The 288,358-nt window shown below is 39.4% G+C and overlaps 5 protein-coding genes across 8 annotated transcripts; 2 read left to right on the top strand and 3 right to left on the bottom strand.

Moving 5' to 3' along the window:
• Positions 1-5,987: 5,987 nt before the first annotated feature.
• Positions 5,988-18,557, bottom strand: NHLRC3 (NHL repeat containing 3). Its single transcript, XM_054654811.2, is given in 8 exon segments — positions 5,988-11,596; positions 12,080-12,192; positions 14,056-14,147; positions 15,312-15,512; positions 16,018-16,165; positions 17,051-17,200; positions 18,235-18,284; positions 18,287-18,557. Coding segments are annotated over 8 exon segments (1,239 nt in total). The 5' UTR covers positions 18,543-18,557; the 3' UTR covers positions 5,988-11,367.
• PROSER1 (proline and serine rich 1) lies at positions 18,548-39,846 on the top strand. 2 transcript variants are annotated; one of them, XM_077173749.1, is made up of 13 exons: positions 18,548-19,176; positions 22,139-22,204; positions 22,937-23,005; positions 23,462-23,556; positions 25,758-25,851; positions 26,287-26,397; positions 27,132-27,215; positions 28,076-28,154; positions 30,411-30,506; positions 30,628-30,672; positions 32,926-34,687; positions 35,346-35,493; positions 39,523-39,846. In XM_077173749.1, exons 1-13 carry the CDS (start codon positions 19,132-19,134, stop codon positions 39,526-39,528), a joined length of 2,700 nt encoding a protein of 899 aa, XP_077029864.1. In that variant the 5' UTR covers positions 18,548-19,131; the 3' UTR covers positions 39,529-39,846. The 2 variants fall into 2 exon arrangements, with proteins under 2 accessions (XP_077029864.1, XP_054484291.2); XM_054628316.2 differs by lacking the exon at positions 39,523-39,846 and adding an exon at positions 36,780-38,443.
• A 2,360-nt stretch (positions 39,847-42,206) lies between these two features.
• On the top strand, positions 42,207-52,037 carry STOML3 (stomatin like 3). Its single transcript, XM_054628055.2, has 7 exons — positions 42,207-42,951; positions 45,707-45,810; positions 46,432-46,504; positions 47,723-47,805; positions 49,513-49,716; positions 50,696-50,830; positions 51,242-52,037. The coding sequence occupies exons 1-7, from the start codon at positions 42,870-42,872 to the stop codon at positions 51,440-51,442; spliced, it is 882 nt and encodes a 293-aa protein (XP_054484030.2). The 5' UTR covers positions 42,207-42,869; the 3' UTR covers positions 51,443-52,037.
• A 1,222-nt stretch (positions 52,038-53,259) lies between these two features.
• Positions 53,260-106,273, bottom strand: LOC129135010 (complement C4-A-like). Of its 3 annotated transcripts, none has more exons than XM_077173750.1 (43): positions 106,126-106,273; positions 101,819-101,874; positions 94,708-94,790; positions 93,026-93,218; positions 91,833-92,013; positions 91,119-91,189; positions 90,721-90,806; positions 89,957-90,039; positions 88,724-88,811; positions 86,240-86,345; positions 85,923-86,046; positions 85,494-85,609; positions 84,568-84,735; positions 83,621-83,818; positions 81,799-81,990; positions 80,308-80,457; positions 79,763-79,889; positions 79,321-79,392; positions 78,269-78,469; positions 77,389-77,500; positions 77,095-77,165; positions 76,132-76,271; positions 75,090-75,302; positions 73,764-73,815; positions 73,266-73,346; positions 71,987-72,190; positions 70,410-70,485; positions 69,834-69,990; positions 68,391-68,486; positions 67,898-68,066; positions 66,771-66,937; positions 66,178-66,336; positions 65,533-65,592; positions 64,976-65,069; positions 64,064-64,232; positions 62,332-62,419; positions 61,654-61,728; positions 60,930-61,038; positions 59,874-59,963; positions 59,392-59,484; positions 58,603-58,686; positions 54,721-54,853; positions 53,260-53,597 (listed from the first exon to the last, which is right to left on the bottom strand). In XM_077173750.1, the coding sequence occupies exons 3-43, from the start codon at positions 94,770-94,772 to the stop codon at positions 53,459-53,461; spliced, it is 5,052 nt and encodes a 1,683-aa protein (XP_077029865.1). In that variant the 5' UTR covers positions 94,773-94,790; positions 101,819-101,874; positions 106,126-106,273; the 3' UTR covers positions 53,260-53,458. The 3 variants fall into 3 exon arrangements, with proteins under 3 accessions (XP_077029865.1, XP_054510825.2, XP_077029866.1); XM_054654850.2 differs by having other exon boundaries at positions 101,819-101,878; XM_077173751.1 differs by lacking the exon at positions 101,819-101,874.
• A 5,518-nt stretch (positions 106,274-111,791) lies between these two features.
• On the bottom strand, positions 111,792-232,211 carry FREM2 (FRAS1 related extracellular matrix 2). The gene is made up of 24 exons (XM_054654989.2): positions 227,063-232,211; positions 223,337-223,426; positions 170,527-170,673; positions 168,153-168,383; positions 165,307-165,432; positions 164,170-164,421; positions 150,967-151,116; positions 148,849-149,058; positions 148,464-148,661; positions 146,288-146,452; positions 146,024-146,206; positions 142,519-142,649; positions 141,469-141,627; positions 140,274-140,577; positions 138,300-138,431; positions 137,382-137,713; positions 127,763-127,955; positions 125,397-125,501; positions 124,118-124,245; positions 123,894-124,028; positions 119,549-119,675; positions 119,185-119,372; positions 118,135-118,281; positions 111,792-116,470 (listed from the first exon to the last, which is right to left on the bottom strand). The coding sequence occupies exons 1-24, from the start codon at positions 232,209-232,211 to the stop codon at positions 115,958-115,960; spliced, it is 9,495 nt and encodes a 3,164-aa protein (XP_054510964.2). The 3' UTR covers positions 111,792-115,957.
• Positions 232,212-288,358: the final 56,147 nt, after the last annotated feature.

Here is a 288,358-nt window from a genome sequence, read left to right on the forward strand (position 1 = left end):
TTGTGTGTCAAGGTATTGTCAATTGCAAACAGGTTTACCCGGTCAAAGGCACATTGTCAGAAAACAATACTGTACATGTACATATGCACATTTAATACCTTGTTAAATCTACTAACTCAAGCAGGCAAAAACCTAGCAAGTGTCAGAGTTAATGCCATCTGTGCAACTTTAAATCTGCCCTTTCCCCGCATGCATCATGGCTACAATCTTTAATGACATGATCACCAATTTATTTTCTCCCCAGGGGCTCCTGTCTTATTCAGTGTTCTCTCCTGGGTGGTCTCCTCCAGCTTCCCATTCCTCAGACATCTCCAGGCCCACTGCACAGTCATACATCCACATATTTTCCACAGGAATAACAAGTGGAAATATCTCATGCAGAGGACATGACCTTTGCTTAATTTAAAGCCATATTTAGTAGGAAGGTATTAGAGCTTCTGCCTGCTTTAAAATTCTTCTGAATAAGTGGAAAACAATATACTTTCTTAGAAGTCACTGATTTAAGCCGAAGATAAAGAAATCCATTGCATGGGTGACTTCAGCCTGAATAGTTTAACTTCAGAGGTCAAAAGTAAACAAAACCAATGTCTAATAAAGGTGAATGTTGGAAGGTTTTGGCTGGGTGACATGACTTGCTTTATTGATCATTCAACTCATATTTTGATAAGCTCACTGCAGTCCTGGGAGTTTCCTCAAGAGCCTTGTTGAAGAAGAGGAACAGGACACCAAGGTTGGGGTCTGAGACTGGGCTCGAAGTAAAACATTTGCAGAAAAAACGGGAGAAGTGTCCAGGGCTGGTTCTGTTCTCTCTTCCCTTCTATCCCCTCAGGGTGGTCTGTGGGTGATGCAGAGCACCCCTTGATGGGCACCTGGAGACCTCTCCAGGCTGGAGGAGGAGTGGTCAGATTCCCCTTTTGTTTCATTCCCTTTCTTTGTGGAGCAGGCAGGAAAGCAAAAAAATAAGGGACCAACACAAGGCTTCAGGTTTGCTTTCACCCACTTAAAAAACTAAGGCCAGGCAATTAAACCAACTGCAGTAGCTAAAATAGTCTTACTCCAGAACAGGAATGAAGGAACCCAATCCCATTTGTCCCACAGTTTCTGAGTTGCCAGTATTGCTTCAATTTTACCATTCATCCCTCCCCCACTGCATCTGATTATCTGTATAAAAGGCTAATAAATTCTCTGCTGAATTTCAAAAAGCAGCAGTATTTGCATTTTGAACACCCAGCCACGCAGGATTCAGCCCATTTAATTATTTCACTTCAGAGGATGTACCCGGTTTTGTTACTCACCCTCAGAGAGGAGGCACGGGCTAGCGAGGGATGGGCAGTGGGATTATCAGCCTGTTGATGTGTTTATTTAAATGTTACCAATTGCCACTCCTGATTTGGAGTCTAATTTACACTTGAGATTCGAGACTGCTATCCTAGGGATAGCTCTATCCTGGTGCTAGCTCTTTAAATGTGTGCACCAGGAACCACATCAATTTGACTAGGCTTGCATAAATCTTTGCCTAACAAAAAGGATACATTTCCAGCCTGTGTCATTGATTTGTACTTCCATGAAATGCCACTGTGTTCCACTTAAGTTTTGAATGTTCTGTTTACTTGGATTCACCTCTAACCACATTGCAGTGAAAAAGAAATTCTTCCATGGGCTAAGAGGTATGTTTATAATAAAACTTTTTAGAAGGTGCTCATAATTTCCTCTCTATTAATTTTCCCACTGCTTCATTTTCTGCAGTGTTCTTATGTCATGACCTCTTGGCAACGTGCAGGCTTTTATCTCCTGTATTGTGTAGTGCCAAGTGCTGTTTCTTTTTCTTCTGAAATTACACAGGGTTTGAGATTTTTAGATCAAACTGCAAATGTTTCTTCTCTGATAAAGATTTTGGGTCAAGCAGCTATTATTCTTTTCTTATCCTAGCTAAAATTTCTCTCAAGCAAAGGAGTGAGAACTAAGGATGTAATAAAATCCATTCAAACTCATACACTATAATTACTGCAGTGAGTTAGATTGGCACAATAGCATTCCTTGGGACACCTGAGCTGGTCTAATGGATCCCTCACACCAAACCAGACCTCCTTTTGAAAGGATGGAAGTTTCAGATTGTCTTACTGAATTATATATTGCTTTTCTTTAACACCAGCCCATTTCCTTGGGGAAGACCTCAAGGGCAAGGACTGTCTCTGTTCAGAGCAAGCACAGCAGGGAACCACTGCTGATGCTGGGTGGCTTAGGAAGTTTCATTATAGAAGCATTTGCTACCACTCTCCTCTCCCAGCATGCCTTGGACCCAGACTAGATCAATAAAAATTAAATTAAAATGGCATACATATGTATGAATGTTAGATTATATATACTGCATCTGCTGCACACCTCTCCTGATAGATTATCTGTATACCTGAGTGTGTGTGTGTTTGTGTTAAGGATACATACAATATGCAATCTGTACAATCTGAAATTTGTTACAGCATCTTGAGCAAATTGAAATTTGCTGGGGAAGGTGATATCATTTATTATACCTAGTGAGAAAGTTGATAAAAAAAAAAAGTTACATAAGGCCTTGCATACCCAAAGGCTTTTAAACTGCCACAAATGTGCTAACAAGAGATAATATTTCTCCTTGCAAAAGTTGTGTCTGCAGCTCATTATAGTTTTTACATAGGGAGTGTGATTGCTTCCTGTGTTGGAGAGGGAAGGTGCTGCTCAGAGAGCAGCCATGGTGACTGAAGGGCCCTCTGGTTCCATGTGAGACAGGAAGGGCACAGGCACAAGCATCTGGGACACACCAGACCTTACATGGCTGCTCTGCAGAGCTGCAAGGGTTTCACAGCATCTGGGAACCTTCTGGTGGACTCCTGGTGGCCAGCTCTGCTTTAGAGGTGGACTCTCCTAGAGTGCCAGCAAATCTGCCTTTTTAGGTAAGCTGTGCCTTTCTTTGCAATGCTTGGTTTAAAAAGAGAGAGACTTTTTAAACATAAGCCCCTCCAGGGCTTCCTGGTGTGCAATCCGTCCTCCTCTCCTGTGTACTGCTGGGGAGTTGTGCAGGGAAAAAGATTTGTGCACTGCCAACATCTGTGTGAGGATGGAGGAATTGTGACTGGAAAGCAGCAGACAAAGAGAAGGTAAGTACATTGTGGGAACTGTCTGTGACAGCCCTTTGCAACTGGGTGAGCTCTGGAGGTAGATCATCATGGGTCAGGCCATCACACTTAACTGTAAAGAAAATAGTAAATTGAATCTATTAATAATAATAGTTTAATTTATAAAAGATGTTTGGTAAATATTTTTTGTGGCCTGTATTTCCTCCTGACTCTATGAGAAAGAAGGACATCTATGACAAGGAGATTGGGCAATCAGGAAAATCAGGAGCTGTCTGCTGTACCATGCATCCCTGTTAGAACACTGGCAAGCATTTTAAAATCAATTGCAAGGTACCACCTCTAAAGTCATCCCAAATATTTTTAACTCCTTCAGCTTATTGTCTTAAATATGGTTCAGACTTTCTTTCTGTTTTCATCTGGTAGCATCATCCATCACAAAACCTTGTTAAGGCAACAGCTTGGAGGCTAATCATGGCAATCCTTATTTATAATTAAATCTCCTGCTCTTATAACAATTTTCTAGTTTTCATTAGTAAAAGCTCTGAAATTAGACTGGGCATTAAGTAAAATGGGGCAAGCCTTATTACAGAGTTGGGTGGACTCTGCTAGGGAGAATCCCTCCCCTCTCCTTCCCCCTGACATCCAGGTCTCCTCCTTAATTGATTAAAGACATTTTTCCACTGTAAGATTTATACACATGTTGAAGCACATGCCTAGTATGATTCCTAATATGATTCCTTTCTCTCTTTTACAGCATCTCTGTAGAGACAATTACGGGTATTTGCTTGCAGACCAGTCACCCACTGCCACAAACACTGCAGTGAGAGGCCTCATTTGGGAGCCAAGAGTCATCTTGTGCCTGCTGGTTCCAGCTACACCAATGCATATGAGATAAACCAGCACAACCATCAGCATTGTGTCTTGGCTGGAAATCATTAAAACATTGAAAGAGCACCTTCGTTTGAATGCCAACATTTTTCAAGGGCTCCAATCTTCCGACAAAAATTAGCTTGTGCTACCTTGTGCTTGTGTGTTAGACTGTGGAAGATGTGTTACCAAAAAAATTTTTTTTTATTTTATATTTTAGTACCTGATGCAGAGAGTACAGTCCTTTTTGTCTAGGGGATGATGGACAGGTGGCACAGGCACCCAGCGCATGACCCTTGAGAGGAACATCAAAGGTGATCAGACTGGAATGAGGGCAACGCTGATTCTTTTGACTTTCAGTAAGACAAAGACTTTGTGACTGCATGTTCTATTCACGAAGTACCTTCACCACTAAAAGTTAGATACTTGCAAAGTCTTACCTCCTTTCAGGCTAACTTCTCCTGCATAATAGACACCACATGTGTCACCGCCATATTTTCTGGAAAAATGCCCTTGCCCAGGATTCTTCTCCTGGGAAGCTGAGAAACCTCAGAGAAAAAGGAAAACAATATTATCCCATCTGCTTCTCCTGAGTTTTGCTGCTTTGGAATGTGGTTTGGACATTGTTAACCAACAGGTGCAGGTTTCATTGGTTTCATGTGAATTGTTTTTACTAATTGGCCAATCACAGGCAAACTGTGTCGGAGCTCTGGAGAGAGTCACGCATTTTTCATTAGTATCTTTTAGCCTTCTGTCTGTATTCTTTCTCTACTCTTTAGTATAGTTTAGTGTAGTATTCTTTAACATAATATAGATCATAAAAGAATAAATTAGCCTTCTAAGAACATGGGGTCAGATTCATCATTTCCTCCCTTCGATGGGGGTCTCAGAAAATACCACAGACATGACATGTCCCTGCCCATGTGTATCCCCCACCCCTCCGTGGCATGCCAGCCATCTGTACATCCTCACCAAGCTCTGAAGCCAAACCAGTTCACAGCAGCAGCTATAGGGGCTATAGCAGCTATGTTCATGCAGAGGCCTTTTGTGATGAAATGCTGACAATACCCCACACAGCAGCTGCATACAGCCAAGGGTTTTTAACAGACTTTTCTTCCCCTGCTCTACTATTTCTATTTCTGCTTTAGCTTTCCTGAGATTAGAAGGGGGAAGAAGAGGCAGAATTGCCTGTACTGTTCCAAATGGGCATGCACTAGGAATTCACATAACTGCATTGCAAAGCTTTCTGTTTGATCAGCTGGTACTTTCCTAGTACTGTTCATATTCTCTTTGTTTCCTGACTGCTGCTGAGTTTGGAAGCTGATATTTTCATAGAATCATCTTTTATGAGCTGGAATAATTTCCTGAATGGCAGTATATATTAAAGATATCACAGTGTATAAAACTGGACATCTTTTTACTAATTGTACCTGATTTTATATTTATCAGTGTTATATTTCTTTTTCTATTTTATTGCCCATTCAATCTCATGATATTGTGCAACTCTTTGCAGCTTTTGTCTTTACTCTCAAGCCTGAGTTAGTATTGTTAGTAAATTCTGTCCCTGACTCTCCAAATTAATTTCCAGGACATTTATCAATAGATTGACCAGCACAGAACCAGTTTTTAACTTCATTTATAATATTTTAATTAGTCTTCCACAATTAGCCCTTCTTTTTCATTTCACACAATTGGACACTTGTCATCAGACATTGCTAAAAGCCCTTTTAAGATTTAAGCAAACTTTATTAGCCAGATCATCCTGACATATGTGCTTGGAGATTCTTGCAAAGAGTTGTAATAGATTTCATGGTTGTATATCCAATACAGTACTCATTCATTATGGTTTATGTCAATTGGCAAGGTACAGTCATCAATTCTTTTGAACATCTACAGAAATCTCACACACAGGTGTAGTGGGTTTGTTTTTTTTTCTTTCTTTGTTTGTGTGTGTGGTGGATTTTCTCTTTCTTTGAACCATATTTGCCTTTTTTTTTCTCTCCTGTGATACTAATGCAGTTCTAAGCACAAGTTAGTATCTCAGAAATCTCCTGAAAATACTTAATGACCTTAATGAACTGACCACCTGCTAGTAACTTATCAGATTGTTTCAAGTAGACATTTACTGACACTTAAATTCAGCCACATCTTCTGAATAAGATCCTGTCAAAAAATGTTAACAGCATGAAAATTTTGCTAAGCACTTCAACAGCAAAGAGTGATAAAAAACTCTATATCCATTCTGGTCTATTCTTATTCCTTTACCATGAAGTCACCCAATTCTCTGACAACTGTCAGAGACAGTACTGTACTGAGAGCTAGTAGTAGAAATAAATTCAGCCTCACCAAATCATGTGGGGGATAGCATTACTCCTGTACAGCACACAGATAGGTTTAGTGCTGGCAAGCTAATATTCAGACTTCCTGTAGCACAGAAAACATTCTTCTGCATTTGTTTGTTTTTATTAAAACGTGCTACAAAAACATTTTGAAATTATAGTCTTATCAGTTTTCCATTGCAAGTCAAGTTTTCTGAACTATATGGTTTAGATAAGGAGCAGAGAAAGAAATGACTCAGTCATCATCTGCAAATGATTCCATGGGTGATAAGGAAAAAAAAAGCCATATTAAATCTCTAAGCTACCTGGAAACAGAACACAGGGTGTTGAAAACAAATAAATCCAGATTAAATATAGAGTGTCCCCAATACTTATTGACTGCTAGGAAAAAATTAACTATACAGACTCTTCAAGAGATTAAAGAGATTTCTCAAGTCTTAATTTGTTTGTAAGAGACTCCTCCACAGTTGAGACTGAATTACCAGGCTTATTCCAGTTGTAACTGGGCAGTATTTTTCACCTCTGTTTTGCAGATCCAGTTACACAATTAGATGTGGTTTCCTAAGACTTGAAACATGTGATACTATGATAAAGATGTCTATTCAATATCTCATTTGTATCAGTGTTACTTTGGCTTTAATGCAGTAACAAATCATCCTGTGTGCATGAATTCATATGCTCCTACTTTAAAATTTCATATAAGCAACATGAATTTAATGATTTATGAACACTGAAAGACTGAATGATTCAACAATATTGAATCATTTACCTGAAGAAAAGCCTGTGTTCTAACCTTTTTATGGCAACTACTGGAAAATACAGTTTTTGCAGATGCAATCTCCCAAAGGAGTGGAATAAAATAGTAATACAAAACCAGAGCAAGATTTTTTTAAATCAAAGGCTGAGAAAGGAGGGGTAGAATAAAATTGGTGAATGAGATTAAGTAAATTTAGCTCTAATCTTACTCAGGGTCACCTCTGTAGGGAAATATACTGGAATTGCTCTCCTGGTATAATTATTCTCTACAGTTATACTGTTATAAATAATTATGTTTCCAAAGCAACCTATCACTTTAATTCAATTGAAACCAAGGATGGAAGGACTACAAGAATCAATTCACAATATAATATGTTGTCTCTGGACACTGAATTACTGATTTTTTTTTTCCCTAGGAAAACCATGGAAATAAAAGATGGACATAAATCCAGTATAATAGGGCAAAATTACTATGATTCTATGATCAGCTTATGCTTAAAGCAGTCTATTTTGAAAAGAGAAAGGAAGTCTGGAGCAATTAATTACCTTTGTTGACTTACTGAAAATGTTCAGGAAGCACCAGCTGTTAGGTCTGTCCTCACACGGAGTGCCCCAAGCATCAGCAGGGGTTTGGTGCCCTCTTACGTTGGGTGCAGGCAATTTGAGTGACTGCACACACTGCTGGCTGATGGATCACTTGAGAAGGCTTCTCGGGATACAAACTGTCAGGAAAGTAAGTGCTGACTGAGATAAGTGACAACTGAATGCTTCTAAAAGTTAATAACCACTGTAAGGCAGAGAACTTAGCCACAGAGGCAGTGAACTCCCAGCAATGAACAGACCCACAAACATACTTTTGTACCCTCCCCTTCAGCTTTTATTGAGGTGCTCAGCCTCACTGACCTGATCTTGCATAGCACAAACCTGATTTCCTGTTTTGGCCAAATATGGTAATAAATTTCTGACTGTGAGAACACACAAACAAAAAACGGCTGTTGAGCATCACAAAACAATCATGGGCACTGTCACAGCTTCCCCAGTCAAGTTGTGGATGCCCTATCTCTGGAAGTGCTCAAGGTGTAGTTGGATGATCTGAGCCACCTGATCTAGTGCAAAGTTCCCTGCCCATGGCAGAGGGGTTGGAACCAGACGATCTTGAAGGTCTTTTCCAGCCCAAACCATTCTATGATTCTGTGCAGAGAGAGGACTATGTGATCTGGTCTTTTCCTCCTGGAAGCCCATCCAGTTAACAACCTCGGTACTTACCCAAAAAGGTCTGCAAAATACTCCAGTGATTACTGTTCACATCTAAAAGCTGGTATAGGTTACCTGAAATTAGATTTCTGAACAGTTTTAGCAATCACCTTAGGGTCCTCTCTCATCTAGTTAACACTGCAGTATGTTACTTTTTTTCTTGTGCAAGTATTTCTAATCCATAGAAAATCCTTCTAGGTCTTCTAAAAACAAGACAGATTGCTCAGTAAATTTTTCTGAAAATAAAACCTGATTTGGTATAAGAAGTGTTTTGTTAGTTTCTTTTTCATTTCCCAATTAGCATCATAAGGGTATACAGTTTAAATGCTTTTTTAAACTTGGCACTTATGTAACTCATCATTCCATTTTACTAATTACTCAGAGTGAAACATATGAGAGATATTTATGTCTCTGTGTTGATACATAAATCAGAATGCAAAAGAGATTGGCCACAGAAATAGTGATGTATAAAGATAACATGGAATTTTAGATTACATTTAAATCTTGCTACCAGAAATTATTAAATACCTTATTTAAGTGCCGAGGGCCCTGAATTTGGAAGAGCAATCCATTGCAATGGAGTGTATTTATATTAGTACAGAAATAAAACACCCAAGAGTGTTTTAATGCGAATCTCTCAATTTATTTTATCAAATTCCCCTGCTATGCATTTCTTCAGAAATCAGTTTCAAGGCAATGCATAAGAAAACATTCAGAAAATTAGCAAGTTAGTGCACAAAATCATTTTCTCAGTCTAGTCATAAACAGAGAGATAAAATAGAGTCTAAGCATCTCATAATTATTAATAATAATCATCCCTTGACCCTTCTTATCACTGATACCCAAATGCCTAGTGGCTAGGCACATTTTGGCACCTTGATCTATTTCAGTAAAGCCACACAAAACTGGATGGATGCTCCCCATTTCTTGGAGCCAAAAGCTCATGAAAAACAGCTGAGAGCAGATCCATGCAGCAAGCAGAAACTTGGACAAGTAAGTTATTTGTCAACATCCAAAAGTGCACGACATTGCTTAACTGAACACAAAAAGACGTTCCTAGAGAGCTTGGAGTTCTATTTTCAAATGGATGTGACAAAGGAAAAATAAATAAGGAGAGGATGTAGTGAAGAAAGATGGGTATGCCTGGACCCCCTACACACCAAGATATGCTCAAATCATGATTTTATAGTAAAATTTTATAAAATAAAGCCACCTTGTGTAGACAACAAATAGCTAAATTGCACACAGAGCAGAGATCCCTGAGCTAGTCAAAAACTAGTTAGAAAAGCCACACAACACACTGTGTGGACATACTCACATTGGTCTAGAGGAAGTACTGCTACTTTTTCAGCAAATAAACATTGCTTACTAGCTCCCATTCAAGACCACATGAGTGATGGACCATATTGGCTAGTGTATAACCTTAAAGTTCTGCTTCTAAGGCTTGAGTGAGGGCAGCCCCAGGTAGGATCTGGTCTTATTGTTGTGGATGTAGCCAACAACAAAGCTTTCACATTTAGTGCATTAATCTCACATAGTGCTGAAATCAGGCAGTCAGGCTCCGTAGCTGAGTTACTTTTCAGAGAAAATATGAATCTGAATTTTCTTTTCCATCTGCTGACTCACAAGTTTGGGATCATAGGTTGAAACCTACCAAATTAAGTAGCATTTGCTTTTGACAATATTCACTGAAGTAGGTATTTCCCATCAGTACAATTCCATTTTCATATTCCCTTTCTAAGAAAGTAGAAAAAACAACCTCTCTTAGCTGGTAATTAGCATTAAAATAATCCACACAGTAGAATAAATGTGTGGAAACAGCAAAAATCCTCTCATATTTTTCCAAGAGCTAGAAAATACGGAATGTGGATCCACAGTTTTACCATGGTAATCAGTTATACATGGTTTCATTTCTGCCATGCCATTTTCCCCATCTCATTTTTCCCATACCTGGTTCCCTCTATGCTATAAAGTGAACTTAAAATCTTGTAGCAACATGCAAACAAAGGAGAACCACTTTGTTCTGGGAATGGAGAAGCAGGATTTTTTAGGACAGAGCTTAGAGACATCTGCTATAATATAGTGTAAGAAACTTAACTTTACACATTAATGAAGCTGATGAAGTCTGAGTTCTGGAAATAAATGAAACCAGATGCTTTGCTGTTAACTGACAGAGCTTCAATTAAATCAGAAGAAAATCATATGTCTCCCAGTCCCTACTGCTGATTAAGACTTTCATAGCAAATTGCAATTTGTTTTCTTGAGGAACTTACACAACTTGAACCTCAATATGTTCTACTATGAAATCTTATGGAACTGAAAACTCATGCTGATATAAATCAAATAAGGTTAAGAACTAATTTAGTTAAGAATCAGTACTTGGCTGCTGTGGAGATACTTTTAATTTAGTTTGAAGTGTCTAATATCAATTTAGCTCAAGCTTATTACAGACTTTATGGTTTTAGCTAGAGCTGAAAACAGATTTCAATACTTATGTCATTAACTACCTAAGGCAGATGCCAGTACTGACACCAATATCCAGCAGCATCTAATTTAACATTGTGACACATCCTTATATTCTCTCTTGGACAGTATCAGCACAACCATTCAGAAAACAAAGTGCAGAAACATTGCAATGAAGTGCTCTTCTCTCAGGAAATAATTTATAGAACTTCTTTTAGACATTTCTGACCATTTAACAACAAACACAGTCTAAGCAGAGCCCCAGGTTGGCTCTATACATTTAACATGAACAGTTGTGTTTATAAAGTTTTATATAATAAAATTAAAATGCTTATCATTTTATAATTGGAACATAAGTAAAAGTCACAATACAATTACTTAAACAAGTAACAGCTCAACACCAAGTATTTCTCCAGAACTCCAGAACAGTTAGGCCAGAGTCTTAGTTTGACAGTTCTGGGAGCACTTGTGCAGTTCTGTGCTTGTCTAAGGAAACACAATCCATAACGAACTCAAGGAAATGAGGTCATAGGTCTTAGATGTCACACAGCTTGTGCCACAGCAGTTGTGGGAAACCATCAGCTTAAGGGTACATATTTTTGTACTTGCTGGGCTCCAATCTCTGCAACATAGACTGCTCCACTCCTCATGTCTACATCCACAAGGTGTGGCTTGGTTTCATCAGCCAGCTGGACGCTGTGGACTATGGCACAGTCCCCAATGGAGCCGACTGGAGGTGCTGCCAAGATTGCCAACCGGTTGATATTCAGCTGAGCTACAATCAGGTATTTGTAATCGGCAGTAAACCTGTGAAAGATAAACATATTTTTGAACTATGAACTCCATGTGGCACCTCATTTTAACACAAACAAAATCTCTTTAACAATCACGATTTTGAAGGCTACGACCAAAACAAAATGCAATGTAACATTGGGAATTAAGTTATAAGCCTTGCTCTTCATATGGCTGCTTACTGAGACACATTATGCTACAGAAAACTTGTTCAAGAAAATATTTCTTCCTGTAAAAGCTGCAACAGAGTAAGATTAATAACATAACAACTTTAAAGTGAATCTCCCAATCCTGCACTCAAATCTACAGGGCTTGCTATAAAGCCAGGATTTCCCTGTCAAGATGCAACTGTGCAGATCTTTGCACACGTTAGGAACCCAGCACCTTATTTCACTGGTTAACGCCTTGTCAGCAGGCATAAATATCAACATTTTAATTCACCAGTAAGAGTACACCTTATTTACATAATTGTGTGCTTCTAGAACTGTTCAGCAATACCTGACAGAATAGGGTCCATCTTCTGAAAAACAGCCATTCCAAGACCCAAGCCATTCTCCTGTGACTTTATCAAAAACTTGGATTCTCTTGTTGCCTCTGTCTGCAACCCATACCTATCAAAAAGAAAAATCATGGCTGTCAACAAAGAGAACAAATTAAATGCATTTGTTTCCTATGAGAGCAAAGTTCCCTGTAGTAAAAATGGAAGACTGTATCCTGGAAGAATGCATACCTTCCCATTCAAAACTAAATCAATAGATCAGACTGCCAGATATAAACCAAAACTGATCTACAAGTTAACAAACAGAAATTATTTTATACTACTTTAACAGAGAAATCAGCCCCTTCTCTTCTTTTTTTGTAGCTATATGACATATTTGGTAGGATTTTTATCCCTACAATGAGGACATATTTCCACCTATTAAATTCAGAAGATCTGTCTAAAGGTCTGTCACCTGCATTTTTTTCCAATGGTAGTCTCATTTCATGATCGTGATCTGCAAACACTCCTGACATGCCTAATACTACTACAAATATTTAGCCATTTAAACACTTAGAGCATGTTTAGCTGGTTTTGTCTAACCAGTTTTGTCTCTGTCCCACCCTGTGTTAACTGGGTTCACAAACACTGCAAGCTAGCAATACCACTAGACAGTTCCAATGAAGGCATTTTTTGTACAACAATCATTGAAGTTTTAGCTGTTGACAAGTCATAAGTCTGGTAAGTAAACTTCATGACTTTTCTGGGGTATCACCAAAAAGGAAGCAGTAAACATAAACTTAAACCTTTCATCACTGTTTTTAAATGAAGCACTATGAAAGCATTGTCTTAGATTTCTTATGAATAAACAATTAATTCTCAACTTAAAATGATGGTCCACACTATGTTGGCAGTAAAATCATAGCTTATCCCAGTCACTCTCTTTGAATGAATAAACTCACGGTTATCCTGCAGCATAAAGTGACCATGCTCCTCCTCTTTTTTCTCCCACTCTGCCAGTTTTGGCAGAGAATTGATTTTTATATACACTTCTTATTCTGATTCAGACAGCATCAGCAGAATTAGCTTCAACCAGTGGTGTTTTAGTGAAGCAATCTTATTTTCCCTGAAACAGATTAGGAAGCGACTGCATAACTCCTCTCTAGGACCAGAAGACCAAAAGCCGGACTTACAATTAATGCCTGGCAGAAGCAGACTCTTGGAATGCCTTGAGCTGCATGTAAAAGAGAATAATGTCCACAACCTAGCTAGAGCCTCACTATCACCTAAAGGTTATTTGGAATTTCAAAATATGAAATTAAAGTCCCTTGAAGTGTAGCAACTGAGGGTAATGGACCACCACTTTGTCATCTAGCAGGATTGTCTTTAATAAACACACTTGAGTATTTCTGTGCTTCTTCTGTGAGCAAGTTTTAGGATCAACTACACAGCCAGCCAGCAGGAGAGAGAAAGAAACAACAAAAAACCAAAAAGAGCAGAGCTGATGTTTCTAGCTCTTATCATTCATCCCACACATTCACTGCCCAGTTTTCTTTACATCAAAGCACAGCTATTTATGGCTGGACTTGATCCTTTGGTATGTACTTTCCCATGGGAGAAGAGCTGTTAATCAAGGTCAGGATGGCCTGAGCAGGCTGCTGCTTCTACATGAAGAAACAAAAGTGCTTTTATTTACTACAGAACACACTTCTCCTGTAGTCTCACAATGGCAACCTGCAGGAAGAACACTCTGTTGTTGCATGGACACTGACAGTGTAAGTGGTCAGGATCCTGGTGTTAATGTTGGAGGCAGCTGCTTCCACAGAACCTGCACTATGAAACATCAGCTCAGGACTATCACACCGAAAACTGTAACCCCACAAAGTGACACAGATCACAACAGTGTAAACAAAAAACAAATATGCTTTGTTTTGTTCAAATACATATAAAGAAGTCTGCTGGAAGATGAAATAAAAAAATTTCCTCAATTCTTTACCCGTCCAAAAGCATCCACTGTTACACTGTGAGGAATCTTGAACTGACCAATGCCACTCCCATTTGATCCAGTCAGCCATAACTCTTTGTAGTCTGAACAGTGAGCCCCATGAAAAATAAAAGTAAAAAAAATCACAGTGAGAAAACAACAAATAAACCAGTTTTTAAGTCAATCTCTTGCAAAGTTACTTTGGATAGTTTGTAAAAGGTGAGATTTCTAAACTGTTTAAACACAGTACTCCCAATACATAAATCTCAGAGAAAACATGACTACTACAGTGATGACTGGATTGTTATTAGTGGTTTCATGATTATGGTTACAAAAATGTAGCCAGTAATACACAAGAGCCATAATCCAAGGTTCTGTTAAACACTGAATTAAAAAAAATACAAAAAGGTAAAAAAAGAAGTTGGCCAATTATGCTATTCATTTATTTCCTAAATTGATTTTTAAAACTTGTTACTTGGAAGTTTTCACTTTTAACAATTTACCATTTTGCAAACTAAGTAATAGGAAAGTATCTGCTTTTTGATAGGAAAATGGAGAAACAGTAGCTCCTCCACTTATTCCACCTGTGGACATGTGCAGACTCTTTAGTCACTGCCCTAATGGAGGAGTATGAGCAAGCTAATTAGAATCACAGAACAATTTAATTATAAAAGTCCTCCAGACACTGTCTGGTCCAACCTGCTCCTCAAAGCAGGACTAGCCTTGATAAAAAATCCAACTCTTAAGCTAGATCAAGTTGCCCATAACTCATCAGTTTTTGAGCATCTACAGGAATGGAGAGTGCAAACCATCTTTGGATGACCCTGTCATTCACTATCTGACCACCCTTCCTCTGAATGCTTTCTAACAAAAATCAAACAGAAATTCACCCCTCTTGAATCTTTTGCTCTGTGTTCCTCATTCTTCACTGTATATCTCAAAACAAATGTGCCTCTGTCTTGTCTGTGGCCTCCTTTTAGTGACTAAAGACAGTAAAAAGAATCCCCCTTAGCTTTCTTTCTTGGAGACTGAATGTCCTGGGGTAACCAGGACACTGAACAAAGTCACTCTCTCAGCCTCTTCTCACGAATGACTAGGAGATTTCTCCTGAAGTAGCAAGCAGTAAAACAGGTTCTGATTCAATAAGGTCTTCAAGCTAAAGTTAAATGACAGTTCTGCCTAATACTCGCCTAAAAATATTCCCAAGCCACGTTACTTAAAATCCAGTTTTCAGTGGTCACCTACTGCAAGAGTTCCTTTTTCCATACCATCTGATAGTTTGAGCAATCTGTTGTTCATTCCTCCATCTCCATCAACAACATAGATTTCTCCAGTTTCCTCCACAAAGATATCTGCTGGTTGATCAAATTGCAGGGGAATCAAACTTGAACCAGCATTACCAGGTGTGCCCAAGACCTGCATAAGTTTACCCAAAGGGCTATATTGTTTCACCGTGTGTCCGTATTTCCCTGAATCAAGGAAAAAACAAAGTGCAAAAGCATCTTAACAAAACAAAATGTAAGTATTAAAACTGACTGCAAAGATTGAAGATCTGATACTCAAAAGTAAGTGATATTAATATGTTTTAAATCTAACAGACAAAATTCTATAATAAATTCTAAAAGTCTATTTGATAATGGGTTAGTAAATCCACAGGCTGTGACACTATTCATCCACTATATTAGGATCACTAAAACTAGGTCTAGCCAGGCTAAACTTATGTCTATCAGGATTTTTTTCCCTGATACTTCTGGGTGGTAGGGAGGAGTGCTGACCAAGCTCAGCAGGTCTAAGCAGACACACAGCACCACTCATGAAACTTCAGACTATTTTGTGCAGCACATGAGAAGTTTGTTCATATCAAGTGAAGCACAAATCTATCTCAGAATTGCTTGAGAGACTTAAGTAAGTTTTTTAAAACAATATTACATTTTCTTCCCCTCTGAATATTTCTCATATCACCATGATGCATACCTGTTCCAACATCTGTGATCCATATTGAACTTCCTGTTGCAGTGTTCCATACAAAGATACCATGAGGCATTTCAACTGTATCATTCCAGGAGTGAAGGAAATAGCCTTCTTCTGAGAATACAAGTACCTTTGGCACATTGTCTCCCCGCTGAAAAGGTAAAAAAAGTTCTAAAGAAAACATATTAAGTAAGCAATCTTACAGTTTAAAATTCCTTTCTGTGAAGTTTTTGCAATGTTTCATGAATTGAAAGAATCTCCTGACACGATTGTCTGCTGGAACTCTTTTTCCAGCTAGAAAAGGAAAAAGAGATATGGGTCTAAATTTAGTATGAAAAACCTTCCAGTCAGTCTAGACTGTCACCTTACATCACATTGAGTCCAGCCTTCAGAGCAGCCAAGTGCCTGCAACTATTCTGGTCTTCAGCTTGAATTGTGATTTTGTGTTCCTGCTGAAAAGTGTGCCCAATGTAATGGGCATGAGAAACTGCAACAGTGCTTATCAGCTGCATGGCACTCAAATACTCATACTGTGCTTTACACGACATTCCCACCATATCCCATGGAGACAATGTCTTATCCATGGCCTAGAGATACTCACACATGGACCTGGGTAGAGGAAATAATTTACCTCCAAGTACTGGAGGTTGAAAGAGCTGTGTGGTTTTGATTTCATGGGACAAGGCCTCAAAGAATGGAAGATTCAGTTGCCCCAGAATCACATTTTATCTTACAGCTGAGGGAACAAGCTGCTGTAACTCAGTTAAGTTGGATCATGCATTCATACCACAGAAATGTAATGCTTTAAAAAAAACCCACAAACAAATGTTGTGCCAGAACTGCCAGAAAAATAGATATAGCAGAGACAGCTCTGTTTATATTTTCTCTGAGTTTGATAGAATCATTATTCATACATATATAAATATCTAAATATATGTAAATAAACATACACATATATATCCTAATCTTAACCAGATGCTTTAAAGGCAAAAAGCCACAGAAACAACACAGAGAGAAATATGGTATTTCCACTCACTTGTCCTACATAGACCAAACCATGGAGAGAGTCAACAGCAACACAAAATGTTTGGCCAGTGAAGTATTCTGGAGCTTTAGGCCAGCCTATGTCCAGCTTGTACAACGGTTGCTCTCCCTTCCAATGTGAGGAGTTCTTTGCTTTTAAAACCTGAGAATACAAAATAAATATATAGTAGTTAAATTCCATTGAGGGTGGGATCAAAGGAAACAGCAGCTGAAAGTAAAAGCATCATAAATTCATTTACTCAATTTAAATTAACAAGACAGATAAATAGAAGCAGGCTTGCAGCCAGGGGTTTGGAAAGCTTCAACAATTGGAAAATTAGCTAATCAACTCCTTTGGACTGGGGAACTCTGGAATTAGAAGGCAAAACACACACCCTGAAATTTCTTACACCACAGCTGCTGTTAATATCTGTGAATCACTCTCCAAAATGAGAAAGATAGTACAGAAGGTTCCAAATGCACCAGATTCAGTAGCTACTTCAAGATGCGAAAATAAGAAAAAGAAAAAAATACAGGTTAAGAATGAAAACGACACCTTGGAAATGGAGAAGTGTAAAATGCCAGGAACAGCCAGATTCGGGTCAACGTATACATTTTAAACAATAACGGAAATAAATAATCTTCCACCTTCTTGTTCTATTTTCCAGCAGAACAGGGGAAGTAAGCACTGAAGCAGAGCACTCAGCACAGAGCTAATAAGTAACGCGGCCGACCCTGAAGGCCCAGGGCCACCTGACACTTGTGCCCCTCGCCCTGCCGGGGCCAGGGGACAGACACACTGATGGCACATTGCTGCGGACGGACAGGCCGGGCTAACACGAAGGAAACCCACGAGCCGTCAAGCAAGGAGAACGCCTGCCAGCATCCAGCGGGAAGTGAGTCACCCACAAACCCCCTTCTCCCCGCTGGGGCGCAGCACGCCGCCAGGAACCCCGGGAAGGGGCGGCCCCGCGCAGGCACTACCTCGGCGGTGCTGCGAAGCCGCCCAGTGCCGCAGCCTCCACCCGGAACCCACAAGCCACAGGCGGCGCAGGAGCCACCGAGAGCGGGCGGGTTCCGGGGCGCCGCCCGCACCTCCGCCCCGGGCGCGCCCCTCGCAGCGGCCCCGCCGGGCCCTCCCCGCTGCCCACCCTAACCGGAGGCCCTGGCACGAAGCCCCGGGCGGCCGCCGCGCACCTGGGAGCCGCCGAGCAGGGCCAGCACCGCCAGCAGCGTCCCGGCCATGGCAGCCCCGGCCCCGCCGCCGCTCCCGCCTCCTGGGGGCAGGGCCGGTTGCCATGGCAGCCACGTGGCCGCCGCCCCTCCCACATGGCCCCGGCGGCCGCTGCTTCCCGCGCCGTGCCGGGACCGGGACCGAGACCGGGAGCGGCGACGCGGGGCGGGCGCGGTGATGCCCCGGGGCAGCGCTCAGCGCTCCGGAGCCGCCCCGGGAGCTGGGTGAGGGGCGAGGCCGCCCCGAATTTCCGCAGCTCCTGCGCAGGCATCGCTGTCGTCACCCAGCGTGGAAAAGGGCCTTCGCTCGGCGCTGTGATGCCATAAGGCCGCGACGGCAGGGAGGCGGGACCGGCGGAGGGGGTGCGCAGTCTGTGGGCTCACGCCGCTCCCGGGCCTCCCTAGCCCGCCTGCCCCGGGGGCCGCCCGCGTCCGCCCCGGCTCTGCCCGCCGGGATCGCAGGGCGGCGGTGCCGCCAACGATGCTCTGCGGGGGCGCCCCGGGCCGGCCGGGCCGCGGTGCCGCGTGCTGAGCGGGGCGGCCGCCGCTGCCGCCCTTCCCTTCCCTTCTCTTCCTTTCCCTTCCCGCCGCCGCCGCGACCCCTGTACCCGCCGGAGCGCCCGCGGGGCGCACGGGGAGCGGGAGCACCGGGCGGCTCCCGGAGGGCGCCTTTGTCTCCGTGTCCGCCACTGCAGAAGCGGCAGCGCTCCATCCCCGGGGCCGAGGACAGCCCCGGCCGCCTTCCGTGCCCGGCGTTTTTTATTTATTTATTTTTTTAAATCATTTTTTTCCTGTATGCTCAAAGATATTTTTTATCGCTACTGTTATTTCCTCCACGTTTAAGTGTCGGCAGTAATCAAGATGGATAAGAAATCATTTGAAACCGTGCTGGATGAAATTAGGAAGGTAAATTCTCTTTTTGCATGTTAGTTTACTCATTTGGTGATGGAATATAGGGTAAGGAGTACTGACTACAAATCGAAAGGAGGGGGACATTTAGCTTAGCTATTAACAAGAAATTCTTTACTGTGGAGGTGGTGAGGCAGGGGAACAGGTTGCCCAGGGATGCCCCAATCCTGGCGGTGTTCAAGGCCACGTTAGATAAGGCTTGGGCAACCTGGTCTAGTGGGAGGTGTCCCTGCTCATAGCAGGCGTGGTTGGTTGGATGATCTTGAGGCCTCATTGGAAATAAGCACTTGGATAAAGTTGCTGCAGCATTTTTACTTTCAAGGAAGACGAGGGAGAAAACCAAAAAGCATGTCTTTTTGGGGAGAAGGGCTGCGGTTGCTTGGCCAGTGCGGAGACAGTGTGAAGTACTCTCCTTTGATGCGCTGGTTTAGGAGGTACAATGCACAAATAGGACGTGGAACACTGATTTCTGAGCTGCATTCTTTTTGAGCTGTCCTTTTTGGAAATCACGTCTCCCACAGCTCAGGAGTGACTGTGTGCACACCTTCTTTCTCTGGGATGTCAATCCTGTGTTTTGATGATTGCTCTGAGCTGTGCTTCTTCATCTTCTGTTTAAAAACTCTCTGAACAAAATCCTGCAGGTTGTGGGGAGCAGAGATACAAACCTGGGCTTCCTCGTGTCTGGCAGGCCTCTGGTTTCTCTCTGCACAGGGGACTGATTTTAAGAGGAAAGCTTGAGGTTAGTGCTTGGCACACTTCCCTGAATGCTAGAAGGAGAAAAGGAGAGGAAAAATCAGAACCTTTGAGATTAATGTTTCTTGTTTTGCCTGGGAAGCAGAAATCTCTGACAATGTATTTTGTTGCAGTTAAGCAGAGGTTATTCCAGTGTCACAGTAGAACAGTTTACCTGCTGAAGGTTCTTGGTGTGACAAGTGAAGGGCTTGTTTCAAATGACATTTCCTCGTGGTGCAACACTGATCCCCATAGCATTTTTGTATTAAGTAGAATTTTTTGTTGTGTTGGTTTGTCTAGGAGAGGTAAATTTCCTTTATTGTGACTCAGGTTCTGGAGTTGAGTTTCAGTTCGGTTTCTCTTCGGCATGAGGCAGTGATGGCTGCAATTGCAGTATTATTATTTTGCAACATATCGAGGTATAAAACTGTTCAACAGAAACCCCAGGGGTGTCTTTCTTATCACAACTATGTTTTTGCATACATTTTCGTGGTCCAAAGGTCTCTTTCATAAAACAGCTAAAAACATCAAAGTCTAAGATATTTCAGGGTGTGGACTTTCCTCCCAACTTATGAATTTGTGTGGAAAATCTGGGAACCACAAAAAAAAAGTCAAGGAATGACTAGCACATGAATGCTTTCTCTGATGATTGATGGTGGGAGGGAGTAATGTTTCAGTTATATTACTGCAGTGCAGTCCTTCAGAATACGCTCTGTGATTACTAAAGACTTCAGACAAAAGGGTTTAGGCATGTGATTTTAGGCACTTATGTTTCCTCTATGCTATCTGCTTGGATTCCTGTAGTCCAACTTGCTGTTGATCTAAGGATCAGTGCTGTGCTGTGTTAATAATAGTTGTGCTGTTGTGGTGTAATGTTCATTATCCAAATGCTGGTTTTGTATTTGCTGCTATGTTTTTGTTTAAGCTTCATTTCTAGCTCTGTGGTAGAACCTTCTTTATTATGTGATTTACAAGTTTGTTGTGTTGGCATGTTCATTTTCAGTCCTACAGTTAGCAGGAACAATTATTTAAATGTCTTCATGTGTAGCTTACTTCTCTTTTTCCCTGTGTGTATTTACAAGCACTAACATAATAAACTTTGGGGGGTTTGTTTGCTTGTTCCTTCCATAAATATGTATAGCAGTGCTTTCTGTTTGTACTCTTGTTATAAAGTCATTCAGTTGTTAATTTAAGAAGGGAAAGTAACATTTGTTTCAGTAAAAAAAGTACATACCCTGTTTTTTTCCAAAACACATGAAGAGGAGGAAGGAATAGAGGAAGAAATGAGCATAAAGGCAGAAATTCTTCCTGCCCCTTTGACTTCAGTGTGTCTGGTAGTTTGTCTCTTAATGAGGTACAGAAAGGAAGAGAGTTGTTGGGAGGAAAATAGAAGTGGGTGTGTGGGTAAAGCTAAAGGTGGTTTGAGAATACACGAGATCTGGCATTAGAGGAGGGACTTGGAAACCATGGAAAAAAGGTGTTTTCACCGGCTTGGGGCAGGAATTCAGCTGTTAGCTGTCTTCTTTCCATGTTGTACCTGTCACAGAGGGCTGGGTACAGGGGAGGGAGGAGGTCCTGGCTGTTAGACAGCTCAAGTGGTTATCAACACAGCTGTCTTGCCACAAAGTCAAAAGGCCAGTGCTGCATTAAAGTACTGTGCTTTGTTTGTTTGGTATGACTGCCTGTTAAAATTTGGAATGCATAAGGAGAATGATAAGACAGTATCCATCTTCGGAGCAAGCTTTGTTGTGTATTTAATTCTGTCTGTATAGACTTGTTATCCAATTTCTTCATAAATTCACTGAAGTAAAATACTTTGCCAGTTACTTTACAGGGGCCATGCAATGAAATTGCCTGAATAATCAACTGTTATCAATAATCAACTGTTAATAATCAGCAATTATCTTGTTTAAGTTGATGTAAATCATTGGAGGAAAAAGAAGAATGATGATATTCTCTCAGAACAGTTATAAGCAACAACAAAAAAGCATCAAGTAAATAAAAAAATTAGTATTATTTTGACAGAAGAATTAAATCACATCTTCCTGTTTTTCACTATTCTCAGTTACCTAAGAAGTGCACTGTTACTTCAAAATGCTGCAATGTAATTAATACAAATGTCACTTTGTAGGGGCAGATTTTAGATTAATAGATTAGCAGATGGTTGTGCTATAATTATAATTTTTGAGTCACTAATTATGCATCTTTTTTTTTCTGTATCTTTTAGGCTGTATTGACTGAGTACAAATTAAAAGCTATTGAATATGTTCATGGATATTTTTCCAGTGAACAGGTAAAGTCAACGCTCTTATGGGTTTAATGGGAGCTATTGTTTTTGTGTATTCAGTAATACACTGTGATTGTCTTCAGTCATACTGAGGCTGATCATATTAGCTTTTCATCTTTATTGAGGAGATTTAATTACTTGTTATTATATTAGCATGACACTATTAAAAAGAGTTCCAAGTTTCTTTGTCATCAAAATCACTACATTTTCATTCTTTTTGTGTCTGGAAAGTTGTATAAATTTATCATAATGGAATTTAGGATTGTTTTGTGTGTATTGTCTAAATAGACATAATGTATAATATGATAATATGTAGATTTTCTTTTTCCTCTTCCTTTTTCTGCTGGCTTTTTTTGGTGTATGTTTGGGACTATACTGTTTGGGATCCTGATAGTTGATAAGCTTTTTCAGAGATACTTGATTTAATACTTGATACTTGATTTTTTTAACTTATTCTAATACAGTGGTATTGTTATTCATATATGTAAATATATGCCAAAAAGTAAGTGTTTTAAATATTTCCATGGAAAATCTTCATCTCATAAAATAGAATTTTTAGGTGCTTACTTAGAAATAAATAGAAGATTAGATGCTGGTAGGCACCGACAATCAGCCATCACAGAGAGATGTTTTGTAGCAGTACACCAATGTGCTGCAAAAGTGGAAAGGTCATATTGTTGCTGTTAGCATACATTTTTAATATATCTGAGAGATAAATGGAAGGCCTTACTGTTGCAGGTTGTTGAATTACTGAGATACTTCTCCTGGGCAGAACCACAGCTTAAGGCAATAAAGGCTTTACAACATGTAAGTTCTTGTGACATGATCTTGTGGAATAAATTTGCTCTCTTAATGTCAGTTTAATTTTATGACACCTACTTTTCAACTGATGAGTCAATATACCCTTCAAAATCTTCAAAGTTTCTTCTTCATCTCCTTCAGTGGTACCAAGCTATGAAATTTCATGTTTTTAGGTGGGGTATCTTTTCTGACTAAAGTGACTTTTACTTTCCTGTGTATCACAGAAGGAGATGTAACCCTTTCTAACTCTTGTTAACTCTCCTGATTTCTTTGCTTTTGGTGAGTGCTTTTTGGAGGTGCTTGTTCATAATTTAGCATATAGAGTCTCCTTCCCAATGGGAGGGAGAGCCTATTAAAAGTTTACTGAAATATACCATATGAAGCTGTTACTGAATTGTATTCTGAGTTTAAAATACTGGTACTGTTTTATTTTATACACACTTTTTTTCCTTTCTCTATCAGAAAATAGTGGCAGTTCCAGCATCAAAAATGGTTAATATTCTCAACTGCTTCACCTTCAGTAAGGATAAACTTATTGCCCTTGAAATCTTAGCTTCGTAAGTATCTCTTCTGCTGTGTTCCTTAACTTGTATTGGTTTAGCTCATGTTTGAGGATGTAAAACTTTATATCTCCCAGAAGGAAGCACTGTGCCTGGTTAAGGTAAAGCAGAAATCCATTACTGATGGGGCTGTTTAAAGTAATAATTAGAAGCAGATGTTGTAAAAGTAGACATAAGACTGAGAGAATTGGGTTTGTTCAGCCTGGAATGAGTTAGGGTGACCAAATTGCAGCCTTCTGGTACCTGAAGGGAGCCTGCAAGAGAGCTGGGGTATAGTGACAGGACAAGGGGAATGGCTTCACACTGGAAAAGAGTAGGTTTAAAGTGATATTAGGAAAAAATTCTTTGCTGTGAGGATGGTGAAGCACTAGCACAGGTTGTCTGGAGAGTTTTCTGTCCCTGGGAATGTTCAAGGCCAGGCTGGATGGGGCTCTGAGCAACCTGAGTAAAAGGTCCCTCTGCTCACCTGAAGGGGCTTTGGAGCTAGATGATATTTAAGGTCCTTCCAACCAATGATTCTATGATTGTGGAAAATTCCATAGTTCTTGCTGCTGTGTGACCTGACTGCTGAAAGACTGGCACTTTTGGTGGTGTTTTTACTGTGGTCTTCAAATGTTGTAGAGAACAAAGAGGACCTTAAGCTTGTTTCTCTGCTCACTGAAATCTGGAAGACTTGAGACCAGGAAATTCTGGGAATTGACCCTTTTTTGAAAAGTCCTCTAAGTATTACATATGTAGAGATGAATTAAGGAAATGGTACTCTTAAACTGACAAATCTACTGTATATAAAAAACAGATATTCTAAATTTTTATTTACAGAGAAAGTTGGAATATTCCTAGTGAATAGAGTTGCTTCAAAGGATCTATTACACATATTTAAAATGTAAATCTTCTGCTTGGTTCAGGGGATTTATTTTATAAAGTATTGTTCTTTTTTGATTGTTTAGAGGTTTTTGCTTTAAGCATATCTGTCTTCCCTGTGAATGCTGTACTACCACCTGCTTGATCTTCCTGGGGTATATAAATTCATGGTACAAATATTCATAAAACAGTTAAGACTGAGGGTACAGACACGATTTTGCTTTAGGAGTTGAGCTTAAGGAAGCCATGTCAGTGCTCCTAGTCTATTTCAGACCAAACCAAAACAGAGTAGCCAAAGGAAAGTTAGTTAGTGACACACAAAACTAACATGTTACCTTCTCGTAATGAGACTGGAGCTCTTGGACTGTTCAATTTTTACACTTCAGCTGATGTGGGGCAAAAGCACAATAACTTCTTAGCTGTTGAATTTCTATAGTACTAGAGCAAAGTAAGGGAGTCGTGATTACAAATCCTAACCCAAATCTGTGTGCTGCTTACTTCATTAATCAGAAATATTGAACAAAGCTGAAAGCTCATTCACATTTTAATACTGTTCTTTGAGGTGTTTTTCATGGCTTCATTCAATGTTCTACTGATTTAATTTCTGTCTAATATCCTCCTTTGAGGACTCCTCCTTTTTGGTTCTGTATTTCCAGTAGTTTGGATGGCATGGATAATATTTGACAGAGAAGTGCTGGTAAAAAATCGGTCAGAATTTTGAATAAAGTGGGTAGAAGCAGGCATTGGTCTCCTAGTAGTCACATATTTTGTTCTCTGGTGTGTCTAGTGTTGTTTGGGCAAGAAGAGAGAGGAGGAGTACCTTTTGGAACTATATTAAGGCTTCCACTAGCTCTGCAGAACTTACAGAGATTTACCAGAAATTATCTTTTTAATTCTAAATGAAATTAGATGAGAACTTGTTTTTCCACCAGACTGACAAGAAATTGTGGCAAATTGAGTAGCTTCTGGCTTTCTGCTATGCTAGGAATTGTGTGTTAGTAGCAATTAAAGCTTTCTGGTGAACTGTTGATGCCTTAAGTCTCAAGGCACCACTGTTGTGATGCAAAATTCATTTATTCTACATACTTAGGCTTGAAATAAAGTTTAGCCATCATCATCCATTATTCTGTATTGATATTTAGTTCTAATATATTGTTTTACTTACAGGTATGAAGTCCATATTTAAGCCTAGGCTTTTTAATAATAGTAATATTATGATCTGAACTAGTTATGTTTTTTTAATATGCTTTTGGGTAGTGTTTAACTGTGGGTGACTTTTCAGCATTTTCAGCTTAAGCAGATGGAATGGCAGTAATTGTCTGTCACTATCTTTACAGCAACATTGTTGATGCTCAGAATTATCGCCTGATTGAAGATCTGTTCAGAATTAATATGTCAGAGAAGAAAAGATGTAGACGAATTCTCGAACAGGTAATCAACATAAACTAATATCCTTGGTTCTGTTAAGATTGTGTCATTGTGGGCTCAGGGTTTAGCATCAGGACTTCTGGGAGCTGCTGGTGTAAGACAAGCTGAAACAAGCAATTGCAAAAAGGTAAGAGCATGTGCAACAGAAGAAGTTTTTGTCAGACATTAGGAAAAAGAGACACAGAATTGGAATCAATGCTGGAGGAAACAGTGTATTTTAGAGAGCACCAAGTGCTTAAGTGCAACGTCAGTGTAAGCAGAAGGGGACTTTGACAGAAGTTTACACTATTTGGATTATTTGGAATAAGACTTGAGACACAGACTTCAGTTGTTCCATGTAGGTTGATTCATGCAGTGTAAATGTCATGAAGTAGGAACTAGTTTCTTTAGAGCATTGAATTTGATAGCAAATAATGTTCTTTCTTGATTATTTTGCAGGCTTCGAAAACAGGTTGTAAGGCTCCTCATGCTATGATATCATCCTGTGGCATGATTCCTGGCAATCCTTATCCCAAGGGCAAACCAAGCCGCATAAATGGAATTTTTCCAGTAAGCATGATCCTATGCTTTTGTTTTTCACAAATGAACTTTGATTTAAGATTTATTGTAGTATAACCAAACCCAGAATTCATATATGTGGAAGGAGGAGTGGAATCAAAACCAAAGTGCATTTGTTGGGTGTGTTGGTTTGTTTGTTTTACTCCATTCCACATTTACAGGAAACTTGCATTATTTTTATTTGCTCATTCTTTGTCTGCTGCTTCAGGTAAACATTACCTGAACAATGTCATAAATAAATTGTTCATATCAGGAAAACATTGTAAACTCCAGCAGTATTTGGCAGAATCAGGAGAGGTGTCAAGAGGCTTGCTGGTAGGTTGATAAAGTGACCTAATAAGGTCACTACAGTACTACTGCTAATCTTAGTGTAGGTCTTAAGCATGTTAAGCATTTCCTGTGAACACCTAAGGGACAGCCAAATTAAATTAATGTTATCATATCCACAAGTCAAAATCCAGATTTCTGTCATCAACATGCACTGTTTAAAATGCCTCTCTTTACAAAAGCTCAGTGTTACAAACCAAGCTATTGGAATGCTCTTACTCATTACTTTATAAGCTTAAAACAGTTAGTTGGCTTGATTTTTTTCCCTGACAAACATGGTTACTTTAAGAATGTTCAAGAACTCAAATGTAGTTCAGAAAAAAAAATAAAATATGGCAAAATTATACAGCAAGGTTTGCTTCTAAATTAATGCTTGGTTTAATTTTCTTTTATTTCAGGGAACACCTATCAAAAAGGACACAGAAGAATGTACTAATGAGGGAAAGGGAATAGCAGCCCGTATACTTGGACCATCCAAACCAGTATGTCTAAAAATTAATACATAAATGACACTTTAAAAATCCCCAAAATGCTGTTATGTTGTAAGAAGACTGTAGAGTAGCAATTTAATTGAAACTAAATTCCTGTAATGAATATGACCTAGTATATTTTTATTTAACTTGAAAATGAGCTCTGGTTTTTATCTGTAGGGGGGGAATATTCTCTTCTGGATACAATGTATGTGTACTTGAAGACAGAATTTAAATTACAGTAGCAGAAGAGAAAACTAAAAGCATTTTTGGTAATCCATCATGAGTTTCTCTCTGAGGATTTCTCACATGAGCACAGAAAATGCCTCCATCTTTGAAACTTGAATTACAGCAGTGCCTTAGAGGTTCTTGTTTCTTAACAACAGCTGATCTGTATTTCAAAATTTTTGAGCATGTGGGACAAACTTTCAGTGAACCTGTTACTACTTTGAAGTATTGTCCAAATGTTTTATTATCACTTCTATTATGAGATGTTTCCCACAAAGCTGTATTATTTTAAAAACATAGGTATTTTCAGAAATATTTGCTAGTTTTAAATGTGCTAAACCTCTAAAATGAGAAGTCAGTCCAAGACTGCAGAATATGAGAACTGCAAGGCAGAAAGGAGCTCCCTTTCCCACTTGTGCTCAGTTTTCTATTAAAATCTAAAGGTATACTAGTGATGTTTGTTTCACTCTTTTCAGAAAGAGTGAAATACTTGCAGTCACTATGGATATGATGAAAAAATCTCATATCACCTATATTTGTAGAAAGAATGCCTGTCTGTAGTAGTAGAATGTTAGCTTGTTGTCTGAGAAACATTACCTAATGCTTTCACTCTTGCTTTTTCCATTTGATTTTTGTTTATGTAGGCTCCATCAACGTACAATCCACACAAACCAGTTCCATACCCCATCCCACCATGTCGGCCACATGCAACTATTGCACCAAGTAAGGTTTCTGTGTGTTCTAGCTTGATGCTATTGTTCATGCATTTGCCTTTTAAGCAATGTGCCAAGTGTTGGTTTCTCTGACCAGGGTCATATCTGAAATTGGCTGCTGCTCCCTGAGCATACTCTAGGTACTGGTTTCTACCTTTTCTTTCATGACAGCCGAATTGATAAAAAGAGGAATATATTGACTTCTTTTTCCAACATCCATAAGAACAGTTCACAATCCTGTTCTGATGACAAAATATTTAATTTTATGGGAGGTATTGTGCATGTTAAACAAGGCAAGGGCTTTGGCTTTGTTGTAACATTTGGCCAAGGCTTGGGCTTTGGCTTGACAAGTCTGACTTGTTGCTGTAGAACCCAGCTTGGGATATGGTCAGCCATGGCCCTGAATTAGGTGGAACTATATAGGAACTTGCTGAAGGGCTGTAATCTGTTTCTCACTTGCCTTCAGCTTTACCTTCAGTCCATCATAATGGAGAGTTAACAGTTTCCTAAAAGAAAAGTAGATTTCAGTGTCAGAAGGGAAATAGTGATTGCTTTTTCCTGCCATTGCTCTATTTTTAGCAATGGCACTATTTCTTAGTGCCTTAAGTAAGATTGAGCCTTTATTCATAAGCTCCTCTCTTTGCTCTGCTGCATCAATTGTTAGACTCGAGACATTTTTGGGAGGTGGCAAGGCAATTGCCCTTTCTTGGGAAGAAAGCTTAGAATACTTAAAGTAGTCAGATGCAGGTCTGGCAGGCAGCTGAAAGCATTTTCTAATCTTGAAATTCTGTACTGCAAAACAAGGAGCGCTCTGGTTAGGGCACTTGCTTTTCACTGATGTTGGGGATTTCAGGGAGTTTTTCAGGGAGTTGATAAGAAAGTGAAGCAGAGCTCCTAGCAAGCATGCTGTAAGCTGAGTCATCTAATCAACTTGATGTCTGCAAGTCTTTTTATAGCCATTTTAGAAAAATGGGCACTACTGGTGGCTAAAATAAGAATGATTGATTATTTATGCCCAGGAAATTACTTGTTCTGAAGAAACTGTGTGGGAAACTTGCAGACTAACTCGAATTTATATTGAATAAATCCTATCTAAAGTACCTTAAAGCACAAAATTTGGCCTGTGACTGGATAGAAATATTAGTACAGTTTTAGGATATGAAAGAGCTTTTGAGGTTTCAGGGCCTTAGTAGGCTGCAACATGTGTTTTAAGAAAACTCTTGTGACAACAGAACTCATAAGTGGTGAAATTTGGTATATACGTGTACGTGTGTGTTTAATGAGATTGCAGATGCTGATGTGAAACTGTTCAATGTGATTGTTTTCAGTCAGTGGTGATGAATTGCTTTCTGCCTCTTGAACATTTCCTTGCTGAGTGATGCAGCGATTGTTAGTTGCTTTTCTGATTTTCAGGCAAGAGTTATTGTGCAAGAAATCTTAACATCAGGTGGAATTACTATGAAAGTATGAAATCAGAAAGGACTTCTATATGACAAATTAGTGCAATTTCAGTATTGTTCAAGTGCTACCTTTTCCCATGAAGCCCGAGTTTTTATGCTCTTACACTATTAATTCAGGGCCACTGTGAAATGTGTGGTTACTGCAATTTAAATTCAGATGTGTTTCATCAGAACTCTGTACCACAGCAATACAACAGTTTCAGTTGCTTCAAAAAATAACAGAGGGGAAAAAGGTATATTTAATATATTAATTGCTGTAAGAATTTTATATTAAAATACTTTGCTAACCCACTTGAATTTCTTAACATTTAAAGAAATATTGAAGTATACTAGATTAAGTATTTGAGAAGGATTGTTTTTTTCTCAGAATTTTCTGGCTAATGTTAAAGGGTCATGGTTACTGATCTGTGTTTGGCTCCTTTGTTTGTCCAGCTTTAATGCTGAAGAAGGAGCTGCAACAGCCTTTAATTAAGAATAGGAAAGGAACCAGTGATGCTGCTGACACTGTATCACTCCTCCCCTTTGAGTTTTTTCAGGCAAAATGAAACTGAAAGGAATTGAAACCTGACTTTTTCAGGTTCTCTTAAGAGAACTGCCCTTAGTAAAATTTGGATTACAGTGTATGCCCTTCAGGCAGACATTGGCAAAAGCCAGCATCCAGTCTGGATAGTTAACTGGTCTAGCTTTTTGATGAAGGAATGTCTTACAGTCTTGAAAATATTTTTTAAAAGGTGAAGATGCTTACTGGTTCATCTAGATACAGGTTGTTCTCACAATAGGGATGTGTATTGCCTTTGTTATTTTAGGTGCTTACAACAATGCTGGCTTAGTTCCAATGGCCAATGTCATAGCTCCAGGCTTACCAGCTCCTCCACCATACACTGCTAATCAAGTGGCATCAGGTAAAGCATGCATATCTTTAAAAATATTCATGCTGTTTTTCCTGGCTCATTGCTGGGAGTGGATCATTCACTGCTGGAGTTTCATTTGCCTTTCAATAACAAGCTGCTGTTCTCTGTTTAGAAAATGAGGACCTTTCCAGCCAGGCAAAACCTTCCCAAAATCAAGGTAAATTGCAAATCCACAGGGGGATTTTTGTGTTCATTGTATTTTTGTTACTTGTTCAGAAAATGTTAACAACAAGTTTAGTGGGATCTTCATAACCTTCTAAGTATGCAGCCACTAAGTATGTGCATTAGAACCTCTTGAGAGTGGAGAAAAAAAATCATCAGACATTTGTACTTAAAAGCACTGAAACATTAAAATTCATTCTTTTGTGTTAGCTTATCAAAGCTTTTTGTACTCTTCATTATATAAGTATGTGAGAAATAGTGCTAAAAACTAAATCAAAATACCCTTTGCAATATTCATGCACTTAAATACTTCAGTAAATCTTTGCAATTTTTAAAATTCTGGACATCTGTTGGAAAACTCATTGACATTTTAATTTCATAGATCAGTTGCAATAAGAAGGTAGGAATACAAGAGAGATTTAGAAATTTTTGAAGGTCTTATCCCAGAATGTTAGATCCAACTGTGTCTGCCTGCACTTTTGTCTTACCCTGTAAGATCCTGTTCTTTTTACCAAGACAGTTGTGCATTTTTTATTTGTTTTTGTGTGGTGCTTAATACAAAGCATAATAATAAATCTCATTAGGAACTACTTATAAAAAGGTTTTGATAATGTTATTAGAATTGACAAACTGAGAATTTACTGACCATTGAGTCAGGCATATTAACAAATACTGCAAATAGATAAAATGACTGTGATAAGTTTAGCTACTGTAAATATTCCTAGGGACCAAAAAAAAAAGTTGTGTTTTGTCCTTCCTTCTCTGTGTCCAGGGATGGGTCTACAGAAATGTTTTGAAGAATCACTTAATTCTTGTATACCCCTCTTTAAGTATGCATGTATTTTTACATGTTAGTTTATGCAGCTAAATGAATATGGTGTTAAGGAATGAAATATTCTCTTAGGAAGAAAAGTTCAGCTCTGGCTTCTTGTACAGCTGTATTTCATTTGTGATTACCTTGGCTGTCAGGATTAAATAACTGTAATCTTTATGAGAGTCTTCAGCTTGGAAATAAACAGAGAGAAAAGAACAGAATCCAGGGCTGGGTAGTCTGGGGTTTTTTTTTTTTTGAAAAGAGTATGTAGAAGGAAATAGGTTTTTTTCAGATTTACACATTTTAGAGTTTCAACATACACTAAATTGAAGTTTGTCATATCAACTTAGGTCCAAGATTTAAAGAATAATTTTCTGGATTTGTATGTAGAATTATATGTAGAAATTAGGCAAGAGAGACATGTAGGCTGCTAGAGAGTTTTGGGTGGTGAGTTTGACTGGTTGGATGAGTGTCTTGCTTGCATTTGAACAGATTATTCCAAAAGTAAAATAAAGCACAAGGGTTGTTTGAGAGCAATGATTTATTAACATATTCATGTTCCACAGGAGACTAGAGGCAGGCTTATCGAGAGTCATGACATGCCAGTGTTCATAAATGCAGCTCCTTTCCATTAACCTCCACATTCACAGTGTGCCTGCCTGTTTTCTTGCAGCTTGACTGATGTCTCTAACTTACTTTGTAGGATTGACACAAGCTGGCACTTTTAGTGGCAGGTGGTTGCCTTTATTACAGACACCTGACTAAAGACTCCTAGAAATCCTTGTTGCTAAAGTCAAGTGCCAATATTAGTTTAATACTGTAGTGTGATACATGAATTTCAAAGTGTACCTTCTTAGAATCAAAATCTGAAGGAAGCACAGTGAAGAGAATGACCAGATTTTGAAGGAAAGAAAACTACCAGCACCTGAAATCAGCTTTCTTCAGTTGTTGACTAAACTTCTCTGAAATCATGATACATTGAATTAACTGGTTCTGAAGGAAATTCTGACCTTCAGTGAGAGTGGATACAGAGGAGCCCAGGTGATCTGATGCTGATGGAATATTAGATCTGGTTTGGGTACTGCCAAATGTTAGGGACCAGAGGGAGGGTGTTTACTTGTATCACTTAGATGTTCTTACAAAGTGTATTTGAGTTTCCAACTGTTTTGCATGAGATCATGAAGAGGTAGCAGATGCCACAGAGCATTTTAAAAAGGAGTGTTAGCCCACATGGTGTATGATTTGTGTGACGTGTTTGTGTGTACCTTTTTGGTTTGTTTTCATAGGCCCCGCTGTTCATTGTTTATATGTAGACATTGTGTGTTAGCTATTGCTTGTGTATCATATTTTGAAATGCTGTATAAAATGTTTTTGTGTTGATTTCAAACCTTTCTGACAGTTTCAAGTATTCTTACTGGTTTTGTTTCTTTGCAGCTTTTTCTGCACAAGCGAATCAGCTCTTTACTCCTCATGGTTCTAATCCTTCAACACCTGCTGCTACTCCAGTCCCTACCCCATCACCTGTCAAGGCAATAAGCCATCCATTAGCACCTGCAACTCCACTCATCTCTGGGATGAACGTGTCTACCCCTGTCCTTCCTGTTTTCCCAGGACAGGTCTCCTCTTCCATCCATACATCTCAGCCATCCACCCCAACCCCTACTGTCATCAAATCCCTTTCATTGCCCAGTGTTCCTGTCACATCTGTTCACAGTGCAACCTCTACCCCTATCCCCTCAGTTTTTTCTGGGCTGGCTTCTATCCCTGCTGCTATGCCCGCTCCACAAGGTTCTTCCACTCCATGTGCCACACCTGCACCCAGTGAAGCTTTTGCATCTGCTGCTACACCATTTGCTGGCCTCCCTTTCTCTGCAACCTCTTCAGTTGCTTCTGCTAATAATCCTGCTCCATTGTCATCAGTCTTTGCTGGCCTCCCTTTGTCCTTGCCGCCCAATGCCCAAGGGATTTCTAGTCCTGTTCCATCTACAATTGCTAATTCTCCTGCCACCACCATTCCTGGCTCGCTTAACTTGCCTAACCCAATTTTGTCTGTCTTAAAGGGATTTCTGACATCAAATGACACTTCATTAATCAATTCATCTGCTTTACCTTCTGCTGTGACAAGTGAGCTTGCTTCTTTATCTGCTCTTGCTAATCAAAGCTCTGATCCTCCCACTTCCTCTGTCAACAAATGTTACACTCCATCAGCTACCCCCAACACACAGCGTTCCTCCACACCTGGGCTGGCTATTTTTCCAGGTCTTCCATCCCCATCTGTAGCCAATTCTAGTTCCACTCCTCCCACATTGCCTGCACAGTCACCTTTAACCACTTCGCCATCGATTATGCCAGTCAACTGTGGCTCATCAGCCTCCCTCTTGCATGGCACAAGTCCTACTAATCCCGACCAGCAGCTCTCATCAGCCCCAGCTGCCACAAGTATGCCAGTTCTGGTCAAAACAGAACCCATGAGTCCTACCCTGTCGGCCTTCAAAGGTCCTTCTCATTCAGCCAGCCCTTCTCATGGCACTCTAGGACTCTCAGGGCTCGGGCGTGCATACACCTCAGCAGCTTCAGTGCCCGTCAGCTTGCCCAGTTCCCTGAACCCGGCGCTGTCAGGGCTCTCCTCTTTGAGTGCTCCTCTGAACAACTCCAGTTCTCTGGCTTCCATTTCCCTCGCCCCACACGGCTCCTCTGCTCCCATTGCCCCCGTGTTCAATGGACTTCCTCCTTTCACGTCTCTAACCAGTAACTTTGCCTTTACTGGTAACCCAGCACTGACCCCGCCTGTCACCCTCCCGGGGTCTCTGCTGGCCACTCCGGCTACGAGCACCGCAGCCGTGCCCGCCCCCCACGTGAGTTCCACCGCCGCCGTGCTCTCAGGACTCGCCGCCTCCGCAACAGTCTCCGCTCCACCCTTCTCGCTTAACTTGTCCAGTGCTGTCCCTTCCCTTTTTTCTGTTGCCCAGGGACCTCTGGGATCATCAAACCCATCCTTCCCTGGTTTTCCTGTCTCTAACACACCCTCTGTCACTCCTGCTCTCCCTTCTTTCCCCGGCCTCCAGGCATCTTCTGCAGTAGCAGCAGTTGCACCGTTGCCGGCAGCTGCCACAGCCCCATCTCCAGCTCCGGTCCTGCCAGGGTTTGCCTCGGCCTTTAGCTCAAACTTCAACTCTGCACTTGTGGCACAGGCTGGGTATGTTACTGTTTTTGGAGGAGGTCAGAACTATTTCTTTTTCTCTTCAGCAAACACTGATTTTATTTTAGGAGTGTAGACAATATTTTCACTCATAGTTACTAATTGCAGATAATTTAAAAAAAGTTAGTTCGCTACTAGATTTACACTTGTCATCAGAAGCTGATAGGGTAGTGACTAAATAGGTTGGCCTCAATAGTCCCTGTTATGACAGTCTAATCCAGTGAGGTGCTCAGTGATTTTATTTCCCAGATGAGGATACTTGGCACCTCCTAGGCTTTTACAAGAATGGATTCCACCTGGGCATCCATTAACACACACAGGTAATAGCAGACAATATCTTAGCTATTTTAAGGAAGTCATCAGCATAAATTCTTGTCTTAAAGGGGTTTTCTTTGTGTGCGAACTGTCAACACAGTTGAGGTACAAAACATTTTGAGTGCCCTTAGGTGTGTTCCAGACAATCTTGGTTTGTGTATGTATGAATGATTTTTAGATGGGTAAAGACTGGAATTTAGTTTAGAAATTCTGGCCTTTATGAGATTTAGAAAAAGAACTGCTTCTGTAATTTATGTAGACATAAGCTTATAGAGAGGGAAACAGAATAAAACATGGTGCAGATGTTCCTAATAATAGCCTCATTTTCACATTCTTTCAGCTTGACTTCTGGACTACAGACTCCAGGAAATGCAGTTTTTCCTGGTCTTTTATCTCTCCCTGGTATCCCTGGCTTTCCCCAAAGTGCCGCACAATCTTCCTTACAGGAATTGCAGCACAGTGCAGCTGCACAGTCAGCACTACTACAGGTAATGTGTCTATTTGTTAGTACTGTTCTGCATCGAGTGATCTCTTGAGCACCTACTTGCCTGCTAACTCCTTGGGATTAGTTTAAATCAGTAAATGGTTAAAACCCCTAAATTGTGTAAGAACTGATTTAAAGGATGATGATAAAAAACAACTTGTACTAACTTCTTACTCAAGGCCAGTGTACAATGCTTCATAAATGAGATTAAAACATTATCTAAAACTCTTTGTAAAATGGGGAGAAATAAAAGAAAAGATAATGCAAATTAATTTTTTTTGCTGGGTTTGTGTTAAATCTAATGAGCTGACCGTACCACTGCAAAATTTGTGCTCTGTTCCAGTCTGACATTTGAGTAACTTACAGATTTCTATGGACTGTTTGTTGTGAGTTATGTGCCTCTGCACATGTTATCAGATTGTCTTGAAATTGTGTCTGTTGTGGTTGTGGCTTTCTCTTGATAGTTCCTACAAATAGAATTGTAATTTAAGCTTGAAGTGGCTTTGGATAATGTGTAATTTCATCATCTCTTTTCCATGAAACAGCTTGTTTCACCCACCAACCCACATAAGTTAACTGAAACTGTCAGCAGACTTTGTTCATATGTTTCGTTTGTCTTTTGTTAAAAACAGCCTCTGTACAGACTCTTGTAAGAAAATTGACCTTCTCTACATAATACTAAAAGAGAGAGCTGAGTGTCTTAATGTTTTCTCTCTTCTGTGACACATCAGTTGTTGAAATGGAACATGTGTCTAAGTACTGTTCAGAGTGCAGCATATTGTCAGATATCTTCTGAATATCAGGGGATTGGAAGAAGCAAGTTACTTCATCTAGACCATGCTTTTGCAGCACAGGAGTCTATTTGTTCTGTAGAAATGTATGCAGATTGCATTGAGGGAATGTAATGATTCTTCTTTATAAGATCCAGTCACTAAAATTAACACTTATTTACCTGAGCAATGAAGAGAAGGAAAGTTGAGTCACTAAAATATTACAGCTCCTGATTAAGCTGTGCCTTCCAAATCAGCTGGTGCCATTAACAATTCTTTGTTCTCCCCCTTAATCCAACTGCTTTTTTCATTCTCTGGTATTTCAGAGCAATAGTTGCACTACAGATTAACATCTTTGTATAGATGCCTTGCTCATCTCTATTCTTTGCACACTTCAGAATATAATCCACTTGTTTTAGCTTGAGCAGGACTGGTATTGTGGCTGAAATTTTGCTTAATTTAGATTTTTGTTTCCTTGATTTTATCAGTGCTGTTTCCTAACTTCTTATCTTCCTTAAAGGCGCATTCTGCTTCTGCTCTGGACAACTATACAGCTCAGCCTGAAGGTTTTGCTAACTATCCATCAACACCAGGAGCACCATTTTCATTGCAGACAAGTCTGCCCCAGAGTGGATGGCAGTAAATACCAGGCATTTCTAAAGACTGCAGTGTTTGCTTGACAGAGCCTGATCCTATTCACTTTGAAGGCTGTCTCTGCGATAGTGGGAGCATGGTCTGAGCTGGGGAAAGAAAGCGAAAACATGAGGGTAAAATGTTTCCAGGAGGCTGTGTCAGATGTCAAACTTAATTTGTGAATTGCATTCAATTTGATTCAGGGTCTGATCCTGTGAATTGCTGAGCATCCTTGACTCTCCTTTAATTTTAAGAGTTCACTGTTTGGTGTTTTACAGGATCAGGAACATTCAAACAGGTGTTTGTGTAAATAGGGCAATTGACTGTCAAGCTGAGTAGGGAGACCAAGTATACTTAATAGTGTGAATAAGCACCTATCCTGTTATGTTTTGTATGGTATATGTGGTTAATAGAGACTGAGATCTAGATTGAAACTAGACAATTAAAGCTGTAGACGACCTTTTGTCTAGAAGCACACTTCCTGTGTGTGTACAAATCAAGGTCAGTTTATGGTCTTTTCAGATGTTTTCTTCCTATGTATGAGGATCTCCTGTTAGCATCAGCAGTATGTTAAGGGGAGGGTAGGTCAGAGGTATGTGGGGGTTTTTCTTATGCTTCAAAATACTGTCATGGGCTTGCTGCTGAATTGAGTACTCCTTTGTCTGAACAAGAAAGATAGGAAATGATGCTGTACTGTATTTGGTAGAAGTGGATTATGTTTTACTGGAGTATGGTTTAGCTAGCTGACAATATGTCTTTCCAAAGTACATAAAAACATTTTACTTGCCTCTAAAATAAGGTTCCATAATATTCTCCTTGCCTCCAGCACCCCTCTGAATGAATTAAATAATTGTACTGCGGATAGGCTGCCTATCTGGCACTTTTGACTGCAGACTTATGTGAATGTTTACAGACATGGGGCAAGTTCTTCTCTCCCTTATACTCACAAACTGGTTCTCTATATGCTTTTCTGCTATAAACTACAACTTGATGGTGCTTATCTTATCCTGTGAATATAAGTGGGAGCAGAATTTGGACCATGGATTTTTTTAGTATTTTTCCTTGGAAAACATACATGATTTTAAAGGCATATAGCTAAATTAACTGTTACAATGCAGCATATAGGAAGGTCTTGCTTTGTTAGTGAAATTGAGTTGTGCACTCTTCTAATAACGTTAGTATCTGTGGCAATGTGTAACACATCATTGAATATCTTCTATTTAAGGTATGCTCTTGATCATAGTCTAGAGACAATAGACATGAATGATATTCAATCATGTGACTAAATTAAAATGTAGAGATACTACACTGTAGAAATGTTCTGCACCTAGAGTTTTACTTTTTTAAAGATTGATGATGCTGGGAGATGTTGCTAATGTATTTTCTTTCAAGATGTGAACAAACTTTTTTAGAACATTAATGGAAATTACTGTATTGGTTTTTAACATAATTTTTTAAAATAAAAAGTTTACAGTCATGGCAAAAAGGCTTTGATGACTATTTGAATATTCACCTAAAATATGAATGAATAAACTTCTTTTTATTAAGATACTTCTACTGATCTTGATCTTGCTTTATGCTGTTTCTTTTTGATGCATAATTCTGTCCAAAATTATAAAATATACTTCCTAAGGAGTGACATTAGAAATATTCTATTTAATTCGTAGGTTAAAAACTTTAAAAACTTCAATTCTTTGACATTTTAATAATCAAACTTACATATTACATTAAATCTAAAAAAAAATATTGTGTTCTTACATTTTTTTATTTTGTGAAACCTGTTAAATTCTATTCTGAACTATTCTCCACTCTGAATTGCTCTTAAAATTGATATCTTGGATATTGATATCTTGACTTAAATCTGTGGAAGAGGTCTCTACCATCTTTCATTTTATTCTGCTTGTCATTCTTTCCATAACTTGCTCTTTGTAGATTTGCAGATGAGTTGGAGAAAATAAAGATACAGGTATCTTATCAAGAGCAAATTGGCTTTTCTCCCCAGGATATGAATGTAAACCAGTTCCAAGTCAGTAAGTGTTTTGTAACCTTACTGAGGTGCTGAGTCCAACATCCTATTTTAATCCTAATTTCCCCATCAAGCAATCAACGTTTGAACTGCTTCAAGTCACCTTGTAGTCAAAAGCAAATAATACTGTTTTGTCAGAAAGTAAGCACTTTGTGCCTCTGTTTCTAAAAATATTTGTTGAATGGTCATGGGGTATGGGGTTCCTGTCTGAGCACTGGGCAACTCAGAGATGCTGAAGAGACTCAAGCCTTGTTTCTCCAAATGAAAACAGGTGAGAAGTAGTGAAATCCACTGTGTTAAATGCTCTTCTCCTGAAGCAGTGTAGTTACTGGGTGTTGTCCAGCCACTTTACCAGAGAAGAGTGTTTGATGCTCCCATCAAACATCCATCAGTGTTAGACTGCCATCAGTGTTAGACAAGTGAATAGGTTAAGAAGTGTTTAGCTGTAAAGATCTCATGTCTGGAATGGGACTCTCTGGTTCTTACTGAATCTTACTGAGCTGCATTTTGTAAAGGAACTCTCCACTGGTTAGGATTAAAATTCAATTTTTTAAATATTTCTCTGGATGTAAAATTGGTTTTTATTAATTTTTTTCCTCTTCAGGAATAGAGTCTGTGTTCTGCATTGCAGCAAACTGCTGTGACCCAGCCTTGGAATTTCTGAAGGGAGTGACTTGTCCTGAGTTCCTTCATGCTTACTTGAGCACCGTTTTTAGACAGCCAAGGAAATGTCTGCTCTGAGGCAAAACACCTTAAACCGAGCCTGTGCCAGGAAAGGGCTCTTGCTGTATGACTTTAATTCTGGACTGATTATTTTCACTGTTCAAGTTGCCAATTATCGCTCTATTTTGTGTGTACTGACAGCCTGCATAGATACAGTGTGGTAAAGTGTTCCTTGAAATAAAACCTTTTTTGCAACAACTAAGAACATACCAGGATTGTGTTTGCAAGCAAGTTTCAACGTTCCTTTCAAGTGCTTTAATTGCAGCTGCAGTGAATAGGAGAGAAACAGAATAATTTTCTGTCCTTTTCCTCTGGTTTGCAAATGAGTGTTGGGAGTTTGCCTGGTCCTGAAGGGAAACTTGCCATGAATGTTCTGGCTTTCTTGTGACTTGCCTGCCTTTCTGTATTGATAGAGGAGCAATAGCTTTGTCTCTCTCTCTTATTTACTCTAGTGGCCCAAGGGAGGCCTTCTGTCATCTCCAGACCTTCAGCTGTTAAAAGCTGATGCCATTTTCATGAGGAGGAGTAGCAATATGGGAATGTTCCTACAAGCAAAAGGACAGTACTGTTCATCTGCTCTGTCCTCTCCTGTCTCCTTAATTTTGACCTGGGGAAAGGGACTGCTGAGCCTGAAGCAAGTAGGTAGAACTGGGGCCAGGAAAAGACTGAGCTGAGAAATCTATAGGGACTGGCTAAAGCCCAGTGCATGGGAAAGTAAGTAGTATGGGCCTAAGAAGGTCAGAAAAAGACAAACTTAAACTTACAACTTTGTTTGCAAATCTCATGTGGGGACTGCCGGATTCTTTTTCATACGTTTGGGATTGGCACTGTTTACCAATGGCTGTGGATTAAGTCTCTACAACTGGATTATGAGGTAAGTGAGAGAAAGTTGACATTGTAGAGACATGGTAAAGGACTGGTGCCATTTGTAAATGTAGCTGTTGGTACAGAAGAATGTTGGAGAGTGATGTGCTTACATCACCTGATCATGCCTTTCCTGAGCCCTCAGGCTGCTTTTGGAGTAGAAGTTGAAGGCTTTAGCTATGTCACAAATATAAAACTCTGCAGAAGTAGCTGAATTGCAAGCAGCCCAAAGCAGTCATCTGAGGTGGCTTCTGAGTAAGTTCTGCTGAAGCAGCTTTGAGCTCAGTCTTTGTGGCTGTGCCCTGTATCACAGGAGTGCACCAGGCTGCTCAGCACCAGTGAACTTGCAGCTTGTAACCTGCTTTGCCCCAGAGCTCTTGTGTGTTTTAATCTCTGAGTGGTCTGTAGTAATCTGGGACATGACTTATCCATATGCCCCAGTATAGCCCCAAGGAGAAAGCATTAAAATTGCCCTGACTTTGATTTCAAAATTTTGAAAAGAGGAAAAAAGTGCAGCTTATGTTAAAATGAAAAAAACCCCTAATATTGTGTTGTTCCTGAACACAAACACAAAACACCATCTGGTTTACTCACCTATATTTACAGTCACCTCAGGGAGTTGTCAATAAACAGGGAGCAGTTATGTCTGTTAACTTTTAGCATGTGCTGCTCATTTATCTGATGGTATAAGCAGCTGTTTAAATTGTGGCATTCAAATGGTTCAGAATTAAGCTATTTTCATTAACTTTAGTTCTGCTCTAAAGTTAAAAAAAATTGTTGGGATAGTTTTGCATATTATGTTTTTGCTTCTGAAATAATTGAGCCACATTTCTCTTGTCACTGTTCACACATGCTACCCTGCTAGTAAGTGTCTGTCCTGAAGAGGTGTGATCATGCAGTTCAGTGTTTAGAAGTCAAATAATGATGAAAATGCTACAAATAGCCTAAAATTAATATTGTCACATTTTTGGGAGCATATTGCAATAAGCATGTCAATCCTGATTTTTCAGGCTGTGCTTATGGCTTTCAGTGGGATTTGAAATGTTTTTAGGGATGTAGTTTCCTCTGTGAGACTGAAAAAGGATTCTCTGGGGAACAATCAGCTTTGAATGACCCATCTGTGGCCAAGGTGATTACTGGCAGGAAGGAGGACTTGGGTGAAATGAAGCTGGAGCCAGATCTTCAGAGATATTCTAGATAACAGATGCCCACAAAAACCAGCCCTATAATTAATGCAGCTATATATCAAACTCATAAATTACATATAAAAAAAACCACCTCTCATATTTTATTAAAATAACAAGCAAAGGCCTGGTCCTTTTAGAGGGTTGCCCTCTGCTGCTGCAGCCTTCAGAAATGGCTTAGTCTGAAATGCTGTGCTTAATTTGATTGTCAAAATATTTTGTGAAAAATATTCTTACTTGGGGGACAATTTTAAAGCTTGGGAACTGAAATGCTTCTGCTGTGGTTTTGAGGTTATCCAGATCAACAGGGCTCAGCCTGTACTGATGGACAGTGTGAAGAAGAGTGTGGTGAACTATTCTACACAGTTTGGAGACCTCACCTGGAGTTTTGTTTATTTATTATGCTGGTGTTTGAGATCTGAACAGCAGCTGAGCCCCAAAACAGCAGAGGAGCAGCATGCAATCTGCCTTCTGGTTTTATGGCATCATAGGTTGGAAAAGACCACTTAGGATTGAGTCCAACCATTAAGCCAGCACTGCCAAGTCCACTGCTAAACCACATCCTTAAGTGCCACAGCTATGTGTGCTTTAAATGCCACCAGGGAGGGGGACCCTGCCACTTCTCTGGGTAGCCTGTTCCAGTGTTTGGCAACTCTTTCGGTGAAATAAGTTTTTCCTCATATTTAATCTAAACCCTGTCACACCTTGAGGCCTTTTATTCTTATACTGTTGCTTGTTTCTTAGATAGAAGAGACCAATCCTCACTTTGCTGCAACATCCTTTTCCTTTGAGCCAGGTGTAGAGAGGGTTGAGATCTCCCCTGAGCCTCATTTTTTTAAGGCTGTACCTCAGCTGCTGCTCACAGGAGTCACTTTATCCTCCTGGCTTTTTTGTGGGTGTTTTAATCTCTAGTGATGGATTCATAGAAATTATTTCCAGCTTGTATTTTGTGGGGCCTAAGACCAGCTGGGCCAAGTGCACCCCAGACAGAGGACAGCCACAGAATACCATCCAGCTACATCAGAGACACAAGACTTGTGTTTGGGAACATCCTCTCCTCACCAGGGTAACCAACTCCCAGAAGACTCTCATACAGGGGATTTCTCCTTCTCTCATCCTGCCTCCCTCTTCAGCATCTTGCACGAGCCCTGCAGTTTCAAGGTTTGCTGCTGTCTCATCTATGAGTGGATCAGAGCTTCCCTCTAAGGAGATGGATCCCCAGACAGAGAGACCCAAGAAAATGAACACAGAACATCTAATTGGTAGGTCTTGTTTTATGTGTGTGAGAGTGGGTTTTTTCTCAAAAATATTAAAAAGGAGCAGAATTAATCAAACAAAAAGGTACATTTGATGTACATTTGATGTACAACTTAGACTGGAGATGAAAACTCAGAATGTGCCACTGTAAGTGACAGAGCAAGGTGCCTCATGCTGCCCTGCCAGGATGCATCAGCATCTACCTTCTGCCAACATGACCCCATGCATAAAAAAAACTGATTCAGCTATTGATATGCTTCTGTATGGAGAGATGGACTGGAGAGAGGAAAATAGGATCTAGTTAGGGAAGACAGAAGAATTTTTCAGCCCTTAGGAGAAAGCAGAAAGGTTAAAGTAGAAAGCGTGGTGGTTAAAGAGACTGAATCTACTCCGTCATTTTGTTGCTGTAGGAGGCCTGGGAGATTTTTGCCCACACTGAGTTTTTCATTTGCTTTCCAAGTGTTAAACCCACATATAGAGTTTGTTTACCAAGTCTGTTTGTCATGTACCCTAATGAGTCCATTGAGTAAAAATGAAATGAATCTTATTCCATCACCTTGAAGTTTTTCCACAACTGCTGAGTGACGAGCTCTCACATTTTGTGGTGCATTGCAGCTCCTGATTTGCTCTGGACTAAAGAGTCAAGTGAGGTTTTTGGTGGTTATGAGTATTATAATCCATATACAGGGATGGCAAACCCAGGTCAATGATACATGGGATTGTGACTGGTTCTTAACGATTGTTTTTTTCTAGAGTCTTTAATTTGTTGTGTGGTTAAATGGTTTGAATCTTTGGGGTATTCAGAGAAGATCTGTGGTGGCTTGGGGGGAGCTAGGAGTTTTATTCAAATACATAATTTTGTGTTCTCCTTTTCTAAATGTAACCTACATTATTAGCTGGCATCAGGATCTCTAGGACAGTTCTTGTGGAGAAGGATTCAATTGTACTTTGTCAAGTTTTGGCTGCATGCTTTTTGCCCATGGTGGTTAGGGGTGATATCTTGATCCCTAACTCTTCTCAGCTGCTTGAGCATCAATCTGCTGAGTGCTGGCATTTCTTCCCATCCATTCCCCTGTCTGTGGATTGTGCCACTCTCACCAGGCATCTTCACAGTGGGCTCAGGTGGATGATGGTAGATGATGCTACAAGCCAAAATTGCTTTTGAGGAGGTTATTCATAATCAAATTTGTCACTGGAGAAAAATATCTTCAGATATTTTCTGTAAGCTGGTCATTTATGTGAAATTAGGAGAGCGTTGAACGTTGAGAACGTTGAGTTCTCCTGAACAAAACAGCCCTTCATGATTAATTTGCTCAGATTTCAGATTAAGAATTATGAATGATGCCTATTCTGTGACTTTCCTTATCTCTTTCCACTGATTAAACACACCTGACTGTTGGTATTTTTTGTACCAGTTGTAGCCTGCCACACCACTAGTGTAATGTAATGTGAGGAGAACAGATAACAGTTAAAGGGTTAAAGATTTTCACACTAAATTCTAATAATCCTGTTTTTATACACATGGCCTTAAGGTTTGCACAGTAATTTGCTTAAGGAAGCTCCTCAAATCAGTTTTGCCACTGATTGCAAAGTGCCTGATGATACCTCATAGAACAACCAGGGATTTAAAATTGCTGTTTTTTTGGGAAGAGTGAGGAGGAAAGCTGGGCTCCCGGTGCACCAGTTCTGCGCCCAGCTCTCAGGGACACCTGAACCAGGGCCCTTCTGAATGCAAATGTGTTCACTTGTGAGTAATTCAGTCTGCATCAGGGGCCTCACAAGCAGAATGGGCCAAGCTGTGAGCAGCCAAGGATGAGAAGTCCCATGTCCCATGTCCCACCCAGGAGTGGAGCCACCCCTGCAGCAGGCACAGCCCAGCCATGCGCAGGGACCCAGGAGGGGCAGGGGCTTCAGGAGGGCTGTGCTGTGTGTCCTCCTGCCCCGGGGCTGCTGGGGATGCTCTGACAAACCTGTCAGTCCTGCTCTGCCAGCTCCTGCCTTACAGACCAGGGAGCCTCCTGCTGTTTCAGGGTCCTGACAAGCTGGTTTCTTCTTACAAAGTATAAATTGAATCGTCTCCTATTTCTCATTTCTGTCTGCATGTGAGTTTTATTTGGTATTAGAAATTTCCAGTCCCGTCCTACACCTTTGAAATAACTTACTTTATTACTGCCTTCCCTTCAGGCACTAAAACAATGAAATTCGTTTTATATTTGTTTTATTTCATTAGAATGAAATTTTGGGATGAGATGAGCTGAACATACCAATATAACTGCTTAAAATGCATGGGCATGCATTTTGACAAGAACTAATTTTGAAGTTTATGGTCCAGTGCATAGACTGGTGCATGAATATTCCTCAAAATGTCCATCTAAAGAAAACAGGATTTCCCCTCATTTACCTTGTTACTTGTTTCACACGAACTAAACCCTTTGCCCCACCCAACAGTTTCATACTCATGGTTTCACCCATTCATTTATTTCTCCTTCACAGCCCCCAGCTTTGGTAATATCTTTAATTTTCCTTTTTTTTTCCTGTTGCAAAAAAGTATTTTCTGAGTCTTTTCTAATTTTCTGTGCTGATGGGCCATAAAGCTGAATGTTTAGTTAGGTGTTTTATGGCTCTTTTGGAAAGAGGAAGAGGGAGTGAGTTTCTGTGGACTTTGTGGTCCCATATAATTGCAGCTTGGCTAGATGTACATCCCTGGGATGACTTCTCAAATTTTTCATTCATTGCTCTTCTTCCTTATATTTTTTATAGCTGACAGGCAGGGAGGAATTGGTGTCTGTGGCTGGATCCTGGTTTCACTTTCATTCCTCCTGGTGCTTATTACCTTTCCTATTTCCATCTGGGCATGTATCAAGGTAAGCTATCAGGATTTGAGGCACATGAAGAATGCTCTATTATCATTGCTGTTACTTTTTTACTGATTTAGTTAAGACAAGGCACCTCACATTCACATTTTGGGAATCATAAGGGTTTGTAGCAAAGATGTGCTCTGGAAATGAGATCCACACAGGTTCTTTCACAAATATTCTGTGTTGCCACAACTTCCTCACTTAATTTCTTCCAGTCTCAACATTCATCATCAGTTAAACTTCCAGTTAAACATCAGTTGGATGCCAGGCCTTCAGTAGTCGTGATGCACTAAGTGAAGTGGTTTAGATTAGATTCTCTGAGGTGAGAGCCCCTTTGCCTACAACTCCTCTGAGTGTGCTGCTGATGTTGAGAGAGCTCTGGGGTGTCCTTTTTAGACCACTGTTAATTCTTTCATATGTGATCTGTTTTGTTTCCATGGGCAGGGGCTGAGTTCTTACAGCAAATCATGAGTCAAGTAGAAGACATGAAGAAAGTGATTTGCAGCTTTGTTGCTTCCTATATTATTTGTAACTTTCTTCACATTTAATATGGGTGCTAAAGATTAAAGGACCAGTGAATGAAAATAGAATTAGTTGTAAAATTCTAAATTTCAAGTATTTTCCCAGGTTGTCAGAGAATATGAACGTGCTGTTGTATTTCGTCTGGGCCACATCCTGTCTAAGAAAGCAAAGGGACCAGGTGAGTGCATGCAGTTTTTCTCAGTTAAAGTCCTCTGGGTTTGTTTATGTTATTACAATGCACTCAGACCACATAGAGAATGGCAGAGGTTCCATGAAATCCTTCTTCATAGCATAGAGGGGAATGAGAAGGTCCCCTCTGCTGCAGTTCCTTTACCTGCAGACTGTTTATTTTTCTCAAGAGATGATACAGCCACCCTCCTGTCATAGCACAGAAGTTTGAGAACCTCGATACCAGGTGTGACTTTGCTGCTGAGCAATTTGGACAACAGAAGGATGAGTTCATGCTGCACACACTGTCAGGGGACTGCAGGGAGGTTGAAATGCAGAATACTCAGGTCTGCCATGGTCTTTTTTGAGTGACTGTGGCTTCTTTCCCTGCACCTCACTTCCAACACAGCTTGTTGCTGCCAGCTCCTTAGCTGTCCTCTGCCCTGAAAAGGGTAAATGTGTCAGGGCAGGGACACTCAGCAGCTACACCAAGGCTGTTCCCTAGGACCAGCTTACAAATCACAAACCAAACCCAACCACATGAGGAGTCTGCATTGGTGCAGTTACCACCTCTGGGCAATGAAAAGGGCCAACTGGAAATTGAAATAACAGGAAAAAGTCGTTTTCAGGTACTGTCCTTCCTCTTGAATAGTAGTCATGTGGTCCAAAGAGCAGCTAGGCCTCCTGTGTGGCTCTGTGCACCAAAGCAAGGTGCTGAGGTTACAATAGAAGATTGGAAGTTTTGCCCAGTCTCCCTCTCCAGTGAAGGGGAATGGAGACTCCTTCACAGGATTTGTCACATCTTGGGACAATGTTCCTCATGTGGTGCAGGAATCTGGACTTGGGTGATGTCTTTCCTGAGGACACATAATGAACCATATATGGCTTGTGATTTAAAAAGGGAAAATTAAGGGTATGGAAGGAATTTTTGTCAAAAGTCTCATGGTAGACTTCAGACAAGAGCTTCAAGGTGCCCACTTCCAGACAAGAGTCCTAGGTCATTAAGCTCTAATGAGTTCACATTATTTGCAGATATCTGGACTTCCCTCTGTTATTTGAAAATGCAAAACATCACTGTTGTCCTGTCTTGTAAGCAGAAAGGACAGCTGCAGTGATAAGCAGGGTGTTATTCTGAATTCTGTGGGTATTTCCATCTGTTTATCTGTAGGATACCTGGATCTGGACTTTAGTTTCAGAGGTGTTTCATCTAATAATTTTTATTTTTCAGGAATGATCCTTGTACTTCCATGTACAGATACGTTTATCAAGGTTGATCTGAGGACAGTTGCCTGTAAGATTCCTCCACAAGAGGTAACTTCTCTAGCAGCCATCTAAGACAGGAACAAAAGATGCAGCAGATTCATGGCACAATCAAAAGTAATGCATGTTTTGTAATTTTTCCACACTGAGCTACCATATGGAATTTAGTTACCACATGGAACTTAGCTTTTCAGCTGTATCTTCTGCATTTCAAGCTGCTTACAAGACAACTTCTTGCCCAAAGAAATTATGGGTATGCCATCCCTGGAAGTGTTCAAGGCCAGGTTGGAGGGGGCTCTGAGAATCCTTGTCTGAGGAAAGGTGTCCCTGCCCATGGGAGGCAGGTTGGAACTGAGTGAGGTTTTGGGGTACCTTCCAACCCAAACCATTCTGTGATTCTCCTAATGAAAATCTGCAGGTGCATCATTGCAGGTCAAGCTGGTGTTCAGAACTGTGATGTCAAAAATAAGGGAAGGGAGTTACAAGTGTGAATGTGAGACAGGGAGGACAAGACAGGAGCAGGCTACAAAATTCCCAGTTGCAAATTAATGTCCTAATAAAATTGGATCCGACATGTAGCTCACCATTCAAAAGAGCCATCTGCATGTGTTTGGAAAGGCAAATTACCCAGGGGTAACAAATCCCATTAAATTAGCAGGAATTAGCAGACAACCTTCCACAAAACTCAGGTCCAAGCAGGAATGGATGGAGGAAGCAAGATACATCCAAGTAGGATATATCTTCTGGCATTTTGTTGGCAAATTTTGACTGAAAAATTTAATCTGAAGGATGAGTTGTTGAGCAATCCTGTTCTGATCAAGTTTTGGTTCTGTGTGGCCTCAGTCCCATGGCAGAAATATTCTTCTGCTTATGGAGCTGACACTTCTGTCCCCTTCACTAAACAAAGAGCAGAGGGAGAAGAGACAGCTCCAAGACCCTTTGGGCCCCCAGAATTTCCTACTGTGTTCCCCAGGAGATGTTTTTTGGGCTATTATCTTTTTGTAAACAGAAAGAGCCTTTTCTTAGAGAACGGGGTGCAGGGGTGTGTGGTGTGAAATGAAAAATGGCTCCTGCAAAATGTGAGGCCAGAAAGAAGATGGTTGCAGAGCTTGTAATGTATAAGGCTTAGCAGCTTTTGGCCAGGCTCCTGCAGCATTTGGCAGGGTTTTTGTGAAGCATCCCCTTGCAGGCAAAAGATGCTGATGAGGGAAAGTGATAGTGGAGCATCATCAGTTCTCCACTGAGGCCAGCTGCCTTCTGAGGCACAAGAAGCTTGTCTGGCAAAAAATGACAACTCTTCTGTGAATGCTTAAATATTTCTTTCAGTTTCTTCTCATAATTTCTTGCACCTTTTGTTTTAATGTGTTTCTTACAAACACTGTTTAGGGGAAGTAGCACAGATCTTCCAAGCTGCATGAAATGTATAAGCTCATTAATGGGCCTTTCTACAAGAAAGGAAGAGGATAGCCATCATTTATTATTGCAAAAGAAATTAATTCAAATTATGACATTCATTTACAATTGAAGCAGTTATTTAGAGGATATGTAAAGCATTTTCCTCCAGTTTAAAATTTGTTGATGCTGGACAGCTCTCTTGAAGGAATTTTTTGGGGGAATGACAAAGAAATCAAAAGAAATTCTTAGTTTCTTTGAATTATCAATGCCTTTTACTCACTAAGGGTTAAAAAAAAATTCCCTTGCTAGGCAAAGGACGTGTTGTTGGATCTTTCTGTGACTGTGTGCATTTCTCAAATGCAGATTCTCACGAGGGATGCTGTTACTACCCAGGTGGATGGGGTGGTGCACTACAGGATCCACAGCGCTGTCAGTGCAGTTGCCAATGTCACTGATGTCCACTCTGCCACCTTGCTTCTGGCACAGACAGCCCTGAGAAACGTTCTGGGTACACAGAGCTTGGCTCAGGTGCTGGCAGGTCGTGAGGAGATTGCGCACAGTATCCAGGTAAATCTGGAACTCAAAATTCATAAGCATGGAGACATCTTCTGGGGAGTAGCAAATTAGAAATAATATCTCTTTTTTTCTTCAACAAGGATAACAAACTCTCCCTTTATGGTTTTTTTTTTTGTTTTTTTTTTTTAAATTATACATCTCATTGCTTAGAGTCAGAAAGAGTTGTTCTAAAGGTATTTCCCCAGCCTCTTGCAGCAGAGTTATCTCTATCAAAAAGCAATTAAAATTCTGAAATTATCCAGTGATTTAAAAAAATCAGCTTAGCCCTTGCACAGAGGCAGCTGCAAACATGGAGAAAGATATGCTCAGGGGAAGCTCTGTCTTGAGTAGACCCTTGATTGAGGCAAGACTTGTATCTCCTGTCATTACAACTAAGAGCACAAAATTGAGTTGCTTTTAAATGCCATCTGGTTTCTTTTTTTGATTTGGCAGCCAGGGAGAGAGCAGAGGAAAAATCCAATACCCAATTTACTAATTTCAGTCAGAGACAAGGCATAGTCAGACCAAAGAGAGACTGTACCCTCTGCAGCCAGGAGAGTGACCATGAAGAGACAGGGTCATGGTGGTGGTGTGGATTGCAGGAGTGCCCAGGAGCCAGAGCCCAGATGAGTTTGCCAGTGCTGCAGGGCTGTCTTGTGTCTTACCCATAGTGTGCTTTTACCGTGTTGTGCTGTTTAAGGAACTTGCTGTAGTGTTTCTTTGTAAAAGGGAGAAGTTTAGTAAGTGCCCACCTAAGGAAAGGATGGGGATCATAATTTAGGAGGCACACCAGAGACACTGGTGTTGCCCAGCAGGTGTTTCCTGAGGCTGTGGTACCCACTGTGCACACACCATGCTGGGTGCTGGTGCCCCTGGAGCATCCCTCTTTCTGCTGTGTGGTTTGCCCTGTCCTTCTGTCCAAGCAGGGTACACCACGTGGCTTTCCCTCTGCCAGCACTGTGCTCTTCCTGGTGTGTTGTTTGTCCCCAAGGCTACCCTCAACAGTGCCACGGAGCAGTGGGGAGTCAAAGTGGCTCGTGTGGAGATTAGAGACATCCGGATCCCTGTGGCCATGCAGAGGGCAATGGCAGCTGAAGCAGAGGCTGCTCAAGAGAAGAAAGCTAAGGTGAGACCCATGACAGGTGACACCCACCTCCAGGCTTTCATTTTCATGTCAGAGAACCACAGAATTGTTTAGGATGGACAAGACCTCTCAGATCACCAAATCCAACCCTTAAACCCAGCATTGCTGAATCCACCACTAAACTATGTCCCTAAGCACCACATCTACATACCCTTTAAATGACCCCAGGGTTAGTGACTCCACCACCTCCCTGGGCATCCTCTTCCAATGCTTGACAACCTAATTTTTTTCCTAATATCCAATAAGAACCTCCCTTTAGCAACTTAAAGGCCATTTCATCTTGTCCTCTATTTCCAGGTATCCAAGCTAGTTGGTTTTATCCTCATTATAAAGCTGGATTTTCACCACTATGGGCAGCATTTCCATGCCATTTCCATTTCTGTTCCTTTGCAGGTTGTGGCAGCTGAAGGAGAAATGAATTCTTCCAAAGCTCTCCAGAGGGCCTCCATGGTGCTGTCTGAGTCTCCAGCAGCTCTGCCACTGCGTTACCTGCAAACATTAACAGCTGTGGCAGCACAGAATAATTCCACCATTGTCTTCCCTCTCCCTATGAATATGTTTGGGAGTTTAGGGCAGAAACGTACAGGGGGATAGAGACTGTTCTATGCTAGCTCCTAGGCCAGAGATATTTAAAGGTTTTCCTAGGAAGCAAATTGGCAGAGTTAAAGTAGAAGCATGTTTGGATCCTCTGCCCACAAAATAAGTTTAATAGTCACACAGAGCTCCCACATTGAGACTGCATTTGCAAAGTTCAGACACTAAGCAGTTCCAGCTTAGACTCACCTGCAAGTAAAATGGAAGAAAATATGTAAAATGTAATGTAAGTTAGATCTGATAAAAAGTTTTAAAGATTCTTTCACCACAGTCTTGAGTGTTGCAATTATTTGGTGATTTGTTTGCCAGGCAAGATCCTCTGAGCTGTTGATATACTCCACTCAGCAGAAGGGTCAGACATTGGTTTTTAAGTCAAGCCTTGTTGAGTGGAAAGGAAGAATTTGGCTCCTAACCTTAGAGGTATTCTTTCATAAAGGTTGGCAGAATTACTGGATAATGGGTATGTCAGTGCAGCAGCCTATTCTTTATCTTATATTAATAGAAATTAGTACTTGCTTTACTGACCTCAGCTGTATTTTGCCATATCACTGACATTTATATAAGCTGTGTAATAAAGAGAATGTATGACCAGGTATTATAATCGCATTTCATAAATGTGAAAGCTGGGGTGAACCTCGAGGTCATCTGTCAGTTTAAGTGTCTGTCTTATGCCTTCAGTAGGTTTCCTATCTTCCTTTACATATGTGATGAAGCAGTCATTGGGGTTTTCCTGAAATGAGCCTTCCCTACCCTCCATCCATGCAATGCTTGGCAGCTGAGAGGAAGATGCTGGTGATATCCAGGTCCAGCTGATGCTAAGTTTGAGTTTGCAGCCTTCAAAGACAGCTGTTCAGTTCTGAGTTCAGGCACAAAGCAATGAACTGTCTTCTGTGAATCTGAAATTTCTGGTGATGGAGCTGTTTCGGTAGGTGCTGGTGCAGTGTAATGTCTTGGCCACATGAGCATCACTGTTGCCCTTTCTATCAGTAGCATCATTTGATTCCAAATTAACCACCTCAGCATGGATCTACTAATTATCATATCATTGACACAGGCACTTCTTATTTTTACTGCAGTGTAGCACAAGCAGTCCAGGTGGCAAATATTTGTATTCAGTAGCTGCTGGCACAGATAGTGGTATGAGCATCTGAGGATGGTGACCAACACAGTTTTCTCTGCTTCAGACATGACTGCCAAATGGCATTTTGCTGGCAAGCTAAAGAAGCAAAACCTGTGGCTGAAAGTCATCTGCTTATTAGTGTTACCAAAACATTTTCCACAGACTTTTTCTTATTCCAAGAAAAGAGCAGTTTTGAATTAAATTCAAGAAAAACTTGAAAGACATGTGGCTAGAGAGTGCAATTAAAAGCAATTCTGTGCCCTCAGTGAGCTACCAGCCTAACAAGCCAGTGGAAGACTCCCTGTGGAAGAGTCCAGCACAGGGCAGGTGCAGTGTACCACTCCTAGTTCCAGCTTTAGAAGTGTATGGCAGCCAGCCATGGGGTCAGCAGGACTCACAATTACAGCCAGAAACCAGCTGATGTGTTGAAGCGTGATTTGTATCTCCTTCAGTTTGTTACAGCAGTGTAACACAGGTAAGCCCATGAACACACAGTTTTCTTTTTGACTCATGAAAATGTCTTGGTCTTTTTTAAAATATTTTTTTCCTTGCCCAGGATTGCAGGCATTATTCAGGCAATGCACAGTGTGTTTTTCTTTTGACTCTCTGCAGGATAATTGCACTGTTGTAGAATAGCTCAAGGGGACACAAATTCCTGCTCTCTCTTCCCCAGTGTCAGGTACAATAAGCACAGTAATTAGGAGAGGAACTGCATTTTTATTGTATTACCCACACACCCACCCACAAGAAGATGTTTCACACCCCAATCAGTGAAACAGCAATGGAAGCAGCCCTGCCATGTTTCAGGTACCACTGGGATGCACAGGCTTTGCAGGAAGAATTCTGGCAGAAGGTGAGCTGCAGTCCCAGAGAGATGTGGGGGTCAGAGCCGTTGTTCAGACATGGCACAGGCTGTCAGAGGTGCTCAGGAAGTCCTGCAGGTGAGCACAGCTCTGCCGGCGCAGAGTGCTGCGGCACTCACTGCCCTCCGGGATTTTCTCCACCCAGGCTTGTGCATCAAGTAAGTATTGCATCCTGAGGGAAAATGGGACAGGGTAAAGAAGGTTAGTCATTATTCCTGACATGGAGCAGTGAGAGAGTGTAATCCCTGATCTACTCATCCCTCCAGAGAGGCATCTCTGACATCAAGAGTTATACTAGCCAAGAAACTTGCCTTCACCAGCAGGTTAACTGAGCTTCGGACAAAGTCTGGGATGTGTCAGTGCCAAGCTGGGACAGACCTGGCTGTACTTGTGTTTTGAGTATGTCAGGTAAGTTTGGACTGAGTTGCTGTTAGTTTCCAGAATGACACAAAAGGCCCAAGTGCCCACCAGTGGGACAGAGAGGGGAAGTTTAGTTCCAACAGAGTATATGAGAAGCTGTGTAACTTCCAGTATTCCATGCCTGAACTGGAGAAGATGTTGGAATTTAAACCTCTGCTAGGACACCCCAGTCTCTATCAGGCTTCTTTTGAAGCAGGCCACTGACCTAGGTGGTGTCATAGAGATGGGAATGGGACTTTTTAAGGTGTTAGGAAGTGGTGCTCACAGCTTGATGGAGATCTCCTTCCTAGAAGCTTTCAGAGTCATTACCTTTGTCCAGTTCTGTGCAGGGAAATGAAACATTTACAATGTCTTCCTTCCTGAATACTTGATAGTGTCATACTAAATTCCCACTCAGATAAATTCCCTTTTTTAAAATTAAAGTGTGACAGTGAGAAATGACAAGAATATGCTACCCACATGCATAGTGTAACAGCAACCTTGGGAGCTGCTCTTAGTCATGGTCCCACACATTTCTTCTGCAAACACAGGAGCTGTTTAAGCCATCCGCAGTAGATGGACTGGGTAGCTTTTCCCATTGTCCTTTTCTAGCTGTGAGTTTTTAACCCAGGGGAACCAGGGCCAGATTTGATCCTGAGAAGTCTGGGAACCACAGAGCCATGAGCCAATAGATTTGGGTGGCTCAGCTCTTCCCCAGAGCTCTGCTTTTGCCTATGGAGTGGATCGCTTTGCATTTTAGTAAATCAAGCGGAATCATTCCCTGAGAAATTTGATGCTGCCTTTACTTTCTGGAGGTATTCTAACAGATTGAGTATCCTCTGGGTTTATGGTCCATGATAGCAGCTGCTGCTGCCCAGAGACCATTTTGCACTCACTTGTTGTTGCAATCCACTGTTTGCCCATCTCTCCCCATGAGGAGGTAGCGTTTGCCAGGGACAATGTTTAACTGGCACATGGAGCGTGATAGGAACTGTCGGTGCTCACCCACTTGGATGCTTTCATCCGCAGCTGTGAGGAAAGAAGAGAAAACCCCATGAACTTTTCTAACAGCGAAGAACTGTAGGCCACAGGACACAACCCCCTGTGGTCATTTGCGCCACTGCTAAGCCAAGGTGATATTCCACTTTGGAATTGGGCTTGTCAAGTGTCACAGACATATTTTCTGAAAAATCCTTTTGTTAGGATCTTTTCTCCTGAGAAGCTTCAGCTTCTCCATGTTTTGCTGCTTTAGAATGTGATTTGGAGAATTGTTTACCCAGCATGTGAAATTGTTTTTACTTGATGACCAATGACAGCCACCTGTGTCAAGGCTGTGAGCAGTCACAAGATTTTATTATTATTCCATGCCTTTCCTTTGCAAGCCTTCTGATTAAATCCTTTTCTCGCTATTCTTTTAGTATACTTTTAGTATATCATTTTCTTTTAATATAATATATATCATAAAATAATAAATCAGCCTTCTGAAACATGGAGTCAAGATTCTCATCTCTTCCCTCGTCCTGGGACCCCTGCAAACACCACCACAGTCGAGTGAATAAATGGCCCTGCTATGGTAGGATACATTTCCCTTAGTGTGACCTGATAGAAAGTAAGCCACTTTTGCCTTAGCTGGTTGTCTTGGTGTTTGCTGTAATTATTGAAGGAGATGTTTTCCTATAGACCTTAGGACCTTTCAGACGCTATGAAGTTAACTTCAGTCTCAGAGACTGAAGGAAAAGCCAAGGAAAATAGAACATGCTGTCTTTCCATTTCAGAGTACTCAGGTTCAGGGTGCTCTTAAAAGCTAGCAAACTAAATTCAAACATTTTGAGGCTCAACAACACCGCAGACAGTATTAAAATCTCACTCTCTTTAGTACACCTGACCTGAATTTTGCTAATGCAGCCTTTATGCTCTTCCCTCTGAATCTGATACACAGGACAATCTCCTGGTGATTTCCATGTTAAAGTAGCTTAGAAAATTCTGGTCTGGATTCTGGCCCAGAAGTTTATTAATTGAGAATTGCACTGCCCACTACAGAAGTGGGGATCCAAGGCAGATGAGGTGGCTGCTCAGTTACTGCAATGACATGAGAGCTGAAAAGATGCTTATTCATCTGAGCAGTCTCAGGTCATGAGGACACTATGTTGTTTAACTAGAACAACGGTTTTCAAAGTCCATTAAAAAAAAAAAAGTAAATAGCAGCAATATTCTAATTTCTTACTCTCTTTCTAACTATAATTTAAAATTTCTTGTAAAAATTCAATATTAAACCAGTTTAAATTACATGTAGATGACACTATGGTCTTTTTATCAGTTAACAGAATCTTGTGCATCATCTGCTCTAATATAGAGTATTTTTATAAGTATGGAAAGACTAGTCATCAAAATCCTAAAAGTAGAACAAAACTGAGATAGAATATTCTAACATTAATTAGATTTCAGAGAATTTGGCAGAGACTGCTAATCTGTGAAACCTAGCTTTAAGAACCTTATCTACCACCTATTTAAAACTTCATCAATTTAATATATGTTACCTATACATCTGCATTTTTAGAGAGAATATAAATCCTGTAGATTTTCTCATATAACCCAAGACCTTTTTGCTGTTCTTGTGCTGCATATTGTCCTGAATTTTCATTTTGTTCATGGAATGCAGAGATGGGTCAGAACTACTTGAGAAAATGATGATGTTATGGCTCATTTGGCTTAAATTACCAAGGTGTTTCTCGGTTCATATGTTTCACAAATGGCCTAATACAATTCAGACAGTGGGATCATAAGCATTTGAGTCATTACCTTGAGTGGTTATTATGTAATTTCCAATTTTAAACCTCCAACTAAAAAGAAGTTAAAATTTTATGTTTCAAAGCATCCAAGTGGAATTTAAGGTAAATATTTACTTAGAGTTTTAGAATCTGTAATGGGAAATAATGTTTTAAAAGGGCAGCAGGGGGGGAAGAAGAGGGAAAAGAAAGATTCTGTGCTACTTTTTTGGGCTATACTGTTCCCCTAAAGGACTCCTGGAGGGCTCATAGGACAGCACAAATATTAGCCATCCAAAACATGTTCACTAATTCTGTCAATAACCAAAGTAGTCTGAGAAGCACACACCTGCAATATTCTCTTTTGCTGACTCCCAAACACAAATAAGTGTTTCCATCTGTCCTCTGAACAAACCCTTTACATCAAAGGCTGTTAAGGAAATAATGACAGGGTCCAGAGAATGAGATTTTACCCTACTAATTCTCATCTAAATTTATAATGGCAACAGAGGCCAACCTCACTCAGAAGAGCTGCAGAGAATACAAGAGATAGTAACACTAGTTCAGTCACAGGCTGATTTGGGTGCAACACCTAGCTTTTTCTTCATCCTCATATATCTTTGTGCCTCCTGCCAGCCTTTCCCAAACCTGCTGAAAGCTTTCTGATGCTCAGAAGCTGCATCTGACAGCACAAACCAAAAAGAATTATCAAGTATGTGGGAATACAAGACATCCTTTCCCTTCAACTTCACATTCAAAGGATATTTCTCTCAGCTACCAAAACCCAAAATCTTTCCACTGCTTTCCTGCAAATTGTGAGTACAAATGCATTTGGACCCAGAGCCCTAAAGCCTTTAAATGCTGTAGGTATTCTCAAGAGATTAATAAAACTTTCCATTGGGATACCGTAATCTCCTACAGTCAGTTTTTTGACCACCAGGTACATTATCATTTCCTTCCATATGGAAAGCCCTGGGTATGTCCGATGCTTTCTTTGGATTCAGGAAGCATGGACCTTATTTTACTGAACATTGGGCACAGATCACAAGCTGTGTGCCATAAAGTACTGTGTGACATTACCAGGCCCCTGGACAAAGACTGATGGAGTGAGTTAATTATTCTGTTCCAGAGAGGGAAGATTTCAAAACCTTTGAAGTTCCTTTTTAAAGGCAATCTCTGGCTGCCAAAGTCAAAACTGGTGACCACATGACACCACAGGAACTGAAGTCTGGTGTGTCACCTGACAGCTTCCCCAGAAATTACTCTGAAGAGTATCAGTGCTCTCTGATGCTGCTGATTAAGTTCACATGGGGCAGCTGGGATGGCAGGCTTGCAAAAGGACATTGTCTGAGAGCTGTGCAAACCTTTACACTGCACCTAACAACAAAGAAGCCATTCTGTTTCTTTAGCACAGTTATTAAATTGAAGTTCCAGAAGTTTTCCTGTCTTTATTGACCTCAGGCAAGTCACTGTGGACAACTCTTATCCTGTTCCACAAGAGTTGCAATTGCTTAATAATTAGTTGAGTAATAGGCACTTCAAATCTTCATTTAGTATCAGAAGAGAGGTCAGTGGCTATGTCCACATGAGAAAAATTAAGGATCTGTCAACAGTCTATAAAATGAAATAGTTGATGCAGAAGACGTAATACCCCCACTATGCATGTGTTTGGAGGGGTTTATCTTAGACTAGCTCCAGTTTGTAACCATGGACTCAATGAATCTGGAACGAGTCTTCTTGTTTATTTTCATCTGAAAAGTTTGAAGCTTGTGTGCTCTGGGACTGCACAATGTGAACCAAGAAAACTACCCTGGGGCTTAACTGCACAGTGAGGCAGCTGCACCAAACAAGCCTTGCAGCAAATAAGCCTTCTTGAACGCCTACTGTGGAAATATATCTGACCTCTCTTTCCCATGGCAGAAGAAGGCATCTGCAGGGCTCATGCTGGCCAACATTTAGTCAACCTAGTTTTTCTACAGGTGAATGAAAGGAGTAAAACATTTTGATACTTACATGCTTTAAGGATCTTGTGGATTTTGGCCTCATAGTAATCAAAAACATTCTTCTTTGTACTGCTGAGGATCTCCACCTCGTACGCTGCAACCGACAACAACTCTGTGATGCCAGATGGCAACATGAAATTCCATCCAAAGACTGAGTAACAGATGTGCTTCTACCAAGTGTCTGAACAGAGGCCAGTGTACCATCTACTCACAAACCATGGAATTATTAATCAAGAGACTCTAGGTTTGTATTCCTTTGTATTTTTTCAAGGAATCTCTTCTGTGGTTAGGTTTTCACTCTTTCCTGTCCTCCTGTTAACATCTAACTTACCAATGGTGCAGAACCAGTTTTCCTTCAGAAGTTTATGCAACTTTGTATTCAAAGAAGAGGCCAGAAAGGTGAATTAACAAAGGGAAAAATATTCATCTAGCTCTGCAGAAGGAGCTACTGAACTATGGCATGCCATGGAAACCCTATTCTTTTTTTACATACTGTAACATGAGTTACTGCACCATGGGTTTTTTCTAAACATAATAACATAATGTAACATAATGTAACATAATGTCCACCCCTCCTGCCCCCAGCATCCTGCTGCATCTTTCCAAGACCTTTACTTCCCACATCTCTGCCCTGATGACTACAACTGCACATGCCTTCATTTATTTCTCCTCGGCCTCTTGGCCACATATGGAAACCCTACTCAATTCAGGAGAGGTCTGGGCACAGTTTAAGTTTGATAAGTTTATACTTATTAAAATGAATGATGCATGAAATCAACAGTTGTCTTTCATGCCTTACCGTAATCTGCAGTAGGTTGGTAGCAGACAAAACTAACACGTGTGGTTTGTGTTAATGATTTACTGAAAGTTGATTTTTGTTTTGGGCAGGGACCTGGAAGGAAGAGAATAAGTGATACACCTCTATAGGCATGGATATGTAGACAGATGTAGTTTACACATCCATTGTCACGCAACAATACAACAGAGAATAAAATGGCAGAACAACTTCCTTAGTGGTGTGATAGAGGGTTTTTACAGACACACACATACACGTGTGTGTATATATTTATATACACATATATCGGATTTAGCTATCAAAAAATCCCGGATATCTGAGAAAAAAGTCAACTTGATACTGAACACCCTAGAGGATGAATGTGTCCTGTATTACACATTAGGATAATTCTAATGGTCCTTTCTGGGCTTAACAATTCCCATGTAAATTGTTCCTAGAAGTAACAGCTCTCTTCTGTTAGACCAGCTCATGCAGCCATTCCTTACCTTCTGCGCACTGGCAGACGTCGGCGTGGCACAGCTTTGAAAGCATGGCACTGTGCTTGGGAGCACTGTAGAACACACTGCAGCTCCTGTCTGTGGGCAAGGAACAAAGCAGCTTGTATGGGACAGCTCAGGTAGAAAAGCCTGTACAGCACAAACTATGTTTGCAGCCCAGCTTTTCCCTGGTCCAGAGAAAGCAGAGCGCTGAGGGATCGGATGCACATCAGCAGTTCCCAAAGACCTACAGCTTAGGCACCAGGAGTACAGTGTTGCATTTCAGCTGGGCAGCAGCTTGAGGTTATTTTTGTTCAGTTTGGGTAAATTTTGTTTGGGCATTTTGTTGTTGTTGGGGTTTTTTATTTGTTTGTATTTGTTTTTTTAAGTTGTACTTTTCCCTCCCTGCATACCCCTTTTTTTTTTTTTGTTCCCTCTGGAAACCATCCACCTTAAAAGCCTCTTTAGACCATAGAACAACAGTGAACACTGCACTGTTTCAGAAGAAGAAGACAAGATCAACCAATAGTTAGTTAGTGGTTTAAACCCAGTGTAAACTGTCTTGGATCCCTCTGTTAAGGCAAAGTAGAGATTTGACCTAATTTTCAAACACTGTTTGCATAACTTTGGCAAATGGGGATGATTTGCATTTAACCTTTCTTTGAATGAAGAACAAGACTGCTTTCCCTGGCAAGCACACTACAAAAGTCAAACCTCCAACATGGTCTATCTTAGATGTATAAAGACACAGCCTGTCAAAACAAAATGTGAGTGAAATATGTTTAAAAGCATCATGAGAAGCAGGAACTCAGTAAATCTGATTTAAAAATTCATGAGTGTAAAAGTTCACATTTTCAGTCCCTTAACTAGGCCATTCCTGAGAAGATCTCTGTTTAGATTATCTGAAGTAACTGGAAGACAGTTATGCAAAGCTGTTTTTTTTTCCATCACTAAACAAAATTACGTGGTTTCACACACTACATCAAAATCAACTTTCTATGGACTGGAGGGTTTTTTGAGACACTCTCTTTCAAGCAGTTATGTATCATTTTTCTGTGCCCTTACCAGGGTTGTAAAAATCATAAAGGATGGCATTTGCTGGCTGAACCAAGCCCATGGGATTGATTTGCTTTGCCCCAAATGATACACAATCTGGGTCTGGTCCACTTGGGAGCTGGAGGAAAAAGGAAGAACAGTTTTGATGAGAAAACTCTCTCTCCTCAGTCAATTCCTCAATATTTGTGTCTGTGCTACAGGTGGAACACTTGTTCTGATGGCATAGATGAGTTAATACTGATATCTGCTTTGGCTGAAGCAATTCAGCTGGATGTAGGGTGGAGTCATTATCCAAAATATTGGGAAAAATACAGAGACTAGGGGTCCTGATGTTTACATTTGTTAATCACTATCTGGATTTTGGTCTTGACATGCAAGATGCCCATGCGGAATTTACAGGACCACCAGTTAACACTGTTGTTATCATGTATGAAAAACATTCCTTCTGGCTAGAGAGGGAGAGGATTTCTCTTTTTTCTTGGGCCAAAGACCAAAACTTGAATATTAACTACATCTCTTTGGACATAGAATGGTGGAAGATGAAGGTGTGTGTTTCCCTTCTGCCCTTCCTCTGTTCCTATCCTCCTGTCCTCTCCACTGAGCTGTTCAATAACAATAAATGACAAAAATTACAGAAAGGTAAAGGAGAGTCAAAAATGCAATGATTAGATTTTTTAAAAGTCTATATGCTATCTGAAATGGCAGGGATTAGAAAATCATTGGGTTTGTTTACCTCACCAAAGTAGAGCAAAACCTTCCCTTCCTTGTACTCAAAGTGCTGAATGTACCTGTCTGAAGCTGTCACCAACTGCAGGAAAACAAAGAAAGAAACAAATCAGAACAAACCCCGAGCAGAACAGGAATATTTTTGCTGCCACCTTCCATATTCTAGTTTGCTTTGTTCAGCCCTCTTTCGTCCTCCCTAAAGGAGACTGTCCCTGAAACCACAAAACTGAGCAAACTTCCCTCAACCGAGCTGGCTCCAGAGCCCCAAACTCTGAAGCCACATTTTCAGAGCACTGTGCCCCATCTCCTTGTCACTCTGCCCTACCACCAAGCACCACTGAAAGACTACTTGCCTTCTGCTCTGCAAACACAGGATGCCCTGCCCTGGCATGTCACAGGACAGCAGGACATGATAAGGGCACATTACTGCCCTGCTAAGCCTTGCCCTAATTTCTTTTACAAGGGACTAAGAAATCTGAACTCCCTTCACCACGAACTTTGCAATTCTTTTATATATTCAGCAAATATTTTTATTAGAATGAGAATAGTGAAGATCAATCTATCTATCTATTCTATCTATCTATTCTATTTTTCCATGTCTCTTGTGTAGATTTTTGGAAAGATTTTGAAAGACAAATTTTCTAAAGGCTAAATAAAATGTTGCATAGAAAAGTGTGCTTCTAACCTGTTCGAGCTCCTTTGTGTCAGGCTCCAACCCACTCAGCAGAGTGAGATCAACCAGGGACATCTTTGGTGCTTTGGGACCTGTGGACCTTTACAAGGGACATGGTCAGCAGTGAACAGCTGCACTGAACAGCCAGGTTGCTTTGAAGAGTCTGGCTTTCCAGGCTTGCTAAAGGTGAAGTAAAACCTTCCACTCCATTTAACTTTCCTAAGTGGATTTTAATTTGAAAATTATCTGCCTAATTCATTAAAAGTCAGGAGGTAGAATGAGTCATCTAGTCAAATGGTCATCCAAAACCCAGGTGCCTTGCCTGAGATTTTCATATAGGCTTTCCTTGGAGCTGATAGGCAAAAAAAAATCCCCTGTAAATGACAGTTCATCCCACCTTAAAAGCATTGTTGAAGCCAGGGAGGTAAACAGCACTCATTGACAAAGTATTTGTTCTCTGTTACTTAGAAAGTGGAGATAGGAAATGAATTTATCCAAATTTTTCACAGACTAAGTCAAATTTACATCACCTTTGCTGTCCGAGGCAAAAATCCTCATTGCTGTAATTATTCACTAAATATCTGTATTGGATTTCCAAACTTTCAGCTTTCACTATCTCAAAAATCAGGAAGTGGTGTCATTGCTGGAAATGAAGTGTTTCTGCACTCACACGGGGTGCCTTGACATGAGAGATTTTACATACACTTGGTGGAACTACAGAACTTTTTATTTTTGCACTCTCCCTTTCCCATAAAGGATGCTCCACAGTGTAGGGAGGAAGAATGGTGATGTAAATCTTGCCTTCAGTTTTCTCCTCTGTCTTAACCACAAGGAATTTCACATTATTGTCTAAGCCTCAACCTAGCATTCAGCAGAATAGTGATGCAGAACAGTGGATCTGGTGGCTGATAAATGTTACATAGCAATTAATGGGGAAGATGATGCTTTGGCCAGTAAAAAATTCACTGAATGTGTGTTTAATGAGGGAGAGTGAAAATTGGGAATTAGGGTGACTTCAGTCCTCCCCTGCTATTGTTCATGCCACTATTTAAAAGAGGAGATAAAACCACTGTCTTCAAGGCTTTGACAAAAGTCAGTGGAAAACCAAAATTCTACTGGAGAGAAAAACCTGCTTCTTCCATCCTTCTCCTCTCTAGAATAGATAGGAAAGACACAATTTTGTGCTTCTGAGACCAATGCCAGACTGTAAATGGGAGAAAAGACAGGTGTTTCAGTGTTATGCTGCATAGGAGGGTTTTTTTTCTCCTACTTCTGCCCTTGCCAACTTCTTGTCACAACAGAATATCCCATCTGTCTCCTCTTTTCTCCTAGGTTGTATTAGCCACCCTTTTTTTATGAGGCCAGAGTGTGGCCACAAAGGAAGTAACAGCATCTCTCCAGAAAGTGATGAAACTCTGTAAATATGCTACTGCTGCGTTTCAGCTGTATTTATCTTTTTTAATAAAATATTTATTTCAAATTTTTAGCCTGCCAAGTGTTTTAGAGACTCCCCAGAATTTGATAGGGAAGCATCTGCAGTGGACATTTGAAGTCTATGTAAACTCTGTCAATAAATCTCATCCATTGTTTGGAAACCTTTTCTCCTGCCACGGGAGAGAGAGCACGTGCTTACAGTGTATGCAGACTCACAGGAGATGACTAGGTTGGATGCTGAGTTTGTGGACATGAAGAGGATGACAAAGGAGAATCACAAGCAAATGAGGAGCTGATCTTGCAGACCTACCTGACACAGACTTTGTACTGCAAGGATTCTGTTTTGCTGTGAGTGGTCAGTTCCCTTTTTCTTCTGCTGCGGATATCAAACCAATCCATTTTAGACAGTGTCTCAAGTGTGCTGTTTCCTCCTGTAGTCGAGTCCTCATCATCATAGTCTTCATCAGAGTATTCAGCTTCTGGAGGTGAGAGACAGGGTCAGCCATGAACCTGTTTGCCTGCAGTTTGGCTCCTTTTTGGCTTAATCATAAATTCTGGTGGGCAGTCATATAGTAAACTGTTATAAAACTCTCAGTCACTGAGAGTTTTATAACAGTTTACTGTACACTGTCTCAGTGTTTCCAATTCATTCAGAGTTAGAATTCTAGGGATAACCATAGTAAGAATAATTAACAGGCTAAGAATGGAGTTTAGGCTATGCATAAATATTTAAAGGACAATCCCTCCCTCCAAAAGTTAACAATTCAAACAGAAAAAAACCCAATGCAAACATAGGCAGAGATGATGATGACTACACACTTCAGGAGATGCAAAACACATTCTTGCTTATATGAAAAACCTATGACAGATCTGCCTCTAAGAATTTTAAGCCCACATGGTAGGTCCCTCATTAGCCAGGGAACTGAGCAGGGCTTTCCCCTCTGTGAAGGGAGTTCACTCCCCTTTCTCAAGAAGAGTGTCTAATGGTATCTGTGTAACTGCTAAATACCTGCTGCACCTACAGTCACTCGTAGTTGTTACACTATTTAAGGATAAGAATAAGAAACTAAATGAAACAATGACTGGGTAGAGTTCAGGGACTTCTCTTTTTCCTTGTTTCATTTATTTGTTCCAACTTTCCAAGGCTGGAAAGCCATGAAGTATCATTAGCAGCTGGCCAAACACGTCCCCTTTGAGACCCAGCCCCTGCCCTTTCACTCACCAGAGTACTTAAGGCTCCCTTCCACTTCCACTGTCAAAATCAAATCATTGCAGGTGTTGTTCTTCAGCTCAGGTGACCAGTACATTTTTAATATCTAAGATGAACACACAAACAGCAAGCCACTAAAAATATCATTTAAATGGCAAGGAATTTACCCATCCAGGACTCCAACACATGGTGATGGGACATGGGAACGTGGAGAGAATGGCCAGTCCCCCAGTGGCACAGGCTGGTCACAGAGGAGTGTCACAGATATAAGCAGGTCCCATGTGCAATTCACAATGGGGTGGGACTCCTTTAAGATAACTCTCCATTCCCAAACACAAAGAGTTCTTTCAACTCCAGCCACCTCTATCACCCTTGGCATTTTATGGAGTTAATAAAGTTAAAGAGAGGAAAAATTGACAGTCCATAAGGGCAGGCTTTAGGCCCCACATTTTAGAATTTTGGAGGTAGGAACACAAAGGTTGGGGCCATTTCAAGTAAGTTTTCACTTGGGTTTCAAAAAGAGATTAAAGAAGTCCAGCTGGACCCTGGATTCTGAAATTACAGCTTACACTCATTGTCCCATTTCCTTTGCCGTTCACTGATACTTCAAGTTTTCTCCCAAGTTCAAACTGCAAACCAAGGGAAAAGAAAAGATATTTAGTTTGTGCTCAGAATTTGGTCTATTGTTTTCCTAATATCTTGACAGTATTGTATGCCTTCACCCCCCAAACCTGGGTAGGGAAAACTTTTAGCTATGGAAGGAATTATGAGACCTCATGTCTCAAGATTTTAAATGAACTGAGCTAATGAATCTTACTCTGCTGTTTTAGGCCAGTAGATGTATTTTACCAACTTCAGTATCCTGGATTTCACATTTTCACAGTTCCAGGCACAGTGAAGATCAGATTATTCCCCTTCCTCCTCATTCCCTAGAAGGACTTAGGTTCCTGGTGGCTCTTTACTTTTGGGAGAGATTCATGCCACCAAAATCCTCAGAGGCAGAAAAGCACCTCTAAAGTGTGCTAAGCACCTGATGGGTTTGGGTTTTTTAACTTTAAAAAGATTCTGTTGTTTTACAGATCAAATTATTTAAAGGTATAATAAATCAGCTGCATCATGGTTGTTTAACATGACAAAACCTAGGCCAGAGGATTTGATTTCTCCTTCTTGAGGGGAAAAAAAAACCTTTCTTGAAGCAACCGATGGTTGTATACCTCTAGCTGCTTCTGAAATTCTTCATGGGCATCAGTCAGAACAATGCTGTAGTAATTTCTCCTTCCAGGTGTTCCCAGTCTGACAGTCAGGTCAGTGGAAGTAGTGTCCAGTGTCTGTATGCTGTATGCTGACAGAGCTTCTAAGGCCACCACTGTGTCCTAGGAGAGAAAGAAAAGCAAAAATACTAGCAGTTATGCCAGGTTATTTCAACAACACGCGAGATGACATTGTCAGTCACCTTGAATTCAGTTTTATGCTTTTTTGCTGCTTTGAAGTTCTCCTGCATTTATCGGTTCCTACTTGCACAGATTATTCATTTAATTTCCCAGATTCTTCTTATAGCACTAAATTGTAAACACATTGGAGTCCTGACCTTAGATTATCCTACTGCTTCATGAGGACAAAGAATTTTCTTTGCTGGCTTTTAACTATTTTATTTTGGCCCATTGCTAATTAACGATCCAAAATCTTTACTGCTTCATATACCAAAGAAGTTGAAAATTCCCTGTTCAAATCTAAATTAAAAAGTTCTTAGGAGGCTTTTACTTCCTTCCCTCCCCTTAAGATTGCCCCTGAACTCTTGGTCAGGCACCTGTGTAGAGCAGTATCCTCCACCGTAGTTCCTTCTCTCTGTCAGCCACGTGGCAATAGGCCTTGCATATTCCATGTCATCCAGGAGCAAGGTTTGAAGCAGGGCATAGGCAGTGGTTTCCACTGAGACTGCGTTGTTGCCATTTCCCCAGTAGCGCTGCTGCTTTGCTGCAAGAACAACTCAGTCCTGAATCACCTGGGCAGAAACTTTTGCCAAAAATCACTATTGCTCTACACAGTGGCTACTTCTTGTCATGGCACTGTGGAACCACAAGATACAGATGCTGTTGTGAGAGCAACAAATCAGCTGGTAAGCAAAGATAATGGAAGAGAAAACCCACAATTCTCAATTTTGATTTCTCCAACCCATTGTACAGTGATGTCCATCTGATGGAGTGGTAGCATTGTGTCTGGTGGCCCCTCAGACATAACAGTATTAATTATGGTTGTGAATCCAGCCTTGATTAAGGACAAGCATATTCCCTATGCTTACACTGGGGCTGTTGAACAGGACTGTATTTACCAAATGCATTGGGAGGAATAACCAGCATGGTGGAGCAGCCACACAGCTGACTGACTCAGCAGTCACCACTGCCACACCCCGTGGGCATCAGTGGGGACATCCATGGGGATCTTAGGTTCCAAGGAAAGATAAGCACTCAGAACAGGTGTGGGGCTTTGGAAGCAGGTGAGCTGGAAGAGCCACCTTCCCTCTTGACCACAAATCCAGTCTGGACTACTCCTGTCTGTTACTATTTTTTCATATGAAGTTTCTTCTTTCTCATTTGGCTTGGACTTTTTTTTTTCTTCCCAAGGGAAGCAGAAAACATAAATGAATATTTACTATAGTTTTGTTCCAGTTTCAAAATCAGAGAAGGTTATGATCCAGGCTTCACTAGCTGTCACTTTATAGTGATATAAATTATGAAAATTATGTATTAAAATGTAGAATATTGAAATATCTAATTATGCAATTTAAATAATTAAATATCTTACAGATATACATACATGGTTGCATAAAATTAATGTTTCTTCATTTACTTCAATTTGTTTTGTTCATGTCAGTGTGTTTCCATTAGGAAAAGTGCTTTTTAAAGGGATTTTGTTTTAAAGAATGGTTACCAGTACCTCCATCAAAAGAAGAACAGTCCCTTAATTTGTCTTTCACAGACTGAGCTTCTTCACTATCAGACCGTACAAGTGTCAGAGCATAAGCAGTGATGGCTATAGAATAGCAGTCAGTATTTCTTGAAAATTGATTTTTCATGTAAGCCACTGCTTTTGTAATCACTCGTGCCTGTGGAAACAGAATAGATCCATTTGTAAAGATCTCTGAGACCTGCTATCTGTTACTTCTGGCACTAGGACACTAGTACTTGGAAATTAGAATACTGCCCTGTGGTAATTTTTAAGACAATTATAATATTTGCTTAGCAATTAAAGCCATTGGTGATGGAGCGGGTAGCTGGAAACCCCTTGTTGTATAATGGGCCACAACATCTTTTCCTATCCACCACAGGTGCAAGCAGATTTTAAACCCCATTTGCAGTTCTCCAAGAGATGGTAGGGTGGATATGCCATAGTGCAATAGACTACAGACTTAAAGAGCCAGGCTTCCTACCACATCAGGTGATGGGAAGACACGTAGGGTCTGTTGCAATGCTATGGTTACAAAGGCTGTCATAGCCAAATCCTCTTCTGCCGACCCAATGCCACCCTGAAAAACGAAATATGAAAAGTTAAATGTGCATGCATATGTTTATGATTAAATCTAGAAAACTACTTTCTATAAAGTAAAGGATCTTCTCTGCAAACCCTCTGACCATGTAGCTGTTGCCTTGATTTTTTTTTCAATAATATGTGTCCATCTAAAGTAAAACTCCTGTGGTGGCAGCATTAAAGGTTGCATTGAGCATGTCAGAGATCAGGAACTCACCACGTGGAACCAGCTGATAATCAAATATTTAGTTATTTGTCTTACAGCTAAAAATCTATAATTTCTCATTGAGACATTCATAGTTTCAATTTTCAGTCATTAGGAGGGTGGGGCTGTTTTTTGTTTCTGTACTACTCTCTACACACTAAAGAGCCCTCTACCTTGCAGACAGAACACTCCTGTAAAGGTATTTATACACCAGTACTGGCTCATTTCTTATCCCTCTTCTTGATAAAGTAAGCACTGCGGTCTCATGAACTTTCTTTCCCTGAAAGCTCTTGAAGTATACGGAAGAGAGAAGATAATCTCAGCTTGAACACAGGTCAAAAAACCCCAAAATTCTTTGAGCAGTCCTTGAGCTACGTGTTTCTTTTTCCCCACTAGTGTTACATCAACTATGAAACTAGCTTTGAGGCCAGAGTGTGAAAGCCTCACTAGTTATTTGACACAGATCATTAAAATTATTAATGCATGTTTTTTTGTATATATGGTAATTACATTGCATTTTCAATGAGTTTTGGAAGATGTACATTACTTTCCTAGACTAAATTAATGGACAGTATAACAATTTTGAGTTTCTGGACAGTTATAGAGGATGTGTGGACCAAGATATGCAATTTGAAATTCTGATTAAGTGTTAACATTTTCTTTTTTCATCATGGGCATGGTGAAATACTGAAACAGGTTACCCAGAAAGACTGGGACAAACTTGAGACACAGCTGGACATGGAGTCTGATTTAACTAGAACTGTTCTGAGCATCATTTGGACTAGATGAGCTCTGGATGCCCCTTCAAGACAAAGTTACAATTCTATACTCTATTGCCTTAAGCAATAAAAGGCTTACATTTTTACCAAACATATGACCCCCCCAAAATATTTTTTTTAAGTGCCCCATAGGCATAGTTGAAAAACATATCTAAGACTGTATAAAAAGATAAGGTGGTGAAGTGCTAGCTATGCATCTGACATAACAAACATCTTAACGAATTAATCTTGAATTTTGTACTTACATTACAGATTTATTCTCTTTAGATACATTTCTTGTTATTTAACAACTCACAGCGTTCCTTTCAATCCCTAACAGCCCTAAACACACAACAAATTATTCTAACTATGGATGACCTACCTGCATTTTCCTGTCCATTACAGGGTGGTGGTCATGGAATGAACCATCTGCCTGCTGTTGATTAACCAAGTAGGAAATCGAGTTGCTTATGTGACTGTCTTGTACACCAAAGTATTCTCTGCTCCTTGTGAGCACTTTAACAATGAACGCAGTTAACCTGCACAAAAGAAAATTTTCCAAACTTGTGCTGACAGATATTTATAGTGGACTATATTGACAGGAAGAAAAACAAACTAATTTTATGCACAGACTCATATTCAATACAGTGCACTCACTGCAACATAGTGAGTTATTATTCACCATCAGATTGAATATTTCTACCCTGTAGCAAATGCAAAATATTCAGTGGGCTCAGTATAAATCTCTTTCACCAAGGACTGAATACGCTCAGAGAATTTGGCGGATGATTATTCATGGCAAAAGTACATAGGCAACGACCAGATTTTCAAAATTCATCACCAAAGAAAAACTTCTGATTCATCAAATGATAATAGAGATAATTTGAAAAAAAATCCCAATCAAATGAACAAAAATAAAACCCCAAAAACAAAAGCCCAGCAAAAGAAAATCACTTACCATATACTGCTGGGGGTTGTTTTAAATGCTCCATAGGACCCATCCTCCTTCTGAAACTCAAGCAGTCTAGTATAACCTGCATGAACAGGAGAGCATGTAACTGTTCAGAGAACAGCCATATTTATTGGGCATTTTCCTACATCACTTGTATTATAATGGACATGTTTTGTATTGACTGGTGGAAGAGTTCATGGAGGTGTTCACTGGGGCATTAAGGAGCAAATGACTGGGTCAGGAGAATTTGACACAGAAAAATCACTAGGCTTAGAAGGTCCTCTGTCTTGTTTGACTTAATTGAGCCAAGAAAATAACCTGAAAACTGCAGATACCTATGGTTACAAAACACTGTATGTGTAATGAATACTGGGAAATTATTTTCCATTACTGACAACTTTTCAAGCTATTGATTTTACGGTGCACTGAATCAAAAAGTATACAAAACATCTTCTATTGGGTCAGACACAGTCTTAGAAAAATCACGACTTGTGGCTTCAGATTTTGACTGCTATTATTTTGACCAAGTTTGTATCATAGCCACACAACTGATGAACTTTTTTCCCGGATGAACTTCAATAAGAATAAATAAAAGCATAATGTAGGCACTATATGATGCTGATAATACAAAATACTTATTAGCAGGATCTCATGTCACTTTTGCCAGGCTTGATAAATAGGCAAAGATCTCCATACAGCAACTGCTAGCATGCTTTTAATCTCTATTTATACACTTGCTTATTATTGATGAAGTGTGTTTGTCATATCTGAAGATCACAGTGACAAGTACATCATATTGCCTTGTGCCATAAGCACACCACTGAAAGATCAGCTGTACCTGCTCCAATACTAACAATTCCCTGTGTTAATTCATGTGAGCTGGAAAATTTCCACATACTGTGGTCCTGACTTTGCTGTATGTTTAATACCAGCTTTGGATCACATCTTGGAGTGGAGTCTTCCAGAAGGAGACTTGCAGGTGTCCTCTCCCTAAGGAAACTCCATACCTGGCTTGGCCCAAGTCCTTCTAGCTTGTGCAGTGATGAATACAGGAGTGGGCAAAGGAAGGTGTCAATATCATGATTAGCACTGGGAATTTCCTTTGTTATACTCCTCTTGACAGCCACAGACAGAGATGTCTACATCCCAGCTGGCTATCCTAAGCAGTGTCTGTGAACCATAGGGAGAATAAGCATTTTTAGGATGTGATTTATCTTGGTTGATTTTGAACATTTGGAGGCAATGAATAACTGGCCTTTGCTATCCATTTAGTCTGAAAAGAATTTTCATTGATCAGCTCAGATTTTACTTTCTACTTCTAAATTAGGCAAGAGAGAGAATGGACTGTCAGTGTCAATACCATCCAGCGCCAGATGCTGGTAATTAGTGTCCAAAGCCCTCCTCACATGTTCTGTCCCTCATGTCTGTCTGCAGACTGCCAGGGGCATTTCTGTGAGGCTGTGGTAAGACAGTGGCCACTCCTTCAGGAGGCAGCTGCAGCCAGCATGCAGTGCAAACAGATAACAAGGACCCCATCCTTTGGCCTCTGGTTGGTTTGCCTTGTTTTGTTTTTTCCTGCCTACCTTTTTCAATCATACTGATGGCTTCCTGCTTCCGTTCGGGGTTAAACTTCACCCACTGCTCGCTGGCATCCAGGTACTCAATGGCATAGACTGCAGGGGCCATTTTCACCATTGTTTGCTCTGCACAGCCTGTGGGCACCTGAATCAGCCTCTCAACTCCATTGAGACTCAGACAGTTTTCAACAGACTGATCCATAATGTTCCCTGTTGCAAAAAACGCAAGCTGTAGTATGTATCTTATTTAAAACGGATTGCTGTAGTATGAAGAAAGGTGATCCTAACTATTCCACCATGGCCCAATACTCCTCACTGCTCAGCACTGTTCTTAGCTACCTGAGACTTCATAAAGCTCTTTGAAGAAGGGCAGGGATGAGGTGCCAGGCCCCAGGAAAGCTGGAAAAAGGAGGCTGGCACAGTGAAGGAATATGAAGGGGAATGAGTCCTCAGGCTACTGGAGGGAGGGGAGAAATGGAAGGGGGAAAGACTTGTCTATCAGGTTTGGGCTGGAAAAGTCTTGTCAAACCAGCCCTGATCCTCCCACAGAGGGATAAAAAGATTGTGCATTAATCATGACAAACATTTTATGTGCTTTTTTTTCTCTCTGCAATTTTATAACTTTATGAATTCAATGATCCCTTTATTTTAGATCAGGGATTTGAAATGGAAGCCAATATCCTTTGTGTCACAAAAACATTATTTTACATTTCAGTGTGGGGCAGGGGGGAGTATTTATCACTACTATAAATACTTGCTTATAGATGTTTTAAAATATGTATGCATGAGAGTATATATATATATATATATATATATATATATATATTTATATGCATACAACTCTATTTGATTGAATGAATATATGAACATATCTCCTCTTTGGAAATACAGAACTCTCCAGAACCTATACATCAGAGTCTGGCATCCTTCTTTCTGGAATCCAAAGCAGATTTCTATAGCCCTGCATGAAGTTATTAGAGAAGATGAACTCTTCCCTTCATGTCTGTCTTTCCCATAATGTTAGTCCGAGCACAGTGAGGAAGGATGGATCTCATAAAGCTGTTTCACTCACTACAAGTAAGGAGGAGTAATTAGAAAGAGGAAGAGGTACTGGCTCAACCCTGGGGATGTTTTGTTTTATGACCTGGTCATGTAGCACAGACCATTTGAGTCATAACAGAAAAACCAGGAGAGAATGGAGACTTGCCATGCAGGAATGAGCAGCACAGAGGGGCCTGTCCCTTGTCACCTATGGAGAAGTTGCTAACAAAAAAATTACATTTACCTTTCAGGCTAACCAACACGTGGCTATCAGAACCCGGTACCATATTAGATGGCCTGTTCAGGTCCACTGTATGGGACTTCACTGTAAATAAATAATAAATAGATATCTGCATCCAGACTTTTAAAAAATAAACAACATACTGTAATTTTAGAAAAAACATACTTATCTTTCTTCTAGTAATTTAATTTTCAATCTTTAGCAATATTTTGCACTTAAAAAACCTTGTTTTTAATACCTTTTAAGACCCATTAATGAATTAAATAGATACCTTGTTAATATATAAAGAATGATACCTTTAAAACCAAAAGAAAAATAAATCAATTCTAAAAATTTAGAATTCTTGGGGGTTTTTTTCTTTCACAAGTCTTTGGGATTGAGAGATTTCTGACAAGTTCTGGGTAACTAAAGGAACATCTGTGCATTAAGGAGTATTTAATAAATTCACTGTTCAATCTTACTCCAAACCTCATCTGTATGTAATCCTTTTGGGTAACTTACTGTTACTGTTAATGCAAATGGTCTCTTCCTCTCTCTGTAAAACACCTTCAGCCTGCACAGTTAAAGAAAGAAAAGTCAATAGGTTTGCAAGCACTCACACCTGAAATTAAGCTGCAAGAAACCTGTGAGCTCCACCCAAGCACTAGGCCAGCAGGTGGCACAAATAAGTGGTTTTTGAAGGGAGATTTCTCTCTAGGTAAAACTCAACCTTTAAATCAGAATTTCAGTTTCCCAACTAAAATAGTAATAAACTTTGCTGAATTTTTTGTGTTACTATTGAAACGTTTCCCTGGATGAAATTCCTGTAACAAAAACCAACTCCCAAGAATTAAACTTCAAAGTTTATTCTCAGCTTTGTGACTCATCAAGTCAAGCTCACAGAGGGACTCATTTAAGTAAACCTCTCATGTGTGAAATCCATGAATTTCTGAGTACATATTGGGTGTAAGACTTAAATATGCTTTCCTTCTGATTCCTCACATCGCTGTTTTTACAGTTTCAGTTTTAATAAACATATTTTTATATCTACTTCTAGTGTTTAGGGGTAACACTGAACTCTGAGATTGTGTCAATATCTACAAAATTTATAGCCTTTAACAACAGCAGGTTCCCAGTTTCCTGTGCTTTATCCTTACCTACATGGTAATACTTGGCACCAGGGGTGCAAGGATTCGTATTTTGCACTTTTTGTGTGGATGGAAAAAAGCCCTCCATGGATGACTTAGGTATTGTAATGAGTCTGTGTTGGCACTTGAAAAGTAATTTTTTCTAAAAGGCTCCTCCTTTTTATAATTTTGAAAGAGAGATAAGGTATTGAATAATCAATACAGCATCTCTGTTGGCATGTTTAGCATATGTTTTTACCGATGAAATTGTTAAGATTGAAGATTGATCCACTGACGAGAAGGGATAAAATAGGGTTTAACTTTCTTACTAGCAGAAAGCATTTCCTTCTTAAAAGTTTGCTAGATGGATATCTTCAATCTTGGCTTCACAAGAAAAAAAAGAATTTTCATACATGTTGATGAAGTAGGGAGAAGTTAAGGATTCTAAGATATGCACCTGCTGAAGAATTTGTTGCTGTATCATGGGTAAAGGATGTTTTTTGCCATAGAGAACAAACCTTTCTATATACAATAGACAAAGAGGCTTAATTTTTTCCTCTCAGTCCTTGCTGAAAAATAGATTTCCTGAATTGCTTCCAGCCTTGCGTTTGTACCATTTCACTCCCTCCACGAGAACTCCACACATAGTGAATGTCGTATTTGAGGACAATTTGTGAAGTGCCTGCCCTCAATTAGGGCATACATACTACAGAATACATACCACCACATTGAGATTCTTCCTGATGCTATCACTGTGCCCAGAATCCCGGTCGAAGGCAATAATGGTGATTGGGATTTCTCCCACAGTCAGAGGGACAACGGAGAAGAAGGCTGGTGTTGCTGAGTTCCCCTTGGCCAGCAGTGGCAGCTGCACGGCCTTGGCCGTCGTCTCCGCGGTGCACAGCCCCTCCACTGCCTCCATCTTCACTGTCACCTGTGGGGACAAGGCAATGCCCAGGAGCAGTCCTGGTGCACAGGGAAAATACCTCTGGATGCCCCTTCCAATGTAAATTGTTCTGTGACCCTATGGTCTGTTAATATTCAGCTATATTGATTAGGGCTCTGAAGGTAAATCAGCCAACATTTCTTCATTACACTGAACTTGAAATAGAGTTTTGGCCTATCCCTGAACCACAGTGAAGTAAGAAGGATAGTGCATTTTTATACATCCCAGTTCTACACAATTCAATGCAACTCAGAGGATGCTGGTTGAACAGCTGTTTGGGAGATGGGAAGAATGGAAAAAAAAAAGAGTATCAACTTTAGGATGATGGAGGCCCCTAGCCCAGTGACAACTGTGGCTGTATGCAGGACTGCATAGGAGTCACATGAAGAGAAAAAGTGGCTCTGTGTTGTATGCTCAATGAGTTTTGTGGCCATCATTGGATGGTGCACTCATGCTCATTTACCTCTCTGCCTTGTGTACCTTGTGAAGTGTCAGCAAGTGTCAGTGCCAGCAGCTGGGTATTGCCCAGATCAGCAGGCAGCAAAAAGAGAACAGATTACTTCAATGAAGGGGAAGAAGTACCCAAAACCAAAGGATATGGCTATGTAACATGGTGAAAAAAATCTGCTTTATATGGTAAGTTTGGTTTCCAAGTAGAACTGGATCCTGTGCTTGGGAAAGAGCTCAAGGTAGGAGCATTATGTCTGGGCTGGAGGGAGACACTGAAGGGCAGCCAGGACATTCCCATTAAATTATTACAAAACTATAGATCTAGCTAACTTGGCATGCAAGGTGCAGCAGCTGTTGATAACAATACCTGGAGATCGTTAGGCAGGTAGTTGTAAACCACAGCTTTTATTTCCAGCTGCTCATGTCGTCTGACCGAGTACGGTAATCTCAGGGACACAAAAAAGTCTTTGAAAACTGTAAAGCTGTGGGGGTCAGCCACACAGAACCCTGGGGTGAGAAAAAGAAAATCAGCTAGAATTGAGAATGGCACACATAACATCAGCTGATAGGAAGTTAAATGTCAAAACTAAATTCAGTGCCTGAGCTCTCCTGAGGTCATGAGCAGGAGAAGAAAACAGGCATACTCAGAACTCATTTAAACTCATCTGCACTAGAAACCTACCTGTAGTTTGCCCCTGGAGTCACTTCCATGGTTTTTGATAGCTAAAACTTGGCAGAAGGGTTTGTATGTTTTGTGAGTGAAATGTGGCCCAGTTTTCCCCCCCTTTCAAAGGGGACCCTTTGTCCATCCTGTGTAGTCCTCATCAACTCCTAGGAGCTCCCAAAGGGCAGCACCTGAGAACCTGGGCTCTCTGGCTGGTCCCTTGCTGGTTTCTTGGTGTTCTTTTCTGCCTTAGAGGCCACAGACATTCATGCTTTGAGATGGCCAGAGCCTGGTCCCAGAATTATTCAAAGAAAAGTGATGTTACTACTGCTACCTCTCATGTGGCTTCCTGACCATGTGGAAGGTAAAATCAGGTGGTTTAAAGAGCGGAAAGAATGAAAGACAATTTTGATTGTATGATCCATCATCCTTGAGCCCCTACTCTCTGTTATTTCTATAAATATAAATCTATACCTTAACTTCTAATTGAGTTTTAACATGGCATAAAAGAGAGAAGTAGCTATTACAATCAAAACACTGCATTTTTTCAGTACAAACTGTTATATTCTGTCAACATAATATTGTATCTCTCTTTTAAAAATTACACATTGTCTACTCATCTACATATAAAGAAACAAACAAAGAAAAAATACCCAATACTTATACCTTTTTCAGGAGATATACTTATTGCTTGAACTTCCCAGGTAGTTATAGAGTCAGGAGCAAAGTTTTTTACACTAAAACCACAAAATAAAATGTATTAGAAGGCATGTGTAAAGTGTAAACATCATAATTTGATGAAGTTTGAGTATTTAAAGAGAAAAACATTCCCTCAATTGTAGAGACAAAGTACTTGCAATATTCCAAGGTCCTCTGCATCAGATACTACATAAAGCTGATATTTATATACATTTGAGAGTACAAATTTAAACATATTCAGTTCGTCAGGGAACACAGTACCTGTGCTTTCCAGGGCTTTCCACTTCTTCAAAACTCCACCACCAGCTCTCAGGAAAATAACTGCGCAAGCTGACAGAGGTTTCATCAAAAAATTCTTCCTGGTCACTGTATTCTGCAAAACAGGAGCAAGGTTTCTTTTTGGAAGTCTTCAGCTGCTTACGCTGTCTTGCAGAGAGTCAGCTTGTAAAAGCACAAAAAACGCTCTGAATGAAAAGATTTCATCTGTGTTTCATTTTGTGAACGAAACAAAAATCTTGGAAAAAGAGAAGCAATGACCATAGCTTGTCACTGAACAAAGAGTTTCTCTTCCCATTTTTAATACCTACATGCTACCAAATGAGAAATCAGACCCCTGTAGTAAGGCTAGCAAACATGTTCCCAGTGTCCCATACTTGTGACAGACAGGGGAAATCTGTGAAAAATGGTAGCAGACATTACACTCAGAACGAGATCATTTTAGAGGGAAAGTACTTTTCTTTTTGGTAACATAATAGTAGTACCACTAATTAAGGAGTTGAAATCTGAGACCACTTAGAGCCCTAAATGCAGACATCCCCCCCCCTTCCCTGCTCTGCTGTCTGTGGCCTCTCTGGGCTGTGGGCAGGGGCCATCAGTTCCTTTGTAAGACTGGAGGGGCCGGCAGTGGCCGAAGTGACTCCTGCCTATTCTGACCCAAAGAAGTTATCCCGTTCCACTCCCCCTCCCCAGTGTAGAGGTGTGAAGACACAATGCTGCATGGCTGCTGCTCTGTACCCGGGCTCTCTGAAATGCTGATGTGAAAACCTCCTCCCCAGCCCCACAGCACTAAAATGCCCCTTGACCCTCCCCAGCCACCACGAGATGGGTGAAAGTGGCAGAGCTGTGTGCCACTGCTCCTTACGTCGTGCCAAGCCCACTCTGTTCCTCTGCTTCGCCTGCTTCCTGAGCGCTGTGGCTTTCTCACAGCACTCCTGGAACGCGGCCTTGCACTCCTGGGAGCCAGACACCTTTGCCAGCCTTTTTGCACAAGAAAACCTCATGGGATTTAATTTCATTCCATCTTGGCAGCATTTTAGTAGAGCAGTGTTTTGGTATCTGCTGGCTGCAATAGAATTAAAGCCCAGAATTACTGCTGTGTAAGAAGAAATTAGTGTAAAGGTGTTCATTGTGCTCAATCATGTCATTCTTTGCCATTAACATCAATTTCTATTGCAACAGCCAAGCTTCAGCCTGGGACCCTGAAAACAGTCTGTCCTAAACACAGTCCACAAACACAGGAGGAAAGCATGGGCTCTATGGCATCCTAGACATTCTGTTCTAAGCCCTCTCTTCCCAGTCAGACTGAATTAAAAGTTAAATCCTCTTTGCAGGCTGGAATTCTTAATGGAAATAGCAATATCAATGTTCTCTTTCTTGAACAGAGTTTGATTTCAAAAGAAAGGAAGAATCCGACTCCAACCCTTCCTGTCTTTTGGCAAGAAAATGAGAAAAAGAATTGCACAAATTGACATTTTATACCAAATGCTATACTAACTCTTCTCTTAATTGAAGCACAAAGTATCGAAGTTGGCACAGCTTCAAAGCTGAATGCCAAGAAAAAATGCGATTTATAAAACATCTTTCAACAGTACAAATGATTTTGAAAACCTCAAAGTCGCGACTGATGACATGACATGTTATCTACTAGAACTGCTTTGCATTTGGGATTATAAAGAGGCGAACTAGTTTCCATTTATAGACATTATTTGGTTTTGTTTTTTGAGCTGTGCTGATGAATGGTGCATCATGCATCATAGTACACATATTTGTGCTATGTCACGTAATGCAAGAGCTGGAACCAGGAGTATCTTGGCATCCTTCACTATGCCATCACTTTTTGCCCCCTAGATCCCAGACACATCCCTTTGCCTCCCCCTGCTAAGATTTTCAGGCCACCCAGAGGAGCAGACATACCAATTCCTGACATTTTTTTCTGAAAATCCAAAGATCTCTTCTGCCTTCTGGTGCCCTGGAGGCATTTATATCCTGGGAAGGTAGAACAGAAGTGCTTGGTCATGATGATATGACAAGAACAGCCTGATCAATCACATCATTCATGAAGACCTCTCTTAGGACCCATCTCATTGACAGAAGACCCACAATTTGAGGGAGAGTCCCACAAATCTTCCAGCCTAGCCAACTGCTGCCTACCCAGCTGAGGTGGTCACCAAAGGACCTGCACCCACCATCTGAGATATCTGAGCTGTCAGCATCTGGTGGAAGAGCAGTAGAAAAATCCAAAGGCAAAGGAGATTTTACATCATAAGAGTAAAAATGTTTCTGATTTTTTAAGCAATCAGTCTCCCCAGATCTATGGTGGTCTCACACAAATTTCTGAAGGGCAGGTTGCACGTACCTTCCCGAATGCTGGATTGAATCGTGTCTGATACAAAAGCCAGACCAACATCAGTAAAAACTTGAATGGTGTTTGCGCCACCACCCACAGAACAGCCGAGATCATACGAATTCATAGCATTAAATACCTGCCAAATAAAATGGCACAGATGGACTGTACAGGCTTGTAAAGGATTTATTCATATATCAGAACAATTCTTGTAGCCTTTGATGCACAGAAACAAGAGAAACTGGTGGTGCAAGCTGCATTTAGAAGCAGAATAAAGATGAGGGATGTTTTAGTTAGGGAGTGCTTTCAAGACATGCTTTTTTAAATTTACAAAATTGTTTGCCATAGGATGGAAATCCCCATCTTAAATATACCACTCATCTTAAACATGCAATTCATCTTAAATAGATCTTAAATTGCAAAAGAAAATACATTTTCAAATTTAGCAAAATGTTGTCTAGGCAATTAATAGCCATTAATTATATTTTGATCCTCTCATTAGTCATGGGAAAATGTGCTTGACTAGTAGATGTGATATTTTGTTACAAATATCTTACCTTTTTGGCTGTAAGCTTATTTTTCTTATTCAGAATAAAAACTGCCTTATCAACCACAGCTAAGGCAACTTTTCCTGCATGGTCCGTTTCAATCTGTAAATTGACCTGGTCTGCTGGCTCATATGTGTCTTGTTCTGTTCTCACTTTAATCTAAATAGAAAAGATTGAAACAAAAATATAATATTTTTATATTATAGTGAAGATTCTTTGGGCCAGGAATACTGTCAGCTGTGATTGTCAGCAGTCAGAAGCTGAGAGATTTTCCTGTTTTGTGGAATTTCTGCCTGGCATCCTGTGTTTGGAACACGTAGGTGCAGATATTTTATACTGAAGGAAATCATGGGGAGCTGAAAGATGTGTCCTGCATAATTTTGGATGTTGGCTTTCAATGACACTTAAGGATGAAGGGAAATGAAAAGTTTGTGTTAGGGGTTTGTGGAACTGGGGTCTTCAATATAACTTTGTTATTTTCCAGTGGAAAAAAAATTACCATGAAACACATGAGCACAATATCTTCGTCATTACATGGTAATGTACAAAATCAACCAAATTAAACCAGTCTGTAATAATATTTCCTGCTTTCTATCACTCACTTGAAATTTTTAGCATATGTGAGCAAACACAGATCTGGTTCTGATGTACACACTTCTGTGATTTAAAGAAGAAGTAGCCATGGTGATTACGAAATAATAGAGAATTATTACTATAAAGTCCTGTGAACATTACTGAATTTTGTCCTTGTATAAATTAAGGATTGGTTTGTCTGTTGGAGAGAGATGATTTTTTCTTGAAAACTTCTTTTCCCCCAATGGATGGACTACCATATTCTTTTTCCAAAACAAACATTTTCAGTAGAAAAAATAATTTTAGACAGCTGACAATTTTCAGCAATTGGGTTTCATGCTATTGGTAGAAATTCCTGTGCCTTCGTTTTTTTTCATTTTACCTTATGGTCCAAAAGTGAGGAGGAGGAAGAGGAGAAGGAAGATGAAAGAAAAGATTAGAGGGCCTCCCATTTTGTCTACACTTCATTTTCTAATATAAACTGTTCTTAAAAGCTTTTAAAATACTACCAAAACTCAGAAAATTACTTTTAACAGAAATTTAAAGCTTGAAAAATTACTTCAAATTCATAATTTTTTCCCCAATAAATGGCTTCACTTTCTTTCGTGCAACACACATCACTACAAAAAGAGAAAGTTACAAAGAGATTCCTCCCCCTCAATAACTCTATCAGCATTTTCTTGTGGATTTCTAAAATACAGACACTCACAGGGGGTGATTTTTTTTCTCTAAGAAACTATTTCTCATCTCTTTGAAGCACAACCTGAGAGCCTTTCCAAGTTATACCTTTTGTCATGACTCTTGATGACTCCTTTTCAATAAAAATGACATATCTCACTTTATAATCCCAGGCCTGCACTTGCTCTGCCACTACCCCATTTAAAAAAAATTTTGGAATGCAACAGAAGCCATGGGCTTTGAAAGCACCTTTCCTTCGCAGATATCCATGACATCCACCCAGACAGAATCAGCGATGATCTCTTGCTGGCCCTCGTTCTCAATGAAGTAGTAGGCTAAAAACCGAAAGGCAGGCACCATCTTCTCGGTGATTTTAAGGTTTATTACTTTGTTTGAGGATGGGACCCTTCCCAGAAGCTCAGTTTGTCCCTTTGCCACAACCTGCAAGGCAGAAACAATTGAAATCAAATACTGTGACTATGTCCCAGAAAGGCCATTATGACGCATAATTTTACTGTTTTGTTTTTTTTTTTTTTTTTTTTTTTTCCCCAAGGCAATTTGTGTTTAAAATATGTTTTCTTCTAATGGCATTAACAGTTCTGATTGCCAAACCAGTATACCAGTAGCCTGGAGGAGACCTGCACACTGTGGTGGTGGATCTCTGCTACACTGGTCTTGTGGCCCATGTCTGAACACAAATCTGTCACCCTCCACTCAGTCTTACACTTTAGAAGGGTTACCCAGATAGTAGACTAAATTTTGTCTTCTACAATGACTGGTCACCACACCTGGGAAGATATCAGCATTACTGAATCTGTAATCAGTACTGAATCTTTCAGATGGTGGTAAAGAGTTGGAGCAGGAGGTTTAAGGATAAAGTCCCACAGACTCATCTTGAACTGATTTCAGCCCATCCTTCACTATTTAACTCCTTCCTTCCTACATTATATTAACTATATTCATGGGTGGTCAGAGGAACGAAAAACAGGCAGAGTAGCAGGGTGAGGGTGCTCTTCCCAGAACAAAATACGCGAAGCTTTCCTAAACATACAGGGCTTCAGGAGGAAACAAAGGCATGCTACAGCCTGCTCTGAAATCCCACTGCCTTTGTTAAGATGACCAAAGTTTGGGAGAGACCCTCACTGCTGAGCTCCAACAGTGTCTGCCACTATCCCTCCCACATATCCTTCCTGCCCAGCACTACACCTTCCCAAAGACTGGCAGCACCAGTTCCAGCCCTGTGATACATCATCCATTGAAAACAAGCCCCCAAAGCTAAACTTAACTCCTAGGGATACTATTATTCCAATATATCAGAGTCCTTTTAAAAATAAATGGGAACTGATATCTTGGCACTTATCATCCTGTGAAATTTAGGCTGCCAAGGGAAATTAGGACAAAGAGAGTGAGAAGGGGATTAAACACATTTTTACATTCAACAGATTCACTCCTGGCATGTACCCACAAACACTTTTGTCTCATTCAGCAAAATAAATACTCTGCATTTTACATGCCCTAAAAATATTTGCAAATGTATAAAAACCAGCAGAATCATAGAAATAATTTCTGAAAGGACCTATAGAGATCTCTAGCCCAGCTGCTTGCTCTAAGATGAGACATCACCAGGATAAGACTAGATGAGACTGGGGAGGGTTTCTTTTATTGAGTGTTGAATTTTTCTCAGGCTGGAAAATCTCTCAACTCTCTGGGGAACCTCTTCCAATATTGCACTCATCACTAGTGAATAGATTTTTCCAAAATGAATCTTCCAGGCCATAATTTTTAACCTTGGTCCCTCATTATATTGTGTGGCACCACCTAGGACATCTTGTCTCCACTATGCCTTAATTTCTCTTCAAGTAGTTTAAGGTTGCTATTAACTCATTCTTAGGCTCTACACCCAACAGAACAAGGCCAGTTCCCTCAGCCTGTCTTGGTGTGCCAGAACACCAATCATCCCACTTGCCCTTTGCTGGACCCCCTTGGTCTTCCCTTGTATCAATGACTAGGTAAATGTTCCAGGCTGGATAATTTCTGAAAGAAATTACTGATATGATACTATTCTGTTTACCATATAATAGAAATAGCCAATGTTTCCTCTGCCAGGCTGATGAATACCATTCAAGGTGATGGGTAAGGTATCTCCAGGTGCCACAACAGTGTGTGGGATGCTGATGCTGAGGTAGTTTGGAGAAGCAGACTGGTATCTCTCAGCTCTGATGCTGGTTTCAGGTGTTTCTAACCTTTCTTTACCCTCCTCAGCCTTTACCTGTCAGGGAAGAAAAGGACAGAGTGAGTAAAAGTGTCCCACAGGAGACAGTGTATAGTGTCACCAATAATTCATATTGTGCCAGGTTATTTGGAAAATGCTGTGAAGTGAGAGGAATAATTGCTGAACCCTCATTAGCAGAATGTGGCATCAAACCCCAGGATTTTAATTACTTTATTCTCTTACCCCATTTTGCCTCTTGCTGTATTTGCATTTGGTATTTTCACCCTTGGCTCTTTCTAAATGGGAATCAATAGGTCAAAAATCACAAAGTGATTTTGTACTCAGACAAATTTTTTTTCACCATTTTATATTGTCGACATAATTGAACCCTCTGAGTGGGCAGATGTAGTTGACTTTCTGCATTGCTCAGGACCTTTTCCTTCACTTTCTTCTCATAATTTTTTATCACTTTGTATGGTGATATTCCTTACAGTCCCATTTCTGTCCTTCATTCCAGGCAAATGCACATCCAAAACACAAAAATGCATCACTATAACCAATGCATGTACTCCCAAGCCTCTGATGACACTACAGGAGTGTCCTTCACTTGAGACATCCCTCAGGCCTCTCTGCTCTGTGTAAGAAATCTCACACAATCTGGACAAAGATCTACAGGTCTTGTAAGAAATCATGTTCCACCCTCTGTGCTAATTCAATGAAAAATGATCATCTTCACAGTTTATAATTGTCATATGAGCAATTCTCAGTGGGATACTTTTAAACATGGATGTTTGCATTTTCTTTACCTTTATTTCAAGCACTTGAGCGTCTTTGGGGATGTTGAAAGTAATGGAGACCAGACCCTCTCTATTGCAGGAGGCAGTCTTCTTCACCGGGGGTTTTCCAGGCAAGGTAAGAGTGGCAGTGATAAACAGGAAGGCAGCAGGAGTACCATCAACCAAAGTGGCAGTTACCTATTGAAAAAAAAAAAAAAAAGGTCTGTTATTTAAAGGAAATCCTATGTTTAAAAAATGCACACAAACAAGAAGCAATTTTAATTTATAACTATCATTTTTATGAACTGAGAAAAAATATAAAACTGTACATACCGGAATTCAAATATCTGAGCTTTGAGAAAAGGGGATAGCAATTGACTCAGTCTGGACTTCAGTTTAGGTAAAATGAGTATGAGTACAGATTACAAAATGCCTCAGATTTTCATTTAGCATCTATTTAATCTAAGCAGGTCCCAGAGATATTTGTCATTAACTATTATAAGGTAATATTCTGACTTTAACTCTTCCCAGAAAACTCTGGAGAAACTTGAAGGAGTGAAGTTTCAAGCCACATAAACTTAAATGTATTTATTTAAAAAGGCAATAATACCCCATTTTACTGTTAAGAATTTTAATTTGATGTGGTATTATTTTATTACAATATTCTTGTTTCAATCTTTTGATATGGAAGAGAGGAAGAGACTGCTATGTTTTATAAAACTTTGCAGGGCAACAGTGCACCTTGACTTCTAGAGCAGAAAACCAGCATTTTCTGGCTGTTCAGGTGCTGAGCATACAGAAATGGGACAAGCCAGACACACAAACAGCAGCTCTGTGTTGCACCTATTCTTGAAGGTCTGAGTCCTACAGAGCTCACAGTGGATCAGAAAAGGAAAGAGGGCAGGTGTAAATGCATTGCTGTGGAGGCAGACAGATACAGTCAGAACACTACATACCATAACAGAGAAGGGGGCTCCAGGCACAAAATACTTTTTGGTGTTAGACAGATCAAGAGCATAAGGAGATCTCACAAACTTCACACTGCTGAGTTCCTCTTCTCTCATCTCACCACCTGTTAATATCAAACAGTATGTGTTGCTATGGAGGCACTAACTATGGATCTGCATACCTTGGATATCTAATCTTCTGAAAGATTTTGTTTTAATTTTCAGCTATTGGAGAGAGTTGAAGTGATGTCATCTGCAACTTGGAGCTTGAGCAGCCACTTTCCATCTAAGATTCTTCTAGTTCATTCCCTACATCATGAGCAAGCTTTAAAACAAAGATGGATCCTGTAAGACCAGATTCCCCACATAACAGATTACACCAGAGAAAGATCAGTGTGAATCTTCCAGACTGTATCAGCCAAGCCATACTGTACTCACTTGCAGTTTCTACAGTGGTAACAGCAACATATAAATGAAACCCTTCCAGGGTGGAAATACTCTTTCTCAATTTCTCTTCCAAAAGTGGTGTACTTAAAGTAACTCTTCCTTTTCCATTTTGGATCTAAAACAAAAGAAAGAGGGAAAAAAAAAAGAAACAAAAAAGGAAAGAGAGACAGCGTTACTGGTTTGTGGTCATTAGAAATAAAGAGGTGTTTATATCACAGCTACAGTATTATGGACTTGTAAGTTTCCAGAATTTCTGACAATATTCAGCTTAGGTAGGATAAATCAGAATAGTTCCACTGAATACTTACTGATAGCTGTTGCTCCAGGCCTGGAATAAATATTTTGTTCTCATTTTCATCAATTATGCCAAATCGCACATATGCAGCACCTTGAATCTCTTTCCCATAAGAATGTCTTTGGAAGAAAGAAAAGTGAGGAGAGGGATCATTATTTTAATAAAAAGCAAGCATAAGGCAGACTAATAATTTTGTGCTGAAAAAATATTGGAATATTTGTAGGCATCCCTTTTTTAACCAATAGCTTTAAAACAAAATTTAGTCCCACTCTCTCATAACTCAAACATGAAAACTTTTACTGATCTTTGTGCCAACTGGCGATTTCAAATGCAAAGATATTTATAGCATAAGCCACACCAGCAGAATCACATGAGGAGACATCATCTGATAAAATTTCACTAGAGTAAATTTTTCTTTTTTTTTTTTAACAAATTAATGAGAATTTAAGTTGCACAGAGAGGTCTTACAACCCTCATCCCATTTAGCTTGGATGAACAGCTATTTCCTTTGTATGAGACACCTCATGAACAGAGCATAGAAAATAAAGGATCAGAGAATCATTTCAGGGACTGATAGGAAATATTCGGTACCTCTGAAGATGCACAGCAGGAAGACCCTCCCTACTGATATTCTAACACTTGTATTGGGTAGAGTGGACATCCTCTGCCCCATGGCACTCCTACACATTTAGGCAGTATGGCAGAAAAGTCCTCTTGTGAGTGAAATATTTGCCAGATCAGCATCTGGCCAGAACACCCCTGAGCATTTAATAAAGGTCATGGGGAGAGAGGATAGGGGATGTTGTTGCACCTGGCTCTGTACTCAAGAAAGCCCTGGCAGAGGGCTTCTTTCAGCAGCACAGTGTGCAATGTGCTACATGAGACTTGTCATGGCCATGGTGTTGTCTTTTGCTTGTAGAAATCCTGCTTCACCTCAGTCCTGTAATGGCTTATTTTTGTTTAAACAAGCCTCTTTCAAACTGACCTGATCAGCAGCACTGATCTATACCAATAAAGCCAATGGAGAGACAGCTCTTATGAAAACTGCATTAAATGCCAGAGCTAATAAATGGGAAACAATAGTCAATTACATCAAGTAACTTCATTACATGCATGGCCGGTTTAGAGAAATAAGTTCAATTATCAGGAATTCCATATGCTGATTTTGATGAAAGTCATGCAGGCCTGTGTGGCACCACTAGCACCTTTTCCAATAAGGAAAGGAATGATATCCAGTATTGAAGGTCAATTTTTCTTCTTTAATAATTATGATGTTAATGAGGAGTCAAATATATATGAAGTTCATAAACTCAAAATAGAGTGCTGCAATAGCACAGAGAAAAATTTAGAAAGGATTAAAATACTCAAGCCCATGATTTGAAATCACTTCATATCACAATATGAAGTGATCATGATTAAAGCAAGTAATTATTCAATAGAACCAAATACAAATTTAAGGTGATCAAGAGGAGATAAGAAGAGTTGAGTTTGTTCAGGCAAGCACAAGGAGGTGGATACAGGCTCTGTCTGCTCTCTCAAGGTGTGCTGGGGAATGGAAGGACCAGCACAGTCAAGGACAGCAGGCAGTAGTCTAACAGTCCTCACTCCTTACACTTGCCTATTCTCATTTCATAACATTTATTCCTCTGTAGAAAAAGAAAAAAACCCCAAAAAGTATCAAGTTCTAATTTAGTCATTCTTCTAACAGGCAGTTTCTTAGCAGTTTCATTCCACTCTTATGAAACCTGAAAATTCAACAGCCAAAAAATATTTTGATTGATTAAATTTTCATTGTCTGCCTTCCTAAGTTGCTCGGTGTTTGATGCCATTCCAATTTGGTATGGGACCAGGTGTAATTCATTTGCCTTTGAGGCCTGCCCCATGGTCTGGCCAGTCTGAGAGCTCTGTAGCCATGGAACATCCAGGCCAGAGCACTGCTGTTAAGCAATGGACATGTGATGCTGTAGTGATGCTCATGGAAACTCCCCTGATTATTTGTATTTATCTACCTGGAAGCCTTTCTGCATAAATCATTACTCTCAAACAAGCACTAGCTTATTACTTACAGACTTCACTGTGCTTTGAGAAAATTCCATACCCAAACTTGAATCCAGCTCTACGTGAATTATGTTACATAGCACAGTGGAGGCTTTAGAACATTTCTAAATATTTAAACTAAAATTACACAGAAAACCCGGTGATTTATTTGCCTGGACCCTTGCATAGGAACACAGAGGAGAATCCTAAATAGCCACCTTTGATAGCAAACAGAAATATTCAGAAAATCTTGTTCCAACTTGATCAGCATGACCTGGATCCAGGCAGCACTTGGCACTGATGTCTCAAGTCAGTGGTGGAAACAGAGATTATATAGGATAAGTCAGATCTAAGTCAAGCCAGAAGCTAGTTAACTCTTAATGACAAGAAAAAGGTAAAAGTCACAAAACTAATATCTGCTTATCTGGCCCTTAACTGGCCTGGTTCTGAGCACACCTACTTTGCCTCGATATCAAACACAAAGCTTTCATTCCAGATGTGGTAGTATGGATGAAGTGGGATGAGTTTGACTTCAAAACTTGGAAGTTCTGCATGAAAAAAAAAAAGAAAAAAGGTCATGACATGTGAGTTTCAAACATACCTTAAACTCCTGTCGTGGCAACACACACTGAGACAATGCAGCTGCACCGAGGGATGTTTTATTTTGAATTAGTAATGCTCTTCTGAAGCAAATCTACTGGTCATTTTCAGTTATTCTGCTCTGCTTCACATAGTGGAGCAGTCTTCAAGCACACAAAATCTATTTATTTACAATGAAAACAAGATAAACTCTGCCTGCTCAAGGGCAGGAAGTGCCCTGGACTAGGAGCAGGCTGAGCTAAACCCACCCTGAATTGGGTAGAGAGTGGATATGAGCTCCTCAGCATCAGCTGTGTCACTCTGAATGTGCTCCTACAAAGCCAACCTATTTGTTTCTGCAGGTATATCAGAGTGATTTGCTCCTGCTTGCAGCTGTTTGGGGAGGGGGCAGTAATCTCCACTATTCTGCTACCTCCACTAGCTAAGGCAAAATCAGTTTTGTTAAACAGAGATTTTCAGACAATCTCAAGGTTTTCTTTTGACTTTAAAGGAATAAAAATCAAAACAATGAAACAACAAACCCACATTAATTTTACAAGGAGGTATAATTTCAGTGTAAATAAATCAAACCACTTCTTATCCTAAATTGTTATGTTTTTACATTTTTACTTCATCCAAAGGACCCTTATTTTCAATAAAAAAAAGATTCTTTGAGGACTGGAATAACTCTAATAAACTTCCAGACTGAATTTCACTGAGACAAAATGGGCAGGGTTTTTTTTTCTCTCTTTTCTATCTCAGTCTTCACTGCAAACTTTAGCCAGAATTGAAATGACTTCAAAATGAAGCTCATCTAATTTTTTTTTCCTGTGGTAGGAGAGCCCACCCAATGTTTTGTGACAAAATGTTTAAAAAGTGTTTAAAAAGTTACTAAATCTGTATAAAAACAGAGGTGTTTCTTTCTACAAATATAAGTGGAAGCCACACAAACCCAGAGCTTTTCTCCTGCACATCAGAAACAGCAAGGATGCACTGAAACACCACCAAAGTTGTCCTTAGTGCCTAACTACAGCCAGATTTAACCACTGCAGTGTATTTTTAATGCATTGTGATAACTCCTTATACTTGTAATGCAAATTTTATAATATCTCACCGTATCTTTTAACTTCAAATTCAGTGGAAACATTAGACATTTCATGTTGATGAAACCAGGCTTTGATTTTCCAAGTTCCAGGCCTAAAGTCCAGATTCAGCAGAAAATAGTTAATTACAATTCCTCAGATATTTTCTGATGCAAACACATAAATTATCACTGAATTACAATATATTCCTTGCTTTGATCTCATCCCAACTAATCAATAAATGGTTTTCTTTTTACTGGGAGGAGCCAACAACATATATTTCCAAGTGTCTTAGGAAACACTCAAAACAAGTATGAGGAAGTGCAAGATAACATATTTGCAAACCACTACCTTTGAAAAGTCTGCAGAAACAGAGAACTCATCAAATATTTCCTATAGCTTATCTTCACTGAGATATCAAAATAAACTTAGCATGCCAGAAGACCTTGAATATTAAGTAAAAGCTTGATTGTTTGAAATCAGATCTAATAAGTGACACTTTGCAGACTAGCCCTTTTAGAAGTGCTCCCTTGAATGCAGCCATATGTTTCAGCAGATATTTGAGCAGTTTAATTGTTCTTTACCAGGATACATGTTGCTAATTGCAGTATATTTACAGTAAATTTTGGACTCATCTCTCCAGGATGAGGTGCTTAAAGGTGAAAAGATACTGATCATAAGCTCCACATGTGTCCCATGGTGAAAGAAAGACAATTTTGAAAGGTAATTCAAGAAATTCAGCAGTTAAAAATCTTAATCTACAGGTTTTGATGCAGAAGGCACAGCAGCAACATACTCAGCAATGTCAGGTATAGCAAAGTGTTCGCCAAACACTGCGTTTATTTTCCGGTCTGACTTTTTAACCACCATTCCCTTGGAATTCTGTTGAGACAGAAGAAGCAAACATGAAATTATGCACCAGGTGTCAAATACTTACATCCAAAAACTCAAGGTCATATCCTACTGCTGTGGAAGAGAAAATACTTTGCTTACTTTCCTACTGTATTATCCACATGTCACATATCTTCACGTTTCTGATATCGGCAAAAAATAACTACAGATATCTCACTATGTGCAAATACAGATTTCTGGAGAGGAGTCCCAGTTATTGTTATGCTCTTGGATGTTTTGTAAGACTTTTCCATAGCTCCTGTGCTGAAGAAGCACTCATCAACAGTGTTTTTCCATACTTACTAGCACAGCAACTGTAACCGTGTCATCTGTCGGCCTCATAGCATTGTCCAGAATGAAGATCCTGTATCTGACTGGTTAACAGAAAAATAAATATGTTCACAAATTTCTTTCTGGCCTTTCTATATACATATCATTGCAATCTGTAAACTTAGTTACCAAATTTAAGATAAAACACTTTTAGTGAAAAGAAATGTGAGAAATTTAAAGAAAATAATTGCATTCTTCAGTAGCCTTTGCATGTTACATGACTGGATAAATTTTTGAAGAAAATTCTGAAAATTACTTAGGGAACTTCACTCGCTTTTGTATTCCTTCTGCAGTTGAGGCCTGAAACCAAACTCACACCCTTTTTTTACTTCCCTCTTTTGTTAATTTAATTGGTAAGTAACAAAGCAGTAGGGGTCACAAAGAGCAAAGGTAACTTATCGCTGGTGTTACAAGCAGAAGCAGTAGGAGTTCAGTTTTTGGCAGTTTCTCATGAATTTTTTTCCAAAGGAAAGTCATCATTAACATTTTGAACAAAAGGGAGCAGATTTTGTCTGTCTCCCTTAAAAGTGACTGTCTCTGGAGGCATTTCCACAGGGCTGCTGCAATGTGCAGAGTAGTCCCTGCAGAAGCCCTGGCTGCTGGAAGAACCAGCTCGTTATTACTTTTCTAATCCTGCCCTTGTAACATCCATATTCAACACCCGAAGAGAAGCATTTGTATTTCTACCTTGGGAACTCGGTGTGTATATGGGCTTATCTGTCTGGATAAAAATGTAGCCTTTCTTGGAGGACAGGAGGATGCGAGTGCTCTTGGAAGTCATGGGGAGCTCCTTGCTTTCAGTGACCAGTAGAACATATGGCAGATGACTCTTCTTGAACAGGCTCTGCTGCAGACTCCCTGGCTTGATCTGAAGAGAATAAAAGGGAAAACCCCACAGAGTCAGAGATGAGGCTGGTAACTTTGGGACCACATAGCTGAGGTCCCACAACCGCTGAAGTGCTTAAATAATCTTATTAGCACCATTCGACATAAGATTCACAATTATATCTTTCTTGCTGGGTGTTATATCTTTCTTACTAGATGAATATTTCTTTTCAAGTAAAAATACTCTCTAATCATCCATTTTCCACCACAGAAATACGCTTTCTTCTGCCCAGTCTCAGTAACTCCAGGCAGGAGAATTCAGTCTACATGCCTGTTGATTTCCATTTACCACATATCCTGTAATCGCTCTTTATGCTAAAATCTTGGTTATGAGATTGTTGCTTTACTTCATGCAGTTTAATGTCTTGCTTCTAAACGTCACCCTTGACAGGAACCTGATTTGAAAGCTCTGCTGTTAGCTTTGGGAGTAACCAACCAGAGCCAAACTGAATATTGCCGTGTGCTTTCTTCCCAACCAAATAGCCCAAACTAGTGCTACAGAAATAAATCCTGCCAGACTTCAAAGAATTGTTCCAGGAGCAAATGATGCAACATAGGATGTAAAGAAACAATCAACTTATAAACCTGTAAAAAGAACACAGGCTTTGGTCTGAGAGACTACACGTTTTTAAAGGTTTCTCCTGTATTGTAAAATGGCCAGTAGTAACCCAAAGGCCTGAATGTATAGTTTAAGCGAGGAAGAAAACCCAACTGTGATAAAACAATTAAATTTGTTTAAATTAAATTTAATTTTTCACCATGTGACAAAATATTAAGCTTGTTATATGGGCACAAAAGAATATTCACAATCACCACTGAAATTACATTAGGCATTGTTTTCTTAGCTGATTGGGTGAATAGGGTGCTGCTGTCACTGGAATTGGTTTTGTCAGTGCCTCTTGAGATCAGTGTTGTCTCTGTTCCAGCCTATTCCAAGTAGAGATTATGTGCTTTTTATCACCAAATAAAAAAAATCACTGTGATGTCAGACTCACCATTATTTTTTTCATCTCTTGGTAGCCATTATTTTGGTTAAGGTTAAAGTAGATCTTCTCTGATACGAGCTGATTTTTCGTCTCATCCTTGAAGAATGCAGTAACTTGCACAGGGCTCTGTGCCCCGTGGACTTGAACTGTTATCGTCTCATGTGTGCCCAAACGTACCACATTTGGGGCAGTAATAAGAAATCTAAAACAATAGATAAACAGATTGTCCAGTATGTATGTTCAATGACTGTCCAAACAATATGAATTTTAAAGATAAAACAAGCTCTCACAAAATAGCTGAGCAGGGGACTTGTAGAGATCACCTAATCCATTGTCCTTGTTAGTCAGAGTTGAGGTTAAAAGTAAATAATTTTCTCTGACTGATCTCCAAATTCTGAACTTTCCCATTTAAGTCCTGTAAAACATCAATCACTATACATAGAGGAGAAAAAGCCTGCAATATGTCCCAGGGATTACCAATGCAATTTATAACCTGGTGCGACTCAGAGAAAGCTCTATAAACTCAAATTTCTGAAACAGAATGAGGGCATGCATTGAAAGACAATGAATACATATTAATAAATACACAATTAATGCTACAAAGTTATGTAGCATTAATTGTGTATTTATTAATTTATTAGAAAGTTATGTAGCACCCACATTATGCCAGTTTATGCTTTAATGTGTCAGGAGGAATAGATTCCCTCTATAACCATATGTATGGGGTTACAAGTAGCTGATCTTCCTTGCAATATCACTGTGAAATATTGGAAATGAGAGATCACAGAAGGTAAGACCACATCCCTGGGAAGGGCTGATTTGGAGGCTAAATTGGTTGGGATTTTTTTTTCCTCTTTTTTATTTTCCTTCATTCTTGACCTACTCTGGTGCTTCTTAGTAATTGATTTCATGACCTTTAAAATGTAGATCATTATCCTTGCTCTCATTTTTTTCAAGTCTATTTTACACAAAACAATTTTACAAAAATCAGAGAACTGTGTGAAGAGCCAAGTCCATGATGTCACATAGACAAAGAACAGTTTTGAGCTCAAGACAGGTGCTTTTGGAAAATGATCATTCTGCAGAACATTTCTAAAATGAAAGGTGAATGATTTTCTATTATCAGAATGGGTTGGCTGAACTACATTTTTTATTTTTCAAAAAAAAACCCCTCTTCTTTCTTAAATGCATAAAATGAAAGGTGAGGTATAGAAATCAGGGAATAAAGCTGGTATTTAATTTCATTCACTCAGAGTCTGTTGGCTCTAGCAAAAGGTGGCACAAGGCCTGGGTTATATGTAAATCTCCACTGAAATAGAGGATAAATATAGAATACTGAAGGTCTCCCAGAAGTTAAACCTTTGCTTTCTGCAATATATAAATCAATTACAGAGGGTTTTTTTCCCCCAAGATTTTTCAATCCCATAAATGTCATGAACGATAAACGAGCGAACAGCAACAAAAGAGTGAACAAGCTGTACATTTTTAATTGTTGGTTCCTGAGAGAATATTTCTTCCTTCAAAGGGTAGTTTTAAGCCTTATACTTCTTACCTTTTTAAGGTTACACGAATTTTCAGTGGTCCAAGAACCTGGCTTTTTTTGATTCTCTATTGGGAGAGAGAGACTATTTCCTACCTTCACTTTCAAGGGATTTGTTAGGATTGAAGGATTTGTAATAAAATATACTTACGATGGTGCTTGTTGTGTATTGGACAGCAGCAAACAAAAGCTCACCAACAATACCAGCCTTTCCATTGGAAAACTCTACAACATCTGCAAAACAGAAGCACCAAAGAGCCACCATCAATTCAGGTGCTGGCTGTAGGAAATGGGCTGACAGCACATTGCAGCAAATGATGTTGCCTATCCTGGTTACTTATTAATAACTTGCAAAACTATGCAGGCAATAGTGATGGACATGCTGGTGGTGCACACAGTAATACCCTAGGGAGAAACATTCTGGACTAAGTCACAATTTTATACTTTTTTGTTCATGCATTCTCTTCCCAGTTTCAATGTTTTAACATGACAGCAACTAAAAGTCAAGTGCAGAGAGAAGTTTTCACAAATACTACAAAGGCATCCCAAAATCCAACAAGACACTGTGGCTTGAAGAGAGGCTGTAGAGTATTTCTAAATGGGGACAAATGCAGGTGACATGTTCCTTCTCTAAGCCTTTATTTAACCCCAGGCATCTCTGTGGTCCAGCAAAGGTGAGAGAAAGTTCCTTCTGTTTAGACAGCACCAAACATGCTGTGCTGGAAATCTACCTGTACAACTCAGTCTCATTCTGTGGTGCTTGGAGGAATTCATCTGCCTTTACTTCATTGGAAATGAAATTGACACATCTGTCTGAGCCACTCAGCCCAATTTTCTTTTATGCCCAAGACACTGGGCTTTTCCAGAGGGCAATGAGTCTCATCTTACCATAAACATGTAAGATGAATCGTCAGCTGAAGGCATTCCAGACTGCACATCTTAAAAAGTAGGATACTGATAAGCAGGGGAAAAAAAGCCCATCTGAAGAATAACTGTTTGTACAAGAACCAGTTTTGATCAAAGGTAAATGAAAGAACTGAAACCATCATCAGGTCTCATTTTTGCAAACTTTTACTGGATCGTTGTCTCCCAAACACAATTTCGTTGACCCATGAAAATGGAAACATGCCCATCTGATTTTCAGGCAGTCAAATCCCAGAAATCACATGGCTACTTCCAGGCTCTGGTGATGAACTGCCCTTTAACACACCACAGCTAAGTCTGTGTCTTTAATCATTAGCAATGGACGCCTTAAATCAGCACTCCCTTATTTGCAAGGTGAATTCACGCTCACAGCAAAGGCTCATTGCCCTTTGTCATGGTGCTTTCCCTCACCACGTGCCTAAGTGACATCTCCTGCCTTACTTCAAGACAAGGAGATAGGGAAAGAGAAGAAGCTGACTACGAATCAGTTCACTGTTTTACACTTAGTGTGCTACAAGTTGGTAACTCCCTCTGACACAAAATGAGACAGAAAGTACTCTCTGTTGACTGGTGGTTGCAGAAAGGATGGGCAGCAGCTTCAAACTCATGTGAGGAAAAGCTACATTTTGCCTACTCTAGACATAGTTTCTGGCTTTTTTTGTTCCCCAAGAGACAGTCAGTTTCCTTCACCTCTTCTGGTTTTTTCTCTCACATCAGCTGTCAGGAGAGAGGAAAAACTTGAGGAAAGATACCTGTGGATCCTCAGGGTCAAATCCATGCTCTTTGGGAGATGTTTATAAGATTTCAGACTCGGGAACCATTAAGAACAAAGTTATTTTCTCTCTGCTCTCCTTCCCCACCTGCTAATTACCTCTGCAGTTATGTACTCACAAAACTGATTTATTTCCATGCCAGAATAATTTTCCTTCTGGCCTCCCAAACCCAAGAGAGATGATGAGGAAGAGTAGAGATTTCCACCATAAAGCTGGTCTATGTTCAAGGCAAAAACATGTGGAGAAAAAAAGTCCTTTTGGGAACTGGGCTTGTGCTCTCTCTAGGGAGAAGAAGAGTCTTGTTAAACCTGAAGCTGGTAAAATAAGTATTATCACTCTTGCAGAGATAATGGGGAGAGTTAATAAAGAGCAGCAGTGGTTGTGGAGCACGCTAAGGCTCCTGCCCTTTTCAGAGCCTGTTCTGCTGCTCCATCTTGCACTGCTGCCATCCAGGGTTGGAGCTGATGCAATCACTGAGCAATCCTAGTCACTAAAACAGGACAAGAGACAACTGTGAGTGGGTTCTTTGCTTTTCTCCAGACAAATACAGACTAAGAAAAGAAATAACATCTGCAAGGTCAGTGCCCATTCCTTGAGAAAGACATAAGGGAGTTCTCCCAGCTGAAAAGCCAACAATTTCCCGAAGACAGCAACACAACCAGCAGGGATTTCCTACTCCAGAAGTCACAGGAAAGGCACCTCTGGAGTGTGAGGTCACACCAAAATCCTGCTCTGTGCCTATCTTTGTCAGAGGGGAGGAGATGGGATTTCCATTGTCCAGGCTGGCTTGTTTGTCAGGGACCGAGGTCTGTTTGCACAGCAATGCAAACAGCCATGTATGAACTCACAGCTAGACATTTTCACAGATCACTTTCTAAAGGGAACCTCAGAAAAGATATTATTTTGGTTTCACTTGTCTTTAATTGGATTTGTACACTTTTGCTTCCTTAAGTGAAGTATGAATAAATATATGAGAATACACAACAGCTGTCCATAGCAATATGCAGCATAACTATTTTATACTTGAATTTAAGGAGGTGTTCTGACCCTTAATAAAGCTATTTTGTCACCAAAATATAAACCAGTGACTTCAATTAAATATAATTTTTTCACTGTATCTTGCAAACACAAAAGAACAAGCTTATGCATAACCACCTGTATAATGGGAATTAAAATTCCTTATGCTTAATTGGTCTGTCTCTGGGTTTGTATAAAATAATCATTGCTTTTCTAGTATCACAGATTCTTCACACAGTGATTTGTAGTATAATGTAAAACATTCCAGTCCAAAGCCACACTAAAATGCAACAAAATGAAACTAAATAAAATAAAAATCTTGGTTGAAGGTCTCCAGCACACCCATGAGAGAGAGAACACAGAAAATTCCCTCTAAAATAACTTAAATGTCTTTTCTTTTTCTAAAGGCAAAGTCCTTTCCTGTTTACTCATCAGCCACATTTCACCTATTGATCCTTCAGCTGGCCCATGTGGGCTGTGGAAAGCACAGCCTGGGATTGATGTGTGTGTGAGCCCCAAACCTGGGGAGACAGAATTGCTTTATTTTCAGTATGTGCTGTCTCTCCTTTCAGTACCTTCGTTTGAACTTGGTGGGATTTCAGAGTGTTTTGAGCAGCAGCAGCAGCAGTTTTTGTTCCATGGCATGAAGAGCTTAAGAGCTTCCCAAAGCCTTTTTCCCCTTAATCAGCCTAAATACTAACGAGGCCAAACTCTCCTTTCACTTTTGTCCTGTGCTCTTTCACCTCTGCCGGGCAGAGGGGTACAAAGGGCAGCTTCACAAAACCCATTTCACGAATGAGCCCTGCAGTGACATCCTCTCTGCCAAGTTACAGGGACTTGTGACAAACACAAAAGGCAATATTTCACTTCTGACATTTCAGAAAATTAGATTTTGAAATCCCTTTTTCAGCAGCAGACTATGAAGTGTGGGTCTAATTGGAAAAGTTACTCTTAACAGCAGGGTGGCTTCTCTTTAGTGTCAATACAAATTGGAATTGTAAATTAAATCCATACTTTTTTTTCTTACCATAATCGAAGTAATGAAATGAAAAGGCTGTAGCTGCTTTTGCCACTAAAAATTCTTTAAAAGTTCTGCATTTAGTGCTTCTATGAGTATCTACTGAAAAAAAAATCATATGTTTAGAGGAGGAAAACCAGATTTCCTTGGCATTTTCTGCTTTTACTGATGAGTCTGCATTTCCTGGGGATTAAGCCTTAGTTTTTTCTCATGGGTTTCTTCCTCCCTTCTCTCTCATTCTCTAAATTCTGTGATTTTCTGAATGTTGTGTTGAAAAAATAAAAATAAGGATTTTTGAAAATACACACAAAACCAGCACTGCTTCTGTAAAATTCTTATCTTGTAAAAGTGATCTATGAGAGATTATTTTAGTTCAAGCAATAATTGTGTAACACCACTGTAATAGCATTTCACCATATTGTAAAAATGCATCCTGTTTTCTTGGTAAACCATGTTTTCAAGGATCTCAGTGCTTTTGGCACCTTTAAGAAGCCATTGACCTGGCCAGGAGGAGAGGAGATACCTGAGCATGCAAGTGACTCACCCCAGGTGAAAGCACAGAGCTGCTGGAAATGAAGAATAAAATAATTTGTCCTAAATAATACAGAATATTTGGAGTACTGCCCTAGTACTCAAACATCCTGATACTGTGCCTAGAGGCTTGTTCTCAAATCCATCCTTTGTGGTTTACTTTTTTTTTCTTTCAATTTCATGATAAACCCCAAAGCAACCCAAATTCTTCCCTGTTACCAACTGTAAATTACATAGAAAAATTAATGTATTTCAAATAATTTGGTCTTTCCCAACTTATCCATTCCTCTGGACTGTAATGAGCACAATTGTTTCTCTAGGGAATTCTTCTCTTCTCCTTTTCAAGGGAGTAAAAGGTAAGAATAAGTCTAAAGAAGCAAAAGGTATCTTGAGCATATCAGTGGAAAAAGCTAAAATTTTAAGTAGTTGAGAAGAGTGAAAACAAAGGTTGCAAATCCAGTTCTGTGGATTTGGAGGCATATTGTGAAATCAAGTAAAGCCAGTCTCTTTAGGAAAATTTTAGAGAAGTAACATATAACTGACCCTCATTCCTAGGATTTCCTGACTTGCTGCATGGAGACAGTCTAAGGTTTCAGACAATTGCACAATTTTGCCAGAAAATGTTTTACAGGCACAGCAAAGGAGAAAAAAAATCCCATACCATATACAACCACAGCTATCCTTATGCCTACCTGCCACTGGCAGCCTGCCCTGCTCTGATCTAAAAATTAAATCTAAAACATCCACTTCACCCAGTAACTCAGAGGAACATGGGACACCAGAGAGGAGAAAGCATCTCCTCCCCCAGGCTGGGAGGAGACTCAGCTCCCACCTCCATCACACTCAGGCAAGTTTAGGTCAGCTCCACTGGCAGATGGGAAGCTGCCCTACTTTTTTGATCCCTTGGTTTTAATGATCAAGGATGAAACACAAAGAGAAAGGAGGAAAGGGGACAGGATATTAGGGTCAGGAGAATTTTGTTTTCATTGTAAAAGAGAAGCTGCTCAGTGACAGCAGTTTCAGTGTCAGGAGCTGCAGCACCTCCCCATGTGGCAGGCCTGTCATCTGCTATCCTGATGGAGAGAGGAAAAGTCTGGATGACTTTTGTAGCAGCTCAGTGGGACAGTTGTTCAGGTAATGTATGCTGATCCCTTCTTTCTCAGAAATTTAGCCATGGAGCTCTGGCTCTTTGTGACACTCAGCTTTTTAGGCAACTCTTTGGATGAACAGTGTGCCTCTTTTTCCTGGGAGACACAGACACTGTACCCAGCCTGGACACAGCAATCATAGGAGGAATGTTCCCTCATAAACCCATTTTTACAGAAAAGCACCTCCAGCAAAATAATGCAAAAGAATTCAGCTCTGCTGCCCTCTCAGTGGCTTAGATGCAGAGGGGAATATGGATGCCTTCAAAAGGGGACTGACTGGATGTCCCCAAAGCCCTGCTGGTGGTACTTGGATCAGACACCCTGCCCAGATTATACAGTTGACTTTACATTGTACCCACAGGAAAAAAGGTGAAGCTATAAAAAATGCAAACAAAAAGGACATTTTGATGCATTTAGTCAAGACATCTTGGAAGACACAAGGATCTGCTCTTGCTAATATGTGACTACATGTCTTGCTACTTTGTGCTGGTTTTGGCTGGGTTAGAGTTAATTTTTTCAGAGTAGCTGGTGTGGGGTTGTGTTTTGGCCTTGGCCTGAAAGCAGTGGTGATAACAGGGATGTTTTTATTACTGCTGAGCACTGCTGACACAGAGCCAAGGCCTTTTCTGGTTCTCACCCACAGCAGGCTGTGGGTGCACCAGGAACTCCAAGAGGACACAGCCAGGACAGCTGACACCAACCAACCAGAGGGACATTCCAGATCCTACCATGACAGCTGGGGAAAGAAGGGAGAAAGCCAGGGACATTTGGAATGATGGCCTTTGTGTTCCCACTGGTTTTTTTACTCTTACAATTCTCTCCCCATCCTGATGCAAGGGCAATGAGTGAGGAGTTGTCTGGTGCTTAGTTGGTTTTATGGGGTTAAAACACACATATATATTTTTATGACCTGGGATACTTTTCCAGACTGTTCATTCTTGATTTTTACCTGACCTGTGAATGAGGAAGATGAATTTTCAGTCACACTGGGATGTAGCCTAAAAACACATCTGCACCTCTCTGGTTCAGCTTGTGGTCCCAGCAGGATCCTGCTGCTGCCTCTGACAGCAGGGCAGTCTGCAGCCCTGAAAGCAAGGCTGGGGCTTTACCTCTGCTCTCCCCTCTTCAGGGTGGGGGACAGAGAGGTTTGGCAGCTGGTGCCATCCACATCTGGGCATCTCTCTTAGCTTTCCTTCTTCTCCCTGCACTGGGTGTGTCTGTGGGGTCTGTCTCTGGATCAGTGTAGAAACAAAAGGGCAGCTTTGGAAGAGACAGTGCTTGTGGAACTCTAAGACTCAGGTAGAAGCCCAGATCTGTGATCTAATTCCCTGGCTGTTTATGCTGTTCCTGGGCTTGGACAGCATCTAGCCCTGCACCTGGAGCCCACTGGCCTCTGTCAGCTAAATGGGGAAGCAGGTTTCTCCTCAAGGTTACACCCAGCTGCTTGGGGCTGCCAAGGCTGGCCCTTACCAAGCAGCTCATCCTTGAGCTGCAGTGTTCTGCCTTGCAGGCTTTTCTCATCCCTTGCTGCCAGCAGTGATGCCTTTTTCACTTTTTCATCAATTCCCCCTTCTTTTCTGGAGCCCCCCCCCCCCCCCCCCCCCCCCCGCTTTGGTACTAGCTGTGCTTTGTTGATGAAAATGTGTCTTGAAGAGCTGTTTTTTGGCCTTGGTTCTTGGGAGAACCAAGATAGGATGGGTGCCCTTGGAATGTGTTTTTTCTTTCTGCCTAGAGAAAGGCCATGGAAAATTACCGGGAAAACTAGCCACTAATATAAAAAGCTACAAATATATGTGTGAAAAATTACAGAGAATACACAAAAGAAAAAGGCAAAAATCAGCGTGGCCTTACCAGCAGCAGTTTCTTTATATCTGGGGCTGGCTCCTGTTTCACGGGCTTTTACACTTCTGCCTGTGCAAAGATAGATAAATAAATAAAGATGCAGTCATCAGAGATCATTAAGAATTACACACAATGTAATGGATCCCTAAATTTCCAAACAGCTCCCTTTTCTTTGATGACTTCTTGGAAGACACAAGGATGGAAGACACTTACTGAAGCTTTTTGGCTTCAGTAAGTACATTGCAGATGCACATTTAGGCAGCAAGCCCAGCTCCAGCGGCTCTGGAGAATGGTATTAACTTGTACATTATTCTATAAATATCTGCCATAAGTTTGCTGCATGCATTCTCCTCTGAGGGATCAAAAAGTGTTGACTCACAGTGGCAGCATTAATGCCTCTGACCTGGCTCACATTTGGGATGTCAATACACTTTAGGACATGGAATCTTGCAGCCACAATCTGCACAACCCGCAGCATTTATATACTGCTGTTACTGCAGCCTGAAGCAGCAAGAATGAAGATTTGTAACACCATAGTTGGAAAAAAGGTAGTGTTTTTCCCCCTAGCCTATGGTTAGAGAAGTGTATTCCACACCTGTGATTATTCTTTATGTGATTAGCTGGAAATAGCAGCTTGTTTGGATAGGAGCATAAAGTACTCTGCAGAACATTCCTATCTTGGTTACACACCATAAAAGATCATTTGCCCCTTTAAAATATTAGGCGTGACAGCATCAAGCACAGCTTTCCCATCTGTAATTTCCCCCATCACCTCGCTCCCAGAGTCTTGCTGAGCCTGTTCGCAAAGCATCCCTTATCCCAGCGATGGATGATGGCATGGCTCCGGGAGGCTGGAGGGGAGCCTGCACACTCGCACGGAGTCCTGGTGCCATCCAGTGGCAGCTGTGCTCTGCAATTGCCAGCCCTGCCTTCTGGGACACCAGGTGTCCACCTCCCGGACTGTACTTGGAGTAACGGAGAGTCAGCTCCCGATTACCACATCCTCAGGTGGCTCTCCACAGCGCAGGGTGCTCCTACACGGGCTGTGGATCTGAGCCATGTATGTGACAGTCAACTCAGCTAAGTGGGTTTTAAAAAGCAATTTGAGTTACTGAAAGGAGGGTTTCCATCCTTGTTCATTCCAAGTAGCGCTTAAACATTTGTATGTAAAAAAAAAGAGAAAATAGAATAATACTCCCCAGACAAGTCCCAGGGAACCCACTGGCAGTTCAGAATCAAATGTTATCTTTTGAGACACCTCTGGTGGGATTCACTTTGGAATACTGAGAGTTGCCCCCCCTCTTGACATCACAACCTTTACTCATCTGTCTCCAAAACCACCTTGTCTAGATACAAATCCAGGTTTTTATCCACCTTGCTTGATCTATCATTTTGCAAAGAAATGAACCAGCAAAAGCAGTGCTGCTCAAATCAAATTTTCAGGGTAAGTGTTTCCAAGGTCAGTGCTCTCAGTTGGCAGCACAGTTCAGGGCCAGTCATGAACACCTGGCTCTGCAGGTGCATCAGCCTCATGGCATTAGACTGTGCAAGGCCAGATGAAAAGGTTTGTGCTGACCACCACAGTTTGCTGCCAAGTTCAAGGCTTATCTCATTTGAGTCCTTTCTGGGGTGATTAGTGCACTCAGAAGTTTGACCCCACTGCACACCTTATGGAGTTTCTGATTTACTGCAGCACACTCTTCCCACTCCCTGAGAGTCAAGAGCTTATCTGGGAAAACAGATGCCTTGAAAATGTGGGGCCTCTATTCTCTGTTCCAGCTAAATTCCACTTATAACTAGAAGGGAGGGTAAAAGATTACTTTAAACCATCTTTAAGATGCCCCTATTTCACAGCAGGCAGAGGACTAACTTCACTTCTAATAGGAATTAAAGTGCCTTAAGGTATTGTGATAAAAGACCAGCTGTTTAGGAATGCTAAGACCTTTCTGGCAAAAAGGAATAGGCAGAGAGGGTCTTTGGCTTCTCTGTCATAACATGTATCTCTGAGGTTAAGAAAACAGAAAAAAAATACTTTCTGAGGATATTTATTTTACTGCTTATTCCTCTTTACAGTCTGCAGATAGCCCTTCTGAGGTGGGAGTTACAGTAGAAGTGAAGACTGTGTTAATTATATTTACCATGCTCTTAAAGAATAAATAACCCTATCTGTAACTGAGATATCTGAAAGTGCCCTCTCTAAGGAGTCAGACTGGCAGGATCCACTACATGGAGCAGTGCAGCACTGTATAAAAGCAAGATAATAGGTATAAGGTAGATACAGAAGAATGCAGCTATGCACTTAGGAAAACAGTCCTCATACAAATTTAGATAAAGCAGAAGGCATTCCTCCCTTTTCTGCAGCCTTGGGAGAGGTACTCTGACTCCCTCCCCATCTGCCTGCAAAGGTGGCCCACAAACACCATTTCTGTTGCTGTGTGCATCCCTCTGCCCTCACCCACAGGGGCTACTCTTCACTTCTGCCACCTGACACAGAATTATCTCCTGCTTTTCCACTGCAGAGTCCAGAGTGAAAACCATCTAGGACCTCAGAACACAGCCCTAGATGGTTAGAAAGAAGCAAACTCCTTAGTGATTAGAGAAAAGAAAAGAAAGCATTTCTCATACCTTGGAATCTGGACAGTCAGCCTGGCCTTGCCAAAGTTCAAGTTTATCTTTAGTTATGGAGACTCCTTAAATGGCAATAGAAGAAACATGGGGAGAAAAATCTATACAGAGGAATAATCTGCTCATACCCATAATGCTGAGCTGCATTTGAAATAACAGAAGACTAAGTGAATGGGATAAACTCGTGGAAGAGTTGTGACATAAGAAATTCCCTTGTGGTGTTTTTTGTTGGGGTTTTTTTTAGGTTTTTTTGGGGAAAAGGAATAATCAGCCATACAAAAATTAGTGTTGAAAGTCAAGAAGAACAAAAGCAGAACTGTGGGGCTGGAGGAGTGTTTCCATCCCCTCACACCACTGTTTTTTTGTTGTGGTATGCAAGTGAGGATACCCAGGGTGCTCTTGACAAAGCTCTTCAGCATTCCTGCATCAGTGAAATGAGAGGAGGGAGATTTTCCCAAAGCAGTTCTGAAGGGAAATATGTACATGTGGGTGTATACTTGGAGGTAAAGGAGATCAAATTAGGAATTTAAAAAAGCAGGTAGAGATCTTCATTCATTGCAGTTATTAAAGAGACTGGATGAAGTCTTACTTTCCTCATCTCCCTTTACTTTTCAGTGACAGCGGTCAGAATTGGCCTAATTTCTGGTTTCCTTGAAAACCCTTTAGTGAGCAAATTTATTCTAGCAGCTGGAGTGCAAACCTTGTGACTAAAGAAAAGGCTGTGAGCAAAGAGATTTAGATAGTTCAGAGGGATTTCAGAGAAGTGTGCATATGTAGGTTTACGTGAGTGTGTGTGTGCCTGCCTGTATCTGTGCACAGATGTGCACATGTCTTACACAAGTTTCCAGGGGTTATAGATTTTCTTTGGGCTGTGCAATAGCTGAAAAGAACAGAAGGTGGCATGTTTTCAACATTTTCATCCAGCAAGTAAGTGCAGTAAAGGAAATGAAAGGAGCTACATTAAAGGGAAAAGGATACAGGAGAAAGAAGAAAAGAGAAAGGCAAACCCAGAACACAACCAATTTGATAATTCTCTGCTGTTAATGATTGTATAGATACTGAAGGCTATTTCTGTTCCTCCTTTTAGCAGTGTGATCCATTGGTGCCATAAGGGCTGATCTGACTAGAATTTGGAAAATACCTGGTCAGTTCACTACCGTAATATCTTTTTAAAAATTGCAAAATGCAGGTATGTCTTTTTTTCTGGGTTGTTCTTTTATTTGTTTGGGTTTTTGGCTTTTTTTTTTTTTAGTGATAAAATTCATACAATATGACCAGTTAATCAAGTACCATATAAGGAAGATAAAAGTAGCCCTGACAAAAAGTTTCCCTTTAAAGTGCAGATACATAGGAGATAGTACCAAGAAATTAATTGAGAATTAATTGACATTTGCCAAAAAGTTATGAAGCAAAAACTCCAAAGAAATGAATTATAAATTATAGAACTGTGTGTTCGCAGGTCATTAAATTAAGACCTTTCTGAATATTTAATCAGGCTTTGTGCAACTCTTACCACAAGCAGGTACCTTTTAGTCTGCAGGGGCACCCTCTTGGCCTGCCTGCTTTTCTTTAAAGCACAGATTTCACTTTCTTTTCTGACCCACCACTCTGTGAGAATCAAGAGGTTCCCCATGCCCTGGGAGGCAGCAGCAGGAAAAGCCCCCCGTGTTCAGCTGGTGTTGGGGACTCACCACGTAGGAAGCTCCTCTTCTTGAGCTCTCCTTGCACTCCTTCCACAACTAATAGCCACAGCTCCTTTAATGAGAACCACACTGCTCCAGGGGGGTGGTGAGGGCTGGTCTGAGCAGGACCAAAGTGACCCCTCCTGCCAGGAGCCACCAAGGAGCTGAGGCTCACATCCTGTGGGAATGAAGCTGCACTTTTGTTGCCCCTTTGAGAAATCTTGGACAGCGTCTGACAGCAGACAGCCCTTCTTTGTTCAGCAGCCAAGCGCCCTCCTTCCCTGGGCAGTTGATTTGCTTTTAACTTCATACCTTCACCAGATGAAAAAGACTCCCTTAGAATGTCTGGGGAGCAGGGAGACAGGTCTCAGGTGGCCCAGGGGCTGGCAGCATCCCCTGCCACGGGCTGCTGGAGACACATGCTCACTGAGGGAGCCTGCTGCATTGAGCCTGCTGCATTCCCCCTCTTTGGGAGCCCTTCCAGGCCACTCTGCCAGTGAGGGACCAAAAGCAGCTCACAGCAGTCACAGAAGGGGAGCCCAGAGCCCACAGCTCAGGAGAGGGGCACAAGGGGAAGCTGCTGCCAAGCCTTATAGGTTTCCTGCCCCACACCGCAGGTTCTTGGGATGCAGAAATTCTGGTGCTGCAGCATCTCGACATGAAATAAATAGAGGAAGCATGGACTTTGGAAAACTTCTCTGGTTTAACTTCTGTTTTTCCCAATATATTTACTTGCTGATCTCCAAACATGAAGTATTGTGAGGGAAGGGTTGTGCTTCTCCTTGGCCTCCCTGCAGCAGACCAGGACTTGGAAGCTCAAAAGCTGGGGGTATAGACTGCAGCTGCTGGTCCTAGCTACAACTGCTGGTCCCCATCAGGGAGACAGCCCAGAATGCCACCTGTTTTCCTATTTTGGACTCCAGGAGAGTGTATCAAATCAGTCTCCTTGACCCCAAGGCTTTGGGATGTGCATTCTCAGGTTTTGACTGTGGGTCTGGCTACTGTGATTCCTTCCAGGCAAATACACCCTGAATTCTGCTTCCCACCTTGTAACACTTCATCCTTGTGATCTTATCTGAGGAATTACATGCATACAAAATTTTTTTGTACTATATAATACAAAAACATAGGCATTCTCATAAAATATCTAAAATTTATATATATCAGTATCTATTAGATACTATATAAAATGCACAGATACTACTCTATGTACATGCATGTTTAAAACACATGATAAAATCTATATAAAATTTATATATTAATAAAAACATATTGTGTGTCTGTGTGCTCATGTACAGATGTTGCAATTATGCTCTGTAAACAAACATTTTGCTAGAGAATAGAACTCCCCAGCACTTCTTAAGAAAATTGGGGAAATGTATATTACCACAGCTGACAGTCCCAGATGTGAACTACAGGCAATGCCAAAATGCTGCAAGAATTTTTTTTGAATTGTTGGCCTCAAATTTACCATTCAGAATGATGTTATGGATAACAAATGCATTTCCTGAGGAAACTGAAGTTTCCTGGGGGTGAAATATTTCCCTGGCACCTTCATTTTCAGAGCCAAATTGGAAAGGAAAATCCAAGCAGCAGTGTACCAAGTCAAATAGCTTGGACAGAAGCTGTTATGGGTGGTCCTGTTCTGAGGGTAGGGTCGCAGGGTAGAGAAAGCACCACAGCTGAGGAAAGAGTAATAAATGAGTGCCCCAGCTGTGGCAGGAGGTGTGCCCGCAAACATTTTCAGTCTAATGTCTGATAACAGAATGTGAACTTCTCAGAAAATGTGTCTAAATACCCAACTAGTTCAAGAAAAAACCCTCTACTAGAGAAAGCAGATATTGAACTGCTCACATGTAGCCTGGCTACATACAAAAAAGAAGTGGGTTCTGCCTCTGATACTCACCTTTTTCAAGGTGCCAGCCAGGTTAATAACAATTTAGTAACAAAAGAGCTTCAGGCATGCACCTCTCTGGGTTGCTTCCTGCAGCTGGGTTAGGTCTCAGTGCACAGCGTGCTGTGCTGACAATCACTGCTGACAAACCAAACTTTTTCCATGACCAAGACCCTTAATCAGCAGTAGGAACTGCACTTCTCTGTCACACTTGTGTTCAGAAAATCCTAGGTGACAATGACCAACATGATACTGTTGATAGAGGGGCTTTTCTTGGACCTTGTTACTAAAGTTCACCTGAGTTAGGATCTGAGAGGAGTTCAGGTGAAGTCAACACGCTCTGCTCAGCCTTTTGCTAGTGACATCCTGGAAGATGTGACATACACATCTCCTGTGCAGCATGGCAATGTTGTGTTTGACATTACAATCTGTGATGGAAAAAGTCTCCTTGCAAAGGTGCAAAGGAGCCCCCAGAGTCCCTGTGCTGTACTGCACACTCTGATCCATTAGGGTTGCCTGGGTTATTAAGGGCATCATGTGGCATGTCTGCTAAATCCTGGGCAGATGAAAGTTGCTGAGTGTGTGATGCATGGGCAGGTGCTGATGTCCTTAAAGCCATCACAAGTCTCTCCAGCTCTTTGAGGGTGGATGCAAATCTTTCCTCCTACTGGGAGTGTTTCAAAATCCTGACAACAGGAGACCAAGAATCCCATCTCCAGAAGACTGTGGAAGGCACACCACTGATGAGGTGGTCTGTGTCATGAGATGTGGGCATTGGATGACACCTATGAAGCCAACTTCCTGATACAGCAACATAATTTTGTCCCCAAAGACAGAGGCTTTTTTTATTCTGAACAATTAGCCAGATCATACTCCTGCCTTGGTTTCACAGGCTTGACAATACTGGGGATCAGTCCCTGCAAGGGCACAGTGCAGCTTGCTGCACTGAAATCCAGGTGTCTTGCTAAGAAATGGAAGCAGAGCCCAGCCACATTCCCATGAGCTATTACTTTTAAAGAATTAGGTATTTATGTTTCTTTCTTGTCATGATAATTCTAGTGCCATTAGAAACATTAGAAAAAAATACATCAGTGAAAGAGACACTTGAGAGCCCAAGAAATATTATTTTAACCTTTTGGTACAAACAGCAGAGAATAAATGGAGCATGTTTATAAGGCAAATAAAATCATCAACAGTATCTTTTACCTTGGCCCCCAGGTTCCTCACTCCACATGCTTTACCTCATTCTGCCCAGATCATATGCCTTCACAGGATAAGCACCAGGAAAAGGCTTTTGGATCCTGCTACCATTTCAAGCAGTCCTCAGCAGGAGGTTTAGGCAGATGTCAGGTGCAGGTGAATCAGCTCTTAGAGGCCTAGGGAGCTGAAAAATGAAAACTTTCATTCCTCTTTTACTCCAAGAAAAACAAAATCAGTAAGGCACATTATGGTATTTGTACTTTAAATTACCAATTCCAAGTCTGGGGCTGGTGATCTTTGTACAGCTGTTAGGGTTTAGAGTGGCTCTTCTGGGTCAGTTTGTCTGCCTCTGGCAGTGCCCTGGAGTGGAGTTGTAGGGAACAGAAAGGAAAGAGAAGATGAATAGCTTGATCCTTCTCCTGAAACCTACTGGCTTTTCCTAGTCCAGGCTTTCTGAACCAGCTGTTGATACAAAACAGCTGATTGCAATTGACTTTTCTTCCATGAATTTCCTTTCTGCTTTTTTTGGTATGGTATGCATGTCATCCTTCAGTAATGAGTTTTGCAAGTTTAATTTTAGGTTGTATAGTTAGGTATTGACTACTTTCATTCTTGTAGCCAGCAAATCTTTATTGTGTGGAACGTCTCTAAAATATTACAAGAAACAGTGAATCATTGCTTTCTACTCACAGTCTCTCTAACATTCAGGATTTAATGTACCCCCATCATACTCTCCCTTGGGTAATTCTCTCCAAGGCTGAAGAGTAGGAGAGAGTTTTATCTATTTAATATCTCCTCATGGTGAGGGAGATTCCTTACCTTTTATCATCCTGTTTGTCATTTGCTGCGTCATTTAGTTCCATTGTATGCTTTTTTTTTTTTTTTTAATGGGGGAGGGAATGAAAGGAGGAGAAAAGTGGAAAGTAGTACATTATCAAAGAGGAGGTACAACACACACTTACCCAGACTGCCTCCTCTTGCCTTCCAGGCTGCATAAGAAGTTTTGCTGCAGAAGTGGTCAAAAACACGCTCAAGATGACAATTGTTACGCATGATCTTCTGGTTGCACTGGTTTAACCTGAGCACTTTTACTTGGACAACTACAGATTTATGCTCTACATGTGAACTTACACTCAGGAAAACTTGTATCACAAAACTGCAGGTAACGGGGTAAGAGGAATCCAGCACATTGGATTGGCCAGGAAATGAAACAAGATGTATCATTTAAGAATCTTCCAGTTGTCTGCTCCAGTTACAGTGGAAGTCAGGGGTTACTTACCAAAGCAAAGTGGTACAAGATGAATTCTGAATGAATTACCTCTTCATTAATAAACCCCCCAAACTCAAACAGGCAACCTCAAGAGTAATTTACTGAACGGCTTTCAAAGCTAAAGCACTGCATGGGATGAGCTGAATTCCTTCAGGGAAGAGCTGAGTCATTCTTCCAAAAGACAGTGAGGATACACTAAAAAACCCCAACTCACAGAGATGCTGAAATGGGACTATGCTTGGGCTTGGAAATGAAAGTCATCCAGGACCTGCTGAGACATGCTCAAACACCTCAGGAGTACCAAAATTCTTCCACTAAGTGCCAAAATGAGTGTGATCATGGATGTGTGTGGATGTGACTTGATTGCTGTGGATGATCTGTTAATCTGATCAATTAATGCCCTTTGATTTATTGATAATGCCATACTTCTGGGACCAGACTCTTTATTAATTTATATCATATACAGCTATTTATATTGTGAGCAGGACAGAAACTCTTTCAGTCTGATTATCCCTGGCAGGAACCCCAACCCAGAGCTCACAGATATGGCACAAAGTTTCTCAGCTCACACTAACTGCTGAGAAGGATCCACATAAGCAAGTTCAGATAGCAGAAGGGAATACAGGTAGCAAATCAAGAATCACTGCCTGCAGGCTTGTCCTTCCTTATTGCAAGGTAAATTGATAAGTATATTGTGTCACGCGTGAGTAGCCATGAAATATGGCCTTCCTGACAGTGAAGGAGGTAAGTGATGGCTTAAATTCACACAGAAGTCAGAGGTCAGCTTACAAAGGGTGGGTGAGAAGGGAAAAGTTCAGGGTGGCTTTTTCTTTCTGCATCACAGTTCTTCACGTGTGTCTACATCTATCAGTGATACATTAGCCAATAGAAACAAAAAATAAATCTGATGACCTGGCACAAGAAGCAACACTGGCTTTACAGGAACAAGGGAACTGCTCTCTGCAGAGTCACTTTCTCTTGTTAGTAAAATAAAGCCTGCCAGCAGCACACAGGAACATGGCAATCCTGCCTACCGAGGACCTGGGGGCATCTAGAGATTTCTGATGTTCTGTAATTGAAAGAGAAACCCCTCTCTGAGCCATGGGTGCAACCACAAAGATTAAAGAACAAGCCCTGTGCTGAACCCTTCGTGACCAGAAAACAATCAATTGAGGAACAAAGCAGTGAGATTTACTGCAAACACAGGAACTTTGTGTTCCACTGATGTGACAAATTGAGTTTTTCATAACACTTCATTACTGACCTCTCTCCAGAGCATGATAATTATACACAAACTTTAGAACAGTAACCAAACAGAAGTAATTTTATTTTTTCCTGATACAAATGCCAAATATCACAGCCATAGACATCAGCAAAAAGTTGTTGCAAATAAATATGACAGCTTGATAATAAATTTAAACAGTAATTATTGGATAAATGATTAAACAAATGGTATTATTGCTAGCAGAATAAGCATCGCCAGGGAAAAGAGGATTGAATACATAATCTGGAAATAGATTAAATATATATATATAAAATATACTCAGTTTATTGCTTGGGTAGATAAATATTAAAATATTTGTGCACATCACTGGGAACGAGGCACTTATTCAGGTTAGTATAAACAAGGCCACTTGTTAAGTAAAAGGAAAAATGCTAATAAGCTTCCAAAACATCTTACTGAAATCTGAAACCTTGAAGCCATAATAATAAAAAGAAAAGCATGCTGTTACAGATGTATTTATAGTTCACTGAATTGTAAAAAATCCAATTTCTTAAGAATGGGACAAATCCAGCATGCCTTATTGAAAACATGGCAAATTTTTTCTCAGGAAGAGGACTTTGGTATCTGACTCACAAATCTTATTCATGCTTGTCCAACTTTTCAATGTTTGCTTTGTCCTTTTCTTTGTTATCATCATTTTTCACTATAATTTTATATATTGTTACAAAAACATTAGTCTGATTATCCCCATCAACCTAAATATTTCAAAAAGTTTTAATCAGACATTGTTCAAAGCAGTGATCAAGTTGTTTACTGGGCTAAATATTTGGCATGTAGAACATATGGGTTTTGATACGATTTTATAAAAACAAGTAAGAATTAAAAAAATATTTTTCCTGCAAGCACCTTTAATGATATTTTGGTCTGGTAACATTCAAAAGCAGAAAAATAGCTCTACTGATAAACACCTAATTTCTGTATTTTATATATATTTTTTTTAAAAAGATTATCTCTGCTTATAGAAAACAGATATTTCATAAATATTAGAATGTTCTATTATTTACATGTGTCCCATTCTACTGTCGAATCATTGGCTGATATCAACCAAACATGCAGGTTCTAGGAGAGAAATTCTGCTTTTCTCATAGTGATGTCACACATAGGCACAAAGGCAAATTTGATCTTAGTGTACATTTGCAACTTAGTGGTGAACTTACTAAGTATAAAAGGTATCTGTGGGTGAAGGCTTTGATCAATCTTGCACACTTAAAACATGGAACACAAAACCAGAAACTTCATTACAAGAGCAAATTGATATCAGATGACTGGGGGAAAGGTCTAAAGCATTGGCCATGGCTTATGGATAATTATTTCAGGCTAGAACTTGGATTAATTAAAATAAAAGATGACTGCAAGAGTTTAGTAATGGAGTTTGACCCTTTAGGTGCTGCAAACATCCTTCAATTAAGCTGTCTAATCACCGTCTTCAGAAACCCTAGATAAGGTAGGACAGATCCTGACCTGACTAATTTTGTGAAAAGCTGATGAAATCCTATTAAATTAGTGAAGTCATAACAACACAAATCAGTGCAAGAGATACCAGCATGAGTCTCTCTGTGGGCATATTCACACTGCACCATGAATCACAGCACTGACATCCCTAGGCTAGTAGGGCTTCATGTACCTGAGTCTTTATGGCTTACAGGACAACCATGCACAATTACTTGGTCAGGTCTGTCTGTGCTGACTGACCCCCACAACCAGGCCAGGAAGCCTTCTGGCCTTCTGGATGGATATATATTTTTTTTTAAAGTTCAGAGGCAGAGGCAGCATTGTGTTACAGGCTGCTTTCAAACTGCATCCTGCTCTGCTAACTGATCTCTGCAGCCTGATCCCTGGAACACCAAATGCCAAGTGTGCTGGGGACTGCCTCTACCCACCACCACAAGATGGTGGTGGTGGAAGGGAAGAGATATTTTAGCAAGGTCTCAACATCCTAATTCAGATTTTATGTAGTTCAACTCTATTGAGAACTCCATTGACTCCAGTGCTGTTGGACAATCTCATGGACAGTGGGATGGGGGGCACCTTCAGCAAGATGACACACCCAGCCATGGTGTGGTGTGGTTGACATGCTGGAGGGAAGGGATTGCATCCAGAGGAACCTGGGCAGGCTTGAGAGGTGAGCAAACCTCATGAAGTTCAACAAGGGCAAGTTCCTGCACCTGGGTCAGGGTAATCCCAAGCACAAATACAGGCTGGGCAGAGAATGGATTAGGAGCAGCCCTGCTGAGAAAGACGTGGGAGTGCTGGTGGATGAGAGGCTGGACATGATGGGCAATGTGCATTCCCAGGCCCAAAAGCCAACATATCCTGGGCTGCAGCCAAAGCAGTGGGGCCAGCAGGGTGAAGGAGATGGTTCTGACCTCTACTCTGCTCTTCTGAGATCCCACCTGGAGTGCTGCATCCAGCTCTGGGGTCTCCAACACAGGAAAGACATGGATATGATGGAGCGAGTCCAAGGGAGTGCCACAAAGATGTTTAGAGGTTTGTGGCACCTCCCCTATAAAGACAGGCTGAGAGAGCTGGGGTTGTTTAGTCTGGCCAAGAGAAGGCTCTGGGGAGACTTTAGAGCACCTTCCAGTCCCTGAAAGGGGTTAACAAGAGAGCTGTGGAGGGGCTTTTCCCAAGGGGATATAGCAATAGGACAAGGAGTAATGACTTCCCTCTGAAAGACAGTGGATTTACATATTAGGAGGAAATTTGCTATGAGGGTGTTGAGGCACTGGCACAGGTTGTGAAGGGAAGTTCTGGATGCCTCATTCCTGGAAGTGTTCAAGGTCAGGTTGGATGGGGCTTTGAGTAACCTGATGTGGTGGAAGGTCCCCCTGCCCATGGCTGTGAGGTTGGACCTAGATGATCTTGAAGGTCCCTCCTGACCCAGGCCATTCTACAATTGTATGACTTAAAGGACTTACATAAAATGCTAGTGTGACAAAAGGGACAGTTTCCTGAAGGTTACATAGCTTTCACAGCCAAGGATTTGACAGGGACAGAACAGGTTGTGCCTGGATAAAAACTGACACAGGACACTGCTGATCCAAACTTGTCATATTACCTAAATCAAGAATGTTGAGAGAAAATTAGAATTACTCCTGCAGAAGTAGTCACATGCTAAAAAATGCCCAACAATGACCCAGCATGTTTGTCAAAATGTGCTATGATTACACAGCAATAAATACTACTTGATTCAATCAAAGGCTAATTTTTTCTTCTCTTTTTATTATTTAGTATGACAACTAACTATGATGGATTCAATATCATGGCTCCTAGGCTCAGTTCAGCAGAACCTTGTCCTCTGCATTTTCAATCTAACTATCATCTTCTCTAGGTACTGAAATACTAACGCTTGCATTTCTCAGCAGTGGACATGCACTAAGAAATAAAATTTACCTTACAACACTTCCATGATCCATTATAAACTTAAGAGGACATAAGTGCCCAGTTTTACTGAAAACCAAAATTTTTTTTCTGGATTTGTTGCATTCTTCAGCTTTGTATAAACATAAATAAAAAAATATTCAGATTAAATAGATGAATAGGAATTTGCAGGAAAGAGCATGTATTGGATCCTGTGACATGCAATTGTTTATAATGCTATGTTGTATAATCTAGCTGTCTTTTGAAAAAGTTCAGTCACATATAAGTAAAAAAAAAAAAAAATACTGGTACAGATTAAGTGAAGTCAAAAACTTACAGGACGGAGAATCCATGCCAAAGGCATTCCATCACCTTTCAAACTACTTGTAGACATTGAGTTCTTTGTGAGAAACAGTACAAAATTCTACAGTTGAGTGTGAGGATCCCTCCTCTCAAGTATTATGTGTATCCCTCCTCTCTTATTGCAGACAGGATATATAGCACCTTTGTTCAGCTTCTTTTATTCTTTTGAAATGTCAGAAAATACAAAACCACAACAATAATCTCTCCCTTACAATGAAGTCCCTTGAATTGCTGCTTGAAATTAGTGCATGGTATAGGGACATCAGGGACATTTCCTTTCATGCAAAGTGGGAGGTTTCATTCAACTTCTTTTGTTGTTGATAATGGCAGTAAGAGCTCAGAATAACAAATTTCAAGTACATTTAGAAACATGCTTCTCATGAGTCACCATTATCTGCTGCTAAAAATGTGCAGTTCAAGAGTTTTATGAGGCACTCTGGACACTGGCTTGAATACTGTGGTCTTGGAATCAAACCTCTGAGCTGTCATGGCTGTAATTATGTGGTAGCATCATTGGTTCATTGCTGCCTGACTCATTTGTGCTTTCCTTCTTGTCAGAATTTCGTTTCCATTTTAGCAGCAAAATGATAATTGCAATTAAGCAGATGGCAAGGAAAATGGCAGCAGCTCCACCAATGATTGTGACTAAGCTGATTCCTGCACTTTGGTTATTCAGTTCCCTGGGGAGAACACCATTGAGTGCAACCTCCCTCTGAGGCGCCTGTTTCTTGCTGGTGCGATCCAGGGCTATGTGCTGGATGTTCGTTCCTCGGTTGCTCTCCACTCCAATGTCTCTTGCAAGTTCTGGGGCCTGCTCAACTCCCCTCTTCTGCCTTCTCTGTGTGGATGCTCCTGGGCTCCCAGCACTGAGGAGTGAGTGGTACTGGTGCTCCACGCTTCTTTTGCCGATTCCGCGGTTAGCGTTCTCCTTGGAACGCACGGTATAGATTGTATGGACATACCACTCCCTACCCAAAGACACCTGGAAAGAAACATTTTTTGTATTTAAACACACACACACTAAATCTGGACAGCACTAAATGCAGAGGAAATCAGTCTCTGTTCTGAACTGAATGCCTGGATAAGCACTTTCAAAATCATGCACAGGTAACTCCTGACTGGTGCCAATGTGCACCAGAAGAGTTGTATTTTCTGCCAAAATTTTCAGAGGGTTTAGTCTCCATTCCTCTCCACAGTCAGACTCTGTGGCTACCAAGTGCAGATGAAGAAGGCTATGGCCTTGGCATGGTTTTGGTGCTGTTAGTACTAAAAGCCATACAAAGTAACTTTAGCTGTGGATGGGCCACAGAAAAGGACTTTCCAAGCCCAGCCTACCAAATGATTAGGCCCTGTCTGTAATTCCATCTAAACATAAGAAATCAATTCTTTATTGCAAGGATGGTTGAACATTGGAACAGGGAGCCTGTGGAGTCTCCTTCAACAGAGATGTTCAAAAGACATGGTCCGGGGCAACCTGCTCTGGTGACCCTGCTTTGAGCAGGGTGTTGGAACCCTGCTCAAAGTCAATTTCCACATGTCCCTGAAAACTTAATCCACGCTGGGTGGCATGGGTCCCTGCAATCTGTGTGACATGATAGTACTGTCCTTCCGTTTCTCTCACCTTTCCTGGATACATACCAGATTTAGCATCCACAAGGTCCAGTAGGATTGTCTGAATATTGTCTTAAAGATACTACCTGTTAATTTGAATGGTTGCAGCCCAGTTTTGTTATTTAGGAAAATAACATATTTTCTATTTCACTCTTGTTTTTCCAAGTATTTTTCAGGAAATACTTTTGTTTCTTCATATTCTCACTTTTTGGACAGGAAGAGGACCAAAAATCATGGCATTGGAATCCATGGAAATGGATTCTTCCCATAAAAAATGAGATTCCATTTTCCTGGGGGAGATTTGAAACACTTATGCTTTTAAATAGGCCTTTGTTAAATACTCTACTGCTTACAATGGGACCTTTAATACTGAAGTGGCCAGGAGTAGAATCAAAGTTTCTTTCATATTTTTCCTACTAATTTATACACTTGAGTTGTGCATGCAGTTTTGCAAATACTAGAGACAAATAGTGAAGAGAGAACTTTTTGGCTGGGTTGTACAGATCAAAAGGCTGAATGCACACAGCTGAAGGATTATATTTAATGAAGGAGTAGTTGCATCCTTTAGTTGTCAATTTTTAGGCTTTCCAGTGTTTCACGCTGTGCAAGTTTGCAAGGAAAGAATTGTACAGAAAATGCCAAGTATCAACTTGATTTTGATGAAGCTCACTGTAAATGCCTATGATTTTTAATTTTTTTATCTTTGAGAAGTGAGATGGGAAGCAATAAAACAATGCTGTGCAACAAGAATCTTATTAACTTAAAATAAATGTACAAGAACAATTTGCATAACTTCTGGTTAGCCTGTGGAATTATACAAGAGAAAAGCAAGGGTATCCCAATGGAAACACTTTATTAAGTGTTCCAGATTTTATATCTATAAGTTTCTAAGCATCTATAATTGTGTTTGATTGCCAATAAAATCAGAATAAATCTTTCTGTTGGTTTCAATTTGACTTACAGTTACCAACAATACCTGTGCAAGTGTTTCTTCCTTGGTTCAGTACTCTTGCTACTAAGCTAAAGAAATCATACCTGAAACAGAGGAGTTGAGTCTACTTTGAATCCATCAGAGCCTGGCTGTTTAACTAATGGAATTGCTTCAGGATCGTCTATTGCAAGTTTTGCATTAAAAAGTACATTTCCAAAACTTGTGGCTTGTGTCTCTGGCTGAGCTTTGTCCTGCATGGAGGGGAAAAATGTTTAAAACACAGATTTATTTCTCACATGAAAAACAGTTTTAGTATTTACTTGCAATGCATGAATTGTGTAGTTTAAACATGCTATTTTATGCAGTCTAGGGAAATACTACTACAAGAGAAAACCCATGAGAAACAGTTGTGGTCCCATCTCACTTGTACTGACTTCTATTTAATACCTTGCCTTTCTGGAATAAAAGGGGAAAACTAGAGAACAACCACAGCTCACTTCTTAAATAAAAAAGATATATAAATGTGGTCTGAAACGAGAGTAAGAAGTCTATTTCCCAGACTAAAGAAGCTACATTTCATTTCCTTAACAGACAGTCACATAAATTTGTTAAGATTATTATATAATCATCTTATATAAAATTAACTCTAAAAGTTGGGCATCAGGTCTGTAGTTACTGGGGGTTACTCCAAAGTTATGTTCAGGAAGGAAATTAGGTCATCCAAGCCAACTTTAGAGGTATTTCTCTTTCCCTATGCCCTACAGAGGCAACCTGGATGACTAACTTTGCAGTATACACTAGATTTTGGGTGGCTAAACATGAAACAAAATACAATCCCTCACTTGCATGTCTCCTGAAATTCCCTCTATGGTCCATGGATACAGACAATGCCGAGAAAAAGCCTATCTTGGGATTCTAACTTACGTCAAACTCTTACTGAAGGTAGTTCCCGGAAAGATAAAGAATAGAACCATGAGGGAAAAGGCAAGATACTGCCTCCATCAGTTCATGTTAGCCTGGAGCTCAAGTCAAAAATTTGGTGCTGTTGAGAACTTTTTAAAGAACAGCTGGGTTTTGGATAAAAGACAAGTTAGAAAAAAAAAAAAAAAATATATATATATATCTCTGCATCCTCACAGAATTAGAGCACTTACCACAATCTTAAACCTGTACAGAAGGGATGGAGAATCAGCAAGACACCCGTATTCAGTATTGGATGGATTGTATTTGGGTACATATCCATCAGCTCCTGTGCACAGGAAAACCTTCTCGATGCTACAGTAGAAGGAATCACCCAAATTCTGCACTGGATCCACCATCACCCGACCGTATATGATATCACCTGTAAAAGGTGCACACAGTTCACATCTGCTTACACTGAGCATTTAACACAGCTCTCAGGCTGAGCTTTGTCTAGAAGCTTAGTGCAACAAGCACACACCCTTACTCCTCAACAGCAACAGGGTCCTGATAGTGCGGAACACAAATGAAATGTGCATGATCTATGCAGAATTGTACCTTCTGAGAAAGCAACGTCACTTTCTTGCCCAAACCCCATCGAGCCATCAGACAGCCACAGCGTCTTTTTGGAGAGGAGGAACATCTGGGTGTTCAAGCTGAACTCAGCAGCCACTGGGTCACTGACCTAAAACCACAAAAGCATAAGGCTCTTCAACAAGACTTTTTAATGAAAAAAACATAGCATGATCTTAAACTCTTAAAACAAAGCATGATCTTCTCCCAGTGTACATTACTTACCAGCTCTGCACATCTACATGCAATAATACAGTTTAATAAGAAGATTAAAAGAATCTCCTGGTACTAGACATATTTATATGCAAACAACCTTTGGATTATCTGCCCCTGTGACATTTGATAATATTCTAGGTTAGTTTTTTCCCATCACATTTTTCCAAATCCCAGCTATCCCAGCTAAGGAGGTGTCTAGAGCAACTTATGTGTGGGGATAACATGAGGAAAACTTTTCCCTAAAAATCTTGTCTCTGACCCATCACAGCCTGTTTTCTCTATCCCATTTTCATTCTTACACACAAGTCTCACCTCTGCTTCTGATCATCTGTCAATATTTGAAAGCATACATTGCTGAAGATTTATTTGCAAGTATCAGTTCTTCTAATGTGCTGCAGGATATATCAGATCATGCATGTGAAAATGCACCAAACCATTTGAACATCTTTTTATGCTAGTATTTATCTTTATATACACGAAGCTATGGTTCTTCCTTGATTACATGAAAAGGATAAAATTAATCAATACTATCAGCAGCAGTTTTTCATGGGACCATAAAACAAGAAAGAAGGCTGTAGTGGTTTTGAGGCAAGACAAAGGCAAACTATAAAGCAACATGGCATAATAAAAGGGAAATTATACAGTGAATTGAAGATCTGGGGGAGCCTAAAGTTCAAAAGGATGCAAGTACCTGCGGAAATAATGTGGAAGACACATATATCCAAAAAAAAAAAAAAGAAAAAAGAAAAAAAAACAAGAGGACACTAAACAAATAAAAAAAAGCTAACACATACATATATATTTATGTATATATATGTATAAGTGTGTGGACAGGAAGGAAAGAAAATGAAGAAAACATTCTTTCTGGCTCATTGACAAGGGTCCATTTCACAATAGAGTCCCAAAACTATCAAAGCAACAGGATCTGGCAAGAAGAATGTACAGCTCAAACCTTTTTATAAATGGAGTGCTACTCTTTAGAAAAAGAAGCCCTAGTATCCCAGCCTTTGCAAAGAAAAGAAAAAAAGATAAAAAATTCTATTCCTTTGGAATGCTTCTTTCCAAATGCCTGAAAAACAGCCCACTGGGTTGTAGTTCCACAAATACTTGATTAGCACAACGGTTTTCCAGCTGTGTTATTTAGGATAGTAGTTTAAGTGTAATTACTTTTATGGGCATTTGAGACATTTTATATGAGAGTTCTTAGAAAACAATCTGTGAGGATCTCCTGGGTGAGAAGAGTAACTGTCATTTTATTCTGCCTATTTGCCATATCCATCAACTCTGCATATGGATGATGTGGGGGACACTGCAGATCACCCATGGGATCAAAGCCCATCTAATACTTGGTACCTCAAGGAACAGAGCACTCTTGAGATTGGTCTGTCCCAGGGCAACAAGTATCCTGAGTATGGAAGGGCTTCTGTCAGGAAATAGCGATACACATTGAAAGAAATGAGACATGGAAAGAATTGGGACAAAGCAAAGCTTGGAGGTTGAATATTGTTCTTTTTCAAGGAATTCCAGAGTGAGACGGTGTTAATACAATCCTCACTAGAGTTCCAGGCTACCTGCTTGACTCCTCAGGGGCCGTGGAGAGAGGAAAAAGGAGATATACAGGTGATACATGTCCAAAAAGGAAATGTTGAACCAGTGGAGAAACACCAAATAAATTTTGTTCTTGAGTCTTAAAATGGTTCCTCCCTTGTGACCAGTGAAAACAGTTATGAAGGAAATTAGAAGAAAAAGTTTCCAAGGAAATGAAAAGCTTCATTTTAAAAAGGCCCAAGAAGGTAATTCAGTATGGGAGATGGAGCATTAGACTAAGAATTGGGGGACCCAACTCTTGTCCTGCCTCATCATTTTATCATTAGACTTTGCAGTCAAAAGTAATTTTGGTCTGGTTGTGACACATACACTCGCTGATTTCAGGGAGTCACGAAGTGGTTTGGGTTGGAGAGCACACTGAAAGATTATCTCATCCAACTTCTCTGCCATGGGCATGGGCACCTTCCACTAGACCAGGTTGCTCAGAGCTCCATCCCACCTGGCCTTGAACACTGTCAGGAATGGGGCATTCACAGCTTCTCTGGGTAACCTGTGACACTGCCTCACCACCCTCATTGTAAAAAGTATCTTCTTTTCATCCAATCTAAATACACCCTCTTTCAGTTGCCCCTTATCCTGTCACTGGTAAAAAGTCTGTCTTATAAGCCCTGTTTACATGTTGGACGGCCACAATAAGGTCTCCATAGCTCTTTCTCTTCTTCAGGCTGAACAACCCCAAATCAGCCTTTCTTCATAGGGGAGGTGTTGAAGCCCTTCGATCATTTTTCTGGTTCTCCTCTGACTCCTCTAAGAGGTCCATGTCTTTTTAGCACTGGGCACCAGAGGACTGGATGCAGTGGGCCTGTGCAAGGTATCAGGTGGTTCCTAGTATAAGGACTAGCATCCTTCAGTCTGATCCTTCACTATTTATTTTCTTAATTGTAAAAGAGTGTATTCCAATGCTTACTTAGTTTTGCAGAATGACTAAAAAGTCTTAGAGATAAAGTGCTTGATACTGACTATGGAATTTGTGCTATTGTGCTGCTGCTTTTTTGGGACCTGCTTTGGGACACAGTGCTTCAAACTGTGATCAGATGGAAAAACTATCATCGGCCACAGAAAGCCCAAGCCTATTTTACTATGAGTATCTCAAGAAAGAGAACTGGTCTTGGTTTGAAAATTGTTGATGATGGGGGTTTATCTGGCCACAGTCTGTGATGTTGTTGTAACTTTGCACCTTATGCCTATTGTGAATTTATGCACCTGAAACTTCCATATAGTGTATTATTAAGTGTATATTACTTTGTGTATATAGTATATAATATAGTGTATATTACTTTGCCCATTTTCCAATGACTTTTGTACATTTTTTTTACCTTTCTTTGAAATATCAACATCTTATTGTTTATACGAGGATCAGGAACAAGTTGTGGGTTAGCATTGCTATTAATTGCTTTAGAGTCCCTAGAAGTAGATTAGAAGAGCCAGACAAAGGCTGAAGTGCTGAACTAGTATAAATTCCCCTCACCCATTCCATTCAAACGTCTCCAAAATGTTGAAATGTGGTTAAGTCTGAGAAGGCAGGTTTCACATCAGATCATGTATCATCCCTCTTCCTTGCCAGGACTTAATGCCCTCTCAGGAATCATCTGTTCTCCCACAGGTGGCATAATGCCAAATGAAAGCATAAAGACTGCATACATTCCCTTGTGTACTCTGGCTAAGTCAACAGAAAAGTGATTGTGTACCCCTGACTGATATGGATTTATTCTGTAAGATGATTTAATAGCATAATCTATACTATTAATGAGCATGAAACCACAGCCACACTGTTCCAGGATTGGCTGTACTAGCTCCAAATAACAGAAATGATATAACTTCCTCCTTACACATCCCAAGGTCACACTAGCCCTTTTGATAACCTGGAAAGCTGGAAGTTTATGTTCTCTTAACTATCCAACATCACCCCCAGTTGTTTTTTTTAAAACCAATGTTTTCTACAGAAGAATCCACTTCCCCAAATTTTTTCCCAGCTACAGAGCTTCACAGCTGGACTTTGTGAAAGGTATGCTGTTTGCCTGTTACCATATGTTTCCATATGATCCATATTGATGGCTCAGATTTGTTTTGGTCACTTTTGTGAGTTTTAAAGCTAAGCAGTGTTGCCTGTCTACACTTCCCTCTACAGTCAGTGAGAGAAGTTCTACCTTAGGACTGAATGAATCTTCCTCTGGAGGTTCCACTTTCAATACCTGAGACCTAACTCTGATTTTGTGTCAGATGAAAACCTTCTGATAATAGTTCTATATTTTCCTAATTACCCGATAAAACTATTTACTACCAAAATTAATGGACAAAACCAGAATTCCTAAATGTTACTATTGCATCACAGTAACTTTCTCCTAAATCAACAGTTATTTAGCAGGAGAGGAGTATGTGCTCTCCCACCAATTTAGGAATGCTTTCTTTATTAGCAAGAAATTCAGTTCCTAGCATTATTACTACAAGACCCACAAATGGGAATCAAATTAGGAAAAAAATGATGAAGGTGTCATTGTAAGGGTACCTGCTGGAATCGGATGTCCAGGTCAAAAGTGATGGGCTCCCTAGGATTGCAGATCACGGGCAGGCTGTACTCCTGATGTGGGGCAGTGGTGCAGGCTATCAGCTTCACTGTGTACGTTCCAGAATAGTCTCGAACCTGGGCACAGAGAGAGAGGGAGCTGTGCCACCAGCATCCCAAATGATGGGCTGGGGAAGTAGGGGACGAGGTGAGGACCGAGGTTTTACCGCGAAGTCAGAAAGGAAGCTCCACTGCTGGACTGGCAGGTTGTAGGTTGGCTCGCTTCGGACGAGGCTGAGGCTAAAAGTGAGGCCTGGGTGGTCAGCTGACATAACCATGGAAGTCAGAGATGAAGCTAGAAACATGCCAGAGAGACAGATTTGTCACCTTTAGTGTTTCATTGCAAACTCTTGGAGCCTGAAAAACATTCTCAATGATTCATAAACCTTGATGCCATAGCTGATGTTAATACCTTCACGGGGCATTGGGTTTTATTAACTGAAACTAAAATAAATTACAGTCAGCTCAGCTGGGCCTCCTTGATTCTTGTTCAAGTGCGTATTCAGCTGCTGCTTTTGTTCACAATGAGAGAACTGTATGAAGAATAAATTTAAGAGACCATCAAAACAGTGAGAGTGGAATAGCAGAGATATATAAACCCTTCTATTTTAAACTTGTCTCTGCCTATAGGCAAAATCAAACACACTAGAGAACAGGTGAGAAAAAGTAGAAGCACCATGAAGGAGTTATATAGGTTAAAAACAACTGAGTTAAACTAGAAGAGATTTCCTATTTTTTTTCTCTTCTCACTGTTGTTCAGCAGATTTAATTTAGTTGGATATTCTTTTCCATGGCTGGGATTCATACTCAGATTTATGTCTGTAGACTGAGTTTTACACCTGTAATTATTCTGAATAAAGGCAGTGGGGTTTAAACAGATTAAATTGCAGGAACAGGTCCTCAGCAATGACTAATTGAATGTCAGTGAGAGTGTTATATTAACAGAATCATACAATGCCTGCACAAGACTTTTTCTTGCTCTCTGAGAAAGGTCTAAATATCCTAGAAAAGCTCCAGAAAAAGGTCTAAATATCCTAGAAAAGCTTCAAGTTAGAAAAGAAATTTTAATGCTAAGTTCCTAGGGCAATGTAAGTAAATAGTAATTATAACGATGGGGTAAAAACATATATCTATAGATCCCCAAGGGACACAATGGCCTAGATCTTCATCCTTCATAAATCAGGCTCTTGACCAAGTGGAACTATTTGCCTTCCATCAGATTAATGTGTATTTCAACAAGTTTGACAACCTGAATACAGTCAGTATTGAAAAGTAAGAAATCTCAAACATAGGAAACATCTGTATCTGAAGAGCACAGTTTCCAAAAAAAAAAAAAAAAATCAGCTAGCAGAAGCAGAAATAGGAAAAAAAAAAAAAAGAATAGCATCAAATTTGGGGAGGATGTCTTTATTTCTGCAGTGCTGCTAAAGGGTAGATTACACTTACCAGGATGGGACATAACAAACAGACCATGAAACCGGGCTTCAGTCTTGAAGTTGACGACCAAGCGTCCCTCTTCACTGATGCGCATGCTGGTTGGGAACAGGGAACCTGCCAGCAGAAACCAATTAACAAGTGTGCTCCACTTGCAGGTGTCAATGAAATCACACTCCTCTGAAACAGCAGACCCTTTCATCTACCCTTGCCATGTCACGTGTGTGGGGGGCCTGTTGGTATTTTTTGGGTTGATTCCAGATTCTTCTCAAACAAGAACTTACGCAGTGAGGCTTTGAGTTTTCAGGACATGATGCAGCTTCCAAAGCATATAGGGAACTTCCCTGTAAAGCCATGCTTTGACATGTTACCATGGGCCCAAACAGCTGGTCTAGTATGCTCAGGAAAATCCACACAGCAGTTTGTGCTTGGGTTCAGGCAGCATGGTCAGCTGCCAGGGAAATCTGCAGAATGAAGACTTTTATTTTCACCAAGTATTCAAGCTGACTCCTACCAATGAAAGCTGCTTCAGAGATGCCCTTTTTTAGTGCCTCTGTGCCTACTGTGCCAAGGCAGCAACCATCAGCATCAGCTGGAGCAGCTGGCTGTGACTTCCACAGCAATCTGCTCTAGGGTGCTGCAATCTGTGCAACTCCTTCTGATAGGCTTTGCATTGCTGGCAATTTTTGGCAGGAATTTAGCACAAAATACAGGCCTTATGTATTCTAACTTCAAATTACAAGATCTTGTACCCAGAAGTGGTTTACTTCTGTAGCTTGCAGCCAAGACCCTTTTCTTCTGGAGTTCAGCAAAGCTTTAGAGTTTAGGCATTTCCTCCAACGTTCCTTACAAACAGCCAGTGATGTATCACCATTCTGCTTGTCAGAAAAAAGAAGGAAACAGGAATGTTCCCCCACGAATGCACTGGAAATTGAACACATCAATGTGAATGTATACCGTACAAAATCATCTGTACCAACCATATTTCTTGGTACAATAGAAATAACTATATATTCAGGTTTTAATTTGGGCTTTAGAAGACCTTGATTGCATTACAGTGTTACTTAGAACTTATGTAGCATAATTATATGAATTGAGAGGTATGGAAAGAAACTGGAAACTAGTTAACCCCTACTTGCCCTGCAAAACAACTGGTGAAAAAATACTACCCAAGTAACACTGGGATATGTTAAGGATTGTTTTGTACTGGCTGTTTTCAAAGGGAACTGAAAATGTTCGGCACCTCCAAAGATGTGGCCATCAACTTCTTAAACAGAGAAATAAAAAAATTAAAAATGGGAAATGGTGGCATAGATGCACCATGTAACTGCTGAGACAGAGGATTAGATCTGGTTGTTATTTGGTGACTAGCACACCACATGATCTGTGGCATGTGGCTCATTCTTTAGGCATGGCATGACATGTGCTTCATTCTTCATGCACTGCAGATTCCCCTTACTGCTCCTCATTTCCTGCTCTTAACATAAAGACAGAAATGGCATAGCAATGATTTCTGTAGTTCATATGCAGAGTGAACAGAAGCAAAAAAGTGACTTTAGGTTCCCAGGAGTCCTGAAATTCTTTATGTACATAATTACAGCTGGTAACCTGTATTCTACCTTAGGGTGTGAAAGATGGGAAACACCTGAAGTGTAATGCTGGGACACTTTAAGTAAATTTGCATAAAAAGAATAATACAGCACACAGGTGTAACTCTGTATTTTAATCTTGCCCATACTATGCACATACTTGCGCATAGAATGTCACTATTTGTAAAAAGTAATTTAAGTTTTTTAAAAGATAAATTCTGCAATGATAGATTTCTACTTGTTGACTAGTTATACTCACAAACATTTACTGACAGTATTTAACATATTGTAGAATGTCTCAGAATTTACTACTCTCACACATAGGAGAGGCTCCCATGATATAATTCTGTTTCTTTTGAATGTTTCATAACATTTTCAAAATATCATAAGTTTCTGAAATTGGCCATTCATAGTGAGAAAAAAATGGTATCATATTATTTTCATTAAAGTGCAAACAGCTTGAGTGCTAACAGAATTTGCTTACATAATGTACCAAATGTGAAGTTCTGAGTAGATATAAATGTTTTAAATTTTGCACATGTACTTCAAATATAACAATATAATTGTCTTTCTTTGCAGTAAAAGAGCTGATGTCAACTTTACATGATTTTCATTAAAACTCCACCTGTGAGTGCTAGGAAACGACAGACTGCAATTCATAATTGAATTTAATAATGAAATTATTAGTTAGTTTTTAGTATTGGAATGATCGAAAAACCATCCTGCTGTGTGCAAACTACACTCCCAGTAACGGAGCATGAGTTCCATGGCAAGAAACGCAACACCCACCTTGGAGCTCTGCTTCAGGCGGGCTGCCGATGCCGTCCTTCCACAGGATGGCAGTGTCATACACGAAAGTCAGCCGGAGCTCTGACTGCAGGTCGAAATGCTGCCAGCCCCCGACGCCCACTGGAGAGTGGAAAACATAAGAGACGTACAAAGGGACTCTCAGCGTGACATAGGACTGCACTAGGTTGAGAACCTATAAAAACCAGAATTGTATATCAGGGTTAGTGATCATGAACGGCAGCATCGCACAGGCAAGCTAAATGCAGGAGAAGACAGAACTTGAAATAAATACTGTGACTCAATCAAATTCTCTCTTTTTGTAAACTACAGATGACATGCAAAAACATGTTTCAGTGGTTTTCAGCTGAGCTTACACCCCTTCAAGTTTCATCTTTTTACTTCAAACTGATAAAACGTAACCCACTCAATTTTGATTCATCATTTTTGTTCAGGTTTTTTTTAGTACATAAACAACTACAACTACAAATGAAGGCTTTAGGAATTTTTCAAATATGCTTTTTCATTTGCTCTATGGTTATGCCTTAACCAACTCTTTTGTTTATGTTCTTGTTACTGTCAACTAAGAAGCTCTTCTGGAAGATGCTGAAATTCGAAGCTCAAATATCATTGCAAGACTGAGTCCTTGGACTTTTCTTAGCCACCTCTGAAACTCTTTGTTCCTCTGTGCATGGATAATAACTAACATGCTGCATGCAAACACAGAAATCAGACTGTTCTTCACTGTCTGGAAGAGCTACACAGAACAAGCAAGCTGATATGGATTTAAAAATAGAGCCTTTCTTTATACATTGGACCAAACAATTGTGCTGTAATTATGAAGAATTACATATTCATTATATATATATATATTATGAAAGAAGACAAGAAAAATAGTGTCATTAAACTGTCACCTCTTAAGATAGCTCTTACATGATACACAGATCTAAGCCTGTCTGAAGAGACTTCATGTTTATGTTTGGTTACAAATACTTTGTCACTCACATATCTCTGAATGAAATGTGCAATCCAGAGCCTTTTAGACATTCTGGATTTTCTTAGAAATACATGGGAGGAAAGACATTGAGATCATCTCCCAGTGGGAAACTTTTCAAAGTCATAAAAGTTGTTGAACTCTGATTTAGAGTTCCAACAGAAATTCCATATATAAATTTGCACATCTGAACATTTCCCTGATTACCTTAGATCCTTCTAAAGAGTGTTTTGCATTATCAAAAATTCCCCAGTATTTAAGGAAGTTTACAAGGAAGCTGCAAGTCAAGGGGCTGAATGACCATCAACTTACAGCTGCTTTACACTTTGAAATGCCTGACAGAACCTTTACTAATATAATGTAACCACAATTTTACTGCTTGCACTCACTAAATACTTTGACCTAATTAAGGACTTCATTAAGGCAAATGTTCATAGTTGCCTGCCACAACTCACTGTCACGTGTGCCTCTCCTTGATCTGCACTCTGGGCTAACAAGTTTTTGACTTATACTGTTTGACTCATTCTATAATATGTGGTAGCATTTAGATAGTAGTCATTTGGAAACACACAGTATCACAAAATCAAAGAATTTTAGGGGTGGAAGGAAGCTCAGGAGATCACCCAGCCCAGCCCACCTGCCACTCAGGGTCACCTAGAGCAGGTTACACAGGAACATGTCCAACTGGGTTTTGAATGTCTCCAGAAAGGGAGACTCCATGACCTCACTGGGCAGCCTGTTCCAGTGCTCTGCCACCCTCTTGTGTTCTTTCCCATGTTGTGGTGGAATGTTTTCTGCTTTAGTTTATGGCCATTGCTCCTTGTCCTGTCACTGGGCACCACTGAAAAGAGTCTGGCACCACTGAAAAATAAAACACTAACACAGACTGGTAGATGAGAAGCTAGAGTTGTAGATTATATTAATGCTTTGTTGGTTGTACATAATCAAAATCAAGAATTTCTATTTGGAACAGAAAAAAAGTTTTCTCTATATATTAGATGACCAGTAAAGTTAGACAAAAATATTATCATTTAGTACCATTTAAGCTGCAAATTTATCTGTGGGAGTATGGATACTGGCATGAGTATCTGAGCAATTATTTTGGACACGGATTCACTAAATTTTTCAAAATAACAACATTATATTCTCACTTACATTAAAAAAAATATAGCAATGATGCAGCTCTTGAGTGTCTTATGGTTTGCTTTTGATTCAGGGGGAACCTCAAAAATTTGTCATTTCCTGCACCAGTATCAAGAAATGAATGAATACATTTGATTGCATAAAAAATGTATTACTATTGTAAGGTCATCCCAGACAAACTATGTTGGCTTTTCTCTCTGCCTTTTTGTTCTATATCTGGATGCTGTATAGTAAAAATTAGACACCGAAGTCAGATATCTGAAATTTAGTTTGCTTATAAGGAAGAGACAAAAGTATGTGGAACAGGATTTAATATATGCTCATTATTTTCTTAAATAGAAGCATACATAATGCTTAATGATAAAGTAGAGGACTGGAATATCAAAGTGAGAATTTAATGACCTTGAGGATTAGAATAATAGCAGTGAGATGAAATCTTATAGCTTAAAGTATAAGGTAATAGAAACCAGTCACAGGGATTTCTGTAGAAATGAAAGACATTCATTAGACACAATAGAGGGGAAAGAAATTTTGTTATGCGAGTTGATCACATCATAACTATGACCTTCCTACCCTCTCCATGTGCTATGATCCTAAGATAAACTGAGGAATGGGGTGGAAATTAGAAGCATGCATGCCATTATACAGAGTACTACTGAGAGCTTATCTGGAACAGCTTTGATCATCCATGCTTGAAAAAGTCTAATTTGCATTGTAGACTGCAGAAAAAGAAATCAACATAATCACAGGAATGGCAAAACTATCAGATGAGAAGAGTCTAAAATAGCAGTGCTGTTGAGCCCAGTACAACAAAGGCTGAGAGGAAGCAAGAATGCTGTCAATATACATCAGGACACTAAGTGCACAGAAGGGCCACTGATGATGAAAGATAGTGCTGACACGGGAGCAAATGGCTCTAAGATGGCCAGGACAAACACAGCCTAGAAACCAGAAGAGTTTCCAGCCCTCAGTGTGGTGGCACTCTGCAAGAATAGTGAGGCCATGAAATCCTGTTAGGTTTTAGATTAAGTTTACTAGTGTTGGAATGACATTATATAGACTTAAGGCAGGGGCCTGGATAGGGTGATCCACAAAACTCCTTCTAGCTCAGTACCTTATGACACACCAAACTAAAAAAAACACCCCTCATTACAAAGCTTTTCTTGGTTTTCAATGTATCATTGGCTCTTCATGTGTACTTTACATAAAGCAATCCACTCATGAGGTTTGTAAGCCACATTTTGGGGTCTTGCCTTCATTTAATGGGACCATAGTGTTAGAGATCTCAGCTTACTTGCACTGGTCAAAATCTAGTAGCAGGATCCCTTCTGGGGCAAGTCTGCCAGGAACACTGCTCCTTTGACATATTACTCCTGCTCTGGGGAGAAATCTGAAATCTCTCCATTTCTAGGGCTGTAGAATTTAAAAGGTTCTTCCCTTTTAGCAAAACCTGCAAGAGGAGTCTGGGCAGCAGAGCTGCTTGCCTCAGCCTAGGAATTTGTTTGTGTACTCATGTGCTTCCATCAGTACAGCTGCCCTTATGTGTGATTCATGGCATGGATGGGGGAAAAAGTTCCTTGAGTTTTTATGCACACAAACCCTTCTACAGGCACTCATAGATTTGCAGGTCTGGAGGCAAACCTACAACACTGACAGTCAGGGAATTACTGAATAAATAATTCTCTCTAATAGTAAACAAAAACTTTTAAGAGCCTCTCATTCCTACAAGGTGGAATCTACCCTTCTGTAGGCAGAACAGAAAAATCTTAAGACACCGTATATGTAAGGATCTTTTTGATATAGTGAAAATAAAATAAAGAGGAAGTCAACTGTGAGGAAAGTTGTGTCAAAGTGAGCAGACACTGCCCTACCCCCCAGATGAATCGATGGAATGTGTTACACAGATGGAGGAGTTTGACTTCTCCAGCCCTCCTAATAATGCTATTTAGACCAACATGAGAAAACATTCTTTCCATTGAGTTATCTTTCTTTTCCAGCACTTCATGCAAAGCCTATTGGGAATAGCCAGCTGTTCATTTTATATCTCAGTGTGACACTGATGAAACCAAAAGGGTGACTTAGAGCTGTGTAAGTGTAGGATCAGCTTAGCTGCTGTGGAGAGACAGGACAGGTGCACTATGTATCCATGCATCCCATGCACAGGAGATTTAACCAATTACACAGAAAAAATTACATTCAGTAACATTGATTTTAAACAATAATAAGGGGGTATGAATTTAGTCTTCTGATACCAGGAGAGAAATACAGACTACAGCTACACAACAGATGAACTGGGGAAATTCTGTCTCATACTTCATGACAATGCCAGGTCTGGAGAGCCTGAGAAGACAGAAGACAAAAATTGTTCCAAGGAGGGAACAGACTCTTACACATAATATCTGGAAAAATTTAGATTAAAAATTGTCAAACCTCAAAATCCACATGTGTGAGAGAAGAAGATGATTTATACATTGATCTAAGAAATAGAGCTTCATACATTTTTTTTTGTGAGATAAATTATCACAGATCATAAGGTCTGGTTTAGAATACTGACAATTCCTATTTAAAACTTAGTAAGTATGAATGGGAGTTTCTATGCATGTTTTTCTTTTCTTCCCCTTTCAGATGCAATCTGTCAAACTTCATTAAGTAAAATACACAATTATTTTGAGAATCTGTCACATAACAATTTAGAATATTTACAATAAAAATTATTTTCAATAAAGGGTTTGTGTCATGGACTCTGTTCTACATTTATAGCATGCTTTATTTAGCTGGCTTACATTTCCAGTGGGCAGAGCTTGTCAGTGTATGTGTGTGTGCACATTGATAGTACTGACTAAATTAGACATTAGAAATAATACAAGTTTGTGTTTTATTTTGTGTATCTCAATGAAACAGGCTTTGTATGAAAATTGTATTTTTATTCTCCAAATTATTCCAAGTCTCATCTCCTATTGCATTTACTTGTGATGTCTGTGAATTTGAGTCACGCAAGTTTAACAATGTTATCAATTAACTGTTTACACAATGTCAATATGGCAAAACTAAGATTTGGCCCTAAGAAGACACTCAGACAGGTAGGTCACAGGTGAAATGCAAAGCAGGTTTGTTTAAAGAAGTCTGAATGGAGAAGAGAATGCAATACAGCCTTGAAATGCCAGTCCCTTGAAAAAATGTAACCTCTGACTTTGTTACACAGCTGGTGCATTCACTTTATAGCTTTTTATTCTTTACAGCTTACTAAATGCACGTTTGCAGCTAGAGAAAAAAATGTTTGTCTTATAGAGAGGTTCCATGTCAAGGGAACATGAGTTGCAGAGTTTTCTTAAAATTGAGTGGAGTCACTAAAGTGAATATAAAAATCTGAAACCAGACATTTCTGTCTGTTTGAATTTTACAACATCTAGTAAGATTTTCAGAATAGGTGAGTTTTCACCTTAAAGTACGATTTTGGCAAAACTAGTTCCTATAAAGCTGCTTTTATTACACTGTTTCTGTGTAATAAAAACCCTCTGCAGGCTGCCTTGTATAAGGTGCAGCAGTACATTAGTGATTTTAAAACCTGATTGCATAATGGGATTTTGAAATGCTCAGTGCTATAACATGCATAGCATAAATGTGACCTGAACATACTGGAAGAAAGACATTTTCAGTTTGGGCCAAAAATAACTGGTTTTTGAAGAGAAAAAAGTGAACTGTTCAGCCATACTCAATTACCATAGTGTCAAGGTATAAAGCTATACATTCAAGTATTTTACTACATGTTCTTCACCTTCTTGCTCCTATAAAAGACCTGCTTAACGAGCTGTCATTAATAAAATTAGTTTGAATGGTAATTTCCTTGCTTCCCTATTCTAAGTCTGGCAATGGACTGAAACTACAGAAAGCAGCATCCATATATAAATACTTGGCCAGAACCACACAGAAGCCTTCAGATGCCAAACTGCCTGGCTATAGCAAACAGGTATAACAGCAGGAAATGGGATCAAATGATACTTCACACTCCATAATAATATGTGAAATAAGTGTAGGCCAGTACTTCAGTATACACTTCATTAAAGTACGGTCACTTGCTTGGTTTTCACTGTCTCATTTTTTCACTTCATTTCATGAATATCTGTCATTGTTTTAGAACCTGTACTGGGAGAATGTGAGATGTCTGTAGTACTTGACTCTCACAATGTCCCCATGAAGTAAAACCCAGCCTTTGTTAGATACTTGGAAATACTGGAACACAGCCCTCAAATAGGTGAGTTCCCCCTTTTTAAGGCCTAGACATATCCAAAAGTAGACACTGAATTTTAGACTGTGACTGCAGGTTGTCCTAAAGAAAACTGTTAATCATCAAAGCTGACCTTAACAAGTACAGAACACTAATCCAAATTGATTAGCTCAATTTAAAGAGGAACAGGTCTTTAATTTTAGGTAGAAGTTCTTTAAACTGCACATCTAAGTCCATGTTTAGATACATAAGTGCCTGGTTTTTCAGTTTTGGGCAGACCCCAGGAACAAACCGTCACGCTGCACGCTGAAAGGAGTGCTGCATCTAGCTCACACAGGGTTTGCTCATGCACAGAATAATTGAGAAAGAGAGTGGGTCACAATCAAAAGGCCTCAAAGGAAAAAAAAAATAAAGAGAAAACTAAGACCTTCTCTGTATGTATTATGACAGTTCATGAGTTCATGGGAACTGGCCAAGACAGCTGCAGCCTTCAGCAAACACTAGGAGCTGTGCCAGAAGAACTGCACCAGCTGCAGGTCTACTACCTCACTTCTTGCTTACTAAAGTTCATCTTCTTCCCCTACCATACCAGGAGCTCCCATGAAGTGAAGGTCCACATCATTTAAGATATTGCCCATTCTTTCTGTGAAATCTCTCTGTCTGAATCAACATGGATGTCTTTGTTTGACCACAAGGTACTGGAGAACTGGAATCAAGAAACAAAATGTTGAGCCTAAAGTTCTAGCCAAAGTATCTGGTAAATTCAATATATTAAATTTGCAGTGGTAGCAGGATATGGTAAGAGTGTTTTTGTTATTTATCTGTTCTGTCTGAATAATAGAATTTGGGCTTCCTTTGTCTGCTAAAAAAATGGTGAAAACCATAGCTGCCAGCTTTCCTCTCACAGAAGAGGATTATTAATTGTTCACCGAAGGAGAAAAAAACAACAATGGTGACAACCACAGAGATAGGGCACTGACTGCCTCCCCTCTCAGCTGGAGGGGTCATGTGAAGATAAAGACCAAACCTGGAGAAGAATTAAATGGAGTTGGGGAAAACAGGGAGGGCAGTGAGGCACGCACTGGCTGCAGGGAAATGCTTCACTGCTAGAAGTAATTCAGCTTGATATTTCACTTAACATACTGTATACCTTTTTACCATAACCTAGAAGGCACTAAAGGATAGCTTCAGCTGCAGTTGCATGGTTCACACAGCTCATGTTGATCACTCTCTGCTTGTAAACAAGAGAATTTACACAAAGTACAGAATACTTCTGAAGCCTCAGGAAAGTGCATCTCACTTCTCTGGCCACATTGCCACTTATGCATGTCCTCCAAAACTGAATACACAGGTTCTTTCAATTTACTAAAATATTGGAATGGTACTTATTTCCTTCTCTGTTTATATGAACATAGAGATAAATAGGTTTTATTTAGATACATATTTGTCTAAAGCAGGTATTCACCCTTTTGTCTAAAGGACACAGAAGTATTTAAAATGGATTCATACCAGGTTTTCCTTCCTTTTCACTGAGGGAGAAGTGGCTTGCATAGCTTCATATGGAAGCTTCATACAGATGCTTCAAGTTGTGTGTGCTTATGGTTGCTTTGTATGGGAAATAAGAATTTGCAGTTTCATATTGCCTGGGCATAAGGAGATAGTCAAAGGAATGATGAGTCAAAGAAATGGAGAAATGAAATCATTCTAAGAACAGTAAAGACAAGTGTAATTTTTATCTTGTGGGAATGTGTAAGGTTTACATCCCACACTTGGATGCCTTCCCTTTCCCTCTGACAGCTTCACAGATCTCATGGAATGCACCTGTAGGAGGATCTGCTTTCAGCAGAGGCCAAGCCCAAGCAGAGCACGGACAGTAAGCTTCCAACATGAAGGCAGAGACCTTAAACTGGTCTCTGTAACAGACAAGGAACCAGAATTGATGACAAAGCAGTGAGATGACATATCCATCAAGGCCTTTGTATGTGAGACAGGCAGAACCTCCATTTTATTCTCATTTTCTGACTTAGAGTATATAATCTCTAGTTAAGAGGGGCAGAATGTTAGGAAGTTAACCAAGTGCTAAAGAGATTGTGGTGCAATTTCTTGTCCAGCAAACTGACTATGATTATTGTGAATACCCATGGAGTAAGTTGGACTTTAGGCATGCAATTATAACAAAATTAAAACAAAAAAAATCAGTTTATCTAATTAAATATCTGTATGTCCATCGATGACTATGCTTTTAGTAGTAAATTAGCTCTGTTGCACATGCTTATATATTTCTGTGGGCAATGACACATTTTCCACACCTGCTTTATGCCATTTGGGAAAATAGCATAGAAAATAAGAATTTGTGCAAATAAGTCTACTAAGGTCTCATAGCAGATGTATCCCTGGCAAAATGTCAAAAGAGCAGAGAAATTATGGCCATTTCACAAAGCAGGCTCATTCTTTTCATAGTGGTTCAAAAAGGAATGCTAGTGTACCAGGACAGTGAGTTAGCTGTGGAGAGACTTCTGTGATATGAGTCCTTCTTGCAGCCTGTAGGATTATTCCTCAAAGATATTTTTCTGTACATAAACTTCATATTCACAGCCACTCTATTCCAGAGCCTGAATGGGATCAGACAGGCTTATTTAGTAATTATACAGGGAAGATCCAGGGATTCATTTCACTGTCACTGTTCTAGAAGAAATCCTGCACCCTTTTCTTTCCACATTACTATGAATTTCTAGAAATAATTTTCCTGAAGTTCTCTCCAATCTCTTGCTTTTAACTCTCCAACCAGTTTCACAGCTCTGTACTTCAACCATTCCATATTGGCAGCTTTTTTCACTTCCTGAATAAGTAATTTTCTGCTGGGTAAGGTGAGAACACTGTGCTGTCTGCACAGTGAACAAGAGATCAGCAAAGCAAAGCTGCTGGTAGGACGCTGCAGTCCATTTCTGTCAGCAAGAACTCTCTCCACAATGTTTTAAACCTGCTTTTTAAGATATACCACAATAAATATTAACTAGCCCAGTGCTATCTATGTGCTAAAAGCAAGTCTTCAGAAGGCTTTCATTTTAAGAAAAGACTAAATTGGTTCACTGTAGAGTAAAAGAGGAATTGGTTTGCCCCACAATACCCCAGAACTGTATTGTGAGAAAATCATAACAAATTCCATTCAGAACAAATGATTCTCTTATTTCTACTAGCACAGATGTATTATGAGGGAAATATTTTATTACAAGAATACAGTACAAAATCAAGTTCCATACCTGCCCATCTGTTCCAATGGTGCCTCCACAATCTGTGAGGAGCTCAGACATGTCATAGTAGCTACTGAACTCCCACAAGCAGGCTTCCAGATTCAGGTTGCGGTAGAAGCGCAAGGTATTGGAGCCTCTGATTGTTGGGCTGTACTGATAGGGAATGGTCTCTCCAATCACATCTGGATTCTTGGTAGCGTCAGTTAAAAAGCCATGGTGGGTCTTTACTTCTGTGTAATCCAACAGGTTGGAGCATTTATGGTTTCCAACTCTAGTTCCATCAGGGCTAAGTGTCAGCTCAAAGTTGGAGAGCTCTCTTGTAGAAATAACAGGCAGCATGCCTAAAAACATTAATTTATAACTATCACTACATTTCAGTTGTCAGACCTCCTTAATTTAGCCAGACTTTGTCAAACACTAAGCGTGTTATGCAGTGCTCTTGTATTTTGTACTTACACCAATTACTGTACTTCAGAATTCAAAGAAAGTTGATATGCTAAGTATGAATGAGAATTTTACCCACAATAACTGTCTGTATACTATGAAAAGAAAAAATATTTCTAAACATATTAACATTTAGATATATTAATATACAATATATTATTAAATAAAAAATAGTGTGAATAGTAATTAAATGGCATATTCCTATGCACTTCAAAGGAGCTTTACAAAGCTTAGGTCTAGCCCAATTTATGTAAATTATGCAGTTAATCTGAAAATGCTGTTCTTCACATCAGAGGTGATGTACCAATACAGTATCTTATGCATTTTGTTGCATACTGCACCTATTAATTCATAACATTTTCCTTTGGTCCTACTGTTAAAAGATTACATTATTAACTTGTCAGTTTAAAATACCCAGTAAAATAGCTCGAATAACAGCATACTGTATAAGTTCTCCTAACTCCACAGCTGATTTTCTCATACCATCAATATGTGGCATTGTGACTGTCAGTTTGATGAGGTTGGCATAGTCAGGATCTTCTGGGCCAGTGTAGCGCAGTTTGGCAGAGAATGGCTCTGCTCCAACTACTCCTGATATACGCGGCTGACAAAGACCTAGTGGGAAGAAGAGAAAGCAACCTTACTTTATGTCCATAGGAAACAATCGATACTTTTCTTTCCACTTTTTAAGATGTACTTTTCTTCCACGGTAAAGGTATCCAAAACAATGAGAATTTTCTTCAATGACAGGTAAATACTTTGAGAAGTATTTTCCAGAGGTTTCAACAGGAATTTACTCAAAAGAGGATTCAAACACAAATGATTACTTGATAACAGGATCACATTTTCAGAACAAGCATCTGTGTCTTTTCAGTTGCACGTGTCAACCTCACTTGCAGGTGACATACTTTCTTACAGAGGTCTTCAGAGGCATATGTTTTAATTCTTCCCACCATCCTATATTTTGGATGGAAGATATGGAAGATACCGACTGCTGTTCAGTTGGTTTTGGCACTGGATTGGAGTATGCAGTGATATGTCCTCAGAAATTCATGAGTCTCCTGATCCACCAGTAACAAAAGTGTAGTTAGAAAGATTGTGTCACAGGATATGTAGAAATATTCTGCTTAGAATAGAGACAGCTCTAAAGCTGGATCAAGTTGCTTAAGGCCTTGTTAATTTGAATTTTGAATTTCTCCAGGAAAGGGGAACGTGTAACTTATTTTGGAAATCCTTTCCAATGTTAGTTCCATGTGTTCCAGTATTAGTCCAAGTTTGTAGGACCAGAAAATTAGGTTTGTAATCATGTGATCTGAGATGTATGCAACTTCTAGTTGCGTAGTTCAATGCAGTAGTGTCTGCATTCTGGTCTCTGTCGTGTGATGGCCAAAGGATTACAAGGTACTCTAAGTAAGAAACAAGCAGATGGGGGAAACTGAAACAGTCCTCTTTGCCCATTTCTGAGGGATTTCAAGAAAAGAGGAGGCAGGGCCCTCCTCTTGGAGAGCTTATTGGCGCTGGAGGAGCCAATGTTGCTCAACATCTCCAGGTAGGAAACTTCTGTCAGGATGAAACAAATTTCTTTTCTGCACATGACAGCTTTTTGGTCGGTTGGTTTGGTTGGTGGTTTTAGTTTTGGTTTTTTTTTTTTTTTTTGCACAATCTGAATTCCTTTTGAGAGTTGGTCTATGCACTGGAGGTCAGGCATCTTCAAAATGGAGAATATTCAGGATTTTTGTAGTTTGCTTCGATCATTGCACTTCTTTCCTTCCACATCATAAGTTAGCTCAGGTACTGGAAGTAATTTATACATGACAATTCAGTCCTGAGCCTGAACTAATTAGCTCTGCTAATTTGTCAAGTGTAATCTAAATAATGCATTATTACAATAACAAAGCCAGTGTGTTTCATGTAACAAGAAGGATGAATAATTATGAATGCTTTGACCAGGGAAAAATTTTTTCCATGCCCTGTTATTGGGCACAGTTGCTTTAGTCTTTAGTCAAGGAAAACATCAATTCTCAGGTGTCCAGTGAGGCCTGAATGCTAAATGAGGTTTTGCTTCTGGCTAGGCTTTGATATGCCACTGCCATGTGGATTCTTCAATGCCTAACAGGAGCTGAGACTGTACTGCATCATTACTGCAGTTGAATTCAAAAGTCAACAGGAACCAGGTTTCACTAATTTACTTGCCTGTCATATATTGTTCTCATGAACATACAAATTTGCTATGTGGGTTATTATTTAAAGACATGAAGAATTAGGAGAGAGGAAAAACTTTTTCTTTATACGATGCTTTGCAGTGTCAAGACAGTTTTTGCACCACCTCTATGAACAGCAGAAGAAAAGCTGACGTGGTGATGTTAAAACACCTGACCATGTAACCAGCTTTTGTTAGGACTGAATTTGGGATGCAAAAGAGACCTGTGAATCTTGCAGTAGGTGATGATGCCTTACCTTCTGATGTGCTTATAGTGACAATAGGGCTCATAAGCTCAAGACCCTCATTCCCATCTGAATTCACAGCCCGAGCTGCACACTGGACACGAGAACCGGCTTGGAAGTAAATGGAGTCGAGTGTAATCATCTTAGAGGAAGTGAAGAAGGTGTCAAAGTCAACCTCCTTCATGGGGCTGGTCACGCCATCGGGGCCCGTGGGGGCACTCACAAGCCACCGGTACCGTGTCAGGGTATTGTTGATGCTCTCACTGGCACAAATAGAGCCAGTCTTGTCAAAGTCCTCGTACTTAGGATTACAGGCCTGCAGAACAAGGCAGACGTGCTAAGAATTTATTTGCTTCACAGCAAAGGAATTTCAAGTCATCAAGAGTCACAAAACTCAACAACATGGAACTGACAATCCCACTAAGTCTCATAAGAAATCACCTTATTTAGGTATTTAGCACTGCTAGGGTACATTAAAAGGCATATCTAATTATGCTTACTGAATTAAAAAATATTATTTTAAATTGATTTATAGGTGAAAACATGGCATAGTTATGAAGGCACAAGCCACACTCCCATGTACTACTTTAATTTTAATTTGTCCCTTTGATCTAATTCTGCAAATACACTTTGCATTTAAAGACTTATTTTCTTTGATTCTTTTTTTATTTAGAAGAACCATTCAACTTGTGACATTCCTGTGCAAAAGGAATGTGTGAAAAACAAATTGAAGATAGACAAAACATTCTTCAAGGTATATGAATATTTATGTAACCTTTTCAGTTGCAAAACTACTAATGAAAAAAATGAAAGAAGCCTGTATTCCCTTCAGCATTCATTTTAGAATCTGTGGCACTCATTGAAAACAATGGCTCATCTGTTATCTCCATTGATATTAACTCTACAAATTAAGGCAGGATAATGCAGGAAATACTAAGGTCATGCAATCACAAACACAGTGTGGGTATCAATATTGCACTAGTCTTAGTGAGGAACAAGTGAAATATCTTTCTATGCTTTTTCTCCTCCTGAGAATGGATTCATTATCCAGACAAATTAGATTAGCTCTAAGGATAATTCTAGCTCAAACTAATATGTGTGACTAATATGTGTGACTCATCACCATATGGATTGATACTGGGTGTATAAATTCCACTGAACAAAATCCATATACTGATTTTTTCTGTTTTTCCACAGAGATACTCACTGTGATACAGATGACAGGATAGCCAGCAATGGGACTGGTTCTGTCTTTGGCTTTAGAAGTATCATCATATATCAACAGAGATGCAACTTGAGGCACAGAGGGAAAGGTGACATCTGCCATGCTGTTCATTTCTTCAATGTAAACGATGGCCTTGGCTGTCTGACAGTGAAAAATACAGAAACAGTTGCCTGTGAAAACTTAAATAACCAAGCTGGACCTCGATCAGAGTATGTCTAGCCTTCGAAACATCTTTCCAAAAAAAGTTCTAAGACCTCATCTGGATGAGCTATTGAAAAAGGGTTGAGGCACCAAAAGTACACTGCAGGGTGCAAAAGGAAGAGCTAAAATGAAAATTTTCTTTACAGAACAGTGAACATCCCAGACCTTTAACCTTGTCTCCCTGTTATCACTTCAGTGCTCTGGTAGAACCTCCTACGTAGTGTATGCTTTAATGCCTGGTGGAAATGGGGTGTTTGTCATCAGCAAAGGCTGTGTCTCTTCTGTCTGGCTGTCTGGAGTCAGATTATATATGGTGTGACACTGCTGAAGCAGACAGGGACTTTCAAGCACATTTTATGCCAAATCAGAGGAGTATACTGTTTGAATTAAAAGTATGCATGATACAACGCTAAATAACAAGAATGTGTGGCTTTTTTATCTTATATAATAAGAATGATATTAACATGATTTTTATAGGAGAAGTCATATTTCACCTGAAATTACTCTTTTCACAACACAGAGATTGTATTCCCAGAGAGTGTTTCTGAGAGGCCATCAGTTTGTAAGACTGATTATATGAGCAGAATATGCCTCGAATGATACTCTGAAGACTTCAATCTTTCATTGACTCTGTGGCCCCATCAACATCATTGCCTTGACAAAAAACTGCTTTGTTTAGGTGTTACTGTGACAGCTGCGATGTTCTTTCTGTCTTTTAATATACAAACCAAGATGGTGTGAATAAAAGAAGAGGAAAACGATGAGCCAGAAAGTAAGTAAGAGGTCTGTTTACCAGATTTTGTTGTTCAGGACTTTGCATGAACTTGTTACCTGTATTTCTGCAACCATGTTCTCATCAGGCTTCAGGTGGACAGTGAAAGCTTCTCTCATCTCCCTCACTCCATCGAAAAGAACTTCAATCTCCACAAAGTGCTGTGTTTCACCCTCCTTGAACTCAATTTCTGAAAACATGAGACACTTAAAAATAAACCTGTTGATCATAACAACCTGTGATTCTAGGCCCAGCCATGAGAGATGGCAGTTATACTCACTTTTCAAATTACAGATGTTTGCAAATTTAGTATAACCTATTTGATGCCACAAATAATAATAATAATGAATAGCAGTGGACACAGGTAGAAATCACTGAAAATGAGACATAAATCAAGAGATTTGCAAAGCTCAAGATTTAGTCTAATGGATCTTAATGTTTTGAAAATTATCTGTGACTAATTACAAAAATGTTGGTAACCTATGTGAATGACCAAAAGACTGAAGAATTCTAAATAAATGGTACTCAACAAAATAAATACAATGGTATATAACAAAAATAAGGAACAAAGCTGCAGCCCCACAAGAGCATTGTATTTTGAAAATCATTGTCTCTGAAAAAACTTAGTAAGTCATAGTGATAAATAGCTCAACCTTAGCTGATTGTATTTGGTTTGTGTGGCAAGGCTTTGGTAGTGGGGAGCTATAGGGGTGAATTCTGCAAGCAGCTGCCAGAAGCATCCTCCATATCTGAAAATGCCAGCTGGCTCCAGGATGGACCCACTGCTGGTCAAGGCTGAGCTCAGCAGTGTCAGTGGTAGTGCCTCTGGATAACAGATTAAAGAAGGGAAAAAACTGCTGAACCACAGCAGCTGGGAAAGAGGAGTGGGAATATGTGAGAAATCACTCTGCAGGCACCAAGCTCAGTGGAGAAGGAGAGGCAGGAGATGCTCCAGAAGCCAGAGCAGAGATTCCCCTGCAGCCCCTGGTGCAGAGCCTCGTGATGCAGGATGTGCCCTGTAGCCCATGGGGGCCCATGCTGGAGCAGAGATCCACCTGCAACCCGTGGAGGACCCATGATCAAGCAGGTGGATGCCCAAAGGAGGCTGGGACCCTGGGGGAAGCCTGCAGTGGAGTAGGCTCCTGTGGCCCCAGGAAAGAAGAGCCCAGAGTGGAGCAGGTCTGCTGGCAGCCCTTGTGACCTTGTGAGGACCCACACTGGACCAGTTCATGAAGAACTGCAGACCACAGGAAGGACCCATAGTGTAGTTTTTGAAGAACTGTTTCTAGTGGGTGTGACTTCATGCTGGAATAGGGAAGAGTGTGAGGAGGAAGAAGCATCAGACATAACATGTGGTAATCAGATTGCAACCCCTATTCCCTCAAGCCAGTCAGAGCTAAGGAATCTGGGAGGGAAGCTACCCCAAGAAGAAGGGAGGGGTGGAAGGAATGTCTTATTTCTCATCACTGTGCTCTGGTTTGATTAATAAAAAAAATGAAACTAATATTCCCCATGCTGATAATTGGTGAGTGATGTCTCCCTCTTCTTATCTCAACCCATGAGCCTTCTGTCATATTTTCTCCTCTGTAGCTGAGGAGGGGGAGTCATAGAACAGCTTTGGTGGGCACTAACTGTCCAGCCAAGATCAACCCACCACACTGAGTTAGGGAGTACTATTATCCTTGACTGTATTAACGACTAAAGAAATAAAAAGTACAGAAACTATTTAACATTTGTGCCTGGAAAGGATGAGAGTGATAATAACCAAAATAATAAGTGCATTTCTAGTATTTTGATTTTTAAAGGATGCCAAATTCACTTTGAAGATGTACAGAAATAACCGAGAGAAACTTAGGACCACAAGAACTTGCAGACAGTGATGTTCTCACTGGGATATAGAAACACCACCATAATCAAAATATACCAGGTGATAAAGACCTCTGCACTCTAAAGGGACAGGCACAAAAAGCAGTAGTGCATTAAAGCTGAAATCTATATGGGAAATAAGGCACAGTTAGGTGATAGAGACTGATCAGTGAAGCCAAATGCTAAGAAACACTCTTCCTCTCCAAAGCCTTCAAACTGGGACCAGATGCCCTCTCTAAAGGATATATTTTCTCCAACCAAAGTTATTTGGAACAATACAGAAAATAATTTGGGAAAACTGGGAGAATTTTGCAATCCACAGTGAGGCTGATTAACTGATCTAATGATCCTTCCAATCCCAAGCGCTATTAAGCCAGGGAAATACTCTTTGTGGTAATAAACATATGAACTCTCTAGCTGTGTGACACCTAAGAATTTTACTGATTTTCAGTTTGCCACACTTCCTTCAGAAAACCCAATTAATGATGTGGGTCTTGTACCTATGGCTGAATATGCAGGTTCCCTAAACCCAGAGGTATTCTGAAACTCGTGGGGAAATTCTGCACATCACAGACCTTTCTCAAAGGCCTGGGGGCACAGGCCGAGAGCCTCTTGCTCTGCATTAGTAGGTTTCTCCTGAAAACCTTGTTCCCATGTGCTGCTGGTGCACAGCAGGGCGAATACAAGCAAGACAATGCCTACAGGTAATGTGCATATAGGATAAGTATCAGCTGACACTAAAAGTTCCTGTGGTTTTCAGGGGGAAAGAGCAAAATTATAAATGCAGGAGCAAAGTAACTGGAATTAGCAAGCTCTGGGTTGATGACTTTCTTGTGGCTAATAAATTGCCTCTTCAGATCTCACTAGCGGGAAATGCCACTGCTATGGAATTTGAAGATATAGCACAATGTTGTTGCTGGATGTTCAAAGGTAAGTCATACATTCCAGCTGGACTGGATGCCAAAATAGTTTATCCAAAACTATGAAAACACTCCAGCAATGAATGATTAATCTTAAACCACAGAGCACTATCATGTATTATCATAAACTTTAAAAGAAAAAGAAAATCATAATGCTACAAAGTCCATTAGTCATTGCCTAAAGAAGGTAGGTGGGCTATTAATGGAAAGAAGTTTATCAGCTAAGAAATTTCTCATTCTGTTGTACAACTTCTCCTTCATTAGTAGTTTGGAGCAGAAGGCAGTGAATTCAGAAATACAGAAGGAAAGTTTTATTATTAAGAACATAGAAAAATAAAAAGAAACATGTATTAATTCCTACATACAGCAAATCCCATTATCTTAATGAATTACTCAAGAAACAACCACACAATCATATCCTATTAGTAGATGTTTCTTCAGAGTAATATTATTACACTCTGCAAATATAACTAAAGTTTAAGTCCCACATCTTCCACAATTTCTTGAGCTACAGATGTTATCAAAGGAGTACAGATGTTTTCAAAAAAGATATTTGTAAATATCTTCACTGATAATTCGTATACCAACAGCAACTGGCTGTTGTATACCACAGAGGACATTGTATTCCTGTTCAAAATTACTTTGTCCACACTGAATAGAAAAATGCATTTTGGGATGTGGTTGCAAAATATTCTAATCACAAAGTTATTTCATTTTTAAAAAATTATGTTAGTCATGAATGAAAACAAATAGCTGGATCTGATAAGTATGATCCTACCTTCTGATATAGGGTGATAGTCTTCTCCAGAAGTAGCAGATCCATCCTTTGTATGAACTCTCACAACAGAAACTTTGGAAGTGTCTCCCAGACGAAGCACCGGGATTTTCACAATTGCTACTTGCCTTGTGTCCTTTGGTTCACTCACACTAAATTTGGTCTCACCAAACTTAATGATAGCCTCTGTCATTAGAGGGAAAAAAAAATATTTTAGAGCATGCAAATGGGCTTCCAAAAGCCAGTAACAATAAGCTATTCTCTTACTGTCTGCGTCATCCCGAATCTTTATCAGTGTCTCGTTTTGCTCGCCAATAGAGGCACCAAAGGAAGAGTCACTTCTTGGAGTGCCAAGAACCAGGCGTAGTTCTTCCTCCTCCTCATGGAAAGTATCATCCATAAGCACCAGCTTGCAAGGCTTCTCAGTTTCACCTGCAATCATTCTGAAGCTAGTATCAGGCAGAACTTAGATTTTCTTTGCTCCAATACAGCACTTCTCTCCAAGCCCAAGGCACCTGAATCCTGCTGGCCAAGGCATCCACCTTGACACCATACAAGTTAATGAGCAATGACAGCAGTGAAAGCAGAATTAGCAATCATTACCTTTCTATGGAAACTCATTTAAAATGGAATCCCCCATTTTGGGACTTCTGTAAGACAAGTTTCTATTTGGTATGTCCACTTTACATGTATTAGTTCTTTTGTTTTACCTAAGAAGAAAATGCTCCTTCTCAGTGATTCTTCAACAGAGTCCACTTAAAAAAAGGAAATACTTGCACAAGGAAACAGAAAAATAAAACCTTTCTAATGGTAATAGTAATTACTAATTACCATTACTAATACTAATGGCAATTTTGTCCTGAAGTTTTATATTTCAAGTCTCTTTTGAATGGTCACCCTCCAACTGTTTGGACCTTCACTTATACTATTCTGTTTAACTTTAAAGTCTTTTGAACTTCCACTCATTTCAAGTGACAGTGAACATTGCCTTAAAAATGCTTTGGAGTATCAAACCTCTCAATTTCGCACTCACATATTAATGTGCCCTGACTTACTAGATGTTCAGAAACTTCAACATCTTTTCTTACGTCTTTTACACAAGCAGCAAGACCTCTGAATGGTGTTCAGTGTCTGGCACCCAGCATGACTTGGTGGGCTCTTCCTCATGGGACTGACTCTTACATCCCCGAGAAAAGGAAGAGTACAGCAGGAGAGAGATGAGGTCAATTTACTGTATTTTTTCATCATTACACATGCAAATAAGATCAAGACTCTTCAAGATGAAGAACCAGAGCAGAATGCTGACTGTGTTCATTTTCTGAGTTTGCCTTTTCCCCTCACTATAGAAAATCAATTATCCCTTAAGGAGACAAAAAATGCAAAATATTTACCCTGCTTATTGTTACATGGAAAATGTGAAAACTGGAATGAAACTGCTGCACGTTAAACATGCCTTGCATGTTTAATATGCAGAGTCAAAATATAATTCTAGTAGACCTCTTTGTTACTTGTCTTTACAGAGAAATGGTAGGGCAACACTCAAGAAAAGAGAAAAGTCACATCTAAGTGGCCGAGATCCATTAATTCTTACTAGCTGGACTCTTTCCTGGTTGCACAGAAGCAATAGCAAAGGTCTAGAGTACAGGACAGCATGAAAAGTTGAGGCCAGCTCTAAATAAAGACAGAGTGAACCACTCACTTTTTCAAGTGATACATGTCTACAGAAGTACAAAGGTTGTAATTTCTGTGATAAGGTTATACCAAGGATTTAATGCTGAGGACAGAACTTGTTTAAGACTTGTAAAAAATATCACATGCGTGTAAACTTCAAAGGCTAGAAGACCAAACTGCCTCCTGCACATGTAGAAAGAATTAGGCAATGTTCTTTCAACATAGTAATATTTGATTTATTTGCATTTCATCTCTCATGAAATGTGGGATATTAAGTACCTGATATTCGTGGGCGGTCTTAGTAAAGCCTTGGTGGGAGAAAAAAATTCAAACAGGAATTAGGAAGCTATATACCTGTTGAAAGATCTATTGCTCATTTCAGTGCACGTCAAATGTATTTGCCAGAAATCTGCTTAACAAAGAGCAGAACTTCTGAAGTTTCCTTTCTGACAGCAGATCTGTGCTTCTACTGTGCTATGCCAAACCTGCTTTTGCTATCAAAAAGATTCTGGCACTCAGGCTGAACCTAAATGAAGATATACTTTTTTGGTTTTTAGTGATTATTGCTCTAAGTCAGAAGTGAAGAAAATAAAGGTAACACCATCCCATTGTGTATGAAAAAATCCAAACCTTTGTTTTATAGAGTGATCCTTTTGACACTACTTTATGAGAAGATACAATTAAAACACAACAAAACAAACAAAGCAAAGGAAAGCAAAGAAAAAGAAGACATGGTAGACTAAAGGCTTCTAAAATAAGATCAAGAACTTACCAGGAAGGAATGTGATGATGGAACTGTCAGTATTAGGTCGTTCTTCGAAGTCCATCATAACCTGAGCTGAAGCTTGCCTTGTATAGCATCTCACAGTGGATGTGTATTGGATATCCCCACTCCTATATATCATGGCAGAAACCTGCCCATCATTTTCATTGGCTACATACACAGATTCCTTAAACTGCATCTTTGGCACTGGGCAGAAAAACATAGCAAGCACATGTAAAGTATAACTGCAGAAGTTATCATATCTTCCCTCCATCATTTCACATTTACTTGTGCCACACTGCACCAGATATAGAACACAAGCGGCCAGATAGCAAATGACTTAACACATCATCTCCAAAATATGAAAAAGTAAAAAAAAAAATAAATTACTCACAATCAGACACTGAGTCATTGATGAAGATGGTGGTCTTGCTGGGTTCTCCAAGGGCAGCATTCATGGGCATCCTTAGCACAAGCTCAAACTTCTCTGTTCCTTCTAACACCGGCTGTCCAAGATCATCCAGAATTATCACACGAAATGTCTGCATATTGACTCCAGGGGAAAAATCCAGGTTACGACTGATGCCTACATAATCTACTCCAGCTACCAAAGGAAAAGAGATAAAAATAGCATTACATATAATTAAAAATAAAAATATCTATCATTAGGCAGTTAACTGTAGGTAAATATTTTTCCTTTATAACTTTAGTATTTGCCAATTCTGGCATTCATGTAAAGCAAAACTATTTAAGTGGGACTACACAATAGAATAAGTCAATATTTATTAACTTTTTGTTTAATGATGATTTGAGTCACAAAGTGAGGCTGATTCTGTTCTGTTGTAAACCAACAGTAGTTCCAGAAAAACTAATGAAATTTGCTTGAAGTGAGAAATGAAAGTAAGCAAAAAGCTTTGAGAGAGACTCTGGAGATGAAACAAAGTCTTTTGGAAAGAAATTTCATACTATTTTGTAACAAAGATGGAAATTTTAAGATTAATGTAAAAAGGAAAGGAGACAAGGCCAGTGAACTGACTGGGGAAGAACTGTTGTTCAGAGGAGTTGTGTAAAACAGAATGAATGGAAAACAAACAAGTCAAATTCTTATCAGAACATATCAGGTGAGGTTGGTCATCTTACTTGCAAAGGAAGATTGATCTGGGTTTGTTTTCTTTTAAGCAAATCAAACCAATTCATAACGTCAATAAGAAGATGGCAAACAAAACAAGATACTGACTAAAACAAGACACTGTCTTGGAACCAAGGCATTAAAGGTATCCAGGACTTTAGGGAAGGACTCAGTTTTAACATGAGGTTTTGGGGAGAATAAACAGCAGAGCTCTTGAAACAAAGATTTGGGGGAAACACTTAAGTTGAAATGGAAATCAGGCTTGGAATTCTGTGAATTTGACAAAATTTGGCTAGATTTAAGGCCATCATCAGATGAGCACTTGCCTAACAGCTCTACTGTTGTACTCCCCTAGAGTTAAGCCTCTAAGGCAGGACTCCAGGACTGAGAGCTCAGAGCAGCAGATCCACTGCTGTACTGTGTAAGGCAAAGAACCAGGTTCATAGTTTTACAGGCAGCCAGCCAGCCATGTCAGAGCTTTCATGCTGTGACCAACAGACTAGAGAGCTCAAGAGCTGAGACATTCCCAGCTTTTAATCCTAGAGGTCTTGGCAACATGAATGAAGATCATTAATGTAAAGAAAAGATATTTTTTTACCAGAAATAAAATAAATTAAATATTTAAGATTTGATAAAGACATCAGATCATAAAAGCAAGTTCAGAACTGAAGCAATCATGTATTTTTTCAGATGTAATAATTTTCTTTTTCATAAGAAAAATATATCTATGTTATGTATATTGTGTTATGCATACACCATACATATATATTATGTTTAAATATTCCTGAAATAACAGTAAAGTTAGACTCAGGATAAGCATCTAAGGAAGATAATTTTTATGCTGCCTCTATATGAATATCCTAGTTTAAACATTATGTATGTTTTGTGAAAAAAAATAGAGTGTGCTAACACTTGATTCTGCTGACAAAGGTTCTGTCAAAGCATCCAAGAAGCACACAGCTGAAGCAATCCTGCACCTGAATAGGATACTAGGTAATAATTTCTCCTTGCCTACAGTAGAAATGAGAGAAGCAAACTCAGCACGCTGCCAGTGATCATAACCGTGCCCAGAGTATGCTCTTGAGGCAGCAACCAACTGCCTTTGTAGCAGTCTTTATATGAGGATTTAAAGGCATTTTTCTTTGTGCTATACTTCACAGCAGCTCTTACTCCTGCTTCTCTGAAATTCTGTAACCACTTAATTTACTCTAAGAAGAAGAGATCTGCTAAACGCAAGACACGTAAAATTTTCATTTTATATGGTTGAAGCTGTACCAAGACCAGCTGAACAGCACTTGTGAGATGTAGCAGCATGTGCCAGCAGTGTGTAGCACTGTGTGCAGACTAGCAGCAGTGTGAAATGGGAGGGAAGCAATAACTCACCCTCTGCAGTTACAGGCTCAGACTTGCGCGACCTCACCGTGACAGAGGCGGCTTTGGACAGATCAGTTCCAGTCCTCCAGACACGGACCTCAATGTAGCCAGCACTCTCATCAACATAGTATTCATCATTTCCAAAGTAGAATGCTGGTTCTGATGAAAGAGGAATAATGTCCATAAATGCTTCTTTACCTTACACTGAAGTTAACAAGAGACCATAAAATCCACCTTAAACAATGGAGAGCACTTTGCTCATCTCAGTAAGTGAAATAAAGCTTCTTTTTTCAAGGTTTAGAATTCTTCTAGCTATTTTTGGCTTCTTTTCAAGTATTGGTTTGTATGGTTTTAGATAGCAATTGTTATATCAGCACTGTGCTCTTTTTCTTGCCTCCTAAATTTTCAACTTTTTGCGTCAGTTTATATGAATCTGCGTACAAAACCAAATGTGGTATCTCATTAAACTTGTTTTAGTTAAGTCCTATGCACAAGCCAGAAAATTCCTTGCATTTTTCACTTCGCTGCAAACTTATGAAGGTGAGTACAGATAAGGAAACTTTAACTTGAATGTTCTCACAGATTCCTGTTGCTGAAACCAGACTGGAACACGACATGGAGCTACTCTTGGTAACGTTTTCCAGCTAACTAAAGGCTCAAATACTTAATTTTAGTTCTCCCACATCTAGCATTTAAAACAAAATCAATCTTATTTCATGTAAACTGAAATGTGAACAGGCTTTATCTTAATACTAAAGCTCCACAGTTCATAAGAAAGAAGAACAAAAAGCAAAGGAGATTAAGAGCTATTCCACTTAACAGACACATTGTTTGGCTTCATTTTTGCCTCCCTTTTCCAATTTTCCTACCCACAGTAATTTCACAAAGTAAAGAGCCTTAAAAACATAACCCAGCTTCATCCTGGATGTATATCATCTCTTCTTTTCTATTCTTTCCACTCCTGTTTCAAACATGCAAGATTAATCACGCACAGCCAGTGCCTCAGCTTTCCCACTGCACAGCAGAAATCACAGCAAGCACAGAAAGACCTACCCAAGTTCTCCTTACACTTCGTCACAAATTTCTTATGCTGTCTTGTGAGAATTTATCAGCATCATGAGGCTACAGTATCACAAATGTGTTTGAAATACCATGCAGCATACAGCCAACTTGAATTCAGTCGGCAAAGATCACAGCAATTGCTCAGTGCTCTATGAGCAGCAAAAAAAGAAATCCTTGAATATTCCTCATCAATGAAAAACTGCAGCTGCCTCCCTACTCATCTGCTAAAAATGAAATCATGCAACAAATTAATGGAACTGAATGTATTTACTGAGAAATGGTGCAGATTCATAGACCTGTTCGAGCATTATCAAAGTCATCAACCTTTGCAGGATGAAAGACAAACTTGGAAGAAGTCTAACTTTAGAAAATGAAAATGTTGTTGGTTCCAATTTTTTTTTTTAAATTCAAGATTATATGTATTTAAAGATGAGTGTATTTGCGTGCACAGGCAGACACACATGGATTTTACTTTATTTGCCCATAGAGGCTGGCTTGTCAGTAGCTGTTTTTACACTTGGAACTGTGAAGCTCTTATCTGAAACATTTTTAATGGGTGAACATTAAAAGGATACACACTCTACCTTTTGTGTAACTACTATTAACTTTGATGAGAGTTCTTCTTACAGGGATACTGAAGCACTAGATATTAGATCTGCAAAGCAATGTGTAATTTCAGACATAAAATGTTCTTCTAAATTCTTAAGATGGACAAAGACTTCCTCAGCCTCTAGCCAATAAAAATACAGAATACATACTAAGACCAAATGGTTATTAACGTGCCAATAGTTAGATAAAGGCAGTTAAAAAAATCATCAATTCTAATACATGTCATTTCTTAAACAGGTATGCTTAGGGTTCAGCACACTTTCCCAAGCCTAATCTTGTTTTTATGTCCCAATGCTTCTGGAACTTGATCTGGACTTGGCTGCACCTCATTTTAAGCACTTTAGTGAGAGGTACTCACATGGAGCCTGCTTGCTCTCAGTTTGCAAGGACAAAGATAGGCCATTGCAGATTTCCCAGCACAATGAGCATACAGGAGGACAGGCAGAATCGCTCACTCACTACAACCTGAAAATCTGAGGAGGTGTGGAAGCATTCCCTTCTAATTACTGGCTACATAGGGAACTTACATCATCTGCCTTAAACTAGATGGAAGGCATAAAATAAAATATTGTTTGTTTTTTACAGCATTATCCTAACACTTGCTTTACTGCTGCTGAAGAAGTATCCTCACATACTATTCATTCCTGTAGCCACAGCCAAACAAAAAATATATAAACCCTCAGCTAGCTTGCCTTGTATTTCAGAGTGAGTTTTTCACACTTTTTGAGGTATGTATGTTCAATGAAAGACACATTCTGCATGGTTACCCATCCTAGGAAACAAATCCTTACAAATGTTTTCTAAATTCATTTCCTGTAAGCTGTGTTAGTAGCTCCCCAGGGGAAGGAGCAAAGCCAAGCTCCTAACAGGGAAAGCATTGTCTGTCTCAGGTCATGTCTGGAAAACACTCTGCTCAATGACTGCAGGCTCACTTACAGCAGACCTTTAATCTAGTAATCACTCTGAAGAGAGACTACTGCAAATTTAATGGTTCCTCTTAGAGAAATAAGAGGAAGTTTTCTAAGGGTTTTTTTGTTCAGACCCACAGACTTCGCTGGCATGAAGTTACAGTAATCAGAGGAGAAAGGTTAGGAGCTTTAGTCCCAGGTTTCTTGGCACAGAAATGAAAACTTTGCCTTGTCCTTGTACTTTGAGAGTCAAAGGCGTATCTCAACTACAGCACTTGTCAGTCATCAAGCAGGAAAACAAACACACTTCTCATGTTGTTAGGAACACATCTAACTTTGAAGGTACATCATCAAATCAGTGCGAAAGCACAAAAATGTTTATTTCCAAAGAGACTTTACCTTTTAAAATTATGTCCTTATAAACTGCTTTAGGGAGGCATTGTGAAAGAGTTGTTTATAAAAAAATCCTTTTGGCAGTATATTTAGGACAAACACAAAAGAACAGACTCTTTCATGCTGACATCTTGATAAGGCTTAAAACTAAAGTGAATTTCAGTGATACATGTTGCCAGTGATGCACACACACACACATACACACACACACACATACACACACACACACACATATATATATATATATGTATATATACACTTTCAGGAGGAAAGAAATAATAGAAGAAAACATACATGGCACTCCAACATATTCAGATCAGGAGAAGCAGTCTTTACAAATGAACTTATGGCTCATCTTTTCTAGGGTTAAGACTATTTATTCCTTTTGCCCTCCTTCTTCCCATGAACAGTACAAACACGGCTATGATATTAACATTGTGAGTTGCCAGAGCTGACAGTAGTCTGCTGTGGTAATGCAGAAGGTGCGAACCAGGCTTTGCAAGCCTACAAGCCTGTTCTGGTACAGTCTGGACATGCTAGGGCCATGCTGAATCCAAAGTAAGGAGCCCTGATGGCTGGCACAGCTAATTAACTTGTGCACAAAACCAGACAAACAGGGCCAGATTTGGCTGGACCTGATCTGGCTCATACTCAGGCAACGCATCCATCCCTAGACAATGGCTACCTGCATTTCAGGATCAAAGCTGGCATTAAAGAACTGATGTGATGAGTTTCTAACATGACAGATTCCAATGTTACAAACATGAAGTGTGTGAATTGTAGGTAGACCAGTTAAGAATGAGAATTCATTAAACGTAAGAAGGCATGAGTGTTTTTTACTGTTTCATAGCAGTAAAGGTCACCTTCTGAAATCTCTCTCATATATGCATGTTAATAGCAGTGAAAGAAAAGCCCAGAGAAACCATCCATTACAAAAGCTTTATATTAAAACCATATCAAAGAGGACTTTAAAATCTGAGAGTAGGTAGCGCCATTCTGCAGCTATTTACACACACTTGAAACTATGCAAGCAACTGAGATTGCATTTAGCACAATGAATTTAATTTGCCAAGTCATTTATTTTCACTGAATGCTGTAGAAGCAGGGGTCAAGATTACAGCCAAAGCTCAATTCTGTAGCAGGTACCTATTGTGCAAATGCCAGTAGCTTTTTATTTGATGTGGTCAAAACAGATTATTTTCAAATTCATATGTTGCAATCCTTAACAGCTTTCATCTTCTTAGTAGTGTTGTCATGACTTTTGCAATCAAAAAGTAAATTCCCCTAAGAATCAAAATTGCTAGTTTCAGCCAAATTGCCACAGACATTATCTTAAGCAAATAATGTCTGCTTTTCTATTTGTCTCAACAGACCATTTCTGTCTATTGACTTAAAGAGGTTTTTTAAAACAATTCTGCAAACCCTGTAACAGGTAATAGGACGGATTCAAATTAATACCATCTTTATCAAAGATACTTTGTTTTTGTAAGGAAATTGCCATTTCTTTTTTAATTCACAATGGCAGTGCTATACATTGATTACACTGGCTCATCACTTAATTATTCTCACTTATGCAAATTAAACTAGTAATTTCAGTAGAGTAACATGGTGTGAAGCAGCAACTGCTATGAACAACATTATATATGATTCCATTTAATTAATTTATGATACACACTAATTTAACATAACACTTTCCATTTTAACTCACCCTTTATGTTAAAGTGCATCCATGCTTCAGTTTCTCTAGACACAGTACCATCACAAAGCAGCACCTGCCTGGCAGGCTTGGAGTCCATATTTAAACTCTGCTACATCAGCAGCACCTGCCTGGCAGGCTTGGAGTCCATATTTAAACTCTGCTACATCAATAAGCAAAACTCAAATGTGAGCAAACTAGCATGCTAAAGGAAGCAGACTACAGCTCCAGCTGCAAGAGTGAGGATGGCAGTCAGATGGTAAAGTGACACCCCATCTTTGGTCACCTGTACCTTCCTTCTTGACAGCCTGCAGTGTGCTTTGTAGCCTGGAGAACAGAGCTGATTCTGATTTTGCTTAATGTCAGGCTGCTGATAATAAATGGTGCAGTAACAGCTCGATGAGCTACAGAGCATTCCTGAACAATGGAGAATAAAGATACTTGAATGTATGAGGACAATCTGTAGCTTAACTTGTTGAGAATGTGTGCCTTTAAAGGAAAAATCAATTTTTCAAGAATTAGTCAATTGTTATGTACAAGACAGTAATGAGCACTCTTAAATTGTTTCCCAGCTGCAAATGGCATGTTAGGAGAAAGGCTAATGTGTGCAGTTCACTCTAATAAGTGACCTTCCCTTGAGGCAATTAATTTACCTTTGCTGGTTTGCTAAGAAACATTGCTACCTTTCTGAAACACCAAATTAATATATCAGTGAGCTAACATATACCTGAAAATATTTATTAGTAGAGTAGTATTGTTATGATTCTCCACACCCTTCAGGGTATAATCTACAGGCCTTGATATCACTGGAACTACGACACATTCTGGAGGAGTTTTTCCTATGTTCAGTCTGAGGACAGGGCCAGAAGATTTTCCTGCTGTAAGTACATCAAGCTCCAATCACTCACCTAAACCATTCCATAATGCAGATAATTGCCTCATTTACCAATGGAAATAAAAATATAAAGACTAACAGATGAAGAAACAGACACTGGAATCTGGGGACACACCCAACCATGATTATATTGCCTGCAGCAACCATCTGAATTTCACATACCTTTCTTCTACTGGCTATACCTCCCACAGAGCATGAAACCAACTCAGAATCTTCTACATGCTCTATTTCTAAAATTAATTAGATTACATTTATATAACAAGCCTGGGAAAGGGGATTGGTAACAAATTCTCAACAAACTGATGAAACAGAGGCAGACAGATAAGTGGAAAGTCTTGGCAGTAGCACTTAAATATACCACACACAAGGTTTTTCACAAAGAGGCCAAGCTTGAAGGTGCTTACAGTCAGTGATTCAAACATCAGGTAAAAAAATGAAGGCTACAAACAGAAATGATATGAGAAGTTCAGCAGCATTTTAGAAATCAGGTAAAGATACAGTATGCAGCCAGGTAAAGATATAGTATGCAGCCATTTCTGGCTGAGCTGACTTTAGATTTTTGCACTTTTACTATTCAGTCACAATGCTGGTTACGTTGAGTTTGCTTAACCAGTGGACACAATTTCTTATAGGCTCTTCTGCCCACATACAATCAGAACATATTTAGCTCACCGAGGCTGTAGAAGAAAAGCATGCAAGATACCCCTTAACCAGAGCTAATGTTGAGGATGGGACTTGGCAGTGAAGACAGAGAAGAAGTGAAAATAGAACAGCCAGACTTATCAGACCACAAAAGCAGAGCTATCACACAAGAAAATATGCTCTGCTGTATGTTAAAACTTCTTGTATACTGTCTCTTGGACTTTTGATCCCATTTGTGTGAGAGAGAAAAGAGTGTCCTGGAAGTGAAGAGAGATAATAACTGAATTAATCTTTTAAAAATTTACGTGCTTAAAAGGAGAATCGATGGCATTAAAGCCCAATGGGCTACCGTGGTTACAGAGTATCTTTTGGGTCTTTAAAGACTATGAACAAAGTCTCAGTATGAGGAAATTCAGAGTCAGGAAGATGACTGAAGAAGCCTTAGGAAAACTGAAGGCAACAAGACATCCTACTCAACTCAATTATCCAAATCTTAAACATGCAAAGCACTCAGTTACTAAATTCACTCCCTACAACCATATCCAGCAATGAACAGATGATTAATTTAGAATAGTTTGCTAGGCATTCCTTCATTTCTAAACAGTCTATAATAAATGCAAGATCTACAGTACAAAGACCAATGCCATCAAAAACACAATATGCTACAGCAAGACACAAGGGAGAAAGCAGGTTAATGTACTCTTGAGTGAACTGTCATAAACCAATAATGCACTAGGCTCTGGGGTGCAATACCAGTTCACATAATAACACCATTTCACTAAACTTGTTCTAAATTTAACAGAAGGCATAATTTTTCTACAGTTCATGTAATCTTGTGCCTTCTGCTTATCGCCTATTTTGTGTGCTTTGAGTAAAAAACTAAAAGCTTTCTGCATTTCAACACTCTCCTCAAAATATTGCTGCAATTCACATAGAAGTGTAATATTGGACCTATAAACAACCCATTTAAAAACATACAGCAGTGAAGGCTGAAGAGCTTTGTGCTCCACCATCTGCATTCCCTACTGTAAAAGAGCCATCTGAAATAGATGTGACAAAGTACTGCCTGGAGATCATGCTCTGTCCTCCCCACCTATCAAAGGAGCCCAGATCACAAGGTTGGACTACATTTCTAGTTATTAAGCAGATGAATAAAAATGAGATGAATCCAACATCTGTAGTTCACACACACATACTTATAAAATGGGACACACATACATAATAAGCTGTAAGCCACAAATAATGCTAAGAAAGCAATTCATAGATTTGCCTGGTTACTCTACAGAATGTCCTACTGCAAGACATGACATTAATTTATTTCTGTGATAGGGAGTAAACAGGTAGTTTCTGAAATCTCAAGGGTATCATAATGGATTGAACATTTTTTACTCTGTTGAACTGGTGATAATAAGAAGCTATTAGTAAAGAAAACTGGGAGTATAACTTGTCATAAGCTGGCTGTCATCCACTTTTTCCCCTGATTAGTTGCCAACCTGGCCACCTGCCACAGGCTGGGGAAAGGGGAGGGGTCATATAGAGATTTTACTTAATGGGAGGACAAAAGAAGTTAAAAGCTGCACAGAAGTGCCAGAGGCATCAGACTCACAAGCATTGTAAAAACACAAAAGGGAGAAAGTATTCAGAGATGGATGTGCATAGGAAAAAAGAACTAGTTCACTATTTTAGACATGTCCAGAGAGTGGTGATGGATAGTTGGCCAAATCATGACTCTAGTCTGTAACATAACAGTGTTCAGCCTGTAGTGTACAGATTGTAATTAAAATTGGACTAATGCACTAGCAGATGTCAACTACCAAGATTAATCAACCTCCTGTTAAGTTTAAGATCTGACAGACCTACTGGCAAAGAGAAAAAGGCACATTTGACTTGTCTGCCTTGGAGACCAATGGAAATAAGGAGATTCCAACTTGCCTTGTGAGATAAGGATGTTCCTCTGATAAACAATGTTACTAATAAAACACTTATTCATTGTAAGCTTTTGGCTCAGTACACACCCTGAGATTTAGTTCATAGTGCCTGCTTGCTAGAAGCCAATGCAAAGCGTACATTTGTAGCGTAACATTGCAGTACTGACTTTTCAGGCTATTGATAATAAATATTAATATACTCTACTACTCCAAGGAAGCTGGAAAAGTGTTAGTGGGTACCAATTTCCAGAATGTGGTCTAGGGATTTTCAAAATTTAATTAAGTGTAAGGAAAGTGACAGCAAGTGTTTCAAAGAAATCTCCAGAAGACTAAATAATTAATCTGTTCTGTTTGACCTCTAACATTCCCTTTCTACACTAGGATACCATCATCCAGTTTACTCATCTGTAAAATATTCCTAGACAGTGCTATCCTCTATGATGTGGATGGCATGAGTGATTGATTCTGTTGATCAGGTGTAAAGATAATGGTCAGCAGATCTCCAACATAAACCTGAGTCCTTCAATTTCCCAGCCTTGGTGTTGAAATGTCAAGAAGAAGTTTGAGCAGCTTCTTGCCCATCTAATGTGAATGAAGTGGAAGAAATGTATTTAATGTACTTCCTGCTGTGAACAGCATGAGTCTTCAACAATTCCACTAAGGCAGAAGGACTGTTTGTCAGCCTGGCTGTAAGGCTGCATGCTCTCACGGCAACACTAATACAGTAGCATGGAATTAAAATCACATGGGGAGACAACCACTTACAAAAAATGTGCAGCACACAAAATAACTGTAAGTATTTTCCCTTCAGGTGCAAACTTCCAGCTCTACATTCACCGCACCTCTTCTCTTCAGGTTTCCAAATGTGATTACAAACTGAGTTTTAAATTTGCCCACAATATAAAATCAAGTAAAAGAGAGTCTAAATTAGCACAGCGGTCAAAATACTGGGACAATGAAAAAGCAGAGCTTTGACTCAAACCTTGTTAAAGCATTTTGTATCAGACTTGTGGCATACAACACATGAACATTTTTAGTGCTGGAACCAAATTACAGGCTCTTCATTCCCATATGAATACTAACAAAAGACCTAGATCTCATTTTCTCTCTCTCTCTATGAAATGATTTCAGAGTCACTGCTTCAGCTGGAAAAACAGAGAGCACTTCCAGGCTGATCTAGCTTAGTTGCTAAGTGCCTGAGGATTAAGGCACTTCCATGGAACAGAAGGGTCTGAGTGTTTTCATGGGTTTTAGACTGAATTCCAGGATTCCTCTGTCCAAGGAGAATGAAAAGGGCACATTAACCTCATCTTCCTTTTCCTAGATGCATAATATTTATCTATTATGCAAAATGCCTCCTTCAAATGAGCTTTATGCTGAGCTCTGCTCTCCATGCAGTATAGGCATGTCCTTCATGCCCAGTAGTGCTTACAACTTTGTATTTGCGAATTAAATTTCTAAGGTAGGTTTTATATCTACTGTCATAAATCAATGAATTCAGATGCACCAGGTATCCCTGGTGACTGGGCTCAAAAATTGTCCTAGGATGGGATGTTTCCTGGGAGTATACATCTCTTTTCAATAACTATAGAAGAATCCTGTAATAGCCTATTTGAATCAGATATCTAAAGTTATAGAGGCTAATACCGAGTGAGATTAGTGTCCCCTCCAGAAGTAGATGATTCATATAGGTCTTTTCCCTATGCATGCTTTTCTTCATGGTTCACGGTTAATAGCTATTACATCTGACCCCAACAAACCATGTTTTTACTTTCTAGTGCCTTAACTGTAGTGGCATGCATAACTTCGAATCCAGGGTTTCAATATGAAGTTTTTTCTGCTATTTACTTCATCAACTTAATCCTTTACTTTTTTTCTACCTAACTTTAGTACCTATCAGGAAAAGTCCCTTCCACATTAGGAGATGTCCCAATAGCAGCACCAATCTGAAAATCACCATTCACAATTTATAAATATACAAAATATAAATGTAATTATAGTGCATGTTCTACATACTAAAATTTTTTCCCCAGATTTTTCTTTGGCAGCACAGCAACTGTATAATCCCCAATTAAACTTTTCAGTTGCCCAAAATTTAGTGAATACACTGTAGTTCATTAGAGCATGCCTCTTACTTTTATTATTGGCAGGATTATATAGCAACTATGGCATTTTAGTTGGACCCTAAGGGCATTTTCTGAAACTAAAAGACTTTGATGGTAGGTGCTGAAGGTAAGTGTTTTCTAATTAACTTACACTGAATGCCAGAGGACATAAGGCAATGTTGCTAGTGCTGACTTGAGTTCCATAGGAAAGATCTTATGTATTATTAAATTTTGACCTTTGCTATTTCTGTTGTTTGGCCTGAAAAGTCAATGCATAATGTTAATCCAGTCACAGTTCTTGGAGACATCACTTAATGACACACAGTTACATTTGTCCAAAGAAACTCTGTTAAGTAGAAGATGAATTAAAACAAACAATGAAAAATACGTATCAGTAGATGTGAAGTTGAGACTAAAGTGGACCACAGAATTTAGCATTACAGCATTACTACAGCTGATAGGCTATTACAAATGTGCTAAAGCTTCCACCAACCTCTATTTTAGACATCTTCTGAATTAAACCTTTCTGTTAAAAGCTAAAGAATTTTTTTTCACATTCCATGCTGGTTTAACTTAGTAAAATCAATTTTGTGCACTGCAAACAATAATAACCAATGCTGCTTAAAATCCTCTTCTTATTTATGCAGAATTTTAATCATGACTGCCAAGGTGCTAAAACCTTACAAAAATATGTGCTTGTAAACACATATTTGTATGTGTGTGTGTGAATACATAAAAAAAAATCAAGGTGTAATCTATAATTTATCTTCTCTGTAGTCTGCACTCTGCTTTTTATAGATAAGGCATTGCAACAGATGTCAGATGAAACAAATACAGACTTTTCATGCTTTATATTTTTATGCAAACTAAAAAGAATGTGGTAGGAAATTTTACTGGTAAGTGAATTGCTTTTGTATGTGCTGGAATTCTTTGTGGGAGTTCTTTCACTGTAAAAAAGGAGTTCTGCCACATAATTTCAAATACCACATATGCAACATATTGGGTCTAAAAAGAAAAGTGAATGTTTGCAAAAAAGTGTTCCAAACCTATCATTCAAAGACCCCTTATCTTTCAATATCCCAAATATTCTTCATTCCTACCAACAAACATAGATATTTCCGTTGCTACATAATGAAAATATTCTATTCTAATTTCCCAAACACTTTCTCCGCTTTTTTAATAAATCCCATAAGGTTATTCTTTGCTAAATTAATTTGTGCAGAAAAGTTTGTAGATCTGGGGCAGCTTGTGTTCATAAAGGCAGAAATTTAAAACTAAACAATGGTACACAAACTAAATTACTTCTCCTGCTTTCTAATGGCATTGTTAAAGGAGATTTCTCATTAACTTCCCTAATATTTTGTGTGAGTTTCATAAAATATTAAGTTTTATACTCTGTTGTTACTTGGAGTCGCTGAGATTCCCACTGAAGTTAGATGGTCTGATTTCAGCTCATCCCTGATATTAACTAATTAACTAATTCTCTCCATCCCAAACTCTCCATATATATACTTAAGCAGTCAGAACACTTTCAATTTTTGGGTAATCAGCTTCTCCATGAATACATGTTTTAATAGCTATTCTCTAAATGTTCTATACTTTGCTATGTACAAATTTTAAAGTTAATGAATTCATCAAAATTATTCATACAAATCAAACTGTTGTAGAAGCTCCTAAAGGAATAAATTTGTGTTTGCTATAATAACAGAGTCATTTCTATTTTACAAAGATTTCTATTTTAGCTTGCATTTGCTATATGATCTAATTTACAAGACCTGTTTTTTCAACCTGTTGTAGTCATTAATGCTATATGATTCCCCAAATGCTCCACAGAGAAAACAAAGTCACCTCTGTCACAGGATTACAGGTGAGAAATTTCAGGCAGCCTGAGTATTTATGAGGCAATTAGATGGGTGCAGACTTCCTGCCTTGAAGAGCTGCCTTTTGTATCCTTACCTAGAGAGAAATCACTGTGCTGATAATAAAGGTCTGCTTTGGCATCAGACTTTCAAAGAGTACTGTACTATGTAATTGCTCCCTTTAGTCTTTAGGAAATATGATGGTGTCACAATAGATGGTTTATGGCCTCACAGAGAGGACTCAAACAGCTTATCAGTAGACTTATCTCAGAATTTACAGTTGAGATGTCAGTCTCCAAACTCCACACATAAATGGGGCAATTGTACCAGGAAGCTTTCATGCTATTACTCCTAGAAAAAGAGCTGTCACACCAATGCTGAAGCATTAAAGGAGAGGCTTAAGGCAGCAATAATACATGTATTTTTGAAAGCAGTTGGTGATTCAGTGTGCTGATTCTACTCTTAGTCACACCCATTTTTCTGATTACCACTAGAAGTGTCCCTTTCAAAGCAATATCTTAAAGCTATTAACCAGTTGTGCAAATGACATAATTCTGTAGGGTTTCCTTACTGAGGCAATTTCTAAAGCAACATTACTCTTATCTGAATATTTGCTTTATTAAAAACATAAAGGAAATACAAATGGACACTTTTACACAGAAATTCAAATGCAGTGTCAAGTCAGAAGAAATATAGCTTCCCTCTTGGGAGCTGTGAGATGGCTTCTGCCCTATGAGGGCCTCCAATAGGGCCCTTGCAGCATGATTGAATGGGCCCAAAGGCTTTGCAGACACAGCCTCAGAATCACAGAAACAAGGCTGCCCGTGCAAGGTGACATCTTGAATTATGACTGTTAATGTCACAGAATAAAAATGTGCAGCTCCTTGCTCTGAATCTCTGCTCATGTGATTTTGTCAAACAATAAAATAGCAATACTAAATACTTTCAAAAACCTGCATAGCTTTCCACTAATATTTTCTAATCTCAAGATGGAAGCAGAATGTGTTTTAACCAGCAGGAAGAAAAACAAAACCCACATGCTGATTTGAATGTGATGTTCTTTGTAGTTTCTGTCCCTGCATTGGGGGTATCACTTCAATGATATGATATCTTACCATCATCCTTGTCAGGTACAATGGTAATGCGAGTGCTTGGGAATTCTGCACCAATCCTTCCTCCCATGGGCATGCTCAGTAAAACATCAAAGGTCTCAGCCTCTTCATACAAGGAATCGTCGATGATGACAATCCGACACGTTTTCTCTCGTTCGTCTTTGTCAAAGCGTAGAATGCTGTTGTGATCCTCTGGTCTGGATATGTAGTCAGAGTAGGAAAGTACAGAGGTTGGGGCAGTGCCTGAGGCTGTTCCTGTGGCATAAAAGGAAAGCAGTCACTATACACACCATGGTTACAATGATCTCCTCACAGAGGTGGAATTTTATTTTCATTATCTTTGAATTTCTGTTTACTTTTTGGTGATAAGATGGGCTATGGACAAAGTCAGAGGTCCACGGACCCACTTCTGAGGTCCCTTCTACTTCTGTATACGATACAATGGAAGAGTGTGGTTCTTCATATCATTTGCACCTTTCCAGTCAGAAGGAATATTGCCTATCACAAGAGACAGACTGACAAAATAGCCCCTGTGAGGATTACCAGTTAACTACCCGAGTATATTTTACCCATATTGAAGATACTAGTGGTCTTGAACAGATAGAAGGTTGTGAAAACAATTTATCTGGATTCCAAATCACTTTACACAAAATGTTGCTTCAGCTCTTCAGATAAAAAGTAATATTAAAACCACAGGGGTAGAAACCCCATGCCCTGCACATGTATTATTAGTAAGAGACTGAAAGTCAGGGGAAGGACAAGTATGACAATTAAGCAATATTATTTTGTATAATTTTTTTCAAGATACAAACAAGTGAAGGATAGCCAGGGCAATCACTGCAGTGCTTTCAGTTCTCATCAATTTCAGATATAAGGGGCTGCATATAAAAATTTCGCAGAAATATAAAGAACACAGATCATCTTCACCTCTCCATGATGCTTTTTAAACTGTGTTCAGTAATACTCTTAGACAGATTGCATAGATGAATGCATTTTCAGTTGAGACTGAAGATATTTAGATGAAACAATAATTAACAGAGTTATAAACAATTTTATTATAAAATAGATGGAAAAATATTTTTAAATTTCTGTCTCTTTTCCACTCTTGCCATTTTTTTATTCTATAGTAGATTCTACTACCTTGTTGTGTGTAGCAGATGACCATCAGTTCCTGACTCACATCTCCACTTCTTCTGACTGGAATAAATAACTCACCAACATCTTCTTCAATAGTATAGGTGGACTGAGGAATAAAGACTGTTGATTCTGCAAAGAAAAGAACCTCATAAGTCACCTGTATATTAGATAAGAGTACTTTTGAATATTCTGAAGTGCAACAAATAACTTGCATTTATTGGCAATGCCACTAAATTGTAGTAAAACTTGGAGGGTGAGAGAAGTAGAGTTCCTTAGTGTTTCAGAAGTGGAAAAGAAAATCAGATCATTAGGTCTGAATTCACAAGTCCTTATTAAGTGGTCTCTAATGTGTTGACTTGATTATCTAGGGTTAATGGTGCAAGACAGTGTTTGGAGAATTTGTCCTCAAAGTCTGTCTTTTTATTATTTCCATGGTATTTAATTATTAACTGTTAACTGCAATATCAATATAAACTGTTAACTGAAATATTAATAGCATAGCTCCTACAGTCTGTGGTTCATCAAGGCCATTCTTTATTTACTGCACCAAGATAACCAGGAAAATCATTTGGCATTGAGGAGCAAGGTTGAACTCCTGACATCTTACACTGACTTGGACATTTGATTTTAGCTGGTTACATGTCTACAATACTGTTTTACTAGGAGACCCAGCCAACACAGCCAGTGTTATAAAAAAGGATATCAGATCTTTTTTCAAGGGAAAAACCCACTAAGATGCATTCTGAACTTCTTCATTATTTTATGCTCATATAATCAGATTGCTGGGTTTTAATGCTGGGATTCAGGATCAATTTTGTTCTTGTTCTCTCAAAAACCCAAGAACAAAAGGTGGCCATGCACATAATTACAAAGCAATTTTACAGTTTCATTAGTGTGACTACAACCCAAAAAGAATATAATTCTGTATAGCATCAAATTAAGTGATATCAGCTGACTGCACAAAGCAAATTTTTCATCATTTCAGAGTACTTTGGCAAACAGTGTTCTGAAAATTGTCAGGTGACTTCTTTGAAAACATGTTCCAGTTTTTATTTCTCCAACTACTACTAGCATGACTTGAGGTCAAAAGCCTGCCTTAAAAATGCTGCAATTCAGGTTTGATAAGACCATGACTACTCACTATTCTGGCAAGACAAGAATTCAACATGAAAAATATCAAATCCTGACTTTTTTGTTTTAAAGTAAAGCAAAAGGCAGGACTGAAAAAAACCAACCCATTTAATTCCTTCTATTTCTCCTTTTAGAATTTAGTTGACAAAATAAAAAAACCTAACCCTCCCACATGCAGGAATCTGATTTATTTGGTTTCTTCTCTCTCTCTCTCTCTCATAATTATTCAACTAGGAGTAAAATGGCACTATAAAAGTTTAACAGACCTTATGAACATGAACAACATAAAAGCTTGGAGGAGACTGAGCTACACCATCACAGCTAGTATAAAATCCCATATCCCTACGCAATCTATATTTCCAATAAAACATTAACTAATGTCCCATACCCAAAGAGGCTGGTACAGCTTTCTGAACAAACTCACAGTCATGATCCTAAAGCTACACAATTCAAATCAATGATTTTTTCACTGGAAGGAGAATAAAACTTTTGATGGTCCTTATTCAGTGAGCTTGGTAAACCCAGAGCTTCAAAATGCTGTTAGGAAACACAGTCCTTCCCTCAATGTTCTCTCTCTAGTTTTCTTCTAGATGTTCCTTGATTTGCAGCTGTGCATTTGATTTTGCCCTCTGCAACTTCTCTTTACATATAATTAATACAAATTCTCTGAAACTGTAAAAATTGAAAAAAAATTAAAAATTTTATCATAATGTAAGAAATATAAAATACTGTTGGTGGCATAAAGAAGACTCAGCCAATTACCTTTAACTGTGCTATCTTACTGATCATAGAAAAGATAAAGAGATTTAACACATTTTCAAGTTATTTCTGTGTCTCATACATGCTGCTTTCCAAGTTAAGTTTTCTCAATGATTATAAATGGATGTGAGACAAGCTCTGGTTTAGCTTGCATTTGTAACTAGGAACTAAGACACTTCTGATAATTTCCATGCCCAACACTCTTCAAATGCTAATTAGGGAAGACCATATAATTCAAATTGTTATGGCTGTCCAGCACTTAAAAGATTTCTTAAGGACAGTTCTGTGTGACTACAGCCCATGGTCCAAGTGTCTGGATGCAGCTGAAAAGATGCAAAGCAACCAGAGCATGAATAAAGAAGAATAAAAAAATACTTCTTTTTTAGAATTTTTTAAAATCAGCATATTTCTTTAATTATATTTAACCATAATTTTATTTGTTCTTGACACAGCGTGTGCTATACTTGGTCTAATGAACTTTACAATTACTGAGCTTCTCAGGTTCATATCAAGGTCTAACTGATGCAAATAGTTCACTCCAAGACCAAACTTGTGATCAACCAGCCCAAATTTTCCTGTACCATCCTCTCCCACATGAATTACCATGGAAGAGTAAATCAAGTCAGTCCCCAGCCAACTCTTCAGTCATTCAAACAAATTCAGTCTGCAAATACATTTAATGGAAAACCTGTTACACCTATAATGAAAACAAACAAAGTCCCTAGAAATAACATATCATAAAAAAATGCAGGTATTTCATAAAAACTTGCTGCCTGAGTACCTTCATCAAGCACTTAAAGTGATGGAGGACAAATAGCTACCTGATGCCCAAGTCTGTCCTCAGAAATATTTTGAGGACAGTAAACCTTTAGTATCCACTGTTACTCACAGCATTTACCCTCCAGTTTATCTTTTGGTATATGCACATATTAGCAGTACAGTTCTGGAAAGGTTCTTACCATCTCCTGGGTCAATAATTTCCACTGTGGATGCAGCAGGAAATTCCAGAATTGCCATGACAGGCTCAGAAAGAACAATTTGAAAGGACTCAGAATGCTCATGTTCACCATCACTCAAAATCCGTACTCGCCATGTAGCTAAGGTTTGACCAGGATTAAACTGCACTTGCTTCTGGGCTTTTCCTCTGAAGTCTTTATCTTTCTTGGCAGTACCATCCTTGGTGCTAATACCTGTTAAAACCAGAAATTCAGGTCATTATAAACATCACTAGTAATTTTTCTCCCATTGTGTCACATTTAAAAGACACGTAGAAAAATATACTCTCCACAACCTGAGAACATTCAAACTAAATCTATTTCTCTTGATCAATTTTATGTTGGGTGTCACACATAAAAGTGGAAAAACTCTACATTCTCTGAAGTTATATCAAGTTTCCATTTCCCTATAATTCAATTACAGATGTCCAAAAAGGACAACAGACTTTTCTCTCTCCTTTTAGCCCTCTGGGTTCTCTTCTTTTCCAGAACATCTAAACAACATCCTGCCTGAAACCCTAGAAAATATTTATAATTCTTAGAAAAAAACAACCACCCCCGGATTCAGACTTTAAAGGGAAAGCTAAGGAAATACAAAGACAAAAAGGAAAATATATGGAATAAAAACAAGAGAAGATGCAAAACCTGAACCATTGCCCTCATTGTCATTGCAATTAGAATGTTTTAAAATTATGGTCCTCTTATTTCCGTGTTTGCATAATGACAATCTTTAGGTTAAAGTGAAGTTGAAGCTGCAACTCCATGGGAAAAAAAAATCATATAACTCAATCCAAAGAGGCCTTTCAGCCTCAGATTCAAACTGCTCTGAAACAGGTTTTCACAGGCATCTCATCCCACTTTAAGACTGTATGAAAGACCCTCATGGAAATTAGACACTGTTTCAGAACTGTCTCCAGCTCATGCGTTTGGCCTTGATTAAATCCCACCGTACAACTGAAATCTTAAAGGCTTTTCTAGGTTTTCAGAAAAAAATCCCTTAAAACTTCTCCTTTCTCTGATTGTTTCTTCAGCTGCATTATTTAATGCATTGAAACACATGACCTTTCCCTACAAACCTTGCCTTTCTTTCTTCAGGCTTCTATGCCTCATCCTAAGTCTTAGCTAATTTTATATAACCTATAAACCTTCAGCCACTTTGGCACTGCATACGGACCAGAAAGGCCAGTAAGCATCTTGGCCAGTATGTTTTATGCCCTTTTCAACTCTGCTATTCCATTTGCTGGATTAAGGTAGTTGGAGGCAAGTTACTCAGACTGGGTTTGCTGATTTTTCAGTCAGCTCAATACTGAAACTGACCTTGAATCCATAGGTAGAAAATTTTGTAAACACTCTATCTGAAGGATCAGAAGCCACATCAGTATCTGTTATTCAGTATCAGTAATTAATTTAAACCACACATGCTTAACTATGTATTTATCTCTTCCATTCTTTTTCTTTCTTTAAAAGAAATATATTATTAAAGTTAGTTCACTGTTAAAAAACAGTCTTTTAAGATCCTGTTGGTTAAGGTCTATATCCCCTAAATCTCATGCCAAAATAGGTGTCTCTGCTGCATCTCACTACCTGAAACTCAGATTTTTAATCAGAAAAAGCCCTAAACAGAAACTTGCCAGGTAAATGCTTACATATCTCTGCAAAAATAGCTTTAGATTGAGTGTTTTCTCTAAGCAGTGTAAGCTCACCTTAGATTTCAGTGTGAAATTGTACAAGGATAATGTTCCCTGGTGCAAATGCATCAGAGGAGGAAACAGATCCAGAAGCTAGAAACAGGTGTGAGGTTGCAGAATGTGATAACACAGCCTTTTTTTCACCTTTCCACTCCCCAGACACTGCAAACAGTTTTCAACACCTCCTGTATCAGCCTCAGTTGACTGCCAACACTGAGTGAAGAAAATGAGCCTAGTGCTCACTTCTGAGCTGGCTGCTGGTCAGACCAGCCCACAAGAGCCTTCCTGGACAATGATATATGTTTATTGTCATCTTTTCAATAGCTATAACTGTATTTTTTCATTATAGGGGAGAGAAGATCTGGACAGGAACTGTATTCTGTGAAACAAATAAACAGTGGTATCAATAAAATCAAAGAAAGGAGGACCATGTCTTGGGAAGAAATTTCATTATTTAACTATAGAAATCATATGCACAGCATATAAAAGATACACTCTTTAATAAAGAAACATATTCCTTTGAATTTAGTTTGCTTGTCATGAAACAGCAGCAATAGGATACAGTTGCATTGATATCAACTCATATCATTATATCAACTGCCTGGGCAGTGATTTATAGAAGAAACTGATAAGGTTAGGATTGAACTTACTTATAAAAGAGGTTTCCCCCAGATAACCTCTCCGTTTAAGAACAACATCAAGATACTTGGTGTCTTCATTTACTAAGTAATACTCCTTTTCTAAGGAGATCCATGCCCAGTTCAGGCGAAAATGCTGATTCTTCAGTTTATTGCCTCCTGCAAAACAAAATTAAAAATATATAATTAAAACATTTCATTTTTGTTAAAGATTACTTTGTCTTTTGAGGTTAACACAATTTTGTATCCTGGGTAAGATATGTATCTATCTGGACATCACAATCCAAAGGTTTTAAAGGTTTAAAACTAAGAAATTACAAGTAAGGAACTCAACCAGAACACACTTGCTACACATAGGAGTAAACTTTTTCTTAGATGCATACAAACATAGTACACTAATTTTCTTATTTCTCAAGAGAAAAGCATCAAGCATTAATTAAAATGTATTTGGGGTGCCTTCTGTATATCATCCTAATGGATGTGCTTTTTGTTACTCTAGAATCCTGTAAGTTCTATAGCAGCAATAAAATGAACTGCTCAGCTCACTGATGGCAGATGCTCACTCAGCCACTGTCTTCTGGGAATGCTGGGCTGTGTGGGAGACTGTAGTCTGATTTCCTGTCCACAAGGTGCTGCTACAGAACAAGACTTGCTCAGGTGACAATTGTCTTAAATGTGCAAGAAATTTCCTTTAGAAATTAACACTTCTATACCCAAGCCAGTGAAACAAGTGAATAGCAGAGAGGTGTATCTAAGCATTTAAATTAATTCATGGCTTAATTACTGGAGGAAGAGACATGTGAAGGTTGGTTTACCCATTCCAGTTTCTTCCATGAGGCAGCCACTCCACATGCTTTCACTCTGCTTCAAAGATAAGCCCCTATGTTTCTTTACTGACCTGCCTACTAGAAAAACCAGGAACTAAAGTTGTGCAGTGTCACATGGAGGCAAAGGTACTGTGTAAATGAAAGGAGGGAAATGTTACTGGAGTATCTCCTTGCACTCCTCACCCTGCTCCTTTCTGCTCTTTTGATCTCTGTTGTTACTGACAAAGGGGAAGGCTGCAAACATACATATCAGAAACTAATGAGCAGCAGAGAGAACCAGCAGCTGTAGTGTTACAGCAGTGACTACAACAGCACTTACATTAGGTTAGCTGTATGTTATGTCTTCCCATTGGTTTATGGGGACAAATGTAACAGAATACTTCTTGTTCTCTAATCCAGCGAGAAAAGCCATTTGTGTGCCACCCTTGAACACACTGCCCAATTCAACCATAATTTAACAGAAGGATAAAAGCTTCTGACATATAAAAAGGATGGAAATTTACTGTCTTTTAGAGGAGAGAGAACCTATTTGTACCACTAGTGAGACAAAATACTGCTGCACAAGCCTACTACAAATGAGAATGTCAGATATTTGAAACTGCCAAGGTAAAGGAAAATTTTCTAGCTGAGTTTGCATCCTTTTAAACAAAAGATATTCTAACCAGAGGATAGAAAAAAAAAAAGAAAATCTGGCATAAATTGTTCTCTTATCCAAAGAACTAAAGGTTAAATGCGCTGTGGACAAAGGCACACAATCTACATCTTACATAGAGGGCTCTTATGAATGAAATTTAGGAGCAAAAAAGCACAAGACAGGCAATAAAAAAGATTTACTACTATCTTCATTCCACCTATTTCTTGCTTTCAGCTGTGTCTTTCTATTTTTTTTTTTTTCACAGAATAAAAAATCCCCAACAACCACACAAAAAAGTGTATTTCTTAAGGGGCTTGAGCCTCCATTTTTACAGATGTACTACTGTCCCTAAAATATGTAATGTTCACCTTTTAGAATGTGCAATACCAAACCCATCAGCTTAAAATTTTAAGAAAAGAATCTAGGTATTTTAAACCTTTGTGTCTTCACATTGTGCTTTTTTTTCATGTTCAGAAGACACGTTTTCTGATTTATACAAGACATTTCACAGCCCACTGTCCCATAGAATAAAACCGCTGTTCTTCTTATTATTAGCTACTACTACTACTATTATTATTATTATTATTGTTATTATTATTATTACTACAGACCTCTCATAAAACAGAGCAGGAAGCATATGATACATCTTACCTAATTTTAGGTATTTATTTTGGGGATAGAAATCCTAAACTGTCTTTATAGTCAAACCCAGGAAAGAGGCATTTTGTAAAGCTATGACTTAATTTAGGCATTTATTTTTAATAAGATTAGCTTTGCCTTGAAATATGCAAAAATACATGCATTTTTTCCTCAGCAGAGTTTAAAACCTCCTGTTGTGACCCTTTATATTGTAGACACTTTTATTACAGCCATCTAATGCTGGGTAAGATGAATTCCCCCTTGCATAATCTGGATGAAACGGATACAACATAGTAGAGTCAAGCACCGCACAAATACAACCCTGTGAAGAATATCAAGAGTATAGCTTTTAGAAGTTATAAAATGTCAGAAATAAAACAGCACATGACACTTTAATTTGGTTCACTATTAAAACAAGTGCCAGCCCTACACTACTATTTCTCTCAGCAGATGGATTGTGCACTGCTCGCAAGCACTGCCCTTGGGCACAGTCAGACATTTACCTGCTGGGCAAATCATTAAGCTACTATACCAGTTTTGCTTTTATTCCTCTTCCAGACAAGTGCTGGCAGTACCAGTATATCAGAAGTCCAGAGAAGGGAGCAATTACTTTTAAAACTACAGAAAAGGAAGGAGGGCAGTGTTAGAACATGGTAAATCCAAAGGAACTTTGCATCAATGAGACGTTGTTGGCAAGATGCTGCTAAAGCAAGGCAGGAAAACTGTTTCCTAAATTTTGCCAGAGATCAGAGTGCAGCAGTGCTAAATCAGAAGATGCTAGATGGGAGGTGGTGCAGTGAGATATTAATGAGAAATGAGATGGCAAGAGTTGTAAGACACATTAAGAAACTGTAAGGTGCTGAAAGTAAGGCTCTAGAGCAAGGTGAGTCACAAAGTGACTTCATGACGGAGGCTTTAAGGACAGAAGGTTTGCCTGTATATGGCAAGTCAAAGATAGATATAACATGGAATTGGTCTTCATAGAAATCCTGTCAGAAAATTGTTTGCCTGTCAGAAAACACTGATGTATTATTTTTGCATAGGTCATCAAACAAGAAATTCCTAAAAAGATCAAGTCATCTGGAAAAAACAGATCCAGTTACACAACATGAATACAAGAGGAGGGGCAGGAGGACTTGGTCAGTCAGCTGCTTGAAGGGAAAGATATTTAAATTATTATTCCCATTCAAGCATTCATCTTTCCAGCCATGCTGCTCAGATATCTTAGTTATAAATCCTTCATGAAAAAAACACAAATTAGATTGTCAGAATTTTCTATCATGGTGCAAAGAGCTTAGAGAAGGAAAGAATCAGTTCCAGTTTTCTCCATAGATCACAGAGCTATGTAAAGACAGTATAAAAATAATTCTAACATTAAATTGTGTACCTTGAGCACTGTTGACCTGAGGGGCCAAGAAAAATGGCCATTCTGTTGACCTGAGGGGCCAAGAAAAATGGCCATTCTGCATTCAAGTATTGCAGTTTTGCTGTCCCTTGGAGCTACTCCAGACCCTAATTCATAAATAAAAGCATATAACTGCACCTCAATAAGTAGGCACTAATCGACACAACAGAAATTGATGCATCTTGATGCAGATATTGACTTCCTTGCTGAGTATCTGTGGCATAAATCAGATGTGAATCAGCAAAAGTGTTTCTACCCTGCATACCCACAGCCACACAGACTCATTGTGTGCACAAGCAATGTCTGTACAAACACAGCTATCCGGAACCTGCAGAGCTTCAAGGTACGATGTATCTGCTCTCTTTAGTCATTAGCTAAAGTTGCTTAATGGGAAAAAACCCAACTTTCAAATTCCTCCTATACAAAGAACATATATCAAAATCAACAAGCAGTGGAAAAAGAGTTTTAACAAATCTGATTCTATGATCAAATGCTATTCCCTCTGCTATGACCATCAGAAAGGGTATATCCTGTAAAACTCTCTTAATTTCATGTGGATATTGCAGAAGTAAAATGCCTAAGTTAACCCAGCACACAACACATGCCACTAGAAAGTTTTGAATTGACTTTAACAATGCATAAGATAACCTAATGATATTACCTGATTAGAAAAGCTTTAAAATGCTTCACCTTTGTGTCTTTCAAGTATACTGAAATAGACCCCAATCACTAAAACAACTTGCTGAACTCTGCGCTCTCCTGCACTCTATCTGCCACTGTAACTCAATATATTTGCAGAACAGTCAAAATGAACCCCTTAAACCAGCCCCAAGTGATTAGGGACTAAAACAATGCTTTCTCTGAACTTCTCATGAGAAAACACACACTTCCCAGCATTATGGACTTAGCTTGCCTGGAGTATAATTGCTGGTATCCAATGAACTACAGAAAGTACTGAAAGATGGAAACTGTCTGCAACTCTTTTTTCTGTTTCATATCTACCTCCAAGAAACAAGTTGGAAGCCACATTTGCTGGGGCTGAGAATAAGCAAATGCCTGAAGCCACATAGCAGAAGAAATATCTGAAGAATACCATGTAGCTGCTTTGCTACAAAATGGAGGGAGAACTGAGAGACAAGACATGAATGTCAAGGTTACCCAGTGTGTATTAAATTTGGATCTTCATAAAATTCAACTAAGCATCACTAAGGATGTCTCCAAGTGCAGTCTGGAGATTCATGCTGGATTAATTCAAGGAATTCCCAACTCACGTCCATGTCCCGTTCTTCTGCAGGAGATTAACTGGGTTCTGATTAACAGGTTAACCTGATTTTCATTGACAAAAACTGTGCAAGCAAATATGCACTGGCTCTTCAGACAATTAGTGTCATAGCTTTAAATTAATTATAAACCAGCTCTGTGGAAATTCACTGAGAGCCGGGACACTGTCACTCTATTGGCTGCATCAAGAAACTATGAGTTTTCAAAGGAAAGAGCAAAGTGGATAAAGAGCAACCCAATCTGAATCACCAAAAAAGATGCTGGAGCACTGTGTGTGTTTGAAAGCCTTTATTCATATTAAGTACTTAGTTTGTAACTGATTTCTAGGAAATCCAAAAGATCCACTGGTTGGTTTTGGATTCTGTGCTGTAAGCAAGGGACTTGCTCTGCAGGATGACCACTGCTTCTGAGCAGAAAAGAACTCAGAGCAAATAAATTCAGTATCTCCAGTGAATAACCACTCCTGGCAAAACACAGTATGTTTTTGCTCAGGTTCCAGAGCACAGGAACATAATCAGCTGGCTCCTGTTCCACAAAAGGTGGGCAAGAGATCTTTCCTTGACACAGGATTCATATCATCTATAATGCCATCCTATAAAAGATGTATGTTTAATTAAACCTAGCCGTCTAGGCACAAGGAATGGAAAGCAATACATCTTCAGGAGCTGCAGGCACATCTTATATGAACAGGTGGATCACCTTTTGGAAAGATTGACCACTGAATGTAACGGGAGTGTGTTCAACCCACCAATCTATATGGCTAACTAAAACCCAGTTAAGTCATCTTCTTGACAAAGGAGGGTCCTGAGAAAACTCAAAGACACAACTGGCCCTAACTGTAATATGGCAAATTTGTAAAATTAAACATTTTAGATGTAATCTTTGGAATATTTAAACATGGCAACAAAAAATTGCTTTTGTTTAGAAAAACTGTTCTGCTACTATAAAGTTATCTCCATGCTGTCATTAAACTAATTAGCATTTTTTGTAGTCACTAACTTTGCATGAGAAAATTAATTTAAATTGCCTTGTGAGTATTTACAGAGAAAACCCAAACATACCACTCAAGCTGTCATGTCTATCATTAAACAATGCCCACATTACCTAAAGCACAATACCTTTTTCCTAAAGATCCCCACCCTGCACCTCCCTCTGAGGGAAAAAAACACCACCTCGATTAGTTAAGGCTTCATACATACATGGCCTGCAGCAACAAGTAAATTTATTAAATCTCTGACAACGCATTCTTAAAATAAACTTAATAGTTTTCAGTCTCTGCTCACTAATTTGTTTTGTGGCGCCAGACAACTTCTCCCAAGAGGCTCTGGCTGAATTGAAGCAAGGTTCATTTCCTTGGCTCACAGAATAACGGGTTTAGCTCAACCATCTTAGCTACTGTCACATAGGGGACTTCTCTGCTGGTTTATACCTTTGAAGTACACATGTATTAGTCCATAGGAAAACTACTCCCATTCAAAGCCTACTCAGACAAAGTGTTAAATTTGAGGGTCATGGCACATCCTTAGCCCCAGTCATTTATGAGGAGTAATAACAGAAAAGTGTACTGCAACCTCAGAAATGCAAGACATTACAATAGAACAGGAGTCAGGAGAAATATAATCAAAATCAAAATATTATTGCACTTCATATTGCACTATTTTAAGAAATTCTTCTATTCTGGGAAAAGAATAGACCAATTTTCCCTTCATTGGATAACATTTTCATGTAGAACCCACTGCTGAAGACTCCTACATACATGCCTAATATTTCAATGCTTGCAAAATCATTCTCATGCTTAAAACCAGGGTGCATGAAGGGGGATACCCTATCTGAAACAGAGACCTCTAATTTTTCACAATGAATATTTAATTGTTTTTTTGTGTCAAATTGGCAAATTTCCCTTGAAGAAGTAATTGAACTTCTCAACTTTTTTTTTTCCTAGCTGTTGTACACTGTCTTGGCAGAAAATTCCCCTCCATTTCAGATCACAATCCAAACTCATAAATCTCAAATTTTACAAACGTAAGAGGAAAATGTCTGTAAGAGGAATTTAAAAAGTTGTTATTATTTACAAAACCTACTCTAAACAAGTTGGAATAGTGTTTCCATTTTATCAACTGGACTTCCTATAGCCCACTGAGTATAGACACAAAAAGCATTGTTTTAACTCTGTGTCAAAGTGATTGAACTGCTTTTTGTTATTAAGAATTTACTTCCAGAGACATGCATTTTGGTTCTTTTTCTGTTCTGGCAATACAACAAATAAAATGCCTCACTGATTGGAGGAGAACAAATGTCAGGCAGGTTCATTTATTTTTCAACTCAGTTCAGAGTAATTGTACCAGGTAATCTCAAATATTTGACTTTTAATATTATTTGACCTGAGAAACTCCTTTGTGGTGCCTTTCATCCTTTTTAAGCTATGTCAAAACTATAACCTTTTGCAGGTGATTTAGTCCTGCTCAGCAAGGGCAGATTAAAAAACAGAAAACATGTAAAATTGCTGATATAAACAAGAACCCAAAAGGATTCCCTTTGAAGTCACTAACTCTAACTTGAGACAAGCCTTGCAGAGTAGTCAAAGATATTAGCTCTGCTGAGGAAAGAAATATTTTTGCAATAATGTATTATTTTTTTATATGATGACAAAATTTTTAGTGTTACTTGAAGTCTATCCTAAGGGGCAAAACTGTATATTCCTATGGCAGTAATTATAATATATTCCTGTATTATTTCATCTGAAATTCCTATGTTGTAGTCATAACATATATAACAAGAAGGAAAAAAAACCCCAAAAAACTGGAAGCAGCCAAAGATTCCTTAAAAGATTCAAGCGAAGATGTCAAAAATCTGTTTAAATATTAAAAATAAGTGCAAAAAGTACTTCAGAAATGAAGAGTAGAGTTGAGAGTCCAGAATAATATGAGCACTGTGAGTTTTCCAAGAGAGGAGCTCAACAGACATAAAGCAGAAGGACAGGGAACAGAAGTGACTGTGAAATTATGAAAACTCAATCTTGATAGTATGTTGCTTCCAACACATCATTTCTTTCTCCTTCTCTGCATGAAATCTTCACTTACACTTTGAGATAAGTAGTAATTAAATTAAAATCAGCAGTAGAAAAATTGCATCTTTACCATCAAATTTGTTTTTATTATACAACAAACTTTAACAACTTACTTATGTACAGTTCACATTTTATTTGGCTTGAAAAGAGATTACTGTTTAAGCTATTTAAGTTGTTTTGGCATTCCTCAAGCTTCTGAAAAGTCTTTGATGAAGATTTCCACCACTGTTCTCCCACATGCATTGAGAAATTAAAATCCTTCAGGTTTTTCCCAAAGGTGAGGGCAGCAATGTTTTTTCTCAAGTCAAGTCAAGTCTGGCACCCACCAAATCTGCTGGCTATTGCATACAGGCAGATGAAGGCCTGGGTATCTCTGGTCCCAAGTTTACATTTTTTGCCCTAGAGTTTGTACAGAAATGTGCAGAGGTGCAATCACAGCAGTTTGAGCTTGCCAGCCAGCACAAATGTTTATCACTTTTAGAGAAAGCCATCTCCTACCCTTTCTTGAAAGGGAGCTGCATAGCACACACCTGTTGGGACATGACCTCAGCCTCCCACATGGCACCTGCTGTAGCTGCTGAGGTTGCTGAGACACAAACCAGGGCAGTTCCCTGGGCTGCAGTGCCATGGGGGGCACTTGGGAAGTGGTTGGGAAAACTCTTGCCTGCAGCAATCTGAACAAAGCTGATGACACAGTGCTAAGCTGTCATCACCTACCTCCTCCTTTTGGCTGGGGGTGTTAAACTTGCTATTTTAAACTGATTTCATGGCTGCTCAAAATATTAATTTTCTTCCCCCACTAAATGTGACAGTGCCCTTGCTACCTGTTAGGATTTCTGATTCTTGTAGGATGCAACAACATGCTAGTGACCGAGGCTCATGGAAGCCCATTCCAGGAATGCCACAGAAGCCCCATGGACCATAGGGCCATGAAGAATAGAGGATACAGCAGAGGTTGGAGAACAGAGCAGAGGTGAGAAAATGACAAAGCTTACTGGTTGCTCAGTGAGATTAACAGGACATCTCAGATGGAATTAGCCTGGGCAGCCCTCTGGCTGTGTAAGTAAAGATGGTTACAGAAACCCTTCTAGTCACTCCAGCCCCTCCCTGGATATATTTTGAGAATACTTCTTTCTCTTCTTACCCTAATTCTAGAAGAAAATGGATGTGTTAATTAGCAGGATTGATTAATGAGAGGTACATGAGAGGTGCATAACTTACACTCACAGGATTTTTTTCTCTGTTCTATAGGATCAAATAGGTGTGGATATTAATTAACAGTAGAAAATGAGATGGCAAAGGTATTAATCTTCTGAAAACTGTGCAATATATGAAATGTTACTGATTGCTGGTTCTCTGCTTGACACCTCCAGAAAGATGCACATTTCAGCCCATCCACAAAAGCTGAGTGACCAGTTGGTCAGCTTGAAAGCAATACACTGCTGATCCTCCTGTGCAAAACAATCTATGCCACACATTCTAAAGAAAAATATGGCAGTGAGTCCTTAGTTAGAGATAGATCTGAAAAGTAATGTGATCCATAATTAAGTTTCAATCATTCTAACAAATGCCCATGTAACTTTATTCATGCCCACACCTTTGCTAAGTCAGATCCTTGACTGGTTTCTCTGTGTCAGAGAAATTTTTCTGTTTTAACTCTACTGGTCAGTCCTATCTTGTTACTTGGAAGGGTGATCTCTAGCCTTAAGTTTTCCAAAGAAGTACCTGCAATTTTTTTGCCTATTTAAAAAAATTTTTTGCCTATTTAAAAAACTTGTCTAGGTCACTTTCTCATTCCTTTTCAAAGAGGGCAAATATTACTAATATTATTTATAAGGTTGCATTGGGTGTGGCTGAGATGGAGTTCATTTTCCCCACAGCAGCCCTCACTGTGGTGTGCTTTGCACTGGTGTTGATAACCAGTGTTTTTTGCTCCTGCTGAGCAGTGCTGGCACAGTATCAGAACTGTCCAACTTTCCACCATCCTTCAGCTGGCTGGGGATGGCAAGATCTTGGCAGGGAACACAAATAGGACAGCTAATCCAAACTGACCAAAGGGATATTCTCACTAATCTCCACCTCCAAAAACAGGGGCTTCTTGCCTTTGTCTCCACTTCCTACTATGGAACACTCCAAAACACTTCATCTGTTGAACAAATGAAACGGGACATTTTTTGACCAAATGGAAGAAAATATTTGAAACCAGATGAGCTTTTAGGTCCTTTCAAACCCAAAATCATTCTGTGATTCTAAAATTGGGTGCTGCAGTCCAAAGGAGGCCTCACAATAAGTTGTTTTTACACACTTTAACTCAAATATCTCAAGAAAACATATTGAGACCTTGAAACATTTTGTCCAAACATATTTCTAATCCTTTGGACATGATTCTTACCTCATGTTAATAAATCAATATATCTTTTAGATTTCTTAGCTGCTGAGACACAAGCAATACCTTCACCTCTTCACATACTCCCTGAGTAAGTTCTTGAGAGGACAATGAGGGTAATACCATCTAACATAACCACGGGAAAGCACTTTCTTTTCACTTTCTGGTTAATGAGCAACTTTCAGGATAAGTTTGATAAAGGTCCTTATGTTAAAGAACATTGGAGCGAAAAGTGAAAAGAAATGTGTGTGCACTGTCTCAAAAACTACTTGTTCAGTGGAGACACATTTGCTCTAGTATGTGCTTACATTAAGAGTCCTAGGTTGTTCTTGTATTGAACAGGTATTTCAATCTACAGTCACCAAGATACCTTAACATGCCTTTGCACATGAACACGGGGGCAAGACACGGTATGTGCATCCTGTTAGAGCGACACAAAGAAGCTCTAGTTGAGTAGGTACCTCTTCATGGCACAAAGGATAGTGCCACATGACTCAGCCCTGCCAGAGGCAAAGCTTTACCAGGTGGATGCTCTGCTGAGCCTCCTCAACCCTGCTGATGCCTGAGACTGTTCATTAAGCTCTGTCTTGAGTAGCTCACTAAGGGACTATGTTGCTCCAGAGACAGAAAAGGTTTAGTTTTGGCTAGAAGGAAATAAATCAGGGTAGATTTGATCCTGGGTTCTCTCAGTGCTTTGTCACAGCGAACTCTACAGGTTGTTGGACACACTTGTCTCTCTCTTTCCTACTCATGTGTGGCTACTGCTCCCCAGTCTGTCATCACATGCCTTTCTTGGGATAAATACAGTAGCTGCTTACACAGACATACAATCCAGGCCAAATCTTCCAACCTTTTTTCTTATGCTTTCCTTTAACATTACTCAACAGCTACAGACGTGCCAGCCATATGTGCCAGACAAATTTCACAGCCAGTTTTCACACCAGTGTCCTCAAAGGGCACTGCTTTCTCTGAGACACATTTTGATAAGCAGAACACTTATTTAAATCTACTGGAGAACAGGCTGGCAAAACTCATGGCACAAAAGTGGGCCTGGAATTTCATTCAGATTACGATTAAACATTTTCTTCCTAAGAGATCTTGAGAAGGAGATTTGGACAGTACATTCTATGGGAAAGCTATTAACCTTTTAGGTTAACTCTTTGGTCCCTTAGCAAGTATGCAACAAGATCTGAATAAAAAAAATGTTATGCAGAAGTGCATGGAAGCTCAAAATAAAAGTATATTTATGATTTGTACTACATGAAGGTATACTTACTCGCATATATATATATATATATATATATATATATATATATATATGAAAATATTCCAGTTGAAATTTGAGCATACCCCAGTAAGGCTATACGTCTATTTCAACTTTAAAAAGTTGAAAAAAGTACATGCATTCTCTTCTTATATCGTGCAGTATTGAGTGAAGCTGGCTTTATATCTAAATTTCTGCTGGCACCAAATCGAATTTGATGATAAAATATTCCCTGTCACTTAGTGTTCCTGCACACCCACTGGTTTCAAAATAAAGAAAAAAACAAAAACAAAGCAAAACAAAAAAACCTCATAAATCCATATTATTACAAATAGTGCAAAACTTACTGTGAATCATTCCTGTGAATTCCTGAATGCTCTCTGCAATCTACTACTTAATATTTTGTACATTTTTTTTGTCTAGGGTTGACACACAAGTGAACTCCTATAAATACAGATAAAAGTCAGCAGTAATCAAGTATTGTGTGGAATTTTGTAAAATGTTTAAAGAATCATAATGTATCATGATGGAAAGACAACTAAGTCTGATATGATGCAGCAGATTGCTGCAGATCTGCTTGAGACAGAAAGGCTCTGCAGGGCGATTGGCCAGGCTCAATCAATGCACTGAGGCCAATGGTGTGAGATTCAACAAGGTCAAGTTCCAGGTGTTGCACTTGGGTCACAACAGCCCCAAGTAGCACTACAGGTGGGGGGCAGAGTAGCTGGAAAGTGACCCACAGGAAAGGACCTGGGGGTGCTGGACAACAGCAGCTGAACATGAGCCAGCAGTGTGCCCAGGTGGCCAAGAAGGCCAATGGCATCCTGGCCTGGATCAGCAATGGTGTGGCCAGCAGGACCAGGGCAGGGATTGTGCCCCTGTACTCAGCACTGGTGAGGGCACACCTCAAATCCTGTGTCCAGTTCTGGGCCCCTCACTACAGGAGAGACATTGAGGTGCTGCAGGGTGTCCAGAGAAGGGCAATGGGGCTGGGGAGGGATCTAGAGAATAAATCATATAAGGAGTGGTTGAGGGAGCTGGGGGTGCTTAGCCTGAAAAAGAGGAGGCTCAGCGGTGACCTTATCACTCTCTAAAGCTGCTTGAAAGGAGGCTGTAGCAAGGTGGGGGTCGGGCTCTTCTTTCAAGCAGTAGAGGCAGGACAAGAGGAAATGGCCTCAAACTCTACCAAGGAAAGTCAACTTATGGCAACAGGAATTTTTTTTTTTAATGAAAGAGTGATCAGGTATAGGCTTCCTGAGGTGCTGGTGGAGTCATCATCCTTAGAAGTGTTCAAGGAATGACCGGACATGAAACTTAGTTGACACAGTGATGTTCAGTCAAAAGTTGGATTCTATAATTTTGGAGATCCTTTCCAACCTTAATGATCCTATGATTTTACACTCCTATATTTGAGTGAATACATAAAACACTTTGACACTTAGTAGTCAAGAAATCGGCCTTATTTGGGTCAATAACAGAACAGTGGAAACTTTCATTACTTTCCTATGAAAACTAAATAGTGAGTGCTCACAGCACCCTATGCATAAGAATTTACCATTTTTTAAAAGCTGAATTCATGCATTGGGATTTCTTTTTCATCTTACAGAGAATTTGAGTCTTCATTAATTTTCGGAAGAACCTGTGTAACAGGGTGAGGATTAATTATTTTTGGTTGTTTAAAATAAACCAGTAAGATGGATAATAATATTACAGTTATGGATAGTAATAGTATTTTGCTGGATGAGGTGAAATAAAATATCCTGCAGATATCCAGAGTAATTTTTTTACATATTAATAGGTCCATTCTACCTGACTCACACTCCATTCCCTGTCCAAAACAATCCAAGAACAATTCTTCATGAACCTAGTCCAGGATTGCAGCAGGCTCCCACAGAACACACAAGAGAAATCAGTTCATACATTTTCCCACAACACATAACTAAAACTTCACATTCTGTCAGTAAACTAAGACTTAGCAGTGTGTTCTGAAGAGAAAAATTCATTCTATGAAAACAGCATGGTAATGTCAGGCATTCTCTCCCACCTTCAATACTGCAGCTTAATTTGGTATAACTCACTGACCTTTCTTCTCCCTTTAGTCAGACTTTGACTTTGACCTGCAGTCCATTAAGCCTTTGGCCTGGACACTACACTGGCTGTGGACACTGCTGGTTCCACTGAGCCTGACTCACTAGAAATACCCCAGTAAGTAAAGACACTGACAAAAAAAAAACCCCAAAAGCCCCAAAAAAACCAAACCAAAAAAAACCACCCCAAAACAAACAAAAAAAAAGTGATGGCTTTCCTGAGCAGAAAACTATATGTAGTTCATAGTTATAACCACAACCCAAATCCTTGCCCTTTTAGGAGTGCTCCAGGATGTAGGCCTGCTGGTTCTAGTAACTTCAGTTCCTTCACTGCTCCTGCCAGCAGCAGCTGGAAGCCTTTGTCCACTTTCTCTCCAGAAGTCTCTGTAGAGAGACATTCCTGCATTGAATTACACTCATGCTATGTTAGACAGTTTTTTTTTAAAGCATTTATTGAGATTTGTTTCACTTAACTTTGGATGAGGTGGATGTCTGCATCCTAACATAGTTATCCTAAGCATCCTTTATATCCAGGGAAGACTAGTGGATTTGTATCCTACTGTTTAAAGATAGGTATTCAGGGTCATTTGAGACCCTTTAAGGTATCTGAGACATCTGCAGACAGCTGGCAAATACAACACATGATTAACAGGAAACCCATGCCCTTCAGCAGGGTTGGACAGAGGTCACGCAGGTTGGCTGGAGCCCTCACAGTACACTTGGTGCTATGCTGAGGGAATTGAAACATGCCCAGCAGTGCCTGGAGAGCAATTCAGCTCATCATAAAGACATTTGCATTGGCTGAATAGTTTTGTAATTCCAAATTGTACAATCTAATTATTCATAGACCACAGTGGAACCTTTGACAGCTAGACACACTCAGTCACCTGAATTTAGTCATCTAACTTCATCTGTCTTCAATCTAGCACAAACTACACTTAAAAACTTTCCTCAGAGAGGGGAGTATGCAGATTGAAAAATGAACACGTTACATGGCCTCTGACTCTACTACTAAAAGGGACATTTGCAAGCCCTACTGAGTAAATCTCTACTTCAGTACAAGTTGACTTGTTCTGAACATTAATCCGGTTATAAATAAGAAACAGCCTACCTCTTGGCACCATATCTTTCAGATTAATGTGTGGATGTTTGCCTGCATCAAAGATGCAGCCTGAAACAACAGGCAAACAGGAACAAGTCTCAGAGCAGGACAAGTTCTGAGGGAGGCAGTATTCATTTAACTCAGATTGGGTTAAACTGACTGAAAATGCATCCCTGAACCAGACCTTCCTGGATGCACTTAGCAGATGCAGACTAAGCTCTGCCTAAGAAATCCAGGACTCCCTGTTCCCCCACAGGCTCCCTCTCAGTCCCAGCTCCTGCTCTGTTTCCCCCCTGGAGCTGGCACAAGTGTTTGCATGGCCATTTAAGGAACCGCTCTAGGGAAATGATCTCTAGCAGAACTAAATGCAGAAAGAAACAGTTTAATTTTAATCTGGGTGTTTCCCCTGACCCAGAGTTCATGGCACAAGAGCACAGTGCTTGTGCCAGGGTAAGGGAGGCATTGGCACAGTGATAAATACCAGGGGTGGAGAGAAAGTGGGACAGCTGTGCTTGGCAGCAGTGCTGTCTCTTGATGCTGGAAGCAAGCCCTCATGCTGACATCCCTTGCTGGTATAAATCAGTGTGTTAGAATGCAAATCTGGCCCTTAACCTGAAAAGCCAGTTTTCCATTTTATTTTCACTACAAAACCACTGCATCCCTATGTCTGATTCCTAATAGAGAGTGAAACCAAGCAACACATGCTTTGATGGTGACACAAATCACATCACTTTTAACAATAAGAAAATTAGTCCTGATAGAAGGCAGGAGTTGTTGTGGCAACCATTTAAAGAGGTCATAAAGATTCCTGCCTTACAATGCTTCCCAAAATTATTCCTACAGATAACCAGGCTTTCTGTTAAGTCCCATTTCCATCAGACCCACAGGCAGGACACAAATGTGACTGAAGAACAGAGTTTTCTGAAATACTGCAAAATGCTCCCTTTGAAAAATTTTGAGGCACTACCTTGCATCTAACTGCCCACCAGTCACACCTTTTAAAGGTCAGAAGCCACTCCACAAAATGAAGATTTGATGTCTCAACAGAAAAAAACACACATAAAAAAATCTAATCCTCTACAAAAATTAATTCTCTTAAACTCGTGCTTTATATACACACTGGCAGATACCTACCTAAAACATGAACCTAAACACACAAACATGCAGCTTATAAAGCACCCACCAGAATGAATTCTAAAGTGAATGTACAATTTAAAAAAGAAACTAAAAGGACAGAAGTCTGGTTTGTTTGACTCACTTGTAGTAACATGTTAAATATGAAAATCTAGATGTATAAGAAGTAAGTATAAGAAAATTCAAAAGTATAAGTAAATTCAAAATATAAGAATATATAAGTATAAGAAAATTCAAAAAATACTTTGTTTTCACAGACTTCATTATCTTGAGAAATATATTACCGGAGCAATTTCTGAATCTATCTATAATTGTATCCTATTTACTAAACCATTCAATATCTTGAGCTCACAAGAGAACAAAGGACAAGGAATACAGGTCGCATCTGAAAAACATGATCTCTGTATTATTTCCCCTTTCAGCAATGCTTCAGTTGAGTGCCCATTCCCTATGTACCATATATACATGAAAACTGGAGAGGGAGTTTTTACAAGGCCATGTAGTGACAGACAAGGGGGAATGGCTTTAAACTGTAAAACAGTGGGCTTAGATTTGACATCAGGAAGAAATTCTTTACCATGAGGGTGGTGAGACTGGCACAGGTTGCTCAGAGAAGCTGTGGATGCCCCATCCCTGGAAGTGGTCAAAGCCACGGCAGGGCGGGTTGGAACCGGGTGACCTTTAGGGTCCCTCCCTACCCAAATCATTCTACAATTCTGTGATTCTATGACACTAGCCCTGCAAAATCACAAGTGACCCTTTCCAGTATAGTACTCCTATGCATAATAAAGTATTCATATAGGTAAGTTATGTGAATGATGGACCCAGAAACAGATATTTGCTGGAAAATCCTTTTTTCCATTACTTTTTTCACTTATTTTTATATTAAAGAATGAACAGATCTGCCTGACTGTAATAGACACCAGGGCAGAAACAGAGAAGAAAATAGACTGAAAGCAGGATGAATCTGAACAATGTGCTCTTTAGTTTTCTTTGCTCCTCATGTTCGTGTTACAGTAAATGTAACTAAGACACACGCAAAATAAATTTCACATTAACCTCCTTAATCATTGAACTCATAATTTCATCTTTGTTCTAATTAGTTTTAAATGCTGAGATGTTTTAACAGTATCTGACAGTGCATGCAAGAGAATCACCATATTCTCTAGCACAAAAATCATGGAGAGTATGGAAAGAATCTCATATCTGATTCAATGGCACAGTTTTTAGGTTAATCTGAGCCTACAACAAAGCAAGGCTTGCTTCCTGTTTAGTAACATTAGGAGAATAAGAATCCATCTTTAAAACATGAACAATCCACACACAAAAGGTGGTGGCAATCCTTCCAGACACATAGAAAATAGGTCCATGAATGAAAAAAAACAGCAATAAAATCTGAAGGACAACATGACATTTCTGTACCTCATTGTAAGAAACATAATAATAAACACCAAGACCAACTGGCTCTATTATATTATTATCTCACTGGCTGTTTAGATGCAAAAACTTTATCAGATATTTATCAGTTTCTCTAATTGCTAATTATAGATAAAAGCTACAAATCTGCAGAGTAGCTTCCTGCAGAGTACCATTTTTGCTTTTGTTTTCTTTCACACATAGCTATTCTGTATTTTTATAAACAAGAAACCCTGTGAAATATTTTATGGCTTATACTGAAAAGTCCAAATATTAAATACAAAATACAGCTAGCTAACAAGGCCAAACAAACACACAAAAAGGCTTCTTCTTGTTGCCTTTTTACTTAAAAAGGGGAGTTTTCTAGCTTTGCTTTGAAAATATTGGAACACTAAGACCTTGTCTCATACAACAGCATTGTGGTGGGAGTACAACTGTAGGAATCTCAGATGTCCCCTGAACATAGATGGAGAGGAGATGGAAAAAACCTTACTTCCAGAAGCCCAAGTCTCATGCAATTAACCTCATATCTATCTCATTATAAAACTGTATACAAAATACAGCTTTCAAATTACACATCAGTACATGAGTGTTAAAAGCACAAAGATGTTCTGAGAGCTTTTTCACAGAATGGTTTGGGGTTGGGTTGGAAGGGACCATAAAAATCATCTAGTTTCAACCCTGCTGCCATGGCCAGGGATGCCACTCACCAGAATATAAATCCAGACACGCAAACTTCACAATTTCTCACCAACTTCTTGTTTTTTTTTTTTTTTCTCCCATGGAAGCAAAATACCATTAAAAAACAAAACAAAACAGTTTCCTTTTTCTGTAAGTAGAAGTTTAACTATAAGGCAAATCAGTTACTGTGGTTTTTTATCTATATATTTGTACTAAGAATAAATTCATCAGAAAGAAGTTGATTGCAGATTATTCCTATAGTAGAGTTTGGAAACACATATAAAGAGTTTGGTTTTCATTAGGGAAATGTATGTGCTATCTTTATTTCAGTCTTTCCAACTACTGCTCTAAATACTTAGAAGACAGAAAACATTTTCTGAACCGATGGGAGCAAAGAATTAACAACAATTTTATACTCCCAAATATTGGTAGCACATGATCTTTTGAAAAATGAGGGGAGAAAGGTTAAGTGTGGCTCTAATCATTCAGTCAACTAAGGAAGTACAAAACAGCTCTAACATTTACTTTTTTTGGGCATTAACTGACTAAAGATATAAAAGCATTGTAGGTGACATGTCAATTCTGGGATAAATGGGCAGCTAGCCCACACTTTGTACTTTCACACTTTGGAGATACAACATTTTCTCTCCAGTAACATCTCCACAACCACCAGATACCAAGAAAGAACAAAAAAAAAAAAAAAAACAAAACTATTTTTTTCTGCACAGATTATAACCAGTAAACCAGACACTGCCTCTGCACAATACAATAGATTCCTCTCAAAACTGTTATCAGCTATTAGAAGTGAAGTAGCTGAAATGACCTTGAGTATACTTTCAAATAAAACTGAGATGAGCTCAGTTGGTTAGAGCATGGTGCTAATAACAGCAGAATTGTCAGTCCAATCCCTGTATGGGCCATTTGCTTAAGAGCTGGACTTGATGATCCTTATGGTGCCTTCCAACTCAGAATATCCTGTGAGTCTGTGAAATCTGGTTTATGTTCCTGTATGTCTGCTTTTTAAGAACAGATTACATGCACAAAATAGCTATCCTGTTATGATCAATGTGTAGAGGGAAATCTCATGTTCATGTCTTCTTTATCAACATCACTCAAGCCCAAAAATTTGGCCCTTTGCAATAATAAATGAAAGTTGATCTTATAAATGTGAAACCATAAATAGGAATCTCCTCACCTGATTCTGAGGTAAAAGACCTCTACACTATACCATATATAGTATGTGATAAAACACACAAGACTTAAACCTTCCTCTTAAGTGGGTGATATTTTATCATGCTGAAGAAAGGGAAGAGGGCAAACTTCTGAGCAAACAGATGGCAGGAAGCACTGTTTGTAGATATCACTGCATGAGAGGTGGCATCCCTAAAGAAAGTGTAAGGAAGCACATATTAGATTGAACATTTGACAGCAAGTGTTTTTACCACAGAGCTGTATTATGCCTGTAAGCTTTAAATCAGGTTTTGTGGTAGGCCAGGAGTAAAACTAAATTTCATTGTGTCCAAGATACTAACTTTGAAAAATTAATGTGTATTCGGCCTATTTCTGATTTTGATGATGGAAACTTAGGCTTAATTCTGGTTGTAATAATGTGTCAAGGATGGGTTTCTTCAGAAACAATTCCGATTGTTTTGTATTTCATGGAAAAAAGAAGGATTATGTCACAGGGCAAGGCTTTGCTTTCATCATTAATTACAGGGGAAAAAAAGGCTATACTTATTTTTATCACTCTTCTCATGGTCACAGTGATGTGATATATCTTTAACATGTGTCCTTCAGTCAACAGAGAATGCTAAATGATAACCAAACACTCCTATTCATCCGACCAACAGAGACTTTAAAGGGTGTGTCCAGTCTTTTTGTTAAACAGTTTTTGATGACTTCACAGTGAACTTTGACTTATGTTTAAACAAAATAAAAAAGCAGTCTTTCAGGGGGCTTATTATTCTGGGCTGAGCATATTTAAAACACTGCTTAAAGCTCCAGTTCAACTGGCTAGTCAATACTCCTCAGGCATAATAGATTTTGTTTTTCTCCTGAAGGTAAAGCCTGTCTGTGCAGGAAAGACAGCTTGCCTGGGGGCTGGTCTGAGTTTGTGAAATGAACCCTCCCAAGGAATAAAGCATGAATCTTCTAATTTGAGTCAGAGTATACACCTTTGGTTTCCTTTTTACAAACATAGTAATAATGTAACAAATACATTAAAAAAAAAAAAAAGTGCTAGGTTACACTGCACACACAATTCTGCCCCAAGGAAAGGATGAAAGAAAGAACATTTTGTGACAGAAGCTAATCATGTTTGCTCATGTACTACTGAAAGGTGTTTGGATACTATAGGAAGGAGTGGGGGCAGTGCAGCAAGAACCAACACAGAAGAGAACAGCCACACCATCAGTCATGCCCTGGCATGTTCTGTAAGGCTGCTTCCCTCTCCCAGTGCAATGCTCTGAGCTTTACCAGGAACACATTCTCGAACACATTCTCGAACATATTCTCTTTGCCATCTCCACAGGCTCACATCTTAAATGAACCTGACAGTTTATCCATCAAGACAGATTCCTAAACGGAAGAACATTACAAAAGATTACAATGAATCCTGTAAATGTTAACTATGATTATCAACAAACAAAAAATTGGAATGTAAATTAATACTGGCAGTACAGGGAGCCATCAATAAACTCAGTCAATAATATGAAGGTCCACAAATTTCTGCATAGGCTATTAAGCAAATATGGTTTTCAAGCTATATTTCCCAGTTCCCAAAATATTTATGAAGTTTTTTAGTTTAACTATTCTTATTTCAAGACAGCTGAATACCATATTGGACATCTGTTCAGATGTAAATCCTCTTAATGCCCTTTCGATGGGTTTTCGAAACCATGTCATTTGTAAAACTTTCAGATATCTATTTCTATTTAATAGTAGATTATTAATCCTCTGCCAGAAAACTGCTGCTAAAATGCAGTCTCCATTTTCCACTCCAACTTGCCATGTATGATTTTACCACAAGCAACATCTGTGTACTCCTTATCCAACTGCAGGCATAACATAGGGGAAGGAAAGAGACCAGTTGACTTTACTTGATTAATAAGTGAAACTAAAGAGAGCATGAAAATACAGTGTATCGTGCAAAATGGTCATGAAGCAGCCTTACAAATTTAACAAACTGACAAGACTTAATGCTGGATGCTTTATTGTGGCACATATGTTTTCATTTAACAAAGCTTCTGTCATGACTGACCTTGTAATCTTATCATATTTCACAAACTGACAGTTTCAATAGCAATAACCCGCATTTTAAAGAGATTTGTTGGTGTTATTTGTACATTTATGACTAAAGTCTTTACCAAACAGTCGATTCAGGCACTGAAATAAATGTGAAATCGCAAAACTTCAAAATGTCAAAATTGCTCTTTAGTAATAAAAATGAGGTTCCTACAAAAACTAACCAAGAGACTATGACACAAGACATTTCTTTTTATACAAGAATTATCACAAGTAGGTTATTATCAGGCAGCCTAAAGGATTTGGAAGAAAGAGCGCCATGAAAGCAATTTATGGCAAGTAAGCAGTAAGTGTGTTTTATTGCAGCATTTGCACAAGCAGTACTCTCTACTACTCTAATGTGTTCCCCTTTGGAGTCGATACTTTCCTCCTACCATACTTTGCTTCCTTTTGCTAGGTTGTCCTTAGTGCAACACCAGTCTGAGCCTGTTTTCAGATTGCCTCAGATAACAAAAGCAGCACACAAGCAGTCCTCTCACTGCTGTAGACTGGGTATCCTTAAAGATCCTGTCCTCTCATGATGGGAAGGACTGGCACTACGGAATAGAGGAATGAAGATGGGGAGATGGTGCTTCCCACCTGTCCTCCCCAGTCCTGGCAAAGCTGGCCAGACAAGCATTTATGCCAGCAAACTCTCAGAGAGGCTTCTCTCTGAGTCAGAATCTCTCTGGCAGCTCTCCATGGGCCCTGCTGCTTTCTATGGAACTTGTCATGGACAAAGTGCAGTAAACAAATTGCTGCACACTCCAAGGAAAACTTAGATGCTATAGGCAGATTATGAATTACTACAGACAGGTGGAAATTCCATAGCAGATGCAGCTATGTGTCCAATGTCTAAAAGGATTCTTGAGTTCAAGTAAACACTCGTGAGAATCAATACAATTCCTGTTTTATAAGGCTATGATGCAAAATGCAGAGCATTTAATGTTGTGTCTTCATTTCTGGTTTCAGGGCACTAAAGTCACACTCCAGTATACATGTATTTATTGGACAGGGGCAGCTGGGAATCCTGAGAGATGAGCAAATGGCAAGCCAGAGATTTTGGTGTCCAGTTAGTCTTGGATAGGGGCAATACTGTAAAACACTGCAGTGAGTGAGCATATAAAGAAGATTAGCTAAAGCACTGCAGCTGTTTAAATTGTTATATTTAGTTTTAGGCTGCAGCCAGACATTCATTAAAGAAATGAATGAGATGGTATTAGAAGCTGATATACCTTGGCTATTTGTTTCTGGTCCTTTGCTGAAGGCTTCCTCTACCAATATAAATCAACAGATCTTGTGAGCCTCTCTCATCTACTCCAGTATAAATTACCCAACTTAACTTAAAGCCTCTTCATCAACAAGTTAAGGTGACTGAGGTAAGCATTAACCTGAACCAGAGAAAGACAGAGTTCTGTTGTATACCCTCATCCTGTTTGGGGTGCAGCCTCTAGCAGCAGTTTAGTACTGAACAGCTGAAGGACAAGGACATCACAAACCAGCCCAGCTGCCTCTGTCATGATTGTCTGAGAGGGCCTCAGTGTTAACTTACTGAGATTCATACACGGGGCAGGTCATACATATGCTACCACAAAACAGCATGCTTACAAATTTCAGAAGAAAAAGAATACTGCATTAGTGTGCTTTAGATGCCAAAGTGCTGACAACTAGTGCAATTTAAGTTTATGGAAACCAGACATCAATGCAGGCTAGCTTTGGGGCCTATGGAAAACCTGGATTGCTGTGAAGGGACAGCTAGAGACCAGAAGGTTACCTCTTGGTTCTACTGTAGTCGATTATTGCAAGATATGTATATTTAGGCAATTCATTCTTATAACAATTAGCTTGATCATGAGGACAGGGAATGCATTTTTTAAATTAAAATTCAGGAGAGAACTTTTTTTTTAAACCCTTATTTTCCTCTCATAAAATCAATGGTAAATTTCCTATTATTATTCAGTAAGGACAGAATAAGATTAACACTGGACACTTTTTCAGATCATACTCATCCCTTCTAAAACACAGTACAGAGAGGTGAGATTCTGCACCTAAGTAGGTGTAAATATCTATGATCTTGTCAATAAGACACTAGTGAGCCGTTACTTAGTGAGTTTACTGTCACTGCTACTTCCTAATTCCCACAGGCATCACTGTTACGCTCCTCTACTGAAAAAAAGTCATTTAAACATCTCACACACTACCAGCAGAGCTCAAGGAGAATCAATTTGTTGGAAAGGTGTAGATGACTGTAGATGAGTTATACTTTGAACCACTCTGTTAGCCCACAGCTGCTGCAGGCCACAAAATGCACACTCAAGTGCTGCAATGATGTTTCCTGCCAGTCATGAGCTGGCAAGTGTGTGCAGGATTAGGGAAGGGTGCTGCACAATTCCTGGACAAAGATGTTCAGTCTTGTGATGACATCTACTGGCTAACCTCAAAGGCACTAACCCACCTGTAGAGAAGCTCATTCCAACATCTTCTGTTCTTGAATATTTTAGACACATGATCTAACGTCAGAAAAGGCAGGTTAAAACCTAAAGATCCATTGAGAAACTCTGTCTCTGCTGTTGATGCCTATTCTGATTGTGTATCTTACCTTCTCCCATAGAAGAGAAATGCAAAATAGGCATGTGATGATACGTATTTGGAATGTTTTGTAGGTACAAATTTTCCCTTACTGTAGGAGTTTTTCAGCTTTGCTTTTTTTCAGTCCTACCTTTTTCCATTTGTAAACCTGAACTTTCTGTAATGTGTGTGGTTTGCCCCTTTTTTAGGTGCAAAAAGGACCGCTGTGGTTTAACCCCAGCTAGCAGCCAAGCCCCACACAGCTGCTCCCTTATTCCCCCACCAGTGGGATCAGGGAGAAAATCAGAAAGGTAAAATCTGGAGAACTCAGGGGTTGAGATAAAGACACTTTACTAGGGAAAGCACAAGCCATGCACACAAGCAAAACAAGGAATGAATTGACTGCTTCCCATGGGCAGGCAGGGGTTCAGCCACCCCCAGGAGAGCAGGGCCCCATCACATGTAACAGTGACTTGGGAAGACAAACACCACAATTCCAAATGTGCACACCCCCCCCTTTCTTCCCTCTCTTCAGATACTGAGTATGCCACATGGTCTGGAATATTCCTTTGGTGAGTTTGGGTCACCTGTCCTGGCTGTGTCTCCTCACAACCCTCAATATACCTGCCAGCATGGGAGCCCAAAAGTAGAAAAGGCCTTGGCTCTGTGTAAGCCCTGCTCAGCAGAAATAAAAACAACTCTATATTATCAACCCCGTGTTCAGCACCAATACAAAACATGATCCCACCCATACAATACAATACAAAATTTTCTTCACAGCCACTGTGAAGAAAATTAACACTACCCCAGCCAAAGCCAGCCCACCAACCAAGGTATGCAAAGAGTAAAATGCAAACAAATTACATAAAAGAAAAAAGCCAGATTTTTCAAATTCTTTCATTTCTACTTATTCTTGGAGTTTTTTAACTTCAGAAGAGAAGAAGAAAAATGTCAAAGAATCAAACTTCCTTTTGGAAGTACACATACTTTTGGAAGTAAATGGTCCAAAAAGCATCATTCTTTCCAGTTGTAAGGTTATTTTCTCCTTTGGCATACCATTCGCATTATAATTGCATTCATTCCATTCAGGTCACTTTAGGCTAAATGAAAATGGACAAAACTGAAGTCACTCCAGAATAATTCTCCAGGACAAAGGAATTGTGCAAGTAGCTGAGGAGCTGCACTAAAGAGAGTTAGAATGGACTAACTCTCAGACAGCTCAAGGCAAAAGCATTATCCTGACAGATTTAGCAGATTTTGTACATAGGCATGACACAATCTAAAGATAAATCTAAAATCCTGACTTGCAGAAAAAAATTTAATTAATTTAACTAAAGAGCAAAGTTTGCTATCAGCAGTCTGGTGTACCTGTAGATAATGAAGTTCAGAAAATTATTTCTCTCTCTCACACACACACACATTTTCACTTACTGAAAGGCCTTTGAACATTTTTTGATCACAACATAAACATTAATCTTAAAAATTCAGCCCGCTAACTAATCAAGAATCCTGCTTTTTAACAATGACCTTTTAAAAACATAAGGTAGAAGATACCCCTGGGTAACAAGAAAGGTATTTCAAACTATGTCACATGAACAGGAGCATTGCCAGAAGCCAGCTATTACTCTGGAAGCACCCTTCAGTGGTCATTCAGTCAGTTTGTGTAGTTTCTTTTTTCTTTTCTTCCCCGTAGGTAGGACCAATTATTGGACACAGATCTGAGAGCACACTCTGAGGCAGCTCTCTCTGAGGTCAGGAAACAACTACCTAATGTATCCTGCTTTCAACTCCGCTAATGAATGGGTAACTCCTAGGTTAAAAATTATCTTCCAAGGTTTATGTACTTTATGCTAGAAAGGGCAGGGAAAAAAAAAAGAGGTGAATTAAACCCCTTGCCTGTTGTATGTTTAACCTATGTGTATGAAATGAAATGGCAGTAATCACAAAATATCTATCAGTTTGCTAACAAATATTTTTATGCGCATGCTAATGCCACCATCAAGGAAAAAAAAGAGTATTAATGTTAATATAGCTCCTGAGAGGATTTAAGCATAACTTTTTCTAAAAAGAAAAAAGCTTTAATCTAATTTCTGTTTCAATACTTTACAAGATTTATTCCACATGTCCCACTCTGAGAGATAAAAATGCTGGCAATGGTCACGTTTTTTATTTTAATCAGGTGATTATCACTTTATTTTACAAAGTTGCCTGAAAATCTGCCACAAATATAGCAAACATCCCACACTTGATTTTGCAGAAAGCACAGTGACATAAGCTGAAGCTCCCTTTTGGAGTGGCCACAGATAAACACACCAAACAAAATAAAATATGGGGAGAGGGAGAGACAATAAAAGAAGTGTATTGTTAATGTGCCAGATCTGGGGCAAAAACAACACAATGTCTCATAATGTAGCCTCACTTCAGGAGGGGTTGGTTAACTGTGAGCACAGAACTCATCAAGTGAGCAGGAAATACAATACAGATACATGCCCTTCCACGATGCCCATGGGTGAGCCTGTTCCTTGAACACCTGCAGAACCTTACACCAGCTCTTTTTCTGCTTCACAAAACCCATGTCCCAGAATTTTGCTCATTTTTTCAGAGAAAGAGAGAGGTTGCTATCTTACATAGTCACAAGGATACAATAATGTATGTACAATGATGTACAAGTGATCCATGATTAACAGAGTCCTGCTAAAATATATGTTCTCCATCAACAGCTTAGTGTCACAGCCCAGCTCATACCCTAGGACTTGGCATGTCCCACCAAGTGACACGACACAGCCATTTGCAAACAGTGCATTAGGCTGTGAGCAGCCACCTTGAGCACTTCACATACCTTGGAGCTTTGCAGATATTAACCCTCTGCCAGCTCCCCAAACCACTCCTGGATTCCAAATAAAATGAAAATTCCTTTGCAAGGCCTGCCAATAATAAACAGCACAAACGGGTTCATCGCAGTGCAGTTAAGAGTTCTACTGAACACATCAAACGCGAATTTCCGACACATTTCCTTGGGGCAGTCCTGTGCAGGAGGACAAAGGTGAGGTGTCCCTGGCTCTCTAACACATGTGCTCCAGTAAAACCACTGTTCTGCAGATTCCCTGCACACTGCTCACCCCATGCTGGCCATCCTCTCCAAACCACTCTGTGTAGCCCAACTCTTTGTAGTGGCCACTGCTGTTTCATCTGCTGGCTAACAAATTGAGGCTTTGCAGTCTGCAGCCCATCATAACAGATCTCTTCTGGTTTTTATTTCTATAGTCCATATCCAAATTTGCAACTCCATATTTGTTATGTATACAAAATTTTAATAAAATTCCATGGCACTGAAAATGTAGTACAGCAGTCCAGTCAGTATAAACATCACACTTCAGCTCCTTTAAGGAGTGTCATTTGTCAACAGAGGGAAAGTATTCATCTCATCCCAAAACATATATCTAAACTAAATCTAAGTTGAAATGAAATAAATCCTTTCCTTTAAAGACAGCTTAAAGATGTTGTAGGGTAAACAAGGACAATGAAAAGGAGATTTCCTACCAATGAGGACTGCAACAGAGGGACTAAGGGTACTACCCAAGATTATCAGCCAGGTCAAACATGACTGAAAAACTGAACAGAGATTTCAGTCTCAGCCTGGTCTGGTGCCTTTCTCCAACCCCCTATTTTCTCCTCAAGCACAATAGATAAAGATCTTCTGAAGTGAAGACAGAGGGAGATGGGAAGATAGGTTTAGGAAAAAATATTTGTAAATGTGTCTCTGTGATCACACTGAAGGGACTCAGTTGGAGTTATTTTTGTTTCAATTATTTAAAGTAGGATCAGTTTTCTATTAAAATGAAAAATGTATTTTTAAAAGCCTCCTTAATCAGGTCACTGAAAAAATCCTATCACACAAAGGACACATGTAACTGTATACACACTTGTGACAAAAGACCAGTCTGCTGACATTTCTCTCACCACAAGAAAAATCAGATGGCATAAAATTTGAAGACTTAGGAGTGGGTATAACCAACATTCTGTTCTTTCTTGCAAATTTTGTAGTGCTGTTCCAGTAACACAGAATTACACTTAAATCTGTATTGTTCATGGTTCAGGTTAAGGGGCCTGGGAAAACCCAGAAAATGAGAAAAATAATAACAAGGGAATTATGAGACATGCTGGGGAGGATGATGTGCAGATAGACAAGCAACTCTGTAGGGCATCAGGTCAAGTTTAGCACAGGGTGGAAGCAATTAGTTGAGCTCACAAAAAACTGTGAGTGTGGTAAATCTTCCAATCAACTTCATGGAAACCCCACCAGTTTCATCTAATAAAGGACTTGATTAAACACACACATAATTCTAGATTCTTGTAATATGTCTTACTAAGTGTGACATATTTCTGATGAGGAAAGTAGAAGACAAAGAATATTCTCAGTCACACATGAAAAAAAAAATCTGCTTCAAAGATCCCAAAGAAAGACCTTTTCCCTTTTAAAGTAAAACTATCAAGAACACATTTCTGCCTAGGATGATGCGTCTCTCATTAAAACACATAAAGAGAAACAAAAGACATATAAAAAGTAACCAAATTGAAAAGAGTGACATTTAACCTTGATATTACAAACTAAGCACCTATTTAAAAAATGGAAAAAAAAAAAAAGATTCCCAGTTTAGTTTAGATTGTAAATTATGGAAGAGATATATGTATGTACAGCTTAAACCTCCAGCTGGCAAAGAAAGGGCAGCACAGAAAGAAAAATTACATAGAAATCACATTTTGATTACTGTAATTCTGTAGTGTCCATAAATCATTACCTTCTTCTCCTGCTGTACCACAGAAAGCACCTTAATTTCATATTACTCAAGGGAAAATTCCTTCTATTACTTAAATTAGTTTTGTAGCAAATTAAACTCCCATTTTTTTCCATTTTGTTTCTGGATGTATAGCACTTGTGTTCAGTCTCTCTTTATTTCTCTGCTAATAACCTTCTCTTTGTTCTTTCCCTATAACTGTTCAAATCTGAAAGTCAATCTTTTTCTCATGTAGTTGCATCTACACCAACACATCTGCCCATTTCCTCCAAACCATAATTTTCTAGGTTTTATTCTTATTTTTCTGATGTTATGCTGCATGTTACTCCCTATTGTATTTGATATTCATATCCACAATTCTACTTGGCAATCCCTATGTCCAAACTTCAATCCCCTCTCAACAGAACATCCCACATTAAGTCAATATTAGCATATGAGATATAAATACATTCTAATATATCCTTCATTTGATATGACAGGTACAGGCAGTACAAATATTTCTGTAGTAAAAAGAATTGCTGGCACTGTAATGCTCATGATACTGTCCTATTTCTTTAAATATGAAGCACTATTTATAAGAACTGTTTCTTTAAAGTGTGAAAGTCTGATTTCATCCATGTCATGCCCAGAGACCAAAGATTGCTGACTTGAAAACAACCCCTTCATAGGTGAACCTGAACTTATTTAACATTGCTAAAAGTAGATATTTTTTAAATCAAATTTTAAGACTGAATTTGCCTGTATATGCTCATTAAATAACAGGATTGCTCCTCATAACATGTTTTTTATGTCCTGTATCGTACCAACATGCAAATGTCCATAACTGCAATGAAAAATACATAAACAGTGTAATTAAGAGGGTGGTGGATTCAATGATAACTAGACTGTGGTGTTTTAAATATGTGTGCAGCCAGGATAGGTTTCTAGCAGCTTATACTTACTTGGACAGGCCAGACAAACCAACATATACTTCAAATGAGTGGTGAATAAAAACTCTTAATAAGTTGCATGATACTGTACCTTCTGATGCAAATCTTGATCCCATTACCTATCAGACAGGAAAGCCCTGGCAAATTTTGCTAAAGCATCTCTAAGACCTTACCCTCCACAGCTGTTCACCCCCTCCTGTATCACTGGCAGACCTCTAGCAGCACTAGTGAAGCACAGTGTGCATCCCTGCCCTAAAACACACATAGTTCAGCATCCTAATCTTGCACTGCTACAGAGCAGGACTAATTCTGGACTTACTAACACATGCATACCACTCTGCTGACTCTGTAAAGAGGCAGCTACCTCTGGCAAAAGGGGATTTAGTAACATATTAAACCAACACACCTGTTTCCTCAGTAAATGACCGTCAGAACTTGTTTTTTTAAATGTGGCCATTACTATGACTATCTTCAAGAAGAGCTTAGGGACAAAACTTGTGACAATCAGAGTCAGCAAGCTTAGATACGTTCATATAAAAGAAAAATGTCATGCTTTTCCACTGGAAAAGAAGGCATGTTCAGACCCTTGTCCTCACAGGGGCTCCTTTCCTTTGCCAATGTCCCAGCGAGTACACTGGAGCAGAACGCTCCCATGCTGTGGAGGAAAAGCAGTTTCTACATCATACCCTGCCCTCAGCACAGAGAAAGGGAGCTCTAACCATCAACAGCTCCCAGCTTTTGTTACCACACATTGCCATTGTGCATCCAAATAATCAATTGCAGCACATACAGATACAAGGCACCTAGCTTTAAACTAGATAGTTTAAAAACTCATCTGGCAGTGGCAATGTAAAACTCAGTATGAATACCTGCAGTGTTTCAGCAGGTCAATCTGATTCCCATGCTGTTGTGGCTACAGTCTTATTGGTACCTTCTTGAGATGGTAAATTCAGCTCAGGTACCTCTCTACAGTCATTATTCTGTCTTAGAATTAGTCTTAGAATTAGTCAGCATCCATCAAGAATAGAGGATTTTGGTGTGCTCTGACGAATCAGAATCATTATGAATATTCAAAATAGTTTCAGAAGTCAGCTAACCAAATCACCTTCTCTAGAAGTATAAAAAGATTACATTTTATTTTCATGGAAAACCAACACAGTGACCTGCAACACTAATATAATATTTTTGGAAACTCTGTTCAAACCAAATCATGTCTATTAAGCTGTAAAATAGCTTCTTATTACATGGTATGGAAAATTTGAAACACTTAATCATGGCTGTATATGAAAATATAAAGTACGGTGATTTGATATACAGTATGACATTATGGTAGACTTAAAAAAATGCAACCAGGCACAAACACAAAAAGGAAATATGGCATGCACGTGCATGCACTGTCTCTAAACAGAGATGCCTTCAGAAAGAAATCTCCGCAGGCAGCCTTGCCTTTGTTACGCAAAGGGGATAGCTGGCATCTCTACAGACACTGCATGTCTGAACAAACATGCTGCAATTTCTTGTTTTATTAGAGCAGTATCTCTGGCCATTGTCTGGACCTGCCTCCCTAGCTCCCCCTGAAATCCTTGCAAGGAGAAAAAGGCCTCTTCAGTGCAAACTCCATGCAAAAACTGAGTACTCTCAGCTGATTTCTGAAGAAGCCTTTCTCTCCTGAGTATAGGATGAAGGTATCCTGCCTCCATCCCCAGCACCACAAAGCCATCAACTCAGTACAAGGTGGGAGATCACCTTGCCTTGACATGCACACCACGAACAACTACTCACACAAAGCAATAGAGAACATGGATGAATTCTGGAAATCGCACGGCCTTTTCCCTTAAAATTAAGAGGATGCGCTTTGTAGGAGTTTTGTTTGTTTGACTTTGTTTTTTAAAAAGAAAGAAAAACAACCTACTGAAAAATCCTGTGGTTCTCCACTAGCCTTTACTCAATAGTGGGTGATAGGGTTTAGTGGTTTAGGGGTTTCAGTGGTACTGTTGGGTTGACAGCTGGACTTAATGATCTCAAAATTCTGTTCCAACCTTGATGGTTCTATGATTCGATGAAGCACTAATGCATTTGCCTAATGACTTGGTTCACCACCCCTTGCATGCTTTGCCATCTCAAAAGAAGATTGTTTTGATGCTTTAATCATTGCATAAATGCCATATTTAACTTTTTAATCAAATATTTGATGTAAGGGATGCCATTTATTATGGTAGAGCATGAACTGTAACCAGCTGGATCTCTCCACTGCACAAGTTTTATAGGATTGTAATCCCAATACATATAGGTGCACAAACCACGATTTCAATGATCTAACTGCACATCTCCTATCACATGCAAACCACCATCTTGTGTAAAGTACTTAAAATATTTAACCCACTTTTGATCTAGTGATAATCAACTTGCAGCACTATGTTCCTTCCACAAGAGCAATTAAGCTATGTTTTCATCACTTGTTACTTCAATTCCAAGCCAAATCAATCACTAACACTAGTGCAACATTCTAAATTAAACGGGAGAACTTCCCTTATTAAACAATTTAAATTATTTAAACATTTAATAAAACTATTAGAATATTGTTAATTAGAAGACATAAGACTTTATTTTATAATGTGTGTAATGCTATACCTGTTTTTTCTCATGCACAGATTTAGATTTTTTCTCCTAAATAGCACAGATATGTATATAACTTTTCACCTAATTTTCTTATTATTTTCGTCTTTTTAATGTTTAGATGATCATCACAAAATTGACAGTCTCTTTCAGCATATTCACACCTCCAATAAAAATTTGCCTAAGTGCTAATGGAGATGTCAAGCTGGAATGTCACTGTACAAATTAAAAAGACTTGTTTTATAAATTGCCTTTTCTCTGTTGCTAAGCCACTAGTCAGCAAAATATGTTTTATTATTTTTTTAAAACAGTACCTGGAAAGCTGTTTGTTCATTCACTGATCAAATCTTCTTAGCCTGAGGAGCCAAGAATGTAGTTCTAAGATGGTTTCAGGGTGATTAATTATGGGATGCTGTAGATAGGGGGAATCTATGCTTTTGCACGTGGTCACACCATCACTTGTGCTCGTGCAGAGAGAACGGGTACAGCCAGATGAAATGAAGAGGTGGGACATCCCCTGTGGTGGGCAGCACAGCTTCCTGTTGCCTCAAGCAGCCAGAGCAGGCCCATCTGAACTGAGTAGGAAGCAGCACAGCTGGACAACTCACCTGAACCAATACAGCACCTCAAGCCCTCAGCTGGGGAGACTCCATTTCACTCCCACCTCCTCCAGTTCCTGCATTCCTAAATGCCTGGTCTCCCTGCTGCTCATCCCTGCCTGCCTGGCAAACCAGTTCAGCACCCTACCATTCACTCAGCCTAAAACCCCACTGGCTTTCTGCCAGAACAGTTAGTTGAATCAATCTAACATTCTATAAACTGGTTGAAGATGAGATAGGAAAGGATGAGGGAGGGAGAGGGGGATCTTGCTTGCTTGGCAGCAGTAAGTCATCAAGCCAAATTTGACTGTATCATTGAACCACATTTTAAGGGAGGAACCCAACCACTGTAAACTCTGCAAACAGATGATGGAGAGAATTAACAAACTCCAGACGGCTATTTGGCCTGCATAAGAGCTAAAATGTCCTCTAGAGGTACCTACATTGCCTCAGTAAAACTCTGGAAGCATCACATTTAGTTTTAAGAACCAGGTGGCAAGGATTTTGGATTCCCTCTCCCCCTCCTACTTCTCTCACCCAAACAGCATCTCATTCATTAATCTAAATTAAAAATTAGGGATGGATTTAGTTCCAGCTATAAAGCCGTACACTTTTATCATAGTTCAGGCAGTTTAAGAATATCCTTTCATACCTCTTTCTTACATTATTCTTTTGAAGTCCCCTCATTTTAATAGTTAAATTGAAAGAAAAATTTTAAAATGTTGAGTTTTCCTTCCAACTTTGCTTCTTCCAATTTTACCAGCCATTATGGATATGAATCTCTATGTTCCAGCCTATAATAGTCATACAGAGCAGGAAGAGAGAAGGCAGCAGCTGGCAGCTGTTTTGCCATGAGCCAAGGTAATAAATGATAATAGATTTTGTGAGCAGTTGACAAAGTCTTTTATGAGATTTCCCCAGAATCCTACTATGAGACAGACTTACAGTTCTACTTAGAGTTGGTGGCTCCCACCCATGCTCCATTTCCATGTGGAACATGGAAAACAGTCTCTAGCCCTGTCTCAGCTATCAGTGATTCACACTAATTTGGAAATGCTCCTTGCATATAAAATTTGTAAGCCACTCACATTTGTGGTAGTTTGTATGCTTGAATACTAGAGTTTTGCTTCTCCACATGAATGAAGTAACAGGGAATAGATCTTTTTCTTACTGCCACAATATGAGCCCTGGACTTATCTACTTTGATCCATGATAGCATAAACATAATCAGCAATCTGGGCTGCATTAGGGTGACCTGCCAGCAGGATGAAGTATGTGATCCTTCCTTTCTACTCATGAAGAGACACTCATGCAGTGTTGAGCCCAGTACTGAGACCAACACGCAAGGGACAAGGACATACTGGAGCAAGAAAGGACACAAAGGTGATTAGGGAGCTGGAGCACGTAACTTTTGAGGAGAAATTGAGAGAGTTGTTATTGTTCAGCCTGGGGAAGAGAAGGCTCAGGTGGGAAACTTAACAGCACTTAAAAGTACCTGATGGGTAGGTGTAATGAGAGAGAGTCAGGCTCTTCTTGGAGGTGCCCAGAGACAGTACAAGAATGGGGACAAACAGAATTACAAGATGCATTCAAACATGACAACAGCACTTTATTGTAAGAATGTCCAAGTTTTTAATCAGATTCTTCAGAGAGGGTGTGGAAGTCTCCAGCTCTGGAGGTACTTCCAACCTGACTGGACTCATTCCTGGACAATCTGCCCTAATTGATGCTGCTCTGCACAGGAGTATCAAACTAAAGGATCTCCAGAAATGGGCCCAGCACTTTGTTATTCCATGAGTATATGGCTTGCATGAAGTCCAAGTGTGAAAAATTAGAAATAAAATCTATTTTAGCAACTTCATTTCAAAGCCATCCTTTCTTCAGTTAGAGACACAAACAGTACTGGAAACCAACAGCTTCTTTTCTATTCATATTATTAATTATACTCCTAAAACCCGAGAATATTCAGAATATTCAATATGTCTTTAACTTCACAGCTAATATTTTAATTGCATTTTGTGTATGGACATGCATGTAAACATACGTGATCAGGACACTCTATACCCACATAAGTATTTAGAAAAATGTAGATAAAGGTTCAAAAAGAAATGTTTGCACTATTTTGCTTTCAATTTTGTAGTCCAGTGCTCAACTCCCTATTTGCTCTAATCATTCAGTGTATTAAAGGATTATATATATAAGATAAAGTTTTTCCTTGCACTTCTAAGCATTTTTTTATCTGAATCACAACTTCTTGGTATTTCATTTCATCAAAAATTATCTCTGTATTCATTCCCAACTATTTAGATAAAAGGAATGGCCACTGCAAATGAAAGGGGCTTGCCAAATTTACACTGAAGAAAAAGATAACACACTCTTACTTTTATTAATTTCCTTAACTCATTAAAGCTGTTCTCTGTATCAACTGCATATTTTGCAGTAATTAAGCTTATAAAGAAATAAAGTAAAACCATGAACCATCTCCAAGCTCTGGGCAGGAAAGGCAAAATAAAAAACTTGAATTTATATTTTCTGAGCAATATACAGGTAAAAATTAAACAAATGCACTGAAATTACTGCATAAATGTTTTTAATATGATTGGTAACTACATTTTTCCACAACATTAATTTCAGCAAATAAAATCCTATGTGGGAGTTACAGAACTATGTGCGTATATGCAACATTTTTTTTTCTGAGTTCCACTAATAGCCAAGATGTACCATGACATAAATGGAGGAATGAGCACCTCAGGAGAGCAATTCAACTCATCTATTAGCTTGTTTCTTAGACTGAGATGAATCACCCTTATTTAACCTCCATTAACTACAAAGGGATCCCAAAATTACCCTGAGATTTTCAACCATACATCTGGACATTTTCATTAAAACATTTGACTCCCATCCTTTTTATTTTCTTTCTGAATTTAAAAGAGCAAAATTTGTCTGTACATTGAGAATATTTTTGTTATAATGCAATAAATTAGCAGACTACAAAAACATATGACTCTTCAGATCTTGCATTTAAAACCTCAAAAACTAAAAGTTCCTGGGGAAGTATGCTAGAAGCTCCCTCCAAAGCTAGTTGAATCTTGAGAAAAATTAAGAAACTAATAAGAGTACAGGACAGTGTACCTGTGCTAGCTTGATCTAGCTAGCACCCAAACATTAGCAATTAAGGGATTGAAATGTGGGTTTTAGCAATGCTTGTTATTTTGTTATTTATTTAGCGTGTATAACCTCAATGCACAGAAAGTTTGTGCCTGGACAAACATATGTTAGAATTCATGCTGTGGCTTCTGCTACTCTAAGATATGCAGCTAGATTGAAGTAAAACAAATATACTAGCACAGGCAATTAATCATGCCTTTGTTCCTCCTGTGTATCCTATTCTATGTCATTTAGCACACAACCTTGTATTTTGGAATGAAGCTGAACAACACTGCCCAAAGGGAAATTCTCAGAGGTAATGTGTTTGTGGAGGGGAAAATATTTTTTTTTAAATCTTAGCAAGAAATAAGGCAAGGACTACTAAACTGGGTAAGTAAGAGAAGGATTTTAAAAGAAGCCCAGAGAAAGAGATATTAAAACAAAAAAGGAAGGAAATCTGCATTTACTCATGGACACGACGTCGCACTGAAAGTCCACCCCATACACTTTATTTTACCCTTAATCCTTAAGCTTGTGTTTATCAGCTTCTTGACAATCTCTTATCAGTGCTACACTGGGAAGGTGGGTTGGGCCTGAAAGTTGTAGTTTCAGGTACTGTGATCAGTGAGAGCTAAAAGCTGACCTACAAAGCATTCTGTGGAAGTGTGAAAATATCTCTTGACCATATTTCCCTTCCAAATAACTATTTTTCACCAAAAATTGGAGTCTTTCTGATGCAGAAGAAAATATATTTTTATATTAATATAAAAATATATCTTAATTTATTTGATATACCTTTAATATATTAAAATACATTTTGTATTATTAAAATGAATCTATTCAATTTTAAATATATTTTAATATTTTTTATAAATTAAAAATATTTTAAATATTTTTTTAAATGGAGTGCTGCTTGAAACAGTATGCTCTCAGTCTCCCCACAGTGTAGCTGATTGGATAACAGTGTCCATGAGCACTGGTTAGGGTCAGGAACTATTTATGCAAAGCTAAGCACTGAAGGTGGAATACCTGCTTTTCTTCAGGTGCAAAGCCAGTTCAGGCATGTCAAGAATCCAAAAGTTAAGACTTAACTGTGAGCCATGCTACTCACCAAAGCAACCTCAGCATTATATGAGGGGGAAAAGCAGGAGTGAAGCAGGAAAGACAGACATCCCATAATCAGAGCAGAAAGTAACCCATATCCCCACATTTGGTATCATGTGACAGCACATCCACAGAGAAGCCAGCAGTGTGATGAACATGAAATCTCCCTCTGATCTGCTGAACTCCTCCGAGCGAGACACTAACCAGGCAGGACACGTGCTGGATAACCTCTGTGGGAATAATTTTGTTGAGAAGGGGGAAGAAATCTGCCTAGTCTGGTTCCATATTCATTTACATGAGAAGGGGGAAGAAATCTGCCTAGTCTGGTTCCATATTCATTTACATGAGATGGAGTTATTTCACTTGATTATGTCAGAATAACCCTGATCTAGCTAATAACAACAGGATAAACATTGGAATTCTCTAAAAATATTGTCACCTACATTTAGATAAAATATTATTTTAAGAGTATCTGGCACATTAAAAGAAATACAATCTGGCAAATTTAAGGATTTTTAAATTGTTAAATACAAAAGGTTTTAAAAATCAATTTGGTCAAATCTGTTAGGTTTCCATGTTCTTTTTGGTTGTTTTTTTTCCAAATGCTGCTTACTTATAGAATTCTTTGTAAAAACTTCCCTGAGGTGAAAAATGTTAAGATAACAGTAAGATTAGAAAGATATACTTTACAAGAATGTGTGTAGGTGGGAGAGGGATACGATTGTATGTTGAAATACTAAACAAATAATAACTACTGACTATATGAAAAGCTGTAACAATCCACAGGTTTTGAGTTCTGTACCATTCAGGTTTTATTTTATCTTCTTTGAATTCTTGGCTTCTCAGCTATGTGATTTAAAGGTCCTTCTATGACTTTCACAATAGCACTTCTTAATTTCCTTAAGGATCTTGGAGGAGGGTCAAGGAGGAGTAAGGATTGTTTCTTATACATACAATTTGAAAGAACAGAACTGGTAAGAATTTTCTCAAATGATATATTCTCTTTTCAGTTTTTTCTAAGTTTCCAGGAGAGATTTGCTGCTATCTCTAGATGCAGGCAAAATCAGGAATAGTTGAGAGAGTTTCTACAAATTCCTGCTCTATTAATTTCAAGGCCAAAAGAGGCAATTGTAATGATTTAGCTTGATCTTCTGCATTGAGAGAACCTAGTAGTCCATTCAGTAACTTTGTGTTGGATGTAGTTTCACAAGTGGGATGTTTTTCTGTAAGATATCTGTTCTTGAAGACATCAGAATTCACCACTTGCCTTGGAAATCTGTTACCAGTTAAGATCACCTGCTCTTAAAAACTCCATTCCTATCTCTAAGCTGAATTGTTCTGCATTCAAATTCCAACCACTGATCCTTGTGATGCCACTTCCTAACATGGGTGAAACATAGAAATCAAGCATCCAAAAACTGCCAGCTGACCAGAAGCAGCTTAGCCTCTTTGTTTACCAAAATCAGCATTACTGTTACGTTTCATGAAACAGGAAATTATACTTCCCAGCTTTTGTGAAACTTGACAAGTTCCACAATCCTTCAAACAAAACATAAACTGTCCAAACTGTCAACTTCATGAAGCTCAGCGTTTGCTAAATGTTTAAGATCACTTTGTAACGCATTGCTATGTCAAATGCTGTAGAAAAAAAGCCTATATTAACTCTTTATAGTTATCTGCATACCTAATACTCAATCTTACCACTCAATCTTTTGGTCATCAAATATAACAAAAAAACAAAACCAAAAAAAAACCCATAAAAGCCCCCAAACAAACAAATCCCACCAAAAACCCAGCCCAAAAACAAACAAACAAAAACCCAAAAAAAACCCTTCACAAGTCAAAATTAATACTTGAAAGAAAAAAACTACACAAAAATTATTATGTTTCAAAAGTACTCAAAAGCTATGAAAACCACAAGATTTAAACAAAGAATATTTAGATGTTTTACAACATATTTATGCTCCAATGTCCATATATTCCATTCCAAGCACAAAATTGAAGAGGTGCAGGAAAAAACATTATAGAAGCTATTTTTTTACCTAAATAACACTTTTACTGTTGATGAGGGACCAATCAAGCAAAGCCATGCATAGTCAAATCAGATGCCATCTGCATTTGCAAAAGTATGTCCCAGCTCCATCCCAAAGACCTTGCAGACAGTCTTACTAAAAATAGAAGTCAAGTTCACAGAGGATTTAGATTTATTCTCTTTTAGCTGTGGAAGCCAGGGGAAGTCTGTTCAACAACAAACAGATTCATCACACCACTAAGAGGAACCTCAGAGGTGCCCCAGTTAAATTAAGTTTCCCTAGAAGCAGACAGTGTCAGAAAGTAAGGCAGTCACTTGAGATCTCAGTAACTCTGTAACCAGATATTGATTCAGGAATGCCTCCTCCTCAGAGGTTTAGATGAATCTGGTACCTCAAAACAAGGAATAAGGCCTGGTTGAAGGGTGTAATTAAGGGAAGTTTAAAGAACCATGAAAAATCACAAGTTGCATACTTAAGTTATTTGCTTAATAGGTGGTTACAGTAGCAATCGAGGGAAGGACATAATTTTATCATAATGATTTCAAGCAGAGTTCGTATGACTGCTGATTATCAAACTACTTTAAATAATAGCAGTAACTACAAAGAGATTAACAGTCTAAAACTACATTTGTTTCTTACTCAATATGTTGAAATTTTTACAACTTTAAGACTAACATTTCATTCAATGGGTTTGCATTTCTCTGATCTAGATTCATTTGAGGCTTCTTTCAATTTTCAAGCATGTTAAGAGTAGCAAAATGCATTTTCTCAGAAACAGCTCTCTTGAATGACAGAAAAAGGGAATTAGTTAAAGGCTATTTTGGGGATACAGTGAGGAAACTCAATAAAAAGAAAAAAAGACCGACCTCATAAAAAATATTTCTCTTCTCTGTCTCATCCTCTTTCCTAAAGATTTAGTAAACATTTGTAGGGCATTAACTGGAATATGGTGCCAATATATTTTCATGGGCTGATCAAAATAAATCATATAATCTTGAGTTTACTTGTGCTATGAACCTAACAATTCAGTAAAGGAGTTTAAATAGCAGCATAATTTGGGTTGGTGGAGACATGATACAGGAATCACTGCAGGCTCACTACCTTGGTGTAGAGATGTGGGTGGTTCGGTTGTGTGTGTTGAATGGGGAATAGGAACACAAAGAAGATACTTTACATGTTAAAAGTGCATTAGTACTTCTTCTTTTAAAGAGTTATTTTCCCTTAAGTAAACAAGTGACTGAATAAAGCATTTTTCTATTGTGATCCTATCTTGCATACTTCATAATCTGAAACTCAAGAATTATGCATTATATGATTCAGGGCAGAACAACACTGGTGAAAATTATCCTGCTTATTTGATATCCTGTTGTCATCCTTCAATAAGTCAGAAGTAGTATATGTTAAAATAAGAACCAAGCATATAGTAACTGTGCAGCTTAAGAAGACCCACAGGACTCTGCTGTGCTGTTGCTACAATACTTGCAGGACATACTACTAAATTACCTTCTGCCTATCTTTAAGTGGGAGGGAGGGGAGGAGAAAGGAGAGCTAGATGAAAGTATTTGAGCTCACGGGCTGGCTGATGAATTCCAATGAAATCCTTCATTTTTAGGCCCCTTCAACCACTGCAGTAATAAAACTTTGGTTTCATGCACAAAGTCCGCCTATTCCAGCTACTCTTTCCTCTTCTTGCCTGTGTTTTTTCAGTGGTGGCAAAACAGTAACAAAACAAAACAGTAACAAAAGCAAAGCTTTATCGAATTCCCACTTGCCACTGGTGTACAAACAACGGGATTCTGCAGGAGCACATTTCCTACAGCCTAACTCACATTTCCTACAGCCTAAAGGTAACAGCAGTTTTATAGGAAATATCTACTTAAGATTCCTCAGGCAGCACAGAAAATTGAGCACAGGTCTCAAATATCTGCAACACATACAATACACAATGATTTAATAAGTAAAAGCAAGACACTGGCAACCTCATGTCCTTTCCTATGTTTAGTGTAATACCCAAATCAGCCAACAAGCTTGAAAATGTTCACTTCACCAACTAAAATGGACACCTTGCCAGTGCAGAACATTGCTCTGTTTAATACTTACATGATTATGCAATTCTAAGTACACATTAAAAGGAAACTATGGGCAAAATTGGATTAGAATTCAGAGCAATTGTTACTATGTCACATCTACATCTAGTCATCCTCAAGGTTATGAACAAAACCTAAACTTATTATGGCTACTAATACAGCACTTTAAGGATCTCCACTTGATTAGGATTAATCCAGGATCCAAAATCCCACCCAAAATGCCCAGTAGAGAAGCTCTGTCATTTGGATCTTAAATGTACAACACTGCATTATCTATCCCTAAAGAAGGAGCTGAGTGTGATGCACTGTGCATCTGACAGGAAAAGAAAAAGGTATTGACTAGTTTCCTTTCCACTAGAATCTTGTATCTCTACCCAAAACACTCAGTGCAATTCTCTCAGGAGGGATGCATCTGAGCACACAGGACTACAAATGCTCTATGGTTGTGATGAGCCAGTTTAATGGCATAGACATTGACTGAATTCAGCACAAAGCCCAGGAAAGTCTTGAAATAATATAGTGGCTTTTTTTTAACTGGCTACAGTGTCTCAGGCTCTTGAGTTCACAAGTTCTGCTTAAAAAGCAGACATGAGAATAAGAAATCAAATACTTTGATCAAAGGCCGTAAAATAAAAACTTCTAGGGCAAAATAGTTTTGGGGACAGCTGAATAACCTTTTAGCTATGAGAATCTTATCTTGCACAATGTACTCTTGAACACCACAGAAGTGAGTGAAAAAAAATTTCTCACTGATTTCAGTAATGGAGGCTCAAACCAAAAACCTTGAGGCACGAAGAGCCTCACTGGAGGCACTGGGCTTTGAATTAGGCTTCAAATGTTTCTTAAAAGGTACCCTTACAATTCCCTCTCTAATTATTGTTATTCCCTAACTACAAAGCTTTAGAGAGGCAGCAAAGTGTGTGGTAACAGCATTCCTACAGTCTTGAAGAAAATGTGCATTATACAGCAGTGACAGAAGTGCAACGCTGGTACTTAAGAGTTACTGAGATTGGAATCTTAGCAAACATTCAGGGCAATGGTGTGTCAAGCCAACTGAATTAATGTTTTACTAATGACTTGAACTTAAACAAGTCAAAATCCTTCTTCAGGAAGGGGAAATTTTTTTTTGTCTTCTCAAAGAGCTTCCTAAGGGCCTACTGCTAAATGAAATCTTTTCTAGTAATAAAACCAAAAAATAATTTGTTAAATCTGTTAAAGAAAAATTAACTGAAGGAAACCCTAGAGAAAACAAGCCACACTATACCAGTTTAAGATAATCTGACCTAGACCAAACCTAAACAATAATCAACACAAGTCTAATTAATTAATTTACTCTAATAGGATTTTCACTATGCTTGTATCATTCCTGGCTTTTAATTTCATAGAATGATATAATCATCTAGGTTGGAAAAGACCTTTAAAATCATTGATTACAACCACAAACCCAGCACTGCCAAGTTTACCACGAAATCATGACATCCACATGTCTTTTAAATACCTCCAGGGATGGGCATTCAACCACTTTCCTAAGCAGCCTGTTCCAATGCCTGATGAGATTTTCCATGAAAAATTTTTCAAATATCCAATCTAAACCTTCCCTAGTGCAACCTGAGTCCATTTCCCCTTGTCCTGCCACTTGTCACCTGAGAGAAGAGGCCAACCCCCACCTCACTACACCTTCCTTTCAGGCAGTAGGTGGTGAGCAGTGAGGTCTGCCCTGAGCCTCCTTTTCTCCAGGGTAAAACCCCCAGCTGCCTCAGATGCTCCTCACAGGACTTGTGCTCCAGACCCTTCACCAGCTCCACTGCCCTTCTGTGGACATTCCAGCACCTCAGTGCCTTTCTTGTAGGGAGGGGCCCAAAACTGAGCACAGGATTCACAGTGTGGCCTCACCAGTGCTGACTAGAAGGGGACAATCACTGACCTGATCCTGCTGGCCACACCATTACCAAGACAGGCCAGGATGCCATTGGCCTTCTTGGCCACCTGAGCACACACTGGCTCATGTCCAGCTGTTGTTAATCAGTACCCCCAGATCCTTTTCCCCCAGCCTGTAGTACTGCACGGGATTATTTTGACACAAGACTGGAAGCCAGCACTTTGCCTTCTTGAACTTCTTCCAGTCAGCCTTGGCCCATAGATCCAGCCTGTCCAGATCCCTCCTGCACTCAAGAAGATCAGTACTCACACCCAACTCGGTGTAATCACCAAACTTGCTGAGGGTGAACTTAGTCCCTCATCCTTTGTCATTATTTTTCTCCCCACATCCAATTCAGGATAGTTTTTCCTTACTCCTTTTTTTCTCACAATTTTAAAATTGTTTTTCACGGCAATAGCTAGATTAACCTCTACTTGGGATTTGGCTCTCCTAATTTTCTAACTGCATAAATTGATGTTATCCTTGTCTTCCTCCTGAGTCGCCTGCCCCTTCTTCCAAAGGTGATAAGCTCTTCTGTTCCCCAAGTTCCAGCCAAAGCTCTCTGTTCAGGCAAGTTGGTCTACTTCCCTACTTCTGGCACATCAGGACTTACAAATTCTGCACTTTTAAGATTTCCTTCTTGAAGAACGTGTGGCTTTCCTGGCCCCCTCTGCCTTTCTGGACTGTCCCCCAAGAGACTCTGTCAAACAGGCTCCTAAACAGGCCAAGGTATGCCCTTCAGAAGTCCAAGGTGGCAGTTCTCCTCTTCCTTTAAACTCAATTTTGTGATAGCTGTGCCCAAAACAGCCTCCAACCACCACATCTCCCACCACTCCTTCCCTGCTGACAAACAGCAGGTCCAGCTGGTCGACTCACTGACCAGCTGTGTCAGGAAGTTGTCTTCATATATTCCAGGACCTCCTTAGACTGCTTTCTCCTTGCTCTCCTGGACCTGCAGCAGACATGCTATAAGCTGAAGTCTCCCAGGAGCACAAGAGCCAGTGCTCTCCATTAGCTTCTCACGGCAGCTAAAAGACTATTCCATCTGCCTTTCCATCCTGGTTGGGTGCTCTATAACAGATCTCCCCACCAGGAGATCTGCCTTGCAAGCCTTTCCTTGATTCCTACCCTACTGCTTCCATTGTTAAGCTCTAGCCAACCAAAATACTCCCTAACTTACTTCAATGCCAATTATAAAGAACAAGTAATATAATTTCAGGAAAAATTTGAACAGTATCCAAGCAAAATTTGGGCTTATGAAACCAAAAAAAATAATTGTCTTCATTTTTTCAGAAAAAACACAGAGGCTGACTAGGCAAGAATTGCCCTTATAATATCTAGCAAGGCAAATAGAAATGTGCACCAGTAAGAATGTTGCAAATTAAGATGCAGAAATTGAGAGACTTTGATGACAAAATATGCCATCATTATATTTTCGCCATTTTTAACTTAATTTGATTCTTAGCATCCTTCCATAGATAAGTACTTACTAATTACTTAATACTCATTAACCTTTCTTGTTGGAATACTTTTTTTCATGCATCTGTTGTTTGTTTCAGAGATGCTTATCACTCTTTGAATAAGTATCAACCTAATTTTTAAAGAAATCCAGAAACTTCCTGCATACATTTTTTTTACTACTCAAACAGACCTTTATGGGAACTCTAGAGGACTCTACACACTTAACTGGCCAGCAAAGTGATAAAAGCTAAACTTATCTTGAGGGCTGTTTAGGATCCCTTGATTAAAACAAATTGGGAAATTAAACAAGCTGTTAGCAGGATTTCTTGACAGCAGCCAGTGTCCCTTCTCTAGAGCTCTTCAGAATATCCAAATCAAAAATATTTCCAACTGACTACCAAGATAATTTCACAAGCTTATTATAGTTCACTTTAGGAATTAGCGTCTTTCTGCAAGTTCTCATGTCACTGGCAATCAGTGTTACTGCTGAGAGTTCTCAATTCTTCTACTTAAGCCTTGTGTGTCTTCTTAATCCCTTTAATTCTTGCATTTTGACCTAATTTTACTTCTCATTGTCATGCTTCTTTTGCTGCTATCTGAGCCTTACTCTTTATCACAAGAATATAAAAGCTAAATTATGGATTATTTTTAAGTAAGAAGCCTGTTAAGTACTTATAGGGCCACCTTATACCTTCCTTGTCTCTCATCTGACCAGGTCAAATGAAATCAATGGCACTATTCAGCTCAGGAAAACAAGCGTGATTGAGCTTCAAGGGCTGAACTGGTAAATTTTGTTGCAACTGTATCTGTTCTTTGAAAGTGTGATTACTCAGCAAGTGATCTCAGGTGGAAACTAGAAAAATACTATCAATAGGTATTGGTGTTTGAGACATTTCCTTTCTACTCAACCAGCCCAATAGTCCAGGCACCCATTCAATACAGAAGAAAAGACCATTGACCCTGACTCAAGGAGAACTGGAACAGAATCAATATCTGCCTTCTCTAAACCCTGATCTAAACCACCAGCCTAAGGGTTATTCTGGAAGGCACTGATCCTAAGCCATTTTATTCTGTGGAACATAGCAGTGTCACCAGCAAAGGAGAAATATAGGGGGAAAAGGAGGAGAGAACACAAAAAAAAAAAAAAAAGACAGAATTTGTTGGCCCAATGTAACAATACTTAGTTGAAAGTGGAACATTCAAGTGCAGGCAATATTCAAAAGAGTGAACTCATATACTTGGGCAGCAAACAGAAAATCAATAGAAAACAGGCCAGAATGTAAGCGAAGGCACATTAGTGGAAGTATGTGTTAAAAAGCCTCTCAAATGAAGGAAGGAATTGCATCCGAGACTTCCATGTTTGGAAAAAGTGCCCTAAGTTCTGTATAAAAGACAATTAAAACCATAATTGACTCTCCTCTACTAATCCAAGGCAATATCTAAACTTACCCTTCAATTACACTGCATTGCTTTTTAAAGAAAATTATTAAAAATCCAGGATGGGGAGGAGAGGGAAAGCTTTCTTTGTTTTTGGATAAAATCACCATTTGAACTCAAATAATCAAAACCATACAAAAATTCTCTTGCTATGTCACACTTGCTAAATCACTACCTTAACTTGTCTCAAACAAACATCTTGTTTCAACTAGACAAAACAGGTCTTCTATGTCCATATTTGGAGGATAAGGTGATATTCAAGTTAGAAATGGAAAATTCAGTAATTCCCATTATTCAGTCTAAAATCCCAGGACAAGGAGATCAATATAATAACTAGAACAGAAGACAATGAAAATCTTTCCACTGAGATTAGTAAGGCTTGTACCAGACTTTCTATATGCCCCATATAAGCATCTCTTAATCCTGTATATTTTCACGGATAGATAATTTTGCTGACACCTTGCAGCCACATTGACAATAACATCCCCACGAACTCATCTTTTATTTACAGTAAAGTTTATTTTGATTTTTTTTTAATAGATAAACTGTAGTGTCAAGCAATTTAAATCCTCTGATAATACTTGCAGTAAGAAGCGTGACATATGGAAAATTGTTTGGGCACCATCCTAGAGTATATTAAAACAGCAGCAACAAGCCTGGCAATGGACCAGAATCCAATACAGTACTTGGCAAATGATGGCAAACAAACCATCAACATGTGATGTCTTCATTTTTAAGCCAAAGATAAATGTAGTTGATGTGTCTTGCCAAGACTCGTGTGCCCAAATGCCATAAGTGAGGTCAACTGAGGATGCTGCAAATAATCCCCAATCGTATTTTACCCATTTGCTACTTTAGGAACTATCAGATATTCAGTCCAAAAGGTCTGATATGATACTATTATTATAGCTCACCCAGGAAAAAACATTGGCATTTTGGCTTTGAAAAATAGCACTGACAACTGTTATAGTTTAATAATTAAAGTCAAGGGTGAAATATTATTCCCTCATACATTAATAAAGCATACAAGAATGGTAAAGTTCCTAAAAAAATATTTGTTTAGCAAAACAAAGGATGACAGATGCAATACCTGTATTTCACAAACTTAATAGAGAGTTTTCTCTAGGCAGTGGAACATGATTCTTTATTTCTTGCATAAACATATTTGGGAAAAGTTTATTAAATTTTCCCATAAATTTGGCTTAAAGGCTAATTTCAGGGAATTCTTTTTGAAAGATTCTCTCTTCAGTAGGGATTTAGTCAAATGTTAGTACAGCAAAATGCAGTACTGTGTTAAGGCATTTAGGGATCTGTAACAAAAAGTTTAAGTAAGATTTAGCTAATGATGTAAATCACCAGTTTTAGTGAGCCATGGCTTTGTGATGCTTTGGCTTTAAGTCAGAAAAGCTGCCCAAAGAGCCTGAAATGAAACAATTCTTGTTTCCCTAGTGATCCTGACATTCCTAAACCAGCTATGAGACTCTGTCATTACTTCTCCTTTGAAACCTTTCTACCCTTGAGGCAAGGTGCTGCAAGATATCATAGCAGTCCTAAAGAAACAGTTTGGAGGACTCAAGCACTGAGCAGAGAATGAAAGTAGGTAAGGGACAGGCAGATTATGGTTCAAATTAAAGCTGAGTAGGAAATGGGTTTTCCCCTCACACAATCAGGGTGTTTTTTTCAGAATGCTCCAGACCAAAAAGCCCACACCAGGCTCATCTCATTTTGTTACTCAAAACAGGAAAATGTAACGGAACTGACTAATGCCACACTAGTAATATTTTGCATTATTACTAGTGTGGCATTGGCCTCTTGCAACAAAAAAATACTAAGGCTGAACACAGAAATTTCTTCGATGGCTGCTGCAATCCTGGTTGACAGTTTCCCAAGCTTCAGAAGACAGACAGGGGAGGAGGGAGAGCAAACACAGCAAAGTACTGCGATGAGAGCACGAGTCAAGTAACAAGCAGGCCAAGAAACAGGTCTTCTTTTGAAAATATCTGGGATCAGACCACTATTTACAAGAGATGAACATTCCTTCACTGACTTTACATGACCTGATCTTGAACATTTCAGAGCTATCTACAAAACCTAAATAGAATAAAGAATTTTTCTTATGGGAATCAAAAGAAGAATACAATAGCTGCTCTCTAACAGGCAGTCCACATGCTGCCACAGTAGTGCTGCTACCCCAGACACCACTGCTGGGCAGGGGAATGTATTTCATCTTGGTACTGCCTCTGGAGGCATGGAGGTTCTGCTGGGGTATGAGTTTACTGCCAGTTTTGGGGTATGTTTGTTTTACACTACACAATCAGCAGAATCTGGCAAAAAAACTGCCTTAAACCAGTTTAACCAGTTTCAGATTATTTAAACAGCAACTTTAATGAGAAAATATTTCCTACAGAATAGATAGCTAGGCATTAAATCCAGATTCTTAGTCAATTATTACGACTTACTGCAGTGACAATAATGAATCTCAGATAAGCAAAAATGAAGAGAAGGTAAACAACAGACTTCAGTTTTAACTGCATTTTTTATGCCCAGTTCACATAAGGAGTAAAAATGCCTCAGACATCCCTCATAAGGGATGTAACATAAAATTGTAGTGTCCAGTTTTCTGAAACAGGCACCAGAGCTCAACATTAGCTCAACTGGAGCTAATTTCTGTGTCAACTTTCATTCCATACAGATTAATGCCATTTTGCACAGCTGAAGCACCAACTCTATGCAGTGCCCTACACACATAATTTTGCCTAGCTTCCAGTACTATGAACTTGTTGCAGAAACTGCAGCTTCTCCTTAAAATTATCAGATATAAGTTAGTCTATGAGTGTATTTTTCATTTACTAAAAGACTGAATCATTTTCAACTGGATCTTTTTTTTTCAGCCTAGTGAGTCTCTCAATAGTGTTGAAACTTACATACCAGAAATACATGCAAGAGTTCAGCTATCAGTCTAGATTTGCATTTTACCTCCCCATGAGAAATAGAAATCCTGCTTTCCCTGTGTTCTGGTAGCATTCATTTCTTTATTAATCATTGAATTAAGAATTTTTATAATGTAAACATCAGGATTCACCACTGTCACATGCTTGCACTTGCTAAGAAGGGTTTTTTCTCCACCTTCTTAATGGAATGTAGAGGCCACTCTTGAGGAATGTGATTCAACTGAGACTATTTTGCAACCTTTGTGAAAAAGAAAATTCCACACTTCTTTCAAAGTTTCACAGAAATGGACTCATAACACTTTTTTGGTACCAAAAGGTCTCCACATTATTATTTTAAAATTAGAATTCAAGACAAAATGGAAATTAAATTCTTAATATGAACCACAGTAGTTTTTTTGAAAATGTCACTAACTCAGCAGCATCTGATGTACTACAGAGTCTTCTTATTCTAAGTACAACAGAAATGCATGGGCTCATCCACTTTATAGCAGAACATCTTCCCTACATAGGAAGCATAGGCTTTCTACCTTTAAAAAGCATTAGTGTTGATAAAAAGGGGAATTGTGTCCAGCTTATTTTACTTTTTAATTGCTCTTATTAAAAACGTCATTTAAAGCCATAAAATATTGACAGCCATACATTTGTAGGTAATTGATGCTGACAATAAGACTCCTTCAGAGCTTTAAACCTCAACCAGTTCTTCCTGGTGAAACCTCTAATTTTGGTTTGAATACAGCAGGCCTATGCTCTTGCTTGCTAATTATAGTCCTAAGGACTTACTTTCCTTTTAAATGGATTTCCTTTCTCTTCATATTCAGCCCATGTCTGTTCTCTTTAGTTAGCATCACAAAGTTTATTATGAGCTAGCCATAATCCCCAAGCTACTCTTCATTTGTCTGTACATCAGTTTTCTCTGCTGGCCACTAAGCAAAGAGCCTTGTTCCAGTGCCATATTTCATGCTTTCAGGTCCCAGGTCATGCCTTGGTATGCAGCATGGCACTCACCTTACTCCTGCTGAAAGAAGGGGAGCAGGCAAGGGGCCAGAGGGCTGACTTGGCCCTTTCCCCCTCACCTACCCACCCAGTCTGCTGTTGCCCTAACTTGCTTACCATAAATACTACTGCATGTGAGAAGATAAACAAAATTCCAAATCCACAACAAAGCTCACACCAGAGCAGTTTGATGACTCCTTGTACTTGGTCTCCAGGCAATTGCATGAAATAACACCCTCAGGCCCCAGTCAGACTTTCCTCATTAAGAGGCCAACAAAAGAGCTTCTGCATTTGTTTTCATAAGTCATGGTATAATAAGCATGGCAGATCAGCCACCAAAGACAGACCTAGAGGAAGTCATGCTCTTCTCCTATTTGCAGTTCAGAGATTATGAACAAATATCACAGGACATGTAGAAAAGTATTTTACAGGCAACATACAGGTCTGGGGCAAAAACAACTTTCTAATTCATGTCACATGAAAAGAGCAGGAAGTGCTGTTGTATGTTCCCCTTGCTGAGGCATGAAAGCCTAGAAGATACAAACTACTTGGGTTACAAGATGTGACTTATTTTAGGGCTTTTAAGTTATTTGAAATTACTTAGCTGAATTATACAAATGCATATTCATTCATTGAATCATGTTTTGAAATGCTTCTTGATTTAAACCAGATCACTCAGGGACAATCACACAATTCAGTTTAAGTGAAGTCCCACTTACTTGATTTATAGCACTAGGCACTGCAGGGTAGCACAAACCTGTTACTACTGCAAAAATCTTGAAGAAGTCTGAAGCATGGCTTTCTACAATGGATGTTGATCACCTGTGCTCCATCTTTCACTCAGCTCTTGTGTGGAGTCTCTTAATATGATTTGGCTTAAAATCAAAAAAAATCCTAAACAATAGCCTTGGTACAATTGAAAGTCTGCCAAAATACATCTGAGCTGCAAAACACTGGCTTTGAAGTCTTTCTGAGGAGGGTGGAATTAGAAGTAGATTAAATTGCTGGATTTTTCAGCTGTTACAGATTCTAAAGACATTGCTAATAAACTTGAGATATTTCAGACAGACAACTACTAATGTTTTGATCACAACTTCATCAACTTTAAATACATCTTTACCATCTTCAAAATCAGAAATACTGTGAAATGCAACACAGCTCATTTTTCTGTCAACAAATAGCCTCAGGATAGCAAAAACCATCTTACCATCTTGCTAAGTAGTGTTGATGACAGTAATGTCACAACTTCCAAAGGTTCTAAAAAATCAACAAGCACCTTACTATCATGATTCTTTGTATTCTGAAAAATAGCATGCTGTTACAATTGACAGGCTGTTACAACTCTGCCAAATAGAAGCAGATGCGACAGGTAAGCTTTCCAATGAAAAAAATCATATATTAGGTGCAATTTACTTTGACTACGTATTTGCCACTAAGAAGTGTTAAATAGCACAGAGACAAGTCCCACAAATGTTGGTCTCTCAAGGGGCAACTCAGTTTTAAGAACTGATGTTTAACAGCTCACTGAGAGCAAACTTTCATCAGCTTTAATTACCCCCATCACATAAAACCTCAAAACAATCTCAAGACTGAATATTTGTTCACTTACTAAAAGAATAATTCAAAAATCATGAACAATGTCACCTTGTGGTGACACCTGTTATAAAAACGTGTTGCTATGGAAAGACAGCATCCCATGTTCTGTTTTACATACCTTTAAGCTTCTCTAACCTCTATCTCCGTGAAAAGAAAACATTTATGGAAAATAAGTCGAGTGTTGCAAACTCTTATGTCACTACCTGGTATCTAATGTCATCAAGATTTGCAAAGACATTTCCAAAAGTCTCGAAAGGTAGTGTTCCCTCTGTGCTTGTTCAGCACAATAAACAGTAAAACATGTTTTAATATCCCGCTCCAGCAATGGTAGATGGTGACAAAACTGTCCAGTCTGTGACAGACAGGACAAATCCCTGTTCACTGATCTTAATACCCTTAATTGGCTATGCTTCTTGTGAAGCAGTAACACAAGCTGTGTACAGGAGCTGACAATCAGCTAACTTGAAGCATACTTTCTAAGAAGTATATTATTAAATCAACTAATAAAATTCATTGCCAATTACTCATAGAACTATGTATCACATATTTAAAAAGGCATTAAAGTAACATAATCTAGCCACCTGTTACCACACAGAGGAATATTTACATTTAGGAATATCCACATTAAGTCAGACTTTGGAAGGGAAAAAAAAAAGCCTGTTGATCTATTTTGCTTACCCTTTAAACTGTTCTTTCTTTCTGCTTTTAAAACAAATTAAAAAACCACAACATAGTTCTCCCTCAAATGAGTACACGCCAGTATTCTCAATTTTTTTCAAATAATTTTCTTTTGCATCCCTCACAATCCCAGAAAATAGTATTAACCAGAAGATTTGACACCAGTTGCCTGACAAAAACCTTTGACAAACCATTGAGGATTCTGTTAAGTACATAGAATAAAAACTTGAACTCTACACAACAGGTACATGTTTTGATATGAATAATGTTTTGATAGGAGTACTCTTAGAACTGGAAGCTTTAAAAAGATAGACAACAATAAATAAATGAAAAGTTTGTCAAGATAAAGACTTAGGAGAATTTATGTGTGAAGAGCCTGGAGAGGGAATACAAAGGCAAAACTACAGAAAGTATACTACTACTACTATCTGAGTACAGAAGGTATCTGAGTAGACTTACAGAATTTCACTTTCTTGCTAGAGTAGGTTGAGGTTTTTTCATTAGGTGCAATTACCATTTCATCAACACTTCTCTTCATAATCATCAGAAATAGTTCAAAATATAGGAAAGCCATAAAATCAATCACATTCCAGGAGATAACACAGACTTCCCTCAATTAAATTTGATGTTCTTCAACTCCCAAAGGACACTTAAATTCTTTGTCTTTAAATAAGAAGAAAAACTGAGATTTTAGGAGTACTCACCACTGTCTTCAACCAAAAAATGAAAAATGTCACTGGTGGCATTGTCACTCCCTCGTAAAACATAGCATATCTTCATATCATCAATATCAGCTGGAAAGATGAAAAATAGACTTTATTTTAAATTACGAAGATAGGAAACCTTTTTTTTTAGAAAAAAAATTGACATGTGTTAAATGGTTTAGCTTCAACAAGAGGGAGGTCAAGGTCCCACAGCAGAACTGAGGAATTTCAGTATTAACAGTGTTGAAATTTTACAGATATCATTCATTCTCTCTCCCTTTACTTCCTCCTCCCCAGGGCTCTCTTTCTTTTAAGCTGTATTTACAAAAATGACTGAAATAAAATTGACAAACATGGGCTTGACAGTCAGAACTACTTCATATTTTTAGTGGTTTCTTTTCTTAAACAGAGGTGTATCCCCACAAGGATATTGATTCTGTCATTTTTCAACCTGCAAAGTTCTGCAGAGGACAGTTACAGTGATTGACTGTTTTAAGAACCCAAATAGATGCAATTAAAGTAAACAGAAATTACTTCAGTAAGGAAAAAAAACTGATGTAGAATTTTGAACCAGCAGTTACCATAAACTATGCAAAAGATAAACAAACATTTGTTAATAATGTTTCTTTTCTGGTTTCCTTGAGTAGTGATGAGAAACATGTATATACATAAAAACTAATTTTTGTCACTTTCTTTGAAGGACTGCTGTTGGTAAAAACCCAAGTCTGATACATTTTTCAAGAAAAAGTGTTAGAAATCAATCACATTAAAGTGGAGCTCAAGTACCACCCAAGTTCTCCTCTGATGTTAGGGTGGATGCATGGGTAAAAAAAACAAAAGCACTTTTGTTAGAGCTTCACAAATCTTCAGTTCCAAAAGTAATCAGACATCTTTGAGCGCAAACAAGCTAAGAGCATTATCAGCAAATATGTGTAACTGAAGAATCTCTTCCATAAATGTTTGAAAGTTAAAGATCAAAAATTCATGGGGCTGTAAAGAGGATGCAAACAAATACTTCTTCATGCCAGTAGAAGACATAAATCTTTCATCCAGCAAACACACCAGTACTCAGCTCTGCTCATGTGGGTAGCCTTATCAAAATCCATGGGTCCAGCATACATAAAGATAAGCACTTGAACTGGTGCTTGCAGGACCAGGACCGACTCATAAGAAAAAGAGGCTGCTTGCCATCCAAAGACCTTAATTTTGTCAAAATAATTGCAAAGAATGATCTGTTTTCTCTTCCTTAACAGCATGTTTGGAGTCACTTGAGCAAGTATGTGCTTTCCTTCCACAGCTGATTAGGTTGTGCTAGCTATATCAAAACTTGCCTAGTTATAATAAGCACAATTCACAATTGGGTAACCACAGTGCCTGAAAAATTAATTTTATACTGGAATTCTCCAACATAATTTTGAAATACATCAAGCATAATTTTTTATTTCAAAAAATATAATTATCCCCACTATCAGAAGGCTGTGTTCTAAATAATTGCTCTGTCCTCTCTTTCAGTTACAGGAATCTGAAAAACCAGACTGTTCCTGCTGCTTGCACACAATGAATCTTGTTACACTACTCAAAGAGGTCAGGCTGCCTGTTCATACAACCACAGGAACAAATCCAAGAAATGGGAGTTTGAGTATGGACTTCACAAACTAGCAAGCAGCTTTCAAAAATTTTTGCATGATGTCCTGAAGAGCTTCATTTGACTTCAAAGTTGTCCCAGTTGTGAATAACGACAGGATTGAGAAGTCCCTTCCAACACAAACTGGAAGAGTCTAAGAAGTTTTACAAGCCCCATAAGAACCCACATGTGTTGATGAAACTGGAACTACTCAGCGTTTTGAAAGAGGTGGCACATGACAGGACAGGAGGCCTAAAGAGAGGAGAAGATCAAAACATAAAAAGCACATAACAGGTCCAATAGTCCATACAGAGGCTTCCCAAAGTCCTTTGCAAAATCTGTGCTTACACTGGGATCATAATGAATATGACAAAAGAGGGTCTTGTTTATTTCTGCCCTGAACATTAGACAATTATTTGTCTCAGTGTGGCTAGCATAAGCAAGACCATCTCAAAGGCCAATATTATTGAAGAAATGTGTATTTCTTAAAAACACTCTTCAATCCAACACAAAATAAGAGCATTTGTGCTGTGTGTGAAACTGTGAAGTTACACCACTTTCTGGGGATCCTCACTAGCTTTTAAACCAACCTTTCCTAAGAGCTGCATGCTTCTTACTTAGCTAGGGCAGTCCCAGGATATTAAGACAGCCTTCAGGCCATATGGCTGGACAGCCAATTCAAAGCCAAGTAGCAACTTCATTATGGTCATCAGACAAATGTACGCCTGGCCACATGGCACGGGAGGAAATGGAATATGTACTTCTCCCAAGTGCTACACATCCTCAAAAAAAAAAAAAGGGATATCACTGTTCCTCTGCTTTCAAAGAACACCTGTTCACTAATAACACATTCTTCACCGTAAGAGAAAATCCACTAAAATAGGTGATAAGCTGTTTTTTTGCTCACTCCCTTTCTCTCTTCTTTCTCCCGTATTCTGACAACACTCTCAACATTACTCACAGTTCACAACTGAAGCCTTACATTTAAGGAACTGTTTGGTCCCCAAAGCTTGGACAGTTTGGTCTCCTCTCATCCTCTTTTTTGCACCAGCATTGCAAAACTTAAACTTAAAACTTCAGCCATTGCAAAGTTCATCAGGCCTATTTGAAAGATTTGGTATATCTGACAAGAACATTACTCCAGCCAAGACTGTAACATGGCTATGTACCAGTATGGGCTCTGTGAAATGACACTCAACCAACTGCAAGTGTTCACCTCAAGCCTTTCCACCTACACAGCCTAGCCTGACTGGGCCCATTTAACTCTGAGTGTCCATGCTGTTGGAGCTGTTTGCTCATTCCACAGCTGCAGAAGGCTGCAAAAAAACCTAATTTCATTGTAAATTAACTAGCCACTAAGTCATTGTAAAGTAACATGGAAAATTCTCCAGAGAATAGCTAATGCTCCCATTTCAGTTAAAGTTACTTCAGAGCCTTGGGTTGAGGCTTTATTTCAGTATATATGACACATGTGGGTTTTGCCCTATTTATATCACTGAATGTTTTAGTGCCACGTAAAAAGTAAGTACCACTAACATAAGTTTTAAATGTTTACATTACCTTTTAATTTACCACAAACACTTTGTGGTAAAGATTTGTGTAATTAAGGTAATTTGTGTAATTAACAAATGCACTCATAATATATTATTTCCCACTGGTGGGGAAAGGATTTTGCTTTACAGTTAGGTGTGCTCAGACTGTCTTGCAACCGATATCCGAGCCATTAGTTAATAACAGCCTGGCCACCCCCATAGCATTTTCTAAATAAAACTGCTTAAAGAAAGCACTGTCTCTTAAGATGTACAGCCCAATTCTGTTATCCAAACTTTTATCACTGTGACTGACAGAAAGTGCAAATCCCGGCTATTTGGAATAAGCTCTCCAAAGAAATGAAGCTCCTTTAATCAGTGTTTACCCAGCAGACCACATTTCCTGTTTAAAGCTGTCACGGATGTAATAAAAAATAAACAGATGTAAAATATTATGAAGCCATTTTAAATAAGCTCTTTGTTGAAATGTTTCTCCCATCAATTACTATAGAGTTTAGCATGAAAAATAATGTTTCCAGGGATCTAAAGAAAGGACATGAAGTGTTGTAGTACCTTGGGTGAACTGGCTGATGCTATGGTTGCCTTTCCCCAGGTGAATCAGGAAGCCATGGCGTGGACCCTCTGTGATTCTGATCTTAAGAGTGACATGTAAACTGTCCCTGTCTTCCACTTTGAGCACTTTGTTGGTAATCAGAAACCCGATGTGACCTGTGGCCAGAACACGGAGAGTCTGAGCACCTTTATTTATTACAACTTGAGGCACACTGTTGTCCACAGCCATTATTCGAATCTTCATAGTCTGAGGTTTCCTTGTTTCAAACACAGTGTTGGGGAAAACATAGAAATCTGTATGAGTGCCGTCTGTAACAGTGAAAGAGAAACTGTCCTCAACTGATTCTGAGCCATCATGTTTGTAGCTGATTAGATTTTCATTCAGATCTTGTTTAGTGAAGGTGGTGACTGGTTTGGAGTTATTGAGCATGATCTGGCCATGAACTGGTATTTGAGTGATGATAAACTTTAGCAGTGCATCAGGTGTATCTCTGTCTTCTGCAGTCAGTTCAAATGGGGTTATCAGTTTGTACTCATTTTCACTCACCACCAGGTTATGGATTGTGACAACAGGTTTCTTATTGTCCACATCACTGATAGAAATTCTGAAAGTACGAAACACGGGGTTATAGCCATCAGTCACCTCAAACTCAAAGCTGTCCATTTTCACCTCATCTTCTGAAGTATGAATGTAATAGATTTTATTGCCTGCTAACAGGAGTTGAGTGAAAGTGGAGATGGGTACCCCGGGCTGATCTGTGCATTCAAGATGACCACGAACAGGTGGTCTGGTGATCGTGAAAACTAAGTTCTCATCTGGACTGTTCAGGTCACTGGTACTAAGCAAATCAGTGGTAAGGGTCACCTTCCCTCCTTCCTTCAGAGAAACTCCTTTGCTGATGACATCTGGGAAGACAACATCAATGCTGCCTATTGTCACATAAAAGTAGCGGTCAATGAGAGGATTTATGCCATCTGTCACATCAAACTTGATAAGATCACGAACTCCTTGTTGACCAAAATGCACATATCGAATCAAATTTCTATCCACTTCGTCTTGGGTGAAGTTCATTCCCCGGGTGATATTTTCAACTCCACCTGAAGGCTTTATTCTCTGTAAGAGGCCTTGTCCTGGCCCGTAAGTTATAATGTATGTCAAGGTTTTGTCTTCAGAATCAAGATCAGTAGCCTTCAATATTCTGTTATTAATAGTTCTAGTTTCCCCTATTTCAATCTCCAAACCATCATTGATGGCCATTCTGGGCGTCTCATCATCTACAGGAATAACCATGATGGGTACCATTTTCCTAATGGTGTGTTTACCATCTGAGAGCTGCACCTCAAAACTGTCCGCCCTGGTCTCAGAGTCATCATGTTCATAGAGAATGCTGGAGCTCTCTGTTATCTGATCCAAGGTGAAGCTCTCCACTAGGACAGTTCCGTTGACCAGCTGGTTCACGATGTGGCCGTGCCTGGGAAGCCTGGTGATTGTGAATGTTAACTCATCAGCAGGGACATCCGCATCAACTGCATTGAGGATGGGGGTATCAATCACCAGGCTCATGCCTTCCATCACAACAAACTCTCGCAGGAAGATTTCAGGCTCTTCGTCATTGATCGGCACAACAAGAATGGGGAAGAAGTGCCTCTGGGAAAAGTTAATGCCATCAGAACAGCGCAAAGCAAATCTGTCTTCAACAGGCTCTACACCCTTATGTATACTCTGGACATAAAAAATGTGCCCTTGACGGAGGTCCTTCAAGGTAAAAGCACTTATAGCTACACCTGCCCTGGATTTCTCAGATCCTGGGGCAGGAGAGATGTTCTCTACATACCCAGATGTGGGCTGAGCAACAATTGTGCACAGTATATCATCACTAGGAGTATCTACATCTTCAGCCCTGAGGTGAGCAAGAGTAATGACCCGTTTGTCACCTTCTGTCACCATGAACTGCTCCCCCACAAAAATTTCTGGAGCTTGACTGTCAACAGGAAGAATGGTCACCAAGACTGAAACTCCTTGAACAACATTGCCCCTGACACGCCACTTCTCAGAGAGGTCAGACAAGGTAAGGTTGAACACATCCTCTTTGGGCAGAAGGCCTATTTCACCACCGGTATGAGCATATACCACAGCACCATCCAGCAGATCTCTCTGGGAAAATCTCTCTGCAGGCACCCCTTGAACCAGGATGCTCCCATGCTGAGGAGGATCCTCTACAATGAAGGTCAACATAAAGTCATCTGTATCCTGATCCGTGCCCTGAATGACATTAGCAGTGATTTCAGCAGCACCATTCTCCAGCACATCAAGGTAGGAACCAAGAGTGCCTGGGGGCAATCGTAGCGTAGGAACCTCATCATCAACCGGGTGCACACTCATTTTCAGTGTGATGGGCACAAAATGAACCCCATCACTCACATCAAGCCTGCAGGTATCACTGCTGGTCTCAGCTCCACTGTGCACATACACCACCCTCCCTTGTCTGATATCCTCCAGGCCAAAGATGCCTCCTGGAACCAGACTGTACCCAGAGAGCTGCAACTGGCCATACCGAGGAGCCTGGGTCAGGATAAATCTGAGACGGGCAAGTTCAGTGTCCGTGTCACTGGCATCCAGCTCAGCTGGACTAAGGACATGGCTGCCTCCCTCAGGCAAAGTGAAGCCAGTATTAGTGATTTCGGGAGGCTGGTTATCCACAGGCTGCAGGTAGATGGTGAAAGTCCCTTTGGCTGCATTGCCAGCTGCATCTTGCACTTGATACTGAAACTGAATCAAATGAGGAGCCACCCCCAGCTCCTCCTGTGGGGGACGGTACGAGATCTTGTGATGGTTGATCTGGGCTTGGGTGAAATGCGTAACTTCCACGGAGTGATCCTCAGTCAGCACGAGGGATCCAAGGCGTGCTCCATAAGCCTCAGGAGGGTGGTTGGAGTCAGTGTCAGTGGGGGGCTGGATTACTGTGTAGCGAAGCTCCCGATCCCCCGAGTCCTGGTCAGTGTAACACAAGTGCTTCCTGCGCAGGGGCGTCACCTGCTGCTCTGCAACGATTAAATGCAGGCTGCTGCTGCTATGGAGCTCTGGGGCTAACCTGTCTACAGGATGTACCCTGATCACAAAAGTCTGCGGTCCAGAGCGGTTGGGTGGGTCATTGTCATCCTGGACTCTAAAGATGAACTGGTCCAACACAACCCCAGGGCCAGGGCTGTGAGCCCCAAAGTGGTGGTAAAAGAGACGCCCTTCCACAATGTCCTGTTGCAGCCACTCTCTCACTGGCTTTTCATAGATGAGGGAACTCCCTGCTACACCTGGCACTTTCCTCCAAGAAAAGCCCTCCTCTTCTTCCTCCTCTTCCCAGCCAGGCGGTGGCTGTGCCTGACGGAGCAGGAGCTGCCCAGCCGTGGGGCCAGACTCCACTGTGAAGAGCAGGATGGCATCCTGTGAGTCAATGTCAGTGGCACTAAGAGCACGGGTGGTGATGGGCACTGTTTCACCCTCAGCCATGGCAAGCCCTGTGTTAGCATTAAGCAGGGGTGGCTGGTCATCAGTGGGCACCAGGGTAATGGGGAAAAGGAACTCAACGCGGTGGCGAGAGCCACCATCTTCCAGCCGCAGCACAAGGTTGTCACTGAGCGGAGACTCGCTGCCGTCGTGCTGGTAAATGACTCGGCCTGCTGCCAGCTCAGCCACTGTAAAGTGTTTACGAGGGGCAGCAGGTCCTGGGGTGTCCTCCAGGAGAGTGAGGTGGCCATGCCTCAGCCCTGCCACCACACTCACCAGCACCTGCTCAAGGTCATCCTCATCACTGACCACAAGGTTGGGGCTGGGACCAGGGCCCGAGAGAGGCCTTGACTGCCCCTCGTAGAGCACGAGACCAGTGTTGCGGGTCACCACAGGCGCCAGGGTGTTCATGGGCTTCACCACAATCACGAAGGCAAAGGGCTCTGAGGCAGCACCCTCTGGGTCCAACACTTCCAGTTCAAGCTCAAAGAGCCTCTCCCGATCGGAGTCCTCCATGGGTGGCTGATAGGCAATGCGCAGCTCCCGCACATCCCGCTGGCTGAAAGACGTGACAGGCAAGCTCCGGTCGTCCGTGCTGACCATGTGGCCTTGGCCAGGACCAAAGGGAGAGGTGATGTTGAAGAGCAGTAGATCGGGCGGCGACTCCGCGTCCTCAGCTGACAGCATGTCAGGCGTGAGGGCGGTGAGCACAAACTGGTCCACCTCCATCATCAGCATGGCCAGGAAGCTGGGTTTGGGGGCCACGTTCTCACTCCCGGCGCGAATCCGCACCAGCACCTGGAAGTACTCTCGCTTCAGCAGCGCCCCGCCGCCCGCCGCCTCCCGCAGCTCGGCCACCAGTGGCACCAGGTCGCGGTTCGGGGAGCCGCCGGCGGCCGTGTGCCGGTAGCGCAGCCCCAGGCGCAGGAACTCCTCGCAGTCCCACATCACGGACGGCATCGGGCCGCCACCCGCCGCCTCCCCGCCCCCGCCCGCCGCCGCCGGCGGGTAGTTGAGGATCTCTCCGTAGCGGGGCAGCCCGGCCAGCAGCGGCAGCAGCCCCACCCGGCAGCGCTGCCGGCCCGGCTCGAAGGCGAACTCCAGGCTGCGGGCGTCCAGCGGGTTGCTGGTGCCCCGCAGGCGCTCCACGGTGAGGGGCAGGTTGCGGGTGACGATCTCCAGCTGGGTGAAGAGCACCTCCACCTCCAGCACCAGGGGCAGCACCAGGGCGCGGCTCGGCGAGTCGTAGCGCAGCTGCAGGCGGACGCGGTCCCGGGCGGGGCTGCGGCCGCCCAGGTGCGAGTACTGCACCTCGCGGGCTCCGAAGTCGCAGGTGAAGCGCCGGGGGCTCAGGCGGCCCGGGCGCTGCCACAGCGGGTCCTCGTCCAGCACGGTGAGGTGGCAGCGGTCCCCCGGCTGCACCTGCAGCACCAGGTCCCGCGTGGGGTCCAGCCAGGCGGAGCGGCCCAGGGGCACCCGCAGCCCGCGGTTGGCCACCACCACGGGGTCCGCCTCCGGCGACCACGGCGAGGAGACCGCGGCGCTGCTGCCTGGCGGCGGCTCCTCCGCCCCAGCCCAGGCACAGCCGGCCAGCAGCAGCAGCAAGACGGCCAGCAGCCGCCGCGGCCCGGCGGGGAGAGGCTGCATCGTCCTTGCCGGCGGAGGGTAAGCGTCGAGAACCTCCGGCAGCGGCGGAATCGCGGCCCCAGTTCCGCCGCGGCGCCGCTCACTCCACGCACACGCTGCGCTCTGAGCGCGCCGCGCTCCGCTCCAGAGGGGAGCTCCGCGGCCCGGCAAGCCCCGCCCCGCGCCTCCGAGCAGCCAATGGGAACCCGCGGGGGGAGAATCCGCCATTCGCGATTGGGCAGAGCTGCGTGCCAATCATGCAAGTTACGAGAGGGTCGGGGCTCCCCCTCCTTCCTTCCCGCGGCCCCCCAACAGGTTGTGGAGGAGAAGGCGTCGGGAGAGCGGCGGCGGTGGTGGTGGTGGTGGCGGCGGTGCGGGAGCGGGGAGGGGGTTGCGCGGATTGCTCTGCTGGCGCCAGCTGCCGCGGGAAGGGAGCCCTCCAGTCTGGGGGAGGGCGGCACGGCTTTCCCGGAGCGTAGGAGCGCACCTCTGCCAGCCCCGGGAGCGGCGGGAGCGCATCTCCGCCTCCTGCTCTGAGTTTCCCCGCTCCCGCCTGGCCCCGGGGCAGAACTAAAGCCGGGCTGTTCCCGGCTCGCCGACGGGCTCGGGGTCTCCATTCCCCGCGGAGTGGCGGCGGTGGTGCCCGGGTTCCAGCGGTGGCAGGAACGGGGCTGCCCGAGAGCCGGGTCCGGATGACGGGAAACGGGGGTGTGACAAAAGTGCCCCGAGGAGAACGGGACGGGTCACACGAGGGCAAGAGGCCCAGGGCTGCGGCGGAGCTGCCTGCCGGCCCCGCGGTGCTGTGCGCCACAAGGAATCTCGGATAAATGTCTCGGGCGCAGAGCGCATCAGTGGCACCAGTCAGGCAGTGCCCAGTGTCACTCCCCGGAGGCGGCGAGTCACAGCAGCGCGGGAATGAAAGCCTCACGTACCTCTGCCACCTTGTGCCTGCAGTTAAAAGCACATCAGTGGGAGCTCGGGCTTGGAGTTCCTTGCCTTTTAATATGCCCGGTAGCGGGCTCTGAGTTCCGATTCAGCGTGTCTCAGTTGCTGACATTCGTCATTGTTTATGAAATGTGATCCGCACGCTGGTTTAGGAAAGGTTTCTAACAAAGCGAAAAACACCACTAAAGAGATAGATTCAAAGACAGCACGAGGCTGTTTCGACATTTGTGTAATTTTTTTATTCCTTCTTTTAAAATGATCTCTTACAGTATCCTTCAGTAGTGGAGCAACATTGGCACGTGATCTTGCTTTCTGTATGGCGAAACTCGAATTTGGAATTTGAATTTTGCAGTGTGGGCACAGCTACATTCACATTTAAGTATTCTTTCTAATAAATAATTCAGCTTGGTTTGGGGTGGGGGGGGACACCAGTAGACATCCACATTCAGTTCTACAGCACTGGATTATCGTAATTTGTGATACATTTTTATATTCTATTACTGACATACCTGTGGAATACTGCTGAAAGCTGTTTTATTAAATAAACCTATGCAACAGACTTATGGGTTTGGATGCTGCTGCAGGGGTAGTAGTTCTAGTAGTTAGATATCTACCAAGTTAAGCAGTACTAATACCATTTGTCTATCCCTATGAAACATTCATCCTGGACTTCAGCAATGAATGTCTTATTTGTAAGATTCAAAGGAAGATACTTCAACTGAGTCCCAGGTATCAATGACCAAGACATTCAATATTCAAAATATTAATTGCTTTTGAGATATTTTGCTGCTTCTAAAAAAAAAAATAATAAAGGGATGGAGTTGCCCCAAATCTTACACAGAAATCTCTTATTTTCCATGGATATACACTCTGGTTCTTTGACCTGTGTTATCTCCATCACCAAGTAGTAAATCTCCATGTACAAACAGCAGAAGTCCTCTTTATTTTTAAGAGTTGCTGTCTTGTCAAACAAGCCAGTGAGCTTTTGTGTCACAGTCCAAGTACAAAGTGCAAGACTTGCTTTATTTCTTCTTCTTTTCACAGGACACCATAAACAAAAATTCCAGATTGTAGAATTGATGAGAATTTTGAAAGTATTTTCCTTGGATTTTGCTAAACAATCTTGTGTTCAAATTGTACCTGAAGAAAATTCATCTTGGCTAAGTTTTGATCTAATAACACAAATGTAAATCCAAACTGTTTTCCTACCAATTGTCCCTGAAGTTAGTGTGGCAAATCAGAATCGGGCCTAATAAAATGTCCATTGATCTTTTAAAATAAATTTTTAGTGAATAAAGGAACTGGTACTTGACCAGGGGAAAAATATACATATCTTTGCATGAAAGCTTTCAGTTTTGCTATGTTACTAAACTTTATTTCCAAATCTAAATAAAACCAGAAAGATTTAGGGCACAGAAGACCTCATTTAACACAGCATTAATAAATAAATATTTTAAGACATTTGTTTATTTAAAAAAGAGTGCAAATATATTCTTAGTTTAAATGCAACCCTTCCTGAGAACATCTGGCTTCTGCTTTTGATGATGGATCACAGGTGTGTATTCCTTACTTGAAACCTACACAGCACACAATCCTGTGTGAAACAAACAGAAGTTTACTGCTCTCCAAGTCTTCTTTCAAATGTATAGTTATCAAAGACTGCCCTCTGTTGATAAGGCATAATCTTAATTTCTAAATAGTAGCAATGCCTGATTTTTGTTACTATATTACTTTTTGTAGCTGTTCTGTACTAAACAATGTAAACAATTCTAGATACGCTCATCAAATAAGTTAGTAAACATGAAATGATTTTGGTTCTTAAATACTGGTAAAGGAGGCAAAATATGACATAAAAATGTCAGCATTTTTAATATTTTCCAGCAATGTGAGTATTTCATAACTTTCAAGGGCAAAAAGATTTGCCATCTTTTGTCAAGTATTTTCTATCTTGCCAAGGAAATTAGGAGACCAGGGGAAGAGAATAGGAACAGCAAGTGGGATTCATGGGAGTATTTGGATACTTGATTGGTTGTGTAAGTAATTTTGCTCTTATAATTCAACTTTGAAGGCCATGTAGAAGCAAGGTGTGCAGTATCTACTGTGCCTCAGAGCAAATGTCCATCACTTCCAATATGTCAAGTAATTTGATGTTCAAAGTCCAAAGATCAAAATAGTCTGCTGGAATATAGTAAGAATTTGAAAATTTTAAAACAGCCAGTTAAGAGAGTGTTTTAGTTGCCTGTGCGTTGCTGTACTTAGCCAACAACCTTTCTGTTGCTTCCATACTATTTTTATTCTCTTATTTCATTAATGAATTACTACAGAAGTGGCTATTTATGAACTTTCATGCATGGGTTTTTGCCTGGGTTTATGCAAGAGTGTTGCTAAGCTGTAACTTTCAGTCATCCTTTTCCTGCCAGGTATCTCTAGAGGCAGAGAGCTGCCTCAAGAGTCCTCCCCTAAAAATGTCTTCTTTACCTTCACATTCTATAAATGAGGCGTTGTCTTGAACCTGTTCTCCATTTCTTTCATGACTTCTGTTTCAATCCAAATATCTGCTGCCATGCAGCAGAGATATTTGTGCAAAGTCCAGCACCACTTAATGTGGCATCCACAGTTAATTTCCCATTGCCTTGTGGTATGAATAAATGTAACTGGTTTCTGTCAGAATAAATTGCATTCCTTGACTAGTGAAACTTACACAGTCTGTTCTCAAAATTGTTTTGGTTTGATGCTGGGATGAGTGCAGTGCTGGTTTGTACATTTCATGTAGTTACAGTAAATGCGACCATATGGCCTAACCAACACTGACTCCAAAACTCAATCCAAAATCACTCTCCAGCTTTCTTCTTAGATTTTTGTCATATTAGCTTATGATGTTTCTTCTGCTGCTGTCCCAGGAATTGTTTTCACCTGTCTGGCACTGGTGCTCTGCCCACCTGTCCTGGGCACCCTCTGTGTTTTTCTTTTTACTTCCACCTTGGCTCTTTGAAAACCTACTTTTCAAGTCAGCCTTCTTCAAGCTCCTTCCCACTTTAGATCTCATCAGAAGCAATGTATTTTCCTATATGTTTTTTTTCCTGTGCCTTTTGATCACTCTTACTCTTTTTGTTTCAAAGCCAAAATACAACTTCTTGGTCTGTTAACAAAGGGGAAAGACAGTAATTTACTAGACTAAATAAGTTGTTCCATTACCTATAGTTTATGTCTTCTGTTTGGACTCTAAAGTTTCTTTACTGTGATTATGGAATGTTTAACATTATTTTTAAATGTTCACTGACACACACACATGCATGTTCTTTGATGTGTAATGAAGGCAGGAACAAAGACACTCTAAGCAACATAGTGTTTCCAAAAAATATTTAAAGACCTTAAGGCCTAGAGTCTCTCTCAGATTGCTCTTGGATGAAATTGGTGAGGGGTTGGAAATGTTGTTGACATTTCCAGGAAGTAACCAGGTACTGTCACCAGTGACAATTACAATTTAATCTCAATGTACAATCCAGAATAGGCATTTTTTTGTGGTTATGTATAGCGTTAATTATATTTATATAAATTATGATTATAACTGAAATTGTGGTATCAACAAGTAATCATTGGCAAAACATTTAATTCTACCACAGATGTTAAATGAAGTTGAGATGAAACTTTTTGGAGTACAAACTGACTACAGTTTAATATCTTTGCTAATGGCAATATTCAGTTCCCTGTTAAGTTATGATTTTAGGTTTACCCCCTTATAATAAGCAAGGGAAGACTTATACATAAAAATAATACTCTTTAATAGAATTAACAGAAGTTTCTATGCAAAAAATAGAAAAGCCTTTGACCACATTAGCCTGTCTTTTCTTCTGGCCTGCCCTAGAAACAGAGCATTAGGAATATTTGCCCCAAATTAATTTTTTATGGTAAATTTGTGAAGTAGTTTGAGAGAGAAATCCAGCAGTTCCTGTAGAATGAAGCTGTGCATGCTAAAATTTAGTTCAGAAAATGACCTTCCTCCATCATGTGTTTCTATGGTTAACCACTTTCTGTATGTTTCATGTTTAGCTGTGGGGAGACTATATTGTACCAAGTGCTCACATCATGTTAAGGTTTTCTTTAGAGTAGTGGTCTCAGTGGCTGTGAGGCTTTTATAACATAAGCATGATTTGTTATGAAAACGATTGCAGTAATATCTAGAAGAATGTTACTATCTTTCACATATATTTTGGATGTCTGTTGTTTTTATGGAAGGAGATGTATTTGTCTGTGGGTGAGTTACTTGATGAAAGTAGTGCAGTGATTCTGCAGCTGACAGAGGACTATATTTAGTAAAAATATTTAGAATTATTTTAATTTATGTGAGCCAAGATGTTGATTTTTGCCTATTAATAGAACTCTTTTCTATCAACTAAATATTTTTTATACACACCTATACTAAACATGACATACTGCACATTTTATATAATATGCAGTCATGTTCCATGACTAAGACTGTTAAACTAGGTCCAGAAATTCAGTCAAACAAGCTGTCAGGTATCCCCAAATTCAATGCTTTTAATAATTCAGGATGCTATGGTATTTGTTATAAATCTTCTGAAGAATGATCCTGCCATCTCTGAGTTGACCTTGGATAACTATTAAAATTGCATATCAAAGGCTGAAGAAATTGCAGTTTAATCACTTAAGATTCCCTTCACTGTAATTTTTTCTGTTCTGCTTTATAAAATAAATTTTTCCTAATCTTTGTAGCTTTGGTTGTCATAACAAAACCACCCCACACAGGCAGTTTCACTGTATTATAATTCAAACAGTATCACTGCCATATATACATTTTCCTGTGACTATAAACTACTGCTCTTTATGTTAGACAGCCACAGGCTGGAAAGTAAATGAGAACTAAGCCTTAAGATTGTGAAGAGGACAAGAACCTCTCCCTCCCTCTTCATATCCAGGTAGTGATATCAACCACTTACTGTGTTTCCTTTCTCCATAGAGATTTCCCTAAGTTAGCCAATGTTAACTTTACTCCCATTTTACGCACAACTGGAATAAATACATCTTAGACTTTTGGGTCTGATACTGTGGCTTCTATTCAAATAAGCCTCATATTGTCTTCAGTGAGTTTTGCCAAGGTAAGAATCACAGTCTGTTTAAAATATGACAGGTGAGGATTTTATTAATATACAAGTCATATGAATGTAGGTGTCTGTTCACCTGGATACCTATTAAAATTGAAATTTTGTGATGTTGCAAGTTGATTTCAGACTTTTCTGTAGTCTTGTTTCAAACCAGCGCTCCAGGACTTTCAAATGAATCATCAATTTGTGTCAACATTTGCTATGAAATAGAAGCTATTCTGGAGCAACAGCCACTGAACCAGTAGATTAAACTGATTTTGCCTTGCTATGATTGCAGGTGTTCATCACAGAAAAAATAGTGCTTAGCCCCTAAGAATCCCAATTTCAGGTTACACTTCATTTTAGAGGGAAGATTTTTGAAGGTGTTGATAAGTACTTAGTGCTGAACTTCAAGCAGCATAGACATTAACTGGAAGCCAAAGAACAGCTGGGATTTGTGTTTGGAGGAGGATATTTTCAGCACCACTGAAGTACAGGTCTCTCAGAGAAAGTGCTCACCACAGAGCTGGAAACATGCAACTGGCTGCCCTTAACCAGAACCCCAACCACCCAAAAACTTGGGCACAGCAGTATCAGATTTCCCATCTCAGTTATGTATATGTTGGTTGAGAGGCAGAATATGGCTGCCTAAGCTGGATGATCCTTTGGTACATGCCCCTTTATAAACTGGAATTTTGTAGTTAAATGAGTTTATAGCATTTTAGTAAGGAGACAGTCTTGCAAATGTACCTTGAATAAGCGAATATGAGATGTGTCATTCCTCACCCCTTTGGACATAGAAAGACTGCATGCAGGCCATTTTGGATGTCTGACTTAGACCTTGCACCTCACTCCATCTATTGATAGTATGTTGAACCAGGGTCTATCAACACCCTGATAGGAAGAGATCTGAATCACTTATTGCTGCCTTTATATTAGAAATTAAGAAATTTTGACAGCTTTCAGACACCACTCCTCCTATAATAAGTGAAATGAGGTGGTGGTTAGGGATACCTCATCCTGTGAAAGGTGCTTAAAAAGTGCTCATTTCTTTCCATCCCTTCTATGGAAAGTTTATGTTCCTGGCTTAGACTAGGTGCTTAAATACTAAACTTGCAAAATTAAATGTGCAAAAGGCCATTCCACATTATGAGAGATTCAGAAGCTCTAAGCCTGTTGCCTCCAGGACTCCTATTCTTAAATTATTAAAAAAAAAGTTTTTGGATGCGCTTGTGTAACACAACTTGGTAAACCAAATTTACCACGTTTAATCTCTGACAAGTGCAATGGGAACTTGTTTAGCCAAATGGCACAAAATTGAGAGAGCAAGTAGGATTTTGCAGTAAGAGTTTCTGGACATGCTTAAAGACTGAACACACAACAGCTTCCTTTGCCAGTTTTAAAAGCAGCTAGCTATAAAATTTATTTTCTTTTAAAAAAAGGCCAATTAGCAAACATACACTCACCAAATAATGAGGGTCAGAGGCCACCAGTATCTGACCCACCATAAACTTTACCCTTGCTGCAACATGTAAACCTGCAGCTCAGCAGCTAAACCAAGAACCCCAGCAGGGACTATGCAACAGCACTGCCAATTGCCTTAGATAGCTAAATCAGTATTTGCAGTCAGATAACCTTAGTATTTGCAGTGTTTAGGCTATTTCCAGCCAATTTCAGGGAAGTAAAATTGGCAGCTTGATTTGAAACACTCTCAGCCGGAAGGTGAGGTGTATGTGGTTGGTACATCCACTGTGCTTGGTAGATCCACTGTTCACAGAATATTTTTGAACTACATCACCAGGAGGCCTTTTATGCTCACTGAATCTCTATAAATGGTGCTGGGACTTTATGGGAGATGTGTGCTTAACCTACAGCCTTGTGATTGCCCTGCACCCAAACAAGCACCTTTGTATCTTTGCACCATTGCCAGATTGCCAGACATGGCACTTTTCCCCATTACTTTTCAAGCCCTTGGTCTTTAGTATTGCGCACGTAGGATTAAAGAAACTACTTCCCTCCCCCCCTCCCCCCCCCATCTGCTCTGTGCCCAATATGGATTAAATCCCACCTTCAAGGTCCAAATCAGCACTAAACACATTATACATATCCATAGGAGAATCCTCCCTCCCCAGGGTTTCTCATCTATGAAAGAATTTGAATTAACCACAATTCTCACAAAGCAAGTTGCCATTTCTCTGTGCAGTATTCCAGGCCACTCATTCATGTAAAAAACTTAATCACTGTAATGTTACACCTTTCATAATATGCCTAGGTTTAGATTTGCTTTTCGGCCCCTTACTGTAGACTGGTAAGAGGTCAGTAGTGAATATAACACAATGTTGCCCTGATCAGTTATTTCTAGTTCAGAATCCATTTAAATGCCCCGAAAGTTTACATTGTTTTGTTTAATAAAATATTTTGGACTTGTGGAAGTTAAATTTCTTCCATCACTTTTACTTAAATTTCTCTAGTCTGTAACAGAGATTTTCTTATAGATCTGTTTTTCCATAACTACAGCAGGACTTGTCAGTGCTGAAGTTTTCTGCAAAGAAGCAAATGTTTCTTTCTCACATCTTAAACCAGGCAGTCTAGAATATTGTAAAGAAAGAGAAGCAATAACTAGAACAAATGGTCTGAAAGAAAATAGAGAAAAGAATATGAGTATGATATATATGCTGAAAAAAAATCCCAAAATATCTACACAAACAACTGAATCCATTCAGATCTCTCACCAAAATAAAGTGTCAGTGATCATAGACCATCCACTGTGAATTTATTTTTGTTACAGGGTTAATTTAAAATGTCTGAATAATACAGTAAGGGGTTTGTCATGAAGATTTTGAGTCTTTATGATCTGTTTGTTGTAAGGAAGAGGTAAATCAGCTGGTATGTACAAATAAACACTCCAGAAATACTGGAGGTTGATTTTGGACTTTTTGACTATCAAAGAGGACTTAAAAAGCTCCTCTCAGTTACCTGAACTTCCAGCTACAGAACAGTTTTGAGACCTGTCCTTCCTGGTGCCTAGCAGGGAAAAGAAAGGAAGGGCTGGTTAATCTCCATCTAATGTCTAAAGACTTCACTCCCTTACCTCAGCCCTGAAAATTAGACAGGATCCAGGAAAGAAAGAAGAAATATTCTTTGGAGCTTTTCTTGCTGTGTACTTCACAAAAACCATCAATCCCCTTCAAGTGAGTGCACTCCCCAGGATATCTGGGAATTTGGATGAATGGAAATGTTTCATCTGACTTCAGGTGCCTACAGTGAAGGTTCTTCTGTGCCCATCACTCCAGGCTCCTTTTGTTATCAGTGGAAAGAAAAGCTGCTTTAATTTGCAATTCATCATACCTACCTTGGGTATCAACTTTAGAATAAGATGAATAATGCTCTGAAAGCATCTCTGTCTCCATTTACTGCAAGAAAAACCTGGGTGAGTAGGTCAGGTGCAGTACAGGGATGAAAATAGACAGACACCTCTAAAAGAGCATCCTTTCTATCCTGAAAATGGGAACATTGGAGACATGAGACTGAATTGCCCTTTATCAGTGCTGAGCAATATACAACAGGGAACCTGAAATCATTGCTTGTATTAGAGGCCTAATGTTTACATGTCTGTGGTTATTAATATTTTCTCCTATATGCTACAAAGTAGCAATAATAACATGTAATCTTTTAAGAGGACAGTATGTTAGAAGTTCTGAAATGCCCTGAAACTACAGTGGTCAAAGTGCATATTTCTGAAGAGAAGCAGAAATTTTTTGACAGTAACTGATGAAACACATTGAAAAACAGTGCATTTCATGTTGTCTTTCCTAATTTGGGGTTTTTTGCAGCATTCATGATTAGGTGCTACACCATATCTGTATTTTTACTCAATATTCAGCACAACAGCACAATGTCCTATAAACTATATTTGATATGGAATAGGATAGTTTACTGTACTAACACAGATCTTGTAATACATACTTTTGCAAGACATGTATACATATGAATATTACATGTACATGTACTTTGAATTAAGTGGAAACCTTGTTATATTTTGCAGGAATATTTCACAGGATAAAATGCTCAAAGGTAGACAGCCATGGGCACTTAAAGTGTTGCTTTTTTATGTAAATATGCAGTAAAATTGCACTTTACCTTTTCTGTACACTTGAAATACAGTTTCTGTCTTAGAAAACTTCAATAGTTCTCTAAATACTGCATAGAATATTTACATGAATCTCTCTAAAGGATTAGATCTTTTCAGTAAACAAAATTCCTTTTTTTTTTTTTTAATGTTATAGGTTCTTTGGTAAGGATCTTATTTACAAAGCACTGAAGCTTAGAACCTATGACGTAGGTCTCTTCCCATGCCAGGTGATTGTGGGTGTGAGCTGACCTTGGGAGCACCCAATTCAAGGTCTGGCAGCAGTCCAAAGTATGGTTAAATTCATTGTTAAAATGGAGCTCAATCTGACATCAATCCATCAGGAAACATTCCCTATTTCTGAAACAACAGCTAAGGAAAGTCAGTGCATTGTCATTCCTTTGATATCTTCTGTAGAAATATCATCATGTGGGTAGCTTACTGCCAGACATAACTCTGCTGGGTAGATTATCATGTACACCTGAAAATGGAGCTGGAATATTCAGTGATCAAAGCTTGTAAGTGCTGTTCAGGGAAGATTGTGGTCCAGCCTTAACTAAGATAACTGATTTTTCTGCATCCATTTGCAATTTATGATACCTCTTTTTTTTATTATTTTTTTTTTATTCAGGATGCAGTGATAATGTTGGGCTTGGCCTCTGATCTAGGGCAGTCTTTAGAATCTCAGTTTCCACAGAAATAAATTAAGTTTAAGCTTGTATATACATTCATAGATTCAGCCTTTCATCCTCATATTTTTCCAGTGCCTAACCTTGTGAAGAGCCCAGCAGCCTACTTATCAGGAAAGAATCAGAAAACTGTAGGAAAAAATAGGACTAAAAAGGATGTCAGGTGGTCAAGTAGTCCACCTTCCTGCCTTAGGGTGGGATTAACTCAACCTAGACCAAATACCTATTTGTCTAATCCAACAAAGCAGATTGCCTGGGGAGGCCATGCAATCTCTGCTAGTCAATCATAAATAGAGACAGTGCAGATCAAAACCTCTCACTCTGCCTTGGAGCAAGCAGGCACACATGGTGCACTCAAGGAAGGACAAGCTAAATCCCAGGAGATCTTTAATGATACAGTCTAAAGGCTGAGATGTCAGGTGATGGGAACAGATCCACCTGACATGGCACAGGAGAGAATTCAGAAGGTTGCCTGTGCCAAAACATGTATTTCTACCATACAGTCCTAAAGAACATTTATTTACATAAAAGAAACAAAACCAAGACAAAAATAATGTTCTTTTCCATCACTCCCTTTTAAAATAGTCAATCCATCTGAAAATAAGGGTGCTAATGGAATATGTGCTGCTTTGGGAGTAGCTTCTTCTGTAATGTTCTGGCTTTGTATGTGTCCATGAAGGATCAGTGTTGCTTTCTAACACTTGGTGTTAGTAGCTCTGTTATGATTTGTTTAAAGAGAATGCAGTTTTATTATTGCGTTTTGCAGAAATGACAATGCTTTGCTAGAAAGCATCTTAGTTTCCCACTGTTTTAAATGTTCTGGCATCAGTAGTCAAGGAGGTCTGATTGGAATAATGAGAATACCTCTGTGTTACCACTAGCTGAACTTTTGCTGTCTTTATTTAATTGCTGTTTCTAGTTATTGGTACATTTTTCTAGTTGCTACATTTCATACCTATTTCCATTGCTTTCTAAACAGGACTAACAGGAATCTGTGTTTCTGTGCAGAAGTGTACTCTTTGGGTGGTTCTAGGCAGGACTCTTGTATTAAAAAAGGAAAAAAAATCCAAACAAGTGATAATATACAGGATCTAAAATGAAAATGCAATAGAAACACAAGAAATGAAGCCTGTTTTATATGAAACAACTTTTATAAGCAGTAGAGATACAGGACCCACTACACGCATGGATATTCATTGGCAAGCAGAGTTTTCTTATTTTTTCCTTCAAATTCTAAATACATTTACCTGCATTAGTGTCTCCCACTGAAAACATAATTCTAGAGACAGAAGAGTAAGTAAACAAAGGTTTCCTAATCTTGCTAAGATTCAGTGCAAATATGTGGTTCAAGCTGTATTCCAGAAGTGCTTTCTGAGGCTCTTAGATGCATATCTTAGCACTCCTGCCAAACTCTTGCATTACAGGCCACCTAAACAGTGACATCCTGTCTTCTGGCTCGAGGGGTCATAGGCTTGTCCTGTATTCCTTCCAGGGCTGTACTGCCTGAATTTCCTTTAAAGCATCTGAAATGTGCCCAATATATGTCCAAAAGACCGTAGGTATTCCTTGAAGATTCTCATGAACCAGAGCCACCATTAGACTAAGGGCTCAGGAGAGAACTGATAAAACTCCCTTCCACCCAAAAGCACACAGATAGAAACATCCCCCACTGCACCAATTTGATCTATTTTTATTTAAAGAGGTTAATTCTGCCCTAACAAGCAGCCAGACAGAGAGATTTGGTGATACCCAGGGCTGATCAGCCCGCCCTCGGAAATCTCTCAGGGAGTGATCTATTTGTTAGATATTTATAGTACATGTGTAGCATGTCATGCTGGTAGTATATGAACTCTCAGTAAATACTGATATAAATCTAGTTTGCTTAAAAAAAAAAGTAAAGTAGTAATAAAGTATTAATGCTGGAAAATGCAGCTATTTAGGTGTTCATGTCTTCACTCCACGTCCTTTCTCCTCCAAATGTTTTTGTTAGATACCTTGAGAGGTATTCAAATGCTTAAGCATAGGTGTCTAGTGCTCTCAGGTGCCACACAGAACATGAGACAACAAATTGGGCTAGTAAATATGTTACAGGACCTATGGAACAGCATCTACAGTCTTACGAAGAACAGAGGCAAGAAAAAGACCAGAAAGGCATCTAAAACAATGCTATTGAGCATGCTTAGTAGCACCCTTCATATGTCTCAGGTCTTAATTTCCGGTATCCAGTATAAGTAATTATTATTTGTTATTTGTTATTTATTATTTATTATTTATTATTTATTATTTATTATTTATTATTTATTATTTATTATTTATTATTTATTATTTATTATTTATTATTTATTATTAGCAGCTTCCTCCTAAATGCACACAGGCCATAATTCTCAGGTGGTGAGCAGTCATTAGCAAAGCTGGGGCCAGGGAATCAACTCCACTTCTTCACTACTGTCAGACTCAGGAGGCAATGACATCACCTGCTGACTTGATCCCTCCTGCCTCAGCTTGTTAAAAAACACCCGAGGAACACTCTATGGACTCCCCTCTTCACTGCTAAAGCAAAAGTGCAGCTCAGTTGCCACCTCACCCTGCAGCTTCTTCTCTTTTCCCCGGTTTCTGACTCCCATCAAGTACTTGCTGCTCTCACAGTCTTAACCTTCTGTCTGTCCTTCACTCTTACACCATGAAGGGCTGCAGCTTCTCTGCTGTGCCTCTTGCACAGCAAAATAAGAGCTGCAGACCTTCCCAACTGAGAGAAGCAGAGGAGGGAGCAGCACAAGCATTCCCACCCTTGGTCCAGCTCAAGTATGTTCCTTGAGATCAGGACACAAAGGAGACCTGTGCACATGGGAAGCAGTTATAATGATATCACATGGAGTTCATTCTGCATTTCCAGGACAAGACTGCTGGGCCTGATGAAAATCAGAGAAATAGTTGAGAACTACTGTAGGTAATTTCACTAGAATCCATGATTTGGTAATACTAGGAATGACTAAATATATCTGAAACTTTGTTAGAAACAGCCGGAGAGTGTTGAAATCATTCAGATTTGACTGGATCATGATCTCTTGATAAATCACACAGTTGCATGATCAGTAGGGGTGTATGGGGCTAATGTAGGCTGCCAAACAAGGACTGCAAAACAGATCTGAGCATTGCCTAAACAAAATAATCTCTTCAGAGCTGCAACAAGTGTGAGGTGAGGAGAGGCCACACAGTAGAGATGAGCATGTCCTTCCTCTTGCTGCTGCTCTCAAGGAACAAGGGCCTCAGGTCTGCATGAGCAGAGATGATGGGAGGAAGGGGAGAAATAAACAACAGGACAGGTGGATGAAGGAAAGTAAGGGTTGGGCACCACAGATGTTAACACCTCATGGTACTCTGATTAGTGCTTGTGAAATATTGAAAGTTCTCCAAACTGGGCAGGAAAGGAGAGAGAGATGGGGCAAAAAACCCAGAAGTGGACAAGGAACCTGAGGGAAGATAAGGCAGTATGGGAAAACAATTTGAATCATTAGTGACTCTTTCCAAACCCTTGTAGTTTCTGCCACGCTTTCTTGTGTTAAGTTAAAAATGTCTATTTTTGCTAGCAGAGGTCTCAAAAGTAGCAGTTGCAATGAAATATTACATTGTGTCTATTTTATGTGGGATTTTTTTGGTTGTGTTTTTAAATGCAAAGATGACTACAGCTATTATAGTTTGTCATTAAGCTGGAATCTTGTGCTTGCTTTTATTATGTGCAGGCCAAGCAAAGATAACAGAGCTTAACTCTGACAGGTAATTTGACAGAGTGAGCATTAGTAGCATGGTTTAGTGCTTTATACCAATTCAGCAAAAGGGTTTGGCTGTTCCTGCCCACAGCTATTCCTGACTTTTCTTCTCAGAAATTCTTAAATTGTCAGGAATGTACAGTAACTAAAATTTATGGTCTATTTATAGGTACAAGAACAAGTGGAAGGCCTGATAACCTGAGCAGTGCCTTTACAGTAGAGTGGAGCTCTGTTCTTTCTCATATGCACATGCCCAGCAGCCAGCCCTAAATATATTGATGCTTTCACATGCATGTACAGAAGTATCCAGTGACAGTAACAGCAGTGAACCAAGATAGACTTTCAGAGTTTTTCCATTTGGAGAGGGGATGACCTTCAGAAAACCATCTAATCGTGATCCTGGTAGACATTGCAAGCCTTTTTATAGACTCTAAAATACTTCCATTAGTAATCTCAGAAAATAAAGCTTCAGTGCTTGAGAAGCTTGTTTTAGATGAATATATTCATCTTTTGTAACTTCCACATCTTTTCATGTTGGTAATGTGTGTAACTTCTTTGCATTTTAGTTATATTATAAGAATCAGAAGTATTAACCCTGGAGCAATGTGATTGACACACGTTTCTCATTTAACATGAGACACATTTATGATGGGTCCATTCAGCAGACAGGCACGAGGTTCACCCATGAGAGAAGGCATGGGACAGACACACTGACAATGCTGCTGCAGGGCAGCAGGTTCAGGGGTGCAGGTCCCACATGGGGTAGTATGAGTCATGATGGTAAAAGGTGGAGGGATTTGTCTGGAAGGCCATCAGCTGAGCCAGGCTTGCTCTGAAAATCATCCTCTGGCTGCTAATGGCCCCTGTGGCACCAGGCACACAAAGAGATTGTCTCTGTTTTTCTCTTAGTTGAAAAAGAAGCATTAAAGTGATTAAACCAGAAAGCAGCAGAGACTGAGAAGTGAACAAGTCTTGCCTGAAGGTGATAAAATAAAATAAAATAAAATAAAATAAAATAAAATAAAATAAAATAAAATAAAATAGCAATGTGGAAAGAGCAGGGATTTCCTCCTGTTTGAACAAGGGAGGAAATGGAGCAAAATTTGGATTTGGTCAGAAGGGTCTCTAGCAAATGAAGCCTGGAAGTGATTCAGGATTCCTGAGCCTCCTCTACTGCCAGCTTTAAACACTACTGGCAAAATGTGTCTCTTCTTCTTGATTTATGCAGAAGTTGACAAATGTGCCCCTATTAACTAAAAAGGATCCAAAGAGCAAAATTCTGATGATGAACCTTGTGGGTCACTGTAATGCTACATAATGGATTTCTGAGGAGGTCAGTTTCTTGTTCTTTAAAAAACACAGGATTTTCCATTAACATTCCCTCTCTCCTCCCTTTACTCCTCCTGCTAAATTAATAGATGAATAAATCTTCAAAGTCAAACATTCACAAATATGTAAATGCCAAGATGAATGTTACTTTTGCAGGAGAAGAAACCTCTGCTGGTGTTGCCACCTGCCCATGTACTCAAAGGCAGTTAGTTTATTTTTTCTGTTAATCACTGCAGAAGAGTTGTGGCCAGCCCTGTGTGATCCTTATGGAACAGCTGCCCTTACTCCCAGGGAACATCTTTGTGTACAGGTCAATCATGAATTCATTCAAGAAAACAAGGGCAAATAAATAATATATTTAAAATATTTACAGCTCAAATGATCTCTCAGATTCAGCTCTTTTTCTTCTTTTCTTCTATTCTCCTCAGAATTATCCCGGAATGAATCCAGTAACTCCAAAGGCTACTGCTATGCTCTTTGATAGATGTGTTTCAATACTTAAAATATACTGGTCAATCTCTCCCAAGTCACTTTCTGAAAGTGATGGCAAACAAAACCCCTTCTCTTTAATTTCTTCATGCTGATTTCTAGTAGATTGCATTAAGCATGTTTGGGCCTCAGGTTATATATTTCTGAAAAGAGCAGGGTTAAAATGCATCATAAGATGGATGGCATCCATAGCTATGTGTAAGGGAGAACCTTTTTGTACTTTTGTGAATACACCAACCTGCTTGATAAGTGTTTGCTACAAATCTTGTCAAGCAGGGCTGCAGGCTCAAATAAACTTTCTGGTCTCTGATCTCAAATGGAATGTTTTAGTGTGGCACTACATGTTAATTCATGACTAAATATTTAACAAAGACATCATTTGTGGGGCCCTCTTTCCTGGGCAGAAGAAAATTGCTCCTATCTAAAGTTTCCAAATCATTGACCCAAATTTGTTTAAGCAGTTTGATATAACTGCTCTGTGGACATTTTGATGCTTTTAATCCAGACTACAAGCATTTAAGTTAAAGGTCTTTGAGAAAGATTCAGTACATGCAAGCCTCACTGAAGAGAGTGGGAAGTGATGAGCCCCTCAGAAGTGGGAATGTACACTTTGAGGGATTGTATCTTCATTGCTCAATAAAGCTGTAAATTATTTTTTCTGACTAATTTGTGGATTTCCTTACTTTAATGCCAAAATGAAACCATCTGCTCTCAGACATTTTTTCCCTGTTCTCATCAACAAATTATTAAATTACCTGGAAATCTGAAAAAAGGTAATCAGTACTTAGGAATGAAGTGTTTTTATGATATAGCAAATGCTATTCTCAGTTGTGGACATTCTTATAAGTAGCAAAAGAGAATGCATTAACACACGAAGGGTTTGATCTGTCCTGTTCAAATGTGGATTTCTGCAACTCAAAGAGCCACATCCAAACCAGTTATGCAAGTTCCCTCGAGGGCCAGACATTAAGCCAGTTTGTGAAGCTGAGCGTGAGATTCATCTCATGCTAAAGCAGAAGGCTACACTTGGTGAAATTAACCTCATTTCAATGGTTAGACCTCCACTGATTGTGTTAGGAACTTAAATGTATCAGATACAGATACCAATAATCAGTTAAATTAGTCCCATTCATGCTGCCTTTAAATCATTTCCCTGATCCCAGTGGGATCTCAAGGCTTTCTCTTCTTCTTTGCATAATAGAATTTAAAAAGTAGTCTTGTAGTCCTGCAGAAAGAATGTGGAGAACAAAAATTTTCCTTCCATTTTTGTGATGTGGACTTGTAGCATTACATTACTGCTTTTATTTCCTCTTACATGCTCACTTCTAGTCTTCAAAGCAAGAAAAATCTTTACAATTTTGCACAAATCAAGAAAAATTGTACTGCTTTTTGCAAGTCTTAGAATGAAATGGAAAATTCTAATTTTGGTAAAGAAATAAAAGAAACATTAGCTCATTTTCAACCTTTGTTTTGTTTTAAATTATTTTTGTGTTAAGTGTAGATCTCTAGTTTATTTGGGAATAATGTTGACGTCCTTAAATATTTGACAGTGAAAATGTAGATAAGCTGGTTTATCTTGTAGAATAGTTTATCTGCCCGAAACACCACTTTTCAGATTTAAAAAGTCATACTGCAATTCATACTAGCTAGGTAAATTAGAGTCTATCAGTGTTAATACTTTTTCCTCTCAAGGCCAAGGAAAGCTCTAAGAAATCCTGTCCAGGAATGCATCTATTTAGATGACATAAACATGTGCATTCTGAGCACAACTGCTGTGTCTCTCTTACTGATAAATTCATTCTTTTCAATGCAGAAACCTTCTCTCCCTACTACAGGGGTTCCTTTTATTTGAGAAAAAAATTAGAAATCATTCAAAGCCTTCTTGTTGTTCATAAGTACATTGACTAACTCTTTATACTCACCTGTTTATGCTTCTATTGGTACAGACCCACAATGACTAGATTCTAAATGATGTTCATGCCTGTTCATGCCTCATTTTATATTTACATTTTTTTTTCTTAAATGTGTTCAATTTTCTTCCTTAGGAGGGCAGTTTTTTTGTGTGAGGGCTTTTTAATTTCATTTTTAAGGCTAGGATTCTGTTTCTTCTCATTTTACCAGATCTTATTTTAGGAATATCAAATAAATAGTAAAAAGTAAGCCTTTTTTTCCACATAGTATTTTTCCCCATGCCTGCACTCCTCATTCATTCACTTCACAGTCATTCCTAGCTTTGTGAGTAGTATTAATCATTGTGACTTTCTTGTTTTCAGAGCTGAAAACAACGCAGCAATGCTCACATTCACTGTCTGACTGTTAACTCAGTGACCTCTTATCATTTATGAAGAGCTTTCATTCAGTGTTTGCCCTTCTCAGGTATAGGACTTTGGAATTAGGAGACTGTGGTCTCCACAGTTAGGAAATTCCAAGGCTGATTTAATATTAGCAGCAGAAAGGCCTTCAAACATTTCCTTTCAGTTTGAAGTCCCTCACAATGCCGTGATAGACACTAAAAACTCCCAACAAAATAAGCAAACAAAAAACCCCAACACACAAGGAAAAAAAAAAACCAAAAAAACTTAGTTGGATTGTTCTATCTGACTTGCATGGACATGATGGGACTACAGACATTTGCTCATTTGGTAGAACTGTGTTCTGCAAAGATGTGGTCTATCTTTGCTCTCTGTTATCTTTCCTCAGGAAAGGTAATGCTACTTTTTCCACAATGTGCTACCTCTGTTCCCACATTTTACTCACTGGATCTTTTCCTAAACAGATTTGGACACTGAATGTAAGCTTCTATTAAACAGAAATCCTCATCATGTTAGTATTACTAACAAGATTAATTTTTTAAAAACTTGGTTCCTTTGACCCTTTTTCATCACCAATATTCCCCAGCAAGCAGGAAAAAGGAATCCCTTTTTAAAAATTATTATTACTATTTTTATTTGTTTTTGTTTTATCTTAATAATTCCTCCACTATTAGAACCTATCATCATATCTTCTGAGGAAAAAAAGTGGTTGCCTTGTGGATCTTGGCAAGTTTCTGTAGCCTCTGCTGTCACAACAGCCCATTGACATCAACCTGTGTCATCCTTTCTCTAGGGAGACCTGTCAGCATACTTAACCACCTTTTTGCTTGTAGACCTTTAGTGAACCAATGGGATTTTCTGTGCAAGTACAGCACTTTTTAGCATCTGAATATAGCTAGTTTCTAGGCATTTGCTTGCTTGGGGCAAGAATAGCTAGGCCTAAATTTAAATTCTCCCTCTGAATGCCAACTCTTACCATGGATATGTTTTCATGTTACACCCCCATTGAACTCTGCAGAAGAGTGAAGATGCTGTCTGGGAAAGGAGTAGTGAGCCAGCTGCTCAAATGGTCTCAGCTAAACAGAGAAGCTGATGAATGTTTTTTGTCATATGCTATTTTGAGAATTACAATTTAGAGTAAAAGAAAAGATAAATACAAGGAGGGTGACAGTGCTTCCAGGAATGTCAGTCCTGAGGAGATGAGTCCCTAAGGTCTAGCAGTATTTTTATCAATCTCTGTAAAGCTCAGAAGCAGTAAAACTGTAATTTACCATTTTCAAAAGAAATTTCTATCAACTGGGAAAAAACCCATTCAGATGTTTACCAGTTGCTAATATTATTTTTATTTTAGAGATGTTAAGATTCATCAGCCAAAACTTGTGAAAAGCCTAATCTGTGTGGATGAACACTTCAAGAGTAGTCAGTTGAAATTTTTAGTTTTTCCTGATTAGGAATTGTATGGCTGAATGCAAAGCACACGGGAAGGGAAGGGAAGGGAAGGGAAGGGAAGGGAAGGGAAGGGAAGGGAAGGGAAGGGAAGGGAAGGGAAGGGAAGGGAAGGGAAGGGAAGGGAAGGGAAGGGAAGGGAAGGGAAGGGAAGGGAAGGGAAGGGAAGGGAAGGGAAGGGAAGGGAAGGGAAGGGAAGGGGTATGTTGTGTGTTCCTCCTGCCATTCTGATGCAGGGAGTGTGAACACTTAATGTGCAAACTGTACCAGTGCTCTGCCAAAGAAAGGCTCAGCAGGTAAAAATTTAAACATTTAGACATCATTTAAACAAGCGTGCAGGAGAGAAGACCAGCAAAATAAATTTTACAGTGAAAAAAATGTCTTTCTCTCTCTCACTGGAAACTGTTGCTCTTTCAAAGGACAGTTCAGAGTTTGGTGTGCTTTAATACCTTCATAATGCTCCTAGGAGGGGCAGAATTTAATTGAAGCAAGTTTTATGTATAGATTGTGCACAATAACAAGTAACAATCCAGTAATCATCCCTTTCAATTCTCCATATGGGTTTCCTTAACCATGAAAATATATAAAAAATTCACCTCTTCCCCAAGCTGGCAGCGACATTAATGACACACTCAATTGAACTGTGCTTTGAAAGTGCAAAATAGATTTTTTTTTTTTTAAGGAAGAAAAAGAAAACAAAAAAACAACAGCAACACAAAACAAAAAAACAAATGAAAAAAAAAGTAAATAAAGGCTTTCATCAACTCATGAGAAGCAGAGGAAAATGTTATTTGGCTCAGTGTTTTCATGGAGTGCCTGTGACCCAGAGAGGATGTCTGTAGCTGTTCCATGAGCTATTGCACACATTAATTAGGAGATTGATGATAAGAATAAGCTACACTCTCTGACACCTTCTGAAGGTTGTCAGTGTCTGAGATTCACAATTCCCTAGAACCAGAATATTTCTGCAGACAGGAGAACACAGAGGTCATACCTGCATTTGCACTGTGTAGCTTTAGAATTTTCCGAGTATTTGGCTTTCTGTTGGTAACACATGGATGATGACACACACTCCATTTATGAAGTGGGAATTAAGAAGAACATCAAAAGGAAGAACTATAAAAAATATCTTGTATTTATAAGCACTGGGATATAGGGTTGGAAAGAGATGTGTGTGTAGGAATTGCTTGTAGAAGTGAGTATCCTCTGAATTCCACCTCTTAGCAAGACTTCTGGGAGAAAATATGAGAAGCCACATGGATTCCCCAAAATATAAACAAATTGAATAACACATTTGAAATCATTTGTGCACTGTAGTCAAAGAAAAAACTCAAATCCTGACTGAGACCAACTATTAATTTTCTGTGCTTCCTGTTTGAGATATTGCTGAGGCAGAATTAACCAGTGGAGTACTTTGAAGCTGGTAAAACACTTAATTTTTAACCTTCATCAATGTGGCTATCTCAAGCTATGCCTTTGATATATCCTAAGTTTTGAGAAAAGCTCTTCCCTAGCATAAATTTACACATGAAACTATAGATGAATTGAATGTTCACACCTAATTTTGCAGGCACCAAAAGCCTGATAATGAAAAAAACCCTCCATCTTTAATGAAAGGAAGACCACATGTACTATGATATGTAATCTGTGCCTCATTCTCAAAGAAAAATCTTAAACCTTATTTAAACATATCCAGCATGCAACCACGCAGTAAATAAAACTTGCTAAGAGTCCCTCTTGTTTCTCTACCCACCTTTTCCATTTTCTTCTGCTTTCTTTCTCTCTACCTGTAAAATTTAGGTTTAGTCTAACCAGTTCTATCTCAGATCTTTGTTTCCAGAATGTAAATTGAGAAGAGTTTCTCATGATCTATCTCAAACATGACACAATCCATCAAATTCCTGTTAAATTCCTGCTCCAATTCCTGAACCCACTTGTGTGGGTTCATCCCTCATGGAAGGAAGATCCCAATTCTGTCTCTGTCTGGCCCATCAGCATGGGTTGGTATTAAAATGGCTGGTATTAAAAACCATACTATCTGTATGGTTTTTCCCCATTAATGCATCTTGTCATAGATTGTGCAAACTTACATAGTTTCTACAAGGGATTCTACATTCCTACACCCCTCAGGATGCCCAGGGCCCTAATGAAAGTGAGGAGAAGAAAGACATATGGCTCCTCCGAGAACTAATCACCGGTCCAGCCATTCTGTTAAGACAGTCAACACTTAGGAAGAGGGGCATGCTTCCCACAGGTGATGGGGCCTTCACATTAAATTAAGGTCTAACCCAAGCTCTGCTACACTAAGATCCTACAAATTTGCCCTACACACTGCCAGGATAAATAGAACCAAAGATGACTTAGAGAAGTTTCTTTATTCCGGGGAGAGAAGAATATAGGAATAATTTTCAAATATATAACAGGATATCACAAAAATATAAAGGCGTAAATAATTTTCCCTATCCAATGGGAAGATAACAGCTAATGGGCCTATATTGCAGCTGTGAACAAATAGCTATCAAGGGGAAACAATCTAATTGCTAGCACAGAGAAGCACAAAAATAGATTACTAAAGGAGAAAGGAGTTCCTATCATGGTTTTAAAAGTACTCTAGATAAATAAATGCCAGAATTGACACAGGCATGTTCCTTGGGGCTGGGACTGTAATGCCTTTCAGCATGTTTTCCAGAACAGCTGTCTACAAGTAAATAAAATTCAGCATTAAATAGACTGGAAAATAAGCTCTCTTACCACATCTCACACCTGAATCACACCTAGAAAATGGAACATTTTTAAAGACAGTGAAACATTGTCTTCCTCAGCTTGTTGTTCTTAGAATGTTTCCACGATGCCTAATTTGGTTTTTCTTGTGTCCGTCGTGTAAACAATGTTACCCTGAATTTAAAATTAGAAAGTAAACTTTTGGACCAAATTCTCTGCTTGTACAAATTGGCCTGGTTCCGGTTACACTCATGGACTCATGCTGGATTTTATTTACCATACCAGGGTCTGGCCATTTGACTTCGAGTCTCTCCTTGACTTTCCTGGCCTTTACATCAAGTCCTTAAGCAGGACTGACTCTTAACTCATAAGGTGCTGGATCCACACAGACAAGTCAAAGCGCTTCAAGATAGCTTGAACTGTGGGAGCATTCATGGCTGTGTCTAATTAAGCAAATACATGGAGCCAGAAAAAAAAATGGGCAAGAGCAGTTAAATCCAGGAAGAGGTCAACCCCATTGGTAATTAGCAGGACAATGGATCAAAGAGCTCCACTTAGCCCAGGAAATATTGAGCACCTCGTCTTTATAGCTGAATCTGATAAAACTTGGGTTATACATTTTCTACTAAATGAACCGGAGGCAGCTACAAACAGGAGGCTATTGTTTAACCTCTGTGGGAATTTCAGTTGGGTTATTGCATGCTTGATGGGCTACAGAAGAGCAGCCCTTATGCCACATACTGATGTAGGTCTAATGATCTCTTATCTTCACATCCATAGTGGTTACTCCAAAAGCAAAGCAAATGAAAGCCTTTCAAATAGCTTTTCCACTAAAAAAAATTCTGCCTCAGAGTTTTTGTGTGTTTAGGGGATTTTTTGATGTTGTCTTTCTCTTCAGCTTACAAATAAATATACCCAGTGCTTTATTTTAACAGGTTTCTTGTTCCAAAGGAGTAATTCACTGGTTTTCTATTACACTCTTCAAAACCTTAATCAGAACACTGTTAGACAGAAAAGGTCAGAAGTAAAAGTGAAAAGAGGAAAGGTCTTCAGAACCATTGTTACATTAATCCCTAAAAATTACCTTTTAGCAAATACTCCACTACTCCAGGCCTGTCCCTACTGACACTGCAATTTTATTTCTCTCCAACAGCCTAATTAAGAGGCACACACATCATACCTGCTGGAGTCAGTCTGAACCATGTTACCCTTTGAATTTATGCATTGAATCAATAAAGAGAGAACAAAATGACAACCAAACCTCCACTGCTCAAAAAAGAAAAAATCCTTAAAAATCCTTTTCTTTGCAGATAGCTACAACATTATGTATTTCTCACTGCTGATTGCAGATTAAAAAAACTGCTTTCAGATTTTTCTCTGGAGATGCTGCTAGGTTAATCTTTACTGGTGGCTGGAACATAAACTCTCCACACTCATTTCAGAGTTAAAGGATAGGACTATTTCTTCCCTGGGTAAGTGCAAATTCCTAGCACTATGATCCTCCTCTGACTTTTTCTGAGAAGAGACTATCTCTGTCCCGAAAATATAAAGAATAATGTTCTCTTTTTCTTTGCAGATATATACAACCTTTCATTATTGTCTCCATCATGAGTCTGGCATCAGAAGCCATCAAAAGTGGATCAGGCACATTCAGAACAGAAATTGCCTCCATCAGGATCAAATTCACTGTAGAAGATCTGATTTTCTCTTGCTGCTCCTGCTTCCTGATAGGACAATGTACCACCATTGAAAGCTGCCTTCCTGGGTTTATGGTATACCATGTTCTGGACACTTAAAAAGCATATAGGGATCCAATCTCATTCTCAGATAACTTCATGGAGAGTTTCCATTGTCTCAAATGAAGTTGGACAGGCCTTAGCCGAGTCAGAGCAAAGGTAGTGTTGCAGCAGTGTTCTGACCATAAATGGCATATTCACAAGCCCTTGTACTGCCCTAAAGTTCTGATTTTTCAATGTGAAATAACAATTTCCTTTATTTCATGGGCATTAAAGTAGAGTGGTGCACAGTTTCTAATCAACAATTACAAAAAGAGAAAGGAGAAAAGAAAGGATCACAAAAGTCAATTACCAGCAAAAGCTTCCATAGCAACTAAACTTACTACTTCTTTTCTTTCTAAGCCCCCTTGTACATGCCATAAGCACAAAGCAGCCAGGCCTCCCTACAGTTCATTGGTGCCAAGTGGATTAGGCTGGCAGAGGCTATGCTGGTTTAATCCCCTTTAATGCCTTGCACCTTCAGTCTGATGAGCAGCCAGACCTTTTTTCTGCAGCTCCACACTGAGCTCATCAGCAATAATGGCTTATCGTTACCATCAGCAATAGGAAACTGCTTTTCCCTGTGCTCCAGGCTTTCATGGCCCTTAAAAGAGCTGAAGAAAAATACAAGCTTTTCCTGGAGTTTTTCTTCCTCCTAACAGCTGCAAGTTGCCTAGTGAAGGGTAGTAGCATTTATGCCCATTGCCCTTGAAAAGTGTAAACGAAAACTTGGCAGCAAATGGCCAGTTGTTGGCAAGAATTGGAGAAGAATACTTTTCACACCACAGAGAGATGGCATTCATTCACATCTGAAGTGTATCCTACTAGAATACAGCACCAAGTAATATTTCACAGGCTTTTCTGTGCTCAGAGTAGAATGGGCTGGATCATACTTGTGTTCTTGGAAGTACCAGGAGAGAAAGGGTATGTTCAGGCTGGGGAGGAGGGGGGCCCTTGGGCTCACCCAGAGAGCAGGACCTGGCCATACATCATGAAAAGTCCAGCCTCATGGTAGTTCTCCTGCTATTATTATCAGCTATGGAGTGAAAGGCATGAAAGCAAAAGTGCAAAACAGACAGAGGTATCCAAATGAAACCTGGCTGTATAAAGCAGGAATGTGACAATTTTGGATTTTTGGTTTAAGTTGTCCTATTATTAATATTTAGCAAAGCTGTCTCCAGTAAGATTCATACAAATGAGCTATAGATAACTTAAAATAACTTATGGATGACTCAGAAGACAAAAATAAATATTTGTACATTTCAGGAAAAAGCCTTGCTTAAACAGATGAACCTTTTCTCAAGTAATTTTAAGACATTTGAATGTTTTTATTCCTTTGCTCTTATTTTTCATTGCCATTTGTTTAATGTCTGCCTTTTCACAGGCAGCTATGAAAAGGAAGTTTACTGAGGTTCCATTATGCTATGAAAATATCTTTCTTTGAGGGTTTTTTGTCAGACATAATTTGATATTACTTAAAAGGAAATCAATAGATTTTTTTATTAGCGAAGGAGAGACTGAGAACCTCTCCAATACATGTAAAATTTAGCAAGCTAAAGTCCTGTTTGCTTTTGCAACAGTAGCTTCACCACTCTGACAGGGTGAGTTTGACCACCACGCTTTTAAACAGCATTGGCATGTGAGGGATATTGAGCAGATGAATATAAGGGCTGGCTTTTGTACTTGCTTTAAAAGTCACTTCCTGTTTTTAAAAATCCTTAAAATGACTTTGAGAGCAAGCATAACACTCATGCCTAACATTCACCTGCTGGGTATTTCTGTACTGCTGTCAGTAACATCCCAGGCAATTCTGTGCTATTGGAAATATTACCATGTTGTTTATATATCCCATAAACTCTTTGCTACCTTATTCATTGATTAATATAACCCAAAAGATTTTCCTTGCCTTTATTTCTTCTAGATAACATCTCCAAAATTGGTTTAAAGTGGCAGAAATATCACAGCATAGCAGTGTAGTGAATCAGTTGTATTATTTTACAGTTTGCAGAAGAGGTGAAGAAAGCTTCACTGTTGTAGCGCATGGATTTTTGTTTTCTGTTGTAAGTGATAAAGAGTCCAGATAAATACCAAAGATAAATCAGTGACAAAAAAAAAATGTGTGCCAGTAACTGGGCTTCTGGATGCCAGTTTTTCCTGGGTGATTTCTGTGCTATACTGGCTGACAGCACTAACCTCAGCTGCTGCTGAGAGCTGTGTAGAAGAAGAAGCCTGGCAGGGTACAGGAGAGAGGCAATAGAGATCAGGCTCTTTAAAAAGTGAGAGTGCCATGCTGGGCTTTGGGTGGGACAATTCAGCAGCTGTCCTGCACAACAGCTGGACTCATGCCAGAGCATTTGGTATGGCCCTGTGCCTTCACTGGCTGTAGGGGACAGAGCCATAGTAAACTTGGTTTCACTGGAGCTGACAAGTTGACAGCTGACACTGGAAATTACTCTGGTGACAGAACAGCCCCATTGAGTTACTGGGCTGTTGTCATTCGGACAGAGTTTTCTTAGTTCTACATGCCTCCCAGCATCTAGTTTTCAGAAGTTCCACAAAGATTGGGGTTAGGAGTCAGTTTAACCAACTGTAGCTTTTAAGAAATCAGTTGTCTAGGCTAAACCATGGTTATGTTTCCTTTTAAACCACTAGTTATACTGATTATAAAGTACAGTGTGTAGAGTAAACCCAGTTTGGTTTGGTTTAGTTCGATTTTTAAATGACCTGCATTTTAGGAAAAAAAAAATCCAACTCGAGGAACTTCTGTATTTACTAGGCGGAAAGCCAAGGAGAACACATAAATTCACCCTGGAGTAGTGACTGCTCAGCTGAATCACTGTCCAGACTGCACTGCTGATAACAACCACTATGTCTCCTGAACCTATAAGAGAAGTGTGGAAAGATTAACCTCTGCAGACACTGAACATATTCTGTGAGCTCATTGTCCCCACAGAGGCTGTCACTTGCAGATGGCCAAAGCAATGTCACATGAATCCCATCTCAGACACTTGTATTGCACTAATAAAAACATATGAAGAAAAATACCAAGGTTCTACCTCCTCATGTGAGTTCATTGACTTGAGTGAGGTTACTCTGATTCATTTGAGTGGAATCCATAAATTATCATGTTGTGCTGTCACTACGTGTTTGGTCTGGTCACCGGATGGTGTCCTTACTTCTCAGAATGAGAAATGGCAAGGCCATTCAAGTTCCCCCAGTCTCCAATAAATTTCCCTCATGGAGACTCAGTGTCTTCTATAACATGGCCTAAGTAAACATCCAGCAGAAAAGAAATCCTATTAACTTCAAACAACTGTGGGTGAGATTCCCAGTTTGTATGTGTGACCTATGGCAAAGCAAAGTGTTTGTTGCCTCAGCAACTCAGATAAGTTTCCAAGAGAGGACTGAAGGAGTATGTCTGTCTGAAGGACAAATAATCTTGCATCAGCTTTACTTTTCCACATGAAAAATTCCTGCCCCAAAGGACCTTTGGACATAAAACAACAAGAAGGACATTAAACACAAAATGGGTTTCTTTCTGTCTTTATTGAAACATGATGGCTTCGTTAATAAATCTCTCCTTTGAATGGGAGCTAAGACAAGCTGTGTGGGCTGTAATTAACATGATTAGCCAGTTTCCAATTTTCCAAAACCCAGGGTTTTTCTGTGGGGGAGAAGATTTTTTTCTTTGATTTTTACTGATATTTCTGTGAATAGCTTGAAGGAAGAACTCAGCAGCGCAGGGTATGGCTGTAACTACATTTTTTTCAGGTATGTCGTTGGGCATTTGGCTCTCAGCCTGTGTAGCATATAATTCCCAACACTCTCCTTGTCTCAGAGTGGAAATAGAATTGCATTACATCTTCTTTGCAAATCACACACTTCTCTGCACTAAGGTTTGTTTCCCAAGAAAACTTCTACTATCATAGGAGAAGATGTGTTCTTACTGGAAAAAAAAAGCTATCATATAAAGTCAGCGTAAAATCCCTAAAATTTCTAAGAGCTAAAATACATGTGTGTTTTATGTCTCTAAACTGGTTTAGGATGTTTGCCAAAATTGCATTGTATAGATTGTATTCATGAGTTTCCACACATTTAATGGGTTCCCAAAGATCTGAGCAGTCAGATCTTGTGAACAAGACACTGAGCTCCTTCTCCCCAAGGAGCAGGCAAGCACGGCCGTGGGTCAGAAAACACAGAGCACTTCAGGCACATTTCTTCATTTGACTAGCCATAACAGCAAAAGAAGATAAGATAGGTCAGTTAGGGCTGCTGTGAAACAAGATGTGACCAGAGGAAGGCACAGGTCTCTCACAAGGCTGTGCAGTCAGATTCATCCTGCACACGTGGTCGCCCTTGGGGGCTGTGGCTGGGCCCTGTTTTAAGAGCAGGAGGCCCTTGAGTGATGGCATCCTTTGGGCACAGGGCTAAGCAATGCCTCAGAGCTGCTGGCTCGGGGACAGCAGGGAACAGCCGCTCCCCTTCTGTGCTCACCCTGTCAGAGTGGGCTGTGGGTGAGCCAGGTGACCTGCACAGAGCCACTGCTGCAGCCTGGGGCACCAGGCAGTGTGGGGCTTCCAGCCCGTGCACAAACAGAAGGGATGGCCGGGCTGTGGGGGAGGTGGAAACGGGAATTAATTGCGAATCTTGAGCTCAGCGTGCATGCATGAATGCTCAGACCTGAATGACTTCCACAACTGCGCTTCAGAACTTGTCAAGTGAGAAAGAGGAGACTTTTCTTCCCTATTTTTCAATGTACTTTAATGTTTTTATTATCATCTGACAGCTCAGTTACAGTTTGCCATTGAAAATCTTTGCATTGCATTCATTACAGAGAGCTGGCACCTAAATGTAATAATACATTTCAGTAAAATACCTTTTTCAGTAAAATACCTACATTCCAGAGAATCACAGACAAGTCTCAAACAAAACCTATCAGTAGTTTTAATCACATAATTCATGTATCTGGGCTTTACAGATAAATCTCCTGAAAAAAATTCTTCTGCAAGAAAAGAGCATGCTTAGAGTAGAGAGAATAAATGAAAAGACACATGTTGAAGCACGCTCTCTCATTAATTTCTTTATTGCCACATTTTTTTTGCATGGTTTTTCCTCAAATAAACTATTTCAGAAAGTGTTTTGTAAAAGGAAGTGTTTCAGGGAAAAAAAGGACAGTTAAGAAACATTACTTTTCCCCTATCCACAAAGAAAGTAAGAAAAATCTCTCTGGTTCCAGAAATCCATTTGCACAATTTTTTCTTTGTCCATTCAGTTGCTACATTGGTTAAAATTTTATATTTGTCTATGACTTCACACAGAAATGGAGGTGAGCAAGGCGGCAACACTCTTGATTAGGTCTATTTCAGACACTTCATGTGAAGATTAAATTTTAGAGAAATGGGTTTTCTTCTCCCCAAACTGCTATTTATTAGAATATGTTCTGAATAGAGCACTCTTGAATGGATTAAATACTTAACATTTGGAAAAAAAAAAAAAAAAGAAAGAAAAGAAGCTTCTAACTACACAGGCTGTGAACTGAGCTATGGGGGTGTGGGATGACATATGGGACCATGCTTGAAGGGACAGCAGTAAGGAGCTGTATATATAAGGTGCTAACTATGTGTCTTACATGCTGGCTGGTCATTACTAGTGGAACTTGAGCAAACTGAATTTAATATTCTGACATAAAAGGTAGAAACTCCCAGAATACCACTGTATTTTCACACAGGTCCTGCCCACATCCTCTTCCACCTCTCTCAAGCAGACACAGTAGAAAGCAGAAATTGAAAGAAAAATACAGATTCTTGAGAATTTATGGAAAACCTGTTGCCTTAAGGCAATTGTAAGTTTATGGACCTTGGCTTAAAGCCTCACTGATGATGTGGTGTGAAGAGAGAGAACGTTCCATTTATATGCCAGACTTCCCTAGGCAGGGTTTGAGGGTAGGACAAAAATTCTGCTTTCTCTCAAATCTCACAGTTAGGTCAGCATGGCTGTATTCCTTAACTATTCAACCTTTGCTCTCCCTTCCCTTTTCCTCTTTTTCACCTTTTCATTCTAGGTTTGACCAAGAGTGCCCATGTTTTAAGGGTAAAAATATGATCAGCTTCCATGTGTTGATAGTCCCTGAGCTCTATTCCTTAATGACATGGTTTTCAGCACGGCATAAAACTCAGGGCCCAGCCTCCTACGTATGTGCAACTTCTGGAAACCAAAGCAAAATGATGCCTTAGATTGCCTAAATTGCCTGTGAATCAGACACAGAGAGACAGATTCATAAGGTGATGATAGTGGAACTTGTGCCAATCCAGACACTTTTGCAACACCAATTTAGATTCTGACCTCAACCATTTTGTAGGGACTGTGCAATTAATTAGCAGGCTGAGAATAACCATACCCTGTACTGGCAAATCTAAGCAGTAAAAAAAAGGCTTCAAGGAAGCCCTCAAATGAAAAATAGAGTTAATACTCAACAACTTTTTATTAAATCATTTAAATTTTGTGTTATCTTTTCAATGTTTATGAGGCCTTTAGGGTATTGTCTCTCACACTGTTAGATTTATCACTTTTTTTTTTTTTAACTTGGCTGTTGAATTGTAAAATGAAAGATTGTGAAACAAGAAAAGGATTGGCTTGTGTTATATAGTTAGAGAAATTCAGAGAAGCAGGAACCAATCTGTATGAGTGTATGTATAATATTCCTAATTGATATACAAGCCTTGCTTCTATTCATCAGCTAATTCAGCTTTCCTATTCTGGTCTTCTAGTTAATTTAAACCTGTCACAATTTTAGAGCACAGAGGGCAAAGGGAAGGCAAACTGGTGGCACACATGTCAGATCTGGCACACATGCCAGAAGAGGACATTTCATGTGACATGAAGGGTTCTGCCACCTTTGGCTTAAAGGCTCATCCAAGCTTCCTGGCGCCACTCAGTGACAACTACCGCCCTGCAACAGTGGAAGCTAATACAAAAATGAATAGAACATGAATGTACAACAGGATTACTCTTTCAAACTAAGAACCATGTTGTGAGCTAATTACAGTTAAGACACTGTGGGAAGGAGAAAACCAGAATTATACAGCATTTCCTTCCTGATCTACCCCATTTTGGTTATGCTCAATGTGAAGTTGTTAATTTTGGTAGAGAAACAGAGTGAAGTAACATAATAAAATTCACATGGTCTCTTTTATCAGGTACCAAATGTTCAGTCTTCTAAGAAAGCATAGGCCCAGGTGTGTCCATTTTGCACTTCTCTTGTGCCACACATGCAGACAGAAAAGAGCAGAGTGTCCTCTGTCCCAGTGTCTAAAACATTAAAGCAATAGAGAATTTCATTGTCCTGTGTCAGTGTGGCAATTCCTGGTTCCTGTGGCCACTAAAAAGGTGGGTGACAGATGAGCTTTGTAGCCAGAGATTTTTCTGCTATAGCAATAGAAATAATGAATGTAAAACACAGCATCAGCTAACTCTTGCTGGGATGTCTGGAGAAGACAGCTGCTGAGAAGAAATTAAAATTGTTGGTGTGCAATGTAAGGTGCATTTATTACACCAATGTACCAGTTCAAAACTTCACGTAATTTTATTTTACAGTCAAAAATTGGTCCATTTACACTTTAATATTACTTTCTGGAATGTAATGTTATCATGATTTTGTAATTTTTTACACCTTGGCAACTTTTTAGGAGAAACTAGATTTAATTCTTGGTAGTTTAGCATTTTTCCAGATTGTTTGCAATTTTCCTCTATTTTGTAAACACTGCAGAAAAAAATGTTTTTAAATGCTAGAATTGGCTATATATATTTTTAAGGCTTTTTGATTTTACTTCTTTATTTATTTGACTATGTAACTCCATTGCATCCAAATAGCATCCAGATATGAGTAAATCCATGCATAAACATAAAACCCAGAAGAAGTCCTAACAAAACTGGGTGGATGACAACGTGTTTTGTCCAGGTCTCTGATCTGGACCAGGACTGTGATAATGCATGGCTGGAATCTTTTCAGCTCACACCCAAATGAAGACACCACCAAGGTTTACCATGCTTCTTTCAAATCCCAGAAAAGCCCTGGCAAAAGGATGCCCTAGCTTCCAAAGAAGCATTTTATTCAACCTTTTATAAGAAAAAATAGCAACCTCTGATATGGCTGTAAAATCTTTTACAAACACTTAGAAATGTTTGTTGCTTTTTGCTTACTTAGCTCAAAAACCTGATGGTGTTTCAACCACAAAATTAATCACCGGAGCCGATGTCTAATGAGATACCTCCCTTCTTTTGGTCAGGGGAAAATTTGACCTTACCTGAACTGCTGATAAGCAATCTCAGAGTGTGCAAGTATGCACAGTTTCCTGTTATGTGAAATTAAAGGAATTACTGAATGTTTGCTAACCAAAGTGTTCAGTCACTGAGGTGATACATGAATGACATTATTTAACCAAAAGAATGCTTGTCGTGGTAGATTGCCAGAGGGGAAAAAATGATACCAACTTAAAACTTTTCAGCAGCTATAAAGTTCTGTTAAAACCATCTTTCCTAAAATTGTCAGTGTTGGAAAAATCCCTTTGCTATAATTTGTGTGCTCTCTGTATTTCTGTGGTGAAGTCCTGCAGGTTTGCCAGGTGACTGGCACATGGATGACTCTGCTCTAACCTGCTTTCATGAAAGGCAGATGAAGGAAGAATTGTAATATTTGTTGCAGGATTAAAGTGTTCAGGATAATGGGCGTAATCACACCAAATTCCAGTGAATTTGTCAACCTAGTGCAAAGGTTAATTGGATGTTGCTATAGATTTTGGGACTTTATTTAAAGGACTTTCCAAAAATAAGGGATTATTTTGTAGATCTCAGCAGGGAAAGTAGCTGACATAACAGTCCTAAAACTGCCAGATGGTATCAGCCATTCATCATTGCTCAGTCAGACAGAATTAGACCTCAACATTTATATACAACCTAGGAAAATGTTGAGATGCTTTGCAGATGAAAATAAGGTTCATCTCAGTATTCCTGAAATCACTGAAAACATAAGAATGTTCTTTTCCCTCTGAGTGCTCAACTTTGAGGGAGAGGAATTCCAAGGTCTGGGAAAAAAAGTGAGTGGATATATGTAAAGAGCTTTGTTATAATCAATTAGCACATCAGGCTCTATCAGATTCTTTCACTAGTAGTAATTAATGTGCTGTAAAAAAACTTTCTTGGCTCCATGGCTCTTGTCTCAGTACTTCTTGTAACAGGGTGCTATCACTTTACTTTGTAGAAGTAATGATCACATCAACAAGCAAAAGGCAGAAATGACCCATCTAACCACCTAATATAACCATCTAAAAGATTCTCATATTGTCTGAAATGGTTGTTTCAAAGCATAAACCCTGAAAACAAAAGGTGGGCATGTTTCTGCTTCTGTTATACAGTAATTTGTAATTTAAAATTTATATCTGTCAGACTCAGAAGACAACATTAATTGTCATAATTAGTCATGTTCTTGTCTTTCTTTCTTGCCGTACTAATTTGCCCCTCCCTTTCCTTATTTCCTATAGTTCTCTGTTAGTTTGCACTGATCTCAGATTTTTATTACACAGGTCCCAGCAGTACAAATTTATAGCACACAACTGTAGCTCCTCCTTGTTTCAATAATATTAATAAAGTTAATATACTTAAATTGGCTAATCAACCCCAAAAAGGCAATTCTGCCTTCCTAAAAAATGATGTAAGTGGTGATGTTACTCCCTTGTCAACAATTTGAAGGCCTCTGTCTTTTCTCCGTTTCATGTTCTTTATGCTAGAAATAAGGATAGTTTCTACCTGTATTCCATTAAAAATAAAAGTATTCAAAATACTCAAATATGTACAGGTGGTATTCAAACGGCTTACGTTTGTTTGTCTAGAGGTCAAGTTCTTAGTCCAAACCAATTGTCCAAAAGTCAACAGAGAGATAGACCAGCTGCAAAGAGTTGTCCTACTGATCTAAGGTGTTTACCTTAAGAGAGGATAAATGGCTCTATAGATCTATGAGTCTCTGCTAACTGCAGAGGTTAAATTACAAAGTAGTTTAGACTAGATGCCTATTTCAGGTGATGAAGTTCAGAGAAATAACAAAATATCTCCCTGTGGGTCTCTTTGTCTCCTGCCTCTAGCACACTTGACCGTGTTACTAAAATCCATCATGGTATTTTCAGGGAAAAAAGTTCTAGAAACTGTATTGGGTTTACAGGGCAAGGTTTTGGCAGTGGAAGGGGCCCTGCAGGCATGGCTGCAGTGAGAAGACACCAGCAGCTCCCCCGTGTCAGACAGAGACAGCTCCTACAGCTCCAGGACAGACCCACCACGGGCCAAGGCACAGCCCATCAGTGACAGGGGTAGTGCCTCTCTGAGAATGCATTTATGGGGAAGGAACTGCTGCAAAACAGCAGCTGTAGAGAGAAGTGAGAAAATGGGAGAGGAGCAGCCCTGCAGACACCAAGGTCAGTGCAGAAAGAGGAGAAGGAGCTGGTCCCAGTTCTCCCAGTATGCAGACCATGGTGAGGCAGCTGTGCCCCTGCAGCCCACGGGGGTCCAGGGTGGAGCAGAGATCCACCTGTAGACCATGGAGGACCCCCACACCAGAGCAGGTGGATGCCCCAAAGGAGGCAGTGACCCACTGGGAATGTTGTGCTGGAGCAGGCTCCTGGCAGGGCCTGTGTCCCTGTGGGGAGAGGAGCTTATGCTGGAGCTGGTTTGCTGGCAGGACTGGTAACCCCATGGAGAACCCATGCTGGAGCAGCCTGTTCCTGAAGATCTTCCACTCTGTGGAAGGGACCCATGCTGGAACAGCTTGGGAAGAACTGTAGCCCATGGGGCAGACCCACACTGGAGTTCAGGAAGGAGTTCACCATTTCCAGCATGTGGGACCCCCTGCTGGAGCAGGGAAGAGTGTGAGGAGAAAGGAACATCAGGGACAACGTATGGCTGCAGCCCCCATTCATTGTCCCTGGGAGTAAAGTTGAGCCTGGAAGAAGGGAGGGTGGTTTTTTATGTCCATATTTCTCACTATCAACTTGTCATTAATTGTCACTAAATTGAATTATTTTCCCTGAATTGAGTCTGTTTTGCCTGTGACTAATTTCTCTCTAATCTTCCTGTCCTTATCTCCACCTACAAGTTTTTAATCTTATTTTCTACCCCATTCTATTGATGGAAAGGAGCAGATAGAGCAGCTTGGTGGGCGCCTGGCAGCCAGCCAAGGTCAACACTCCACATTAACTCAGTTGATACTTTTCCTCTGATAGCAGCCATCATAAATGGACCAGCATTTAAGCCAGCATTAATCTTTGGTAGTCACACACTGGTATCTGCTCTCACACATGTATGCAGAGAATAAATATCCTCTCAGCTATTCTAATTCAGTTCTGGAGATGAGGAAAATATTTTTCCTTTGCTGATTGTACTTTTATGCTCCTGGTGAATTATATCTTATTTCTTAGTGAAATTTCAGGAGAATTCGAAAAGTATCCAGTAAGGTCAGTGGGTTGCATTTTTGTTGACAAGTGATTTCAGGAAACTACAATGCAGTTGGAGAAAGCTGTTATTCCAAAGAAGACCTGTTATAAAAGAGCTGAACTGGCTGAACTGAATGGTTTTTTAGATCGTGTCACCAAACTCAGACTTTTAGCTGTAAAATTGACAATACCCCTCCTTCATTTTTTTCTTGTAAAGTTTCCAAATAATTACTTCATAGCCAACATTATGTTTCACTACCTCCTCATTTCATGCTTGTTCTGAAATCATTGCAAAAAGTACACTTTACCATCTATTTTATCTGATGATATGCTTAATAACTGACACGCAAGTGTGGTGCCTAATGCAGGGTAAGCAGGTACTTGCCTGAACGAGATTTCTCCATGTGCTTGCTGAAGAATGGAATGTAGATGGCTCTTTGCTTCCTCCTCGACAGTCTGCAGCTCTCTAATCCTTACATTTCAGCTCTTAACATGGATGCACACAAGACAGAGCAGGCACAGTACACTGCCCTAAGTAACTATGCAGTTAATACCACAAAATCCTAGAATTGGGAGGCTCAGTTTCTGAACACCACATTTCTAGAAAGATATTGAGCAGATGAAGATTGATCAGAAGAGTAATAAAAATGATGAAAAGAGAGAATCATTTTGTGGTGGAACAACAGGAGAAATTTGAATAGTTTGGCTAAGGAATGACTAAGAGTAAGATGTGATAAGTGACTCAAAATATCTAAATGTTGCTAAAATAATAGGTAGAAGGTTAATATAGCAGTATAGAGAATAACTGAAATTAAAAATATGAATTTAGATAAAAAAGCATGTGGGCAGCCAGCTTCAGAATTCTTGTCAATAAATTTTGCTCAGTATTTTGCTCAGTCTCTAAATTTTCTGCAGTATTCAAAAACCATGAAAAATAGAGGGAAAAACATAGTGTTCAAATTGTATTTAGTTTGTAAATTCTCTAGTTAGCAAAATTTCCTAAAAATAAAAAATAAAAAAATGGTAAAAAAAATATGTATCATACATCTAATACCTCACAGAAATTTCATTTAAGTTTATGAAGTGATATAGGAAAAATCTGAAAAATTAGGAGATAGCAAATGAGGCAGCAGATGAACATGGCATGGAGATATGTGATAGAACTCAGGGCAGAATCAAAGATTTGATTTTCAGAGAAGGTATAATGGGATGAATGGTGCTTCAGGATCATTGTAGATGAATTAGGTTATCAACCCATTCAGTTTACTTCTAGTACAGCCTGTCATAATCAAGGTTATTTTGACTACGTACTACTACAGAGAAAGCACTTTCCCCTTCTGTTCTGTCCAGGAGTCTGACAGAGAAAAAAATGCAGGTGAGGAGGGATAAAACCTAGATTAGGTGACTGAGAACCAAGATACACACTGCCAGTTAAACCATGTGCATAGATGTATATGTTATATTTGTGAAGATGACTAAACTCTTATGGATAACAGATGCATATATTGATATTAGCACAGTATTATATATTTACTAAACCCAGAGAAATTGATTCATTCATGATGATTCTTAAAAAATAATGTATTTGGGTTGTGGGAGTCATAATACTTTAGATGCTATCTCTGGAGATTACTTGAAGTCTGCCTACCCCAAATTCTAAGACTAATACAGAGAAAGTGACTTCCCATGCTCACATTATTTTTATATCTGTTAACAAAAATAAAGGTTTTCAACTATGTGTTTTCAGGCCTTTCTATAGCAAATGTCAGACAGTCTTTGTTGCCACCTTCTGGTTTTAGTAAATATGGGTAGCTCCACAACAGCTGAGCCACATACTGTAGCTGTCAAGAGGACACGTTACCAGATCTTACCAAATCTCCATGTTTGTTGTGCATATAGTGCAGCAGCAGGTTTTGCTTAGTCATCCCTTGTCCCCAGGATCCCTATGTCCTTTTCACATAGGAAACACAGGCAATCAGAGGGAAAAAAATCCATGACCTAAAATCTTAGCAGTCAACTCAGACTATAATGAAGAATTTAAAATTTACTAAGCTCTGAAATGCATCTGCGTGACAAAAATCTGTGGCTGTTCTTGTAAACAAGCATTTACATGTATTAGAAGCATTTATAATAGCAATTATGCTATTTTTGCATGCAAACAAGGCTTTCTTAACACAGAGTTTATCTTGAAGATAATATTTAAGCAGATAAGCTAAAAATGTTGTATTTAATCAAATGTAACTGCCAGAGGCAATTGCTTTTACCTGTTGTATGAAGGCTCTAATCTGAGCTGCAGTACATACACAAAGCACTTGAAGCCTGGACTCCTGATCCAGATGCACCTTATGTTGTGCATCTGGAGGACTGGAAGCAGAGTGACACTACCTGCCCTGCTCTATGTGGATGTAGAGTGATGCCAAATCTATCAACTGCTAACCTTTTTTTCTACTGAAGAGAAAACTTAGCACAATTGTGATTCAGCTCCCCAGACAGCCCAAGCTTGATTCACTGAATGGGGCATTGCTGTTGATTTTTACTGTTCTGCCAGCTACTCACTGGAGTGCTCACACAGTCCAGAACAAGAGTTACCATAAAATTCACTAGACAGGCAGCAAAGCAAGTTGCTCCTCTTGTCCACCTGGGCCTTCTCCAAACAATGCAGCTAATATTTTCAATTCTTAGAAATTATGTGGAATCTTCTGTGCTATAACTCTGTGGTATGCTAAAAATGGTTTCATTTCTTTTCTGGTTTTAGAGGATTACCTCTTATGCACAGCAAACAAATTCTCCATGTCTCAGTAAGTACGAATGAAAATAATGATTTCTTAGAGATAAGAGTGTGGGATTCAAGGAACATAGTACAAAGTACAGAACTATAAACAAAGGTAGATAAGAGTTTTAAAATTCTTGTACTTTGTTAGAATTTGTGTACACTTAGAGTGGAGTTTATCTCATTTACCCAAACATCTTAAAGTTAGGTATCTGGTCAAAGTTGAATACCTCTTTAGTTCTTTGGGACTGAACTAAAGATCTCCAGAGGGCAGTTTACTTCATCCTAAAATGCATGTTCAGAGCACAAGGTGTCCCACATATTTATGTCAACAATACAGTGCAAAAGCCTGTACAACAAACCTTTCATAGACACCTAGATTTCATATGGTTAGAGGTAGAGGCTATGGGACTTACACTAAAAATTACTGTGTTTTCCATGTAGAGACTGATATTATTTAATAAATAAAGATTGCTTTACTTTGGGCCCTTAAACGATACAGAGTTGTTGTTTTTAATGAGGAATACATGTCAGATTCTATGTCAGGGTTATATGTAATATTTTTTCTACAGGTTAGTGTACATTTTTGCTCTTCAAGTTTCCTTATATGTGGTAGGAGAATGTATATGTGCAGATTCTGAATAAAGCCATAGTCCTAAGACCCATCAGATGTTTGTCTTCCTCTCCTTTGGCCTTGGTGCTTTCCCAGAGCTGTGCCTGAGTCTCTTTGTATAGAGACTTCCATGCAAAGGTACACATCTTCCTTCCCAATACCATGAGAATTAGAGCAGATGTTTTATACTGCTCTGTTCCTATGTAGAGCTTTGCATTCATAATTGAGAAATGGAAATTAATGATATTTATTTCCCCTCTTACTTTCATTTTAGAAGCTGAGCTCGGATACAGCTCATCAGTCACATGTCTGGAGAGAGGCAGTCGCAGAAAAGGTAAGAACACGTCCACAGCTTCACTGCCAAGAATCATCACTATAAGGTAGTACAGGGAGCTCTGCTTTTTTATTCCAGGCTGATAGGAGGTGTTGTTTTTTTTTTCCTTCCTTCATTATTGATATTCCCATATTTCCATCCAACATCCCCCATCTCCCAAATGTCACTGTGCTCTCCTGTGGCCTGTACCAGCAGCATCTGCAATGTTGATACTGTTGGGATGTGTTATGTTACATTGACCAGACTATTGGCTGAAGGGTTTTCATAACACCCTTGGGTGTTATCTCAACTGATTCTCACTGTGGACAGAGCATCCCTGAGCTGCTTCCAGAAAGTTTTACTCCCACTGCACAAGCCAATGGAGCTAACATGAGTCTGAACAGTGGATGTGTCCATAACCTCAAGCTGACTGACTGAGCAGTCTGACCTGAAATGGCAGGAAAGATAAGAAAATGTACTGAAATACCATCTAAATGGGGGTAAAAATGTGTCACTGAAGAAGCCATGTACTGAGTCCTAAAAACACCACATGGTTTGTAGTATTCATTAGAATGCAGGACTAGATGGAAGAATGAAATGTAAAATACCACATCTGCATATGATGTGAAAGTTCCTTTTATCCTATGACTTTCCAAAACTCAAATGTTGGTAAGCTGTAGTTAATTTGATCCACTTTCTGCAGCTAAGATATTTCTGTTTCAGAAAAAAATAGCACTTTGTAACTTTCCAAAACTATCATGGAAATATGCAAAGCAAATGTGTTTAAATTGCCATCCTTATGTTGAGTCATGTCACGTTAAAAGTACCTCTTATGTTACAAAGAAGCTTTGAGTAACATAGGCCTCCTTGTGTTTGTTTCTGCATACTTCTTCCAGAACTGTCAAACTGAGTTTCCCTTTTTTGTACCACAGCCTAACCCTTGAGAGGAGAGGGCTTTGAGAGCTGTCTAGGGCTTATGCTGACCTTTCTCTATTACAGCCTGCTTTTTTTCCTAAAAACATGGGTCAGAAAACAACTCCACACAGCCATCTTGCAGTATAATACATTATATATGTGCTATTGTTAGATGACTGAGGTTAGGGACGATCATGCCGATACCTTCATGAGAAACAAGAGAGGAAAATTCAGAGAGCAGCGTCTCAGGAAATTCTTGTCTGGGAACTTAATGTCTGAACACACTGAGCTGGAAGGAATTCGTTGTGAGTGGCCATGAATGCCCATATGAGCCTCCCTACCTACAGGGAGAGTGCATAAAAAACTTACTGGTTCTGGGGTCAAGACATGAATGAGGAAAGAAAAGCAGCTCAGAAATAGGCTTGGTAGGTAGGAGATGGATGGCTCGTTAGTTCACCAGCCATATCCACCATTCAATCAAGTTCTGGGGACAGAAGTGAAACCCACCAAAAGCAGGTTCCAGCTGGAGAATTTCCACAGATAGAGCAGTTTCATTAATACAGATAAAAGCTGAAAATCTGGTTTGGTTTCAGAATAGTAGGGCCAGATAAGCCTCCATGTCAGTCTTTTGGATGCAGGAAAGTAAGTGAACATGCTTTTTGTTGAAGAAAAGGAAGAGTGCATTGAGCTTTTGCAATCTTGCCACACCAGGAGTGGAATGTGGCCTAAAGACTTTGAAATTATTTGCTAATATTATTTTTTTTTGCAAGGCATGAGGATATATCCATTATTTGAGGATTATAAAGTTGAAGTGAAAGCTGTAAAAACACTTTATTTGAAAAGAAAACTTTTAACCATAATTTTGGTTCCTACTTTATAATTAAGTAATTAAACTAAATTAACCATTTAAACTAGTTGCTTATCCATCCCTCCATGATATTCCTAAGCGTGTCAGTTTCTAAGTCATTCAAAAGGAACAAAGCAATGCCACATGCTTTTTGGAAAGTATATATCCTTAAGGGTATAATTCTAGTGAGTTTTTCACCTTGTGAAGCCATCCCAGCAAAGTGAGAATAAAAGGCTACTCAAATGCAAATAGTCTTTTAGAAAACAAGTAGAAGAACCGGGTGACCAGAGAAGGGACTTCTGGAAAAGTTTTCTTAAAAAGTGGACACACAGAGGTGTACTGCTGACATCTACATAATGAAATGTGCAAAGCAATTAGTGTTATAAATCATACAGAAGTGTGCAGACTAATATGAAATGGGTTTTCTTCCTATGAGGCTTTTTCTGCTTTTGAATCCTGTGACATTCCACAAAGTTGCATGCCTAAGAATATATTCTCTGGCATTCCTGAGCATCTGGCACAGGAGCAGGATGAACTGTAAGAAAAACAAACTGCTGGTCTGAAATCCTTCTTCAGAAACACCTGCTTAATAACAACATACAAAAGAAACTGTAGTGTTATGGGAGTCACCAGTTACACATCAAATTCCCAAATGTTTCACTTAGTGGCTCTAAGTCCCTTTGATTTCCCCTGGCATGTTGTGGGAGTACTTTGAGGAGGCTGAATTCTTGGCTGAATGTGGCTGAAGAGAGATCAGACTGAGAAAGCAGAAATGTAATTTGTTACTAGGAGTTCTTCATTTCTTTTCACCAACAAAGTTTTAGGGCTTTAAAGGCTAGAGATAAAAGATAGTACACTTTTATTCTGCCAAATGAAATGGAGATCAAAAAATCTAACAGTTAACAGAGGGAGTTAACCTATTACTTCAAAAAAACATTAACTCATGTAAAAAAAAAAAAGTTAATATATTTTATCTCATATCAATGACATTAGCTGAAATTTATTTTTTTTTCTTCTGATTTTTCGAGTTAGGAACATTATGAAAGGTGCATAGCTTCTCTCAGTGAAACTTCTGCAAAAGGTGTCTGTCTTTAAGTTTATTTATTTCCTATCTTTTTACTTTAAAAAAGCCTGCACTACATATGCCAACTTCCTTTAGGGCTTATTGAGAGTGATGATACTGTGAGAAAAATTTATGAGCCAAAATTTGAGCATGACTTTCATGTCTTAATTTCTGTGTTGCTGAAGGGTCAGAAAGAACTCTGGAACCAGCAGAGCTGATCCAGCTTACACCAGCAATAACTGGGTATCTTTCCTCTAGTCAGAGCAGTATGTTAGGTTTGTTAAATAATTATTTGTTAAATAATGTCAAAAGAGGGAATATGATACTGCCAGCACTGATTTAATTGTCTGCTACAGCTACTGCTGCTCTGCTGCAGAATCATGTCTCAGCACAGGGCTTGTACCAGATTATGGCAAGAACACATAAACATAAAAACACGTAGCAGGGGCTAATTGCTCTCTTGTCACTGTAGCACAGAAACTGCAGTTTGCCTTCTGTTTTTGAAGTATCTTTTCAAGATGAAACTCCAACACTTTACTACTTCTGCTGCTGTGTTACTACTCAGATCTGACTGCTCTCAGGTTTAACTGTGGAGTTTGAGTGCTGTGTGTGGGCAGACATGAACTCTACCACCTGTCCCCAGTGCTGGATGGATGAGTTTTGATACTGATATCCACAATAAAAAGCAGAAAGATCAAGGCAAAGCATGTTAAGCAAGCAATTTGTGACCATGGATTGGTTTGGGTAATGTATTTTCCATCCCTTTACAGACTATTCTGAATTGTCAGAGCCCTGGGACTTTGGGGATTGGGGCTGGATTCTGCTTAAAGTGTGGCTGTAACATGTCACACAGGTGACTTGTACATGTGTGAGGGATATTGTTCATGAGGATGGGCTCTCTCAGCTACTGCTGTTAGCATGTTCTTTGCCCTTCCAGGAAGCAGAAAACTCAACTTCCTCCAGTCTATCTTGCATCTTTCTGCAAATCTTTCCACTTTCACATAATTCTTCCTTTCCATTCACAGCCCCAGCCTTTTATACTTGAGGAAGCAAAATTTGATTTTCCCTCCCCTGCCTGAAGCTTTGAAAAGGCCACAGCTGTGCTCAGCTAGTGAACTTTGCAGAGTTGCTGAGGTTCCTAGAGCAGGCTCAGGGATGAATGAACATGGTGTATAGCTTTCAGGAGCTGGATTTTATTCTGTCAGCTGAGAATGTGGGCAGAACAGGCTTCTGTCTCTGCTCAGCTTTGTAGACAAGCCCAAATTCTACCTCACTGATGGAAAGAGATACTCATATGAAGGGTAAAGTGGATGAAGGAGGGAAGAAAAAAAGGTGAAAGAGTGCAATGAGGCCAGATGATGAATTATTTTGGAAGAGATAGAATAAGAAAAACATCAGAGACAAGATATTTTTTCAGAATTTAAGGACAAAATCAAATCTCAAATATAATAGACATTTGAAATTTGAGATGCACCTGAGGCAGGCACTGCTGAAGAAGGACCAAGGGAATAGAAGAAAGAGGACACACAACAAGTCTGTGAGTAAAATCTCTTGTGGAAAGAGATTTTGGAAAGTGTTGCTTCTCATATACTCTAGAAAAAAGGGTCATATTTCAGTGTACCATGGTCAATTTAAATATTTTTTAACTTAAATATCTAATATATTTGGGCTTTATACACCCAAATTCCAGTGAGTCAATTTAGGTAAATTTAGGTACCCAAATATCTCTGCCTCTGATCTTATGTGCTATATGTGCTTGTTTACTATAATCCAAAGTTTGCAATCTGATTTATCACACCTCTAGACATTATGGCTTTGCCAAATGGATGAAAACATGCCTTGAAACCTATGAAAAAATATTGATTATATTTATGGACTAGTGAGGAAATAACACCCTAAGGGTAGATATTGGTAGAGTAGGGTAGGGCAGCACCTCAAGAGCAATTGTTAGTTATACAAATCAGATGGAACAGGTCACTTCTGTCACAAAAGCCTCAGATCCCAATCTAAAGTGCTCTCACATTTCCAAAACATAAAACATCAAATGGAAAGGAACAACAAATGAAACAACTCTTGATTACGGAGGAACAATCCTTTCAAATCTGGATTTAACCAGGGATCAAACAGGCTTTACATTGCACTTGAATATGGCATTAGGAGAGTAACAATGAGTCATGTCAAGGCCTGTCTTAGTCTGCAAATCCCATGGTCATCAAGGGAATAAGCCTTTCCCCATTCGTCTGCATCTAATAATTCTGAGGAATGCAGGATGATGTCTCAGAAATTATAGTCTTCTTTTGAAAGAAGCATAACTTTAAAAATGGTATATGTTTTGACAGGAAAAGGAATTCAAATATATGAAAAATTGATTATAAAAAGATTGGGAAAGCTTGTAACTAGCGTCCTTCTCTCCTAGCAGTTTTTGCCCAAAAATAGAATGGATTACATGGTGGGTTGCCCCAAAATAGAATGGATTACATGAAAGGTTATGGCAGGGCTTGACAGCTACAGAAGTGATATAGAATCTCACCTATTTTCTGTCAAATAATGAACATTCTTGTCAATGTAATGTGGTGACTGAATAATTCCACTAGTAATATCAATAATCAAAGAGTAACTAATTTTGACTATAGCTCTAAAGCAATAAATAGCTTGGACACTACTGTGTATGTAAAGTATGAATAATTACAACAAAGTCACATATCTAGTGCAATGCAGTGTATGTCTTGAATTAAATGTAGGCTGAAGCCAAAATAAAAACTTGGCACCTTGACAAGACATTAATATAAGTGATACATTAAGTTCTGTAAAGCATTTATTTTACAGTTTAGATCATTTTTCAATGCAATATTTGCCATGCCCATATTTCTATAATTCTACCTTAAAAACAAATAAGGTGAGTTTAGATTAAATGAAAAAGCATTAAATTCTGTAAGTGGCTTTTAGTAGCAATTCAATACATGCTATTATGCTGAACTGATTCAAGGCCAACTGCACCTTGCAGTGATATAAATGGGTCTCACCTCAACATTTTCAGAGAAGCTGGTACTGCCATCCTTAATTAAACAAAGTGCTTTTGAAAAAGACTATGGTTTGCTACAAGTCCTGAAGGCAAATGAGTACAAGGAACCCCTACATGATTAAGGAACATCGTTGCACCCAGATATTTAGCAATAACTTGATAATCTTGGTGATAAAATTGTGACCTTACTTCTAACCTCACGTCACATTTGGACTTATTTACTGGATATTTTAGTGCTTTCTTTTCTCTCTAGGTCTTTTTTAACCAGATCAGTGATCTGGTCCCATTCCCTGCATGCAGCATCATCATTATTTTTAACAGAAAGAAGTCAACAGGGGTGTGTTGGACAGCTTCTTGCAACAAAAACATTGTTTCCATCTTCTGATTTAAAAAGGAACTAGTGCAGTCTGACATTTCCAAATTTAGCAGGTCTTAGATTAAGGTCTAAGATTAAAAAAGAACTGGAGAATTGGGTAGCAATGAATATGCATGTACAAAAGAGAGAAGTGTTACATGCCAGAGAAATGGCTTAAACTCCAGTTTAGGATGATCTTCCTCCACACTGCTGGCTGTCAATGCCTGTCACTGACACAAGTATTCCAAGGTAACTGAGACAGAAAAATCCTGTATCTGCTTCCAGTGGCCTAGCCAAACCACATGCTCTCATCTCCAGTACACTGTTAGCAAAGGTAGAATAAAATACAGGTCTGCAAAACCCTTTTTCCCCTTCTGGTACAAGTGTAGAATGAAAGGAAGTTACATGGAGACACCATACAACAAAAGCAAAAGCACTGTGTTTATGTTTTGTTTTGTAGATGAGCAGTTATTTATAGCACACATACACATAGCTGAAAACTTCTGCATTACTGAATGAAAGTCTAATTGGGGAAAAAAAAAAAACCCTCACCTTTCCTATATAATGGGAAGGGGAAGATTTCAAGGCTTATGTACCTGGACTGATTCCCAGACCCTGGAAGACCTCTGAAATATGCCTTCCTGCACTCTCCTGTTAAATTTTTTTCTGCCCAGAATGCGTAAGATGCAGAAGACACCAAGTTATCCCAGCTTGCAGCAGTATCTAACTACTGCAGTAGGGAATGTGACACAGTGCTTTCCCCTGGTGACACCGGTGTCAGATTCACCTTCCCAGACCTGATTAAGCTGCTCTTTTCCTTTGCTGTGGAAATCTGTGTCCTGGCTAGCACAGTGCCTGGGGCTGCAGACCAGCTAAGCCTCCTCTTTCTTCCTGCACACAAAAGACTCACCTCTCTCCCAGAAGAGCAGCTTCACTACTTCCAGCTCAAACTGAAATGCAACTTTGGGACTAAATACTTCTCCAAGCTAGCTCACTGAAAGACAAGCTATGAATGTCAGGAACAGTAATAGCACTTAAAACAGAGAGGAACAATCTTTTGGGAATGTATCTAATCATAGAGTCTGTGAGCAAGGGAATTTTTAAAGAAGAATTCAAGAGAAAATAGTACTGTGTTTGATACTGTGTCTTCAGAATCAATATTTTTTTCCCAAGCAAAAGATTTGCTTCAGGTGAAAGCTGTTTCTCTTATGTTCTGATAAGGCCACTTGTGTGAAGTTAAGTTTCCTGGTGATCAAACATACCAGCTGCACTCTGTCACAGGGCTTCTCATGAAGAAAATTTCTGACATTTCACCTCTGTAGCAGCCAGCTGCAAACTTATGGATTCATGTTTGGCATGGACTTAAAAAACCAAAACTGTGTCCGCATTGTATTTCACTTTACTGAAAATATTCCAGGAAACAGAGAATATGTTGAGTAGAGTCTTAAATATGAATAGAAGATTTGCATCTGCCATTAGAGCTTTAGGCAAATTTAAAAATAAATTTTTTCAATTGCAAAATATGTTTTTGTTACAGACATTGGAGAAATCTGCTTTATTGCTGTATAAATTTGGTAGGGAAAATAATCAAACCACCCAGAGGTGATACCTGTCTCTTCCTATGAGTGAGATTTCTTAAGGGCAAGAACACCTGCAGGCTGTTCCAAATCTCTGGCAAGATGATTAAAATCATTGTCTGTGACAAAGGTTATGCTGTGCAGGAGCACAGCAGGGAGAGATCATTTTGTGTAATGCTCTATTTTGCACTGGAGGTAAAATTTTTTGATCATGACTGTACAGAGGCAAGTGGTCCTTGCTGCAAATTATTCTTAACTATGAAATGTCCTATGTTTTCCTGTGGTATCCTGAATGATGGCTGTTTAATGCATTCCTCTTATGCAGATACACAAACCAATTTTGCCAGATCCTGTAGGTCTGGTCTGTTTATGCCACCTTAGGTGTAGCTTTGTGAAAAGGCTTTGTTTAAACCACAAACAGAAGAGCTGAGTTACTCCAAGGTAGATACTCTGATTTCTGTCTGAAACACAAGTAGGAACACTTCAGAAGCTCTTCTCTATTAATCTCCTATCTTTGGATATCTTCTTCTCTGACAGCCTTTTTCCCTGAGACATGACTTCCTTTGAGATCTAACAAAAGTCCCCATAAAAAGAGGTGCAGCAAAACATTTGAAATTTCTGGAATCCAGCTCTTCAGATGGAAAAGCACACATTCAGTCAAAAGAAATGGAACAGTGAGATCTCACTGTGATAAACCATCAAAACCCGGTTTTCAGACACAGTCTGTGTAAATACCCTTCATCCACAGAACAAAGACAGTGTTAGTGATAGTAATATGTGTCTGAAATCCAACACTGTCAAGGTTTTTTTCCTCCCAGCACTGATAAGTTGGTGTGCATTCCTGTACAATCTACTTGGAAGATTCAAATTACACAGTGTTTGCTAAACCTGACACTTGGCCAAAGAAGTACTTAACAGAACTAATACAGGGACCAGTGATCAAATGACAGAGTCTTGAAAAAGTGTCATTATCTATTTGGTGAGTGACAATTTAAGCCTCAGTTTGCTGCTGGTCTCTTTTGAAGAACTGAGGCTCCAAAACCATAGTTCATAACTTGACCAGGTTCTAAGAGCTCTTAATTAATTGTTCATACAGGCATGGGATTTTAAAACACCACCCCCCTTCAAGTTAAGTGCAAAAAAGTCTCCATTCCTTTGAAGCAAGGAAGTGTGTGACAAGCAAAAAGATAGTGTTGCTATTACATGGTGATAAGAAAAGGTCACCAGTAGAGAATCCATATAAAATAGAAGAATTTTTATGAGAAATAAGCATTTTGATCCTGAAGAAAAGATTGACTATGGGTAGCAAATGTGGCTCTATAATACCGTCCTTTGTTTTGTCACCAAGATCAGAAAAAGGGTGAATTTATTATGATCAGTCAAAATGCAGGAACAATCTGTAATGCTCTGCCATTCACTGAAAGTGATTAGGAACTGCTTTGTGCAACTGACTTCCAGTCATAGGAGATTTCTGTATGTATGGAAGCAAGGAATATTCCTCTGTAAACTACAGCCATTCAGATTTTTTCTAGTCTAAGATCACATGCAACACTAGAACTAAGCCAGAGAAAGCATAGTTCAACCTTCACAGCAGGTTTCCTGCTAAGCTGCAGCAGGAACAAAATTTTACTGTCCAATATCAGTACTTTCCCTTCTGAGTTCCTCTTAAATCTAAACCAGGAAGGAATTTTAGTGGGTTTTTTGATGTGTTTGATGTTGGGGTTGTTGGATTTTTTTTAAATTTTGGGTGGGCTTTTGGCAGTGGAGGGGGGAAGCTAGAAGAGGCAGAGAAAATCTTCAATTGAAATCAGCATACCTCTTTCTTAAGGCCCTACAAATGCTGGCATGACAAACTTGCAGTGTGATGTGCTCTTGTATCTGCAGTACTACTGCTGTGCCCTCCTTTATCAAATTGCTGAAATTTGTCATTGCTCTGATCCTCCTGGAAATGTGGAGAGCAGGCTGAGGGATTGCCTCCCTCACCTCCTGTCATCAGCACTGATTTGTAGACCCCCATCTGCCTATCAAGGAGCTGCCTCCCTCTCATAGCCAAGACAGAAAGCTGTCTTGGACAACAAGCCAGATGCATTTTAGGTTTTTTTCTCTTTGTGTCATACAGCTATTTAGGTTAGCTGCTTAAAAAATGATGTAGCCATCAGATATATTATTTGACTTATAATCTTTTTTCCCCCTCTATAAAGTATTTTCATTGTGCTATTTTGTGGCATTTTGAATATGGCACATGTGAACCTCAAATAATGTAACCAATGTCCCGTCTCCACAGTGCCCCACTACAGAGCATGGGGAAACACAACAGAAAAATTTTCAGCTTTATTAAAATAATTCCACTTCAGTGGTGCAACACCTATTTTCATCAGTTCAAGGGCTACCCTTGCTCTGGATGTCAGCTGAGGGGTGTCAGCTCAGGCTACCCCTACTCGGTCAGAGGCTGAGAGTTCAAAACACAGAGAGACACTTCCCTCTGCTGGGCATGTTTATAAACCAGTGCAAAATAAATGTTTAAAAATAGACAAGTGGTCTCCTTCTGTGTTTGACCCTTCAAGGTCCAGGTAAATAACCACTGCATTTATGTTTGTGCATCTAAATGTAGATGTTCCCACGTGCCTCTGGAGGCACCTGCCTTTCTCCATTGGCTGGATAAGGAATCAAGCTCACTAACATTATCTATTGCAGCTGGATGCCTCATCTAGGTAGCAAGCACCATCCTGTTGCTCCCAAATAGCTGGAGGCCAGCATCATCAGAAATTCCAAGCCCATATAAATATCAACGAAAAACATTACTGGTTCACATGGTTATTTGCAAGCATAGGGTGGATGTTGAATTTGTCTCAGAAATATAAAGCCCTGTGCTCTAGGTTATTATATTGAGGGGAATACTGAGAAACTGGGCCATGATTTGTAGTATATGTCACAGCTTATGAGGAAAAATAGTTAAAAGGTTGCATTTTGGACTATTTGCAAATCACTCCTGGAAAACTATAGTAAACTGTTCTCTCTGGACCTCCGTTTATTTGGTAGGCAATTGATTCATATGCAGATTAGGATGGGGTAGTTCAGCAGGTCCTCAGGTGTTAGGTATGGATATTATCCTGAATGGCAGTTATTCTTGTGCTAAAAAAAAACGGTTAAGGGAGTCAAAAAGTGTTTGCAAGGAAACAACCAGTTAAAGACTGAAAGGGTTTTCAGACCACTGTACAATTTTGGCATAGTTTTTCAGTAGAATAATTTACACTGCTGTTCATGTAAGAAGAGTTTGGATGATGTAGCAGTTTAGCAGCTGGGATTCACTGTATTTCTCCATACTCAATGAAATTTTTTTTTCATGTTGTCAGTTTATTTCATAAAGGTCGTATTTTCCAGACTGGGGATTTTGATATAGTATAAGGACTTATATTTTTATGAGTGCTCAAGAACTTTTATTGCTGAACATTTTGTAGAGAACTTGAGCATGCTTCAGCAATTTATATTATGGTCCACAGATGGAAGAAATATGCAGGCAATAGAAAGGAATCAGACTCTTTATTTTATGTTGACTATTTAGCTAGTTCTATGTCCCAACAAAATTCTGCAATACAGTTTCACTACTTTATGATCATTACTTCACAAATTAAAGCACTACCCTAAAATAGCATAGATTTTTATCATGCCTATTCATTTTGCCTTTATTGCGATATCATCTGTCAAGGAAAATGTTCTGTTTTATTGAGTTACACCTACAGTTGAGGCTCTATTTCATTATGTTATACCCAGAAAAAAACATTATCCTCACTGTTTTTAGGAAGCTGTTTGTCATTTCAATATCACCCACAAGTTCTCACTTTCCTAAAAATATTGAACTGCGCTTCTGCTGGATTGCTGTTGGTTTCCTTCCCCACAGGTTGCTTCAGTCCTCAAACCCACAATTATTTAATATAACCACATTAAAAATCAGGTTCCCTGTTTATCTTAGACACTAATAGATGGATCTGATCTTTTTTACATCTGTTCTTTTGATATTCTAATACATCCCTTGACTTTTATTATCAAGAAACATTGGATTTTGCATTAATTATAAACAGTTTGCCTTGTGTTTTTCAGGTACTTTCACTCGGTTGCACTCTTGCACTTCTCAGCTTTCACTGTTTTCAAGTGAGTCACAGTGGGGACATTTAATTCTGAATAGACTCTTCTCAGCATGCTGGAAATAAGCACAGGAAAGCATCCTCTTTTAAATCCTCCTATTTTCCCCAATATCCTCAAACATAATAGAATATCATTATACACATTTTAAAGATATCCTCTCTCACCGTGCTGTATTGAGACTGATCTGCCTGTAAAAGATAAAAAAGACATAGCACGAAGAATTAATGAAAATTACCCCAAAGTATTCTACTTTTCATTTCATCAATAGTTCTGAACTGCAGCAAATACAGATCAGAAATTACCTACCATCATACACTGCAAAAGAGGCAGATTCTCTCTTAACAAATAGCAATAATCTCTCTCTGCTCTGACAAGTTTAGAAAATTAAATGAGTTTAACTCCCTACCTTCAATTTCTAAACTAGTCAGAAACATATTTATTTAAGTAAAGCACCATTTAAGTATGCAGGAATAAATATAAAGCAGTGAAAAGAATGGCCTGAATTAGTCCTGAGAGTTGTGGTATATTCTGTGTCATTCAATAGAGGACATACCAAGACATTAATATAGAAAAGATAGATAGAAATCATTTTACAAAAATAGTGAATTAAATCAATGCTTTAGAACTCTGTTAAAAAATTCCAAGGCTTGTAAAATGTTCCTATCTGAGAAGTTTTTCAAATTAATTTATTGGTAGCATGATAAAATTCCTGTGTTTTATTTCACTGATTAAGTCCTTCTGAGTTCTTTCCTAGGAAGGCAAAGTTTTGATTGCATTCCCTGAGTAATGTAATTACACAAGATTAGATTAGAATTTAGATGCCAGCACCCTACCTTGCAATGTGGAGAGCTGCATTAAGCAGATTTCAGTTCCTTCACAGGATTGTTTTGTGTGTCTCATGTCAACATACAACACACATGCTGGCCTTCTCCAAAGGTAAAAATCAGTTTCTCCGTGGTAAACATGTTAAGCAGGAGAACCCAGTTTAAAAAAATTACATAATAAATTCCATCTGAATTAAAAAGCCAGAAAGGCACTGAAACAGTACTTGAAATAATGTGTTTAAAGTGAGGCCTGTATACATTTAAATTGGATGGTTGCAGTACAGATAGGCAGGCTTGTTCAGATTTGTTGCTTGTCAAGCAACATTAGCTCATCTCAGCCAGACTAATGTTTATTGTCTAATGAATAACATCACTAGAACATTTATACAGACCTGTCACTATTGAAGAAAGGGAAACTTATTTTTAATATAAGTAAATATATGGAAGAGAGATTTCCAGGTAATGAAGTCGTGGATGAGAAAAAGTAGGAAAGATTTTTGGTTTAAACACTTTAATACCTGATCAAATTTTGTCTCCTGACACAAAGCCCTAGCTCTGAACTTGCAGATTGTTGACCCAGTCTACACAGGCTCAGGATAGCACCAAAGAGCCAATCTAGCCCACCGTGCACAGCCAAACCCTGCCTTGCACACCTTGACGTGATTAAACCATTTTGCAAACGTGACAGCTGGAGAGCTTTCCCCACCTTCCTGTTCAGCCTCCTCTTACTGTTGGCAGCAGGGCAGGATTTGGGAGAGACTTCAGATCTCCTGCAAATCACAAATGCATCCATGCAGACACATGCTCCTCCTCCTCATGCAAGGGATACTGAAGATGGATGATCAGGTGTCATCTTCACTTTAATACTGAGCTGTCTGCTCTGCACTCTGGAGGTACTTTTAAGTCTCAAAATACTTTAGAGCTCTTACAAAGGTTGAGATTTATGAAGTTGTGTGATGTGGAGTCATCTTATTGACTGATTAAAGTCCTGTGGTGTGTCACAACTGAAATTATTGCAACTCTGTCAGTATTAACTGTGAGATTTCGACATTTACCTATGTAGTTGGCAGATTCAGCAAGCTTGTGGCTAAATTATTTCAATTATTTCTATTACTAATGAGTCAATAATTCTGAGTTATTTTTTTGAGCTGAAGAAACTTCCCACTCTGATACAGAAAAAGAAAAATAGCTTTTTGTTTGCCTGAAAACAAATATAATATTCTGGCAGACAGGTATCTATTGACATATTTTGTTTTACACACTGAATAATAACTTGTTTAATTTTTAAAAATAACGGTTGATTCAACCTGAGAATACTGATTAGATCTCAGTAAAGTGTTTGTCACCAGAATGCACACAGAAGTAATTCACTAGCTGTTATTAAAGGTTATGTCAATTTCTAACACACAGAATAAAATCTGAGTTTTGAGGTTTAGGGCCCTCCTTTATTACTTGTTATTAATTGTTGTGTTACTTGTAATCTTTTGGATAAAGGTCCAAGTCTTAAATTTGCTAGGGTATAGGTTTACTGGTATTTCTTTAAAATACACAGTATTTTAAAGTTTTTAAGTTCATGTTCCAAAAAAAATACACTAAAATTTCAGTTTTAGGATCATTTCTGGTTAATGAAAGCAAAAAGGCATCACAGGACAAGTCAAGGCAGTATTCAAGTAAAGATTGTACATGACAAGAATAACTCTGGAAACTGAATTTGGTAGGTAATTAGCACATTCTATGACAGTTCACTAAAGCATATCAAGACCACTCTCTGCCTGTGTTCTTTTTATGTCTTGGGAAGAATATAAAAAGAAACTGGAGATCAAATTTAATTATCACTTCTTCATGTTTGAACTGATTAGCATTTGCAGATTTCCACATGGATTCTCTTTTGTAACAGAAACATTTGAGCTATGATAATATCATAGAGGTCAAAGTGCCTTTAAATTAGTCCAAAGGAGAACCAAATCTTATTTTTATTTCTTCTGGTTTAAGCTGTTGATAGTAATTGAATTGGTATTGAATATTCAAATTATTAAAGCACATCTATATTGGTATTAACTTGGAATTTAACACTTCTAAAATACTACTGAGTAATGTTTGTGGATGAATGATGACAGCTTTTAAACAATTTTATTTCTCCTGTGATCAACTCTTCAGAAAAAAAAAGTAGAATATAAGGGCAGTCAATTGATGCCAATCAATTGGCCAGTCAGCCAGTGATGGCTGAATTGGGTTTGAGTTGGCATCAGTGAGTGCAGATATTCAGCATCAAAGGCTGGGGGAGAGGCTTCTGCATTCATCTGTAATTGCTCTGCCAGAAGTAGGTGTTGCAATGCTGGGTCAAAATCACCTTTCTGGATTCATCTTGCAGTGCATCAGTTCACTAAAAAATATTACTAAATGGTAATAGTATTTGGAGTGTAATTTCTATCTTCCACTGATTTAATACCATTTGATTTCAGGAAATAAATGTGGCATATCAATGTAAATTTTCACACAATAATAAGGGCAAACATGAATCCTAAACCTTTGTTGTCTATAGGCATTATCTTTCAGAATTAAAATGTTTGATCTTCTGAGGCTTCATTCTCTTTGCAGATCCTGCTGGTCTTATCTGGGGATGGGTGCTCCCCATGCAGTGGCAATTTCACAGCTTTACAGATTGAGTACATGTGCTACCATGACCTGTAAATGTGCAGGAGTGCTTTGGACAACGATAGCAGATGTGTTTTCATTCCAACAGCATCTATTTTCATATTAAAATTTGTGCTTGAGGTTCAACTTTGTGTAATTTGCTGATGCAGAATCTTAATCTGTGGATATAGGCTGAGTGATGGCATTTTGCTGTAGTAGAATATGGGAACAGTTTCATTAAGGAAATAATTATAAGGGCCAAGATTTCAGTGCATGAAACACAGTTTTATGGCCTACATTTTAGGTGCTTTATAGATGGTTTATACAAAGGGCCTTGATTTTCAAAGGGGAATAAGGAGGACTGACTAAGTCCTCTTGAAAGCAGTCCTTGAAGACAGACTTGTAAACATGAGAAGTAAAAGGCAAGATGTTAAAATTTCATAGAGAAATCTATCAGTGCTAAATAAATACCTTCATTCTTCCTTTCAGCTGCTTCTCCTGGCATAGTAACTTGAAAACAGAATCACATGAAAATGACTTTAAATATTAATATAATAATATGTTTGCTATTAGATATATACTGCTGTATGCACATGTTATAAAAACAGCTTTTTACAAATAATAATAAAAAAATTCATTTTTGCTTAAACATTTTTTGAGAAATCCTGAAAGGTAACAGCATGAAAAGGGACCATCAACAAATCTGTGTACCTTGCAGATTAAGAATATACTTTTAAAAACTACTACATCCCACAGAGTTCAAGATTTTCAGCATTATTGACTGCTGAACATATGTTCTCACATTATCTTTTGTGGATCTCAGGTGTGCTTTCTATTTCTATCCATTTCATTAATACTCAGCCATACTCAGTTTTCTGAGTCTCCCACAATTATCCTGTTTATTGTTCTACTCA

The sequence above is a fragment of the Agelaius phoeniceus genome, chromosome 2 (genome assembly GCF_051311805.1).
Source record: "Agelaius phoeniceus isolate bAgePho1 chromosome 2, bAgePho1.hap1, whole genome shotgun sequence".
Taxonomy (NCBI): domain Eukaryota; kingdom Metazoa; phylum Chordata; class Aves; order Passeriformes; family Icteridae; genus Agelaius; species Agelaius phoeniceus.

What these genes read in the sequence shown, in the direction of transcription:
- PROSER1 (XM_054628316.2), top strand. Translation starts at nt 19,132, where the DNA reads ATGGATAAGAAATCATTTGAAACCGTGCTGGATGAAATTAGGAAG. An exon ending in GATATTTTTCCAGTGAACAG is followed by an intron (nt 22,205 to 22,936) that starts GTAAAGTCAACG and finishes TTACTGTTGCAG; the next exon opens with GTTGTTGAATTACTGAGATA. An exon ending in ACATGCAACTATTGCACCAA is followed by an intron (nt 28,155 to 30,410) that starts GTAAGGTTTCTG and finishes TTGTTATTTTAG; the next exon opens with GTGCTTACAACAATGCTGGC.
- STOML3 (XM_054628055.2), top strand. Translation starts at nt 42,870, where the DNA reads ATGAGTGGATCAGAGCTTCCCTCTAAGGAGATGGATCCCCAGACAGAG. An exon ending in CCATCTGGGCATGTATCAAG is followed by an intron (nt 45,811 to 46,431) that starts GTAAGCTATCAG and finishes GTATTTTCCCAG; the next exon opens with GTTGTCAGAGAATATGAACG. An exon ending in TAAGAAAGCAAAGGGACCAG is followed by an intron (nt 46,505 to 47,722) that starts GTGAGTGCATGC and finishes TTTATTTTTCAG; the next exon opens with GAATGATCCTTGTACTTCCA.
- LOC129135010 (XM_077173751.1), bottom strand. Translation starts at nt 94,772, where the DNA reads ATGGAAAGGCTGGTATTGTTGGTGAGCTTTTGTTTGCTGCTGTCCAAT. An exon ending in GTGTTTGATATCGAGGCAAA is followed by an intron (nt 86,346 to 88,723) that starts GTAGGTGTGCTC and finishes TTTCTTCCAAAG; the next exon opens with ACATTCTTATGGGAAAGAGA. An exon ending in TACCACTGTAGAAACTGCAA is followed by an intron (nt 85,610 to 85,922) that starts GTGAGTACAGTA and finishes TGATATTAACAG; the next exon opens with GTGGTGAGATGAGAGAAGAG.
- FREM2 (XM_054654989.2), bottom strand. Translation starts at nt 232,211, where the DNA reads ATGCAGCCTCTCCCCGCCGGGCCGCGGCGGCTGCTGGCCGTCTTGCTG. An exon ending in CATCAGCCAGTTCACCCAAG is followed by an intron (nt 223,427 to 227,062) that starts GTACTACAACAC and finishes TCATCTTTCCAG; the next exon opens with CTGATATTGATGATATGAAG. An exon ending in TTTTTTGGTTGAAGACAGTG is followed by an intron (nt 170,674 to 223,336) that starts GTGAGTACTCCT and finishes TTTGTTTTGCAG; the next exon opens with GAGGCAATAAACTGAAGAAT.